Genomic DNA, 286,870 nt, shown 5'->3' on the forward strand with positions numbered 1-286,870 from the left:
AAATCTCTGGGTCATACCAAAAAAAAAAAAAGTCACATGAAGGATTGATTGTTGCTCTGGAAGAAGGGTGCTGGTGCCTCAGACTCAGAGTCTGCAGCAAGCCGAACAAGCACCTCTGGTGTGGGCAGAACACAATTTCCTTATAGAAGGCCAGAAACCTTCCTGCAAATTAAAGTTCTGGGAGCAAGTTTTGGTGCCAGAGTTTACAGGGATCCTGTTTTATTTGGGATCTGAGGAGGGTAGGCATGCTGGGGCCGGACTCTGGCAGTCTGCCATGAAGCTGGGAGCAAAGAAACCAAGAAGCTGGATGCGGGATTTGCCTCCTAACTCCCCAGCAGAGAGCCAAACTCAGGCTTTGGGGTTTGTGAGCACCCTGATGTAGAGCTGGGATTTGGATATGGGAAGGTCTGGGCACTGCTTGCTGGGGGTGGCTCTGGCACCGGCAGCCGTGATGGTGACAGGGACATCTGCTCCCAAGCAGCGTTGGGTGCTGCTTCAAGAAGATTCAGAAGGGTGGCTTTCTGAACAGCAGTTTTTCTGAAATTACAGTTCAGAGAATTGAGAAATGCTGAAAAGAGTCCGTTTGTCCAACTCAGGCTGAAACCGAGAAGCTGTTTATCTCCTGCAGACCGGAAATCCCGCTCTGTTATGGGTTATCTTTTTTTTTTTTCCTCCTGCCAACTTCACACCTGTAGCTGAGACCCCAGTGTAAACAAAGCCAAAGGAAACAACCAGCATGCCAATTCGAGCCTCAGCTTTAAACACTCTCTTCCTTTACCGAGCCTCGCATCTGGCAGGGGCGGTCACTGCTAGCACCGCTGCCCTGGGCCCAGCGCCCCGCTCGCAGGGGGGCTGCAGAGCTCGGGGTCGGCCCCGTACTTCTGGGGTACAATGGCATTTCCTTTGGTGAAACAAAGGAAGTTCTTCCCCCTTCGCGCTTGCGCTTCCCTTTTAATACAAAACATCCTCTGCATGCACACAGGCGCCTGAAAGGTTTTTACGTTCAGGTCTGTGGTTGCAGGCTTTGGCTGCAGGGCTTCGCCGCGGCTCCTCCCTGCGCGTGCAGGAGCAGCGCTGCGCGAGTCCATCGCGGTGACGTGTAACTGGGGTTTTGCCTTGCAACCGCTCTTTCTTCCCCTCTTGTTCCCTGATGTTGCTCCAATTTCTTTATTATTTTGTATTTGGATTGTTACCCTTGTATAGTGTCTCCCTGTCAGAGTGCCTTCACGTAGAGCTGTGCAATGGGGGTCTGAGGGGTGCTGTCAGCGGGGGCCTCGCACGGATCCCGTCCTAGCTGAGGGTTTCAGCAGGGTGGCCCTGAGCCGTGGGGCTGGGGAGCAAACAAGCCAGCAGTGGGCTTGCCCCAAAGGGCTGCGATACAAGAACACACGCTCCTGGCTGAGATTCTTGATTTTGAATGAAAAAAGGGTCGGTTGCAGGGCCGGGCTTCAGCAGCAGGAAAGCTGGTGTCCATGCAGTTTTAGTTTGACTGAGGGCAGGAGGACAAATCATCCCCTCGCCTTCCCTCTCACAAAGCAGCACCGCGTAGGGCAGCAGCGCCGAGCCCCCTCACGCGCAGCCCGCGGGTGGGCTTCGCCTGGGCGCCATCACCGCGCCGTGCCCGTGGGGTGCCCACGCGTGGCGGGGCCCCTCGGCCGCCCTGCTGGCCCCGTCCCGGCCCCGTCCCGTCCCGTCAGGGCGCGTCACTTCCTCGCCCGGCTCTCCTGAGGCGATGTCTCCGCTCAAGTTGCCCGCGGCCGCCCGGCCCGGGGGCTCCCTCCTCCGCCGCCGCGGCTGACTGGGGAGGGCTTTCCGGCGCGGCCGCCATGCCCGCCTCCCCGCCTCGCCGGGGCACGGCCGGGCCGCCGCGGGGCTCGGGGCTGAGGAGCACCGTTAGTTAGCTCGGTGCGAGCCTCGGGGACGGCCATGGCCCGGGACTGCGCCGCCCGCAGCCTGGACGGCACCGACCTGGCGGCGCTGAGGGTAAGGGGGCGGCCCCGGGGGGCAGCGGGGCGGCGGGGAAGGGGCGGCCGGCAGCGGGCGCCCCCCGTGCCTCAGAGGGGGCTCGGGGCAGGGGGAGCAAAAAGCTGAGGGGGGTCGGGGGAAAAAACGCCTGCACGGGGGCTGTTGGGCGCTGGGTGTGGGAGAGCTGAGGCAGCAGTCGCCCCCTTGGCGTTTTTATCGCTGTCCTGTGGTGTTTTCCCGTTCTTTTTAACGCTGTCCAAGTTAAAGCCGCCCCGCTGGAGTGTCACGCCGCGGGTGGCGCGGGACGCCCCTCAGCGCCGCTCCCTCGCTCAGCAGCCCTGTCCCACCGACGCTGTTTGGTTTATTTTTATTTATTTCTTTTTTTTCTGGGGCACTCTCTGCAGAATAAGAGGGAAGAGTTCAGCTGTGGTAAAACGCACTCAGCCCCAGACAGAGAAACCAAAGCAAGTTTCTTGCTAAAAATATCAGAAGAGGGCTGGGAAGAGCTTTTGCACAAAATTGCATGGCGAGGAGCGTGTTCCTGACCTGGCAGGGAGGAGAAAGGCGGCAGGGTCAGTAAAGTTGGTGAGGATGGCACCAGGCAGACAGGCATTTAACCTGGCTCTGGTCAGAGGAGCAAGACAAAATAATGGGAGTTTTCGCTTTGAGCTTAGCAGATAAACCTTCTAGCTTCAAATACATGAAGAGAAACAGGCGTAAGCTTGGAAAAGAGCAGTGGTTCAAGCCAGCGGGCAGGCTCCGTGGCAAAAGCAGCATGCAAAAAAAAAAAAAGGCAAAAAAGCACTGGGAGTCCTGGCCTTGGCAGGAGGAGGGATGGGGGCGTCCCTTTGGGTGCTCCCTTCAGGATTTGTGCTTAGCGGTGAGGGGACTTGGGCAAGGCTGGGCCCTGCAGGAGCTGAGCAACGACTGCCCCTGACCTTGTCTTTGGGGTTCCTGGGGCTGGTGTGAGCCACCAGGAGGTGTGGTGGGAGGGTTGCAGTGGCTGTGGTGGGTCGCTCTCCAGCTGTGCCCGCTGCCCTTGGCACTCCCGATGTGTGTTCACCTTCCCCTTTTCCTGGAGAGAGCTGCTTAGGGCCACGGTTTGCAGGTGTTGCTGCAGTGTCCCCTCACAGCTCTCCTTCCCTGGGCTGCCTGGGTGCTCAGGTGACAGAAGCAAGGGCAATCATGGGCTTTCATCCATGTTACATCCCAAAGTGTCTGGTAGAAGAACCCGGGCTTCAGGCACCTGCCTGTTGTTCAGCTGCAGAGGTTGTGAGCAGTGTTTCAGTCAGGCTCTGGCTGCACACGTGGCTCTGCATTGTGCGTGGAGGTGGACGTGGCCTGGGTGCCTCAGGGTCAGCAGTCTGGCTGTGCTCTGCCCGTGGCTTGCAGGAGAAAGCAGGTAGCCGGCCATATGGCACGGTGCCTTACAGTAATTAACCTTACAGTGATGGATGTTCGGGCTGGCGTTTTGGCATCTGTCAAAGTGAACCCAGCAATTTGGCAGGGGCCGGCTGGTGAAGGGTTGGGTGGACGGCGAGGCTAAAATGCTAGCTGGGCGGAAGCGTTACATCAACAGCGATGCCCAACTCCCAGATAATTAAGAAGTTGGCTGGTTGGGAAGACTCTGCCAGCGGAAGATGCAGTGCTGATAGCCAGGCAAACAAGGGCAGTCCAAGGACCAAAGTCGGAGCCCAGATTAATATCCTTTATGACTCTCAACAAGGCTCAGCTCTCTGCTGTGTCCTGATTAAAAGAGAGATGGCCAAGTGTTTTGGCTGCGCTTGGAGCTGTGGAGACTTGTGAGGTCAATGCTCAATTGGTTAGCAAGGAAAGGGGGGAGGATTTTAGCTATATTAAAGTTAAAGCTAACATTTATTTAGATAATTGTTTGGGTTTTGCTTTTTTTTCCCCCCCTGGAGCATCTGAGACCTTAGATAGAGCTATTAAGATGCTGAATCAGAAAGAAATTGATTGGAAGGAGAGAGAGAAACTGATTTTGAGGCACATGAAATGATTATATTTGCATAATAAGTAAGAGTAGAGGAAAAGCGGGAGGACAGAGTAGTCGCTTAAATGAGAGGGACAGGACAGTGGCATGCTCGGAGCTGAAAAACGCAATGTAGCTTCCTCTGGGCTTCATGCCCCATGCACGGCTGTTAGTTCAGCAGTGCTGCTTTCTGCAGGCGAGGTGTGGGAGCAGCACGACGCCCACACCTCCCGAGGAAGCAGCGTGGTGGTGTGCCCTGGGGAATTGCCCATGTCCGGGAGATGTCCCGGGAGCCGCTGTGTGTTTGGCTGCACTGCCCCGTGTACAGCGCAGCGGGCAGGTCAAAAGTGGTTTGGTCTCATTTATGCATTGCTAATTACGTTTAAAAAATAAAGAATTAGTTTTGTGAGGTTGACAGTCCAGGAAGCATAAGATTAAAACTCATTTAGCTTAAAGACCAAACCAGATGAACTCAGCAATTCCTTCAGTTGTGAGAGCTGTGGAAGGCTCTGTTGTGTTGCTCTGACAGCGAAAGCTATTGCCATTTATCATGACAGTCATGCCAGCAAAGGCAGAATCCACTCAGAAAAGCGTCTGTGTATTTCCAATGGGACTTTGCCTAAGTAAAAACTTCCAGATGAGATACGAAGAAGGCAGTATTTATATTAAGAGAATAATGTATAAGCGGAGTGGAGATGTAGCCTGGTACCATAAAATAAATAAATAAATAAATATAGTTCCCATCCAGGGTCATAGAAATTGGAGTTCTGAGATAAAGGCTGTTTTTCTGTATCGCATCCCTCAGCAGTACCAACAGGCATCAACTGACATGACAGATTGCTGAAACAGATGTGGTAAAACTGACACATGGAACTAATAATATTTCATATAAATCTCTCGATGATATCATCCCAAGAAATGAGCAGGACTGATAAATGGCTCAGCCAGAAACCAGGAAACTGGTCTCCTGAGTTCTTAATGTTTTTATATAAATCTCTCAAGTGAGTTTTAACCGGAGCTACAGATTTCTTAATGCGCTCACTCACGCAGGAGTGAACATTCCCTTGCCTGTGCCTTGCGACAGGATGTTCTCCTGAAATCTGAAGGGCTTTGAGACCTCATTGCTGGAGAAGGACACGTGCTGCGGTGGCTGATTTTAGGGTAACTGATGCTAACCCAGCAGGATGTACATTAGCTCACCTGGTACACTTGAGGACATCGGTCAAACTCACCGGGTTGTGTTTGCAGTACAGGCCAGTTGGCCATTCTCAGCCTGTGTTTGGTGTTAAGGTTGTTTGGGATGAGAGGCTTCCGTTTGCAAGGCAGCCAGGCACAGATGCTTTGTAGAGCATCTTCCAGTTCTGTTGTTGAGGTTCTCTTCCTTGTTACACTGCTAACGCCAAGTGTTTCATGGCAGAGGACGGCAGCTGAGCCTGCGGGCTGGCATGGTGCTCTAAAGCGTAGCAAGTGTGGGGTTTATTCCTTATTCTACTGCTAAACTGAAGCAATTGAATTACTTTATTCTTCACACATCTCCATGTATTTGTTCTACCTGCCATATTGCCATGCTGCAATCTTCTCTGAGTTATTTTGAGCAACTTGACAGGGAACTTTAATATAAATTTATTTCTTACACTGTTCTTTGGTTATTTCCCCTTTAGTGTGTAACAGAGGCCATTAGGAGACGTGGCACAGACTTCTTGATTGTGAACAGTTACGCTCCATTATGAAGTGTTTGCTCTGCTGGAAATGATGTTATTTTTTCTGCTTTTTGCAGGATCCTGCAGGAATATTTGAACTGGTGCAGGTTGTTGGAAACGGGACATATGGACAAGTCTACAAGGTTTGGACACCTCTTTATTTTACGATGCCATTGTTGATAAAGCTGTTTTTTCCTAAAGCCAAAATGAGCACCCATCAGAAACCGGACAGTTTTGTGCCAGTAATAGCCTGCTTTGTCTTGCTGTCTCTTCTGCGTGGTGCAAAATGGTGTCAGCTTTGAAACTGTGCCCCTTCCTCCTGACCCATTTTCATGTCTCTGCCACAGGGCAGATAACTGCCTTGGCTCTCGTACTGACTTCCCTCTGTCCTGCTTTTTCTGTCCTGTGCTTATTTTTCTCTTCTTCAAAATTATTTAATAGGCGGCTGGCACAAATTAACATCAGTCGTGGCTAAATTTGGCTTGGATTGTGTGGTGAGCCCAGCACAGGCTAAAAAAACACCAGAATTCTTCAAGACGCGCCTGAATTAACCCTGCTCTGTGAGCAGGCTACCAGGATTTTGGCTTCCATTATTACCTTTGTCACTGTGATACCAAAGCAGGCCTACCAGCAAATTCCAGCAATTAAACCTTGTCTGCCGTAATATGCTATGTGTGTTTTGACTGAGGTATAGGAATAAGGCTAGAAAAGTTTTCTTTGATTGTGAAGCCTTTCCTAAGAGTGATGTAAGAGGGGATAAAATAGGGAAATGAGCCTGCTTTGCTCCAATTTGGAGAAGTAAGAGTAAGGAAAAGGTCATGCTGCTGGACCGCTGGAGGTAGAAGGGAAGAGTGATGGCACTGGAGGAAGCTGTGTGGCATTGCTTCTCCCTCAAACCCCACTGCTGGCAAGCTCCTGCGTCACGAGGCTTTGCCTCGATGCCAGCCCTTCCTGCACTGGTTCCCTAACGTGCAGAAATGCAGGACTCTGTCTTTCTCTGACCGTAGTGCACTGAACACACCTTACACTTCAGAGTCCATCCTCTGGTGGCAGTTCTGCTGTGACTGCATTTTGAAACTGTAGGTGCTCTCTCAAAGATTCAGGAAAATCCTCTGCAGAAGCACTTTTGAGGAGTTTCTGCTTTCCCATATACATGTTTTTTTCATGTCAGAAGCAGAATCTTTCTCATGTAACTTTTTGTCTGTTGCTGTGATTAAGCCTGCGTTGTTTCTGACATTATCATTCACATACTGAGGTCAGTATTATTAAATTGAAGGTAGAGATTGAGGGGTTCATACAGGCAGCTCAGAAGCCAGGAAACATTTAGGGGTGCTGTAATTGGTGGAATCATAGACATTTATGCCTGTAAAAGATCCTAAAGTTCCCAAACAGCCTCTGTACAAGTTCCCTTTCTTTTCGTGCCTGAATTTATTTTATATTGGCAGTGTAAAAAAATCAATCTAGTAATGATTTAAAGGTGTTGAGAGTGAATCAGCTGCTTAATCATGGCAGCACCGGGAAGGAGCAGCAAAGCTTGCTTCTCTGCTGCAGAAGAAAATGCTCCAAGCAATCCCGTGGTTCACTTGAATGTCAGCTGCCAAAACGCGTAAGAAATATTGACAAAGAAAATTAAAAATTATACCCAAAGGCTACTCCCTGCTGAGCACACGAGACCAGGGTCTGGCAGCTCTGGGCAAGGAGCGCTGTGGATCTCGGAGCTGCTGCAACACCACTGCTGGGCGCGGGGAGCCAGCCGCTGGTGGGGCTGAGGGCAAGTGAGGGCACCACGGGGAAGCTCCGCTGCAGCGAAACAAGAACTTCTGAAGGGACCATAAAAAGTTAGGCACTGGTGCTTGCTTTGCTTTTTCACTGCTGTATAGTATGTCCTTTGATCTGTGCAATGGTAGGAGTGATGGAGTGTATTGGGAACACTGGAATCATTTTGTAGTTTGTCTAGGTCGAGTATAGGCTTGAGATTGTAAATATTGAAGTTATTCAGTATTCCCTGTTGTCCTCATATATAGTCAGGCCATTAGCACGTGTTTTTATTCTTCAGAGGCATCAGAATCTTCCATACATTCAGAAATAGATCCACAGAGTAGTGCACATAATCAAAGTAAAGCTTATTTCAGGCTAAATAAACAGTGTTCAGAATTACTAAATTGCTCGGTTGGCTCCAGCGATGACTCATAAGGCTATGTGTTTTAATGTATGCAGCTCCATAAAAATGAAAATAAAACTTGGAGATTCATCATTAGATTTAGAAAACAATGTTTAACGGATTTATAGAAGGAGGATATTGTTCCTAGTGAATCATTCTAGACTGGTTCCAGGTCACGTCCTTTCAAATGACACAGAAGGGGTATAAATTGTACCCTTCATAGTGCTCGAGCTGTCTAGAAACATCATAAAGTTGGGATTTGCATATAATAAGTGCTTGAAGGCTAGCAGATTTTTTGACAATTTACGAAGTAGCAGGATGTAAACATGCCAGTAGTGGCAACTTCAGCCTTTCGAAAAGTATGAATTAGATATTAAAAAGGGGAAGGAGGAGTTTGGGAGCATCCCGTCCCCTGCACCTCTTTTTGCTCGGGCCCCTCCGTCTGCCCCACGAGGCCCCACAGGGACTGCGGGGCAGGTGGTGGCTCTCTGAAGGCTGAAGGCCAGCATTTTTGGGGAGCTGCTCATCAGTGAGAACCTTTGGCCGGGTCAGCGCCGATTTGCATCGCCCAGCTGCCGTGTCGTCTGGGAGGAAGCGGGATTGCTGGAGGTGTCACCCACAAGCTCTTGGGTTTCGCTTCCCCACTGAGCTGCAGGCCCCTTGCCTTGCGTCTCCTGCCGCAGCAGCCTGGGGGAGCGCCGTCAGGTGTCCTCTGGGGGGGCAGTAAAATGGTAGAAGACCCCGTCGGTTTAGGAGCTGCCACCTCTTTGGTTTGCTGGTAGTCACCGTAGTATCGGTACGCTGTGGTGTGCTGCTAGAGGTTGTATTTTTACAAGCATCACAGAGTCAGTGGCTGCGGGATTGGTCTCAGGGGGTGTGAGGCTGCACCTTGCACAGAGACCTGACCGTGCTGTCAGCTGAATCGTTCTTTGCCTTCTCCCATGACCTCCAGAAGTTTAATTATAGGGATGCTTTGGTGTCCTCCTTCCACGACCGTACGCTATTGCTGTGAAGAGCTGCATAGCCATCGGGTGTCACCCCGATGGGGAGCAGCCGTGTTAATGTGCTTTCTGTCCTTTAATTTTCAGTACTCTGCTTTAATTGCAGGTGGCTAGGGAGAGAAGGGGCAACCTGATCTGGGTGCCACTGTTGAAGTGTGTGGGTCAGACCCCTGCTCTGGAGTGCATCGTCCTACTCTGGGAGAGACTTTAGGGCTCTTAGTTTATCAATTCCTTGTTTTTTCAGTTAACAAGATAAAGAGAATTGCTCCTCATCCTACAAGTTCAGCTGTGCTCTGACAGCCCTCAGCCTTCTAAGAACATTTTCATGGGCCAAATGAGGTCAGCAGCAGCCTCTGCACAGTGAGCTTGTGCTCTGATGTTCAGAGGCACCTGTTGAGGGCTTCTGACTTCCTCTGCCCTAACAGTGTGGATTATCCCTCTTGTGGGGCCAGCGTTTTTGGGTGGCCCAGCGAGTGAGAGGCCGGTGGCTTTGGCATGTTCCGGGGGATGACATTTTTTGGAGCATGATCTTGCAGGCTGACGATGAACCATGAAACATTTGCAGCTGTTTGGTGAGCGGAATGGTTGTACCTCTAAAGAGTCTGAGGGCACAGAGAGCTTGGGAGGAGTGCTCTGTTTTGGGACCGTGGGGTTTGAAAGGGAAGGTGTGGAGTCCCAGTAATGCAGCTGATGAAAACGAAGTGGTGCTGTTGCTGAGGCTCAGAGGAAAGTGGAAGCAATACAGCTCTCCATAGTCGCTGCACGGCCAATATCTTTATTTCTGTGTAGTCACCTAAGACCTCGGATACACGAAGGAAGCAGGTCTGAGCGAGGAGGTGCCTCGTCTGGTTTGTAATACAACTGCTCCTTGGCACCGAACCACGCTCTAGTTGTTGACATGAGTTATGAGTTACTCTGCTGTTGGTGTACAGTGGCAGGGTGGTAGTGAAGCACAAATGTGACTGTTCTGTTTATCTTAAACAATTTGGAAGTCCTCTGAGTCTTCTTCATAATTCGTTTCGTTGAGTCATTGGCTGAAGTAGTTGAGAGCAAGGGGAGGGCGAAAGCATTGTGGTGTTACCGAGGAAGGTTTTGGTGCTCCGTGCAGAGAATCACCAGACCGTGCTAACTTACCAAGGTTGAAAGTCTGTGGACTTGAAACCTTAATCGATGGCAGTGCTTCAGGCACTTAATGAAAAGCTGAATTTAAGAAACGTCTCCATTATGTCCAGTGTGATCCAGAAGGTCCTGAGTAAGCTGAAGACTTCAAAGTGTCTCTTCTGGGGGTGGTCAGAAGCGGCCACCTCCTGAGGAATGTTGCTCAGGGCTGAAACGCAATCTCAGAGTCTCCAGACTGCTGCAAACAGAGACATTAAAATGCCACATAGTCTTAGGGTGTTTTGTTACCGTTCGTGGTCAGTTATGGTTTTAAAGGCAATCATAGCCTTCAGGGCACTGAGGTTGTGGTAAATTGAGTGGGGAAACTACTTGTTCTTCACAGAAATGATAAATGCTGCTTTCTGTTCCACCAGCAGTTGGGACAAGTGCTTGGTTGTCTATTCATTTGCTTTGTTTGGTTTGTAATAGCATAGCTGATTAGCTTGTCCCCCTGAAAAGCTGGTTAATTGTAGGTAGGAGTGCATAAAAAAGTACTGCTGAGGCGTACTGGGGGGGTCATCCAGTCATTGTGTGCATCCTTCGTTCAGCAGTGTGAGCAACGAAGGGAGGTGAGCTGCTAATCCTGGCAACGGGGTTTCCTTCAGGAATAAGTCTGAGCTCGATATGTGCTCGTGCTGTTGTCCTGAGATCTGAAATGCTGTCGTGCTTATGAACGGGTTGCCCTGAAAGCCTAATATCTAATGGTTGTAATATCATCAAATACGCTAGGGAGGCATGGTTGGGTGTTCTGATATTTAACTCGTGCCTCTGATCTGTAATAACACCTGTGAAATACCTACTGGATGTGTTTGTCCCTCCTCTCCCAGCTGCCTGCAGCTCCTGAGTACCTTCACATAGCTGGCCACGTGCTTTACTCAGCCCTGGAATTTAAAACAGTGGATCATACATGTGAAATTAATTAGCAAGTCATAACGTCTTGGTTCTGGTTAGTGAATATTTTAGAGGAATTCAATTAAGATTCTTAAATGTAGGGCTAGTTTATCAAAAATAGAAGAGCAAGGATGTGAAAAACCCTCTGAGCTGTGAAGTGCTTCTAATACAATAAAGGCTCTTTGACTGAGCAGAGCAATGCACAATAATTAGATGTGCCATATCAGCCATTGGAGAATAGTAAACCCTTGCAAATAATTTGTAGTCAGGCCTGCTGCTCCCATCTCCTCCGTGTTTTTGACTTGAATGTCCGCCTGGGAGAGCGTAGTACATTTTTGTCATAATCTGCTGGCGTTTTGAGCTCAGATGCACTGGGGCATGGTATTTTGAAGGTAACAGCACATGATAAAATTGCACTGGTGACAACACAGGCACAGGAGGAAATGAAAAGCTCAGCCTCTTAATTTCCCCTCTTCAGCACATCGCTGGTGACTTTGGTTTCAATCCCTCCAACTGCTCGGCAGCTCCTGGATTAATGCCCACGTGAAGATATAGATCAGAGGGACCAGCACTTTGTGTGCTTGAGTTTTACCATGCCTCGCCTACCCTGAAACATTTATTGTCTGTGCTATCTCTTCCTTAGGAAGAATTAGCGGAATTGAGGGAAAACTTAGGAGAAATGGTCTTTGTGCAGCCCAAAAAACCTCTCTGGGCATGTAATGAGCTACTGGGGTGAATGAATGAGACCATGTTCCTTGGTTTTAAGAAGCAGAAAATCCAGTGTGCGGTTTCTAGGTGTTTGAATGCTGTTTCAGGCTAGCTTTAGTAACTTTCCTTATTTCTGAACGAGTCGCAGGCCTATGGAATTGATGTCAGTCTGAGCTGCAAAACACATGGGGTTCGTTCTGCCCCAGTGAAATGCTGAAATGCTGTCACAGCAGAGGTCAGCTTGCACTCACTCCCCCTGTGAGCCTCCATCCTCATGTAGAGCAGTCCTGAAATAACCCTGTAAGAAGCACCAGTGATGTCAGCTAGTACCTGTAGCTGTCAAGGTATAATTTTGCCCTTTGGCCACCCAGCAGCAATTAAAAGCACTTGGATGCCTGTGCCAGGAAGGTTTTGTATGTGGTCGGTTCTTGCACTCGGTGATGCTCGAGCACGCTGCCACCGATCCCTGCAGCTTCTCTGCCTCGCTCCCCAAATGCAGGGACACTGCTGGGGGCGTTTTGGGGTGCCACAGCTCTGGTGCCCTGCTGAACAGGGCACTGGGCACAGCCAGGGTCTTTCTGCAGGGCTCGGGGCCAAACAGGGCAGTGTCTGGCCGCAGCACAGCTATTGAGGCTGCAGCTGCCCGGACGGATGGACAGACAGCAGCAAACCCTGGTCGGGCAGTTGGTAATCCTGCCCTTCCGAGGCATTTGTGAGGAAACGGAGCTGAAAAGCCGGCTTTCATTGCGAGCTCGGGTCGGACAGCTTGCCCCGTCAGTAGGCACAGGCGCAGGTCGGCCCCTCGTCCTGTTGTGTTGCAGTTTCCAGTAAGTGGTTTCACATGGTCATGTCCCTAACCGTGGTCAAATCCTTCTCCTGTCTGGAGTTCAGCTGTTCTCAGGCTGCTGGCCAGTGCGAATTTTTCTGGCCTGTGCAGGGCTGTGAATATGGGTCTTGAGAATAAAGTTGAAGAAGAAACTACTTCTCAGCTGTTTGTAGGATGCTTTTTTTAAATTTTTAAAGCCTCCATGTGCTTTAAAGATTTGTTTTAGAAGCACCTTTTCAAAGGCCTGTCTCATCCCCTTCTTTTTCCCCTACAAAGCATGAAGCCTTAGAAACTTCTGAGTGTTTAAGGGAAAAACAAGCCAGAAGACATCCTCTGTAGCAAACTTTGTGGCCTTCTCAGCCCCTACACAAGCGATCATATGAGCCAAGATGTAAGGCCAGCACGTGATCTGTGCCTGTGCTGTTAGGTGCTCCCATCATATAAGAAGAATTTCTCATAAAGCCAAGAGAGGGGTTGACATGAGCAGCTGCAGTTCAGATCTAGCTTTTCTTCTTGCTCCAGGCTCTTGTTTTCTGCTACTTTGTCTGTATGGGCAGTATCTTTTGAGGAGCACTGCTGCCTTCTACCTCTGTGGAAGAGCCAGGCTTTGGAGGCAAAGAGTGCACAGAGCAATTCCTGCCGTGCTGTTTGTTATCCAGGCTTTAATAGGGTCAGCCGAGGCTCTGAGCTGCCTCGAAACTCTGCTTTCTCAAAAACACATGAATTCATAGAGTCATTAAGGTAGGAAGAGCCCTCCAAGACCATCTGGTCCAACCATCCCCCTACCACCAATGTCACCACTAAACCATGTCCCTAAGCACCAGGTCCAACCTCTCCGTGAACGCCCCCAGATGGTGTTAGTCCTTATTTTTGTGCAGTGTTTGTGGTTCTCTTTGAAAGGAATTAGTGTGCTTCTCCAGCTGACCGGGGAGAAGTGGCATCGTGCTGCTCCAAAACGGTTCCATCTGAACCAAAACCCATTCAGTTCAACAGAAACAGTGGCAAAATTTTATGAAATGGGTTGGCTTTCATTTGGAAACCTTGCTTCAGCAACGTCAAAACACGGCATTTTGTTTGCTTCGTTCTTCTGAGCACACACTTGAGTTTAGCTGGATATTTAATATTTCATGCGTTGTCTGTATTGCTGCACGTCCTAAAGGAAGACGCCGTCATACTGAAGTAATTTGGCATCGCTGGAATAAATATGTAAATATTAATGAACTCTTAGAGTTCTGAATTTCCATCTTGTAAGGAATGTTTACAACTGAAAGCGAGAGCAGTTGGCAAAATACAGGCATTTTGTGGAGTTTTACTGAATACTGGAATTGTCTAAATTCCATTTTGTGGCTTTACAGTTATTCACTTGCTGCATTTGTTCCCAGCAGTTTTGATGTCATTTTTTTTCTTGTATTTTTATGTAAATATTTTGAGGAAAAGGGCATAAAAGAGATGTGTGGTTGCCTTCTGAAAATATAAATATTACTGAACTTGAACTTTCTAGCTTTCTTGTTTATTATGCTAGATTTTGGCGTGGATTATTTTTCCTGGTGTTTAAAAATAATGGCAAAAGAATAACCAATTTACTCATTTTTTCTGCCATGGCAGATTTGTCCTCTCTTGTTTTATTCTTTCCTTTAAACCTGTGAACAATTATGCTAAAATATGCAACAAAAACAGTATAAAATAAATATGCCTATGGTTTAGATAATGGACTCTGTAATGTATTATTTAAACAGATTGTCCATGGTGTTGTCTTGCAACATGGAAAAAAAAGAGAAGAGCCGGGAGAAAATTTCTTTGCTTTAATATTTGCTTTTTGCAGCCTAAGATGAAATATTTATCGCGAGAGGCTTCTTTGCGCCCAGCAGCCAAGTACCATCAGCAGACACCTGGTTGTCCCTTTATTGGTATCGGGGGCAGAGCGAGGTGCTGAGGACCCTTGGTGCCTTTGCCGAGGTGCAGGATCCCCGCTGAGCACCACTTGCTGCCGGGGAGCTGAGCCCGGCCGTGCCGTTTGCCCTGCAGAAGAGGACGGGCAGCGCCGACGCGCGGCTCGGGTGCACCGCTCCCTTCCTCCTGCACGACTCCTTTTTGACGAAGGGTGAGTTGCTTCCAGAAGCCCAGGTTTTGTTGTCTGTCCCGGTGGAAGGCAGCCAGCCTGCTGTGGGGCAGCAGCCGTGCCAACACTTGCTGCCTGCGCTGTGCCTGGCGAGCCGGCAGCTGCCGAGCCCCAGGCTGCTCGGGCATCACGGGCGGTGCGTGCCAGGGACATAGCGTGTCCAGGAGACACTGGGCTTCTTGTGCACGTGCAGCTCAGACTAAAGAGGCCTGGCGTTTCCCAGACACGCTGAGCTCCTGCTCACGCTGTGGTGAGGGGGCTTGTATGTGCACAGGACACGGTGGATTTCTGGATGCCCAACCGGGACTGTTTCCTTGGCAGAAAAAGAGGTTGGACCTGGAGGAACTACACGTACTGTAGCCTACTCTCCCTGAGTATGGAGAGAGGATGAAGGAATAAAGAGATGCACCAACCTTCCTTTCTCTTAGACGCTTGAAAGGCTTTACTCAGAAATGTTTTGAATAAAGGAAGTTGCAAAACAAAGGCTGGAAACTCAGGTCTCTGATCCCATGGGCTGGCGAATAAAGGTTAGAGAGAGAGAGAGGATTTAGGATTCACCCTTTCCTATCTTATTGTCTTCCTTTCTTTGTAACGTGTTAGACTTTAGGTACCCACCTGGTAAAAGACCTTGCACAGCCTGTGTTCGTGCCTTGCGTGTTGAAATTGTTAGAGTACTTCCCTGTTGGCACAGGGATCTGCACCTGCAGATGTGTGCGATCAGGTGGGGGCTGAGCACTTTGTAGGTTTGCAGAGCCCCTAATAACGCATCCGTGAGGCTGGTCAGAATGGCAACAAATTCCTCGTGTGTTCGTGTGATGTTGTTTGACTTCTTCCAAGATCACAGATCTCTGGCCAAGAATGAAAGAAAACGTCCCATCAGCCCAGGGTGCATCTCGGTGCTGTGTGACACTTGTCCTGTCTGCCCTGCAGATGGGTTCTGAGTGTCAGAGCGAGGCAAGGCAGCTCGGCTTTCTGAGCCGTGGGAGCTGCAGCACCCTGCGCTGGGCACGGTACAGAGTGCTGGCCGGCCTCTCCCTTTCAATGTGATTGGTATTAAAGATAGCTTTTGTGTTGCAAAGCTGGGCTTCCAGGCTGACTCCGACAGGCTTGGCGAAGGCAGCGCTGAGCTCTCCCATGGGGCTGGGGCCGAATGGGGACTGTAGGCGCCAGTGGGGTTTGGGATGGGGACGGTGCAGTGATCATTAATGGGGAGCACGGCCGGCTGCGTCCTGCTGTGTGTAAACACTGCCTGAACTTCCAGAGGGGTGGTTCCTGCCCATTCCTGGTGTTTGTGTGCCAGCAGTGGGTTTTCCTTCCTTTCTGGCTTCCTTTACTGCCAAGCAAGCAATGTGAATGTCATTGTGCAGCGCCCTGTTACCTGCACTGTCTGCTTGCTGCAGTCATTGTGCAATGGGAGAAGTCCCCAGGATCTCACGGTGCGTGTTCACTCAGGGATCTCCTGCAAACCTGGGCAGGACCGGGAAGAGAAATGGGGAAGCTGCTGCTTCGGCATTTTTCACCCCCTGGGGCAGGCTGCTGCTGTCTGTGCTCTTCCCTAGGTGTTTGCAGAGGGTTGGGGCTGGCTCCTGGCCTGGCTGCCGAGGAAGATGATGAGGAGGAGGAGGAAGAGGACAATGTCTGTGTTTGTACATCAGCACCCGCTGAAGGAAGCCTTATGAGCAAGCAGGGTTTGAAAGCCATGAGATGACGGAGAGCTTTGCCTCTGGATTTCTTTTGTTTTCCCCATTATTCTCTCAACTTTATCTCTGTTTACCATCAGTGTAGCCATTCATTTCTGCAGATGGGCTTCTGAGGCTTGGTATTTCCAACCCGCTTGCTCGGGGCTGCTTTATGGGTGCTTTTACGTAACTGGGCGTGTGCGTGGAGCTGGTGATGAAGCACAACAACAGCACTCTTGAGGTTTGGCAGAAAATAGTTTCTTACGTTATTACTCTTGACTTTTTCTTCTTGGCAAAAACAAAAGGAAGCTTTAGCAGGTAGGAGGTTGCTGCCTTGCCACAGAAACATGTTCTCACGTACGGCTGCTGCAGGGGCAAAACCACCAGCTGGACCCAGCCCTAAGTGTGGCCAACGTTTGCTGTCCCAGTTAGCAACCAAAACCCTGCTCTCGTTGATCACGAGACATGAATATTATTAACCTTACACCACTCAGCCTTCTAATCAGTGCTGATTGCTGGCTTTCTTAAACCAATTTTTTAGGGGGGAAGGGAGGAGGGACAGAAAAAGCTGGTAACTGAACTAAAGGGGAATTTCCAAAGAACTCACCATTAGCCTCTCTCTTTATTTATTAAAGCCCCTGTGAAACTGCAGGGACAGGGTTATGTGAGAGATGGGCACCTTGGAAAATGATGTCCGATACGGCCAGATCAGTGAAAGGGAAGTGATGAGCAAAAGCCAAACAGGCCAGCGAGCGTGTCCACGCTTGACAAAGCTGGGCTGGAAATGCATTTCTAATTTAACTCAGGCAACCATGTGTGCCAACCAGGTCTTTAAAAATAATTATTTACTGTGGTTTTGTGTTTTTTTTTCCCCCCAGTCTTTTGCCCATGGTGTCATTTGTTATACCTCTTCAAAGTGGATGTGAAGTGCTAACAGCAACGTGATGGCGCTCACCTTGCGCTCGCTTGCTTGCAAAGTGGCAAAAACGAATCAGTGCTGGGGAGTCAGTCCCTAAAGGCAGCTCTCTGACTGGTTTCAAAACCCCTTCCCATTTGGTATTTGGGTTTCTGTAACCTTTCTATTATTGAATATCGTTATTTTCTTGTGCAAACTGATGTCAAAAATATGTATTTTCTGTAAGTTTCAGTGGTACAAACTAGAAAGCACTCCTGCAGTGCTAATGCTAAGACCAAAAGAAAGTAGCCTGCCGGCACTGATGGTAGCTGGGTTTTTACATTAAGGTGAGTTCTGAAGTCTTTTAAACCTCCTGGGTTTTGAGGAGAGACAACATTGTAAAACTAATGAAGTGGAGTTGCCTGGAAGTTTGTCCTTTCTTATCCCGTTCTTCACCTCTGTCCTCAGCTGTCCCAATTCCTTTGCCGTGTCCTTTAGGGTCTCTGCTAGCGTGTGTGCCCACGGCCACCACCGCTGCTGCTGCCATGCTGGGGCTGGCTGCAGGTGTCCGAGCCCTCTCTGCCACCCTCCTCTCCTGTGGGTGTCAGGTGTGCCCCCGGTTTTCAAAAGCACTTAGGATTTTAATCATCTCTGTGACTTCTGCCTGTCAGTTCTGGTTGACGTGGGCTGGCAGGAGAAAACATGGGTGGATGCAAGGGCAGCACAATTGTCTAAACCCAGCTTTCTCCAGAGAGTAGACTGAACTCTTTGATACCGGAGGAGAGCTTGCAGCTCTCTGTAATTTCATGTCCCTCCCTGCACCCGAAGGTTCAGAAACCAGAAGGCAGTACAAAACACGCAGGAGATGGGTTTGCCCAGCATTTGTGATATTTAAATATGTGCACTGGCAGTGCTGCAGGGTTTTAGCTGGCCCTGCAGATTTTTTCTCCTGTGCTTATTACCAGATTTCTCCTGAGGAGCAATGAGCTGTTGGTGGTGTATTTTGGCATCTGGATGTGGATGACAGAATATGCAAGGAAGCTGCAAAAGGAAGTTATTTTGAAACTGGTGGATGGTTAAACTTTCAGAGTCAGATTTAACACAACTAGAAGAAGATGTTAAGGCAGGGGTGCCGGTTTTTTAAGCTTGCATTATACACGTAAAGCAGGTTATAGATAGGCTATTCAACATTTCTCCAGCCAGCTTCCTGCATTAACTGGATGCTTCGTGGAAAGCTTAGGTTGTTTTGCTGTTCTGTTCTGTTTTTTTCTTTCTTGACAGCTGCTTCGTGATGGGCTGCAGCTGGCTGGACAGGCTATTGCAAGCGAGCAGATAGCATTCGGAGCTGGGAAAAGGAAAGTTGGGCTGGAGACTGAATCACAAGAAGGGTTCTGGTGCAGCTTCACTGACGCTTGTGGTTTCCTGGGCTGAGCCAGAGGATTTCGATCTTACAGTTTTGAAAATCTGTGTGTGCATGCACGCGTTTGGCCGTGCTGCCTTGGACCCCGTGGGGTTTGGTGGTGTACAGGTTTGCAGAGAAGCCATTCCTGCCTGGGGGAGTTCAATATGACATACATGAGTGAGAGGAAAAGGATCGAATGCATGTGCCAGTGGACGTGTGCATGTCTGTAGCCAGTGAGGACTGCAGGTGGTGTTCCCATCCTGCTGGCTTCAGTGAGGCAGGAGCACGCCCAAGAGCTCGAGGTGCTCAGCGGAGGGCTTCGAACTTCACCGAGCTGAGTAACCCGGGCGGGTTGACATGGGGCAAAGCAACGAGACCAGAGTTCAGAAATCTGGTAAAGCTCTACAGCGGTTAATACAGGAAACGCTCGGTCCCTTTGGTGACCGACTCTTCAAAGCTTCAAGCTGCTGCTTGTGTTCTGTGCACGCTGGCAGTTGCCCGTCTGCATTGCTTAAGGGTCTGCGGTTCTTCAGCTGTGATGTGTTCAGCTATTTTGGTGAAATTCTTCTGCAGGGGCGGTTTTGTGTTTGCTTATTTTTCCACTCAAGAGCTCGCCGTTCGTTTCTGCTGTGATTGACTTCGATCCCTGCAGAAGATTGGAAGGCAGGGCGTTGGAAGGGAACTGCTCAGAGCTGGTGAGGAGCTGCCTACGCATCTGACCCACGGTGTGCCTGAGCAGGGCCTCTGCTGCCCGCTTCCGCTGCCTGAGGCTGATCAGGTCAGCTCAGAAAAAGGAACACCAAAGCTCTTCTCAAAGTCGGATTTTTCTGTAGGAAAGTGGACTTGGAAGCTCTCCCGTTTCTTAATTACAGAAGCAAAGTTTATTTTGCTTTTAAGAATAATTAGGTAGTCAGGTTTCATTTTGGAGACCAACTTGACATGGAAAATCTTTCCAGACTTTTAATTCCTACTCCCTTGCGTGTTGTGGACCACCTGGCCAAAAGGATTTTAGGAGGAACAGGAAGATGCTTCCAAGATGAGTGCCGTGCACTTCATCTCTTGCATTCAGAAGTCTGGCAACTAATGTATTGTCTTACAGACTAATTGTGCCCACTAACTCCCTGTTTCTTTTTGGAGATGGTGCACTGGAACCAGATGAGAAGACACCAAGAGGAGATGCTCTTTTTTTTTTTTTTTCATTATGAAATGCTCTGGGAGAGCCTGTGTATGTGTTTAAAAATACACCCTAAAAATCAGACCTGCTGAACTCAACAGCGGTGCTTGGTGTATTTTGCCTTCAGGAGTCACCTCAAGTAAAGGGTAGGAAGTTATTTGTCAGAGTCCTGAAGGAAAGGCTCAGAGACCACAAGACAGAGCCAGGTAATGCCAACCAGGTTCTAGCATCAGGCTGACCCCATCCTGCACAGAGCCACATAAAGACACGTGTACCCATGCCTCTGCTGTCTGTGTAAAGAAGACACCAGCAGAAATGGAGCGAAAAAGTAAATCACCATTAAAATTGTTACAGCTCTCATCATTGAGGCTGGAGCTGTCTGAGCTGTGCTCCCTTACTGGCCTTTTAAACAAGAAAACAAACAAAAAAACCTAACAGCAGCACAGTTTTACCTTGTGCAGAACCTTATTCATGCTGTGCCTTACATGCAAGAGGAAATTCAACTCAATTACACTTATCATTCGTGAGAATGCTGAAGGATTTTTTTAAATCATACTTTTAAAAAATACAGTGATGTAATTGCTGAGAAGTTAATGTGCCTGCAAAATCATATTTATGTGGGGTAGAAGGCCAATAAAGCCTTGTTTATTGGCATGTGTTTGGGAAGGCTGCGTTACTTACAAGGTTAAAACACAAATCCGATCGCACGAGGTTTGTAATTGCTTTGTGCAGCTCAACCTTCAGAGCTTCGCAGTGGCGGCGAGCCAAAATTCCCTCTTTGGATGCCAAAAGCCCGGCCACCCATCAGCTGACCCCAAATCCGGCCCCGACTTCCTTGCAGCGGGCTGGGGCCGGTGAGGCGCATCCGACCGCTCGTGACTTCATCCAGCAGAGATGTGCTGCGTGTGGCTTTCCTCTAGTGCCCTGAATTTCTGTAAGCGGATGGTTGTGAGTCACTGGGGTGGAGGGATTTGTACCTCTCCCTACACTTAGCTTCTCAACAAGCCTTGGTCTACAAAATGAAACCTTTTTTTTTTTTTTTTTTTTTAAACTATTTGTTTTGCTGGATGTACTGATTTTTGGCACAGCTGCTCTTTGCTGTCTCAGATCCCGGCTGGGCACTGCAGGTGCTGCATGGGACAGGGCTTCGTGGCTGTGGGGCTGCAGTCATCCAGGCTGGGTGGCTGCTCAGGATGCTTGGCCAAGTGCCTGCTTCGCTTTGGGACTTTGGGAGGGTGGTGAATATCCACCAACATTTGGGGACCATAAAGTCAGCAGTGTTTGCTGCCCCGGGAAGGAGCGCTCCTGCTCCTCCTGCCTGCAGTTGTGGCAGTCGTGTCGGCGGGTCGCAGAGCTTTCAGAGCAGTGAAGGATCACCCCTGCCCCAGTTCTCTGTGCCTTTCATGTTGTTTGGATACTTTAGGTGGCAGTAGGATTTCTGCAGCATCATGCCTGCATTTTTAACTGAATAACAAACCCTGCGGCAGGCGAGGGTCCCTTCCAGATTCCTCTGCCTGGGATGAGGGAGCAGGAGACGACAGTGGATGTTCTGCTGCGCCCCAGTTTCAATAAGCCATGGACAAGACTCCTGTTGTTGTGGTTGAGTAGCATGGTATTTTCTGAAGTGATTAGTGTTTGGCTTGATCTTGCTAATCTCAACATGAATGACCTCTTTGAGGGCGGATTTCAAAATCCTGAGAGATCCATCTCTGGTACGATCTTACACAAGCACACAGTAGCCTTGAGTGGTTCATGTTTTGCATAAGGCCGGTAATCTGATGGAGTAACTGATACTGCAGGAGTGCAGACACTCAAATGCATGTTTGCGAAAGGGCTGCAATTCCCTCCTTTGTTTCACTTTGTTTTCCCACTGCTCTGCAGTCAGACACAGACAAACACCAGGGAAAGCAAACAATCTGCATTGCCACTTGTACAATGGGAGGAAACGGGAACTGCACAGGTTTTTTAAAAAAAAAAAAAGAAAAAAAAAAGGACAGAAAAACTGCTTCTGGTTGCTCTGGGTCGTAAAGGCTGGGGTACAGTCATTTGCATTAGGAGTAGAAAAATGTCCTTTTCCTCAAGGCTGTTGTCCCATTGAAACGACTCCTGTCCATCCCTCTCCTCTAGCCGGCGTGGCTTGGGCTGGATTTTAAGTGATTGATAAAAATCGTATGTTCTGATCTCTTCTCTGGCTAACAGGTTGCTATTTTAGTTTACGGGAAGTCCTGTACCACTGCCGGCTTAGTTGTCTTCTACAGTGAGCTCAGTTCCAGTGCTGTTGTTTTCTTGCTTGTTTCTTTAAGTGTGACATAAATAGGAGCACCAGGAGGAATTCCTGGGTTTTGTTGGGGTTTGTGTGTTTGTTTATTTATTTATTTATTTTAATCTTACCCCCGACACTTGTAAAACTGTAAAATATATATATATAAATTATCAAACTAGTATTTTTCAGTTTGGATGAGTGTGCAAAATGCTTACGTACTTCTGGGGAAGGAAGGAGGGAAGCAGTGGAAGGAGCAGAATGACCTGCACAGAAATAGGGCAGTGGCATTTGCTCGGAAAGGAACGTGCTTTTCCCTGAAAACTCAAGGAGCTTTTGCTATATACATTTGCTGACGTTTGCAGAAATACCCTTTTTAGTTTGGAATGCAGTGCTACATTTTCATTTTTTGGATGCTTTCATTTCTATGCACGTACCATATATCTAATATTTATTAATTTAACATGCTTTGCCTTAAAGTTCACTGAGTGTTAGTAACTGGTATTCTTTTTATATGCTTACAAACGTATTAGATTTTACTGATAATGGTTTACAACCTGAGTTGTGGGGCGTGCTGGACAGTGTCCAGCTCCATAGGATGTCCTGTACTGAAAGTATAAATCTTGCCTGGCTCCTTGGAACACGGTGACGCAGCAAGAGGAGTGGGAACTGGCTTATGGGGGGAGAGGAACCTTGCAGAGCACGTCTCGACTATTAACAGTATATTAATATTTATGTTGCTCTCCACTTCTCTCGTCTATGTCCCCAAAAGACGCCGGAGACCTTGCGATAGGAGTGCCCCCGCAGCTTTATGGTGTCGGTCAGGGTAGGCTTTGTGCAGCCTGGGCTGCACGATTTAAAGGATGAAGCAGGGATCAAAGCCATAGTCATGTTCCCAACTGGCTGCTGCCCTGGCTTCTTCCTGGAGGTTAACAAGAAGGCTTTCTGAAACTGGGAATTACCTGCCACGGACCACTGTGTGCTGTTTGTTTTTTAAACTCAGCTCTCAGAATTGCCGTGGGTTACGTGTTCGTGTTTAAAATGAAACGGAGCGTTTCTGGAAATCCAGCGTTCAGCACCCTGAGCTCTCCCTCAGACCGTTCACTAACAAACCCAGCCCCAGATACACAAACCTGCCTGCTTGTTCACACCAGCCAAGACCCCAGGACAGCAGGATGTCTGGTGTGAGCAGCCGTGTGCTGCCAGACAGCAGCTGTGCCTGGACAGGGCAGCGTACCTGCAGGTACCTTGTAGGGACCATGACTTCATTGGGGTCACCTGCGATAGGACACGGTGTTTCCTGGCTCCCCGTGCAGAGCGTTGTTTGCCATTTAGCCTCATGAAGGCTCTCCTTGCCCCACCAGGATGGAAGGGGTGGAGGGGAGAGGGGCAGAAGGGTGGGGACCTGTTCTCCGGGGTGCAAAAAGCCGAGCTGGCAGCCTCCCAGCAACCGCAGGGCCTCGCGCTGGTTGGCCCGAGATGGGCTCAGGTTTCAGAGTTCATTGAGTGGGTTTTCAACAGGAAACCTGCCTGCCAAAGTGTGCTTTCAGGAGTGTGCAGCTCAGCAGCTGAGCCTTCACCCTGCTCATCCAGAGCAGCTGGCTGCAGAGCTGATCCCGTAGTCAGCGCCTATGGGTGAGAAAGTCCTCCAGCCTCAAAGTCTTCCACATCAGCCAAGCAGCCTTGCTTTCAAGTACAAACCTGAAGGACACAGAGATGGCCCCAAGGGTTAAGTGTGTGCTGCCTGCTAGCTTGGTGTGTTGGTGGGCAGGCAGTGGGACTCCAGTGACCCTGGAGCCTCCTGCGGATGTTTTGACCAACAGTGTAAGTGATGCACACACACGTGTGATGGCAGAGGGCGTTTGATGTGATATTGCCCTCACCCTGCTCACAGGCGCCTCGTAACCAGCCACACAGCAAGGTAGGTCTGGGAGGGAAGCTCTCAAACCCAGCACTCTGGTGGCCTCAGGTCTGTGTCACTGAGAGCTGGGACCTCAGGGCTCTGGCTGGAATAATGGCCCAAGCCAGGGACTCACGATTTTTTTTTGTTTGGACCCAAGAGGAAAAGGTATTGTACATAACGAAATTTTATGTAAATACACTTAATTCAAGTAAAGCCCCCTTATCAGCTAATAGCTTGACTGCTAATGCTGATACTCTTGTTTGCTCCAACTTGCATAATGTTTGTCCTGACCCTCGGTAGAGGGCATAGATAAATGATGCCTTTATCTATCTAACTAAGAAGATAAATGCCCATTCACTCGGAATAACACCAAGCGATCCATCCCATTCTGCACAGATCTCCCTGCAGAGACAGCGTGCAGTTGGAGCTCATCAGAAACAGATCTTTGGCACAAGCATCTCCTGCAAATGTGGCTGTGATGACCAGCATGCAGATTCTGAAACGTGTCTGCTGGCCCCAGGTTTGCAGCACGTTACTGCAGCGACGAGCTGGCAATCGCAGCCGGCGTTATGTGGAAATATTTTCTGGGGGAGAAGAGGAATTCGGCTGGACTTGGAGCTAATGGGAGGATTCCTTCCAACTTGGCTACCTCACCGAAATGTAGGCAGCAACTTCAGCTTTAGAAAGTCACTGAACTTCTGAATCGTTCCAGTCGGAGCGTTGTGTGTGATGGATAGCATTTAACGCTGTGCGTTGGGTGGGAGCAGGGCTGACCTGCAGATGGCTGTGGGATGCTTTGGCTGCATTCTCACGAGTCAAAACATGCTCCCAAACTGAGCGTTTGGGTGAAAGATGAAAAAAGGATGCGCTTTTTTGTTCTTGTTCCTTGCAATCAAGTGCATCTGCACATCTCGTTCAGTTGGGCAGTTTAAACAGCCAGTTACTGCTGGGAGCCTTACAGAAAAAAAAAAAATCAGAGCACCACCTTTCTAAAAACAATTCAAACATGCTCAAACTTGTGGCTTGAGCAGAAGTACAAGTGTGTAAAAGTTCCCGTGAACTCTGCCTAACCTCTGAGATTTATTGATAATGAGAAAATGAGGGGCCAGGCCCTGAAACCTTTCCTTACGTAGCCACTAGCGTGTTAGCAAGAACCCCAGGGCTGGGCTCAGGATGTTTACTGCTTTTAGAAACGTTGAGGCAAATGAACTTGAAAGAGTTCGAGGAAGCAACATAAAGGACCTGAGATTTTCACTCTGACTGCCAGGATGGTCGTGGTCTCTGCCTTAAAGCAGCTCAACGTGCAGCCTGTTGCCCTGCTCACTCAGTGGCACAAGCGTTTAGTGGTTCTCCCCTGTGTGATCATACGCAGGTGTCCTCTTATTTGTGCTTGTTAGGGTGGTGTCAGAGGTAAGTGGAAACAATGGTGTGTGCTGGGTAGGTCTGACACGCTGTTTGGGGCATATGCTAGCAGGTTCGGAGACTTTGGAGAAGATCTGTTGCTCTACAGGAACACTGAATACTTTAGGAATATGCACAGCTGGAATCAACAATAAATCTGCCAAAATGGCAGTAAAAATATCTCATTATTAAAATGTAGACATATGACCTATAGATAAATATTTAGCTGCAGTCACCAAAAGTCTTTTTTTTTTTTTTTTTTTTTTCTTCCCCTGGTCTCAACACCCTTTAAAACTAATTGATCACTTTTAGATAATTTACATGAGGTTTAGATGACCTTTTCCTGAGGCTAACCCGCAGCCCTTGCCGTGACTCTGCACAAGCTTCTGGGGTGGAGAAGATGAGGTTGTCCAGCTTAATACAACCAAGAACCACGGAAAGCTCTTTTGAAAAGGTTTGATAGCAGCTGTTGAGAGTAAATTGTTGCCATTTGAGAATTGGAGCAAACCAATGAGTTTTTGCTGCCCCTTTACTTTCTGATCATTTTGTTTTGTCCTCTCAAAAAAGGTTTGGATCCTCTTGTGTATTGCCCCTCTCTCTGTTTTGTTCCAGGGTAATAAAGGGGTCTAGAAGAAGATAAGGGCGGGAATTGTGTGCAGTTAATGTGCTGTGAGGCCAGGTAAAGGCTGTGGCTGTTTATCTCAGGTGAACCCGTGCAGAGGGACAGCAGGATGTGGGCCCATGGGTTTTTCCTGGGGAAAGAAGGTTGGGTGCAAGGCAGATGTGTGCCTGAGACAAGGTGCAGGGCACGATCCTGCCCTCTGCACAGGCTGAGCTCCTCTCACCCAGCCCTCGGCAGGGATGCTGACCTTGGAGCTCCTGTAGGAGTGGGGGAGCAGGGTCGAGTGGTGCATCCCATGCAGAGGTGCCTCGTGACCCACAGAACAAAAGGGCATGCTGTTTTCTTTCCCATAAGTGCTGATTTTCCAAACCATTTTTTTTTCTGGGATTCAGCATTCTCATTTATAAAGGCAAAAGTGAGTGAGAACAGCAGGTTTGTGTGCAGCAGGAACAACTGAGGCTGCAAAACAACAGGGCTTTTGTGCAGAGGGACAATCTCACCAGGTCTCACACTGAAACCAAAACTGAACACCAAGCCTTTCCCATTTCCCTCCTCTGAATATTCAGTGCTGAGTGTGATGCTAGCCTGCTACTGATTTAATTTTTACTAAAGAAAAGAAACACATCCCATGCTTTGCTGTAATTAGGAAAATCAGAGTAAATCAATGACGTTGTCCTCTGCAGAACAGCTGAGGGCATCCCACCAGCTCGGTGGGTCGCTCCGCTGCTTCGTGCGGTGCGAGCTGGAGTTAAACCAGGGTGCCAGCCTGTCTGGCATCGCTGCGCCTCGTGGAAGGCCCTCTCTTGCTCTATTGCCAAGCCATTCAATGCCTGGAAGCTTTCACAAACAATGCCCTCCAGCAGCAGGGCTGTGGCTGCTCAGGGAAGCTGGCCAGCCGGGGAGAGGTGGATGCTGATGTCCCTGTCCTGCCGGAGCACAGCACTGTGGTGCTGCATGGTGCTTCATCTTCCTCCCACATCTGCGATCATACAGGAACCCGAGCGCTCTAGTTCATGAGAAAAAGCTTTGCGGTCCCAGGGGTGCTTCCAGGGAAGGAGGGCACTTATAAATACACAAAATCTCAGCAGGATTTAGTTTTCTGTAAAAGAAAACATGACTGTGACACATTGCCTGAGAACGAGGCATCGTTTTTCTTTGATGCGAAATTGCTTAGTTGTTGAAATAACGCTCGGCTGCAATTTCGTACGATAGGACCTGGGTTTTAAAATGACATCAACCTAGCTTTTAATTTTGCAGGTGTAAATTGCACCTGCAAATCATTTTGTCTGCAAACCACAGCATTTCAGGTTTGATTTCCCGATTTCCTATGGCGTTCTTAACTGATGTCAGTTAGTTATTTCAATATCCAGCTTCTCAGGCACTACTATTTCAGGAACAAAATTACAGTCTTAAAGCTTCAAACCCATTTCTGAGGCTTTGATGGAAGGGAAGAGTTAGGAAGTGCAGCCAACCCACAGTTCATACAAATCTTTTGATACAATCCTTGAGATTAGTGTTGGGTATTGTCAGAAAGCACAGTGCTTTGCATCTGTAGAGCAACTTGGTCTAACCGAGCCAAGAAGCTGTGCAATTTTCCAGCGAGATTCCTGGTTGCTTTTCTGAAACGCATTCTTCTGAACCATAGTTTGTCAGTTAGCATTGGGTTTGCTCTTTTAATAGCTTTATTCCCTGTTGCCTCCTTTTTCCTAACTTTGTCTTGAAAAACTAACCCATTAGTCTAAAATCACCAGTTATCTGTCACGTGGGCTATGCCTTTTCCATGGGAGATAGATGGAGACCCATGAGCTTGTTTCATGTTGTCCTCTGACAGATGAGTTAAATCCATAATTTTCTAGCATTTACATAGTTTGCATACATGTTTTACTGACACTGTTCTGTTTTCCTGACAGGGTCGCCATGTTAAGACTGGGCAGCTAGCAGCAATCAAAGTGATGAATGTCACTGAGGTGAGTAACCCAAAAATAATAAAAAGCTGTTATCAAAGTGTAAGGGAAAACAAAGAATCAGGTTGTGAGAATGTGGGTAGCTTATAAGATGATCCATAGGTGTAAATTATGGTAGCTGAGCAGTGGTTTATGTTTTTTAGAGTACTGAGAGGCCTTAATACAACCAGATTTTCAACAGTGCCTGTCCAGTGGCAACAAAGCAATAAGGGAATGCACATCTATATATTTTGATGCTCTGAAATAATGAAGAGAACTCTCTTCCTGCTTGTTTCACGTTGATTATCTGTTCGCAGAGATAGCAAGTAAAAGATTTCCTGTAGCTCTGTGCTGCCCCTTCTGTTTCAGCTCATCCTCTCCTTGCCAGCCATTCCTCAGCATATCTACCCTGACAGCTAGCAAGCCGGAACATGTTAAAAATGCAAATGTTGCACTTTTTTATTGCTATTTGACAGATGAGAGAAGGAGACCGGTTTAATTGGCACTGTCACTGCTCACATTTACGAGGTGGTATCGGTGCTGGAACAGGGTGTCAACAAAGTAGCTAAGCATTGATTTTTGTTTCGGAGAGCAGCCTGTAGCGAAGCAGCTTGCCTCCTTGATGCTGCATGAGCCTGAGCCCCAGAAGGGCTGGGATGTGCCTGTGTCCTCGAGTGTAAGGACAGCTCATGGTTTGGTCGGATGCGCCTGTTCTCACGGACAGCCAGCTCCTTGTCCTCTCGCTCTGGCAGCGTGGATGTGGTGCATAAAACACCAAGACAATGTTAGAGCCTTCTTGGGATGCTGTGAGTCATAGCCTAAAATAAGAAACAGGTCCTCTGGACCAAATCTGCCAGTGGTACGGCTACATGGAGCGTTTTGGACAAGCACAAGCAAGCTCTGGCTGCATTTTTGTGTCTTCTGCTCGTCTTGGAAGACAATGGAGCGAGTTAGCATCTGCGTGGGCACTGTCACGTAGAACGGGTCCAGGCCAGCTGTCTCTGCTGGTAGTGTAGGAATCCAGCCCTGAGCAGCGACTGCTCTGAATGGCACAGCCTGGTTTGGCTGTGGCTGCTACCTTGTAAAATAAGCACGTGCAGTTGAATTCCAAGTGTTGTTCTTGTCTATGTGTTGTTCTCGTCTATGGATAGAGGAGGGTAGGTTATTGAAGTCAGTGCTATGTTAAATTGATGGAATTTTAGCTTATAGCTCTGTAGTTACATCCGTCATCGTGTGCTTTGCCTCAGAGACATAGCAGTGACCAAACATGAGGCTGCTGGATTTTGAGAGTGAGAAGAAGTAAAGTTTGAGTCGTAGACAGATTCCTGGGGTCAGAGCACCTCTGTGCTCTTTTCTGAGAAAGGAATTTACAGGAAAGATCCTGTCTGGGACTCAGAAGTGATCCAAAGCTGCTCTACAGAATGTGTTCATGCTTTGCTGGGCCTGCCAGCAGTGCCTGAGGGCTGGCCAGAGATGTCACTTGTGGGCTGTCATGTTAACACAAGTGACAGTCCCTTCCTTGATGAAACAATTGAAGCAAAAACTGCAGGAAGGGAACCTTGGAAAGATTTCCTTCCCTTTTGCTATATATAACCCAGTCTCCTTTGTATGTAAGTAACAAAATGCAGCACCTAGTAATGTCTGCTTGCTTGGAAACAAAATTTAGATGTAAGACAGCCTTGTGCTTCAGCCTCGGGAATCCCCAGTGATGGACTTGCATGGTCCTGGGGACAAAGCACAGCTGCTCAGGTCTCATTTGCTGCTGCTTTGCAGGCTGGAGAGCCAGCACCATCCTGGGGAATCTGTCCCCTCGCTCGAGGGGCTGAGCAGCAACGATAACAGGTCGTGCTGTTTTCACATTGAGTCGCTTAACGCGAAAGCAGTCGTGATGGTTTCAGTCTAACAGTGAGCGTGCTGCTGCAGCCACCTGGGGGGTTTCCCTGGTGCTCTTCCCCAAGCTCTGAGTGAATCCATTGTAGCTGGACGTGAGCGTTCCTGCTCTCTGACCTCGGTGCAGGGTGAGCTTTCTGCTGTTACTTCCACTTCTGGAACATGGGCTGGCTGCGTTCCTGCTGCTGAGGCACAGGCTGGGAGACCAGATCCAGGCCTCTGCTTCATCTACACTGCTGCTGCTGCACGGGGTCGGAGCTGGGTAAGGCTGAGGCTGCTGCTGGATGTGCCCAGAGCATCTCTGAACCTCAGCCCTCCGCCTGTAAAATAGCAAAAACCTTCACAGCGTGTGGGTACTGAAGCCTCTCACAGCATTAGCCTTTCAATCTCCAGAAATTTAGTGTGATAAATTCAGCCTGCCAAGGATTCGGTACTTCTCCTGCGTTGTCAGTCTGCTCAAGCTTGTTATTTTCTGTTCCTTTGGGCTTGAAAAGCTGGCTTGAGGCATTAAATAAAGTCTTTAAAATATTGAAATCTCCGTCTTCAACGTCCTGCATATAAATTGCACCTGAGAGCAACATCTCACAGGGAGTTTGGCTTGTGAGAAATGGAAGCTGTCACAGCAAACCTGCTCAAGTGAGATGGGAGGCTCCCAGCCCCTGTGGTCATCTTCATCTTGGGGTGGTTATTGGATCTGATCAGTGCTGCACAGGGAGTGCTTTTCTTAGGGAGAGAAAACTTCATGTGGTAGAAAACAGGAAGGTGTTTTTAAAAGAGGAAAAAAAAAAAAAAAAGAAGAAGAAGAAGAAACCAGGGCAAATGCAGTCTTTTTTTCCTTCACCTGCATCCAAAAAAGTGGAGAAGAGCGGAATGCCTGGCACGGCCTCGTGATTTGGATGCCTGCTCAGAGGCTCTCCAGGAGAAATCTCACTCTGTGGCAGGGACCGAGTCTGACGGAGCCCCATGCCAGGGTGGGTCGGTGGTGGCTGGGTCACTAGCCCACAGTGCTGCTCAGCAATAAGGTCGGCGTTGTCTGACATGGGAGAGACGGGTTTGGACGAGGATACCTCATATATAGGGGTACTGAGCTACTTGCTCGCCTCTTGGACACTCTGCAGTGCGCTGCACGCCCCCAGCATCCTGTTTTCACTACGAAGTCCAACCTAAGAAGTCTTCCAGCTAACGCTTCATCCCAACTAATACATTTCTGCCAAAGGACTGTTTCACCAAATCTACGTTTTTTTTTTTCCAGCAAGAAATTGTTTCATCAGCAAGCTCCTGACCAGCTCCAGCTGTGATTGCTCAGCTCCGAGATCTGAGGCACACCAGGAGCTGAGCAAATCTGCCCTGCGCCGCTGCGAGCTGCAGCCCCGGGCTGCTTTCTGAAGAGCAGCAGCAGGATGCTGTGGTCACTGCGGGATCCTCTGGACATCTGTCAGGAAGTGCTGCAGTGTCACGTTAAGGGGGAGAGCGGGGGGAGCCCTTTGAAATTGTTGAAGTGGAGCTGATGGCAACGTGCGCTCACGGGGCCTCTCCGCACAGGCTATGCTTCCTGCGTGGCGGTGCCAAGCACACAAAAAGCTTGCAGAGAGGTCGGATCCTTGCTGCTCGCCTCTTCGGTGTCAGTGCAGGTGATCAGGGAGCTCTTCTGCAGCCGGCCGTTCCCTGTTTGTCGTTGCTTTTAGGCTTTTCAGGTAGCGAAAAAACACTGAAAGGAGAAATTCATCGTTGGTTATGCCTCAGTACTGAGGGCTCTTTAGGTGGAGCACTTATCAGCTGGTGATCTTGTTTCTGTTTGAGGTCAGAGGCGTGTGCTTTCTAGTTCTTTGCTTCCTAATGTCACTGGGGATAAGCCCACGTCTTCAAAAATAGCCTTTGATCATGAACCTGTCATCTTTGTGCATGCAGCCATCTGTACCCAGAACCGCACTGGTTTGTGAAAGCAAACAGCTTTTTGCACCTGCACATCTGTGAGCTTCCTTCTCCTGAGCAGCATGATTTGTGAGCAGCTTTCCAGGCCCCTGGGAGATGTGGCTGAAGGCAATGTTAACAGAGGGGTGGTGGAAAGTGGAAATCCTGAGCTCCTACGCCCACTGAAGAGTTGAGGGTGTCTCCAGGCTCCTTGCTCACAGGATGCGTGGAGCTGAGGCTTGGCAAGTGCAGGTTCAGTTTCCAGCTGAGCCTCAGGCATGGGCCGTGGGGCAGAACTGCTCGTGCTTCCTCTTCTGCTTTGGTTTCTCCATCTGAAACAGAGCAGTTCTTTCAAAGGTCACTCAAGATACAGGAGGACGGATGGAGTACTTTGTGCCTGTGAAATGCCCACCTGCTGGCACCTTACAGCCTGGTCTAGTTTGAAGTCTCATCTGCCTTTGGAGGACAAGAAAATTTAGCTCCAAGGGTTTGTGCTCAGCAGCAGCAGGGCTCCGTAGGGAAGCTCACCACGCTCATCCTGTACCCAAGCAGTGGTAGCTGCCTCTGGGGGCATGGGTGGGCAGGGGAAGAAGAGGGCAGTGCAGGGAGGTCCCAGCCCACGGGGTAAATAGGTGAGGACATGAGGTAAGGCAAGGATTGTCTTAATGGTGATGGGAAAGGAGCATTGCACACGTGTATGACTCTTTGCTCTTGCCAGCGAGTGTGGCAGGGCCTACGTGGTGTTCCAGCTGTGCTCACCAGCAGGCACACACACGCTTACTGTTGTTATTTTGAAAGCACCCGGGCAAGATCCTGGAGAAATACTCAGGCAAGAGCTGTGCCAGCATGGTTAATTAGGCGAAGGAGGAAGAGGCACGAGCTGTGAGGAAGCGGCTGAGGTCTGCCAGCTCCCCAGGAGGAACTCTGTGCAAGCAGGGAAGCCGTGCAGCCGGGCTCCGCCAGTGCAAAGTTCAGGCAGATGGACGGAGTTAAACCAGACAAACACAGCCAGGTCCAGGATGGCGACTCCAGCGTTGTTATTCCCTTCCTCACCTCCCTTCCTCTCACCTGCTCGTTCCCACCCTTTCACACGCACTGCCGGGAGTCCCAGAGGGAGCAGAGCCTCGTTTCCCCTCCAGAAGGCATCAGCATGAGCTCTCAGCTCCCTTTCATCTTGCCCTGGCCACGTGCAGAGAAGAATGCGACCTTGCTCCTGGAGGATTTCCTGCACGCTGTCTGGGACGCAGCTTCGATTTCTCTCAGACTCCAGATGCTACACGGGGCTCCTCCTTTCCCTCCCGAAGCCGTATGACATCCAGGGACCTGTCAAGCCAAGTTAAGGGTCCTCCTTTCCCCCTAATTGCAAACATAAGACAAATGAAATACCTGTAGTAGTGCATGCAGCTTGAGAGCCTGTGTTCAACAGAGGGGCTGTTCTGAAACCTGAAATAGCTGCTCTTGCTTCACGAGAAGTTATTTTACATTCCTTTTTCCTACAGCTTAAGACAAATAAGCTTTGGTCTGGCAGCACGTCTCCTGTGGATTGAAGTTACTGGGGAAGTTCTTGGCCACTTCTGTTGGTAACGCTTTTTTGGGGGTCGGATTTAATAAGGCATATCATATAAATGAGAGTTTGAGGGAATTTGGCTTCAGCCTGCCAGGGTTTCATGTTTTGGTACAGGTAGAAAGGACAGGGCAGCTGGTTTTGCAAGCAGTTTGCTGTGAAGGCTGAAGGAATGCTTCGATGGCAAAGCTACTGGAAAATAGTGAAAAAGGGCAGAAAAATGTCCTGTGGGTCTGAGCTATTCTTGCGTGCTTCCTTTTTTCCCCTTCAGCTACCGAGTGCTGACGGGGACGTTCTGCAGCGAGGTAAACTAATTTCCAGCGTTGTCTTTCCCCTTTTCACTGGTGCACGGCTACCTTGCAGCACTACGTGTCTCCTGTTAAAGCAAACAAGACAGCAAAACCTGCGGGCATTTCTCTGGGGGTGATGCACCGGTTCTCTTGGTGGCAAGAGAATAAACAGGCTAGGTCTGAAAAGACCTCTTCGGGTGGCAAATGGGCTGGGAGCACAGCTGGAAGATGAAAGATGGAGCTTCCCTGTCCCTGCTCGGGCTGTCGGCTCTGGTTTCCTCTCGGCAGGACTTCCACGGGACGGGGAAGCCGAATTGGCTGCGGTGTGCACGGTGCTGTCCCAAGTGTTTGAGTAATGGGGTGTTAGGAACGTTTTTATTTCATTTTAAATCCGGTTAATTGCTCCAGACTACATTACTGCCTGCAGAACCGCAAGCAGGGGAGCTGTTGGTCCTGCCTGAGCCCCATGAGGAGGTGATATGGGTTTGTTTTACCCACAGGGGGATGTTTTTGGATTCTTTAGCCCAAACCTTAGCATTTGGTTGTTTTAGGCCAAAGGATCAGGGCGATTCAGTCCTTGGTTTTAGAGCCTTAGATTGCACTCTCAGGCTCACAGAATGACGCAGGTTGGAGGGGGCCTCAGAAATTCTCTAAGCAGGGCCAGCCTTGGGATCCCACCAGGGTGCTCAGGGCCGTTTCCAGGTGGGTCTGGAAAGCCTCTGAGGATGGATCCAGGTTGCACACCTGCTGTGAGTACCCCAGAGCTCATCTCTGGTTTCCTAAAGAGCCTTCTGCTCTCTTCTGCTGCAGAATGAAGAAGAGGAAATCAAGCTGGAGATAAATATGCTAAAAAAATATTCCCATCATCGGAATATTGCGACGTATTATGGTGCATTTGTAAAGAAAAGCCCTGCGGGCCAAGATGATCAGCTCTGGGTAAGTGTTTAGTGTTCATTGTGTCCATCACACTCCCAGCTCCTTCCTTTAGAGCTCCAGGATACTTGGCCTGGACCCTGTCTTGGTGAAACTCTGAAGCTGTTGTCCGGAGAGGTAATTTACAAAAAAGGAACATCCCTCCTCCCTACACATCTTCCATCCTCCCCTCTGATTTCCTTTGAGGATGAGTGTAAAATTTGTTACGATAATTGTGTCTTGGGTTGTTGGTCTCGTTTGTTGTTAGAGCTTTTTTCCCCCAAATTAAATGTTTCTGTCTTTTTTAATAAGGGTGAAAGAGAGCTTGTACTCTCATTTCCCCTCCTTTTTCTTGTCACTTTCTACACATTTTACCAGTTGAAAAATAAAAAAGCAAAAAGTGGAATTGGCAATGAAGCAAAGAAAAATGAAGCCTCCACATTTATTTTTTTTTCTGCAAGATTTTTGGACATCTGCAGCAAAATGAGAAATTTTAAATTCTGAAAAAACTCCCACGTTTCTCAGTGCTCTTTTTATTCTTTGTTTCTGATTTATGTTTCTAGAATGAAAAGAATTCCCTGTAACCCATAATAAGAGAGGAGCACTCCTAAGTTATTTACTTTATATTCATTCATTCATTCAGTAATGTGCACTGTTAAGGAAATGAGATTCTGCATCATTTGGCACCCAGGAAGGTGGCATGTAATTCACTATACCTTGATGGTGGGGTCAGTGGGTGTCTTAATGGTACCTGTACTTGTGCCCTGCCAGTGCTGTGGTAAGGGTGCATTGCGTTTGTCTCTCTGCAGCTGGTGATGGAGTACTGTGGTGCTGGCTCTGTCACTGATCTGGTGAAGAAGACAAAAGGGAACTGCTTTAAGGAAGACTGGATAGCGTACATCTGCAGAGAGGTTCTCAGGGTGAGTTGTGCCACCAGAGCTTTGTTGGCCTTTCCCAGCCTTTGCTCACTCATGTAGGACAATAACGACCACTGCTATTTTAAGGTTCTGATCCGTGGGGCTTGTGGGCTGTGGTTCACAAGAGTCAAGATGTTCATCAGCCCACAGTACTCTCATCAATCCCATTTTCTGTACGAACACATGGGTCATGGTTTTCTGTGGCAAATAGCCATCTTCTTCCACATCTTGAGATCTTACTGCTCATTGCTTTGGCTGGTCATGCTGTGCAAAGTCTTTCTGCTCCTAAGTCCTTTACCTGCACACACTCAGGGGCCTTTTTTCCACACTATTAAAAGCAGTGTTGGCTAGATAGCATTCCAGAATCTTAAAGGTGGCCCTGCTGGGGCGGTACTCCCAGAGATAATTCTTGCAACTATATTTCATTCTGTGTCAGCTTAGGGCTATTTTTTGTTCCTGGAAAGCGTAGAGAATAAAACAGTTCCTAAATGTGATCTAATGAACTATCCTGGCAATAAATAAATAAATAAAATGTTGGAAGCTGTCAATCTAAATTCAAAACCCATTACAGAGCTACTGATCCATCTTCCTTGCGATGGAGTCTTACTTCTTCTCTAAATAACAGTACACTAGATGCAAATTCTGGGAGCCAAAATTCAAATAGCATGCCAAAGTAATGCTTGAACAGGGGTAAATCTTTGCTTCAGGAACAGCAGAATTGGGAAACATGCTCAGTGGAGAACATCAGCCATCTCACCTGGATTTGGCATTAGACTGTGTGTTGTAATAACTATAGCTGGAGGTTGTGGGGAGAGCTCTTCTGTGGGAAAAAATCCCAGTGGTCTGGTTATGTTGCTGTTGTTGTGTCTGGGTGGCTATAAAGCCTCTCCTAAAGCAGTTAGTGTTAAAACCTTTGGTTTACGCTCTTGCAGCTGAAAGCAATAGCAGCATGCTTGCATAAAACAAGCAATTGGATTGAACAATCTTCATTTGAAAACAGGGAATAACTTGTTGCATCTGGATTGAAAATGCTTCCTTCTGGAAACTTTAGGGGCTGGGAGGAAGCTCTGTTTGAAGTCGTGAATATTATATTGTAGAGGCTAAACATTTGGAGTGAAGTACCCCTTGGCTTACTACAACATATTATTTTGGTGTGTTCCATTCTGTCTGTGCTATCGTAATGTTACACGGACAGCTTGGGAAGGAAGGAGAAGCCAGAAAATTGCAAATACTAGCTGAATGAAAACAATGTGTGCCACATTCAAAAATGATCCGAGATGGTATTTTGAGCTGTATGTGGCCCATTTATTATTGAATACAGAGTTTTGCTGTTTTGCTGAATGCAGAGTAACCCACTGTGGCCAGCCAGCTGCTGTCTCTGTACATCACAGAGAGCATTCTGCACTGCTTCTCACCTCTTTTGTTTGCTTTTAATGAGTGATACAAAGAGACGTCCCTTGATTCTAAGATAGAAGTAGGAAAATGTTGGTACTTTTCCCTTCACACTTGACTTCAGAGAGGCTCCACTACTGTCAGGCCTTCTGCTGCTGTCTTCTCTCCTTGCCAGAACTGGGGTCTTCATGTTGCTAATCTCATGTAAAGGGCTTTGCCCATGAATGAATTCTGAGAAGATAATAGTAATAGTGTATAAAGGCAACAATGCCAAGCTCATGATGATGAGAATAAGGGAAGTCTCGCCTTTTTATTTTTAGGGCTTGGCACATCTTCATGCTCATCATGTCATCCATCGAGATATTAAAGGGCAGAATGTTCTTCTCACAGAAAATGCAGAAGTAAAACTGGGTAAGTTTCCTTAAAAGTTTCCTTAAATGAGTGCTAGAAACCTGTTTGTAAAAAATTTACAATTTCTATCTTGCCTTGGAAGACTTTAAAGGATATATTTAATGCTTGTGTATATAAGGTGCCTGTCGTATAGAAAGAGAGAAAAATGGGATGTATTCTGCAAGAATGTCACTCACAGCCTGTAGGAAAAATACAGCTACTTCTGGGCAGTCAACACAAAACCTGTGTAGTAAGTCACAGCACCACCAGGCCTTCACAGCAGATTCCTGGTGTACAAAACATTCCAAAAAAATAAAAATAAAAATTTGGAGACTACATTATGCTACTCTATTTATCTATGGGAAGTGATCTTAGAGATTTTCATATGTCTGATGATAGGTGAAATTACTCGTGTGAGGGCTGCTACTGAGGATTAGCTCTTACTAATTGTCATCTCCCAAGAACGTCTGAGAGTTTACTCATTTCCTTTTCTAGCTGTGACGTATCAATGCTGACAACTTCTAACTTCCTAAGACTAAATTCAACTACATTATCTTTCTGGAAGAGGGGATGTCTTTCACGTTTTTGGAAGGCATCAGAGAGGATGCATGGCATTAATTTAAAGGAGCAGGCTCAAGGAGGACACTTCTTTTTTTGGGGATGGTCCTTTATTCTCCATCTCGTTTCCTCATCTGAAAGAAATAACTGTAGAGTTGGAGAAGAAGAATATACATAGCCTATGGATATGGGGTAGGATGCTTGGCTGGAGCAAGTCAAAATAAGCATTAAAAACTAACTAACTAAATAAAAGTGTTTCCAGAGAGATTTAGCTCTTAAAGCAGAGAAGCTGGAAAACCAAGAGGTCCTCAGTCCCGTTTCATTCCACTTCAGCGTAAGCATTATTTGTAAAAATTCTGTTCTCATTTCCCATCAATTGCACAAAAGGCACGATGATCCCAAAAGTCAGGTCCAACTTCCTGTTGAAGATGGCTTGCTAAACAGGGATGTTAAGCAATAGTCGTATAAATGACCACGGTATGCAGATGGTCTGCAGTGAGGAAACATGGGTGAGAAAATCTGCTCCTTGTTGGTAACAGCAGGGCTGTTTCTTTCCAGTCCTTTCTTTTCCCTGTTTTCTTGTCTTCTCTGTGAATAACACTCAGGTGCTGTGCCTGGTGGTTCCAATTAGTGCATCTGAGCAGTTCATTTAATGAAAAATATGGTCACACAATTATTGGTTGTATAGGCCTTCATATCTGAGCCAAACCATTTTCCTATACATCCTCGATGAAAGTAACATCCTTTCAGCACAAAGAGCACCATGCAACTCTAGAGCTTTCCAATTATAATGAGGCTAAGATCAGAATAAACCCATATACTCTTCAGCCTGTTGTAAGCTGTTTTTGAATGCAGGGAAGGAGTTATTTAAAATGGTTCAATACAAAGTGATTATGATGGTGGATAGGTTATGATTTTATTATTTTTTATTATGATGTTATTATTTGGTGATTTTTTTTTTATTATGATTTCCAGCTTTCAGAAGTGGCCTTATTAGGCACATCCAAATTTTCCTTGTCCATAGGTACTATTTTTCTTTTTTAATACTAAAGATCTCAGGTTCTACTCAGTGTATCATATAAATTAAACATCAGTTATTCTGTACTGTCTTCATAGACCAGTCCATGTCTGTTGTAGCCTGCCTGCCAGATTTAGCATGCAGTTTATTGGATCATTCTTTCAAAAAGAGCAAGAGGCAGTTTAATTTCAATTATTGGACAAGATACACTGTGAAAACTCAGATTTGGTGCATACTGTAGCCCAAAGGTTTGGTATCTAAACAATATGGAAGCAATTAAGCAAAAACTCTGCCACATGGATGCAAACATTCATTAATTTCTTTACCCCACTTGGCTTTTTAGTGGATTTCGGTGTAAGCGCCCAACTGGATAGAACTATTGGGAGAAGAAACACGTTTATTGGAACACCGTATTGGATGGCGCCTGAGGTCATTGCTTGTGAGGAGAACCCAGACTCTACATATGATTACAGAGTAAGTGTTATAACTCTGCCTAAGGTAGCAAAACACTCAAGTTCTGCATATGAAAATTTCAAACATCCCTTCTTTTAAACCACAATAATATTAAAACTGTACAAGTAGAAGTATTTGCAGTATGTGGGTGGTAGCTAATTTTTTAAGAGTGGAATTTCACTATGAGTATTTTTTGTGAATGGTTCATATGAGAGATACACATTCATGAACTATTCTGTTCAGTGAAATACTGATATATGGAGGTTGCAGGTCAGGATGGGAAAGAAAGGAAGAGGTAAATTTGAAAGAAAGTCTTGAGAAACAGTGCGTTGGTTGTAATGGTAATATGGCAAGGTATTGCTCTTCTCTTTACCTTTCAGCCTGGAGCCTCCCAGCTCCAAGCCCTATAATCTCCATGGCCCACTGCTGCACTTACCCCACTGCACCTCATACTGGGGAGCGCAGACTTGGTCACAGCCCTCGAGATACAGCCTTGCCAGCACTGAGCAAGTGGGAATTGTCACCTCTCCTCACCCACTGGCAGCACTCATCCTAGCTGATTCTTCACAACCAATCTCAAGCAGAAAAGGCTGAATGAATACATGGGCCTTACCTGTTCTTGTTATGTGCACCGGTTTACCTGGTCCCTGCCATCATTTTTGCTCCTGTACGAGCACATACTGATATCTTCTTCATTGATGCCAAAGACACAAAAATTTGTTTTATTTTTTGAGATGAGCTGCATGCTGTGTGTTTTGGATACCAGCAACAGCTATCAAACACTTTTTCTGGTTCTCCTTCCAGCTATTATAATGTACCAATGCTGTTCTGAAGAGACTTACGAATCTTATCCTTTGTCCTCTGGCCTGTTTCCGGCAGTGTTGTTGTTTGCCTGTCTACACTTGCCCTGCACGATGTTTTCCAGGAAAGACTTTCTCAGCAACCCTTGCCTCTGGTCACTGTCTTGCTCCATCTGTTCTCCTGGTTGCCACTTTGCACCTCTCATTCTAACTGTGGCTTCAGAAATTCTATTAGAAGAGCCTGTTATTACCTCCATTTTCTTCTGATTCAGAGGCTATGATTCTTCCTTGTTGAGATCTTCTTCTGTGCTGCACTGGCAGTGTGAAATCGCATTGTGTGAGTGGCAGTCATGACCAAAGAATGTTCTTGGATTTTAGTTTTCATACCATGTGAATCTCATCGTGAAACCTCAATAAATGAATCTCTTGTCTTCGTTGATTTTGTTTTCAGAACATATAAGCGTTAGGAACACACACCCTACTTCTTGAGGTTCCCTTGCCTTCAATAACAAACAAGGTTCATCTGCTTGCCTTTGTGTCTATCTTGGAATAGTTTATGCAGATGGTTATTCAAAACTGGTCAGTGGAGGGGTTTGGAAGCACTGCACAGACAGTGCTATGACTCAGAAGGCAGCATAAGGCCGGTCTTTTCTACAGAGATTTGTGGCTGACCTGATGGGGAAAGTAAAAGGAACCCATTCTGTGGCGTCTGTAACTTCTTGCTGGTCCAGCTCTGTTGAAAATTTGACAGAAATGATAACAAATGAGTGAAAATATATATGCATAAATACATCTATAAACACACAGGCCTTTACAGACACTGGTATTTTCCCTTTCACCTGGCTGCTTCTGACACCTTGAAACACAAAACCAAATCTTTTTTTTTTAGCCTGGTCGTTTCTCCCATTCTCCCCAGAGCCTGCAATACTGCCTCTAGAAGATTTTTCTAATTTTCAGTCATTTATTTAATAACAAATCAGGGTCACACTGGTTTTGTTCTCAGAAGTATCTACAAATTATAACACAAACTGGTTTGCACAAAGCAGCTCAGAGCAGCTTGACTGAGAAGGCTCTGTTGGTAAAGGCAAATTTAATTAGGGTGCCAGGCTGGGTCTGAGCTGCTCTTCACATAACGGCATATTGCATCTGATCTTTGAAGGTTTGTCTTCTTTTCTCCCTGTTAAAAGATAATTTGAGAGATCCCTCTGCAAGTTTATTTCATCACATGCCTCTCATCTGACTACATTTAGACACACACACACAAAAAAAAAAGTAAAATAACGTATGTGATCAACCAGGTGGAAGCCTGAGAAGTTTTTAGAGGCTCTGGTTGTGTTCCCAGTTTACCTTCCATGCTCAAAACCTGGCCTTTAGCATCCAGATAAGCTGACAAAGAAAACTCCAGTCTAAGTTAACTGAGCTGAACATACACTACAGCATAAATCTGACTGTGACTAAACCTCCTTTTGTGTGCCCAAAAACATGTGACTGGAGACTTTGTAGACAGAAAAAGTCAGACCCCAGGGCCTGGCTATAATTTTTGTTCTATCAGTGTAGAAACTCAGCAATGACTATTGATACAAGCATTAAGACCAAGAATTTTTTGGCGCTGTTGCGTCTCACTGCCTCGTGACAACAGCTTAGAGACTTAAAATACATATCTAAATGGTGCCTGGTGTATTCTGGCTCTTTAGGTTAGTTTATTTTTTGAATGCAAAAGGTTTGCATTTTGGGGCTGGCTGCTTAAATGATGAATCAGCTACTCAGAGCTGCACGGGAAATAGGAAGCTTCTGGCTATTAGCACGTTTCCTAAAAGCTCAGGAGGGAGCGGGAGGGAGCAGAAGGTGTGTCACAGTTGCGTTAACGTGACCTGGTCTGAGAGAATTCTAGGGGAACTGTAAAAAACATAACAAAAGGAAAAAAAAAAAAAAAAGCTTCAAGTTGCAATGTGCAATGTGTGTTGTTTTTTTTCCTTGCAGAGTGACCTCTGGTCTCTGGGAATCACTGCAATTGAAATGGCTGAAGGAGCTCCTCGTAAGTGATTTGGTATGGGGAAAAGGGGCTCTGTGCTTTGTGAGTATGTTCTGTGTTAAGATAACTCATGGTTTTGGGTGGATTTTTACAAATAATCTGTGATTTTTTTCTCATTTGGCTTCCCTAAGTCCCTGGTTTCATTCCTTGCCTTCACATGCTAGGGAAACAACATTTTTCATGGAGCTTTTATTAGCATTACTTTGATCACTGCCTGTGGATACAGCTAAGCAGAAGCGATGGACATGTTAGCAGAAATATTTGATGAGTGGTTTTGGTTTTAGGTCACTATTGGAGAAAAAAAATGGCAGTGGATGAAGCTAGGCTTAAAGGTTTTTTACTCAGGGCCTGACCTGATTTCTCCCGGGTTTTGGGGTGAATACTGTATTAGCTCATACCGTGGCTTCAGTCCATGACCCCATGCATCAGGAGTGCGCAGGGAGACCCTCACTGACCCTGACTATCCCCCTCACTCCACTGGTCAGTGTCTCATAGCCATCAGGTAGGAAATGGCAGCTGCAGGGTGGACGCAAGGACCTCGTCCATCTTCGGTTTCCAGGGAGGACCCCTTGTTTCACCCCTGCACCCATGGAGCAGCTGTGATGTGAGGGTTTTTCTGGTGACTGCGGAGAGCACAGGAGATGAACTAGATTATACTCTGGCCTGAGCTTGAGAGCACGTAGGCTGTATTTTAAAAACACTCTTGGCTGTTTTCCTGTCAGACTTGGTTTTTAGCAGCACTCAGGAGCCAGCTGGAGCTCGGGAGCACTTTCAGGCACAGTGCTCCCGCCTAGCTAAAGCTTAGTCCCAAGACGTGAGTCCGCAGGGAGTCTCCTTGGAGAGAGTCTTTACAGCTTCACATGCTAATTCCTCATTCCGCTTGTATTTTATGTTTTCACTAGTTTTGGCAGGGCATTGTAATGGATTATATTCTGTTGCATTGTGCTCTTTTTTTTTTTTTTTTACTTGTGCTGCAACAGACTCTGGGACCCATAGCTAGAAACCAGACTTCTGCCTGCCATCCCCACTGTACCACAAGCTATTGAAAATACAAAGGAAAAAGACAAAAAGACAACCCAGATGTGAGAACCGATGGTGGGCAGCTACAGGCAAAGAAAGAAATAGAAGGCAGTAAAGGCTTCGCCAGACCACAGCCTTCTCACTTTTACTAGTTCTGTAATACTGTAAATCTATTCATTTTAAGAGAATCACTGCTGAACACCTGCATATCATGAGAAAGCAGCCTCCATATAGATCCTATCAGTAGTCATTGAGCAGCTCTGTTGTGTGAAGGAAAACCTCTGACCCTCGATATTTCTCCGTGATGGATGGGGGCATGTTCATAATTCCAGACAAAATGTCTGGGGTATAGGAGAGATGATGGTATTTACTTTTTTCCAAGTTCTTTGTAGTTTTAGCTTTCCACAACAGTAACACTAAACAGAAGTACATTGGGCTGGAGAGAAACCAGCATCTGAATGCATGGGGAGGATTTCTTACAGATTGTCTAATAACGGTGCTCATGCTCCCAAAACACAGAATAGATGAAGTATGTGCTCAGCCATCACTCTCTGCTCAAGTGACACAGTTTATGGGCTGTCTGGTTCGCATCAGGTTTTCTTCATCCTACTTTTTTGTCTTATGTCATGAGCGATGTATCTTAGCTTATCATTTATCTGAACCATAAAAAAAAAAAACACATTTAACTTCTGTTTATGCAAAAACACCCATTTGGTATATTAGAGATAGGAGGTTTTTTAATGTACTTCTGAAGCCTTATATATATATTTAAAAAAAAATAATGAAGAAGGCTGCAATCATTGTTGCCATTGTTGAGGTTTCTTTCAACTAAACCTCATTTAGCTGGCGATACCAATGTATTGTCGTGAAAGCTTTCTTTGTACTCTAAGACTTCATTTGTCTGTAGCCTGAATTTCACTGACTGATGGTAAGGTCCTGTGGTGGGTGCTGTGCTGGAAGAACTGGGAGAAGCAAGTGGGGGTCTGCCTGGGTGGTGGTGGTCAGCTGTGATTGGGATGTGGGGATGTGTGCCCTTAACTGTGTGATCTCCTTTGCAGCCCTGTGTGACATGCACCCCATGAGAGCGCTCTTCCTCATCCCCCGGAACCCGCCCCCAAAGCTGAAATCCAGAAAATGGTAAGGAGATACGTGCAAACTGTATTTTTGCAGCATTGGGCTTAGGAGGATTTTGAGCTCTCTTGTCCAGAGACTATGATCTTGTCAGATCCTGCAGTGATTTGTGAGGTCTTTCCTCCACATCTGTGGTCTTTCTTCCACTGTTTATAGTGCTGGGGAAAGCCACAGGTGCAGATATAGTTTACTTCTGGGAAGCAGCACCTTCCTTTTGAACTCTGGCTAAGCAGCAGCAGTCATCCCAGTCACTAAAGATTGGGGCATGGGTGGCTGCAATTTCAGTTTAGATAGGCTGTTTGGGTTGGTTTGTCAGAAGATTGCATGAACGTTGGGGCAGTCCTTGTGGCTTACAGAGGATTTGTCATATAAATGAAGTTTATAAAGAAAATCCTCTCCATACCAAAAGGATAAGTAATTTTTTTTTTAAGCTGTGTTGGCCAGATAGTGGTTTTGTTGATACTGATGTAAATTCAGTACTGAATTTAAAATTCAATACTGAAAAAGCTTATTATTTAACCCTGCTATTCTGTGTTTTTCAGGTCAAAAAAATTCCTTAACTTTGTTGAAAGCTGCCTTGTAAAAAATTATTTGCATCGTCCATCCACCGAAACCTTGCTTAAGCACTCCTTTATCCGAGACATGCAGAATGAACGGCAAGTGCGCATCATGCTGAAAGACCACCTGGATAGGACCAGGAAGAAAAAAGGAGAAAGAGGTAACATGGCAAAAAACAAAATAAAAGGAGTTGCAGCTAGTAAGGTCCTCTTCTGATTTTTGGCAGCAGAGTATGAGGCAGATCCACCTGAAGTACCAGTACCACAAAAGCTGTGAGAAAGCTTAGTTGGTGATAGCAGTTGGGCCATTTGGAAAATCTCTTTGCCAAAGCCCAGGTCCTTAATGGTGTTTAAGAGCTGAGGTCTTTGGATACTGACTGACACCGATTCACGGCACACAACCCAAATGCTGCTGTGACCAAGGAGTCCAAGAAACATCTAGGCCTCTGCTTTCTGGAGTATCTAATCCGTACGCCACGAGCCTTACCTAGTTTCTCAGTTCATCTGACGGTTCCTGGTCCATTTAATTTACTGGTTGTGTCTCCATATAATTATATCTCGTGACTACTTTGGGGTCAGTAGTGCTCTCTAAAGAGCATTTTGCACTGGAGTTCACAAGAGTCCTTGAGAAGGCCTCTAAGATCCAGTCACACATGGGTGTAATTGTCTACTGCACAGGATTCATGAAGAAAGAGAGAATCTGAGGTGGTTCCAAATGTTAGCCCTGTTATTCAGAGCAAAACCTGGAAATAGTGTTGAAGTGGCATGTTGACCTGCCATGTAGAGGGCTGTAGCCTGCCACCCCATGATTTTCCCTGTCCTCTCTCCCCTCCTTCTCTTGTATATTTTATAATGGCAGGGGTACTGTGAAGATCAGTGGCTATGAAGGCAAACTCAGAAAGCTCTGTTAAGTTGGAAAATGACTTGCCAAACTCTTAAGTATTGATTTGACAAGAATATTTGTGCCTAAAATGGAATTGCTGTTGCAGTGTAAATTTACTGACTCCAATAGTCGACATAAATTCTACCACCTCTTTCAGCTGTGGATCTCAAAGCCCAGTTGAATGGAAAGACAGACAGTTAAAGGTTTTCACAAAGAATGCACTTGAGGGGGTAAAGATATGGTGATAACAATCACATGTTGACAGATAGTTTTATTTAGACATGGAAGGTGCTTTTTTTTTTTTTTTTTTTTTTTTTTTTTTTATCAGAGCTCACCTGAAAAGGAGAACAGTGTGAAACTGCCTGACTATACACTTCAAGTTAGTGATGTCAAAAAAAGTTAGGTCCTCCTTTGGTCCTGCTCTGTATTGTTGGCTGTATGGCATGCTAATTTGAAACCCTCCCTTAAAAGCTGCCTCTCTGATATTCGTGAAGAGAACTTTAAAAATATGGGCCACCTTCTCCTGAATGGCTGTGTTAAAACCAGCATTGTGTGATTATCCCTGGTTCTTTAATTATTAATTTTAGCACAAAAGGAAACACAGATTTACTCTGAAGACCTCAATTTAGCCATGCAAAAAGCACACAGTAGCAGAGAAGGACTGTATAAGTCTTTTATGCCTTATCTGGATTTATTTCTGAAGTAACCCCACTGCTAATGTTATGGGGTTGGATATCTCTGTGGGCTTAGTGTAGCATTTTGCAGGTTGTGGAAACAGGTCAGTTTTGCAAAACCAGCGTAGCCCGTCAAGGGAAAAAGTAGAAGCGTGTAAAGGGGCTGCCCAGTGACCTGTGGTCTGAGCTAGGTTTTGAGAAATCCATACCTGGATTTCTTCTGCTGCGTCCCCTCAGCCTTCTAGAGCATGCAACCTGAGGCTTTTAAATTCCTGCTGAGCTGCATGTAGTTCAGATCGAGTGCTCAGAAGGAAAGTTTGAGATAACATCTTAAATAATGTCATCCTCCATTGGCATTTATTGTTCTCTCTCTTTTTTTTTTTTAATAGAAGAAACAGACTATGATTACAGTGGAAGTGAGGAGGAAGATGATGAGCTGAATGAAGATGAAGGAGAACCAAGGTTAATTTTATGGCATGAATATAAAATTTGATTGGCCGAGCTGTTCTTGTTGAAGACAGCTCTCCTCAGACAGATTGACTTTCTTAACTTCCTCTAAATCCCTTATCTCCTATATCCCCTCTGGTAGCTTTAACTGTTCTCTAGCTATTGAATACAAATTCTGAGTGTAAGGTGTCTGTAATAAGCTGCTGCTTTGTTCCCCAGCAATAGGGAGGAAAATCTCAAATGAAGCAGCCAATAATCAGCTTCAGGCTGCTTTGTAGCCCAGTAAATGCAGATGCGTAGCCAACATGGCAGAGATTTATTGAAACATTTTCATTTGCTAACACAGGACAACGAGCAATTCCCAGTGCACCTTGTATTCTCTCCACTTTAATGTTATGTTTAGTCATAGAGCAACTTGCCTTTTGTTTCAGCTCCATAGTTAATCTCCCAGGGGAGTCAACTCTCCGTCGTGAGTTTCTGAGGCTGCAACAGGAAAACAAAAACCGTTCTGACCCTCATCGCCAGCAGCAGCAGTTGAAGGACCAGGAGAAATACAAGAAGCAGCTGCTGACAGAGCGGCAGAAGCGCATTGAGCAGCAGAAAGAGCAGAGAAAGAGGCTGGAGGATGTAAGGCCTGGCTTGTATTGCTGTTCCACATCCCATCACAAATAAAAAACGTGCCTGTAGAGAATAGTCTTTGAAAGGCAAGAAGGCTGTGTTAAATTGTCAGCACAACCTGTCTTGTAGTCTTTAACCCTGGCGGAACTGTCACTTCTGAACACAATGATATTAAATGATTTTAAAAGGGCTCTGTCCTTTTCCTGCTAACAACCTGCCCTGAGCTTTGGGAGCAGCAGGCTCAGGGCGTTTGCTTGAGTTTGTTTGGTTGTGGAAGCCCAGGCAGATGGGCTGAGAGGTCCTGGTTTCTTTCTCGTGTGCATTGCCCAGTTCTGAGGCTGTCTTCCAGATCCAGGGTACTGGCCTTGCTTCTGTTTAAGATGTTACAAGGTAGCTGCCTTTTCAGCTGTCTGACGCACTGTGATGTTGCAGGATTGCTAAATCACCAACGTGTCTCTTCTCAGGAGCATCTGATGAGATTCAAGCATTGTGCAAACACTCCCAAACTGGCAAAGCAGTTCCAGCAAAACTGGGGGACTCTGGAAAAAACCTTTGCTTCTCAAAATGACAGGAAGACATTTGTCATTAGATTAGCTGCCAGCCACCACAGAGAGCTCACATGCCTGCTTTAAATGAGTGGCAAATCTGTCCTTGGCTGCCAAAAGGGCAAAGGTTTCACTTCAGATTTGATAGTCATTGCGGTGGCAATTTGTGGTTCTCTGCTCCTGCTGGGCTGTGTATCAGGTATCCCCTATTACTGAAAGTACACCAGGAAACAGGCGTTGTGATTAATGAATACTGGCATAAATAATTGGCAGGTACAAAAGGAAAACAAAATAACCAATGTTATTCTCTGGCTCTCTTTCAGCATCAGAGGCGAGAGCAAGAGCTCCGAAGGCAGCAGGAGTGTGAGCAGAGGTGGCCAGAGGCTAAGGATGTTCAGAGGAAAGAGGAGAGATGTAAAGAAGACAGAAGAGCTGTGGAAGATGATGAACGGTTCATAGCAGACGGGCAGAGGAAATCAGAAAAGAAGCAGGTATGAAAGGGGGGTTTACTGGCAGCAATTCCCAGCTCCCTGTTCCTGTAGCTGTTGTCTTTCTCAGTTCCCTTGAGGGTGTTGCCATCCTCGGAGTCACAGACCAGAGAGGGACTTTTTAAATGTATTTACTGCCTCTTGTTCTCACTTGCAACCTTCTTTGGAGTTAACTGGCATGTTACTGAGTCACCTTCCTTATCTACAGCAATGACACTTCCTCTCCCTTGAGCATGACACTTCTGTCCCTGCTGCTTCTCCTCGCTGAAGTTGTCTTCAGTCACTTTAATCTGATTTAAGATATCTTTACCCTGAAAGCTTGCAGCATGAGCTCAACTTAAGCTTAAATCTCTGGAGTCTCCAGTCTTTCTTCAGATTGTGCAAAGGACAATCTCTTTTTTACAAATAAAAATGAAGTGGAGGTTATTTTTAACACTGAAGTCACATTGTCGAGTCTGGTGCCTTGGCCACTATGTTTTCCTAATGTTGCAACTAGTGACCTGATTCATAATCAAGCATGGTGTGTTTGATCAAAGGCCTCTGTTTTTGGAAAAGTAAAAGGAAAAAAATGTGATTTTCTGTTGTGTTCTTCCAAAAGCTAAACATAGAGTGTTTGGGATCATTTTATGCTTTCTGTTCCTCAGGTTTGTGTCTCTGCTGTCAGCCCTGCAGCAATTGCACTCACTTGATTCTTTTTAAAAGCCACTATTTCCAGCAGTCAACTTGATTGTCCTCTAAGGCGTTGTTCTCTCTGAGGTTCACCACTCTTTGCTTTCAGAAAAAAGTAGAAGACGTGCAGCACAACAAGAGGGTGCATCGAACCTTGCCCAAAGATCAGACGCAGCTGTTGTCTCTCCAGCATGACCATAAGCAGAAAAAGAAGGAGCCTTCCAAGAGTTCAAATTCAGCAGCACATCCTCCACCAAGCAACGCAGGCAAAGAGGTACCAACTCAGCCAATGTAGCATTTTGGTGCAGTTGAAGTTTATGATGCTGTGGTGGTCCTGAAGTAGAGAACGGGATGATCTTTAAACCTAAATCGGCAGCTTGACCTGTATCTTTCTACACACTTTGCTATAAAGAAGCCTTTGATATCCATTAATGTAGAGGATAAGGAAAAGGAGGGGTTAGTCTCTGTCACTTGTAGTCAAGTTCAAAGAAAGGCGTGACTGTGGTGAACCGGGAATCATAATCCCTCTGGTCGACTAGCTGGCATTCCCTTGTCTCCCAAAGACAAATGAATTAAGGTAACATCATCTGAGGTTTTTACAGATGCCTTCACCTGATGTTAGGGTTCACAGAATTGACTCAGACACAGAACACTGTCATGCATTTCAAGCATGGGTCTCTGTGCCCCTGATGTCAGGTAGTGATGCCTTTTCTTGTTCTTTGTCTTCTGGGATTTCAGGTAGGTTGGATTTGATGGATAAGGGGTAGCCGTGTAAAGTCCTGGATTAGGAGTTTCACCCTTCACTCCATTTCACTCTTTTGTTAACTCTGGAATTATTTCTGCCATCCAACTCTTTCTGTTTACTGGTATCATAAGGATAAAAGCTACAAGTCCATTTTACCTATGTTATCTCGCTATTCCTACCATGCTCATTTTTCTTTTTGACATACCCCCAGTGTGTGAGCCCAGTTCTACAGCTGGTGCGATTGTCACGTTATTTGGCTGTGTTAGTGTCAGAAATCTCAGCAGTTTGCAGGTGCCTCCTCAGGGGCAGCTGTGTGCAAGTAGAATATTAGATGTGGTAGTTTGTGTATTCCTGACAAGGCAGGTTCCTCCCTAAATACCCAAACTAAGCACAAGGAGAGCTTGTGCATGCGTGTGTAGGAGGAATGCAGGGCACTGCTTAGTTACATGTTGCTGCAGTCTTTAAGTAAGTGTCCACTCTGATATCACCTCTATGTGCGTGCACGTGCTGCAGCTGGCTCCCTTAAGTGAAGTTTTCTATATTGATAAGCAGTTAAATGAAACTCTTCTGCTAGGATTGTTGAAATGGTGAATATCAATAACTGGACAGAGACTGCAAACAGCTAAGTGGCAATATGAAATCAAGAAAAGAACAGATACTAAGGCCCTTGTTAGAGCAGCAGTTTGCGAAAACAAGAGAATGTCTGATTGTGTTTGAAGTAAAACTTAACTGCCACAAAATGCCCTAGATCCAAAGGCTTTATTGCGTTGACTGGTTAAACAAAGCATTACTGAGATTTGAATGAACTCTTTTGGAAATCGGTATTTAGTTGGTGGCAGAGGGCTGGGTCTTATTCTGGCTGGGGAGTAAGTTGGGTGTGGACAGAGAAGTAAGCTGCTTTTGCTAAATACACATCACCAAAGTCATAGAAATGCTTTGCCTTTGCTAGGCTTTGGGTGGGTGGAGAGAATATGCAACTCTGTTTTATTACATTTAACTTTCTTTTCTACTTCACTGTAGCTAGAAGTGAAAAAAAAACCTGCAAAATATCAGCTCAAATACTATTTAGTTTGGGCACAAATTTTGTAGATGAACCCTTCGTAGCAGAATGAAAAATATTATGGAGTTCAGTGTAGGCAGTCACCATTAACTTTTAATTGAGTCGTGAAATAAAATGCTACTAGTTGCAGGTAAGTTAGGCACATGAAGAAGCAAACAGTGTGAAAACAAAAGGGAAATCATATCCACAGATTTGCCTGCCTTTTGGGTTCACAGCACGATGCTGTTGTTTGTCATCATGGCTGCTATAATGTAGTCTGGTTTTGAGGGCAAATTCTTTTACAATATCACTTACTTAATCTCAAAACTTCTTGGAAGACACTTTGCACTAGTTAGGATTTTAGTGGAACAGGATTGCATTTTTTTGGTTAGAATTTGAGACTTTATAATTATGTCAGCACTCATAACGGCTTGTGACAATTCAAAAATGCTTTAAAGTTTCGACTATTTTTAACAGAAATAATTCAATGAATTCCTTCTTGCTAATACTGATCTTCCCCAGTTCATTAGCTGAAAAGATGCCAGTTTCTGCACTGGGAGAGATCTGCACAGGAATAGATATAGCCTACTCTAGAGTAAGTTCTTTTTTTCCATAATTTGTAGGGTTCAGTGGCATTTGAAGGACAAGTTATTGATATAGGAAATCTCTTTGGAATTTTTGTTCAGTTGAGATACTTAAAACAATAAAAGTAATTAAAAAAAATACCCTATAGCCCTACAAAACCTCAAGTTTAATGTTTGGCACCACAAAGCCCTTTCTGGGGAATTCATCCTCTTTGTCTTTGAGCTCTTCCTATGGCAGGCAGGTCAGAGCAGGTTTTCCCCGATGGGTGCAGATGTGAGCTCACCCCTGTGCTGTGTCCGATCCCAGCAGCTGATGAGCTGTGAGGAAAGGACTCTGAGCTCGGGCTTGGTGCTGCACCAGTTCAGTGCCTGCACCAGGGCTGAAGTCAGTTCTGGGAGCCCAAAGTGTTGGCTGCTTAAGTTTGCATCTGTGTTGCAATGCATTGCATGCAAATGCTGTTTGAGAACAAAGGTAGTAGTTAAATTATTATCTCTAGCTTAGTGAAACCACTCTAATTTTTACATTTTCTTTCTTGCTCTAGGTAAAATTCACCTTTCATTCTTAGCAGTTGCAAGTAATGAAAATCTGGCCTCAAAAGCAGTGTTACAGTGGAGTTCACTGGGGCTAGAATTTCTTGGCATTGGCTGTTGCTGCTTCTTTTAATACCTTTTTTGCTTGCTTCCCCCCACGTCCCATCAAGATCCATGAGAATCATTTTCCATCTCCTCAGCAGGTTCCTAGGCTGTGTTCAGAGTACACTTAGCATCCTGACCTAGGCACAAGCATCCAGATAGGGTGAGGCCATTAGGAATGTGCGCCCAGAGGCAGCTGGGTGTGAGGTGGCGTTATTCTTGCTTGTGGTGTAGAACTGTTCCTAGGCTGCTAAATCAGAGGATACGATAAAGATTTAGAATTCAGAATGGAAATCAGTCACGTTGAATAAAAATGCAAAGAGCCACGGGGTCAAAACCATAAGACAGACATGTTATAATGAGCAGTGCCCTCAGGAAATAAAAGGACCTTTGTTCCTCCTAGATCGTGTTCCGCAGTCTTTTCCATAGGGCAGTTAAAATACCAAACAATAGAGCATTAAAAGTGTTTTAACATAGAGAGCCACTTGCAGGAATGTCAACGTTGTAAAAGGGGGTTATAAATGCACAACAAAACAGGTTGCGTGCTGTCAAAGGTAAGTAAATACAGAGAGATGATTCCTCCCCAGCTAAAATCCTAGCCTGTAGCAAACAGAATGGCCTAGAATAAAGCCGACTGCAGCTCTGGCGCGTCATGCCTTTTCTCTTCTCCTTTGCAGGCTGAGGACCGAAGAAAGAGAAGTGACAGCACCCAGCCCTCCCTCCAGTGGCCCGTGGTGCTGGGGCACGACATCGCGCCGCAGGCAAGGGTGGGCTCCGGCAGCAGCTCCAGCCCCTGCACCCCTGCCCTGCAGAGAGCTGTTGTAGTGCAGGTATGGTATTGCTGCCTAAACAGGGAGGAGAAAGCACAGGTAGTGCCTAAGCACATCGGAGACATGTTACCCTTTGCTCCTGGCATAAATGACTGAGGCCTGCAGCAATCTGCCTCAGATTTTTAGTGCCACTGTGTGCTGCTAAGTTACAAGTGGAATTAGACTTGGGCGATGCAGCTCAGGTTTAGATAACAGTTATTTTTATACACTTGATGTCTGACTGTGTTGATTCTATGATGTTACTGTTAGATGTTTCACAAAAAGCCTGAAAGGCTGTTCTGTTACAGTCCCTGGATGATGTATTATTTATATGGTGCCATAAATATATGTGGCACTTCACAAAACAAGTCTAAAGCCAAGATCTTTATCCCTGAAGACCATCTACATGAACAAGATTGTTAGGGATCTTATGAAATAATCTAAACATGTATATAGAGATGGAACGAGGACTAGTTGCCACTGCAGAGTCAGATTTTGCCTGCAGATAGAGCCTGGAAGGTTTGTGAATTCCCATTTCTAGTCTTCAGGTGCTGCATCAGAACTTACTGAAGAAGCTGTTGGTTTCAACTACAGATGTAAGATCCATGTATCTTAGGCAGTATACCAAAGTATGTACAGAATTCAGTGTTAGAGGTTAGAAGTCATACCTGAACAGGTCACTCTATGTATACAGTGAGAACACTGATAAAGTTCTGCATCAGAATCCTTTTCACAGTGTTTTAACTCCTGCTATTTCTACCAGCTCTGGGAGAGCTCTCACTGCTGCGTATGGCATCTGGTGGCCTCACTTCCCAGCAAGTTGGATCCCGGAGCCAAAGCAGGGAGATAAGACTGAGGAGAGGTGCCTGGGTTATTACTTTCAACTCAGCGGCTTTGGGAGCATCTCATGCTGCTTTGCTGCTGAGCCCTAACAGCAGGGCGGGCCCTCTGACTTCTCAGAGGCTACTTGCAATTGCAAGTCGTTACTATGAGGTGCTATCCCAAGCTTTTATGCTCATTGCTAGCCACTGAAATCTTGCTTGTCTTGAGCTTCTTGTGAATTTACGTCCTGCATGAAAGATACAGATGTGCCTGAAAAGTCATGCCCTTGTTAGCATCTCTGCATACTGATCGTGTTGAGCTCAGTGTGTCCCAACTCAGCCCTTCTTGCAGCACCATGGATGTTTTGCCTTCTCACACTGTATTTCTTGAAGTGTGAGGAAAAACTCTCATCCTTCCTCCTTCCCCAGAGCCTAGGTGCTCACAGGGCAGGCTGCATGGCCCAGTGCTGCCCTATCCTGCTTCCACGTACGCCTGAGAGTGAGTCTGTGCGAGGCAGGTAATAGCTGGCCGATAGCCTCTTTAAGCCCAAGCCTGCTGTGCTTTTCTTGTTCAGGTTGCTGCTGTCTGGTGGTGATGGAAAAATCAACACAGACATCTGCTGGGAAAAAAAGGCCCCGATAGCTTTTCCCTGGGAAAATATTGGTGTATCTTCTCACATCCTTTTTTTTCCACGGCCCATTTGTCATTTTAAGTCATGAGTTTTGTGACTGGGCTAAATTGATGGCTTGGCTTGTAGCATTGACTCACTGGAGAGCTGGTGCAGGGTCTGCAAGAAGGATGTTTGTATCTTAGCCTTGAGCAGTGGCTGGCAGCTTCCTTGAGCTGAATATTTTGGCCCTGTAGTAGGAGTGGGAAGGCCCATAGTGTATTGCAGGGCATCTGGGATTCTGCAGGAGCACAGTGGGTTTACCCAGGAGAGTCCTGCCATGCAGAAGTGCTGCTCCATGGATGAAAGGGGCTACATCCTTGCCTGGCTGTGATCCAGACCTAGGACAAGTCACTTCATCCTTTTGCACTTTGTTGGTGCTTCTCTGCTTGGTAGTGCTTCTCTACTGCTTTGGGGAGTGGCAAGGAATAAAGCAATATTATCACCCTCTTTCACATTCCTTCCTAGAAACTACTCTATAACATTTCAATGCTATGTAAAGGGATGGTGTTACTTAAGGCTAACAGCAGCACATGATATATAGTGGTTAGTGTGATTTCACTCCCTGCTGGCAGCTGCCCTGTTACCCCTGCACAAGTCAGTGCTCTGGCAGGTGGAGACCGTGTGGGCAGGGAGAAGTCGATCTGTGGTCTCCTCTGCTGTGTTAGCATGGAAACCCGATGATCTTCAAGGGGTAATTTATAAATCTTCTTAAGGGTTGTTTCCTTTTGCTCGTTGGTAGCAGCTGTTGATGCTAATAGCCGTGTGTTTGGCAGCGTTGCATATATTAACTTTATAAAGCGATAAGGCTATATGAGCGATGGGCCAGTTAGTCACCTGGAGACTAAAAGACTCACAGCAATGTACTCGGAGAGTTCAGTACGTCGGAGCCTTGTTGATTTAAAATAAAAGTGAATGGTGGAGTTAAAATGCAAGGTGAATCCATCACAGATGTCTGTGCTGAAGAACTTCCAGACAGCTTTGTCAGAGAGGGATCATCTGTCATCACTGCTCAGCTCAGACTAAAAAGACTTCTTATTTTAAATGATCCTATTCTGTGTGGCACCTCTTTATTGCCCGACTCTCTGTCAAAATGATTTCCCTGGAAATCTTAATGCAGCTCCCAACGTGCAGGGAGCAGGATTTCTCAGTGTCTTGTACCCTGTCTGTCTGGTGAGGGAAATGTGAGATATTCCCAGATCAGAGTGTGTCATTTCCACCTGCTTTGTACCTGCTTTGCCTTTGGTGAGCTGCAGCATGGCAGCAGGTCCGGCTCTCTGGCTGCAGTGTTGTGGGGTGAGCTGTTCTGGGCTACCTGCAGGATCCTTTTTTTTTTTTTTTTTTTTTTCTTTTAAATTGATTCTGTGGTTCTCCTGTAGGATTTGCTATCTAGATCTGCTCTTCTGTGTGGAGTAATGTGGCCAAACACTACGATTTGGGGGTTATCTGAAATGTTTTTGGTTTGCTGTAGAATCGCAAGGTTTTGTAGGTCCTGCAGAAATCATCCCAGAAACAGGCATCACTTCCTGGCTTTACAAGAAACCGGAGTACTGGTCTGTCCCTGCCCAAAGAATGTACGTGGGTACCATCTGCAGAGGGTGTGTGCGGAGCTGAGAGTTCCTCAGTCACATCATGATTCAGCAAAGCTCACCCCTGCTTTTAAGCACAAGTAGTTTTCTGGTACTCTGCAGGACTCAAAAGCTGAAATTTAGGAAGAAAGTTAAGTATCTTGTTGAAAAACTGGCAAGGACGAAAATCTTCCTATATTCTGATAATAATACACTTGCTGTAAAGCCTGTTCCTATCCCCCAGATGAGTCACTTCAGGGGAACACTTCGCTGTTAAAAATAATTCTGGTTAACTGAAAACTATTATTAGTGACAATCATGTTGGACAAAAAAAGTCATTTTGACAAAATGAAAGGACACGGATTAGGAGATGTTCTAACTGCTGATAAAGCTATTTTCTTTACAGAGAGCGAACACAACATGTTCTCCCCAAAAGGCAGGGAAAGCACCTGAATATTTAACCAGGTGAACTCTTCGAGACTGGTTTTCTGCAGCTGACTTCCCCTAGCTGGACTTGGAGGTGGTGGTGGGACAATTGAATGTGTGTTTTTCATCTTTAGATAGTTTTAGAATTACTACTTAGAGATATTTAAATGATCTTCAGAGCTATGGAGGTTCATATTTGTATTATGTTATTGAAAACCTGTGTGTAGTTCTGTTACCGTGTGTTACTTTTTAATATAGGTTACTTCACTTAAAAATGAATTACATAGTAGGTAAATAATACTGCTGTGCATTCATAATGTCTCTAGCTCAAGGGAACTGGTGAAAATTTTAATATGCTTAGCTGATAAATCAATAAAATATTTGTCTGAGTCATTCTGTGGGGAAACTGAACTGCAGCTGCCTCTGAGCTGAGCTGTAGTAATTTGATCGGGACACAAACATTAAAACTTTGACTCAGAGAAAAATTACCGGCCTCTTTCTTAGTACTGGAAGTGGTCGGGGTGCTGTTTTGCAGTCTGCTTGAGATAAGAGGTGCTTCCCACTGGTAATGTACAAAAGCTCAGTCCAGACTGGGGAAGGACAGCAGCTGGCAGGCATCTCGTAGTGTTCCTGCTGGCTGCCGGTGTCCCCGAGGAGCCCTGGTCTTGCTTTGCATGAGAAGAGAAAGCACAAAGTGATATAGCTTCAGGCACTTCTCTACTAGTTTTCTATTTCTGTAACATTAAATTGGTTCTGGCATAGGAATCCCTCAAGATGGGCCCGGCTCACACAGCATTTCCATGTATTCTGTCTCAATCTCGTGTCCAAGAGGATTTCTCATTTCAGGAAGGATCAGTACATTCGGTTGACATTTTTATCTCTGTTCCTCTCTTCCCCTTTGGAAGACTCAAGTGTGATAGATTATTAATGCACAGAATTTAAAGGACCTTTCCTTTTTATTTATTTTTTTAATACAGAGAGAATTAGAGGAACAAATCTAGAGTATTTTAGATTAAATTGTACACTGCTAACATGTTATTCCATTGGAATGAGCATTCTATTCCCCCTCTCCTCTCACCCCAATTAGGGCATTTGCTATCCTAATGCCCCAATGTGATGCCCTCAAAGATAGCTGATAGCTATCTAATGAGATTTGCACCGGCTCTCCAGTGAGTGTCAATGCTACACGCCAAGCTAGACACAGGTGATCTCAATGGGAGCACCTGGCTGTGACTGTGCATGAGCTATAGTGTGGGCATAGTTTCTAATTGCTTACAGCAGGTTCAAATTTTATTTTTTTTAAAGCACCTGTAAATTTCTATTGTAAAGGAGGTCCAGGGCAGTCTGTTGGAGAGTTAGCAGCATTTCCAGGTGGCAGTTTGTCTGCAGTGGCTGTAGGTTGATGGTGGGCTTGCAAAGACTAGCTTGGAAGGGAACGTCTTAGGTGGGGGAGTGGGATTCACCCATTTATTGTTCTTAGTTCTGAAATGGGTCATTGGTCAGGTTTGTATGAAATATATTTAGCAGTAATTTGTGTCACTCAATTCAGCAGTTCCCTGTGCATTGCCAGTGACCTACTAGCTTCTCCACAGGCATAAGGGTGGGAGACGTACGTATAGCATAGATGTTTTTACTATTTCTTTATATTGTGCGCTTCAGCTTGAAATATTTGTGCTTAAGATGGTGGAAATCAATAATTTCACAGTGAACAAGGTAAGTCTGTGTCGAAACACAATACTTGTTACACATTTGCTAAAAATTCGATCTCTCAAACAGAACAGTTGATATCTGTTGGCACTGGGACACGTTGTAGAGGCAGAGAAGTACAATTCACTCTGTATTTCATTTGTTTCAAGTGTGACAATTTCCGGGCAAGTAAAGATGCGTACCACAGCAGCTCGCTGTCAGATATGGTGACAATACCAGTCAGCCCTGGACAAGATGATGTGTTCTGGAGTGAGATTCAAAACGAAGAACAACCCCCAAAGGTATGTGAAATGCTGGGTGTTTGGCACTGTCTGAGCCCGGTTTCCTGCTCTGTGTAGCATCCACCCCCTTTGGCTTTATGAAGCTGAGTGAAAATACCATCAGTTACCCACTTACTAGGTTTCACTAATCTAGAAAGAAGACTACATGTATAAAGATACAATTCTGTACTGATTAAGCAGGTCAATGCTCTCAGTGTGTGCATATAGTATCTGTGGGGTCAATGAATGCAGATACACGTTTTTTGTTAGACCAAATATTTGTAGCTTCCCTTCCTGTGCACAATCTGGTTTGTTGCAGAAAAGCTCATTAGTTCATATAATTCAGGTGATGGTGTACCAATTTCTTTTTAACAGAACTCCTAAGAAAAAGGGCAGAACTCCTGTGTGGGGATGTGTGTATGTATGGGCATGCATGTGTGTGAATTCGTTTTATTACTTTGCCGGTGGGATGTGTGTGTCTGTCCTTTTTTTTTTTTTCTCCCCACCTTCCTCCCCTCCCCTTGTATATGCACACTTTGGTAGCAACATAAGGCAATCCACCACCTAGGTAAAGCTGCATTAATGACTGCAGACGTGTTTCTCTGTCTGCTTTAAATATTGACCAAGAATAATGCTGACTCCAGGGAAAGGTGCAAACCACTCACAGACTGCACCCTGATAGATTGCAGAGGCTCAGAGCAAAATGGAAGTACCTGCTGCTGACTCACAGCTTCCAGTGTTGATGTCATGAAAGACAGCTCCACAGGTCCCACTGAAGCATTGTTCTTTTATGTTGGTTAGTCTCCTTTCTGTATTGTTACAGGGCGAGCATTAGGTTTATTAACTGAGTCTATCAGTAGCAAATCAAAAATATTTGATTAAATCCTTAAGGTTCCAGAAAGGACAACCTCTAAATTTTACGGCAGGGATCAACCTGGCCATCAGAGATGCCATTCAAGGTAAGTTCCTAAGTGTTTTATGCTTATACTAATGCTGATTTATTGCCAATGGGAAAACTGAATCCAGTTTATTTAAAAACAAAGCCATAACCTCAGTAACACTAAAACTGTTTTAGTAATACTAAACCTGTTCATACCTCATTTAATGGCAGTTACAGTTATTTTGTGTTTTGTGTCAGCTCATCCAATAAATAACAAACCAAATCTCTTGATCTTAAACCTGAAGGAAGCATCTGAGCTAGCTTCCTTTTAATGACTAATGTACATGATTTAAATACGAACAAACCTATTGTAGATTGCTTACTTTTCATGCAAGGTAGTTCTGTGTTCTAATGGAAAGCAATATTTTTAATATATAAAGGCTGTTCCACCTGTAATAATTCCTGCAACGAGTTGTTTCATTTGTTTCAGTCTGCTTGGCTTGCCTGAGCAGTTCCCATGCAAGTTCTTCCTTGGTTTCCCAATTATGTAGTGCAGTAATTTAACAGCTGCTTGTGATTTAGTACTGTTTTACCATCTGTCCCTTCAGGTCAGAGCAAGTGACTGCTGAAGGTGCAGGTTGCTGGAGATCCCAGCCTGTTGACACCTGAGGATGGCAGGGGCAGGTGGTGCTAGTGGCTTGGTCAGGGTGCTCATGGAGATGCTTTGTTGTGGCACTTCAGGGCCTGCACCATTGTTTCAAAGAAGAATTCTTTGCGTGGATACTTCAGTGACTTTGGCCTTGGCCTCAACTCCCTGTCTAGGCACTTTAATTATAGTTTGTGAGTGAAGCTTGTGGCTGCAACTTTGTTCTGCCTGAAAGTAGCTTGAACAGACAAATGTGCTGTATTTGGCAGTATTCCAGCAGTCTGCCCTTAAGGTGAGTGTACTTGGCATCCCAGAAGAAAAGACCAAGGGTGCAGAGAGCTCAGTGGTGAAGGGTAGCCCCCACAGGACATCTCATCAAGGAATAACATAATGAAGGAACTGGGTTTGCAGAGATTTAAAAGGGAAGTAGTTTCAGCTGACCTAACAGAATAATGTGCAGCACTTTGGAACGGTTGCTTGTGTTATACCAAAGTCAGAAACATCACCTGAAACAACTTTCAAGTGAAGTCAAACCCTAACTGCTCTCTACATAAGAATTAAAGGAGGCAAACCAGAAAAGAAACATGAAGGCAAACCACAGTGTTAAAAGTTAGGGGCTTCTTAGCCTGGGATTACTGAGTGAGACTCAGTTTTACTTGGCAGCTTGTTTTACTGTCTTGTATGTTCCTTTCTCCACTGATAAGTGGGTGATGATGTATCTTGTAGGAGAGCAGGTTTCATTATTTGTAAAAGCCTTGAGATTTTGGAACCAGGAGTGACACTGGTCTGAAGAGGCCAAGGGAGAATTGAGTAGGGTATTTTGTGGTGACTTGGGACTCTGCATTGTCCTGGAATGAATTCCCAGAGGAAACTGTCCCCTCCCTTTTCTCTTGCCATTGGGTGGCCCTGCCTGGAACACCACAAAATGCAAAGTTTTTGCTTATTAAGAGTATTATATCATACGCTGACAGCAGGGAGCTTGGTTCAGTGGCCTAGGAGGTGGATTCCAGTCTGCGTTCCTAAACACAAATCGCCTGATGTGCTTTTTGTCTTTCTGTTTAGTAACAGTCATCAGTTGTCCCCCGGGGGCCATGCTCTGAAGCTAAACAGCAGCAGCACTCCTGGCAGCAAGCAATGGGAGATGGGATCTCATCAGAGCGGCCGACCAACCTCAGGTGATTCCCAAGTCAAGGATTCATCAGTCACAATGTGCAGAGTTCCTATCATGTGAAATGGATTTCTGTAGGGTGTCAAGTGTTGCATTGTAAATGTTTCTGTGTTTTGTTTTGTTTTGTTTTGTTTTTAATGTCTTCTGGTGATAGGCTTTTGACATCCTTCTTTGTTTTATGGTTCCATGTTCCTAAAATATAAATACTTCCCTTTTTGAGTCAAAAAAAAAAAAAAATGACTGTGAATGTACTTCCACACAGAAAATTTTAATTACGTCAATTAAGAAGTGAAAAAATCAGTTCTGTTGCACTTACTGACACCACTGAAACTCAGCAGAGCCAACATTACATACACAGATCTAGTTCAATGCTGATGTTCACCCATTGGCATTTTCTGCATAACCATATGCTGCTTTTTTGCATTGCCCACTAATAAGATGATACAGATGAGCAGCTGCTGTACATTAATATTTCTGCACTCTAATATTGTGCTGGCTGAAAGAAGCATAAGGAAGTACGTAAGATTCTCCATGCAGCAGCTTGTGAAACATTCTTCCTCTACTCCTACTTGCAGAAAGATAGTGGAACTGAGAAAAAGGGAAAGGAAGTTAAACGTGGAGATGGCCTCATCCAGTGAAAGCACAGTGCAAGTTTTAAGGGATCTTGATGTCTCTGGTAGCAATAGAAGAACACAGTGGGCTTGCTAATGGTTATGCAGATTTCTTTGCTCTACAAACTCTGTTTCCTGAGACATGAACTGAGACTCGGGCAGAAGGGGACACGGAGCAGAAGAGGAGGGGTTTGTTCCTGTATTTGCTGTTCCTTAGTGCCTTTCCTGTGGGTCAAATCTGGGGCAGTTTCTTGTATAGCTCTTTGCAAAGCACTTGTGTTTTACAGTGCTTTACATCCAGGTTGATGCAGATGGGTGACATGGGGAATCACGCCCAAGACAAGACAGGGTGGATGCTAAAAATGTTCGGAAACCACAGCAGCGAGCTGCTGAGGTCATTTATTTTTAAACTGAGGCTCGCATTGTTAATTTGAAAACCCTTGATAAATGAAGAACAAATTGCTTATTTATTACATTTACACAACCAAGCCAATTTTGCTTTCACTAACCATGCAAAGTAGGAAGCTTTACTTCAAGAGAAAACCAGAGCACAGTTTAAACTGCTTGGGGTCTGTTTCTTTTTGCTCTTATGTCATTTTATGTTTGAATAATAGCATAATGATGAGCAGCGTACAACAGCCCAGTTCAACTTTGCAATGTCTGCATGATGTGTAACTCCTGTGCTATTTTGGCATGGGGAAATGAAAACCTCACCAGCCATGGAAAGAATAGAAAACCTCCCTCGTGGTTTAAACTGTCTCCTTGCGTTCTTAAGTGTCATTAAATTACAGCTAGTTCTGGCATATGGTGTTCCAGAGTTTGTTGCTTTCCCAAACCCACAGGGATAGTGAATTGGGCAGGAAAGGGCTATAAATACTTTAAAACTAATACTGCTGCTGAGTTGCTTAGGTACTCATTGACCAATAAGGAATTTTGAGTTTTAAAAGCTTTGCAAAATGCATGAGTACCTGAAGCCATTGTGATAAAACTAGCTAAATTACCAAATACAAATTCTAATTTGTCTGAGCTTGAACTCTCCCCCTGTTATCTTACGAGGAGTCCTGTTGGTAGCAGTGGGACAGTCATGAAATAAACTGCTGAATGAGGTAGCTGTGTGCCCTGCTGGCAGGGTGGGGGCACGTCTGCCTTCCCTCCCTTCTCTTGTATCAGGAGTTGTGTGCAGAAGACAGCGTCTCTCCAGGGCTGCTTTGGTTCTTCCCAAGTAGCTTTATGGGGGTTAATGAAGAGGAAGGTTCACTTGATCTCTTGGAGGCTTCCCTCCTAACATGGCATCATCGCATCTGGGTGGCCTCAGTAGCCCTGCAGGTCCCCAGCCCTGCACCTGGGAGGGAAGCACAGGGCCACAGCTTCCCTGTCACCAGTGCCTGACCTCGGGCAGAACCCTGAGGAGCCCCGTGGGTGCTGGCCCTTGCTACCCACTTCCCTGCAGGGCAGAGTGGAAGTGGGAGCTGAGAAGTGGCTCAATGAAATTTTTTTTTACAGGGAACCCAGGAGCAGCCAAGGGAGAGAACGCTTTGGCCCAGAACCACCTGCAGCTGCACAAGAAACCTGAAAAAGTTTCTCATCCAGGCCAGGTTGAGGTAGGCTCTTCTATATCCACTGCTATTTCTGATTGATTCACGGTTTTCGCTGAGGGCACACCTGTGCAGACAGCTGCTCTGTTGGTGCTTGAGCTAGCTGGCTAAGTAGTTAAGTCCATCCAAGAGGCTGGGCTGGAGGTTTGAAGACGAGTCATGTGCAGGCTACTGCTAGTAACATGAGAGCACGTACCTGATCTCCTGTAGGACTGGGGTGTCTGGAGTTCCCGTACTGGGACAGTAAAATCTTGCCCATGGTATTTAACAATGGGTTCTTCCTTGAGGAAAAACTGAGTTTTCTCTGTTCAGAGCCCAGTCTCCTTTGCCAAGGGGAAGGACAGCACCGGTTCGTTCTGGAAAGCAGCAGACTACTCCTCGTCAAGTGACGAAGTCGGCAGCAGTGATGAAGATGACATGAACCACATGAGGTTGGCTTGATTAATTTTCTCTTTTTATTACACACTTATAAATTTCTGGAAAGAGTTGGCATGCATAAATGCGTCCCCTCTGAAGTTGCTATCAGTCATTTATGTCAGCTGTAATTAAGCAGTTTAATCTCACTATAATGAACTCCTGGGGGTAAATGTTTGCTCCATCAGATGTGTGCAATGTAATAAGCTTTGATGACCTGCTGCCTTGGGACAATGAGGAAATGTCTCGTTTTAACTGAACATCAATAGGTAGTGCTTCTTCAGAGATTACTTCACATTGATCTACGTTGAAATGGAATTTTTAAAAGAAAAAAGGAGAGCTGTATATCTTCATGTTAAATGCAGATCGGTGCAAAAAGCAAGGCAAACGTAGCACTTGTCTTCAGATGGTCTGTTCACTCTAGTGGAAATAATTACCACTGAAAAGCTGATTATTTCACCTGGGTTGTTTATAAAGGGGGGAGCTGTAAGCAGGATTCGGTTTTGTAGAATTTGCTGTGTTTTTAGTATTGTTATTTTGCACGATTGCTGCAGTTACGAGATTGCACATTGTAGTTTCTACCAAGCCGATCTGACATGAACCGCTTCTCTTTAGCTTTCCAGTTTCTCTTGGTGATTTTGTGACTGACATCTTGTGGTGTTTTACCTGTCATGCAGAATGTGTATTCTGCTGTGAAATAATGGAGCGTGAATCTCTTGCTTGTCCAAGTGAAAGAGGGGATCAGTCAGTCAGCCCTGCTGCTTGGAACAAGAAACACAATGGGTTTTCAGTATTGATGAACAAGACTTCTAATTTTCTTGCAAAGAGAACTTCACTTTATTTCAGTTCCAGTATTTACTTCGAAGTGCATCTCAGCAATACAGAGCTCTCTAGGATGAGGCTTTTGCTCTTCTGACATAATTGCACATGTGGTTTTGTCAGTCCTCAGATGGAGATGCACAGATTTGTAACGCTGTTGGCAAGCTCTGGCATTGGCCTGATACCAGTCCTTTCCACTGTGCTCCTCTGAATAAGGATTTTGTACCTGCACATGTTCCCGATTTGCATTTCTGAAGTTCATTTTCAAAGCTGAGGGATAAGGAGGGATAATATTAGAAAAAATACTGTCGTTTATTCACTTGAAAAAGCTGTCATTTTGCTGTAATGCCTTATTTTCTTGCTGTTCCCCTCCAAACCACATCTTTTTGCTCTGTAAAGTTTTATTTGTTCTAGGTCATAAAATTCATCCTAGACCTCAGAAAGACTCCACATAAAAATACGGATTTGCCCTGTAGCAATGACTGTGCTACATGAGTGTTAGGTTGTTACATCCCTGTACACTGTAATGATTTGGAGGTGTCCCACTGCCTTTGGAAATCTGCATGTGTTGTGTGCGTCTCCTGTGTGTGAGACCCACCGGTCCTTTGGAGAAATGGGGTCAGCGGGCTGAGCCCTGTTAGGTTGGCCTTCTGCACACACAGCCACTGCGAGAACCTCATGGAAACTGGCAGTGCAGTCTTAGGGAAGTCTCTTCACCTCAGCTGAGCATCATTTATATTGAAAGATAGATACTTGGGGAAATATATCCTTATTACTACCAAGTAAATAGCACACACCAGTGTTTTGTTTTAAGGAGGGATGTCAGTGAGCACAAGCCATCATCCTACCTGCTTGTGTAGCATATCTATTCTGTTCATGCTCATCTCTCCCACTCTACCAAGGCTGTTTCCTTCTTTGATACCTGCAGCATTCAAAATCCCCCTAACAAACAAACAAAAAAAACATGTTTCCTGTGGCTCGTTTTGTATAATTGAGTTTCTTCTCTCTGCTCTTTGCATGCTGTTCATTACCAAATTCAAATAATGGGGCTGCAGGTGTGTTCTTGACTGGTAAGTACTTACTCCCACCAGTAAATGGGAGGTTGCTGTCATTTAAGATCAGGACCTTGCATTCATCAGTGATCCTGCTCCATGTGTTGCCATTCCTCCCAAGTTCATCATGCAAATATTTATACCTCCCATAGGGGGAAAAAAAAAAATTTACTCGTTCACACTCTTTCATGTTGTTTTAAAACCCAGATACCACTCGACAGGGTGAGAGATGCTCACTTTGGTCTTACCCTGTCTATTAGGACCTGCTTTTGGTCACCATGGAAGACAGGATACTGGGCTCAGTGGGCTTGTGGCCTGACCCAGTCCTTCTGTCCCTGTGCTTCTGCTGCTTTAGGTGTGAAGTGAGCATGGTTGTGTTCTTGCACAGAATGAAGTTGCAATGCAGTCTGTCCCAGCGGGGGAGAGCAGCATACAGAGGAGCAGCAGCTCTCCCCAGGTGCAGCTGATGCTGGACTTTTGGGAGCAGGGTGGCCAATGTTTCACCCCTCAGGGTAGTGTACGAGGGGAGATGGGAGAAGTTTTGAAGTGGGCTGCTCGATGGACCTGCTGTCACTCACCTTGAGCACCTGTCAAAATGATGGGTGAAGGAAGGGAAGCCTCCAGTGAGCTGGGGAGAGTTTCCTACTGGGAGCAGTCCTCGTGCACCAGTCCATCCAGGCACATCCTAATCAACCAGCTTTTGTACCAGAACCCTGACGTGTAACTAGTGAATGTTAATTACGCTCAGTTGAACTCGTGTATATGGAGATCTTTTTTGTGGGTTTTGGTATAGGGTTTTGTATTTTTTGGGTTGTTGTTTTTCCCCCCCCCCCGAAGTAGTTCTGTTCATTAATTGGAGTTTGTTACCAGGCAACTGCTGAGCAGCAGAGTGGCAGATTTCTCAAGGACGAAAGTACCAGATGGGATTGAACTGAAACCCCAAAGCACCACTGCAGAACAGAAGGTAATTTGGCCATTTGTAAGGGCTTGGGTACAGTGTGGGGAGAGTCAAATTGTTAATGTACGTGATAAACTCTGTATGCACTCCTTCTCAGCAGCATTTTCACTCTGAAGTCCTGCTCTGTAATTTCAAATTACAGCTATAAGCTTTAAAAGAGTGCATACTGTTTCAGGTTTTGTGCTTCCTACAATCAGGCTTACGTCTAGGTTCAAAATTGCACCTCTTCATTTGTCCTTATTACTGACCCGGTAGTAGTGGCTGATGCCAGCTTACTCTGCATGAAGGCTCTAGGCAGGTTGCAAAAAGTGATCCTGTAGATTATAGTCAGCGGGCAAGGTTTCTATTTTTAAAAATGTTGACCTTCTTTATTCCAATGTAAAGAGAAGTATATTTTTTTAAAATATTACTGAAAGATGGGAAAAGTACTTCATCCCTCCCCACGGGCTTAGCAAAAACACACGTTCCCTTGTGTGTCATGTTGTGGTTCTTTCCTATCTATAGTTTGTAGCAGAGGCTTCAAGTTGTGTGGATTTTCCCCTGTGATAAATATTAGTGCAGAAAAGATGAAAACAGAGAAAGCAGAACAATGTTCTTTGTGGTTGAAAACAAAAAAATTACAGTAATAAGACTTGCTCTCAACCTCAGAGCATTTCTCACGTATTACTGAGTGTATTCTTGTTTCACAGATAGGGAAAAATAAATTGCCATGAAACTGGCATTTTCCCCTGAGCTTCTTGTGTAAGCTCTGACAGAGTTAGGAAGAAAAAGGAGTTTCCTTTGCCTCTGGTGGGTTTTGTAAGCTTCCGACCGGAGAGAAATCTATCCAGGCTGGCAAAGGAGTCCCACTTTGCCTGTCTCCCACCATTCTTAAGGAGAAAAGACCTTGCTTTGATGCATGGGGCACCAGACTGAGCCATGATCTCAGCAGCTCATGCTGTTCGTCTTCCTCGAACCTGCACTGAGTCCAATGCATTATTTTAAAGCTTACTGTTCTGTACCAGAAATGAAAGACTGGTTACCATTTCAGAGCAACAGCCTGACAGAAGAGGTTGTACTGCATTTAATAATTTTACTTTCAGATCCCCCCATCTCCACCTGCATAGAGGTGAAGGAAAAAACAATACCAGCTCCAGGCCCTTTCCATCTCCCTTGCCCAGTGCCAGAGCTCTTTCCTGGCACTCCAGCTTGAGCCTGCCCATTTCCTCCTCATGGCAGAAACAGCCCAGCACTTTCTCCTTCCCTTGATATCTGGGTGCTGGACATAGGCTGCTTGAGGGTAAGGAGAAGTGATGGGGTCTTTGAGACTCAGAATGAAGGTGGAAGAGGAAGGAGAAGAGTGGAGATCACGTTTTCAGTTGGGTTTAAGGAAAATGACCCAGGAAAGATGACAGATAGGTGATTCTCACCTCTTTTCACCAATCTCTCTGTCTTCCAGAGTTTTCCCTTCTCACAGAGAATCCAGTCCCATCCTCCCACCTCTGTGTCACCACCCACAGCTACCATAAGAATCCATGAATTCTTCCAACATCCCTTTCTTGTCCCATTTTGAAGTGGTTAGGGTGTACCAAGCTGCTCAAATGACTCAAATGGGAGTTTGGCTCAGTTCAGCTGAATCTAACTCTAAACACAAAAGAAAATTTTAAAATATCCGAATTAAAAACGTAAAATGCCTACAGCATCAATTTTATTCCTGGCTAATTACTTGGCTTTTAAAAGGCAAATGTCTTTCATTCAGAGTTATCCGCTATATTTTGGATATATTGACCAGCATTCAAAAAAAGCTGAGCTGATTTCAGTAGGTTGTTTATCAGTCAGTGCAGTGTATAGACGTGCCTTGAATTCAACCAGCCAGAAGCTGTTTGAGTTTGACGGTGCTTTTTGCTTTGGCATAATTCAGGAGGAATATTGTTGAGTAGCACTTGGCTCCTGTCGCTTTGTGTTCCCGTGCTGATGGTATTCGGGTAACCAGACCTTTCATGGCTGGGGTAGGTTCTTCTGCATTGCCCTGTCCATCTGGGACACTGCCTGCTTTACGAATCCCATCTTTCTTCCTCTCAAAGCTTCTAGCTGTGTTTTTCCAGAAACTTCCAGTGTCCCAGCGAGTCAGTATTTAAGGCTGTCAGGGGAGAGATCTTGTACGGTGCCTCACAGCTTGCACAGTATTGCTAGTAGGATCCTACAAGGAAGGCCACGGTACCAAACCTCATTGTACTGCAGGTGCTGACACTGGATCCTACTGAATGTGATCTCTCTAGAATAAGGTTTCCTAATTCAGTAAGTGGGAAGTAGAAATGAAATGAATGGTAAGGGGCTTTAAAATATATGCAGCTCCTGAGCTGAGAAGTACCTACTTCTGACCATGGGAGAGGTTAAATCTGTACTGTTAAGACAAGTCATTTGATTTTCTGTCAAGTGTCTCTGAGGATGAAGTTACTTCTTTAGCTATAGCTTGGAATATAGTAGATGAGCAGTGTTTCCGGAGCATTTTGGGGGTGGAAGCCAAGGTTGATATCTCAGATGTTTGCCATGTGCTTTTGTATTTTCCTATTTTTTAATCTTTCTGTAGTGTTTGTCCTTATCCAATACATCACATAGAGCACCCCTACTCATATCCTCATTATTTATTGTCCTAATTAACAGGGGATGCATAGGGCATTGGAAGTATATCAAATGTGGACTTTAACCATGTTTTCTCATGTGCAGGATCAGATTTTAGGGAAACAAATTTCTAGCGCTCAAGAAGGCCTCTGGAGCATAAACAACCAAAACTATCTCCTACCAGATCTTCTTCAGCAGAGCCAAATTTCAGATTCCTCTGTGAACACACCAAAAGTGCCACTGACTAGTCAGGAACCTCAGAACAAATCTGTGAATAAGGTATGAGATAAGTTTATAGACTGAATGAATTGTACCACCACTTCCCTCCAGCCCATGGAAGCCTGAGTTTGAGTGTCATTTGAATTTATCTATCCTGTTTCTTAAAAAGGAAAGATTTTTCACCACATCCCTTCTTTTATCTAGAAGATGTATTTTGAAGGACTAATAAGAAAGCTCAAGCTCCCTACCCATCGCTGTTCCACGTTTTTGTCCTTCTCTCTCCACTTCACACAAGCTAGAAGGGCTTGTACCCTCTGCTCCTTTTCCTGTAACATCAGCAACACAGCATGCTCATCTGCCTTTAATGATCGTCTTTGGATTGCTTTCCATCCCAGCATCAGGTGACAGTGCACAAGGCATGGACCTGTTGCAGATGAAACAGCAGGGAGTGAGAAACATATAAGGAGATTCTTCCGGGGATCAGTTACTTCATTGCAGTGCAGTGCCTGGTCAAGAATCCTGACACAACTCCCAGCTCAGGCTTCCTCTTGTCACTCAATTTGTACCATCTATCTACTGCTCTAAGCATGTTCATTACACCTAATTATGCAACATGCTGTTTCACCTGAACCTCAGAGACACCCACGTTGCTCTGTGCTGTCTACTCCCTAGTGTCATCATCCTGAAACAGCTCTTGTGTTTCATTGTAGACCCCGTCCACTGAAAGTACACCTTCAAAGAGCAGTACGTCATCTACAACATCGTTTACTTCATTCATAGATCCCAGACTTCTGCCAATCACCCCTCCCACCAGTCCAGTTGGACCTCCCTGTAGTTCTTGTGAGTATGCTTTACCCCTCATAAAATCTCATTCCTGTTTGTTTTTTTTTTTTGTTGTTGTTGTTGCTCTGGGCAGGGATGGAGGGAAGGGAGAAGCTTCTCACTTGGCAGTTGAAACTCTGGAGGTGTTACTGACAAACTTAAACTCTACATTGCTGTGAATTTCATTGCATGGCCTCTGTGGTTCCTCCAGATGTGACTAGCTCTGCTGCTGTGTCACCACAGTGCTTGCTCAGGAATGTGTGAGGAGTTCTCCAGATGTGTGGTTTTCTCTGGCTATGTAATGCTCTCAAAGTCTCACCTCTCTTCATTTTTTTTCATTCTGCCGCAAACAGGTCAAATGTGAGATGTAGCCAAACACTTGAATTTTTATTTATTTTTTATTCCGTGTATCTTTTTCAGCATCTAGTGCAAAACCTGAGCCTGTCAGGAGAGAAAATGCAAGGAAAGGCTCTGTTGTCAACGTTAACCCAACGAATATCCGCCCACAGAGCGACAGTCCAGAAATTCGTAAATACAAGAAGAAATTCAACTCGGAGGTCCTTTGTGCTGCTTTGTGGGGTAAGCTCAGAAGTGCTTGGGCGTGTGTGTAGAGGGAAGGCAGCAGCAGGAGAGGTTGGCGGTATATGGCAGTTAGATTTCGCAGTTGTATCACACCTCTCCTGTCAGAAAATCCTGAGAACATACCTACGTGTACTCGCATGGTATTGCCTTCCTGACGGAAGATGGCAAACAGATGAGTTACAGTTGCAAGGGATTTTGTGCATCAGAATGAGAAAACATTTTGATCGAGCACCAAATTGAAACTGCGCTTGCCGTAAGAGCCAGAAGTTGCAAATGTTTTGGTAATGAGAAGCAAAAAAGGTTCATGATACTCAGTCTGTCTTAGCTGCATATCAGTATAGCTAATCATGCATAACCCTGACCAATGGAAATTATCCAAACTGGAGGTTCCAAGAACCTTCCTCTCAGAATTTTAGCCGCCACAGACTGAAGCAGGTCAGGCATCAATCTGTCCAAGAGCCTGACTTCCATAATTTCCGGTGCCAGGACTTAGAACCTTGCTGGATCACCATTTTTGTAGGGTCAGCTTCAAATGGCATTAGAAAAAAAACACACAAGATCAGTGTAGTCAGACCAGTTTTCAACCACTGTTGACGTAGTCCCAGTCTCGCTGTAGCTAAGCTCTTGAGTTCTTCTAACCATCTGTCTACCTGTGAAGAACAGTTGCATTCTGTGGGACTCACCCAGCCATTTACTTGTCGTCACTTTCTGAGTCTGGAATGGAAAATGAATGAAGTAGGTGAAACATTATCCGACGGAAATGTAGATTTCTAGTTTTTATAGTTTTGTGGATTTTGTGTAATGTATGTTTGCAGGAGTCCAAGATTTTAAATTAGGAACAGAGCTATGGAGCAAAGTCTGTAAATTAACTTTGCATTGAGGTTGAAGAGCACCAGGTACTCATCAGAGCATAGCCAGTAGAGAAGCTTGCTCGTTACGGCAGGAAATTTTATGTCATTTCTTTAGAACCTGCTGATTAGGAAATGTAGCCATCATGCCAGCCAAACACTATTTTTGTACAGGGTGCATCCTCTGGTGTCAGCAACTCATTGAAGCTTTCACTTCCTGGGGAACAATTGGATTTCAGATGGACTCATTCCTTTAATTCAGCATTTGAAAGCACTCTTCCAAAAACCAGTTTTCAAACAAATATTCTGCTTCCTTATATCAGTAGCTTTTCTTCCAATGACTTTGGTCTTCCTCCTGCATTTTGAGCGTTGCATGTGGGGGAAAGAGGAATTATATTTTTAAAAAATTGAAAGAGATCCTTATATCCTTTAGTTGGATCTCCTGTGTTGGCAGAGGAGTGGTGCTAAACTGAGGCTTTCACAGCGCTTACAAGCACACAAGTCACCTGAGAAGTTCAAGTTTGCAGAGTATTCTTTTAATTTTCATTTTTTAGATCAATATTGACTTCAGTAGAACTACTCATGCTTCAGGTTACATGGGCATACAAGTGTTCTGCTGGGTAAAAATTGTAATGTTGGGGTTGTTTTTTTCCTTCCATTTTTCTGGGAGGTCATCCACAGAGCAACAGAGAAATTATCAGGTACCATTAAGAGGAGTAAATAAAAATTGATTCTAAAAAACAATTAACACTTGGCTTCTGAATCATTGGGTGATGTATGCAGTTTGTTTTTTTCTCTGTATCAACAGGAGTAAATTTACTGGTGGGAACGGAGAATGGATTGTGGCTACTGGACAGAAGTGGGCAGGGAAGAGTTTATTCACTGATTACAAGGAGACGATTCCAGCAAATGGATGTTCTGGAAGGACTCAATGTGCTAATTACTATATCAGGTTAGTTCAGTGTCTAAAAGTATCTGACCTGCATTGGGGTTGGAAGCAATTAGAGAAGAACTAGGTTATAAACTAGGTTGAGAAATTTCCTCTTACAGAAAATCACAGGATAGTTATTCTTGTTAATAGGAAAACTCTCTTGAATTTTTAACACTTAGATTCTCATTTCAGATTCAGATGGGGCTCTGGGATATTTTTCATTACCTGTTTAATACATAAAATGGTTTGTGAGAGGTTATGAAGTGTTTCATATTCTTAAAATGGACTGTTTCCCAGCAAGTTACAGTTTGTCAGTCTGTTTACATGTTTCTGCAATGGGTGAGCATCTATCTAAGTGCAATTCTGTTCGAGTATCATTAAATAACCTCATTCTGTGGTCAATGAGATGTATGAACAGTTACGTAAGAGTGATACATAATGTGAAAGCATTGGTAATGCTAAATGGAGTAGCACCTTCAACCTCTTCTGACAAAGAACTTGGACTCTGCCCTTCAAGGTCCTGAGGTCCTTATTATCCACAGATGAGAGTGGCCTCAAGGTAGTACATAAGAAATAGAGGTCCATCAAGGAATGGCTGCCACTTTTCTACACTCCAGACATACTGTAGTAGGTGATGCTGAGAGCTGTTTGTCCCACATTGCCAGTTTCAGCTGGTTTTGACATGGTCCTCCTTAGACTGACCTGCAGTTGATCTTTCTTATTTACAAACCAAAGCAACAGAAAGACTGACTGAGTTAAAAGATGATAAAGTAATTCTCACCCTGAAAGACATCCAAAAGAAAATGGTTACCTGTAATGAAGATTGTCAGTTAACCAGAACTAAAAAAGTCACTTACTCAAAATACCCAGGGTAGGTTATGTCTGTATTCCTTCCTTCACATCAGAGAGCAAATACTAGGCAATGTGATTATCTCTGATGATACATGCATCTATAGAGACCTCTTCTTTGACATGAGGAACGAATTGTAGTCAGATATTAAAATCTGACATGAAGCTTAAGTCACAAGAGCACATGTGCCAAATGTCATAGGGTTATTCGTACTCCAGTTCCCCCCTGTGAGTCGTAATCACCCTAGGCTTTTCTTTTTTGCTGATGGATTCTTCTGTCACCTTGACAAGCACAAAGATCTGCTGTACTCAAGGTCACAGAACTCCAGCTTTTTTTACATGGGGGAGATTTTGTACTGCAGTAAGTTAGAGTTATGTCTTTTTTTTTTTTTTCTTCCCCTTTGCAAATCCCAGGGAAAAAGAATAAGTTGAGGGTCTACTACTTATCGTGGCTGAGAAATAAGATTTTGCGCAATGATCCAGAGGTGGAGAAGAGGCAAGGCTGGGTGTCTGTGGGTGACCTGGAAGGCTGCGTACACTACAAAGTTGGTAAGGTCTTTTTTTTTTCTTTTTTTCTTTTTTTTTTTTTTTCCCCCCCTTAGAGAGCTGCTTAATCGTACTTTTGCATCTTGTGACACCAGCATTTTTCTTCAGCTGTATCTCAAAATTGTATCGGGCATAATACTCTGACTGCTTTGAAACCTGCTTGCTTAACATGATGGATGCTTTGGCCCTTGTCATTCCAGATTGCACATGATGTTATGGCTGTGTCCTGTGAAGGCTGGAAGAAGGGAGTGCCAGCCCTGCTCCGTTGCTCAGTCAGGGGTTTAGAAATTCTGTAGTTACTTAAGACTTCAATTAGAGTGATGTTTTCTACCCCCAGGCTACCAGCTTCCCTCCTGGTCCTGAGTAGCTACTGCTAAACTGGACTGGTACAGTGCTAGGAAATCATGTTTGTAGGATGTTTGTAGGCAGATGAGATTGGATGTCCTAGAGCTCATTGCTGTGACTTGATCATAAAAGACCTAAATATACCTTTATTTAAATTTACACACTGGCAGCGTTATCTACCAAAGCAGTTAAAATTCCATCTTGCATTTTTTTGGCTTTCAGGTATTTCGTTTGTGAAGGTGAACATCAGTATTGTGATAGCTTCTGTCAGTTAACTGTCTGAGGGGGTGTAATGTATAGCATAAGTTTTGCTTTATTGAAAGATGGTATATGAAAGTGGCGGTGTTGTTTTTTTTTCCTAAGTCAAATAGAGAAATGATACAGACAAGTGCAGGAGACGATGAGGTGGCTGGCGCTCATAAACGCTTTGCTTGACATTTCTTTGCATTTAGATCTCATTGCTTTAAATGTTACGGGTTAAATCCAAGAAGAAATGTGCAACAGATGTGTGTCATTTTCTTTGTGATTATAGCTAAGCACCACATATTCCACTTCAGTTGCTCATTTTTGGTTTTGGTATGTCTTTTTTTTTAATTATTTTTTAAAAAAAGTTACTCTAAAATTAGGCAAACATTTGGTGCTCTTCTGTGTTCACATATGACAAATCAAGCTTATTTCTTTGACAAAGCAGCTGCTGTTGTTTACCTGTTGGTGAATCTTCTTGTATCTTGACCCATGTTCTTACAGTCATTTTTCCAGCTAGCAAAAGGATGTGTTATTTTGTGTTTTGGTAGGTTTTATTTGTTTTTGTCTTTCCGTTTCTCAGCCTTTGTAACATTTCCCTGATCAGTATCCGCCCTTATCTACCCTTAATGCTTCTGCTCTATGTTTGGGTCAGTGTGAACTGCTCCTCTTGCAAGCAGCAACAAACCTTAGCTCAGTTAGCACAGTACCTGCATTTTCTAAAAATCCCTTCCAAGCAGACACTGAATATAAAATGAAGGGAGAACGCACTGAGATGTGATGCCCTAGTGTTCTGTTTCCAAACCAAATGCTTGCCTCTGGCAGAGTGAAAGAAGCCTCAATTTTCAATGCATGTTTCTTTGTTTATTCTCAATGGGCCCAACATGAGCTTAATCAACTTGGAGAAATGGCTCATCTCTCCTAAATGCTTACTCATCTCGGAAACATGGGAGTCCTTCGCCCACACTAGCACATGGAGATTTAACCCCACATGTGAATGGTGAAATGAAAATTCAGCACGCGGAGTGTAACAGAATCCTACAGCCAACAGCCACCGTTCCTCCAAAAGCAGCTTAGTCGCACCCAGCAACATCGGTGTGGGCTCATACTTGAAAAACAAAATAGACTGAGTTAGCTGTAGGGTCAAGACCTTTTTTTCTGACAGTAAGAGAAATAGATTTATGAGAATCAATATATAAATGTTGCTATCTGAGAATAAAGGGCCTACATGTTTGCAGTCAGGGTTTTGACAGTGGTGATGGTAAACACTGATGTCCAGAATGCATTAGTCTCCTTGGTGGATAGCGTCTTCCTCTACAAATAATCCATTGAAATTATTTCATGTAATGAGACGTTCTTTGATTTAAGCGTCTGTCTGATACCTAAGGAATTGTTCTTCTTGTATTACAGTAAAATATGAGAGAATCAAATTCCTTGTAATTGCTTTGAAAAACTCAGTGGAGGTTTATGCTTGGGCTCCGAAGCCTTACCACAAATTCATGGCTTTTAAGGTAAGTGAAAATTCACTTTGCTTCAGACACACCACTGTCTCTCATCTACTCCTTGCTTTTGCTTTTTGTTGTTTTTTATAACATTTATTTCTAGTTAAAGATAAAATGAATATTCCTTTAAAGAAAATGTAGCTCATTTGACATACATTGGAGGTGGCAGGCATGAAACTGTCACTGTCATGATTCTGTTAGATGTGAACAACTTGTTTCAGTGCAGTGCCAAGATGTACATTTAAATTCACGAAGCTGATGCTGATTTCTCTCAGAGGAAGAGGAAATTTAACATGAATGGTACTTAGCCTAATTTTTGCCTAGTCCATTTCTAGATGGATTTTTTCAAAACACAAGTGAACTATCCAACTCTCTTTGTGGCCCAAAGGTTGGTGGATACTTAGCTCCTTAAATGTAACATGCTGGTAGAGCAAAAACAGGTAACTTTCCAGTTCTGAAAATTATTAAGGAAAATTGTGTATGTTGGTCTGTAAACCAAGAGCATTATTGTGTTCTATAGTGTATTTTTCTTTTTGCAGTCCTTTACCTCACTTCATCACAAACCGCTGTCAGTTGACCTGACTGTTGAAAATGGACAAAGATTAAAAGTGATCTATGGCTCTCTAGTTGGCTTTCACGCTATTGATGTGGACTCTGGATCTGTGTATGACCTCTACCTTCCAACACATGTAAGACACTCCAAAAAGTTCCATAACCACCTTTGTTATTTGGGCTGTATATTGGTGATAATCAGGTTAAGTGGTGTGCTGTATCTCAAAACAGGGGGTAAGAGAATAATTACAGTATACCAGCTAGTAGAAAATGACTTTTTGCATGCTTTTGTAATAACGAAGTTCTGTTAAAAGGCTTTTTTTTTTTTTCCCTCCAGATTTAGAGTATCAGTTTTAGCAGTTTAATGTCAGAAAGCCTATTGTATGGACAGTAGTATTTTTAATTGGTTTATCCTGGAAATTTAAGACTTTTTTAAGGCATACAAAAACACAACATTGAATTAGGTGACTTTCACAGTCAGCCAATGTGTTTTTCCGTCTTGATCACTGAATTGAGCTGAAATTTGGCCTGGTTTAAAATGATGTGCAGCATATGTTTAAATCTTGATTGGCTTTGAGGCATGTTATCTTTGCATCAAAGAGTACCTGTAGCTAGAGGAGCCACGTATAAACTGAGTCCAAATATGCATTCACCTGGGTATACAGGTGAACCCATGAATAATCCTCATTTCTTTATTGTGGAGCAAACTTGCATTCATTTTACATGATTTACATGGACTCAGTGTGTAAAATGTGATTTGCCTTTTAGTCATGACTCTGCAGAAACCCAGCTTCCAGGCTAAATAAATTTGCTGATTTTCTTACTGCTCAGTTGCCCGTGAAATCAGTCCTTGCATTCAAAAGAATTTGGGATGTTCTCTTTAGGTTTTCAAGCAGAAGTTGTCATGAAGATGTTGATTTCAGGTTGATGTGTACATGTTGCATGGTGTACCTGTTCACTGAGATGATGTTGACTGCTAAAAACTGCTTAAGTGGAGTTAAAAGCAAAGTAATTACTCTGCAAAAGTAAAAGACTGCTATGGGGCTGTCCAGTATGAAGGCTGTGCTCTTTTTCTTTCCTTTTTTTTTTCTGTTGTTATTTCTTAGCTGTTCTAGATGGTTCATTTCAAAGTTGTGGTTCCAAAAGCCACAGAAATTTAGGGGATTAAGTGCAAAAAGCTAGTGGATTCCCATGGCTCCGGCCTGATGGGGGGCTCCAAGCAGGGAAACTTCTGTGCTCACTTGGAAAAACCTTCCCTGAAGTCAGCAGAGCTCCACACAGGCAGAGCGTTAGCTGATGGGTGCCACTACTTCCATGTATCCCAAGGCATTGTGACTTCAGGAACACTCGAGGGTTGGAGGGATCTCATCCCACATCTGCATGTTGCAGCCTGGTCCAAGACCCTTCAATTTATTTATTTATTTTTTCCTCCCTCTCTCAGCCCAGTTTTCAAACCCATGCCCTGTGGCCTGCTACCCTGACAGGTGACAGCCTTCAACTTCTGTCACAGCTGTGTTTTCTGATGGCCACAGTGTTTAAGGATGATGGTTTATAAACTTCTCTTAATTGCAAACTCAGTGCTCTAGGTCTTCAGAACAGGCTGCCAAATCACCTGCTACAAACCTGAGCTGGATTTTTGTTTGTTTGTTTAAGGGCCTTAGTATTTGTGTGATGGTTTATTTAATCCAGCAATTAGTAGGTTTGTTAACTACGCAGCTATGGAAAATTCACATCAGTTGATAAATGTAAGCGTGATGCCTGCGTGCCATCCCTGGAAGTTGGTTGCTAAGCGAGGTGAATAATGATTTGTCACAAAGATCATCAGCATAATTGCCCGAGATGGGGAAGGCAGAGGAAAAGGGGAGCATTCTGAGCAGCAGTTCTCCAACAGGCTGCAGATATAATTATGCACATGATGAGAGAAATTTCCCAGGTGATTGTCCTGAAGATGTGGGGCACCTTTAAGACTGGCTCCATTTGGGTGTGCTCTCCAACCAAAAGTTAGCGTGTACTAAAAATATATTTTCCCTTTAGAGTTTTAGACCTGAAATAAATCTGCTGCTGCGGAAGCTCTGTCTTTTTCGGTATTTTATTATTTCAAAGAGCATCTGATAGACTGGATGATTTTCTCAAGGAGCTTTGTAGTGACAACAGAGCAGACTTCAACAGGCTGACTTTAGATACTCTTGCTTTCTGGTAGCCTCTTTTCCTGGTTCCCCACCTCTTTCTCCATCTCTTACCTGCTTCGATCGCTCATGCGAGTACCAAGGCAACGCATTAAAATTGCTCTGCGGCTCTGGATACCCGTTCTAGTGTTACGGATAGTTGTTGCGGAGGCACGGAGTCAAGTGGTTGGCCTGGGTGTATTCAGTTGGGCAAGTACAGCTTCGGTGCTTCTTTACTGTTCTTTCTGCCCTTCCGGCATGTGTAATGTGTGTGCTTGAAGAAAAGAGGTCTGTGTGGTGCTGGCTTGTGAAAATGATGCAGAAACTCCAGTCATGTGCTTCCTAGAAAGATTTGTTGTAGTGGTTTAATTGACTGTTTAATTAACCTGTTTTGAGTAGTGCTTTTTTAAAACAAAACAAAAAATGCTTTCTTAATGATTTTAAGGTTTTCCTTGTTTTTGTTCAAAAGTGCTTTCATAAAACCCCACCTCCATAGTTGTATACTTCGACTTTTTTTTTTCACTTGGGACATGTGTTGGCTTCTGGGAGAGATTCTCATGCATCGAGCAGCTGTTAAAATAATGTGTGTGAGAGAAATGCACTGTTCCTTGTGGCATGCAGAAAACATATGCTGAGCAGCACTGAAAAGGGGAACTATTTGTAGGGAAGAATGTGGGAAGGGAAGGACATAGAGTGGCTTGTGTTTGAAAGGTCCAGGTACAATGTTCCGCTTGCTGTAAATACTGATAAATTTACATTTTTGGGGGGTTTGAAAAGAGATAGGGAAATATCATGGAAAGTGAGAGCACTGGTTTCTTGGAACGTGGAAGCTTTTGTTCTTCCTCCATCTTCTGAAATAACTGAATTCAAATTTTTCACCTGTCTTCTATTTATATAATGCAGGTGTTTCATAAATAAGTGTCTCAGTGGCTCCATGGCTTCTTGAAAGCCGTTAATACTAGTAAATATAAAGTGAAATACTGAACATTGCCTTGTTTGCAAACCTACTGTAATATCTAAAGGGGGGAGGAGAGGAGAAAACCCATTTCAGGGACTAGCTTGCAAACTGTACAGCTTTTCTCAAAACAGGCATTTCTTTCACTTTCCATGAGCTAGTTCTTTTTATTGCTCTGTCAAGCTAGTTAGATTGATGTAGTCACTAAAACTGCAGTCCATTTTCTGATATAAATCTTAGCAAAATATGATTCTAGATCCAAGGAACTATTCGCCCACATGCCATTATCATCCTCCCAAACACCAGCGGAATGGAACTGTTACTCGCCTACGAAGATGAAGGCATCTACATTGATATATACGGGCATTTCACAAAGGAAACTGTTTTACAGTGGGGAGAAATGCCAGCATCTGTAGGTATGTATGAAAAACTGCATTTTATTAAATGTAAGGTTCTGCTGCATGAAACCTGACTTCTTTATGAGGTTTGTATCTATGCGAAAGCGGTTGTATGGCACGTAAAGCAACTTCTGAGCAAAACAGATATCTGGAGAGTAAAGAGGTTTATGTATGTTTATGTTAAAACAGCCAACGATTGCAACAGGGTCTTCAAGTTTGGATCACGGGGTTTGTATTCTTGTCGTACCGTTTACTGCATCATACCCTTACTCTACAGCCAAGCTTCCCTGGGGGTGTAGCTTCCAGAGAGTTTTCACAGAGAGAATTACGTGAATTAGAGACACAAAGGTGCTTGTTTTCTGCTTTGTTCATAGCCCATAGCATTTTTATGTAAAAATCCACAACTATAGCAAGGTGGGTTTTTGAAAAGGTCTGTAACTGCTGTCAATTGGCCCCTTAATTTTATCACTTCAGATTCACAGTACAGGGTATTTCCAACAGATTCTCACTCTCTCCATGTTTGCAGTGGTTTTGTAGGAGGAGATTCTCATTGTATTGCACAGGACAGCTGTTTGTTTCACATTCCCCAGAGGGCTTCATGTTAAGTGTGGGGAAAACCAAGAACATAACACAGGCAGATTTTTGTTTTTATTATTAGTTGCTTTTATTTTTTTTTTTGTCACACTCCTGTTCTTCCAGATCTTAAAACATACAAACAAACAGCAAAAGCCCAAGACATTTAGATTGTGCAAAAGCAAATTATTAGCTTGGCAGAAACTGGATGCCACAGTGAAAAATGAAGAATGTTCACCTTTTTCCTTGCACTTCTAGTTGGGTAGCTTTAGGAAAAGTCCATTAAAATCAGTAGAGTAACACCCTTGAGGAAATACCAAGTCTATCATTTGTAGAGGGTTTAAACAGTACTGAGAGCAAGAAACCCACCTCTGGAACATACATTGCTATAAGGGAACTTGCATTTTTTGCACTGTTGCTATAAAATTCAGCAACAGAAGTACTTCAGTTCCAAGAATCAGGTGTGAGGTTATAACCTGACTGTGTAGTATTTCCTTCCCTCCACTAAATACACCTATCTCTGCTTTTCAGCCCCTACTCAGAGCTGCAGGGCACAATTAAAATCTATCAAGTCAATTCTCCATTTTTCATATGAAAATCTAATAATCCTTGATATATTGAAATTTTATATCCCCTCAGAATTAATGTTAGAAACACTCTAAGAAATAATCAATAATCAAAGAGCAATAACCAAGGCAGGGTAGGAAGAGTTCTAACAAGAAGTACTGAATGTAATTGGAAGCTGCACTGAAGAATGTTATCTCAAGGAGACAGCTTTCAAGACCCATTTCATTATGGGAAGTACTTCCTTAGGCCTTAAAAAACGCAGCAAGTTTATTTAACATGAACCATTTTTTAAAAAAACTGTCATGTCTTATACACCTTGTGGTGTGCATATATGATATCGGATTTTCATAAATATTTAAACTCTCTTTTTGTTTTTTCACTTGTACCTTGTGGGTTAGAACTCCTTTTTCCTGCCTCGGGAAGAGACAGAATTTTAAAAATGAGCTGCATTTATATAACTGTCCTGCTTGAGATTAACCCTAATCTCATGTTTAATACTTGCTAAAGCATAGATGTTATTTGTAGCTATTACAGGCTTTTCTAGTTGTACTGCTTTTACTGTATGCTATGGCCTAAAGATTCACTGATATTAGATAATTAGACAGTGTGTTTCAAATGTCGATACATAAGGAACAAAAGGCTTCATTACATCTCACTTTAGAAAGGGAGATATTGCAAGAATGATTGCATATATTTATGACTGCTGCTTGGAAATCTGCAGTTTGTGACACTGGGTCCTGATTGCCCTCAAAGCTTTTTTTCACTTCATCTGGACAGATTTTGCAGGAATGCCTCAGAAGTGTACCAGAGGGAGCTTAAGTCCTTTTTCTTAACCTTGCTGAAAGTACTGAATCATCAAACCTACAGAAACGTGAGATAGGTTTGTAAAGTATTCTTGTACCTGGGAATCATAATTCCTTGACTTCAGTAAAAATTTTCTTGCATGTACCCTGCTGGCACTGAAGTGAATAAAGCTTCACCACTTTGTGCCAGCTGAGTATATGATCCTCTGTGCCAGCTAATTACTCTCATTTAAAACCTCTTTCTGCCTGCATCTGGTTAGGTATGATATTCTCAATTTCTCAAGGTTGATTACATCTTAATAGAAAGAATGTCATTTGGACATTCTCCTTTCCACATGCTCATGTAACCATTCCTCTTGTTCTTCAGTATGCAACTGTGCTATGATTTGCATGGAAAAGCCATCAGTACAAAATGACCTAGGCATTTTTGTTACAGTATTTTAGGGCAGTTAAATAGGAAGTAGTCAGACACACCTCTGAGGGTGGTATCCTGTCTAAAGAATTTTACTGTACGGCAGTCTTGTCCATGTGAATTGTTGGATTTTCTCTGTGGTCCGTCTAGAGAGATGGGCACCACCAGATGGGAAGGCATCCCATTTGGGGACAGGTAGCTAAGGCAGGTCCAGTGAAGCATCCTAGTGAGGTAGCAGAGAGTGAGGGAGATGAAATTTTTACAATGGTAAGGTTAAGAGGGCTGAGGAAAGAGAGAGGTCTTTGCGAAGCTTCCCCCAAGTGCTCAAAGTGTAAGACTGTAGGTTTTCTCTGGAAGGAAAGGTGTCACTCTGTCACTCTTTCATTGTTTATAATTCTGCAGTTTCCACAGCTGAAGGGAGGCAGTCTTCAAACACCCCCTCTCAGTTGTCATTTGAAAATTTTCCAGTATGTTAACTGGAGAACTCTTGCATTATTGCTGCTGCCACAGCACTGAGGTCTCAGAGCTGGATTTCTTTGAAACAGAAATTTTTAATCGTTGTGATGTGCAAGATCAATTTGATATTCACATTACAGCTAAAAACAATTTAATCCAACCTATTACTCAACACAAAACTCAAATTTTAAACAGCTCTGTTAACTATTATTTTAATTGTTTCCAACCAGCTCCTATTCATCTTCTTGTTCCTCTGAAATTCTAGTTTCCAGACAGAAACATGAGCTCTTATGAGAGAAGTCTGATGGTGTTATTTACATGGCCAAATGTAGGGAGAACTTGCAAGTTTCACAAGAGATCCTATTTTAGAATTTCCAGGCTTCACAAGGTCTGACAGCAGTCTGCATGAGCTTATCTCAAAAGTTTTCTCTCTGTGCTTCAGACAGGAGGGTCTTGTGTTAACCTCAGGGTGCTCTCTAGCCACCTTTTGCCCCGTTCTTAGTTTCTTTAAATAATTATTTTGAAAGAAAACTTCTGTAGTTGGTAAGAGTTTCTTGACTACAAAAAAAAAAAAAAAAGTGCATTATAATTGATAGATTTAGGGCAGGGAAACTAAATATAGCTTACTCTCCCAGTCTTTAAATTGGAACCTCTGTGACCTATCTGTTAATAAGAAATTGGAGAGAGGAAACTCAAATCCAATGGGAAATTAAAATTGTAGAAGTACTCTATCCATGTTTAATCTGAAAGATATTTCATATATGTAAGGCTAAATATAAATAGAGCTGTTATGTTTTCTTTCTATAAAACAAGATTTAAAAAGGGTTTAAGAAACATCAAGTTAATACAATTTGAGAGCACTTTTGCCCTTCTGTGTGAGTAATGAATTATTTACAGTACATCTGCGTGGTGGGTTGGCACAAAACCAGATATTCCCGAAGAGTAGAGAACCAATAAAAGTCCTGATTTCCTTTGCTGTATATGTATTAAAATCAAAATGATGTTATGTGGAAAAACAGATAGGGTTACCAAAAGCTGTTTGTATTACTGCAGTAGTGCTCTTTCAACGTACTTACCAGTTCTTGAAATCCTAGCTGGCCAACTCGTGTACAGGAAACTCCTGCTCATATCTGAATGATTCGTGTTGGTCAGATCTCCTGTGCAGTGTTTTTCCCAGCAAACAAACAAGCCACCTCTCACCCTAAACATGTTTCTCACTTAGGTTGTTAGTTACACTGGAATAGTAATTGCAGAAGTGACCAAGCAACAACTGAGAACAGGCGTGCTTTGGAACAAAGGTGCACATAAACATGTATTTAGTAAACAATAAGATTCCTAGTCAAAAATTTATTTAGTCATAGCTCTTCTTTGGGTGGGTAGGGAACTGTATGTGTTAGGTCTTTGTCCAGGGGGAAATAAAAAACAAACAGGAAAACCCCTTAGATTCAAGTAACGTAAGTAATAGCAGTAAAACTATTTAATGGAATTGCACAAGAGAAATTTCTGTCTCCTTCCCCTATCTTCCTCCCCTAAATTGCTTAACCTCTGGGCAGTGACTTCTGAAGCATGGGCAGCAGACATAAGTACAAGCAAGTAGCTAATCAGCCCCTAATCAGTGGTCAGCAGCATCACAGGAGAGCTTGAGGCTGGGTTTGGGCTTTGCGACATCACAGAATGCTGTTGGTATCTCTGTGGGTTATCTTCATTCAAGCCCTCAACACACACATCTCCCTTTCATTTGCCTAAAACAAACCAAAATTGTTATCTCGCTATATAAAAAATTAAAAAAAAAAAAAAAAAAAAAAAGCTTTTCCCAAAGAGGGCAGAAATCAATATAAGTCATGATTTCATAGAGCACCTGGGCTGGATTGAAGGGCCAAAGAAGGGTTCAGTAGAAGTGCAGTCAGTTTTAAGATCTGTATGGTCTCTAATAGTTGCTGTCTCTTACTGTCAGCAAAGTCACTGGCTATTCTTTTAAAGTTCGTGCCCAGCTGCATACTGGCCTGAGGCAGTTTTCTCAAACGTGTCCAGAAAAGCAAAATTCAGTACTTATTTTTGTGTTGAATTTCACCCTCTCCTAAAAGGAACTGGGTGAAGCAGTGTACGCTCCCTTGTACCTCATAAAACAGAGTCTGGTATCATGACTCATGCATGCAAAAGTGGGTCAGAATCTTTTAATTCATGTTTGGTTTGTTCATTTCAACCTCCTGGTTTGTATGGAATGAGTTGCCTGGGGAATTTCTGGAGTCTCTATGGCTAGAGGCCTTTAAGGTCAGATTAGACGAACTGTCAGAAGTGATACTGGTGTGGCACAGAGATACGGATGGAGGAGAAGGTGCATTAAGGTCCTGTCCTGCCCTATTTCTGTAACACTAATCAGAAAAGCCTGATTTTATGTTATTTTGCTAAAAGCTGATCTGATTCTGCTTTCATGTAGAGATAAGTTGGGAATAACTGCTTAGGGCAGTGAGCCAAATTCAGCACATGAGATCAGAAAAGGCATTTTTGAAGAGAAAGAATTTAAAGACAAAAAGAAAACTGAAGAAGGGAAGTGAGATTGTAGTACCTGGGCTCTATGACACCAAGTGCACTTCTCTCAGGCTGAGTATGCTACTGATGTGAGACTAAGAGATCATTAGCTCATGTCAGTGGCACTTCATAGAAAGCTAATGGTTTCAGTATGGCTCAGTAATTTCTTTCACCTTTTATGCCTCTCAACCATTTCCCCTTGAAGCAGTCACTTCCGTGATTGGGGGCTCTCCTCAACCCGATGCTAATACACACTGTGAACAGGAAACACCAAGTAGGTGGTCTCGACCCAATTTTAGAGCATTCCTAATGCTTTCATGATGTTAAGAGGCTGATTTTGATCCCACTTCCCTCTACGGAGTTTATGGTATGTATTCTGTGATCTCCAGGGCATACAGCTGGTATAATTGGTGTACCAAGAACCACAGCTCGTGCATAACTGTACATCTTCTAAATACATGGTAGTCTGGGTGAGGCAGAGGAGACTCAGGTAATTCTGAATGATTTTGCTCCAGAACTTTAAGCAATTCTGGCATGTCAGTCTGAACCGATATATGCTTTTTTTTTTTTTTTTTTTGCTGAGCTACTGTCCAAAGGACAAGAGCAGCTATCTCTCTGTGTCTAGGATTGCTAGAAACCAGTATAATCTTGCATCATAATATAAACATACTTAAATGTTGCCAGCTGGAAGCATGAAATATTTTTATCTAAAGCTTTATGAAGTGAAAAGTGGGCTCGAACTATTCCTAACTTGCACATAGCGTAGGAGCTTTTGTTCCAGAGAAAGTAGACTTTATTCTGAGTATCTAATCCACTTGCAGTTCATTGTACATGGCACGTTTGTATTCTAGAGTAAGAGTTCTCATGGGAAGGTTATCAAGACTCCATACTGAACTTTGAATTCACAGCCTGCTACCCTACAAATTAATTTCAATGTATTAATTTTTATAAGTGGATAACCCCACAAATGGTATAATGGGGTCTTTCTGTTAGCATATACGTCTTCAGATGCAATTTGAGAAAAAAAAACTTCCTGATTCTGCTACAGGAATGAGTTTTGTGCTAGTTGTACTTTGACATTTGCCATTGTCAGTTGACAAGTTCTCAGTATATTGGCCAGCCAGGAGAACATCAGTGGCTGAAGTTGGAATATCTGTTTTATTATGTTCCTGTTGTAATACTGCTTGGGGGATCAGTTCTCATCTGAACATAGCAGCAGTAGCTCAGTCATCCAGGGCTTGCAAGGATGCAAGGATGCTATCAAATTGAAATCTGCCAAAGACATGGATACAGATGATACAGACCCAGAGTATTGACAACTTGAGTGCAGATTTCACAAAGCGGAAAAGATAAGGAGAATTTGAGTGGATTAGGTCTTTGATGGTGAACCTACATGCCCTATACTGTAGCCACAGAATGTCATCGTTCTATCGTTTTATTTATGTACACACACCTGCCTTGCTGTCCCACCCCCCGGAATCATAGCCTACCTGTGTGTCTGATGTGTTTGCAAATGTTTATGTGGTGTCAGCAGTTGCCAAAAATAGCAGATATCCGAGTATTGTATCTTTAGCTTCTTTACTTTGTGTGGTCTAGGCCTGCTTTATTAGGTGACTGCATGTTGGATGGGTGCTGCCCTGATGCTCATCATGCAGCAAGCCAGAAACAGTAATGAGTCTTCCTTGCTGCCTACAGCACCCTGTCATATAGGCTAGGAAATTAAGCATAAAGAAAAGAATAAGAATAAAAAGGTATTGATTTTCAGGTGTTTGATTTCAAAAAATATCCCTCCCCTCCACCCTGTTCTCTCACTTATCCTCAGCTCCTCACTGCTGTTTTGCTCTTCGTAGAGTGGTTTATTCCTCTTTCCATACGGCTGGGATACTGGGAAGTGATTTTCTTGCTTTCAGCTCTAGTGGCAGGGAAGCCTTCAGTGTGTAAAGAACAACTGAAAGAGAAGTCTACTTAAGCAGGTTTGGGGAAAATTAATAGACTTGGGGGGAACTAAAATGTCAATGCCGTAGCCAAAACAGACATGTTTCCAAGGAGGTATAGTTTTCACACATCTGAACAAGGATTATAAAACAAGGATTCCAAGTTAATATTAAATTAACAACTGCTACAAGAAGAATATGTATTTCCTTTATTTTCTCCTGTCCTTGTAAAGCAGGATCACAGGCTTTTGCTTTGTGTTATCAGTGTGTATTGAAAGTTTAGTTTCTAGACAAAATCTAAATCAACAAGGAAGGTTTTAAGGAACAGATGTTGTTTGTGTTAAAAAAGCAGGACAGGCAGGCACTGTCCTCTGAAGCTAAAAACCAGTCAAATGCACACGTTCCCTCTAGAATATTTCAGAGCAACACAGTTCTCAGACTAATGAAAAAAATACTCATAGTTGAGCAAGAACAATAATTTCTGAGCATTGGCTATCTAGAGCATAAATAACGCGTTTTTTACCTTGGAAGCCAATACATACAGTAATCAGAGGATTTTCATTGAAACTGTGCCTAATTTGAAGTCAGTGGCGTTAACTCCTTCATCACTATCCTGACTTCTCATCCAGTTGCCATATTTGAAGGGAATAACACAGTAAGCTTCCACAGTGCTGGAGTATCTTAGAATCATCCAGGTTGGAAAGGACCCGTCTTTGCTTATATCCAAAAACAAATTATGGGAAGACAGTAGCTAAGAACAGCAAATGAATCAGGTCCTAGTCACAGATTCCAAAGCATTTAGGCTTCAGACTAACTCAAACTTAGCAGCAAATACATACCTAACTTCCTGGCTATGAAGAAGACAGTCAAGATTTTTCTTGGACATGCAGAGTGAACGAAGGATGAGACACCAAATGGGCACAAGGTGCACATTTGGTAGTGTACTTAAGGTAAGCATAGAGTCCAAAATGAGTGAGAAACTGAAATTCAGCTACTGTTCCCAAGACTTCTTGTGTAAACTTGAGTCATTCAGAATATGTTGTTATCAAACAGAAATGCTTCCGATCTGTGTTGACATAAGACAAGAATCAATCTTTTAGCTGTTAAATAGCAGCAGCCCACACAGCTGATTCTCACAGCCTATATCCATAGTACAACAAAAAAAATAACTATTATAGGAAAAAACAAAGAAAGAAAGGTTCCAGGCTCTTGAGTGAAATAAAGAAGAGGTGAATGAATCTTGTTTGGTTACTCTCATTCTTCTATAGAAGAGTTAAAACAAAGGGCAATAGTGCAACTAGAACGGAGTCATTAAAAATAGTAAGAAATAGAATTAAAGAAAAATAGGAAAAAATGCTTAGAAACATAAAGCAGAAAAGAGAGTGTTGAGAGTGTTCTAAAATCATCTCTACATAGTCTCTTTTTTCAAGCTCTGCATCAGAAGCTAAGACTTAGCCTTTAAAAATGTATCAGCAAAGGTTTTGTGTGTGAATCCCTTTTTTTGAAACTAGCACAGATGTATTCCATCTATACGTTGGACTCCCACAAATGACTGGCTGTATCTGCATTTGGGGCTCAGTTCTGTAAAACGTTGTTGCATGAGATTAATTACTTGTGTACAAATAGTAACAGGCAAGTGTACTGGTGGCATTTCTAACTTAAAAATAAATCTTTTTTTTTTTTTTCTTTTATAGCTTACCTTCAATCTAATCAGGTCATGGGCTGGGGAGAGAAGGCAATTGAATTGCGCTCTGTGGAAACAGGAAATCTGGAAGGAGTATTTATGCACAAGAAAGCGCAGAAGCTAAAATTTCTATGTGAAAGAAATGACAAGGTACGGAGATGAGTACAGTGTGTTGATGGAGCAAAACCAAGTAATTTTCATCTACAAAACTAAGACCATGTAATTTCTGTAACTATGTATTTACAGTTTTTTTTCTTATCTTAGTATAATTTTCCCAACCAAAGCAAATGTTGTCAGTGAACCCACAAAGCAGTGGATATTGAACACCTTGACACAGCCCTACTTTACCCAGTAACATTACAAGTCCTATTCCACCTAGCGTTAACTGATTTCAGAAGTGCTAACAAATACAGACATTGATGACTGGGCAGACTCCAGCACAGCACGTGCAGTGGGGAGGACTGGTGAGCCAGCTCTGATAATGCCTAAATACGGGACTGCCTCTCCTGGGCTGCCAAAATTAAAAATTACATGCAATTCAGAGCAGCCATCAAGGTCAAAACAAACAAGGAAAAAAAAAAAAAAAAGAAAATAGCACAAAGATTTCACATATTGAAGGCACCTGGAGAATGGATAATCAAGTATGATTTCTTGCATATGGCACAGCAGTGCTGGATAAATGTTTTCTGAAACCTGTTTAGTCCCACTGATTTATTTAGAAAACTGGGTCCCCTAAACTGTTTAGATTATTTTAAAGTGTGTTCTTGTGACTTTCCAGATAGGAAAAATATATATATATATATATACACATATATATAGCAAAAAATATACCCCAGTTGTAGTACAAGCACTGTTTCCCTTTAAAAACTTTCTTTGTCAAAATTGAGGTGTGATTTATATATCCGGGTACTTCGGACTGTGATGTTCTCTCATATTTTACATATAGATAAAAATATTTTCATAAATGTACACTGACAGTAATTTATGTTGTTTTTTTTCCCTTTTTTTCTTTCTCCCCCTTTCTAGGTGTTCTTTGCATCCGTACAGTCAGGAGGCAGCAGTCAAATTTACTTTATGACTCTTGGTCAAAATGTACTATTTAACTGGTAAATCACATCAAAATGAAGGATGCTTTGAAATTCCCTGTAGCTAGCAGTGTAAAATGCTTGAAGGTAATATATGCAAATTTGCACTTTTTACCTACAAAAATATTGTCATATAGAATTTGTATTCTTTCAGTTTGGAAAGAATTCCATTTTCCTGTCAAATTATTGCAAACATGTTTCGTTTGTCTTCTCAAACATGCTGCAAACCAAGACTGTATTCACAGTGTTAGAGCAACTTTAATGAAGAATGTAAAGTCCCCGTACTCAGAAGAGTTTACAATTTCCTTTTTTACAGATAATGTAATATTATCACCTTGAACTGAAGTCTTTCTTTTTTGGACAGCAACAGGTAGATACAAAAACAAACAACTTGGATGGCAAATTGGAATCTATTTTGAATTGGTTTTTGGTTGGTTTTTATTTTGAGCAAGTTTTACTGTTGCACCAAGACTCACTTGTGTGAGTCTTACGATCAGTGGAAGAGTGACTTTTAACAAAGGGGCCTACCTCAGGCGCAGACGCTGAGGGATCGTGTCCTGCAGTAGGGAGAACGCGTGCATTTCACTGCAGAGCTGTAAAAGCACCTACTTCGGGACGTGCCCCACATGGCAGATTTTATAAAATGCAGGGGACAGACTCCGTGTTTCTCTCAGGGCTGGATGCCTGAGCCCACAGACACAGTTACTGTAGAATGTATTTGTAAAAACAGTTTAAATAGTTTGTCAAAATCATGTATGCATAAAGCGTTAGGGACCTGAACCTGTAATTTTTACTCAAACAAGGGACCCATACTCATGTGAGTTGATTTAATGGCACTACCCCTGTATATAAGGGCACAGGATCAGGCACCTTCTTTTCTTTCCTTCTTGCTCTTTCAGCAACAAGTCTTCATGTATTTGTGTGTAAATACAATCTTTCCAAAATGGGTATTAACAAATGTATTCTTAATATAGTTATGAAAATATCCAGAGTTACTCTATTATAAATAAGAAAATATAAATAATTTCAGGTGCTTTCTATGCTAACTGCATCTAAATAAAGCTGCATCCACTAGTGTTATTGGTGCCAGTGTTTCTGCATAAACTCTGTTCTCAGGGGCATGTAACTTGGCCATAAAACTAAACAGACATTCTGTGATTAAATTGTAGGGTTTAATGCAGTCAGCATTTAGCTGATATTTGGATGTGCTTTGAAAATGTAAAACATCAAGTGTAACACAAAAGAGCTTATTCCAGACATGATATAGTATGGATGACACTGTAGGCAAAAGTGAAATTGATAGCTACAGTGTTTGAAAATAGTTTGGTTTTGTTTTTACTTGAAATATGTGATATTGGAAGGTGCAGGGAAAGTGTATTGGAATATCTGGTTGTCTACCTCAAGGATGATGATACAAAATTTGCTAAGAAGGGGAGAAATAAAAGCTGTTCAAACTGGTATCTGTTTTGTACAGCGTGTCAAATTAAGGTAGTGTTAGCCATCATTTTGTGGCCGATGGGTGCTCTGCCTGCAACCATCAGCTCCAGAATTGGCATCTTCCCATATAATATCAGCAGAGAATCAAACTTGGGGCTAATCGCCTCTTCCCCATGGTGGCACCTCAACTGCTGCAGGAAGATAGAGATGCCAACACTGCTTCTCTCTTTGTTCTTTGGCTATGTGGAGGACTGCACTTTCCGAAGTTATTAACCTAGCACTTTTCATGAGCACTAGCTTATCTCAAAATGTATAGTGTTTTTTTAATGAAGTATTTTCCTCTTAAATGGTTAAAATTACAGAAAAAAAATAGGCCTAAGCCATACTAAAAAAGATATGCAGTTATATACTCAAAGTAAATTTAAATGTATGCAAGTGATCAGCTTGTGTGTAAAATTTTAGAATCTGAGTGGTATGCACTGCCTGGGCAAAGCTGTGTGAAATCAGGTCTCTGGCTATTTGTAGTAATATTCCTACCTGTTGTCCATGCTAGGGCTGGGACAAATGAGCAAAAGCTCTGGGCTTATTTTGGTCAATTGTTATCAAAAACAAACACCACCAAAAAAAAAAAAAAAAAAAAGATGAAAGTTACAAATACAGGCAAAAGAAATTACAATCAGAAATACAATTTACTTGCTTTTACTTCAAATAAAAAGTCTAAGAGGCTGTGAAGAAAGAACACCTTTCATTTTGTACCCAGTAGGTGTGCAAAACTTGCTTGCAAAACTGCTCTTGCTATAAGCAATCAGTGACCCAGGCTGCTCTACAATATTTCTAAAGTGTGCTTATCACAGCAGCCTCTGCATAACATGGACGGCAGGTGAAATTTTCCCCTTCTCCCATTTTGGTGACAACAGGTAGGAGGCAGGTTTTCCCTGATGCTAGACATTAGTTTGAATGGATTTAACAGAGTACCGTGGGAATTCAGATCAGCTCGTGCCAAGAGCTTAAAGAAGCAAAATGTCATCAAACTTTTTTAATATTACTGCAACAGAGAAGTTTGACAGTAAGTTGACGCTCTGTGAAGATGTTTAGCTCTCTACCAAGAAAAACAAAGTGCATTTGAGAGAGGGGATGTGTTCTACTGCATTAAGGTGTTAAACTCTCATTCTGCTTCCTTTTGTTAGTTCTCTTTTCTTTTGAGCTATGATTCAAATCAGTGGTTGGATTTCCACCTGTCACTTTGCATGTAAAACCATTGGAATTATTGGGATTAACATCCATGTGTAAATATGGAAAGAATCAGGACCTTGGAGGTGAATGCTTTTAAAGGGTTTAGAAGTGGTAATCCAAATCGTAAGGCAATGAGGTGTAACGAGGAGACGAATGTGTCATTTTCTCTCCATCAAGAGAAAATCAGAAGGGGTGAAGATGAGAAGGCTCAGAGATGTTGAGAAGAGTAACTGAAGAGAGTAGAAGTAACTGAAGAGGAGGAGAAAGCTGAAGAAAATAAACTAGAGTAGCCAAAGGGAGACAGTGGATGTCTGGAACGGGTGTATTGCTGTAGGAAGAATAATAAAAAATAAAAGTTAAGAAACGTTAAGGAAAGTAACCAAAGAAATGGAAAGGTATCTGGAGTGACTGGGTGGTCTGAACGCTGACTGAGGGTGTTGTGAATAGTTAATAAAGCAAAAGCTCAAAGGCTGGAAGGAAAAAACAAAAACAAAAACAAAAACAAAAACAAGAGACTCAAGGTTTTCCTGACATAAGTTTAACTATGCAAAATGTGTATCAGCCCTGTGGTTTCTCTGGCTGTACGTACCCTCTCTCTAACTCTTAGGACCACAGGGTGAACTGCCCAACAGTTTGGTTTTCCTCTCATTTCACTTTGATGCGAACAAACGTGATTGGGGCAGCAGGGCAGAACATCACGGTTCCACACCAGTGTTTCTCTGGTACATGCAGTTGCCTAACGGCAGGTGGTGCTCCTCACATTGCATTTGTCTGACCGAGTGTGCACTAACACTGCAGCGAGAGCGTTTTCTACATGCCTGTTTTCATTTAAGAAGGGGTGAACTCCATTCTGCAGCCTGACCCGTGACGCGTGACTCCACAACCTGGGAACAATGCAAGCTGTGTACTGTACATCATGTATGTTTTTTTTTTTATCGTTCCCTGATGTTCAACTTGTACAACTGAAACTAATAAAAAAAACTCTGAAAATCAGAACTAATACTGTCCTTGTAAAATTTTGTTATCTTGGCATAAACTATTGTAAAAGTCATATATTGTTTGTTTTCGAAATCCAGTCAGCACACCTACAGAAATGCCCGGCTCTTTCTGCCTGCAGAGATGAAATAACGTATTTCCCTGCAGTGGATAAAGATGTTGAGTTGACAATGAGAGTTCAGGCTCCACAGAATGCACATAATGGTGACAGCCAGCGCTGTGCTGCTAACGAGCTTTACAAGCAACTTTCCTTGCTTCTGCCTTTTCCTCGCACACACCCCCAGTGGGCCCAGAGAGAAACAACAGCTTGCAGGCACTGACACGGCAAGAACTGCTTTTATGACTGTTTATCAGCCTGAATGCCAGTGTAGCCCATTTGCTTCTTCTCAGGTATGCTCACGTCGCCTTTGTTGCCACATATAAAATTTCCCTAACGCAAGAAGTGATGGTGCATTGTAGCTGTAGCATTTGAGAGTGAGAATTAGGAAATTTGCCACTTATGCCAGTGCTGGAGTTGGAAAGGATAAGGGTTGTTTTTTTTTTATATATATATATATAATTTTAATTAAAAATATATATATCTTGAAATAAAGAGTAATTTTTTCTAGAACCGGCATGAAAAATCTTGTACCCAGCTCCAGATATGTGTCAAGACTTGCAGGTGAGGACCCCAGGGTTTACTTTTTTGAGGTGATCCTTTGATTTCTGCCTGTAGGTAAGTGTTACCTTGGCAAAGGTTAGTAACACGCACTGAGAAGTGCCAATCTTCTTATGCCCTGTTTTTCTACTTGCTTTTAATAATGTCATATTTTTCAGAGGTGTGGCTATGGGTTCCATTTTCCCTGTCAATTACTACACTTTTTTTTTTCCTTTTTTACCCCCCTTAACTAAGATAGTTCTGCTGTTGCCAGGAAAAAATCTAAGGCCAATATTTGTTTGTTTTTACAAAAAGATGCAAATTTCTCCCTTCATTTAAAAAAAAAAAAAAAAAAAAAAAAAAAAAAAAACTGGCAGGCTTTTTTCTACAGAAGTTTCAGGAAGCAGAACTTCGAAAGTAGCCAGAACCGGCCTTTGTACCTTTTACAAAAGGCTTATACCTGTGAAAAATAGAAGCCCATTTGCTATTCCCAGAAACACTTCTCCATTTTTGGTCAAGTTACAGATGGAAAAATAACTGTTCACGTGTGCTCAGTATAATCTCTTGCAAAAGCCTATCATCTCCCAAAGTCCTAGCAAGTGTTTTGTTCCAGCCTGAATAAGAAGGAAACTTAATATGAAGGAAAGCTTATAAAAAAAGAGAGCAACTTTTTGCTCAGGGAGACAAAGGGGAATGGTTTTAAACTAAAAAAGGGGAGATTGAGTGAAGAATTTCCTCCTAACATCTCATCTAAGAGGGTGGTGAGACACAAAACAGGCTGCCCAGAGAAAACTGTGGATGCCCCAACCCTGGAAGTGTTCAAGGCCAGGCTGGATGGGGCTTTGGGCAAGCTGGGGTGGTGGGTGGCATCCCTGCCCATGGCAGGGGGTGGAACTGGGTGGGCTTTGAGGTCCCTTCCAACCCGAGCTGCTCTGTGATTCCGTGGTCTCATCCTACCCTTAATTGTAGTAAGATGATGTGGCAAATAATGACAAAACAAAAAGCGATCTGGCCCAACTAAGGCACTTGTTTGTGTGACTGGTAAGTAAAATTCAACTGTCTAGCAACAAAAAATTAGTCTTTCTCTGCTCATCCTCGTGCATGATCCTCTCCTGCTCCCATCCTGGGTTGTTCAACTGAAATGCTATTATGAAAACAGAAAGTTGCAAATTGTTAGAAACTGAATGCACTTGGACATGCCGGAGCAAGTCCCAGACTCCATCTATATGCTGTAGCACTGGTTCGTGTGCTATAGCGTCTGGCATAAATCATGGAGGAGGTGCACGCTGGACTCCGGGACAGCTTTCTGCCATCAACAAGTAAGACCAGGCCTCTCCATGACCTTCTTAAGGCAGCAGCCATAATCACTCCAATATGTGACTTGCTTAGTCCTCCTCCTCCACACACACTTCATTCTAGCTTTACACACTTGCATCTTTTTTTTTTGCTTTATGTTCTGTAACATGCTGCACAAAAGAAGCACATCAGTGCCACAAAGCAACAGTGAGATGGCTGTTAGATTCTGCACAACATAATTAAGCAACTGTTTATTTAGAACCTATAGGGCTGCTAAAAATAGCCAGGAAGGGAAGGCATTAGCAGGCACTAATAAAAGACATAAAAATTCCTCTCTCCCTGGAAAAAAACACCCTACCTTAAGAGCCCTTCAAACCTACCACATGTGACTCATTAGAACTGCCCTGATCCAAGCTGCATCCATGCTGCACCTAATGGCATAAACAAAAATTTCTATTGTCTCTATGCAAAAATACACTTCTGCAAAGAAAGCAATGCAAGTCTGCGGTTTTGGGGTTATCTCCCATCATATCTGGAACTAAAATATGTTCATACACTTTGTAATTTGCCAAATATTTGCTTTAAAAAAAAAAAAAAAAAGCCAGGTATTACAAATAATTTAATTTGTAAAAGAGTACATGTAGGTGGCAAGATACAACTGTGCACATGCACACAATGCAAGCTACAGAGTATATCAGACAAACTGTAAGTACTTTTGTATTACCTATTGCTGCTGGACCTCAAAGAAATAGCATTTTAATTTTATATTTGTTTTATATTAAAAAGTGGTTTGTTCTATGGTATGGAATTGCTCCGGAATTAAATTGGTTCTCCAGAGACCATCATAAAAGCTATCTTACAACTTCAGCGCCCTGTTTAGACAGCTGTATTTAAATTAAATGTAACAAAAGCAAATTGCAATCTATATTAAAGGTTTTCTCTTAGACTCTAAGATCTATCTGTGCAACGAATCAAGGTTCCACGTAACAAAAGTGTAAGAGATCCTCCTGCTGATAGCCCATTGCTTTCTTAAACTGTTCTTCAAAATGCACAGAGCTGATTAAAGGGCAAGAGCATGTCATCTTGGCAGGCATGTTATTTTAGTATTATTTAATCACATCCTGTTGTTTTCAAGGTTGAGTTAACAAAAGCACCTAAAAGATGAGGATGAAAGGTATTGAGAGGGCTATTTTATGTTTTGTCCTCAAAACACCTCGTGGTGAACAACTGCTTTACAGTAAGCTTTATGATCTTCTGCGGTAACTCATTTCTTTTTAAATCCACAGCATCACATTGCATACTTTTATGCTCTTCATTTTGCTAATGTATTAAACTTAGTATTTTACAGAATGTAGTAAGTTTCTCCTATTCAGCGTAGCCTGCTCCTCACTGCTATAGAGGCTGACTGCTGTTTTTCTGAAGGTGTGTTGTACATAAGAACTGAGATCCTCGGCTCTTAACTTTTTAAATTCTGATGCAGCCATTTGATGGCTTGTCACCATTCCTTACTGATTCTCCAAGTCTTTCTGAACTTTTCTAATACCATCTCAGACTCCATCCATCCCATCCCACTGGTCAGGTATGGCAGGGTGACATCTAGAGGAGCTAAAGATGTAACTGGCCATTGAAGCAAGCTGTTGACTGCAGTCAGAGAGATTTACCCTGCTTCAGTTTTTAAATTGGTATGTTAGCTAGACACCTGCTGGTGAGAAAGAAGGCAGCTGGAGTAAGTCTAGGAAAGGAACTATCTTGTATCTGAAACTGCAATGCATTCAAATTTATCCAAAATTTATATAGTATTAACTCTACTATCCGTCCATATTAGTCCATTATCACTCCATAAAAGCTACAGCTTCATCATTTTCCTGAGTCAAAGCCCAGTGGCTTACAATAATAAAAAATCCTGAAGACGGTGTGGTACATGTACCAATTAGTACAGCTCTAAATAAAATACCTTTCTTCTGCAAATCACATCACAAGCACGATGCAGAGCAACTGGGAACAGTCCCCAGGTTTCCCTCATAATGCCTAGTGACACACATAAACATCGAAAGAATTCTACATCATGGCTCCCTAGGGACGGTTTGCATGTGATGTGAAATCATATCCGGTGTGATCTCACTAAAAAGGTGTTTGGGTTATGTTCACTTCTTAAATTACAAATGCCACTTTATCAGTCCACACAAAGAATATGTGTTTACAGGGAAAAATGAAACAAAAAAAAACAACTGTTAAAGTTTTACTCAATACTCTGGCTTCAACATAGATAGCAAGAATGACTAGTATCAATTTTCCTCAATAAGGAGTGCACTATTACATAAAATCCATAAATTCATCCAATGACTAGGGTAGTAAAAAGGCCAGTAAAGATTTGTTTTTATACCCCAATGTCTGAATTTTTTGGTCTGTTTTAAATGATTTTAAACAGCTTTTCCAGTTTCCCTATGGCAAAAGCTCCAGCTGCAGAGGCAGCAGCCTGGGAACACGGTCCTTCACTGAGAACTGCTTTTGGCCTTACATTTGAAGCAGCACGGCCTAGGCTGTAGCCCCACTTTGGTCTTCTGGATTTCTAAAAGTTACCTAGACTGGTGCCACGGTAAGTACTGGGCATGGCTTCTCTTTTAGTGGGTGACATTGGTAGTGGGGGGACAGTTGGACCAGATGGTCTTCGAGGTCTTTTTCAACCTTAATGATTTTGTGATTCACTTCTGGCCCTTTTATCCTTCCTTACCTCGGCTTCCTGCTCTGTTCTACTGAGCAGGGGAGCTTGGCTTTATGTAGACTTGACAGCCTGGTAGGTTCTAATATAATAGGTTCAAGGGCTAATATATATATATTGCTGTAGATATTTATGTATTAGTAAGTGCTAATATATAAAATAATATAATAATAGTAATTTAATAAAGTGTTAAATGTGAAGTCCTTGATGTCCAGAACTTACTCTTGGAAGTGATCACGGGATCATGAAGGGAACAGAATGTCCTCGATGGTGATGGAGGGATGTGCGTCAGTAATAAAGAAGCGAGGCTGCACGTTTGGGGACCAGGAGGAGCAGCTCCTCCAGCTGTCTGTTAACTCATCCACCGCTGCTGGGAACAGCAGAGGAGGCAGATAAGGCAGATGTGAGCTGTTTAAAGCATCGGGGGCTACGAGTGCCGACACGCCACCAGAACAAACACCGCCTCAGGCATTATCGCCCTGAGGGCGCAGGGGCACCGTTAGGCGCGCGGTCAAACCCTCCAAGAAACCGGGGCGGGGGAGCAGGTGCCTCACGGAGCCCCCTCAGCGCGCCGGGGCCGAGCAGCACCCGCCCCGTTTGGCACCGGGGGAGCTGCAGGAGCCGGCGGGGACAGCCCCGGAGCCCCGTTGGGGTCCGTTCCGGCCGCCTTTCCGTCACCGTCCCCCCCCCACACACCCCACCCCGTCCTCCCGCCCATGATAGCGGCCGTTGGGCGCTGACTGGAACGCGCGCGCGCGCGCGCAGCCCCGCCCCAGGCCGCTCCACGGCCTCAGCCTCTGAAAGTAGCGGCAGGAGGAGGCCGCCCGCCGCCGCCGCCGTCCTTCACCGCCGCCTTCCGCCGGGGAGAGCGGCGGGGGGAGCCGCGAGGCAGCTGTCATGCAGGAACCCGGCCCGGATCCGCCCGACGACCCTCACGACGGCAGCACCCCCGCCTCCCCCAGCGGCGGCGGTGGCGGCGGGGGGGAGGCTTCGTGGCTGCTCAGGGTGCTGGAGGCGGCGCGCGGCGCCTCCCTCCTCAGCGCCTCGCCCGCCGAGATGCCGCCGCTGACGGTGGTGGCGGTGGAGCGGTACCTGGCCGAGGCTCCGCCGTGCCCCCCGGCGCCTCCGTGCTCCGCCGCCGTGACCCCGCAGTACTGGTACGACGTGACCCTGGCGGACGGCTCCCGGCAGGAGCGCTGCCACCTGGCGCCCAGCCTCAACGGCCTGGTGCAGCGCGGCCACCTGCGGGCCGGCGCCCGCCTGCGCCTCACGCGCTGCTCCTACCTCTACGACGAGCGGCGCCTCCGCTACGGCTTCCCCTGCCTGGAGGGCGTCGAGCGGGTGGCCGGGGAGCCGCCCGCCCGCCCCGCGCCCATCGCCTCAGCGCCGCGCCCGCCGCCCCTGCGCGGCGAGAGGAAGCACTACCTGCCCCTCTGGAACAACGAGGATCCCTACGGGGACACCTGGGAGGCCGAGAAGCCGCCGGAGAAGGTGGACGTTGATGGTAAATGGGCGCCTAGGGGGACGGGGTGGTGGGTGCGGTGCTCCTCTGGGGGGGATTTGAGGGGTTTGTCCCTCAGGGGGTGTCCCTCGAGCGCCAGCTGCTCTGGAGGTGGGTGTGCTGCTGATGGACAGCGCTCTGTGTCCTCCTGCACGCGTCCCTCTCCTTACAGTCCGTGTAAACATCAATAGCGCATCACACACAGGTGTAACTGTTTTGTGGCGTTACCAAATAAGCCTCTTGGAACATGTGAACTCTTGCTCTGTGCGCTTTACAACTGAAAACCCTTGAAATGCCCAGTCGTGAACACTCTTCCCTTCTTCCCTCTTTAATGTCAGTCTCTAAGCTGACTTCTCTTGGTCATCTGGAAATGACGTGGAGAAGCAGAGTTCACTTCCATCCGCTGCTGGTCAGAGTGCTGCACAAGTCTAGGCTAAGGTACTACGGGAAGCCAGAGAAAAAAATGGATGTGCCATATCAGGTAAGGAGGCATTAGGGTATACATTCGTGCTCTTGAACAAATGTTATAGGATATTTGGAAGGTACTGTTTCCATGTTGTAAACACATAACATTAACACTCATGTTGTAGATAACTTTGCTTCATAAAAACGCTAGGCCCTTCCAGGTATGGAAATAGTAGAGTTGCTGGTAGTATGCACAATCTTTAGTAGACGTGTTTCAGTTACTATAGTCCAGTTGAGATTTCTCTGTGAAAAGACAGAATATTTGCTTAAAAGACTGTTTTCTGGTCTATATGCTTTGGAAGCTGGAGTTAGTTTGTCTTGTACCCCAAAAAATAATATTAAAAACTTTTTGTCCCTTAATTCTTGTACCAGGTGACTTCCAGATAAATTGTTTTTTTTTGTAAAACTTTCTGGTCTTCCTAATATGTTGAGCTTTTTGTGATATTTTATGTAGTACTTCTTGGAAATGGAACTGCAGGTGTGCTCGATTACCCACAGCTGCACTCATCAGCTGCTCACTTATTTCTCCTGTCCTTAGAAGGGTGTTGGGGAGAAAATTGGAAGAGCAAAAGCAAGGAAAAACTCGTGTGTTGAAATAAAAATAGTTTAATTAAAAAGTGAAGGGAAGAAGGGGGGGAAACCAAAAGAGTGATGCGAAGGCAAACTGGTGCCTGTGCAGTCTCAGAGCAACAGGTACTTGGGAAAGACTGTCCCCCAGTTTCATTGCTGAGCACGACGTTATGTGGCATGGAACATCCTGTAGGTCAGACCAGGTCAGCTGTCTCAGCGGTACCACCTGCCGGCCTTGTGGCCACTCCTTGCTTACTTGCTGCGTGGGCAGAGGGAGAAACAGAAAGGCCAGCAGTAGCTGAAACAGTGGTGTGTTATCAGCGCTGTTATAGTCACAGACATAAAACACAGCACCATGCAGGCTGCTCTGAAGAAAATTAACTCCATCCCAGTCAGACTGCTTCCTAGAGAGCAACACTTCACAAACAGGTCCGATAACTCCTATTTTTTTCGTGGGGACAGAGAGGTATTGAACTTGTTAATGAAAGGCCATGTTCACCTCTTGTTCCACGTTTCCATTCCCTTTCACACAAAGATGAATCTGGGTCTTTTGCTGGAGATGATTCTTAGTTTGTTTTGGTGGGTTTCTACCTTGTAAGACCGTTCACTGTAAGACTGTTTTAAAGAAAAAAAAAAAAAAAGTATTACTGCTCAGTGATATGCTCAGTTATGGATTCAAAGCTTTCCCATTTAAGAAAAGTAGGTAGAAGTCTTTGTCATAAGCACAATTTCAATGAAAAGATGGTGGTTTGCAATGCAGATCTTCTGAGTATTTTTTCAGCTTGAAAATAGTCTTGTATCATGTTTTTGTCAAGAATGTTTACCCAATGATACTGCAGCTTCTCAACTTTCAAAACATGTTTTCTTATCCATGGAGGCATTTTGAAGTGTTATTCTAAATACTGCATTCTATCTGATAAGGAGGAATTGTTTTTCTATTGATTTCTTGTGCACAGTATTTCCCAAACCTCCTCCAAAAAAGCATAGGGTGAAACAGGCATCACCTACTGTTACTGAGTACTAGAAAGATAAGAGTTTGGGCTGTCATAGTTGTGGATGAATTTTTCTTTGGAAACTGGGGATTTCTTCAACGCCAGTATTCAGTGCAGGTTTTGGAACATACTCTGGATCCATTTGTAATAAGTGAAGCCATTCATGAGTCAAGTAGCTGATGCATTATTTAAAAAAAAAAAAAAAAAAAGATGATGCTAAAAGGTGTTTTCTTGTCCCTTTTTCTTTAGGCTTACTTTGAAGTTGCTGATAGCTCAGGCATGATATCGATGGTTTTGTGGAATTCATTATGTCCTGAATGGTATAACAGTATGAAGGTTGGCACGGTACTCCTCCTTGAACAGTATGCTATCAAAAACAGCTATCCATTTAAAACACAGCCAACCCCGGGAGATTCACAGATGAAGAGATTTGCTACAATTGGTTAAGTATTGCAGAAATCTGTTTTGATTCTGTGAAATATAGCTGTAAAAAGGGGAAATAGAAAGTAAAACAGCAAGTGATCCATTGCCAAGACTGATTGATGTGATATATATGTGTAATAACTTATTCATCCCTGTTTAAATTTGAATCACATTTATGAAGTTTTTTGCCACAATTAGATAAAAACCTTTAAAAAAAATAAAGATAAAAGAATAAAGATAAAAATCCCTGATTTCAAGTATTGAGTTCATAATGCTGGGCCTCTGGTACTGAATTTTAGTCTGATTCTGCTTCTTCCTGATAAGTAAAACAGATAATTTTTTGTGCACTGTTTGCACATACTGCCAGGTCATTGAAGCGCATAGTCACCTGCTCTGACTGTAGGCTTTAGTGTGGTCAGGCCCTGGTGTATCTGCAAAACTCCACTGAGTAAAAACTGGTGTTGATGACTGCTGTCTGTACTGAAACAGCAGCACCATGGGAGTTCATATTTGAAGAATATTCCTTGACTGTGAGAAAGCGTTTTCTTACGTGCTGTTGTTTGACAGATATTCAAGAGCCGTGCCACAGAAATACAAGTGGTGGAATATAACAGTAATAGCCTTTCCACACTACATTTGGTCTACAGTTGTTTTATTTTCTCTTCCACTTCACTGAACCTGAGCTTTTTTTCCCCTTACATGCTTATACTCAGAACAAAACAACAACCAACATTCAGAAAATATAAACAGCTGCCTCGAAACAAGCAAATATGTGTTTTTGATGGATGATGTATGTATAGCTTATTAACAATGACAGTTTCTTAATGCAGTTGCTACAGTGCATGAAAATAAACAATATTTTCACTGCTAGAAGCAGTGTATTCTCTGTCTAATGTATCTTCACCTTAAAATCAGATCTTAATGTGCAGTGTTTGTGATGAGTTGACAGGAGAGAGAGATGTTTAGCTGGGAAGGGAATTTTGGGAGGGGAGCTGATGATATTTATAAACCTTCCCTCAAGCAATCATAATTGCTGCAAAACCTTTCTGTGGGAAGAGAACAGAGTAAGATATGCCCTGAGGTGACTTTTGAGGCCAACGACTTCAATCCTAATGGCTTCGTTCACACTACACTACTGATTTCCACAAGCATTAGTGTTGATGGAGAGATCAAAATAGCAAATGAGACCAATGGGCCATAAATGATAGTATCTAATGGGAAACTTAAAACAATCAGTCTCTAGTGAAGTGCCACAGAGTACTTTCAGGCCACAGATAAATCTTTGGTTCATAGCAGCATGTACATGCAGTATCTTATTTCTTAGCTCAAAGCTCAGAATTTTGTCTCACTATGAACTTACAAAGCATGTTGGGCCATGTGGTGGTAGATCTTGAGTCCATATATCCTACATATATCCTACAAGAGGAGAGTCTGAAAAGAATAACATCTAGAAAATTTCCTAGAGCAGCTACAGTTGATTTTATGCAGCTCTTGGAGCATGATCAGGTGATACATTTCACCTTTGTTAACAAAGGTGAAATGTAATGCCTCAGTAACTACTCAACATAAAACTCTCTATTTCAATTTTTAAAGCATGTGCAGGGGGTGTTCCAAAAATTCTTCAGATAGCTAGGTAAAGAAATCAATTACACTGGGTTGCTCAAGTCAACAATTACTTTGTTTTCATAATCAGTTCCAATTTGTAATTTGATCACATACCACCTTTCTAGTGTTCCGTATGACTATTCACCTGTAAATGTTTTAAAATGTATCTGTAGGGTTAACAAAGCTAGAATTCGTTAGTCTACAAGGGAAGGGGCTTTGAAAACTAAGAGTTCTACAAGATGGCATGCTTCTGGCATATGCCTGGTTTTCTGTGAAGCGAGTTCTGTGTCGCCCACTTGTTTCATTTGCAGAGTTGTATGACATGCTAAGAGGTGCTGTTCTATAACCTAAAACTTCTAAAGCTTAATTACTTAGTACCCTCATCTTGAATTCCACCTCTGGGCAATGTGTACGTCTCACACATCACTGAATTTATGTGGTACCGATGAAAACAGCTGTTTCAAATAGCCTGGACTGACTTTCAGTTCTGAGTAATCCCAGTATATAATCTTTGGCTGAGTATATGGCTTTCATCTAATCTCAAAACGACCAAAATTTTTTAAAATTTGATGAATAGTTTCGATGGATAGAGAGGAGTGGTTTGTTTTCAGAAATTTTCTCACAAATACTGCCTGAAAACACCACGTGCAAAACCACATTAGTCCTCCAAATACATATCTAACAAGTGGCAGCCTGAAGAAAATTCTTAATCAGGTCTTTTTTTACATATAATGCCTTCCTGGTGTCATACCACGAGGGGGAAGGGCCTGATAAGGAAACAGCTGTATAGGTTATTTATTCTTAGCAATTACTTTTCTGTGTGCATTATTCAAATAATCCCTTATCTGAGCCCAAGTATCTTGTAGAAACGGGATCAGAACAGTCTTTTTCATAACAGCAAGTTTTGTCTCATGAGAGAGACAGTAGAGTACCACTTAGAGCATTCTATATGCTGAAGCCATTCCTTCTCTATTCTTAGCTGGTTGCCATCCCCTGCCCCCCAATGTTCTACCATGTTTGTTACTTAGCATCTAAACACTTTGCTTAATAAAATAAAATTTTCAGGGGTTATGATATAGAAATGCAAAGACCTTCTGTCTTCTTGCATGCCCACGTCATCGTTTCTATCTTACTTATAACTGCCTGAACTGGTGTCATACACGGAAGTTCTCATGTGCTGGTTCTGTCTTCTGTCTTTCTTCGTTGTCTGCAAAATAATTTTAGATTGTAGTGACACTTGAGAACAAAAATAAATATTTCATAGCTAAGCAGTATTGTATTAATTTATTTTGCTGTTGTTTAAAATACCTATCTGGAACAAACTAATTGGCTCATGTTCCAATTTTTCATTGGAAAATTTAGCATTGCTCAGATTCAAAAGTTGCATTGTGGAATGCTGTACCCGCATTTCTTTATCTCAATAGAAATACGAAGTTAGAGGACTTCGTGGGTGATTTCACAAGCAGTGAGACATGGTTGAAATACATCTTTTATGAAACTTTACCTAGTTTTGTTTCAGGTTTTGTTTTTATTTAAAACGAAAAGTGTTTTCTTCAGTTTGTATTCATGTTTTACATGCTCAGGTCTTTTTTTTCTGTTTGTCAGAAATCAGCCTTAATGTACGTGACCCACCTACCAAAATAAGTATCATTCCAGAAGAAATGGTTAAGCCAGAGTGGGGATTACCTGAAGTTAAATACCGCTTTATCACAAGGTAAAATGGAAATTAGTTGTTTGTCAAGCTGGAATTTAAATTTCATTAAATTACACTGAGTGTTAATTGGAAATGTGATTTAAGAAATCTCTTAAGAAAGCTTTATGTTTTGTCGTTCATTCATTAATACCAACATTTTTGTTCTGTTCTGTTTTTAGGTCAGAGCTGGATAACTTACCAAACAATCATTCTTGTGATGTTATTGGTCTTGTGACATTTGTAGGAAGGATTGAACGAGCAAGAAAGAGAGGTTTTTCTATAAATAAAACTTTAAGAATTTATCAAACCTTTTTTAACTTTCCGAAGAAACACTTACATGTTTTTCTTAATATTTGTTTATATAGAACGCAGTGAAGACTTCTGGCTCTATCGTTGGGCACATGCCATTGATGGGACCTCAGAGCAACCATTTATACTGGAAATATTTGCAACTTCTCAGCCAGATGTGTTTGAGCATATTCATCCAAGTATTTATCTCTTTACAGTACTTATTAATAACTGTTCATAATGTTTTTTCTAGTTGGTCACTAATTTCAAATTCTGAATATAATTGCCATTGATTTTTTGTTTAAGTGCCTTGCTTTATCTCCTCAAACAGAAAATAGCTGATCAGGAATTACAAACTAAAAAAAAAATAATAAAATAATAGTAATAATAATAAGATAAAGTACTTGAAATTCTTGTCATACTGCAACCTACCAGTTAATCTAGACAGATAGAGGCAGCACAACCTGGGGTTCATCTGATGTGGTTAATTTCAAACAGAAAATTTAGTGAAGCACTCAGGGCAACACTTCTTTCATCAGAAACAACTAAAGAAAGAAGGCAGCTCTTTAAATCTCTTACTCTCTTTCTCCATAAATAAATATTTTTTTTATAGACAGGAATAATGTAAGATGATTGGATGAAGGGAGAGGTGAATGTGGAAAAGCTTTGTTTCTTTGAAAAAAATATTTTTGGCAATACAGAAATCATTTGTGAGCTGTGTTAGTTATTTTCTGTGATTTTGTAATGTTACATTTCAAACTGGGGAATCCTTATGGATTTTTTAAAAGGCTTTAAATATTTCTCCTTGCCTTCTCTCTGTTTTCCTCCAAGCTACTCACCCTTCTTTTAACACTGTTACGTATTTCATTGACATCCTACCAGATAAAGTGTCATGTTTCAGTGCTAATATGTATGCTGAAATTTTCTTGCACATTTCTGAATTTGAAAATCTAATGCCATCTCTATGTTCTAATTTATAGCAAAGGCTAAATACATGCTGAAGGTCAAGAATTAAAATAACATGTTTAGACCACTTAATTAAAATTAATCCAGTATGAGTCAGTCTTGAAATTCTAAAACCAATTAAATACCGAGGAAAAAAGGTTTTTTGTTTGTTTGTTTTTCTAGTGACGTACTTGGTGTGTACACAGATGAGAGTGGTACGGGACCTCAGTGACAACCCTTCCAGCACAATTTACCTTACGACTTCGAACGAAAGTCAGATATTCATTACAGGTAACTTAAAGTAGTTTTAGCTCTATGTGGTTCTAATTGTAATTGCTTGGACTATTACAAAAAAAAGGCGGCATATTACATTCAGGTGAGGCACTAATTGATGTATCTTATGAAAAGTACAACTATTAGGTTAAGCCATATGTTTACTAAATCTTTTGGATTGTTTTAATCATTAGATAGTGTTGCAGTGAATGTTGCCAATATCTTAAAAAATTAAATATTACTTGCAGCTTTTCTGGGTTACAAATTTCCTTGTTACAATTTAAAAAATCAGTATGTTAAATTTATTTTAGTTTATATTTTCACAAATACTTGAGAGCTGTTATGTTTCATCTTTCCCAATGCAGAGGCCCTTGTACAGAACATGTGGCCTGGAAAGGGTTGTCGTACTGGGCTTTGCTGAAGGAGCATTCCTTCTAGAAAGTCTTATTTGAAAACTCATATCTGCAGTACAATACTCGTTATGGCCCTGCAATACTACACACTAGATAGCATCAGTCAGCATTTCACATCCAGAATCAGGCATAGCTCGTTGTAGTACTTGGGCTTTTTGATCAGGAGGCAGATGTAGCACAGCGTTGTAGGTGAGTGGTGTAATGGCCTAATTGCAACGGAGTATGAAATAAAGTAGATGCCTCTTTCCTGTGTTTATCTGCCTGTCTCGTTTCTTCAGATTTCCTATTACATTACTCATCCAGCCTGAATCTTGCTGCTGACAAGGAGGAATAGGGAGTAATATGTGCTAAAAAATTATCTGAACATAGTCGTTTATACACACATGGTCTCTTCTAACAAGCTGGATAGGGTGTTTTGTGCTTAATTGGACTAACAAAACAAGCTAGTCTTTTTCCTAACAGGTGATACATATTATACCTAAATGAAAGGTTTGTGAGTCTTTTTTACTTGTTTTCCTTCAGTATATTTTGTGCTTAGTTAGTTTTCTAATTATTTCTATTTTGAGCTTTTCCTCAGCCTAGCTTAACTTCATTTTATGTCTCTTTGCATCCTAAATGAGAACTACAGCTGGAGATGACAAACCATTGGATGAGATCTATTTCAATTCATAGCTTAGAAGTAGACTTGCTTATTTGAAATAGACAATTTATTTGATATAACTGGAATTTAGTCAGTATGTTGGTTTTAAACCAGACATCAACGAATACATGCCTTACCAGTTACCTGTCCGGATATTTGCTGAACCCTGTGAAGAGGATCTACCCGTTCTTTCCTGCTGAGGTTATAGAAGAATGAAGAATGTGTAGGTCTTTAGCAAAGGCAAAGTAACAAAATGATTTCTGATCATTTTACTGTTGCATATACTCATGTGAAAAAAATGTTCTAGTAGTATTGCCAATTGTTTTATTATTTAACATTTGGCTAACTTTCAGTATCAGATGCAAGTGTTAGCTGAGGAATTCAAGATGCTCATTTGAGAATAAATACTCGTGACTATAACCTACTTTATTTTTGATATCTGATTATTTTTGTTTTAAAAGGGTGTCACAAGGGCCAGCCATACACCAGAGATACCAAAGTGAAAAACTTCATTCACTGGACTAAAACACAGAGTGAAGCTGATCAAATGAAGAAAACTGTCATTGGTGGCTATTATCCTCTTCCACGACCTCCAAATAGCTTTCTGAAGTATTGTAAAAGTAATAAAGGTATGGTATTGTCAAGTATCTTTAAGATCTGTAGCCTTTTTCAGTTCAGTCTTACTCCAAGCATTTGAAACATCAGTTAAAAAGTAATACAGTTATTATTAGTGATTACACAGATGTGTAATGTCTTCTAAGAAAGAATCCCTTTCGTGACTCATAATGTATCACAGGCCAAATCCTCATCTTACAGAAAGTCAGATTTTGCACTTTGTGTACATAGTTGCAGGAGAACCGTAACAACTTACATGAGCTTCAAGTCTTCCCAGAAGTTTTACTCTGACTGCTCTGCTAAAACAGCATTAAAGACAGTTATTTGGAAGAACATAATTAATTTCACCTGGAAACACAAATTTTGATATCTGTTAATGCATATGAGGGGGAAAAGGGCATATTAATTTTTTTCATGTGATGTAAACAAGAGGATTTAAAATCCTTCAAAAACTTACTTTAAAATCAATTTAATACTTAGTAATTTTTTTTTTTTCATTTTCTTTGAACCTTTCATTCAGACTTTTTGATAGTGCATTTCTTTAAAACTTGTTTATGGGAATTACTCTTTTGCAGTTGAATCAGTTTTGAAAGCCATAGGTGAAATGGGGAAAGAAATTGAAGATTTGCACTACAGGGAACACAAGCGCATTGCTATTCAAGGAATAATTAGCGCCATAAGATACATCAACTGTAGCAATGTAGCTGAAGATGCCTCAGGAGTAGAACCTGTTCAGGTACAGAGCTTGAAAATTAATGCTATAGCACTTAAGCAGCTATGATCATAATTAGAATTGAGAATATCGCATTTGAATCCAGAACTTGGCTACATTGTCTCTTGATTAGCTGTATGTGCTATTTTGAGAATGACATAGTTTTGCAAGTAATAGTTTAAAATTTTAAAAAGCAGTGATTCAGTGTTTCTCTGAGTTCATTGTAGCAGTCCTCTGTAAAACTGCATAGCTGTTTAGAAGCTAGCAATTTAACTGGCTAGATGATTTAATTAATGTAAATTAGAATGTGGGAGAGTGGATTACTGCAATTTGCGCATTGTCACTTTCTAGACAGAATTTATCTTACTCACTTGCTCTAAGACATACTTTAACACTTCCAGGGTTTTGAGTTGGAAGAAATAGCTCTGGGTGCTTTGAAACTCTTAATTAATTGTTATTGCAGAAAGATACTTCTCAGACTCTTGAAAGTTCTACCGTGTCCAAAGAAGATGGTGTTCAGAAGGAAAACCTTCAAACTAAAGAGTTTACGTCTTTTCTGGGGCCACAGTATGCTCCTGGGGAACAACAATGGCATCAAACTCCACAATCAAAAAAGAGCACAGTCAAGAGAAAGACAGAAGCAGAAGAGTAAGCTCTTTTCATAAATATGTAGTGTATCTTCTCAGAAACGATCATGTAAATTAATTCAAAACCTAGGTCATAGAAAAGCACATAAGAAGGCTTTAAAAGGATATGTAGTTTAATCTTTAAAAGTAGTTCTGTGCTTTTCCTAGCATCAGGTGATGACGGTTACGCCATTCAGGCTAATGGAGGATTGATTACAACAGAGGCATCTGATTGATAATGCTCTCTTTTTTTTAAAATTCATTGCTACTTTGTAATTCTCAGGGATTTTCAATAAAGGTAATTAACACTTCAACAATCTATAGGTTAGTGACCCATCTGTGAAACAAGTAATAGTTACAATGGTTTCTTCACTGGAAATGCAGAACTGGGAGGAATAATGTTTTAGTATAGTTATTCCTTAAATCCAAACATAAAAAAATATTATTTTTTTTTTTTAACTTTTTTTCCCCTTTCTGGTTAAGGGAAGGTATTACACATAGCTGTAATTTGCTGTTAGAAAGGAAAGGAGACGATGGTTATACGGTAACCTGAAGGCTTGAAATATCTCACAGCACTATGGCTCTGCTTGTGATGTAATTCTGTGAAATTTTATTGCACCTAGTTAGACACAGACAAAGGATATCAGTCCAGTATAAGAAAATGGGATAAGAAAAAAACTGGTGCAACGTTTTTAGTTTCAAGAGTAAAATATTTGCTTGTATAAATGTATCCTTTATTGCAATGTTTGTGCAAGTTCTGGTGGAATTGTACCAAGTCTTAAAAGCCTCGTTTATATACTGAAAGATTTAATGTTGCAAAAATCTAACAAGTCACGTTTTTTGTTTTAGTTGATTTCACATGCTATAAAAGCTATTTTTTTTTCTTGACTTTTCACATTCTAAAGTCATAATAGTTGGAAGAGAGCAGGCATTTCAAATATTTTGCAGGCAAAATGTAATTAGTATTGAACAAAAGCTTACAATGAAAAATGGGGAATAGAAATTCTGTCTTGGTACTGTCATCGCAAGCATGTTAGTGGATTTCCATTCCATAAGAAAAATGCCAACATTAGAATATTTTAGGTTCTGCCTGGGGAAGAAAAAAAAAAAAAAAAAAGGCAAGCATGTTCTTTGCTCTGTGTATTTCCATTTAATAGAATTCTGTAAAATAATGGTGAATTTCCTATCTTAAGGGGAAGTACATCTATTATTCCTGTACCATCTTACAACTATTTCACAAGGTCTGCAAGAAAGAAATTTGGGTAAGTCATGTGAAGTTAATTATGTTAAATATTTGCAATGATGAAGCAAAGACACTTGAAATTAAATTCTTATAGGTTTGAAATGAAACTCTTATAGGTCAGGAATCTGTATGGAAGTGAAAGAACACAACAGAGTGGAATTTAATATTTTCTATTAATTTCCTCCACATTGATTCTAGGTCAAATATATTGGATTATTTTATTCTGAAACAAAATCTTGACTGTTATTAAACAAATTTTTAGGGAGCTACCCGTGCTACTTAAGGAATACCTAGTAACAGGGGTCCATCATGATAAATAGAGCAATATATGTAGTCTTTGTTTCAGAGAGATTATAGTTTAAATAGGAGAGTCAAAGGTAGGAGCGAGGAATGCATAATTAGCAAGCAAAGTTAACAGTGTGATTGCATTAATGGATTTGCTAGTGGTAATTAAGCTATAAATCATCACTGGTGCTACAGAGGTGTAAGCTCACAGAGGTGTAGTTGTCTCTGAGAAGTTGCTTGACTCCTTCCACTGCCCAACACTCAATCTTTATCGAACTTGCTTTGGATCCAGAAAATGATTAAAAAAAAAAAATCCAGGTAGGAGTTTCAGATCCATAGCCCTGACAAAACTGGAACCTAAAGAGATGACTACATGTGGGAAATTATTAAGAAAGCAGAATGAATGTTATTTGCTAGTCTGGGGTAGAAAACTTCCTTCCTTCATGCAATTTTGTTTAAGGGTTGTAAATTCTTGTCATTTGTCTCAAACAAAGCTTGAGTAACCTGAATTTATGAACTCTGTGATGACAGTAATTTCAAATATCTGGTGTTTTGGTGGTGGCAACTGGGGTTTGTATCATGAGTACGTGATACATGTGTGCAGTGGGATCCGTTAAGACGAAGGGACTGAAGCAACTAACATATGAGTAAAGACTGAGAGAATTGGGACTGTTCAGTCTAGAGAAGAAAAGGCTCAGGGGTTAGTACATTTGCTAAGTTTAAAGGTTGATATAAATGTATCAACATATATAAATAGCTGAAGGGAGGGTGCAAAGAGAATGGTACCAGGCTCTTTTCGTTGATGCCTAGTGATGGGACAAGAGGGAGTGAGCACAAACTTAAACACAGGAGGTTCTGTCTGAACATCAGGAAGCACTGTTTGTATTGTCAGGGTGACTGATCACTGGCACAGGTTTCCCAGAGAAGCTGTGGAGTCTCCCTCCTTGGAGATGTTCAAAGGGTGTCTCAACCTGGTCCTGGGCAGCCAGCTCTGGATATCCCTGCTTAAGCAGGGGGTTAGACCAGATGGCCTCCAGAGGTCCCTGCCAACCTCCATCATTCCGTGATTCTCTGTGCCCTTCACCTGCCTTCTTAGTTCACTTTCAGCACCTCTTCACTCCTCACTAAAGAGAATTTTTGGTGCTAGGGATGTAGTGACAATCACAGTGATGGAGGTTATGTAAGTTACTGACCATTCTTCCATGAAGATCCTTTTGGTAGACACTGCGTTTTCTAGGGGAAATGGTTGTCTGACTCTGCAACTCACTCATTTAGCATAACACCTGACTTTAATATCATGCACCTGCCAAACAGCAAGTTACATAGCCCTGGGGGAAACCTGGGCAGACCTCAGCTGCTAGGGTTTCCGTTTAACAGCAACCAACTTAGCTGGGGAGTCAGCACAGACACATCTTTCAGCTGGACTTGACACTTGCTGTCTTCAGGGACAAGAGGCTGTATAGCCGCCAGGTGTAAGGATGGGTTTCAGGGTATTGTGGTGCAGGAGTTTGCAGGAACATGTGCCACAAATCCATTAGAAAATCAGGATGGTTTTCTGAATGGGAGGAATCACTTTTTTTCTTTTGCTTGCTGAGAAATACTTAGTTTCTTCAGGGGGGAGGGGAGGATGGGAAAGAATGTATTCTCCCCATTTCTTAAAAGTGGAGAAAAAGTTAAGGCATGTTTTCTTTGTTCTCTGCTTTTCTCAATCTACTACTGTCCTCGCTACCTGTGTGTCCTGCACTCTATGCCATTAGTAAAGGAGGAGAAAGTCTGTGTTGGATTATGGGAAGCTGTTTCACTCTATATAATTAAAAGGTAACTGGTGTATTTCTGTAATTACCTATGTGGTTGTTCTGAGTTCTCCAAATTACAGGAGAAAAACAGAAGGCTAGCCTGAAGTACTTCAAGCTTGCATTGTTTTCTGTTCTGTTGCTTCAAAGTAGCAGAATGCCAGCTCTCACTGGAATATTCTAATATGTTTATGAAATAACAGTAAATATTTCTTAGTATGCATTATAGCTTAGATTACTTTGTGTCGAGTATTTTGTGCAGTATTTCAGAATGTGGTTGCATTGTTGAAGGCTTCATGTTTTTAGATAGTAATAGCTTATTTTAAGGTTCTTTATTTGACCGCCTCAATACCTACATTTCTGAGGTAACTCATGTATAGGATGCCATCTAGTATTATCAGAATGCTTGTGAAATGGTCTGATTATTAAGGGTTTCAGAAAGAACGAGGTAAGAGGAAACTGATTAATTTAACACTACCATTAATATTTACATCCTTGCTAGTGGAGACACTTAAGAGAAATGTACTTTATTTTTTACTAGCTTTTAATGTAAGGTAGTTCAATTGATTTTTTTTTTATGAAGGGGGAAAAATCAGAAATTTTAGACAGGCTTATTTTTTTCACGGAAATGGGGAAAAAAAAAAAACACAATGGCTTTCTTAACTTTTTAATCTTTAGAAGCTTAGCACTGCAGGTACCACAGAGTTGCTGGTGTATTACATGTTCACATGCCAGACTGCTTAAAAGTGCCTTGCTTGTATACTTCTGTCCTTGCAGTTTCACTTCGAAATGTTTAGTGTAATTTATCCCTTTTCTCATTTTCTCCATTTCCTATCCCTTCCAATGAGAACTAATGGACAGGAGAGTCTGCAGATTGCAGGCTGGGAATAGCAAATTTGTCGTGGCACAGGTTTTCATAAAGCTGGCACGGGCAAATTAGGAACATGGATGTTTTGGTTTACAACAGCCTCAGCACACAACACTATATGGAAGGATTTGGGTTATTTCAGAAACATGTAAGCTGTTGTGTATTCACACGTAAGTTTGCCTTGTTTACGAACCTAGCCCAGGTTGCACTGTGGACCCATCCACCACAAAGCAGTCCTGTAGCAGTAACGTCTTGGGCAGGCAGGTGAAAACCTTCCAGCCACAGGTTGTGTAAGAAGCTTGGGAAGAAGTGTGATAAGTTAGTTTCAAAATTTTTAAGAGGCAAAACTAGCTAAGTCAGAGCCTTCTCACCTTGGAAAACAGTTTGAAAAGAAAAACAAGCCAGTTTCATAATATCAACTTGTCAGCAGTATGAGTTGGTGTACTCCCATGCTTTAACGAAGAGGGAAGTTAGTTGTCTTGTGCCTTACTCAAAGTGTTGATTTCTGAGCAAGCCTTTCATAACACTACTAGATTTTCATGTCTTTTGTTGAGAAAGTCTTGAAAGTAAGAATTAAGTTTTGTGGGCATTTGTTTTTAATTAGACAACTTCTGTTAATAGCTTTTGATAATGTCTTTAATGGCTTGAAAATCTATTAATATAGCTGATATGTAAATAGTTTATTACTGTGCATACACAGTAATTACTTTCTAGGTTAGTTAAGGTAAAAGGAATTAATTCTTCATAAAATGAAGCATTGTTTGATCTCAAAATAATACCATAGGAGTCATGATGTAATTACTGAATTATTTTTAGAAAGATAAAAATTTTCCAGCTACATTGCATCAGAAGATACAAAAATACCGTTGCATGAAATTAGATACAACCTATTGAATTTATCTTTCTGAGGTTGCACTGGACCTCAAAATTTGAAAAACGTCTTGAACCCTACAATGGCATTGAAGCTCATACAACTTTCTGTTTACTGATACGTTTAGCACAGCTCTCCTCTGTAGCCTGGTTGGGTTTTGGGGAGCAAATGCGGTCATGCTTCTCTATGGCAGCTTTTTGTTTCAAAATTCAGTAGCTGAAACCTTATTTGTATAGTTTGTGCTGTTTGAATGAGGATTCTTTTGTGCCTAGAGGTAGAGATCACAAGATAGTCACTCCAGTACTTAGGTCACACAACGATAATAGTGCATTTCGTAGAATGTACTTTCATACTCAAAAAAACCACAGTGTATTTCCTTTTATCTTTTCATAGCATCACTTCATCTTAGATATGTTCCATTTGTTATGAAACACAGAATTTTCAGTATTTATCCATAATATGAAATAGGGAAAATTTGGAAAGAAAACAATAATAATTACAACTGAAATACAAAATAGCCCACCAAACAGCATGCACTGCTTCAGGCCCTTTTTCACTGTCTGTGTATTGTTTCTGTGTATTTGCAGTTATAATACCTTATTGGTAATTACGTTGGTAGACTAGAATTTCAGTGGTACCTGAACCAAGTCTTGCCTATATCTCAGTAGTTTGTGATGCAAAATAGTCTTTTTCTTGAGTTTGTTCATACATCTTGTTGAGTTTATTATAAGAGGAGTGTAACAAAGAAGAAAGGAATAAATGAGCTTAAGAGCATATCTTTCTATGTTGTGGCTGTAGAGTATTTATGTTTTTCTCCAACATTTCTCCAAGATAATTGATTAGAGATTGTAGAGTATAGTTGCTAACCATTAGTTAAAAACTTCATGGTTAAAAATGAAAGTATAACTTCCTAAATTTATTTATTTTATAAGCTCTTTTATTTTAGTATTTTAAATTTTAAATATTTTTATTTTAAATAAAATTATTTTTAAAATTAAAAATTCTGGTTTGCTTGATTTACCTCTTTATTATGACAGGGTAGCATGTGCAAAAGAAAATATTTGGAATTTATCATTTGGATTCTGGAGTGAAGAGTCATCTGTATTCTTGCTTTGTGTTTGACTGCTGAAGTGTGCTGATTTGAAATCACAGCAGAATGCTGTGTAGTATTTTCTTTAGAATTAAGTCATAAACCTGCTGATAGTCTGAGATACTCAGCTTTTAGTGGCACGCATGCTATTTCTAGTAGGTGCTCAGTAGAGGGCAACAAATGCTGGCTTTTGAGTATAAAATACTTCCCTATCTACTCCATAAAGCAATGAAATAAAGCAGTTCTTATCTTGAGCTCTTGAAAATTGATTTACAGAGCATAGTAGGTCTCATTATGTCAAGCTGCTATATTACAGGTCCTGTGATGTGAAACCAGCTACCAATGCTCAGTCGTTCAGGCTTGATTCATTTATCACTAGAAATCTGTCAAGAACTGAACTTTTGCTGCATAGTGTTTGAGATTAAATAGACTTTAATGTATAAATATATATATACACACACTCTAACTTTCCTTTTATAGCTTGGACAAAGTTCAGCGTGAAGATTTCGTTCAAGACAAAAATGAACAGCCTGTATCAGACAGTTCACAGTACTACCCAGGTATGTCTCAAGCGGTTTTAACGTTACGTTTAAACCTGCTTCTACCCTTTAGGTCCAACACAAGCAACAAAGATATCCTTACAACCATTGTTTGTCAAGACAGTTTTTCTATGCATCTGGCTGTATTCGCCTCTAGGGAGCCACTGTATGAACTTGTTAAAGTCAATGTGCTCCATCATGTCCCTGATGTATTATAAAGGATGGCTGAAAGGACACTGTTAGGCTGTTTCCCTGTATGAGAAAAAAATTCTCAGTGTTTATACAAACTGCAGGTCAGTTTTGTACCTCAGAAGTATTGTGCAGTGGGCTTAGTAGCACAAGCCTTTGCATCTTTTTTTGATGGTTTTCTAACTATAGTGATCTGCATGTAATAAAATTGTCCATCTCCAGGAAGGTAGCTCCACAGCTACATTAGAATCTAATTAAAAGACAAATACAAGATGTGGGAGGAAATGAATGCAACATACAAGCCAGTAATGAGAGTGATGGTTGCGTTTTGGATTTTTTTATCAGTTAATATTATTAAATATTTCTTTCTTCCTTTGCAATTGAAATATAAACTCATATTTTAAGTAGTTACTTTCTTGATATCTATTTTTGAATGAAGGAAGAAGTTAATTTATCAATTATCGTTTTGTGTAGCTTAGTCTGGTTTTTATTTCATGCAAATATTCTGTCATGTTTTCCTCTTTTCAAAGCTGTCTAGATTTACTCTGAGTCATGTAATTTGATCTGAAAGTTTGTCTACTGCTTGCATCTGTCTCGACATCAACATTTGTCAATTTACTTCCACCTATAGCTGTAGTATGGATACTGTTGTCCATCCTTTTATTTAGGAATGCCACAGCACATCTTAATGTAATAATGATGGTTTGCTTCTAGTCTACTGATGATTATCTACTTCGTTGTGTTTATTTAAAACAATAGAATTTACAGTGAACTTTCCCAAATGATTAATATATTGTAGATTGAAATTTTGAGGAAAGTTTCAAATTGGAGTAAAATTTATACAGTAACTGTTTAAAGTGATTTTTTTTTTTCAAGTGAAAGAACAGCATTAGGTATTACGTAGAGATCTGTTCTTCAGAATTAAGAAAACATATCCATAAGTAAGTTTGATAATTAATGGGTTAATTGGTTCTTAGTCTTCAGTGAAATTTCTCATGACTTTTAAAAAATGAGGAATCAGATTGGGTGTTCTCTCCTGAAATTATTTTTTACAGGAATTCCTGGTAGCTGTAGTGTTTATTGTGCTGTGCTCTTACTGTCTCTGGAATTGCTGGGATATTGTGTAGATACCTTAAAATGAATGTGTGTGGTTTCAATTAGGATGGTTTAAAAATAAAAAATAAATAAATAAGTAAATAAAATCCCTTGTACATATTTTAAACTTGCTTTCATGTTTTCTGGATGTTCATTGAGCAAATTATGTCCTCTCCAAATACAAGCCATAATGTTCAACATAGTGTTTTGAAATAAGAGGTATAACTACAAGTCTAGCCTCTAAGGTTAGTCATATACTCCTGTTCCAGCTCTAGTTTCTTTCTTTTGAATATTCTGCTGTCTTCTTAACTGCGATGTTCTAGTGAATATACTTCTCTTCTACCAAAGAAGTGACAGGATTCTGTAAGTACATAAGCAACTAACTATTTGCTATGTTTATACTAGACCAAGAAGGACTAAGTGCTATACCTGAAACTGAAGAGACCAGAGGAACTTGTGATTCATGGCAGAGTGACCTGTGGGCACAAGTAAAAGACAAACTGCTGAAATATTTGCATCACAGCACAGTTTTTCCAGAAAGCATCCCACGTAAATTTGATTATGCGCACAAAGACTTACTTATGCAACAGTACAACCTTCATGCAGCTGTGTACCAGCCAAAAGAAATGAGAACAGATAAAAATATCAATGAGTTTAAAAGTGCTAGTGGCCTTGGGTATTATGAAGTGACAGTTCTGGGTAAGTATTTGGTAGCCTGGCTGTTTGCTATGCTTGGAATGACTTAAGGTTAGCCAGAAACTGAATAGATTTCTTCGGCTTAGTCATTCAAATTTGGGTGTTTAAGGTTTTTTTTGGTTTTTTTTGTTTTTTTTTTAAAAAAAAAGATGTTTTTAAAGACATTTCAGTTCTCTGTTAAAAAAAGGAATTAGAATATTATTTCACCAGAAAGCAGTAATGCTTGTTAAAATTACCATCGTGTCATTAATTGAGATAATTGAATATCTTATTTCTATTGCCACTTGCCATATAATTGCAATTTTGTGTATAGGCATGTGTGGATTATTTGAAGGTTGTGTATAGTCCTTAAGCTGTTCATTATTACGATTAGAGAGAGAGGTTCAGTTCAGTAAGTGAACTAGTCTGACATAATTAGGTAAATTATTCAATTGCACTTTATTGTCAGCTGATCTTTCTGTTGGAGCAGTACCCATCAGGAGCAAGGTAGTGTTCTTAAGGGAAAAGGACACTTTGAAATGCTTCTTTTGAGCTCATATCCTCACTGAGTTGTTTTTGCATTTATTTCTTAATTATCTTTTTTAAGTGCCTTTTTAAAAGTGCATTTCTTCCATACTAGAAAATGAAGAGCTTGTATTTTAGCCATACTCATCAACCACTCTCTGCTGCTTCTGGTTACCACAAAACATCAATTGATTTACCTTTATTTGTTAAAATATAAATATGCAAGGTGATGACAAATATGCAACAAGATCTGTTTGTTAGCATTACTTCAGGATATTAATGTTTGGTTTATTTTGCCATTAAAAGGAGAAGGAAATTGACTAGATTAATAGTGCTCATGTTAAGTTCGGGTAATTTTAAAGTTTCCATTATTTGCTAAGGGAGATTTTCAGAGAAGGTATTTAAACATTTACAGTCATTAGAATCCTGGAACATGGAATAAAATATTCAAGATGAAGGTAGCACAAGTACTGTACCACATGCTGCGTAGATACAATGAATGTAAAATGATTTTTTTGTCCTCATAGCAGAGATGAAGCTAAAAAGAAGTATGAAATGGCTTCCAATATTGATTTAATATTTCCTGAGCTAATAGCATTGATGACCTTAAATCATAATAATGTTGTAACTATCAATTTCAATGTGTATGTATACTTACATAGGTTTCTATTGAAATGTAGTTTTAGTCATCAGTTATTAATTAATGAACAAAGAGCAAGTGTGTAAACATTTTCTGATGATATATATCAGTGTTCAGCCTGCAATAGTCTGATTTTTCTTAATGAAGAAATGCAATGTGAAGTTGTAAATGGGCTGGAGATGAAGATTTCTGCTAATAAATATTTTTTTCAACAGGTATAAACCACGATGTAGCAGTAGATGTCGCATTTCTCCCACTCTTCTATCCTGAAAACCCACACTTACTTCAAATGGAGGACATTGAAAATGACACATTACTGTCTTGCATGAGTTGCATCTCTGCTTATCAGCAGAAGACCACCAGCTATGGAACACTTTGTGACACCTTTCCACTTTCAAGTGAGACTGACTTTCACTGGCATTACTCGTTTATCTTTTCTTATTCTGTATCCCAGCACAAGAGATAATCCTCTGTAGAAATTAATGTTGTAGATCAGGCATTGCTCACTTCCGTGACACATACGTGAATTTTGTTTGGCTACCTTTAAATAGATATAATACTGAATTTTCAAGGCAGTTTTTATTGGAGCTGTTTTGTACTCTGAATATAGTATTTTAATATCCAAATCACTAACTCCTAAGTGACCTAGATAGTATTTGCAGTTATTTGCCATATTCTACTGACATAGGAGTCAGTACTTGTGCCTGAGCATGTGGATATTTGCCTTGATTTGCTTGAAATAGAGTGGAATAAGTCAACTCATTTCGCTGATATCACATGGAACAGCGGCTTTAATGCAACCTACACTGCCTATAAACTGAATTATTTGCCTATTATGCTTCTAGTTACTAGCACCTTACAGCACTTGTGCTGAGTGCTATTCACGCATGACATGCTGCAAAATGCTATGTAGGCCTAGTGTTTTCCTGCATGTTAATACAGACAGATCTGATTTTATTCAAATACGTTTACTTTTCCTTGATTGATTCTATGGAATCTGAGAATTACTAATGTTTAAGTAGTGCATATTTCAGTATTTCTGTTTCTGATGCTATCATTTCTGGTGGATGAATTTAGTAATGAGATTCTACACCCCCTCCCCTCACCTCCACCCTCCAAAAATAATAATTCATAGTAGACCAGCACATAATAGTTCAAGTGTGGTTTTTCAATGAAAGAAACTTGAACATACACACATAACTTTGTGGAAAACAGCATCAATTCACTTTGCTTTTTTATTGTATGTATATTAAAACTACTTTTCTTAATTTCTAGATGAAATTGTAAAAGCAGCGATGGATCTAGACGGCAAGCATGTTGTCTGTATCTTGGACATCTGTCACTTGGGTGATGATAAGGTGGAAGTCTTTCTGAGCAAAATCTACAAGACGGTGGAACCGGATGTGCTGGACCTAGTGTAATTTAATAACTTATTTTTGAAACTTAAATAGTGTTGAAAAGGAGGGAAATAAATTTGCTGTAATTTGAATACACCCTCTACACACTGCACTTTTCTAGAACTAGTAGAAAAAGATCATGATTCTTAGAGCAATTGTTATTCACATAAATGTGAAGGACAGTTGTTACCTTTATTTTTGGCAACCTGCGAACAGTTTTTTACATGATGTCTTGGTCACTTATGTTCAAGAAAGGTGAACAGGCAATGCAGTGAGCTAATCCTTTGATAGGAAACCAAGGAGTACAGCTGTGATCTCTCTATCTCTCCCCATGTGCATACAGAGCAAAAGTATGCATCAGGGTGAGAACTGAGAAGAGAGGCAGGCTTTTCCAATATTAAAGGCAATGTTTGCCTAAGAATTAACTGCAAAGAATTTAGGCTGAAAATTAAAATCATTTTGAGGATGTGAACGATTATGTCCCGAAGTGGTCTTTCAGTGGGAGGTACTAGAGACAGCCTCTTTAGGCTTGAACCTTACTGTGTTTGTGAAAGGGATTACATATTGTGGTGCCTTAGTACTGGGGGCTGGACTCAATGGTCCAAGAAGTCACTTTCAGTTCTTTTTACCTGACCAAGGTCAATTGCTATGTTTTAATATGTCTGCTTTTGTATATATAGTGTTGGATAATGAGTATAGCACCTAAGATTTATAACATATTTTATTTATTAATTTAGAAAATGAAACATTAAAAAAAATTTTTTTCTAGCTTTGCAAGAGAAAAAAATATTTTTAAGTAATATTTAGCATGGCTGGATATAGTTCATTCCACCATTACTTTTTCTTTCCTGTTGGTCACCACTAGCGCTATCTTTTTTCTTTTTGGTGATAGCTGTAATCAGAATGCATGAAGGAACTCAGCAGCTCCAAGAAGCTGCTGCTTCCAGGAGGGCAAAAGACTCAAGAATACTGTCAATATGTTGAGCCTATACAAGCTAGCAGCTGCTGACTCCTGCTGAGTTCTGAACCAAGTCTTGCTTTTTCCTCCCTTTCGTCACTTATGCAACCGGATCTTTGGGAAATGATTCTCAAGCAGGATCCTAAAACACATTGCTGCTTGACAACTTGTCCATGTGCAATGCTGGTCTCAGTTCAGTTGTTTGAGAAGAAATGATTATATTGTGGAAGCTTGCCACTTAAATTGTACCATTGTTGAGTAATACTTTCCAGGTATGTTTTAACTGCCTGTTGGTTAATAGGGAGCATCTTTTTGAAGTACTGGCTCACTTCTTTGCTCTGGGGACAGTGGACTTTGTCTTCAGGTCCTTCAACTCTCTACTCTAACTTCAGTTAACGGTAATTGAAGGAGAAAGTTAACTGTCTTTATTATAGTAGAGTTTCAACGCAACTTCGTATAAAAAAAAATGTCCTAATGTTTAGGGAAAAAAAAAAAAGTTAAAATTATTCTGAATTTCTACCATGGTTTACAATTTAAAAATGTGTTAATGAGAAAAGTTTAACTTATATTGCACAAACTAAAAGTGAATTAAATGTGACTTTGTATTGTTTATATTTTATATGGTTTGTAATAGTGTTAACTCTAGAGCAGTGTTTGTCAACCCATGGCACTGAAGGCAAAATGAACACAGGACAACCCCAGAAGAGCAGGGTGTTGCTTGCAATTACTTGTGTAATTTTGTTGCTCATGGGTATATGAAGATAAGAAGCCATTGCTCTAGAGTGAGGAAATTAGCACCAGCACTTCATGTACCAAACTGAGCCATGCTGACTGTGTCAGCATTTTTTTAATTTAGATATACTTCAGGTCGAAGTCTAATTTTAATAAAACCAGTATTTCTAGAAGCAATTTTAAAAAATAGTTATCTTTGTATGAAAGGACTGATGTGGCAAACAGTGTCACAGTCACTGTATTCAATTGTTCTAGACACTCAATTCATCTCCTTCAATAAAAATCCAGCAAAGATCGTTTGCTGCATTGCACTGCTTACTATACTTTAAATGTGTAGCATTAATCACTTGATTCTCCATATTAGGAGGTTTCCTAACTACAAAATGTATCACAATGATGTAGATTACGTGTAATGTGCACTTGAGACTTTTTAAGTGCATAACTTTATTTTACAGAAATAGTGGTTGAAATTTTTCATGGCAAAACCAGAGGAGGAGACACATTCACTCCTGTAGAATGAAGTGCCAACGTTAGAAGCATATGCTGTCTTTGGATAAGTAGACAATATTCAATGCCTAGAGAAGACTTGGAATTTATAAGACTTGAATACTCAGGGCAATTCTTAGGAGGAACCTACCCTGTCCTCGTACATTGAACTTATTATGCCAACTTCAGGTTTTGAAGTGTTTTTTTTTTTGTATTGTTACATGATTCTACCAGTCTGTCTGTGTTTCAAAAGAGCACTGTATAGCTGGGGAGAGGGTCCAGTCTGAAAAAACCTACTGGCTATTTTATTTGGGGTTTATCAACACAACTATAAACCAAAGTATTTTTGTTCCTGAGTCTGTCAAAATTTGTTAATTTTGCCATGTGAAACTAACATAGCGTCTTTACTCCTACAAATTATGTCACAGAAATCATCTTTCTTGCTGCTGCGTATTGTCATTGCTGAGGGCAACATTCAGTACTGAACTGTAAAATTCATATTCACCCAAAGAACTGTATCCTGAAATCTGCATTTCCATGTTTCATATGTTTCCAGCATTAATATCAAAGTAAAACATAAGAAAATAAACTGAGTGTGGAATTAATGGTACTTTTGTATGCATAAAACTCTGTAAGTTATAGATCTTAGAGGTAAGATCAGTTTCAACGTAATGTGATGTAGAAATAGTGTAACACTGTAAACAGGAGAATATAAATAAATAAGTTAATATCTGTAAGTGTCTTGGATTCTTTCCTTCAATTTTGTAATGTTCCTTCTGAAAGCTGTTCCAGTATTTCAAGAATCTCCTCCAGAGTCTTGTTGACTCTTTCAAAGAATCTTTACAAGAGAACTAGGTCAAGCTTCCGTCAAAATACATGCAACCTATTGTAGCTGCTCATGGCTTTCAACACTGCTCAGCATGACTTGCAGAGAAGCTGGAAAAAGGCCTTGAGTTTTTGATTTGTCTTTTATTTGCATTATGATCTACAGAATTATGGCACTGCAATAGAAAAAAATGAAAACCTAACATGTAGGAAGATAGGAGTCAGTACTACTGATTGCTACGGAATACAGCTCTGAAATTAGGGCAAGTATCTATAGAGTGTATATCCAAAATGGAGTGTGAGAATCGTTCAGACATCTCAGCAAGAATTGTGAAAGTGAGCTAAGGTAGGAAAACAGGGCTGAAAAAGGTTTCTTTGATCAGTTTATGTCATTCTACATCTCTTGCATTGGTATGAATCAATGTTAAAATTGGTTACTTATAAACACCAGAACAAGCTGGACCTGATAGAGTAGGTGACTGAAACAATCAGGAAGAAGAGGAGGAAAAACGACTTGGTTATTTTAGTGTGTAAGCTGAGGTTGGTTGTTTTGTTTGTTTTTAATAATATTTCCCTGCACTTTTGACCTTTTTAACGAGGTCATTTGCATCCCAGATCATATTGTGAAGCAAGAGCTTGCATCACTGAATGAAAGATGATCTGGTCCTTCAGGAGTGACATTCAGGTTGAAACTGGAGACTTCCTGGAGCAGGGGGCTTAGGAAACAGCATCAGGGCCGGAATTTGGCCAGAAATGGTGGGGGGAGCTAGGGAGGGGATGGCATGTGGTGACAGAGGAGCAGAAAGTTAGAGCCAGAAGTTACTTAGAGGTTCCTTTATTCTGCACGTCTGCCTAACAATACACAGGTGTGTCGCTTGGGTTCTCTCCCAGCCCCCACTCCAGATAAGCACGCTGACGCATTGAGGATTTATGTAGGTGGTGTCAGGTTCCTGGTGGAACTGAAATTTCAAACTGGTCGGCAGGCTGAGGGCTGACAGTGGCCACCGCTAGCTGAAAATATCTGTAGGCATCTAAATTTTGCGCTTATATGAATAAGCAATGAGGCAGGAGAATAAGTTCAGTTCTTTCTGCCTCCTGGTGATTATTAGTATTTTATTCAAGCCTACAGAGACGGTTCCTGTGAACGCCTTTGTAAGTTTGTTCTATTTCAACAGCACCAGTAACAGGTCTGTGTCTGAGCAGTGTGAATGTGGCCTGTACGGGTTAAGCTCCCCCCTGCTCAGCGCTCAGGGCTCGGTGGCCATTCCTAGAGCTGCTAACCTTCAAGCCTGTGACTCAAACACTCAGTTCACCGTCACGGAACCGCCGTGGATAGCACTGATTGAAAGAGGCAATTGCACTTTTGCTGAAAAAATTAAGGTGGCAGCCAGAAGGGGTGCAACAGCAGCTGTGATCTACAATGCACCGGACAAAAGCAGTTACCCCATTCCCATGTCGCATATCGGTGAGTACCGCTGCGTAAAGCACCAGGACATGATCATTTCTCTCGGGTTTGGTCCAGGACAGCACAATGGGACTGTAAGGAAGCGTTGGTGTTTGTGGGTGATCCTTGCTTTAATCGAGATACTCAATGGGAAAAAAAAAAAAAAAGCATTATGAAATAAATCTGAGACTTGACTTGTTGATATATACTCTGCTGTTTATGTTGTGAGCTTGGTAAGGTGTAGCCCAACCGTGATTCTGGAGTTATTATGTATTTATATATTATATGACTATATACCCATTTTATACTTTTACAGCACATAAATTGTTCTGGACAGTAATGTAAAGAAGCATGTAGTGTCTGCTGTGAAGGCAATAGTTTACATTTCAGGGCTGGAGGACACAAACAAACTAGCCTCCAAGTATCTGAAGCACAGGCACATGCTTTGCAAAGCTTGTCCTTTTTTTTTTTTTTCCTCTAATCTTTTTTAAAATCCTTTCTGAATAGTAGCTGATCCCAGCCTCTTCTGAGATTCCTTAACCAAAGGTTAGACAAAATTATTCTAATCACACCTTCTGGCCCTAATAGCTATGAATCTATCACAAAGGAAAAGAAGCCAACTGTGACACTGTATTGCTTGGCTTTTATTTCTGTGCTTCTCTAGGTCAAGCTGCATAATAAAAATTTTAGTAAAAAGCAATATATACATAGCTACTTCCCTGAAATACACTTTGGTAGCACTGCACTAGGAATTCTTTGGCTTAAGTCAAAGTTTGCCTGGTTTTGTGAGCAAACTGAGAAGCTTTCCATGCAGAGTTGGGCCAGCATTTTACTTATCACCTCCCTGGTACTGTTTTGGGTTGCTACGTGAGGAGGTTTCTGGGTATGACACCCACAGCCATGCAGTTTGCAGGAGTCAGCCAGCACAGCCCTCGAGCAGGCTGGTTCAGAGTCTCAGTGAGCACCTCCCATGCTGTAGCAGCAGTGCAGGTGCTTTACCTAACCGTCATGTGAGGTGCAGGAGTCCAGCTCCAGCAAAATGCATCCTAAGGGATTGCACAACGCACGCGCTGTATGGCACTGAAAGTGCCGTGCCTTGTAATGCCCAATCAACTGGCTGATATCTGATACCAGACAGCACGATAGAGCTGAGCTAGTGTTTGCGAATGGAGCTTAAATGTGTCATGGCCAATAAACCAAATATTTTCTTCTAACTGGAGAAAGCAATTTAGATTTTAGTGGCCAGCACAGAAAGATTTGAATTACCTTGATTTTTTGGGGTTGTTTGTGGAGCTTGTCAGCTCACACTGCTGCTGTACAAACAAAAAAGGAATGTGCTGGCTTCCCAGAGCTGAACAACGGGTACCTGCCAGGCTTGGGGACTGGAGCTGGCCTGGAGCAGGGTGGCTCCGCACCATCCCGTGCCTTGCACAAGGGTCTCTGTAAGGTGCCATGCAGGGAGCGGGTGGGAGCCTTGCCTGGACACTGAGGTTCCCTCGGGTGTAACAACCGGGGCGGTTAGACTAGGTTCCAGCAACAAGGTGCTTGTTTAGGATGGGCTCTAAAAGCAGATCCTAATATTGCTGATGTGTTTTTCTCTAAAAAAAAAAATAAATATTGAAAGCAACAGAAGTATCACATACCCAAGAATGTATTTCATGAGACTTGTAATACCTTAATATTAATTAACTGCACATTCTAATATGTTAAGTCCCTAAATTAACTTAGTCTTCTCAAAGACTAGTGATTTTTATAGGGTTTTTATGGTATGATATATCCCCTTCCTTTAAAATCTAGTAATTAGGCTCTATTTCATGTCAAATAAAGTTAATAAACCTGTGCAGGACTCACACATGTTAAATACAGCGAGGGTAAATTACTTCAGTGAGATGAGTTCTTGACTTCATCTAATCAATAGAGGTGCATCTTCCCCCTGTGTTTGTTTCCCTGCCTGCAAAGTGTGGCGCTGTACTTTTGGGGTCAAACAGAAAATGCCTGTGAGGGGAGTGGTCGTTGCTGCGCAGTGCTTGGAACAAGAGCGTGCTTAGAAATGATTTAGCTTTCTGTAGTAGACTTGTTCACAGAGCTGGGGAAGGAAACGTAGCATATGGATGGAATCTGCCAATGATGGCATCATACAGAGAGGTTTGTGGGGCTCGGTGATGAGTGCTCTCCCTTGATTGGGTTGGAGCCTTTAGAGGTAAAATGCCCTGTTGGCAGGGCACTGAGAGAAAATCTACCCTGCTGCTGCCCGTGATCTGAGCTCCTGATTAAAAAAGGAACAGCAGCCCCGGTATCATTGCTCGGCTCTCACTCGGGTCAGCCCTGACGTTGGCAACCACACATCTATACAGGAATATAGTAGCAGATAAATAAGTCTATCGGAATTCTGTCACCCGGGTTACTTATTAGGACTTTGGGCCTTGGTCACAGTTTCTCCTTCGCTTTTCCTTCCTCCTTCCTTCTGACTAACATGAAATTAATAGATTTCTAACCAGCCTTGTTCTCCATTACAGCAGTGCAATATTAGGTATGTGTTTCACATCAAAAAGCACCTGTTTAATTTTACAGCAATCAGCTAGTTAGTTCTGGGCAAAGTTTGGGTGTCCAGGAAATGTTAGTAATTTCAAGTTGCTGGGAAGGGACAAAGAGAAAAAAAAAAAGTCTATTCTTGGTGACTCCTTCCTCATTGTCTCTGGCAGCTCTTTCTGCCTGCTGTCAGTTTGACATGATTGTGGGTATTGGTTTATCATTATACATGCAGCCATAAGATAAAACTGATACAGTATTAGCTTTTACTAACAGAAAAGTTCAGAGGTCAAGCTGTTGGCAACATCTTTCCTGTTCCCTCTCTGATTACACAAATCATTGATGGGAAAATGCTCTCGTTTAATCTGGAAGATTTTTCTGTAGGTGGTTATGTCTTATTTGCATAAAGTTAGGTTGATTCAATGATACAGAGACTAAGCTCTTGCTAGGAAAACAAACAAACAATTAAAATATCTCTTTTTAGTACATACAAGTTCCAGCACTTGTATGATTTTCTCTGGAAAGGCAATGGAATATGAATCTGGAACAGCATTTTTCCAGTGCAGTGCCTCAACATTTATATGAAAATTAAGGGAATTATCAAGTTTTTTTGAGCCACGTTCAAATATAAACAAAATATTTTGGAGCTTCTTTTTATAAGAAGTATCAGACCATGGATGGTAGCAGAATAGCTGTGCTCTGCAAAGACACTGAACAGCTGGGTTTGGTCCCTGCTTTTAAGCAGTACTGGCATGGGTCGGTAGAGGGCTGTATGGTCTTATATTTTTTTCCTGTTCATTTACAAGAGAAGACAGGAGAGGAGGCAGGATAGAGGAGTACAGAATATATGTATATATATCATTACTGCTGACATTTGGATGCTATGCCCATGTAGCAACTAAGCTACAATGTCAACTGAGTTCTGATGTGTTTTCTCCATGGGCTTTGATAAGACTCGGTGAAAGGGAAATCTGCTGGTTAAAGCCTCATGAAGATCATTAACCTGGCAGAACCATTGTATAACAGGACAAAGTAGATACATCAGCTTATTCATACACCAGACGTAATTGGCAATTCTGAATAATACACTAACTGAAAAGAGTTTTTGTGGATCTGTACTTCCTTCCAACTTGTTTCCAGGATATTCTATAGCCTCCGGGTATTACTTTTCTTATCTCAGAAGTACTTTGAGATAGGATCTTGCTAGCTACTGATGCAATAGCTATCAAAAACTTGTGGGATAAATGCCTGAAAATGGAATTTGGTTTTAGCTTTTGTTTTGAAAACTGGTATAAAATCCTGCTCAGATTCCGCATCTTAACTCTCTAAAATATCATTGCTCATTTGAACTTTAGAGTAATCTCTGTTTTACAACACATTTTCGGTGATCCTCTCTGTTTGGTATAGAAAAAGCCAGGTACTCTGTCCAAGCTCGGAGCAGCCTGTGGGACCTGTAGGTGAAAACAAATGAACTGCCACAGAGCAGATGCCATGTACTTCCCTTTTTGTTAAGTCCTTCTGAAGTAAATGGCTCTGCTAACAGCAGCCCAAGTGCCTCCATGAAGTCAGTGTACTCTTTGTGTGGACTAAATTCCTCCATCTGTTATTGCCAGGGAAAATTGTCTCAGTAACTCCATGCTTCTCTGCACTGAGTGCAGTGGCTGGGAAGTGGAAGCACCCAGGCCTTCACCAGCTGGACCAGTCAATACAAGGAGAGGCTGAGAGCCCCAGGGCAGGTCAGTGTGGAAAAAAAGAAGGCTCAGGGAGACTTTATCCATGTGAACAAATTCCTGATGGGGCAAGGAATGACAGAGACAGACTCTTCTCAGTGATTCCCAGTGAAAGAACAAGAGGCAACAGGCAGAAACTGCCATACAAGAAAAACGCTTTTTCACTGTGAGGGTGGCTGACCACAGGGAGACTGTGGAGTCTCCATCCTTGGAGATACTCAAAACCCGATGGGACAGAGCCCTGGGCATGTCTCTAGCTGCACTTGATCAGAGGAGGGTTGGACTGTCCGATTTCCAGAGCAGCCAGCCTTTTCCTTCCACATGGGCTCCCTACTTCTCCCCAGGCAACCAGGAAAATCCCTGCAGGCTGTGCCCACCTCCACAGAGCACACGCTGCCAGCAAGCTGCATTCAGGTCTGGATTTTCCAGGTCTCCCATGACTTGTAGCCAACAAAGCCCAGTCCCTCACCTCATTGGTATTTATTGCTGTTCCTTTAGCTTCCAAGATAATCAATGTGATGAGCACTGGGTTTATTTCAGGTGACGACATACTGTGATCTACTTGTTTGTCCATATACCTGATGGTAAATGTATACAGGGAGCCCAAATTCTGCTTCTTAGAAAAACAGTGGAAGGTTTGTACTGGTACCATAGTGTGGCTCTCTAGTGGGCTTCCTCTGTTGTCAAAGCTCAGGAAAAGCTTTGAAAAACCTTAACTGCCAGAACCACCAAGAGAAACCGACCTCCTGGCTGTTTCCCCTAAAAAACGAAAGTTGTCATCCTCTGTTTAATGATGCACAATAACCTGATGGAAACACCAAAAGATGTATTTGCATCTAATCAAGTCAATCAGTCTGGCGTCTAATTGCAAGCATTTAGTTTGCTATAGAACATACGCAGCTCTCATTAGTCACTTATCAGTGTAACCTCTTATCAGTTGTGCCATTGCGGTTGAAGTTGGGTGAGTTGTTACAGCTCCAAAAAAACATAATGATGCAAACCTGGTAGTCACCATCTCTTAGGGACATTGCCAGGTTAGAGTTGAATTGTCTCAGCTAATAAAAGAAACCAAGCCCAACTCTTCGGTAGTGTGAGTCAGTACACCAGTGAGAGTCAGCTCCTGGTACCTCTTCTCCAGAGTGGAACTGCAGTGGAAACACCTTAGAAGGATCAATAAAAGGCATTGAGGCTGTGAACTGCCTGAGTGTAACTGCCTGAGCAAGGAGCTAGGCATCACTAGCTAAGAAGAAACTTAACAAGGCAGATTTAGTTTAAATTTTGACCTCCTCTTAAGGATCCTGTGGTTTGGGGGCCTTGCCCAGGCTGACTCAGAGCCTGGATACCAGCTGGATTTAAGAATTTCATACATTTTCTCTCAATATGTCATGGGACGATCCCTCCTGGTGAAGCACAGAGTGATTGAGACCTTTTTCTCCAGGTGCTCAGTGCACTGACACACTACAGAGGAGCTGGGCTTGGTTCCTTTTATCAGCTGAGACGATTCAAATCTATTCTCCTGCTTCTTTGAAAACCCCCATGCTCCAAACTGTGCTGGTGTGCAATGCTCCTCTGGTGTTTGTGGTACTGCAGGAAAGCAGTCAGTGGCATCCATCTGGGTAGGGGCAAGCACATCTAGAAGCAGGACAGTGGGAGCTTGAAGCAAATAAATTACGATGTGAGTAACACAACTAACAAAGTGTGGTTTTGTCCTAACAACCATCCCCTGTGTCCCTGTACCCCTTCTGAATCCACACGGGTAAATCTTTCTGCTTTTCCCCTTTCCCAGCCTTATGACTTCACTTCTGTTCCCAGCACCAGTTGAGGAGTCCTTTTTGCTTCCTTGTTCCTTGAAACAATAAAACTAACTTTCTCACAAGTGGACCTCTCACTGGGCAGAGGCAGCAAGGAGCTGGCTGTCCAAAGGCTACATGTGGTAGCTAAACCTGGGTTTTCAGTCTCTCCCTGTGGGAGCCAGCTAGGCATTCTGTTTTCTCACCAGCTGCTGAGGTAAAAAACCTTGTGGGAAACTTCTTGAATTTGCCAAGCTTTTAGCTCAATTTTTCTGAAATTGGTTGTCAGTGTAGACAAGTAGGAAAGTTGTCTGAGGGGAAGAGGGATAAGCACAGAAAGGAAAACTATACAATTGACAAGCAGGACTCCTTTGAAAAACAAAACCAAAAATGAATCACCAGCAGATTTTGGAGCTGATCTAAGCAGCAGCTGATCAGGGGCTTTTAGAACACATTTTGGGCCCAAATTTCACTAAATCTCTTTTGGGACCAGCCTCCTTTCTTTTAAAATTCCTGTTGAAATTTACTGCCCTGTCTGCTTATATCCTAACCCATCTGACTTTCTAACTAAGGATTTATACAGGGTATTTACAGAGGAAAAAGAATCTTATGCCTTACAAAACTGGTAGAAGTATTTCCATTGATTTTGGTGGACTGTAGACTATACCATTTGCACATGGAAACTCTGGGTCAGCAAAGGTGTGATAAGGTGCACCATGTTTTTTGTAGATGTTTTTGTTACTACCTCATTTTAAAATTAAGCCTAAATATTGTCAGGTGTTCTCAGGCTACATGGCCCCGTAATTTGTTTGTAGCAACCACTGTTTTCAGTGAAAATCTGCTGCTGTTTTCAGTGAGGCTCTCCAGCTACGTTGACAGAGCCATAAAAGTTCACCTAGGTGAAAGTGTAGCACCACATGCATTCCACAAAGAGTGAGAAAAACATGAAATACAAACCTTATTTGTACATAATTATGACATATATATACAACTGAAATACAATTTTTGGTACCTTTATAGATATGCTGTGTTCACACTCGGCCTTCACCCTGTAGTGTTCTCTCAAGCTGCAGCTGGGCTGGTTCAACTCAGAACTTGCCTAAACAAAGGTGCAAAAAGGCACAGACGAAAAAAATACCTGTGGCTTACAGTTTCTTCCATCTAAAGGAGGAGATGTTGAAAGAAGCACACACTGGGAGGCATCATTGAGCCTAAACCCAGGGGTGAGGCCTTCTCTCTCTCAGGCTGAAAGGAGCACTGCCTCTAGCGCCAGACCTTGCAGTTCAGGCCTGTCATGCTTTGAAGTCACATGCCAGAATAAACCTCAGAACAAAAAAAAATAAAAATACAGGGACAAATCATTTAGTGTGGAGCCAGTCTTTGGTTTAGACAACGCCACAGCCTTCTCAGAGAAGGCCCGAAGCCCTGAGCTGCAGCCAGCTCAAAGCACTGGCAGCCAGAATCTCATGCACCCTGTCAGGGATGGTTTTCCCATTCCTGACATTTATTTATTTATTTATTTCCATTTTAATGCTGTTTTCTCTTCCCAGGTCCCTCTCTGGGGGTAGTTTCTGGTGGGTGGTGTGCACCCTGGCATCTTGTCAGCAACTTTGGGGGTAGATGGAAGGTATGTGTGAGCCTGGCACATCCCCAGCCTGTTGAGGCTGTTGGCAAAGTCCCCACTGACATTGCTGTGGTCACTGAAGTGTGTCACAACTTCTGTTCTAATTATGCTGACAGCTGAGCTTCTGCAGTTGTGTGATCTTAAAAGCTCCCATTCAGAGCTTTCCTGTGTTTGGCTCTGTCCTGTAAACAAGGATTCAGGACCAGCTGGAGTCACTGCTAACCTTTCCCTGTAGGACTTTGTGAAGGCTTTTCACAGAGGTCTGTGGAGGTTTGATGGAGGTGAAGTCAGAACTGAAGACAGCCACAGGTTGGCCTTGGATGCCAAAGCTCCTCAGGGATGTGCCACTGATTCCTGCAAGTAGCTGCAACGTGTGGCCTAACAGTCTGTGCGTCAGCACAAACCAACTCAGGAAGGGCAAATATTTTAAATTGTACTGTACTCTTCCTCAGAGGGCTGAGTGTCAACGTGTTCTGCTCTTGTGGATGTGTTCAGCCTTCCAGACATCTGATTTGATCATTTGATCAACTGCATTATGTGCATGGTATGGAAAATATTGGTCCCCAGGCTGGATGGAGGTTGCCCAATGTGCCTCAGGGAAGGGAACCACTGATTCAGCCCCCTGCTTGGAAACTCCACCATTGCTGAATAAAGACCACCACTGAATCAACAGGCCTGAGTAACGTCATGCTTAGCTCCATCTGAAACTGAAACAGATTGAAATCATGTTGTCTTGTGAGTTCTGCCTTTCTTGAAAATTTGTTTGTTTGTTTGTTTGTTTTAATTTGTCAGAGGATATGGTTTAGTGGAGGGCTGTTAGCGTTAGGTTGGAGGTTGGACTCGATGACCTTGAGGTCTCTTCCAACCTAGGAAATTCTGTAATTCTGTGATTCTGTAATTCTAGATGCTTTGCTTGCTCAAGGCTCTTTGTAGTCACCTCTGGGGAATGTCTTTATCTTCGGTTTAATTTTCTGGCATTTCCCAGGTATTGCTTATTTCTATTTATCAAACAACCTCTGTTGAAATGATAGATGGAAAAAGTAATTTCATGAAGTCATGAGTTTATTTGATGGTAGAAAGAACACATGTGAGCTTTGGTCACTGTGTGAGACTCTGTCTTGCACATCTTCTGCCTCTGCGAACAATGTTTTACCCGTTTTCCCTGGGGTAGTGGAGGGCACATGTAGCACTGTCACAACAGTTGCTCCCACTCTGCAAGAACTACTGAAAAAGAGTATTTGCTTCTCTGGCACAGGAGACTTTTGTGCACATCTCATGAGCCAAGTGGATTACTTCAGTTCCAGCAAACAGGGCAATCTGATTAACATTTTTTTTCCCCACTTCCAGTGAATGGAGAGGTGTATACTGGAGTTTCCAAGCTGTGTTAGAGCCAAACAAGCTCCTAGATTCATAGTGAAACTTAGCTGGAGCTGGCAAGCTGTGTCTTCCATAGCCAATTAGAAGAATCACCACAGATCCTTCTGAAATCCCCTGCAACCCACAGGTAGGAAGTGGAGAGGTTTCCAGCCTCTACACCTCCTCCAGCCCAAACCTGCCCTCTTTGTAAAGGGACAAAGGACCACAAGCTCCATTGCTACACCTTGTTTTTTTCAGTTGGATTAAAAACTTCAGTTGCTTTACCCACACAGTTGCCTACTCTGGAGCAAGTCACCTACCCAAGTCCCTTCCATTGCTGGCTGTGGCCATGAGCTGGTTTGGGGTAAGGAAATGCAGCATCTCTTGTCTTTAACTTGTGATTCAGGGTAACATTTGTTCATGATTTTTTGTCCCAGGTCATTGAGTCCTTGTTTTCATTTTAGGGTGTTTTTTTCTTTTTTTTTTTTTTTTTTCTTTTCTTTTTCCACTTTTGCAAATGCTTCTCCTTTCCACTGGGTTATTTAGTGGAGAAAGCTCAGAGATGCTTTCAGTTCCATATACAGGGCCTGGAGTGTTTGGTGCCAACTGCTGTAACACTTAGCCTCAGAAGAGATTTCTTGTGTCCTTGTGAGCTCTCCTCCAAAGACATGTTGTTGGGTATTTGAATGAGAAACAAATGTAGTTTTGAAGGTCATGACCATACAGGTCTTTCATCAGCAATATGACCCGAATGATCTGGCTTGACGTTAAAAAGCAATATTTAGCATACTCTTTTTTTTTTTTTAACCTCCGGGAAAAAAAAAAAAAAGATGCTTAAATATTTATTCAAGTAAGATAAAGCTGCAGGTGATGATAGGGTCCATACCTGTAGAAGTCAAGGAAAGCATTCTCAAGATTTCACTGTATCTGAAAGTGCTGCCCTATTTTTTGAACTTCTCAGAGACTCCCCTAGTAGCCATGGGAAAAATATATATATTTATAAGCAAAATTAGGCAGCGGCCTAGGTTTTTAAACAATAAAATCTTCTAAGGTTAAACAAAATCAGATCTGTGCCAGAAATGCCTTCGTGCAGAACCCACCTTAGATGTAATTCTGCTTCTAATTTTGTGGGAGCTCTTTAGTGTTTCTTATCCTGTCATTTTGGGCTAGGTCATCATGGGCTACGGTGCTTTTATTTTCAGAAACTTTTAGAAAGCTCTTGCAAATAAGTGCAGCAGAGATATGTTGTACAACTTGTAAATATGTTGTATGACTTGTCACAGCCGCTGCAAAGTCTGGCCTCTTTTCTCCAGCACAAAATGTGTTTTCTCCAAAATCTATAAAATCTCAGATTTTTATGTCAAGGAAAAAAATCAGGGGCAAAACAAACACAAAAATCTATCAGGGCTCCTCTTGCTTGATCCCACCAGGATTTCTAGTGGTAGTTATTGTTTTTGCATGCTACTCCAGATGCTCCTTTTCTCTTGGGAATTATGAGCAACTGAACTGAACGCCTTCAGACAAACTATATTTTTTGAACATGAGTAAAGGATACACTTCAGTGAGTCTGCAGACCTGTTTATTAATTACCATTCTGGAAGAAGATTTAATTAACAATGAGAGCCCGGCAAGTTGGTAGTGTTAGACACGTAGCTTAAAACGCATATAATTTGCATGCTGTTTTTAAAACATTCTCACTTCAGTTTGCTGCCAGTATGTCCCTGTGTGCTCTGACACCATACCAGTGCTGTCACCCAGCTCTTCTCAGCTGTGTGGGCACGGAGCAGACACTAATTATGCTCGAGGGCCGCTGACCAGCTGCAGGTGGTCTCTGCCCAGTGAAGTAGGCCTGAGCTACCAGTGTTTACTCTGAAGGACTGAACATAATCAACACAAGCATCTACTTCTTTTCCCAGCACAAACATTTGACTTCCTTTGCTTTTCTAACTTGAGAAATTCCCCAAACACAGTGAACAACCTTGGTGTTTGTGCCAGCTGTTTACTCACTTGGTTATTTTCAAGCAAGTGGAAGCATTGCCTGAACAAGTAGTCAGAAACTTGGTAGTGAAATAATGCCATGGCAGCATCTGCTATCACATCTAGAGGGATTGTTGCTTGTTATTACACTGCATGGTAAGAAGTTCAAGTTTAGTCTCTGTGTTCGTTTTGGTGGGATTAACCAAGTATGTTGTGGACATTTTGCCACCAGACACTGTCCTGGATAGCGTGCATGTTGCACAACAGCTGCCAAAGAGTGGGGAAGTTATTTATTACCAGATGAAGCCTGAAGTGGACAAGAAGCTGTCCCTCAGCATAGCACCGCTACGATGCCCCACGGGGCTGCTCCCCGCATTCTTCCCACTGCAAAAAAACGTTTCCACACATGAAGCTGCAGCCCTAACATCTGCCATGTTGTCGCTTTATTTTAATCCTGCTACAAACTGTATGGAGAAGCAAAACACTGCTGCTGAGCCAAAGCCTCACACTTAAAAGCCCCAGGGCTGTAGGAAGCTTTGTATCCTCAAGAGTTTTTGTCTTTGGTCCAATTTTGTCTTGGTGAAAATGCCAGAGCTAAACATCCCTAAAGCTCCAAAGGTATTTGAAGCTGAGTGGTTTGGGTCCTCTCCATCCTATAAAGCTTGGCTATGTTTTCAGGGTGTCGTTAAGTTGTTCCCTGTGCCTATATGGAGCAGATTTCAAAACAAAAACATGTATTTGATTTCTTAAAGATATATTCCTTATCATAGCAAGAGATGCTGTTGCAATAAGTTGTCTGCTTACATGTGGAATGAGAAAATGAGAGGCTTGTTTAGGCTTGGACAGAGCTCAGTGAGCTCTGTGTATTTAGCAATATTGATCTTTAGCAAATTGCTTCACCTACTCGTGCTGTGCTTCTATTTCAGCAGCAAAACCAAACTTTGATCTCCCTGTGCTCCTGAGCTACAGAAGCCTCGCCAGGTGCTGTGCTGGCAAGCGGCATACTCAGCAGGGTGGTCACTGGTGTGGGGACTGGATTTGAGTCCCTTGCCCCCCAGTTGTTATTCACACCTGGCCCAACTCCAGTGGTGTCCCCAGGGCTGGGTTTGGTTGCCCAACGCCGGTTGTCCTGCACTCAGCACATGTGTATGTGAAAGAAAATGGGTGCTGTAGGTCTGCGCTGAGGTACCGGTTATCAGCCGTGTGGATTTGGGACCAGCCAGAAGGCCGTGTGTGAAAAAACAAGCGGTGCCAGCTTGTACCACAAAGGGTTTGACTCTGTGCTTAGAGTTTGGGACTGGATCATCTTTCAAGGTCCCTTCTAATCCCTAACACTCTGTGAATTTTGGTCATGGCTACAGAGGCAGTAGCAGATCCGTCACTACACAAGAAATAACCCTTTCTAAACAATAGGCTCCACCAAGAGGGCCACCCTGTGTGTAGTGACACGAGGCCAATCTGGAGAGCCGCTCCTGCTTGTGGGGGCAACCACCATCAGGGCAGCCCCTAGGAGCGGAGCCTCCCAACCTCACAAACGCCTCCGAGGAGCAGGCGGACTCCAACCTCCCCTCAGCGCCCGGCCGCCCGGGGACCCCTCAGCGGGGGCGGCCCCGCTCCTCCCCCGTGGGCGGAGGCGGCGGCGGGGCCGCGCCGATTTAGGCGGCGGGGCCGGGCCGGGCCGAGCCGTGCGGGGCCGTGCCGGGAGATGGCGGCGGGGGCCGCGCTGCTGGCGCTGGGCGCGCTGCTGGGCGCCGCGCCGGGGAGCTGGGCGGCAGCGGCGGTGTGGACGGCGTGGCTCAACGTGTCGTGGGAGGACGGCTCGGCCGGCAACCGGAGCGGCTGGGAGGCGGGCGAGGGCGGCCTGTACGGGCAGGACTCGCCGCTGCAGGCGGCCGCCGGGCTGCTGGTGCTGCCCGACGGCCACGACGGCTTCAACGCTTGCAGCTCCCTCACCAACTTCAGCGGGGCCCCCCCGGCCGGCGGCTCCGGCCCCGGCTGGCTCGCCCTGATCCAGCGAGGGGGCGGCTGCAGCTTCGCCGATAAGATCCGCGTGGCCGCGCAGCGCGGCGCCGCCGCCGCTGTCATCTACAACTACCGAGGCACCGGCAACGACGTGCTGCCCATGTCCCACGTCGGTGAGAGGCGGCCGGGGGCGGGTGGGGGCCAGGGCTTTCGGATTTGGGCTCTTTCCCCGGTTTTCAGCCCATAGGCTGCGTGCTGACCGGCTCTGAAGCCGGCAAGCCTGATGTGGGGCTGATTTTCCGTTTTTCGCCAGCAAAACGCGGTGAGGGTAAAGCCCTGTGAAAGGTCGTTTCCATTTCGCAGGGGCTGATGGCAGAGCCGCTCTCCTGCCTGCAGAGAGCCTCCCGCTTGCCAGCAGCGTGTTCCCTCCCCGGGCTGCCCATCTTTCAAATGAAGAATGAGTTTTGGCTCTATTTCAAGCTGCTGTTTGCTGAGACACAGCCCTGGGCTGTCTGGCTTCTGGCAGCAGCGAGAACAGGTGCCCTGTCCGCAAGGGCCAGGGGTGAGCTTTCTCTGCTTGCTGTACCCCAAGCTTTCGGATCCACGTACGATGTCTCGCCGCTGTGCTTGTCCTCTGCCAGGTGGCAGCGCTTTGGGCGGCCCCATCTTGAGAGAAACACAGCAGTGGAAATGAATAGTGAGTCTTAAAGCTTGGGCTCGCTTGGAAAACAATTGTGTACTTGCAGCTGCACCTCTCACAAGGGCTGGGGAGGGTTTCTGTCAGTTAGCAGTGGAGGTGAGCGATGAGACAAGGAATTGGCGGCTGCCTCTGGAGGCTCATTGTGTGTTATCTTAATGAGATGTGTGACTCTGTGCTCCACTTTAAGAATTTAAAACCCAGAATGTGGATGAGTTCTGGCCTCTGAGGCAGAGCTTTCTGGTGTAATGAAATCATCCACTGACAAATGCTGTCGGGATCTGGCTACTGCTGGGTGAGTTTCTCCTACTGACCTGACAGCAGCATCCCTGCCCTGAGCTCTGCTTGCTGCATGCTTGTGTAACCCCGCAGCTCTGAGGAGCTCCTTTTACACTGCTGGAGCTGTTCTTGAAGGGAAAGCCCCTGTGCCCCTGTCCTTTTCACCACCCTGGCTGCTGGGAGTCTTACAGCATCTTAATCCTGTTGGCAGCTGCCTCCTGAAACGAGCCATCTGCTCCAAGAGGAGCTCCCTCCTTTCCGTGCTGCCCTCAGCTTTCTGCCGAGGGATTTATATTGGAGTGGCTCTCGCTGTCCTGATTATCCTACGTGGCAGGTTACAGGCCCCAGGGCATGTTGAAACTTCCCAGCCAAACTGTTGACAACCAGGACGGTGACATTCTGGAGAAGACAGCTTTTGTTAAGCTGCTTGTTGCAGCTGCGTGACTCCTGGACATGTTCTAGCACAACTACAGGGCTGAGCTTGTTGCTGCTGTTGCCTTTCCTCCTTGTCCTTTGTTTTAGCCCATTACTTTCTCTCCTGTTACACCCATTTTCTCTTTGCACTTGAGATCTTTGTCTATTGTCTCAGTTGGCGGCTAGCCCCTGCTCTCATTCCTCTCCCCGTGGGGCTTTGGCCCCTGCCTGGGGCACAGGGCATCAGCAGCCCCACACTCACCTGACCAGCATCGCAGGCTCTTGGCGTGGCATGGCCCAGAGGGAGCGACCTGCCAGTAGATGGCTTTGGTGGTGTTGTGAAGTACTGGGTGTTCCTTGTCTTGTTCTGACCGGTGCCACAGTGTGGGCTCAAACACAGGAGATGAGCTGGTCGCATTGCCCTTTGAACCCCATTTTGGGCTGGGTTTCCTTCTGGCCTCCTGTGGTGGCTCTGTACGATCGTCTGGAAATAGAGGTGATGGTAGCCTGCTAGTTAAGGAACAGTTTTTGCGCAACTGCGACTCCTGCCATTTCTGTAACGGCTGTAGCTGTGCTAACAGTGAATTCACAGTCTGGGTTTCCTAATTGCCTTCATTTCTGCTTTTGCTGTCATCATATGCTATCCAGTGAAACCAAACGAGGGCAAGAGCTTCTTCCAGGCCGAGGCAGTGGGAAGTAGCTCTGGGCCTGGCCACAGGGCTTGCCTGGGGTGTCATCTCCTCCTGCCCGTGCTGCAGTGAGTTGTTGGGGCCCTCCTCTTCCTCACCAGAAGGGAATTGCCCCGTGGGTGTGTTTTGAACTGTGTGGCACAAATTCTCTTTCAGGGTTTCTGCAGCAGCAGAGCACCAATTTGTTAGCAAAGCTTACCAAAAACTAGGGTGCTGCTTTCTCTGACTGACAAACTGGGCTTCAGCAGCAACTTTCCTTTTCAGAGATTTCATTGTGCTTGTACTTGACTGCAGTGACCTTATCATCCTGCTCTGGGAGACTTCTTTTCTTATAACCAACATGTTTAGGCTGAGGAATTCTTTATTGCTTATATCAGTGCTCTGTGTGGAAACTTGCTGGTATGCCAACTTAGTTCAAAAACAAAACAAAACCGCCAATAAAAACAGCAGAACACAATAAATAGCCAGATCAGATATGATCAAATCCCGCTTAATACTCCCCAACACGTAGAATGCTAAGGATTTAACGGAGTCCAAAGTAATATTTACTTTGCACTTTTATAAGCACAGAACCTTATCAATTAGCAAACTTGAGTTTTAATTGTGCTCATTTTAAGAAGATGGTACCTCTCAGTGGCAGGCTGAGCAGGGTTTCAAAGTACAGTTCTGTGTGCTTATAATTGCACCTCTCTGTAATCTATATTGACCTTCTGGAAAAAACATTTGATTGGAGGAAAAAACCCAGCATGTGAGGGGGGGAAAGAAGTGCACGGTAAGAGTTGGTTTGTTTTAAAGGTGGACCTTGACTTAAGATAGAAGCGGGCTGGAGGTGGTTTTGGGTATCAGGGTATGTTAGGAAGGACGAAAGTGTTTTTGGGTCCCTGTGCTTGGTGAAGAAATCTCTGCTGGTCAGAAAGCTAATGGGATAACTTTATTTGGTTTCTGTTGTGTAGCTCTAGCCTTGAGGAGCACATCACCTGATCTGCAGAGGGCTTATTCAGGGAGAAAACAGCTAAGTAATTCTGGCTAAAGCAGTAACAGCGTGCTGCAGGCTGATGAGATCTGGTTCAAGTCTAAACTTGCATTCATGGGTGAAAGGGGAAGGGAAGGTCACATTCATAGCACGGCCACTTGACTTGCTCTGCAGGAATTCAGCAAAGATTAAGGCTATCAACCATATGTTTAGAGGAAATAGCATACAGCAAAAAGGAGGAATTGTGCTGTGATGGAACTCTGTATGAAGCATGATCTTTTGAAAGAGACTAAAACTATGCCACAATATTGAAAGGCTGATGCGACCTGTAAAACTGGTCCTGCTAAAGCAAAGGGTTGAGGCAGAATGGTAATCCCAAGGCAGGCTGTGCTGAGGCTCTGTAAATGTTGTCTAGACAAATAGTTCAGCTCTCCTTTGCAGGGAGTGGGGGCATGCACTGAGCACATCCAAGGTGGTGTTTGCAGACTGCAGTGCCTGGAGTTCACAGCTCTGAATCTAAGAACAGCTGTTCAATGTGTATGTGCTGCAATTTTGTCTTTACAGGCTCACTTTAGTTCTGGCTACCGGGTTCAGAGTAAATCAGTGTTGCGGCTATAGGGGCATTCAGATAGCTGAACGTGGCTTGCTGGGTTGGGCTGGTGGGCCTAATCTCACATCTGCAGGGTATGTGGGGTGCGATAGTTGGGGTTTCCCCTGGGACAGAGGTCTGTGAGCAGCTGGGAGAGGATCTGAGGAGGAGAGCAGGTTGGTTGCTGCTGCTGACAGCTCACCCTGACCTTGCACTTTCTCATCCGACTTAGGTACCTTTGTACCATGGAAAAATGTACAAGGTAGGCACCAATCCCTTGAACAGCCCAGAACAGGTCTGTTAAGTACCCTTGCTCTTTGGGTTTCCTGGGCTGCTGAAATGTAGAAGGATGAATTAAAATCCAAAGTGACAGCTGTGGCAGCAGAGGCTTCATTGTGTGGGGCACGCGGCCCTAAAACAATGACGCCGCTTGTTTGCCTCCAGCCCTGAATATGCCGCTGAGCAAACAGCGGTCGGGCTCAGTGCTTTTCCCGACTGTATCAAATGTGCCCTGTCTTTCTGCGGACAGATGCCTTCTGGCTTACATTGTGCTGACTTCTGTTATCATCAGCTGCCTCAAACTCGCTGATTTCCAGTGGTACTTACCTGCTACGAGTATGATAAAGCGCAGAAGTTAGCAGCAGACTGAGGAGGGACTCTTATCAGGGGGTGTAGTGAAGAGGACAAGGAGTAATGGGTAGGTTTAGATTAGATAGAAGGAAGAAATTCTTTACTCAGAGTGGTGAGGCACTGAATGGGCTGCCCAGAGAAGCTGCAGATGCCCCATCCCTGGAGGTGTTCAAGGCCAGGCTGGGTTGGGCTTTGGGCAACCTGGTCTGGTGTGAGGTGTCCCTGCCCATGGCATGGGGTTGGAACCAGGTAGACTTTAAAGTCCCTTCCAACCCAAACCATTCTGTGATTCACTTGAAGAGGGTGAGCAATGTATTTACTAAATCAAAACTGCTGAGCATTGCTGAATATAGTTACTGAAGAATTCTCACTAAGGAGTGTTGATTGCTGTTTCTCCAGAGGGCTTTAAATGCTGTTTGTGGGATTGAGAGGTGATATTTCGATCTTGCCAGTGCCACAGACCAAAAGGCATGAATGAGATCTGCACGACAGCTCTCTTCACATCGCGGTGCCCTTAACAAGTATACTGTCTTGGCTGCTGCTGTAAAGGATGATTTCATGTTCTAAGATTTAGGGCCTGGCAGCATTTGTGCAAGTCTTAAAGGCTCAGAAGGGGTGGCGGGAAGGATGACGATCAGATTCACTTGGCAAGTCATCACTTCTAATGCTATTTAAACCAAACAGGATGCGTGTTGGTTTCCAGCTCCAGTACCCATTGGGAGGCTCTGCAGACTCACGTTATTTAAAACTGTTTGGTCTGTGCGTGTTCCTTTTAGACAACTCAGCCTGTTCGGTAAAAGGTTTCCATGTTAGTGTGGAAATCTTCCTTATCTGCAGTAATGGTTGCGTGTCTGGTCTGGAGGCCAACCTCACCGAACAGCCTCCCAGGGCAAACGTGGATGGCTCTTCCCGAGCAGCATGGTCCCACGAGTAAATGTAGCATCTGGGAGGACGATGCACTGCTCAGGCCAAAGGAGACTTGTGTTTCCAGGCCAAGCCTGTGCTGTGGGCAAAACCGCTAGTTAGCAGGGGTTTCTCTTCTCCACATTTTTGTCCTCATCATGCTCAGGATCTTCTAAGGTTCTCCCTCAGCTTTAAATTTCTGTGTTGCTCCTGCTCCTTAACTTACTCTTCTTTTTGAACCTCTGGCTGTTGCTGCCTACTCCTGTTGATTTTTTTTTTCAACTTTTTTCGAGTGTCTTGCTGTTTTGGATTTACCTGTGTAGTTTGAAAGACTTTGAGAAAGAGATCAGGAGTGGTGCCAGCTGCCAAGTAAAGCAAGCTGCAAGTGGGTTTCATTAAGCTTATGTGAGTGTGAGCAAGAACCCAGTCAAAAAACTGGGGTCATAAGGGGCTGTTGCTTTAAATTACTGAGAAGTAGCCTGGAAGTGAGTGATTCTTTTATCTTGGACCAGGTAATGTTTGGGGTGGAGAGAGCAAAGGAGGAGTGGAAGGGGAGGGACAGGACTACGTATGTGTCAGCTTATCCAGGTTTAAATTGCTCCTGGAAGGAGTTCAATCACCCTTCCCTCCTGCAAAGGGGAGAGCTTATCGCATTGCAATAAAGCTGTGAAGATGAAATTTCCTCTAAGAGCATCTACAAATGAAGATAAGTGCTGGGACAGGTGATGTTTGGTCAGATCGGCATTCCCGATAAAGACTTGGCCTTGTGCATGTGGTTGAAAGCAATATTATTTTTTGTAAACCTTGTACCTTTTATTAGTGAAGAGCTAGGATGCGGGCTTCATGCCTTCACAGTGCTTGTCTGGGGCCAGGTGTGAAGCTCATGCTCATAGCATGATATGATGCTGGGCACAATAGGCTTTGTGTGCAGTGCTGATCCTACACCCAAGGGGAATTACATCACGTCCAGAATATGGGCTCGGTGTGCATACACTGTTAATGTTCCCTATGTACTATAACATAATGGTAGACTTGTACCAGCTTGTTTGACAACTGCCAGAAATTCCCTGTTTTGTACTATTTCAATACAGTGAGGTAAGCACTATGCAAAATGTTACACTTTTAAAACCTGAAAGGCAGAGTAATAAACGCTGTTCTCACCTGCCTGAACAGGCAGGTGTGCTGAGGTGGTAGGAAACTGCTTTGAGAGTCAACTGACTGCCTTTCATGTTACAGTGCAGGAGATGGCTTCATTGCCTAATGCCTTTTTGATCATGTTGTGGGTGGGAGGGATGTCTGGGTAGCTAAAGAAAGCTTGGGGAGTGCTAGCTCCTCTGAGGTTGAAGGCACAGTCAGTTCTGATCTTGTGTGTTTCAGATACCGTATCACATTGATAAAAGCGAGGATTTAGCCACCACCTTACCAGAACCAGGATTTGTATTTCATCTCCTTAGTCTCCAGAAAGCGATTCTGCTTTGGGGAAGAAGAGCTTTTCCTTTCCTTGAGAAATTAAACTCAGAAGTCTGCTTTTTTACTGCTTTTTTTTTTTTTTTTTTGGTATGTGAAGCAACTGAAATGAAAAGTAAATTTCTTCCATTCTGCTTTTTCTGAGCATGTGGCTTACGTGGTATTCAGCTGGGGTTTTCATAGCGCTGGGGAAGGGGGTGATGGGTTATTGCCATGGTGCTTCGAACAGTTCTTGTGTGACTGCGTTCTCTGAAGACTTCTCTGCAAGATCATGCACGCTCTTTAAAAATGAAATCTTTCATCCTCGAGGAGTTCTCTGGCAGAACTTACTCAGCTGTAGCAGAATGCCTACAGCCTTTAATCCGTTAATAATTGCATCTTCATTTCTCAGTCCTCCTAACGCACTGAGAGAAAACAGTTCATTGCTATACTGAATTGCTGCTTAATTTCTTTGTTAGACAAAACGTGATACTCCATTTTTTATTATTTTTTTAAATTCTTGGTTCATTTCGACTCACTCTGCCATTGCAATATTAAACAACTTGCAGTTAGCTTGTCAGAAAGCTTTTTACACAGGGGGAGGATAATGTTTAACTTTCAGATAGCTGCACTGCTTGCTTTCCTCCTCCTTCAGTCACTTCCATGAAATGGTTTCCCTTGAATATTAAAGAAGTCAAATCTTAAAGAAAATATAGCATTGGTTGGATCCTGGGTTAAATATTGTTGACATCACCCAGACCACAAGCGCAGGCTGGCGTGGGGCTGCTTCTGGGGTGAGGAAGCTGAAGCGGTGCTGCGGGGGTTTGTTGGTTGCACAAGGCGCTCTCTGGACAGAGTGAAGTAATGCTGTTGAAAGCATTGACATTTAATTTCACTGCCCTCAAACATGATGCAAAACTTCAGACATTTGTCAAGGGGTGGGAAATGGGACTGAATCTGAAATTTCGTAGCTTATGCGTGTGATATCCTAGCTTTTTTCCCCTTTTTTCTGAGGTAACTTTTCTGAAGTAACTTTTCTAATTATATTTCTTCAGAATGGCTACAAAACTATTGCCTTCTTCAAATGCTTTTGCCAATGATGTAGCAGCTAGGTTTGCCCCCAGATGGGAAGGGTCCCTTCAGGCTGTCTTGCGGCCTGTTTGTAGTGAGTGCCACCGGAGGCATGACAGGGGTTAGGCCTTTGCTGCACTTAAAGACCTATTAAATTTACCCCAGGTTATTAATATGCTTTCAAACTCAACTGAAAGGGGCTTTCATAAGTTGACCTGAACTGAATTTAGAGCAAGTTTAAACAATGCAGACCAGTTCCAATGCCTAGTTTTAACTGAACAAGTTGAAGAAACAATTTTAAGTGAGACTAGAAGAACTAGGGCAGTCGGAGTTCCTGAGTTAGCTCTGATATGCAAACCTGTCATAAACTGGAAGCTAATTATTCACTTCAAAAAGCTCTGTCAGGGTCTCATAAAAGTCTGCATTTATCAATGTTACACTGAAGCATTGTGCAGCGAAAACATTAGACTGAATTGTGTTCTTGGTGGCATTAGATACTAGAGAGTAACAGCACTGGTGTGTTTAAGTCAGCTGTGGAGTAGATGTGTAATGATGGCAACTTTAATAACTGAAGCTCTTATCGAAGATGCAGAGCCGTGTGATGTCTTGTTCGTGACTGGCATGCTAGATGTTAAAGCGTGCCATACCCAAAAGGAGTGTACGGTCATAAAGCAGGTGTCGCCAGTTCTGTTTTCTTGGTTATGGAATTCAGGTGGTGAATGAGAAAATGTGGGAATGAAACAAAGATTCCTTGATGTCCAGTGCTTGAAAAGTTTTCTTTAAAAGTGAATTTGTTTTCCAGCAGTTAATTAGCTGGGGAGCTTAAATATGGCCTTAATTAGAAGGGTCCTGGTAACACAGCAAAGATTTTAAATTACCAGAGGCTGTCCTCCCTTCCCATGTTGTGCTTCGCTTTTATTAACTGCACAATGCAAAAGCTAGATTGAGTAACATAGGACAGCAAAGTTCTCTTTTCTTCCCCTGTGATGTGGAAGAAAAAGCAACGATCTGAAAGTGCAACAGCAGAGTTTAACTTCAACTTTGCTGTGGCTCTGCGAGGAGGAAAGGCATGCACAAAAGGCATTTCCTCCTCTTCGGCTGCTGTGTGTGGAGTGGTTTAAACTTGTAGGAGCCTGTACAGGAGCGTCCAGGAGGCAGGGTTTTACCCTGGAGAACACATCGCTGTAACAACATCCCCTTCTCCTAAGGGGAAGGTTTGCTTACCAAAGCTGGCTTGGAAGGGATGATTGTTGTGACAGCAGCAACGGGACAAGTTTTGGTGAAACCCAAAGTTTTGGTGCTTGGTCAGATGCTCTCATGCAGTGAGTGCCAGCGGCTGCTCACTGGAAACGTAGGGCTAAATTTTAATTATTATTGAGATAGCGTTACGCTTTCATCCCAGGTAAGGAAATCTTCCTGTTGTGTTTACACACACACCTAGCAGCTGTGCTCTTGGAGGGCTGTTGTATTCATTCTACCTGGAGTGCCGGTAGGGCTCCTTTCTAGTGTTTTATTTTGTTTCGGTGTAATAAAAATGCTGTAATAGTAGTGAGCTTGGTGGGCTGGACAGAAAGCTTTCAGTCATGGAGCCTGTAATTACTGGAAAACCTGGTGCATTCCTTATGAAATTCCTTTAAATCCCTGTCTCACTCTGTGAATTCCCCAGACCCACTGGAGGCTGCAGTAAGTGCCTGAAGGGAAGAACAGTAATGGGTCCCAGCAGGGAAGTGAGAGAGGCATACTCAATACTGTCTATAAATGATCAATAGCTGTGAAAAGCAGTTTCATTTTCAGTTAAAGGAGAAAGAAAAGGGAAAAAAAAAATCACTAACATCCAGGTAAACCTGGTTAAGGTGTTTCCAAAGGTTGCAGCTGTACTCACATGTGCCTGAGAAGGAGGTAGTTCCTCCAAGCTGCTAGAGCTTCTCATTCATTCACTTGCATGGGTGTGGAAGGAAAGCAGTGTTAGAAGCCTGAAAATCATCTCTCTGGGAATCAGCTTGTAGTTTTGCCCCCAAGCGTGTTGTGACAGCTCCTTGGAGCTGCTTCTGTGAGGTGAGAGTTGATGGTAGCTGTGTGCCCAGCATGGATCTGCTGTGGAGTCCCCCCACACAGGGCAGTGGTTCAGAACTGGTTTATCTGTAGCGCACGCAGGAGTAGCACCAGGCGACAGTAATCCCCTTGTTGTGGAAAAAGCAGGTGTTTGCTGTGCAGAAGTCAATAGTGCCAGTTATAAGCACGTCTTGCATGCTGCATTTCTCCTCTGAATTGCCAGACCTGTAACTTCGTGCTTACAGGGTAGCAGAAGTGTAATGGCAGAACAAGGAGGGCCTTTGCAGGGCAGGGTTTAATATAGGTATTTATATTGGTATAAATAGATGAAACTCCACTCCGCATCTAAGTAAACCTGATACAGGAAGAGTAAAACTTTGATCTGTAGTCATGTACTCTTCCTGTGTGCCAAATGTGCTCGTTCCAGCTCTTCTCCTTCCACTCCAACAAACCGTTTTAGTTCTTGTGCCAACCAATGTCTGCAGAATGGCATCTTTCAGATTTTGACCTGTGGGCTGCCATCATTTGGGGGGAAGCTTTTGCAAAAGTCCAGACCTACAGAGGCAGATTGCATTTGTCTGAAGACTTGAGTAACTTTTCCACTTCAATTTCATAGGAGACAGGAAAGGAGAGAGCTGGGAAATGTTTAACTCAACAGATTTTGCTTCTGTTTAGCAATGTGACCCTATTATTAACTAAACAGGCAGCAGCTTAATCATACTTTCTAACTTCCCTTAAACTCCCACAGGAAGCCTTGCTTGAATCACAAAAACTGACTTCTGGTTTAGGGCTTGGGGTTTCTTTGAGGTTTCTGTCATGCACAGGTGGTTGACTTTCCTCTTCCTTTGCTGGAGTCTAGAGAGAAGCTGACAGTTCAGGGCAGCAGCTGGTTGAGACACCTCTTCAGGTGTCCCCTCAAATAGCTCACTCCTTGTGAGATGCCCAAGCATGGTCAGAAGCCTCTGTCCAGTTGGTGGCTTCCTGGCCACAGGCATGTTTAAGTACGTGCCATGATGGGATCCTTCCAGCAGCTCAGGAAGCACTGAGTGGGGGTTGTGCTAGCTGTTTTTATTCTCGCAGCACAGCAGTGTGCCTAATCACAGCTCCTGGGCTTCTAGCTTAGCTTCAGGCCAACACGGTGTCATATAAGACCTCCGCTTGCCAAAAGGAACTTCAGATGCTCTTGACAGGCCCTCTGTATCGGTGCCAGAGCCTTATTTTGTCCAAAAGGAGCTTCTAAAGTGACCAAATGCCTGTGCTACTAGTGGCCCAGATCAACCATCCCCTGAAATATGGGAAAGGAATCCAGGAACAGCACTGACTGCTGGCACAAGGTGTTGGGTTAACTGTGTGCTGTCAGGTTAGCTCACTGGTAAGTGCCTTTAGAAATGAATTGTTGGTCCTAAAAGCTTGTAAGTGCAGTACAGAATGTTGAAGATGGATGCTGGTGTGTGTCAGCAGGGTTTTGTTCTAAGGGGCAGCAGTGCAGATGCTGATGGACATTACCATCCTCTACGTTCTGCCTTAGTTCCTGCAGTGTCAAAGCTTTTAAAAGCTGTGCTTTCTTCATTGTTGGTAAAAATAAATCAATAAATAAATCTAATTGTTGCCACAACTGGCCATGCCTAAAACCTGACCCCAATACATCACCAGTCTGCTCCTTCATGAAACAATGTCTTCCCTCCTCCACCCCCCATGGGTGTGAGTATGCATTAAGGGTTGCAGTGACAGGAGGAAAAGAGGCCAGCAGCTTGTGGCTCGCAGTGAGGGTGCTTGAATGAATGAGGCAGAGCAGAAAACACCCACCTAAACTTCCTTTCTTCAATAGCTGCAGTCAATGATTCGAACTAGACCAGATGAGCACACACATTTTGATCCAAAGCAGCTGAAATTGTGAGAAGTCTCTGGGGTGTGTGTGAAAGGTACCAGGACAGAACTTAATGTTGTCTTCTAATAACATGCTGGTGAACTGATTAGCCTGAAACTTCAATAGAATTAAGATTTTTTTTAAGGGTGTAAAACTTCATCACAACTGCTGACTTGGTAGTTGAAATGGCTTTGCAGGTTGGTGGTGACATTTCATTAACACAAATCCCTGTACTGTGTGTTGCATCACAAGCTATATTTGACTGGTGAGGCATGTAAAAGTGGAGGGGAATAAGGCAGAACAAGCCTTTTGGCAAGCTTTTTATTTTCTTGTTGTGTCAACCTCTTCTCCCACGCTTTTCCTCTACGCTTACGAAAGTAATAAGTCTCAGTTCCTGACCTGACCCATGCTTAATTCTTTTCTTGTTCCTACCACCTCCTTCCAGCTCACTTTATAACTGGCTTATAAATCCCAGCTCATCATAAAGGATGGTAGGTGCAGTCTGACTTATTTCCCTCCCCCCACCTCACTGTGAGATGCCCTTCTCATTACAGGGAGCTTTCTGAATAAAAGATGAGTTCTCACTGGGGAGAATTGCTAGACATCATGCTTAGACATCTCGGATCAAAGGCATTACATGAGCAAGCTGGAAAATTAATAAGTGCTTTTTAAAATGAGAGCCTTTGTGGTTTAACACCAATTCTAGTTTTGATAGCTGAAAATTGGATGAGGTTTCTCTTAATGGAGGGGAAAAAAAATTGGTCTCACCAATAAAACTGGTTTGGCTGGGAGGTTAGCTAAAAATAGCACTTCTGTAACAGCCTTTATTCCTTCGCCATGTAATATATTATGAATGTTGTGCAGCTGATGATTTAATTCACTGGGACTCCTTACCGGCTAGTCTTCGAATCTATTTGGTTTAGAGAGACCAGGGACTGCTTACACATCTTCTTTTCTCCTTTTTTCCCCTAAGAACTTCTTTGCTGTATTGAGATTGCCTCAAGTTCCTACAAATAGTATGAAAGGTCCTCAGCATTTGCCACTTGAAATGAAAACAGCCTTATTCAAATCAATATTTGTGACCAGCGTTGCTTGAAGTTTCTTCCAGCTGTAAAACTCTTACTTCCTCTGACGTTTTGCCATGATGTATGATCAAGGAACGAACCCTGATGTTAAAATCTGGATGGGGCTTAGTCTGCCACTCACAGTTTAAAAGCCAAGCACACCTCAGTATTGGCATCCCTCTGAACTTGCCTTAGAAACCTGCAGCATATATATTCACCACTAAATTTCACTCAAATGTTCTTCAGTTGCTTCTGAAAATGCAGGAGCAAAGGCTGATCTCTTTGATCGTTTGGTGTCTGAATAAGTACTCAACAGCGCTGTTAAATTTAGTTAAGAACTAGCAGCAGAGCAGGGAAGGAGGCAGATACATTACAGGAAGCATCCCTAAGCCACCAGCTCTGTGCCTGGCATCTGGGCGCTATCTCCAGGAGCTCAATCCCTAGTGACCTTGCTGTGTCTGTAGGATTTCTTCTTAATTTCGTTCAGCTCGAAGGCATGTTAAAATATAAATTGCCAAAGTGTTGTCTAAAATAATGATGACGAGTGTCCCATATGGGAGTGAGGAGCTTTATGGAGAGGAATGAATTCTAAATATGGCTTGCTATACTGTTGAGCTGAACAAGTGTGAGGAGATGATGCTTATTCCCCCAGTCGTATTAAATCTGTTGATGCTGGTTAGAAACTCTCCAATGTGTTCTTTGGCACTTGAACCAGAGCCTCTAAGTTGATGACTGTAATGCAGCACCTGGGAACTGAGCATGGATTCCCCTTCTCTTTTGCAGGTGCAGGAAGCATTGTTGCAATTATGATCAGCAACATGAAAGGCATGGAGATCTTGCGCCGGATCGAGAGTGGCATGAAAGTGACAATGGTTATTGAAGTGGGGAAAAAGCACGGTGCTTTGATGAATCACTACTCCATCTTCTTTGTCTCGGTGTCATTTTTCATTGTCACAGCAGCAACCGTGGGTTACTTTATTTTTTATTCTGCTCGGAGATTCAGGATCACGAGGGCCCAGTCCAGGAAACAGGTGAGTGTTGTCTCTGTGTGTGCCATCACTTAATATCCCCCTGAGCCACTATGCTGTGGATCTTAAGGCTGAAATAGTGCTTGAGTACTAAAATCACTGAATTCCTTCCTTCCACAGGAAGGAGAGTGTGTAATCTTTAAACTGCTAAGGGAGATATGTTTAAACAGCTAAAATCTTCCTTCTCAAAGAAATAGCAGAATGTTACCTATCTAATTGTATCTAGAGAGTGCAGCTGATGATGCTTTCCTAACTTCTTTCCTACAATTTTACTCCCTGAATTGCAGTGCAGCAGTAATGCTGATGTACTGGAGGAGGTGAGAGAGCTAACCTGCTTTTAGCTGACCCTCACACTTCCCACGTGGCGCTGCCTATGTGCTAGCTGCAATGTGAGACACGACTACAAATGCGTCTGCAAAATGGTGCATGACTCCTGTCGTGTTTTGTAGACCACAAGTTAGGAAACTGCCTCTTGTTGAAAGCTTCTTTCTAACTGAAAGCTTTCTCAGAGCTGTAGTGACAGCCTCAATTAGGAGGTGAAAAAAGGCACTGTTGTGTTCTCTTTAACCCCCAGGCAGGCAATTGTTAATGAGTTAAGTTTCCAAGTAACTCTCCTCTGTGCAATTATCTGATCAGCTGATACAACTAATGCACACAGCTTTGTCTTCAGTCTGATCAGACCCACCTTACACCTGCTACTTCAGGGCTTAAGCAAAAGCCTTAAAGGTGAGAATTAAGTACTAGCATGATGTTTGTCAGAGGTGATGGGCAACACGAGGAACAGGATCTGAGTGGTTCAGATACAAAAACTTCCCTTGCAGCTGTGTTGCAAAGGAGACTATGGGTATTTGTAGTGCATCTTTGCAAGTTTCTTGCGGGAGGTACCTGAACTCTGAAAGAAATGTCCCTAGAGTCCTCTCCTACAGGTAGTAGTAGCATAAGCATCTTACTCTAGCTTGGTTTGTGAATTACGTCAGGATTGGATTAGATACTTAGAGACGTTCTGCCTTTAAGGAACATGTGCCCTGATGAGTTTCTGTGCTGTTGTGGAGATTGCAGGCCCCTTGAGCGAGATCCTTCTGAATGAATCTGAAGCTAGAATTTGGACACAGGTGTTGAAATTTAGGCCACTTGTGGACATTGGTAACACTTTGGGACCGACTGAAATGCTAACATGCAGAACCAGTGTTCTTGGCAGGGAGAGACTGGGGTGAATGGCAGCAGTGTTCACAGAGAACTTGGCCAGAGTTGAATGCTGGGTTCTTGGTTATAACAACTGCTCCTAACTCAGTTGAGTTGATGTTCTGGAATCCTGCTGTTTAAGTGTGATCTTGTCAATGAGGACAATCAGCTGGCAATATGCTTTCAGACTAGACATCTAATAGTGGGCTGAAACCTCTATTTGTGCCTCGTCTAAGCTGTCTGCCTTATCTTGTGGTCTAGGCTTCCTGTAAGTGACATGAGAATACAATAAGGGAATAGCTGGAAGAGCAGTATTGAAGTCCTCATCTGATGGTGAGATGTAGCATTGCCCCTCCTGGAAGTTGTGCTGAGTTGTCTCTGTAGTAGTACCTATCGTGAGGGATGGCATGGAGCCCTTTATCTTGATGTCCACTTACTAATGGCTGTGGTCAGGGAAGCATACTGTCTCCTGCTGCTCAGTTTCCTCTTTCGTTCTGTCTGAACTACCCTGTAGTGAGAACTCCATTCCAGCACTAAACAGGCTTGGGTGCCCTAGAAGCTGACCTGCAGAAGATGCTTGTAATCAAATACAAAATCAAATACAAAAATCTTTCCTCCTGCAAAGGTATTTAACAGAGTAGTTGCAGAAGTTCTGCTCTGTTCTGATCTTTCAGGCTTTCAAAGAGCTGCAGCTGTTATTAATGCCTCTGGTGGATGGTACTGGGAAAATCCAGTTGGCTTGGCTTGCAACTTGACAAGCTGTTTCTATCTTGGGCTCCGTGTGCACAAAGAGTTTACTTTAGATTGAAAAATAACATTGACAAATGACATGCCAGTTCCACATGATTTCAGCTAAACTGAAATTAAGGAGCCTTAAAGTGCTTTTTACAGTATAAGAATCAAAGAAAGCTTCTCTGTCATACTAAAAATAAATAAATAAATAAAAAATGTACTACTCTGTGGAAGTGAAACCCAGGACAATCCAGAATTGCTTTTTCAATTGTTTTTTTTTTTCGTACCAAGGCATCTAAAAATTGACCTCACAGGGATAAGATAAGCAAAGAATAACAAAAAAGTTCTTGTTAGTGAAGGTGAACTAGTAAAAAGGTGGCTCCACAGTGTTCTGTTCGCTAGCTGACTGGATTTTCAGCGTATTTCTGAAGTCTCAAAACAGACTTTGAAACACTGAATATTAGTCAATCAGCTTATCAGTGTGCATGCTACATGTGGAACTTGCCTGTCATCATTCAGCCCTTGAGAGACTGTCTGGACTTTAGTCTGTTATTTGGTGGAGTATTTTCTCCTCCATCACACAGTTGTCTAAGGGTTATGCATTATTCTGGGAAGTATCTTGAAGAAACAGTTGTGTTTTCATAGTAATTAATACAATATTTCAAGTATCTGAATGTATCCCTTTACCAGTGTTATATTTTTTTTGTAGCATCTGTGCACTTTGTGACCTTCCCTGTGGTATTATATTGCTATTCTATGAAGTCTGATAGTACAACCAAGCATTAGTCTTTTTAAAAAAAGTCTGTATATTGCTTGAACCAAAAGAAACACTTCCTGATTGCTTTACAGAATGCTGTGATAAGCTTATTATGATAAACGATGGTAATGCTCTGTGGTCTGTTTCTAGTATCTTTGGGTTCTTGAATCCCAATTGCTTGCTAGGGGTCAGAGCAGAAACAGGGGTAACCCCTGTTTGAACTGGATGGTCTGAAGATGTTTACCATATTAGCAGTATGCTTTTTCATTTTCTTTGACTTGGGAAAAGTCTCCAGACTCCAGTGCTTTCAGAAGTCAGAAGCGATCTCTTGTTTTATATATAGTCAGGCTGTTGAGTACATTTAATCTTCACCATTTACCAGCAGAGCTTCTGTACTTCTTGATGTGACTATGTGCATTTTCTGGTGAAGGAGCTCTTTTCTCCTTGGTTTGATCACATATAACCCACATAAGGTCTGAATGCATTCTTTGCAGAATTTTCTTGGAGGCAGCAGCTCTCTCAGCTCAAGCAGGAATTGTATACAAGTCAGGAATGTGAAACTGCAAACCTTACTTAATACCAAGTGACTATTGAGGAGAGCCAGTCATGTTATCTTGAAGTCCAAGTGAAAGCATGAGTTTAATAACACATCTATCATAATTGTGAATTGAAGTGGAGTTGTATTTTCCTCATCATGAACCAACTAGTTAAGCTGTTTACAACCAGCTATTTATTTGAATGAGTATTTTCTTCTGGGCTTGAAAATGAAGTGCCCACCTCTGCAGTCTGTTAGGGAGGTCTGTGGGTGAAAAGAAAAAATGAGAAGGGAAGTACGAGAGGTGGCTTGCTACCTTTCTAGCCAGTGAAATGAGAAATGCAGTTCTTCAGTGTATGAGCCTTTTTTAATGCAGAATGGCAGATATTAATCTGTGGCCTGGTTTCAGATTTGTGCTCAAGTCTTCACTTCCAGTGATTTCATAAGAATTAGGTGTTGCAGCTGAGCACTGACCTAATTAATGGCTTTGAAGGAGAGTTGCTCATGTTGCTGCAATTCACAGATATTTCTGTGGCAGGAGTTCCCCACCTCCTTAGAGCTTGCTGGTCTGCATTGCTGTGACTGTACTTGCAGGGGGCCCAGAAAGCACCCTTGTGCAGGATGGTTTGGAGACTAAATTGGCAATGAGGGACTAGGTAAGACTAGGGACAGCAAACCCACCCTTCACATTTAGGGGCCTATCTACTTCAACATGCTGCAACCCAGATAGCAGCCAGGATCTGACCTGCCTTGTAATATCTTAATTCTTTTTTTTTTTTTCTTGCCTCAGCCTAGTCAGCTTCTTGTTCTTCCAGAGCTGCTGGGTTGAGGCTTTTAAAGTCATTAACACTGAATGTTTGCTCCAAAAACCTGGCTTCACAAAATGATTTGACATTCCAGGCTTGAGTATCCTGGATCTCTTGGTAGGCTGCTCAATAAAAGCTTCCTCTTGCAGCTTTTTGCCATCCCCCTGGAAGTGTGTTCTGCTGTACTTACCAAAATCAATGTTAAAGGTGACTTTGCCATCGGTGCATTTCAAGAACAGCAATTAAACTTGTGCCCAGGCAAAACCTAAAATATCGTTTTGGTAAATTATTAATCATACAGCCATTTGAGTACACTTAAACTTTGCTGTTTGCCAACAGAGTTTCTGCAGCCAGTTGGGTCATGTCAATATGTTTGGCCTGACATTAGATGCGTAGATTAGGTACTGTAGGAGGGAGTACGCTCCTAGATAGTTTAGTTCTTGATTTATAACAAGTAGCTGTGACACAGGTACTAATATTGCTGCATTCCTAGTCTGTTGATGAAGCTATGTTTGCTACTGAAACGTTTAGGGGCTGCAAGGTTTTCTGAGACAAGTATGTAGCTATTTCCCTGTGGCTTGTGTCTGAAACATTGACAAGGGGAACGCAATTCTAAAGTAGCATACAGAAACTTACACTAGTGTCGTCAACAGAAGCCCTTTACAAGCTCCGAAGAAAATTTGACCAGTTTTTGTTCTGAATAGGTAAAATACACATGAAAACCTGCTTGCATCCTTTACTTTAGGATCATGCGCATATCTTTCTTGATAATTGTTATAGCTATTAACTGTGAAGCTTCTGAAAGGATGCATATTGATGCCATATGTTAGAAGCCCAAAACAACATGGTATATCACTAAGTTTAGCTTCACCAAGGCTATGTAATAGGATTGCAGCAGACCATATAAATTAACTTGTTTGCTGTTAACTGCTTCAGCACAGGAACCTTTATGCAGTCTTGAATTACCAAAATTTGCTGAGTTTGTTAGGTGTCATCAGTAGCTCATCACCAGTTTGTTCCCCCTCTGCTTCTGCCACAAGCCCTGCACCTTCATCCCAAAAAAAGCTTCTTGTAGATGAAGTAAAATTCATTAGGGGGAATAATGCTGGAAAGGTAACAGCACAGTGTTACTGTTTGGAGCAGCTGAATCTGGAAGAGTTTTGGGGCAGCAGTGCCAGAGCTGCCTGATACACCTCCGTGTCCTGAGGCAATAAGAGCACTGGGAGGGAGAGGACAGTCAATTCTTGATGGTGGTGGAACAGCACCAACCTGTGACCTTTAAACAGAGATGTTGGCTCCTGTGCTAATTAAATGCTTTGCAGTGACAGCTGGACAGCAACAGTTGCCAGGCAAACTGGGCTTCTGCTCCTGCTCGTCTCTGCTCGGCTGTCCTGACAGCACCAAGCAAATGGTGTGGAGGGGAATGCAGTTCAGCTTCCTCCTCTGCTTTCATTAAAGCTGCCTCGTAAACCACCTGGGGCTAGTCGTTTGATTTATTTCACAAGGTGGTGGAACTAGGGGAAAAATAGCTGAGGGTTTCTTTTTTTTTTTTTTTTTTCTCCCCTCGTGGTCCATGTTACTTTGAACCAAAACTGAGATAAAACTGCATTCTTCCACCTGACAGGTGTGGTCGGTGCTAGGAGGCTGCTGGCTCCTGAGCAGTTTGTGCTCTGTGAAACAGTCGTGGCAGAGGAGTAGTTCAGGGTATGCTGGTAGTAACTGAGCTGATGGGCAAAGAGCCTCGCCTTTCATCGTGGTGTGAGTCTCTGCCAGGATGTCATAAAATAAGTAGTTAAAATTATTGATTGTTGGACTTGGTGTTCAGTCTTCTGTTCCAAGTTAATTTGAAGGTTTCTATTTATTTTGGCTAGGTCTAATCTGATCAAGGTATTATCTTACATCTTCTAAAAGAAGAAACCTTTGAAATTCCTGTGCTTTACGAGAAGGTTAGGTCAAAACAAAGCATATGCAAATGCTTTGGTGTGTCATCCAGAGTCAATAACCATATGAGTATGTCCTGAAGCTTGTTTCATGTTTTGTCTAAATAGCATGTTCATGCTTACTTAGCTTGTTTCGATAACATCTAGGTTATAAAACCAAGGTGTCTAATGCAAGCAAACACCAGTAAGTATTAGTAACCATCACTTATGAGGGGGAAAAAAAAAGTGTTTAATGAGGACTGCTTTTTGTTACAGCGACAACTGAAGGCCGAAGCTAAGAAGGCCATTGGACAGTTACAGCTGCGCACCCTGAAGCAAGGAGACAAGGTATAACTCGTCTGCCATCTCCTGAGCCGTCTGGCACATGCTTTGCACAGAATGTAATGCTTGGTCCTTCACACTGTAAAAGGTTGCAGAAGCCTCATGGAAACCTGTAACTGTGTTGTGGAGGTGGTTCCTCTTTCAGACCAAGTCCTTTTCAGGGGTGCAAGACTTCCAAATCTGTACTTTCTTATAAATTGTTTTTAGCTGCTTACTTGTATTGTTGAGTTGAGAGTTCTGAATTTTGTGGCATGGATGCTTAAAGCTAAACTAGTACTCCTCCCCAGCTTCACGGGCTGTTCTTCTTGTGGTTAAAATTGGTGGTAGTGTTTTCCGAACCTCTGCAGTAGTGCCTGAAATAACCCAGTGATGGTTTGCAGCTGTATTTCTAAACCATGGGATTAAACTTTGAATGCTTCTGTTCAAACAACAGCTTTACTATGAGTAATCCATTAAAATGTGTTTATATAAGATTATATATGGAGGCTATTTTAGATTACTTTAGCTAGACCCCTCTGTCCTCAGTAAATCTGACTAGTTCAGAAGAAGCTTTCACAGTTGATTAATTCTGTAAATTCATTTTGCCGCTTTAGGAAACTGGTCCTGATGGAGATAGCTGTGCTGTGTGCATCGAGCCGTACAAGCCAAATGAAGTAGTGCGTATCCTGACTTGCAAGTAAGTTGTCTTCCAAACTGACCCTTAATCCAAAATAATGAAACGTGCCTCTACTGGTTGTTCCTTCTGCTGTGTTAACAAAGCTGATCAAGCTTCAATCAAGCTGTTGCAGGGCATGAATTCTTGAAGCTGTCAAAGTTTTTCAAATGACAGGGACTATGTAAATGCCCACTTGTATGAACACAGGTTGTAGGGGCACTTTCCATTGTACAGCTTGGCTGAACACATTACTTCTCCAGAAGATTCTAGGGCTTTTTAAAGATTTCTTCCTCTGCTGATTGTATTGGGTTTATATGGCAAGGTTTTGGTAGTGGGGGCTGCAGTGGTTGCCTCTGTGAGAAGATTCCAGAAATTGCTGTTAGATAATGGCCACTTTTAGCTGGCTCCAAAGGGACCTACTGTTGCCCAGAGCCAAGCCAATAAATGATATTGTTTCTGCTCTGTGAGAGCAGATTTAAAACAGGGGAAAGAAAAACTACTGCATAACAGCAGCTGGGAGAGCACAGGTTGAGAACCAGCCCTGCAGAGACAAAGGTCGGCACAGAAGGATGGCAGGAGGTGCTCCAGGCACAGAGCAGCAGTTTCACTGCGGCCTGTGGAGAGGCCCCTGGTGGAGCAGGCTGTCCCCCTGCAGCCCATGGGTCCCACATGGAGCAGATCTCCATGCTGCAGCCCGTGGAGGAGCCCCCAGTGGGGCAGGTGGAGGTGGCCTGGAGGAGGCTGCAGCCCATGGAGAGCCCCCGGGCCAGAGCTGCAGCCCGTGGAGAGGAGCCCACACGGAGCAGGGGGGCTGGGGGGAGCTACCGCCCATGGGGGACTCGTGCTGGAGCAGTTTGCTCCTGACAGATGGACACCGTGGTATAGAGCCATGTGGGAGCAGTTCTTGAAGAGCTGCTGCCTGTGGGCAGCCCCTGCAGGATCAGTTTGGGAAGGACAGCATCCCGTGGGAGGGACCCCATGGGGAGCAGGGGCAGGGAGTGACTGAGAGTGGCAGAGATGCTGTGACATTGACTGACCACAGCCTCCATTCCCCTGCACTGCTCAGGAGGAGGACTATGTAGAAAGGGTGGATTGAGGGGTGGGTGTTCTTAGTTTGTGTTGTGTCTCACTGCTCTAGCTTGTTAGTAATAAGTAATAAATTTTATTAATCTTCCTACTCTGAGTCTGTTTTGTCCATGACAATAACTGTTGAATGATCTCCCTGTCCTTATTTCAACCCTTGAGCCCTTTTCATCATATTTTCTCCCCCTTTCCCTTAGATGAAAGGGAGTGAGTGGTTATGGTGAAATGCAGGTGGGCAGCTGAGTGAACCACCACATGGGTGTATGAAAATGATAACTCTAAATTGCAGATAACTGGTGAAACTGCACATTTCTTGTCACTCAATTTCCTGTTTACTGAGAGGGTCATGTATATCAGTCTGGTAACCTAAACTTGTTAAACCATGCTAACTTCTATAGTTTAGAAGAAAACACTTGATTCTTGCATGCCTCTTCTGAAATAAAGGCCAAAATAGAGCTATAGCGGTTTATTCTTCTAGAGTTTTCTATTATTGTGTCTCATTGTGCTCCTTTGAAAGCCTGGTATACTACTGTTTTATTTTAATAATTCCTAAGATAAGTAATGAAGCCTTTTCAAGGTTTAAGGAAGTTTGTTCTGTGTGAGTTCTGTGTGCCTGCTGAATGGGACTGCTGCGTCAAAGCTAAAATCAGAGCTAAAGTACTCAGGTGAAATACTGTGTGAACTGCACAAATTTGATATGGGAAGAATGTGCTTTTACATGGGGAGGGTTATGGAAAAGCACTTAAAGTTCTGATATAGAAAATATCCAGTTCTGAAGAATGGAAAAATCAGCTCAGATTTAACAGTGACAGATAACACTGCTTAGAACATACAACAGCTGCAGGAGATATTACAGTTTTGTCAAAGCTCTTTGTTTACAAGTAGTAGGACTTCTCAGCTGGTTTGATATCGAGGGGTTGGGCTGGTAAGGTGTTATCAACAAACTTCCTGGATGTAATGCATAGTATTTAGAATAAAACAAAACTGAGTAAGCTTTCAGGAATGTCTTAATGGTTATTAGGTTGTCTTGTCATGTTTGTGCTAGTGGGTAGTTCTGTATAGTAATGAGTTAAGTGCCATAAGTATAGAGGCATTTAGAGAAGTCAGTTCTAAGTATCTAAAGCCTGTCGTGTTAGCTCCCTATAAAGCCTCCTGATCTTGATATGAATTTGTAAAAACAAAGCATGATTTACTGGCTTAAGAGGAGAGTGACTTCTTTCGAATCTATTGTTTATAGATGAATGTTATACTGTGTTTTGCTCTGAGGCTGCTTTTAAATATATTAAAATGTATTTGTTTAAATGTATTTGTCTCATTCCTCTTTGGCCCAAGTATCTCTCTAAATGAGACTAGCTTAAGATGACCATGTTTGCTTGATGATCTCTGCCAATATCAACCATATTAAACTCTCTATAAACTGATATTTACTGCAAGAATGTACTTGATGTTGGTGGTCAGCCACAGTGATGAGACCCTCCTTGTTAAGAGCATTTAACTATCTATAAATGAAACAAGGAAAACAAGCAGTTGAATGCTCCTGTGAGTCACATCAGTGGTATCCGAGTATTTGGGGCGTATATGTTTGTATGTGTTTGCAGAAGGCATTCTTGTCCAGATAGTCAAACTAGGTATTTATAGCAGGAGAGGTATACCAGACCTAAGCACAAGTTCTTAAAATTGTCAGTCATCAAGGAAGTTTTAGGCTGTAGTACACACGTTTCATTGGTACAGGTGGAAGGAAGTGACATTTATGTAAGCTGAATTGGAGAATTTTCTATCACGCTTAGGTGTAGGACACTGAACGCCAAATGTGGTGAACTCGTCACTTGTTTCATAATAGAGACCTGATTAACATTGAACAGTGCCTGTCTGCCTTGCTGTTTCTATTCAGGCAGAAGGAACGGGCAAATTACAGGATTTCAAGTAGTCTGTCTGAATCTGTGTCCTAATTCAGACCCATTGTGGAACTGAGTATCTTCATAGAAGCAAACATTTGCATCTGTAGTGGCTGAACTATATTTAATTTATTGTGTATGCGGCCTGCCAAATATCCACTTGGAATACACAATGACTGTATAGGCAAAGTAAATGTGTGGGAGTGTAGTTTATGTTGAGGATGTAACCTGGTGAGTTTTTTTTTCTATGTAGTTTTAACGGAAGTGCTATTTAGTCATGTATCTGCATGACAAAAGTTGACCTTGAAGTTAATGTTGGTGTCAATATTTGCATTATTTAAAGTATCAGCTGGGAATCCATTGTACAGTGATTAAAAAAAAAAAAAAGCTTAAGACTGATGTAGCAGAGATAATACTGAATTTTAGCAAGCTGGGTAGAGAAACCAATTACCATAAAACAGCTACAGGTTGAGACACCAACCAGCTAGCTGTAACTTTCAACTGTAAATTCTGGCAAAATAAGGCAATTCATTCTAGAATGAATGAACTTTCAGTGTTTGTAAATAAGTCTAGTTGCTGCTACATAAATATCTTTACTGATGTGAAACATAACTTGGTGGTTATCTTCTTCCACCAGCCATCTCTTCCACAAGAACTGTATTGACCCCTGGCTTCTGGAGCACAGGACCTGCCCAATGTGCAAGTGTGACATACTCAAAGTTCTGGGTGTTGAGGTAAGTCAGTCTTTCCTGGTGGTGGATGCCACTACCAATATTACGCTATGATAAATAAAGAATTGCTCGTGTGTTCTGCCTCTGATCTGGGCAAATGCCAGAGGAAGATGCCATTGCCAGTGCCTGATTCTGCCTGGAGCAGCTAAAATGTACGTCAGAGTTTGTCAGGGGATGGACACCTGCACTGAGTGGAAAAAGAACCTATTTTCCTATTGCTGGCCAATAAAAGGGAAGAGTTAGTTGAGGAATGTGGAAACTGCATCTGAACTTCTCATTCTAAATACGCAGTAGCTGGTTTTCACTTATGATGCTGAAGGTTAACCACAGAGCTTTTTATTTATTTGAAATCTTTGAGTAAAAGTCCACAAGACTTCATTCCCTGAAGACATTCTTTTTCTGGAAAGATGTATACTCCTTCAAAGCTGTAACTTAAGCATTTTCTCTTTTTTGTAAAGGTGGATGTAGAAGATGGGACAGAGTCTGTGCAAGCTACAGTATCCAGTAGGACATCAAATGTCACTTCAATTAATGAAGAGGATAGTCGTAGTGAAACTGCGTCATCTGGATATGCTTCTGTACAAGGAGCAGATGAATCTGTTCTGGAGGAACACGCGCCATCAGAAAGTAAGCATATTGCTTCATCTGTTTTGCTGGATTGCATTGCCCTTCTATTGATTGTGCTATGAATTAGGGTGTTTTTTGCCTTTATAATAGAGCAGTGCTTTAAGAGTTGTCTGCAAAACAAGGTGTTCATCTTTCCTGTGTTTTAGCACTTGGCTCTGACACTTTTTTTCAAATGAGCTACAATCTAAACTTGAATTAAAGGTAGAAGCTTAGGAAAAGAATAGTTGAAAATCACAGGCTTAATACTTGCAGGCCAAAGGGAATTTATGAAAATGTTCCTTCTCTTGTCTTTTTGGAGATTACATTTTGGATGAGTGAGTGTTGCTTTGCCACCACATCTGTCTACTTCAAGTGATTAAATACTCAGAAAATCTTTAGGAAGTCTGTCCAGCTTTAGCATAAATGATGCAAAACCAGAAATGACACGCTTCCTGTTCAAGTCCAGATTTTGCCAAGGCTGAGTCATCCTTGAACACCCTTCAGAGTGTTTTAATTGCAAAAGACGATTAGCATTTCCATATGCTAATATTTTAGCATCTTTTGTTATCTTTTTGAACAAGAGCATATGTATCGAAAATGCCTTCTAATACTCAACTCTGCCAACACTCTCAGTGCTTCTGGTTTCTTGTTTTTAATTGAAAGAGATTCCAGTTATACAAATTAGTGTAATTATCTTGGATTGTAGAGTTCCTCTTTCCAAGGCAATAAGCATGGAGGCTTTCAGAGGTGAAAGGGATGTTGTGGCTGTGTAGCTCTCCTGTTGGATGCCTAGCTGATATAATAAAGTGTGGGATTTGCTGCCACCTGTAGGACATGATGCCTCAGCAAGTGAAGTGTGTATGGAAGAGCCCTGTTAAGGCACCCCAGCTGAACAAAGGGCACTTTTCATAAGCTAAACATCAGCAGCTGAAATTGCATGCTTATAAGTAAATGAAGTGGTGCTGGGCTTGCTAGATGGCTCAGGCCCTCGTGTATTCTCGAGTGGCAAGGACAAATACTAATGTCAGCCTAACAAAAATACTGTTTAGGGAGAAGGCCATCTTCTCTGAATTGCCATGTCTTCCACTGTTTATCCTGAGCCAAGTATCTTGGAGTCACTCCTCCTGATGCCTGTCTTCAGTAGCCCTAAAGTCACCTGAGAATTGTCTCCTCATTTGTTTTTTTGGTGCTTCGCGCTGCCTTCTGGCACTTGCACACACAACCTATGCTTGCTCAACACTAATGAGATCTAACTCCAAAGCCTAGAAAAGACAACTACAGTAAGCTTGTGGAAATAAAGCAAGCGTATTTTGCTTTAAGGTAGTAGAACTTGCCAGTAATGCTTTTTAACTTGTCTGTTCTTGTTTTTGTTCTGGATAGATGATAACACACATCTTGTAAATAATGAATCCCAACCTTCAGCTGTGAATGTTCCACCCCTTGACAACCCAACTTTTGAGGCAGATGAAACGCAAGTTCATGAAGTCAAGTCCTAAGAACATGCCCAGCAACATGGTGTAAGCCTTCTGCAAGGAGCTGCCTACTGCCATCACGTATATACCAAACATTGTAAGAATCCAGTGGATGACTGTAGCAGCAATGTTGCCTTGGAAATGCTGAGATCAAATAGATTTAAATCATGATTATATGGTTTGCAATTCTTAAAACTGCATCTCCCATGTGGAATTTAGTTTTAGCACTCTTCAGATAAAGCTGTCTTAAATATAAAGAAAACATCAGATTATAACACTAAAACAAAAGTTCCATCTTCAGCAAAGCTTCTCTTCAGCATTTGAGTTCCTTTTATAAGGAGAAGATTCTTTATGTAGTAGCTGTCTCTACTGGTAATTGTTTTGACGTTTTTTGTTGTTTATTGTTTTTAATTCAAGTGGATTCTCATTGTAAACAAATAGATTTTGATCTGGTCTAATTCTTATTTACCAGACACAGTTTTTCAGTTTAAAGTTAACTGTATTTAATATTTCAGTGCACTAATTTGGTAGGAGAAAGTACAAAGTAATGTCTGTCAAACCGGATTTTTCCCACAGTGTCTTTGGTTATCTGGTGAAGAGATTGAATCTTGTCCTCTCCACTCCAATCTAACTACCACACAATTCCTAAAGGGAAAAAGAGGGCTTCAGGCTGACAGGCCAAATCTGACTTGCACAATACTGTAAAGGGAACAAATGCAGGAACTTTTCAAACCTGTTGATACTAGTCTGAAAGATCCTATATGATTTTTGGAGTTCTAACCATCTCTAGCAGCAGCAATATGCAAGAGTCTTGGCTTTGTGGAAGTCTGGGATGACTTCTGGAAGACTTGAACTGAAGATGAAAAGGTAGATCCTTCTGAAAGGATCTGCTGTGTCTTGTTCAGGCGACACCTAGGAAAGAACCCAGTCTCTGAAAAATGGTGGACTGTTGCTGTGCTGTCTTGCATGTGTGCTGAAGCTGATGTCCTGTAAATGTAATGTGATTGGAAAAGTTTTCTGCTATCTGTGGGGAGTTGGATGGGGGCCGGGGAGGAACACTGGATACTTCAATACTAAGTTTAGGGCCTTGCCCATCAAAGGTAACTGAGGACATCTTACAGATGCACTTTATTTTTTTATCTCTGTAACTATGGTTTGTTTCTAATGTTAGCAGAGCTTTGTCTTAAAGCCCGCAATAAGGTACTATTAACTCTGCAGGGGAAAAGCAATGCCTTTTCTTATCTATAGTATAATTAAGAATGTTGTAAATATTTAATGATTTGTATTGAATTTGAATATGAAAATGTAAATAAAACTATATTCTGATGACCTGTTTGTCTGACACTAAATCCTGAAACTGATTTGCTGTTGCGAGGCCAAAAAGCACCAGTGCTTGTTCAAACTATTTGGAATAAGGAGTGCTAATTATGTGTAGGATGCTTCCATTACATGGATTAAAATTTTGCTGAGGGGCTTTTAGCCCAGTACTCAATATACAAGAACAACAAGCACGTTAGGACAGGCCCTCGAAGTTAAATAGCCAAGAGGTGGGTGTGCTGGCAGGGTGGGGGTAACACAAAGGGCATGTTGTCTTGAATTCTATCCTCTTCTTGTGTTTGAGACTCCCTATGCCTGTCACAGCTTTGTTTGCTGAGCTGCTTGATGTAGTTCTGAACTACTTGTTTGTGCATGGATCAGCACAAGGCAGTCTTACTCAAATTCTTCAGATTGTTTGCATCTCGCTTTCCTGTCTGGTTGATCAGCATTCCCACCCTTACTTAAGTTATTGCTCTTTGTCTTACAAAGCATTTTAAAAATAATTGAGTGCCTTTTGACAGATATTTACTACATTTGGCTTCCTAGTACAGAACAATTTCCATGTCTAGTTTAGTTGTAGGTACAGCATAGTACTTCTCAGTTCAGGGTTAAGGTAATGGTGTGACTACACAGAAGTACAGAAATGCTGCCCATCCAAATTGACCACTGCTCTGTTTTGCAAACTTCCACATCAAATGGAAGCATTGACTGGTTATGGACTCAGTCAGTAAACCTAAGTATAATCTGACTTCCTGCTGAAACTATATCTTGCTGATGGCTGTGACCATCTTCCTATTCTACCTCTGAAATGTAGGACAGAGAAGGGAGCTGGCAAGCTGTGAATACACCTCCTGAATGCTTAATTTCATTTTAATTTCAAAAAGCTTTTATAAATGTATGGTGTGTAAGCTATAATAGTCTCATGATGATATTATGTTATGAAATCATCTGCCAGTCTTGGGTTTAATTGGAAAAAAAGATTCAACCTTTAAACAAACCATCATTAGCAAAAAGATGGGAAGGGAATTCAGACCAACTCAATGTATTGAGAGGTGCTCTGGCATTTTTTTTTGTTCTGATCCTATTGATCTGATGCATCTGAGTTGCTTTGCTGGTAGAATTCCAGCTTTTCTACTTACTGTCTCTTCAGCAATAAACCTGCATTTCTTCTAGTCCTGGTGTTTCTAAGGGTAAATCCAAGGGTAAGGTGGATCCACTGCATTTTCTCAAGGAGTGTGGAGTATGGAGGGATGCAGCAGCAGAACACCAGTGAACTCAACTCATGCTAAGATAGGATCAGATGCTGTAGACACATCTGTAAAGATGTGAATTTACTCAGAGCTCAAGGTACCTACACTACTATTTAGAAAAATTTCAAAGATTCTTGGATCAAATGTGAAGTACTATCAAGGGAGTAAGAGCAGCGTTTGTATCTGGACAGTATTTGAGCTGCTAGGCCAAAGAATTAAATGCTTTTCTGGTTTTGCATATTAACCTGAGAGCCTGCCACATGTGGATTCTGTTTGTAAATATTTGCCACAGAGGAGTTTGTTTTAAAATGAGAGTGTGCAAATTTCACACACTATTACAGTGAGCTCAGGTCTGTTGCTATCTCATTTTGAAAAAACTTTCTTATTCACTAAATTCTGAAGAGGTTTTCCCCTGGAGAACGTTACTACAGTTATTGCTGCTTTAAAGAAATTCTGAAGTTGCACTTCATTTTCAAGTTTCTGTGGATAGGATCTGTCTTTGGCTGGCTTTGCTTAGAGCACTGTGCAACACATTTTTTTAATTTTTTTTGTGATGCTATGGGCTTGGTTGGTTCTGTGTACATATACATATATATGTGTGTTGTGACATAATAGACTCCTTTAAGCAAGATGCAAAGAGGAGTGTGCCTGAGGATAGGGTTGTTCCTGAAAAACAATGCAAGTTTGTTGTTATTTTGCAGTAGTTTTGATGTTTTGCTACATGTACTAACGTTTGCATGTAAGATGCTAAAAATGATGTGCCCACAAGGGGTAACAGTTGTTAAAAATGAATGCCTCTTTTGACTCTGTTTCCATTGAGTCACAGACATCTCAATTGTTCTGTCCCTAAAGAGAAAGCAGAACAGGTTCAAACGTCATCTAGCATGTTTACTCACTGCTGTCACTTATCTTTCTCCCCCAGGAAAGCTCTGATCTAGACACATAAATGCCTCAGGTTCTTAAAGTGAGATGGGGCAATATTTTTTATCCCTTTAGGAGGGAAAGTCTTGTTGCCAGATGCTGTATTACCATGCTTTCTTGTAAAACAGACTTCAAAACAGTGGGATTTTATTGTAAATGCAAAATTCTAAAGATTTTTCTCATATCAAGGAAAAAAATCAGATGTCGCTATAGAAATGTAGTCATAACTGAGTTTTTGCTTAAGGGAAAAGGCGGCCTTGTGGATTGAGGGACTACAGGTATATGAATTGAGTGTGAGTCAAGAGAGCAGTTGGATTTCCCGTAAAATGGAGAGATTTAGTCCATCTCACTCTATAGTTGGAAAGATCTGTGCTTGTCAAGTGACCTAACAGTTGGACAGAAAAATTACATGCATCTACCTTGTCTGTTTGATTTAATGAAATTTTATTCAGTGTTTAATGTATACCAGGTCAGAAGCTAGCCCTGCCTTTTCACCCAGGTTTAGATCAATGTCTTTCCTGCATAGATCTGAATAGCGTTGAACTCCCTCAGAGTTGTAATGGTCGGCATTTTGGAGTAGATGAAAGGAAATTTTTTGGTTTTGGCAATTTCATTTTGGCTCTAAGGGAAACTTGAAACCAAACCGTGAAGTTCACCCACAGTGAATTAACAGCTATGTAGTTCTCTACATTGTTTGTTAAACTGGTGGTTATAAAGTGAAGCCAAAATCTATTTATGTAGCTATTTATCTATTTATATACTCCTGGCTGCAGTTACTGAAGGGAAATCATTTGCCATTTTCAGGAGGTCTTTAATGCAGTGAAAGAAAAAATCCGCAGCACTAAATGGATCTCTCTTGCTGTGGAATGCATTGATTAGACTGTAGGATGATTGTGCTGTGATTAAGACAGAATTTAAGTGTCTATAAATAAATTCATCTCTCTTTGCATCTTAATTGTATTTGGTTAAGAATCCAGTGCCTGAGGGAATTGGAAAAAAGGAAGACATTCAAGACCTTGAACCAATGGAGAGGAAAACAAAGCATTTTCCAAGCAGCAGCTTTATTGTTAAATTTTTAATCTGAATAAAAAGTTTGAATTTTACATAAGAAAGCAGCATATGTCCTAACACGTCTAGCATGTGCAAGATGCCAACAGCCAAGTTCTAGGTAGGAAATGCCAAGGGCTTCTCTCTTTAAAATTAGCATCAGCATTAGAAGACCTGTGTCAGATCCTAAATAAGTATTTCCTATCCAAGGGCTTGGCTAATTGGGGAAAATTAAATGGTAAATACTCCCTCAGGGAATACTCTTAGAAAAGCAGCATCTGTGTAGGAATCGCTGTCAGTTTTGGTATATCTCCGGGAGCTGCCACAGCAACAGCTCACCCACAGGAACCCACTCATGTCTGTTACTTCAGATGGGGGGATTTAGGAGACTGCCTCATGGAGAACAGTATGCTGGTATATCTTAATTGTTTGCCCTGTTTCATTAATGTTTTATCTACATCAGTTACCACATGTTGGCTGATGACTTTTAATTCATTTTTCCAGTGTAGTAAATGTAGAGCAGCAGAAATTTGTTGTTTCTTACTCTATTATAAAAACAGGTAAAATAATATAGTAGTATTAATTCAATCTATATTCAGTCCCAAAGGTAAATCTGCTTAATACTGGAGTTGGCTTGCAATGGTGTAATGAGTGACTGGAAGAAAAAATGTCTTATAGCAGTGCAGTTCATCCAGTTTTGAAACTTCTAGTGAAGTAAATGTGACTGCATGCTTGGTGCTGCTTCCACCCTGGTGCTGCTGGATCAGTAGTTCCTTATGCGTTTGGAAGTGGCCAGGCATTGCCAAACATCTTTCTGTGAGTGCTTGGCAAAATCTCACTGTGCCTGTGCTCACAGAGAGACCGGTGGCTAGCAGAAGCTCTATACGACACGGAGTACATTTGGGACTGCTGAAGAGGCTGAAGGAAACAAAGGATAAAGCAAAGAAGTGCCAAGTCTGAAATCTGTTGTTAGTGCACGATGTGCATAATTCTTTTTTTAGAAGAGTTCAAAGTGGAGGCTGAGTTTAAACAAATGCATACTGGATGTTTCATATGATACACAATCAATAAAGCACTACTCTTGGAAAATCATAGGAAGGTCAATAATGCTAGAAAGAGCACTAAAGGAAGGATCTGACAGGGCAGCAAACTGCAGAGAAGTTTCTGGGAAATGGGAATGACCTACTTTGTACCGAGTGATAGAATCTGTCAGGAATAAAGAGCAGGAGTGAATCTTTCACACTTTGAGATATCTTTAGCAGAAGCCTCCGAAAATTCCTCAGCATCAGCAATCTGGAAGAGAGACAACAGCCTTCTACTCCCCTAAACTTTGTTTGTTTATGGCCAGCACCAGAAGATACCATTTAGGAAGCAGTGTTATCACGTGTAATGCCACAGGGAGAGAGCTATGGTTCTTCTGACAAGGTCGTGAAGAGACTGGTGAAGAAACACCAGAAGAGAGAGCTAACTAATGAGAGGACTTGGTAGCTGTGGTTGGGGCTTCCTGGGGAGGTGTTTCGCTCGCTACCAGGCTAGATTGATTTATTCTTTCTCAGAACAATGGGTAAAGTCAGTGTGTAGATGATCTGAAGAACTACTCCATGAGAATGAATGATAAAGTTGTTTCAGACAAATCACAAAAATACAAAGCCCCCGAGTCAAACTGTTGTTAAGGCAACCAAAATGTCAACACCACAATAGCTCTTAATCTTGTTGGGTGATAGAAGTGAGGAGGCAGGCTGTCTTGTTTTATAATGTGGTGTGTAAATAGGCAGCATTGGCCATATGTCTACTGCTGGTGTGACACGGCAGCTGGGAGGTGACACCCGTGGGTGGTGTGACAGGGCGTGTGGAGGGCAGCGGTCAGGGCTGCATGGCAGGCTGGCAGTGCGTGTCTTGTGGTGGAAGGCTCGGTGCTGACTGGAAAACAAGCACAAGTGCTAAAAATAAATAGATTATAAGCCATGTTCTTTGGCGATGAGTGTTTGGCCAATATTTCTAATGGACTTCTTTGGGTGGTGTGAGGGAAATAAAAAGAAAAATCCCTTCGTGAAGACCGCAGGGGGACGAGCTCCTGCCCCGTGAGGCGAGTCGCCGCCGCCCTCCCGCCAACCTCCCTAACGGCCCGTCAGGCTGCCGCCACAGCAGCCGAGGAGGCGGGCAGCCACGCACTGCCCGACGGGAGTTGTAGTCCCTCAGTCGCTGGCGCCGGGCGGCGGGGCTGCCGCGAGGACTACAACTCCCAGCGTGCCTCGGGGGGCGGCGGCGGCGCTTGGCAGCCGGGCTGTGGACGTGGGAGCGGGAGGCCGGGAAGGCGGCGGGCATGGGCGGCGGCGGCGGCGGGGGGGTGCAGTGAGGGGCCGCCGAGATGTGGCTGAAGCCCGAGGAGGTGCTGCTGAAAAACGCCCTCAAGCTGTGGGTGCTGGAGCGCTCCAACCAGTACTTCGTGCTGCAGAGGCGGCGGGGCTACGGCGAGGAGGGCGGCGGCGGGCTGGCAGGTACTGCCCTGCAACGGGGGGGGTGAGGGGAGAGTCCTGTGGGGAGGGGAAAAAAGGGGAAAAAAAGGGGGAGGGAAGGGTGGGCGAAATGCCTGGGGCTCGGTGCGGGGCCTGCTGGGTGCCCCCCGTGCTGGCAGCGCTGTGAGGGGCCGGCAGATCCGCCTCGGAGGCGAGCTGCTTGGGTGCTTCTGAGCTCGCATTTAAAATGTAAAAAAAAAAATAAAAAATAAGCGTGCGATGTGGTAGAGTGTCTCAGGGGCAGCTGACCAGAAGCTGACAGGGCGCTGACCCCAGTATAATAAACTTTGTTTCATGAGAACTGGAGGTATGGACCAGAGTTTGTGTTTTTAATTATCGGCTGTGTGGCTCCTAACGTGCTGCAGGGACCCCCCGCTGCCACTGAGCCCCCTGTGGTGGGGGAGCTGCTCAGGCTACAGCTGGCTCCTGCCTGGTCTGGTGGCATTGGTCATCGCCCCTTCAAGGAGAAATGCCCCAGGGTATAGCCAGGGTATGGTTCTTGAATGTTTTGCATGAGTCTGGGTTTTCTAGGCTCTCTCTAACTGTGTCATCATAGTGTAAGGTGTTTTAAACATAAGGCGTAGTTGTCTTGTTGAAACATTGGTTTATTCTGCCCAACAGAAAAAAAAAAAAAAAAAAAACAACATCAGTTTGGCTGATGTAATTTCCTATGTAGAAGGAGCCCTCCTGGCTGGAGGAAGGGCATTCCTCGTTGGCATCTGAACCACTTGCAGGGAACAGGGAAAACATAAAAAGAAATCACTGCAAAATCACAGGTTCCCTTTTAGGGGTATCATGATATTCTAGGTAACATCAGGCTTCAACTTAGAATCAAGGGTCATATTTTTCAGCCTTGGAAGACTTGTGGTCGTCAGGCTAGATTGGCCATTCCTGTCCTGGTGTCTTTGGAAAACAAAGCTAGCTGAGTCAGTACAAAGGTTGTCTGGCTGTGTGATAAAATTCACGTAAGAACAGTGATGAAAACGAAACGAGACCTGGAATCAGGTGTTCATTTAAAAGCATCCTTGTAGACTTGCAGCTGGCAAGCAGCTGGGGCCTCCTATTGCCCTTCTGCTGTTGTTGAAGGTGAGATTTCTATTGCTTATCTTCTGTCCTTGATGGCATTTGACAGCATGGAAAAACACTTGAATGAGAGTTCTAGTAGGGTGCCTTCTTGTATGGTGTTGCCCATTGTATTTCTATAACTTCTCTCATTATTTGAGGTTCATTCAGATTTCATCTGTATGTGTTTTTTCAGAGGACAAAATCAAAAATGTTATTGAATTAAAATTGGAAATAAGAAAGATAAGAGAAGTGGAAAATAATATAGCTAGATTTGTGTTTGCAGGTATAAAAATATTCAAGCCTCCTAGGTATAAACTAGCACAACTTGCTATGTCAGGTTTTAATTTTGTATTGCTGTATGTTACTCAAGAAAATTAGCACTTGCTTTAGCAGGAAAACACCAATGAACAGCTATTATCTCATGAGATCATCGCGGATGTGCCAAGTGAAGCCTTTTTCTGGCTTTCCAGAGCAGCGTTTTCCAGCTGGTGTGATGGAAGAGTGGAGGTGCCCAGCAGCCGGAGGGGCAGGGGGTTCCCGGTGAAGGAGGCAGCAGCAGCGCAGGGTGAGGTCTCGCAGAAGAAGGAGCGAGTATTGAGGAAGCAACCAAAAGCAGGTGCGGACCAAGCAGAGAAAAAAGACAGCAGCAGAGACACCTGAAGGAAGGCTGGAATTTGCTGTGCTGGCCTAGGTTTATAAAGGAAACCACGCGTGGATGTGTTTGTATGACCCTTCTGCACTGACACAGCAGGGCCAATTGGTAATCCCTCGGTGACAGAGTTAGCTCTGAGGCTTGTCTCTACTACACACAACGTAGTTGCTAGTTGGCTAGCATGGGTAGAAATGGATGGAAGTGCTTTGTGCTGGTTTTTGCTTAGCCTCGTCTCTCTCTGCTGTTACGCCCCTGCCTGGTTTTCCATTTCATTCTCTTTTCTTTCATAGACCTCACCTAAGGATACAGATACTGTAACCTGTTGGGCTGGTTCTATTTCCTGATAGCTCAGCCCGCAGACTGTCACAAAATGTGTTGTTGTATGTCTGGCAGCGCAGCCGTGTGGCTGTGTCCTCTGCTCCTTCTTTTTTCTGCAGAGCCACCATGGGAGATTTGCTCAGGTTTGCTGGACTGCGTTGGAAATGTCAGAAAACAAATTATTTGTTTTCTGCTTCCATTGCTTTAACTTCTTTTTCTGCTTCAGAGTAGAACACAGCTGTGAGAGGGAAGACACCTGTCAATAAAGTACACAGCTGGAACTGATCTTCCCTGCTTGCTGTTTGTGCTGTGCTTGAAGAAAGGGGGATCCCAAATGCAGGAAAAAGTCCTGACTCTTTGAGTCCTAGTTTTCCTGGAACAATTATTGCCGTCTTGAATCTGTAGAATTCCCCTGCTGATATTCTTGCTTTTTAAAGGATGTAGCTTGTTGTCTGCATCATTGCTAGCTAATTTGCAGGTGTAGGAGTTTGGAGGAAGGGGAGACAGAGCTAGACTTATGTATGTATTCTGGGGAAATTATCTGGTATCTGGCAAAAGGAGCTATGTGAAAGTGTTACGAGTAGTAGGTATCAGTGGCAAGGACCTCATCTCCAGCAGAATTTCCTCTTGAACCAATTAAAAAAAGTACCTGGTAATCTCACAGAAATTCATTTTTGTAGGAACAGCAGGACGGGAGAGGAAACTTTTACTGTTGGCAGGCTTGATATGTAGTAAAGGTGTTTGCATTTCAGAACTTAAAGCTCTGTGCTGTAGAATCACTAAGTATACAGTAATAGAATAAATGGTAGAAATCATTTATACCTGCTAGTGTTTAAGCGGACTGGAGCTTTTGGTTTGGCTTGCTTGCTGCAGGTTTTCCACTGTGATAGGAATTGAGAGGAAAACTTGCTAGATGAATAAAGATCTGGAATGATCTATGCTGCGTTTTTCATTTCAGCAGCTGCAGCAAAGATTATTTTTCAGTGTGTATATTTTGCAAGACAAATAATACTGCTCTGTCACGGAGCGTTTTTACATCTGGGGATGGCAGGTGGCAAAATGATCAGCGTGTACTCTGGTCACTTCCCAAATACTTTCACTTTCCAAATTAGAGGAGCAAGTGCACCCTGGGGCCACAGGAGTAAGCACCCTTGGAAGCATCAAGTCAGACTGCCAGCAGTTACGGAGGCGCTGTGACTTGCTGCAGAATGGAGGGGTTGGTTCTGAGCCTGGAGAGGCAAAACTTGTGCTCCCCACTGGGCATGGGAGCAAAGGGCTGTTGCTAAAGTTCATTTCCTCTGCTTGGCCCCTGCAGAAGGTGCTGTGCTGTTTCAATATTGCAGGAGATTTTGCTCAGCTCCGTATTTAGCTCTGATTGTGTATTGACTTCATATCCATGTTGTACAGCTTTTTAACTGTACAGAAGCAAAGACAAGGAGCTGTGGTATCTGCCAGGCTTTTCTGTGTACCCCCCAAGGAGACCGATGCTTACTTTTCTCAGAGTTGTGCTTCTAATTTCCCTGCTCTCAGGGATATCCGTTGCCACAAGTACTTTTACGTGTGATCTTGAATACACACCTTAGTTTAATGAGTTACCATTGTCTTACCTGAGCCATCTGCTGACCATGATGGACATGAGTTATTGTAAACAGAGATGAAATCTTTTTCACTGCAGGCTTAAACTAACCTGTTTGACATCTCGGTTACCTAAGAACATTTGCATCACAGCCCAGGCTCAGCATTGCGTTAAGCTGAGGTTTCTTGGTCATGAGACCAAGTTCCTTTAGGGAATTAAATAATAATAATAAAAAAAGAGAATTCTGTGCTTAATTTAAAGAAATGGGAAAGAGGGCCTTACTATCAAGTTGGCATTCATGTGTTTTAAATCAAATATATCAAGCCAACGGCTTTTCATGGCTTATATTTGTGTCTTAGTTTGTTTAGCGAAAGCTGGGCCTTTACTTTTTTATTTCCTGAGCCAGAGTGCTCTGTTTGCCACCCTGGAATGAAGCTTTATCCTTCTTTTGTAAGCAAGTATTTCTAGTAGTAGGACTTTGCAGTTTGGGTCTCCTGTGTTGTAATTTGGCAACAGCTCACTCCTGGTGTATGTTTTTCCCCGATACTCCCCCTGGGGACCTTGCAGAAGGTGTGCTGTGCTGCTCTGAAAGCTTTGCTTTCTACAGATCTGCACCTTCTGGTTTTTAAGAGGGATTTCTCAAAGAATGTAGTCCGCTTAAATTTTAGTTGGCATAGTTGAATTCGTCTTCGTGTATCTGGGCAGTGGGTATCAGTTTTGTAGTAAATCTGTGTATTTCACATACTTCGTATATTTCCTGTTGATGTTACTCCTTGCAGCTGTGTCTAGGTATTGCATTGCCTTCAAGTTTTATTTTCCTTTTTAATTTGCAAGTTACTAACAGGTTGACTTTGTGATACAAAAATAACATAAAAAAATCCTGTAAAGTTCATTGATTTTTATTTGTGTTTGTATTTCTTCTAAATGTACAGACTTTAGTTTTCAGGAGGTGGCTGTTTAAAACCCTTTTAAGGTTGCTCCAGGCTTCCTTGCTGTGAGGTGCCCTTGCAGGGAGGGATCCACTGAGTCTGTTCGGGTAGCTCAGGATCATACAGACATCCTGCTCAACTTCTAGCATTTCTCCTTGTTATGTCAATGTAAATAAACGAAGAGTGAGTACTTGGCAGTACGTGGAAGTGTCTGCTGTTCAAAGTCCTTAGGGATATGGGGCTGGCCAGTGTTGTGCTAACAGAGTATCTCTGTTTGTAAGGAGCTCCTACTCATAAATATTTTATGTTCAGTAACACTAGTAATGTAGTAAATCAGGAGACGGGCTGATCCACTTCTAATATCATTAATTATTGACCTCAGAGGTGCTGTTAGGCGGCAGAGGAGAAAACAGGCTTGTGCTAACTTCGCTTCAGAACAATAACACTCTTTTTAGGAAAAGCAAACAGTAGTACTCTCTTGATGTACTTGGTGAAATAAATACCGAAGAACAAGGTAGTGTTGCTCCCAAACTGCAAAATGCCAGCCAGTTATTTTCATGTATATCGGCTTTATTGCCATAAATTGGTACAACTGAGAGCAGAATTCATTGCTAATATGCTTTGGTACATGTCACTGCAGGAAACAGGCCGCGTGAGCTGCTGCTCTGGTACGTTGCTTCATTGTACCACTGAACCATCTGCACTCATCTCTGAAGGTTTGCTTTGGACTACTGAGACTCTTTCTATTTGCTGATATTCTGTTAGCTAATGTTCATATGCTGTCAACTGAGTATTGTAGAAACTTTTGAAAGTAATGCTTCCGTATTTCAAAGCTATTCTATTTTCCTTGCCCTTTTTTATTATTTTGTAGGGTGTTTTACCCCATTTATTTAAGTATCCAGGTTATTTTGTAGTGGTTTGACACAAGTAACTCTGAAATCAAAAATGTTTTCCAAAAGCAGAACCTTTTCTCCTTGTGAATGTGCATCACCTTCCATATCTAGAGCTGAAGTTCTTCCCTGCGTGAGGCTAGAGGATGATGTGGGTGAAATCACCACTGGACACTGCAAGTCTAGCTTAGAGCAGAGGTGGGAGTGTAGATGACCTTCTGAAGGTTTTTGTTAGAGAATGATGTATGCTGGATTTCATTAGCAAGGAATTGGCAAATAGGGCCTGATTTTTCCCCTTGCATCCCTCATGGAGATAATGCTAGTATCTGGGCTGAGCAGTTGCTGATTCTCTTGTTCTCTGTTCCTCTATGTTACAATTAATATCCTTGTCATTGTACAGGTGACTTCTAAATCTTTTCTTGTCTGCAACCCTGGAAATGAATCATTCTTCAGCAAGCTGGTGAGAATGGGGTCAGCAGAGTGCCAGCAAACCGCTCAGCATTGGTCATGCTTGCCTGCGTGGACATGGTTCTTGATTTCCCACGGGAAATAGCAAATAAAGAGAGTGCTTCCTCTGGTGCTTACTGCCCAACAACTTGCAGTTACGGAAACCCTGACTGACAGTACAGTATTCAGAAAAGTTCACAGCTTGTACTTAGAGCACATTCAGGGCTAGGGCAAGAAGAAGGAACTGCCAGTTCCTTGCAATTATGCCGGTGCCCATAGCTGTGAAATTAGCTCATAATGTACCGAGTAGTTATCAGCTGAAGCACAAACCTGTGGTCTGTATCGTGGACGAAGCAGCATTGACTAGCGTACCTGCTGAAATGACCAGTCCCAGCCTGGTGCAGCGTTTTGTGTCCAAATCTGACGACCTTCCTTCCCACAGACGGGAACTTAGGGCGCAGTGAGGAGTGCTGCTCTCTGGTGCGCTGTCGTGAGCATTCGCTCAAGCTCAGCACTTGCATCGACCTCATAAATGGTGACTAATGTCCTGGAACAAAAATTAAATCAGGAAAATTGTAAAAGATGATAAAGTAGCTGCTAAAGCACAGCCATCTTTGAGATGAGCTCAGTGTTCTGACTCATTCAGAAAGGCAAAGGTCTTTGTACAGATCTGAATGTTATCTAGTCAATGTCTGACTTCGGTTAGAAACTACAATAAATGCTACTTACTGTAGTAAGTTACAGGCTATGAACTGCAGACACTACAAGGTGGTATTTTTGATCAAATTTACTGGCCTGTGGGTTTTCTGTGCTTTTTTTTTTATTATTATTCATTCACTTTTTTTTTTTTTTTTTTTTAAGTGAAGGAATGTTGAGGGATTTCTTGAAACAGCAAAAATCCCATGGCTTGCTGTAGCTGAGCAAACCAAGCTACCAGGGCAACTATGAGAAGTTCCCATGACAGTGTTCCCACATCGCCCAATTGAGGAATTCAGGAAAATATTGTTACCAGTAGCTGGCCTCAAGGACAAGGTCTATGTGACTGCTAATCACAAGGGGGTTGTTTTCTTGCAGGTGGGGTTGTTTTCTTGTAGCTGTTTGTCTGAGTGCTTTTGACCAATAATCTTGTGTGAAACACTGTCCACCCCTGTTAAGTTCTCTATAAAAGTTAGGCTATTCGGGCAATAAAATGGAGCATGATCTGACTCTACTGGTGTCTGTCGTGCTTTCGGCCGTGCTTCCTGCAACAAAGGAAAATCATTCTGCAACTTGAATAGCCACAGGGAGATAGGTCACACAGGCTCTGTGCTGAAAATGAATCCTTAGGAAACATGTTCTGAGGACGACTGCCTCAATTTCTCAATTTTGCCTTACTTTGCTTCCTTGTATTCCCACAGTTAATACCGTATATATCCTCCCTCCCTTATATACCTTAATACCCTCCCCATCACTTGAGATGGGATTAATGGCAGGAAAGTGGAATGAAAGGTACCAGAAGCCAGCCTAAAAATTCTGAAATCACTTTTGAGAGACGCAGTTGTAGTAATCTAAATCTAATGCTTCCATAGCATATTAAAGCCTGAATCAGAAGATAACTTTCAGTTTCCATGGAAGGATACCTAGAGGAGCTATAAAGGGATGTACTAACTTTGCAAACAAGCTCTCTACCCTAATAGCAACTCTCAATGAAAAGTTCTGCATCTATGATCCACTTTACAGCATCTCTTTGGGTAGCTGCCTCACTTGCAGGCCTTACTTTTCACTTCTTCTGTAGGAGATTAAAGGGTGTGTGTGATTTCTTTGGCAGCATTGCTTTATTTGAACCTTCCATTTAGGCGGCGATGCTAGAAGGATGCCAAGCATAGGAAATACAGGAAGGAAACATAAGATTAGGTTGCCCGTGTTTTTGTCACTTGTAAAACTTCTTTTTATGAAAATACTTGAGCATCAGGATCCAAAAGCTTATATTTTTTTCTGTATGGATTTTTCTTCTCCTTTTGGAATTCTCCGATCCTTAGATTTAAAATCAACTGTTAAGGTCTCTGAGCTGTCTAACACTTTTATTACTGAGCAGAAAGAATGATTTTGGCTGCCAAGCTAAAATGCATACTCATTTTCTCAGGAAATTTTTTTGAAAGAGAGTATCTCATTTGTCGTGAGAGTTGAAGTGTGTCTCATTAATGGAATTACTATATTTTGATCTGAGCTGGGCTTAATAGGAGCTAATTCAATCTCTAGTGGAAAGGAGGTGACATGGCCATTATATCTGACATTATAATGTATAATGGAATAATGTGCCTTATGAAATATACTGATGCATGGGATGGTAGGATGAAATCTTAGTGTTCCCTACTGAATGTAGGAGTCCTCTGATAGAGCGTTGATAAAGAATGGCAGGCATTTTGTAGGGCAGTACTTAGAGTATGGAATGAGCAGCAGAAGTTCTGTAGGTACAGAACGTATGATACATTTTTCTCGTGTAAAAACAATGGGTGGGATTTGTATAAATCAGACAAAATGGAATTGCGGTTTTCTGAGAACTGTTTCCTTTCTCCGTAAAACAGAACAACAGTAAATGACTAATTACAAGGTAGTTCAATTACTGCTTGTTCTTATTAAAGGCTGGGAACTACCGCGTTCCTTTTCAGGTTACTCTCTGGTTTGCCATGCTGCATGGCTATTACTTCCATACTTCCATGGGTGTCATCTCCAGACCTTCTTCATCCTCAGGTTGTGTTTATAATGGCTTTTGCTGGATGAATGTATCACCACCTCGCAACAAGGTTCCTCTAGGAGCACTTTGGCTTTACTCATTTGTGTTTCTTAATTTCTCAGTGTTTGTTAGAGAATACCTTGTCACTGGGGTAGCGCTCCTGTTCACTAAGAAAGGAGACAGAAGGTGAGTGCATTTCAAGACCTTAGTTTCACCAGGCTGTGTATGTTTTGTTAAATGTTACAGGTCTTCTTGTGGGAACGCTAGATGCAGTGCTGGATTCGACATCCAAAGTGGCTCCTTTTCGCATCCTGCATCAGACACCAGACTCACAAGTCTACTGGTCCATCGCATGTGGTATGTATTATTAGTTAGAAGTGAGTTTGTAAAGTGCAAAATCATGGTACAAAGAATGGTCTCGATTTTTGTGTTGGGTTAATTCTCTCACATCATTATTCATTCCAATGGCATCTAAATGGTTTAAAAATATTTGGTAATGATAGAGTGTTTCTCAGGAGATTGGAAATGAGATTGGCAGTAGTTTATGGTTCCAGTTTTTCAGAATATATCTTCGTATTATAATGTCAGATTGCCTTTTCTGCAGCAGTCTGTGAAGTACCGAGAAACCACTTTGGTGCTTTCTTAGAATAACAGAGGCACAATCTTTTAGTTTGTAAGCTGCGATGGAGCTCTGTAACTTGGCACAGTTCAGGATGACATGGATAAGTTGACACTTCGGAGTACTAAGTGTGCTGTAGGTATGAATAACAGGAATAACAGGAATAGCTTATCTGGATTTTTTTCTACTTTATCTTTGTTTGTAAAAATGAGCTGGGTTCCCAGTCATGGTAGCAGCTGAATTCTTCCTCATATCTGCTGCTCTCAGTGCAAGAAGTTCTTTCTCTTTATGCTATGTTATTAAGCAGTAAGAAATGGAAAAGAAAATTGACCTTGAGTGCAGAGTATGTGATTTTTCATAAAGCATCCTTATTGCTAGTGTGTGTATTTTTTATTTTAATATTGCAGCTTCCCTTGAGAATGAAGTCTTTATACAGGCTGCTTAAATAGTAAGTCTCCAGACAGACTTTCATTCCACAAGCTGAGCGGATGCTTAATTCTTTGCATGCATCGTTTTTTCTTCCTTAGCATGGTCTTGTTTTTACATTGAAAGTAAAATAGTCATATGATCTGATGGTAAATGTCACAATTGATCTATTTCCTAGGCTTATTGAAAATTCTGAAAATACATAGAATTGGAGTTTATATATATATATATATATATATATATATATATATTCATTTTTTTGTAGCTTTCATTTTTTTAAAAATTATTTGTGTTCTTTAAAAAAACAAAAACAAAACCACGCCAGTTAGATTTCAGTGGTCTCCAGGCCTTCTTTTTAGTTGCCTGTGATGAAAGATGAACTTTGTAGGAAAATTTGGAGGTGCTGTTCTGCAAACATGTACGTACTTATATAATTCTACTAGTAAGTGCAATGCTATTGTCACATTGGATTTTGCTGCTATCCTTTTATTATAAATCTTTGTTTCTTCAACTTAAATGAGAAAATGTGCCTTTTCCTATCTTTTTTAATAAAGTTAGCTACTTTCAAAATACAGATTTCTCCTTTTAGATGTGTAGTTCAGTAGTTAACGCATTTCATGCTGTAATGCGAATCTGTTCTTGTTCTGCAAGGACTTATCTTAAGGGCAGTAGTTGGTGAAAGACCTGCTTAATAACAATTTAGTAGAACTCAGTACATGTCACTTAAAAGGGGCAGCATATTAAAGTTGATAGAATTTGAACAGTTTGTGAATTGGCAGTAAATAAAAATTTCTGACTTCTTCTGAAGTCAGAACTAATGGTGACAGGCTATTAAAAAAAATACTTTGATAAGTACATTGGAAATACACTGTAGGGAATTCTAAAAGCATCATGTAAGACCCCTGGGAAAATATTAAGTGTAGTCTTCACTTTAGGACTGGATTTATATAAATTCTATTCTACGTAAGTATACTTTAGAACAAAAGGCTACATAATGTAATTGTACTTGGTGTTAGAAAGCAGGTTATTCCTTCTGTGAAGTGAATAAATTGAAGAGATTAAGAGATTACATTTCTTTCCTGCTTTTACATGTTAAGCGTCTGAAATGGTGCTCCTAAAGCATTTAAATGTTTATTAAAAATTTCATCTTTATTGTGTCACATCTGTTCCTCTGATTCTTGTTCTGACTCAAATAATTGCTCCACATGTGTAGTCTGAGAAAAAGAATTAGCTTTTGAATTCATTGCTGTGTTAATTACTCTTTATATCATTTCTTTGTGATTGCAAATCCAGCATATGTAGCACAGTCTATTTACCTGTATTTAGAACAATTTCTGTTCATTCCCATAGCAGCCTTAATTCTGTGGAGTCCACTGAAAATTGTTCAATTATTCTTTACAAAGTAAATTGAGAAAATAGAAATAGTTAATTCTGCCTTCTTACTTAGGGGTATTGATAGTAAGCAATTGTACTGGCTTTATTTGTGAGCATTCCTTTGAAGGATAAAATAACCAACTTACTTATATTCTAGAATCCCTTTCTTCAATCCTATATAAATTCTTCCCATCCGTTTTCTTCTTCCTGTTTCCCACCATCTGATGGGATGGAAACAACCTCCTGTTTCTAAGGAATTGCCACTGTTGAATTTGCAGGACCACAAAGGTTGTTTCATTAGCACAAGCTCTGCTTTACTGCCTGTTACCACTTCCATAACTTGTATATGAGTTAGTGAAGAGAGTAAGATGAATTATCATAAATATTTCACAGATCGTACAAGTATCTAGTAGGTAAGAGTTTCCCTTTGTATTTGAAACAAACCACGAATCTACTTTTGGGAAGTTCGGGTGAGATAGGTTTTCTTTGCTATGAAATTGCAGTGACATATGGTAAGCGATTGCTATCTGAAACCTAGATTAAAAGCACTATAAAGTGAATAAAGTAACGTAATAAAGTCGGCTTCTCTCTAAGATGTTTGATAACGCAGTATTTATTTTCTTGGAACATTGAATTTTATCTTGGCTATGGTTTGTACATTCCTTATGGTTAGTGATGACAGATTTTTTATGATACTGCTCCCCTTGCATGTGTGTAATGACAGGGAAGAAAACATTCCTTATTCCTGTGTGTTGGAGTCCCAGAGGGTTCAGAAGAGAAACACTGCTAATTTTGGAGGTGCAAAAAAACATTTCAAGGATTATTCATCTTGTATGAATAGATAAGGTTTTTTTTTTTTTTTTTTTTTCCTGGTTCCTGATACCAGATCTTCCATCTGGGATGTAGCTGTGCTTCTGTCCTCTTGCAGAACCCTTTAATTGCATGAAAACATCAAGTTATTTGGAATTACAACACAAGTAGAACTTTGCTGTAGATAGAATGACAAGTGTTTCCTGAATGATGGTTGCTTATATTTTAGTGTGATAGAAATATAATTAAAATATGACTTGATAGAAAATGAGATAAAACCATTACTTACATTGAGCACAACTAACCAGTAATTGTGGTAGGCAGCGTAAATGGTTGTTTCATGTATCCAAAGAGAATTCTCTGCTACCGTCCTGGTCACAGTGATACAGACTTTACATCCTTACACTTCTCAGAAGGGTTTTTGCACCACAGCAAGACCAAGTCTTGAAGTTCTCATGAATTTGGTCTCATGTTTCCCACCTTCTAGGGGAGTGTCCTAGTTACTGAACTGGGAGCGTGCTAAAGATGCTCTGAGGGACTGCTGAGCTAAGGAACTCTCAGTCCAAGTCAGGCTTCAGCACTGAGCCACAAAATGTTGACAAAGCTGAGATGCCTCTGGATGTCAAGGCTAGAAATATAGCTGTATAAAGAGCATGAAAAATAAAAACATGACCGTGCTTCTTTAACGTATACCATATACATTTTTGCTGCACAAAAGAGTTCAGTGGTAGGTTTGTGACTTAGGATTTGAACTCATCTATCTACATTACTCTGTGAACCTGGAATACACTGAGTATTCTGTTGTTTATTATTGTGAATAAACTTATTGAAGTCTTTTCTAATTTTTGTTAATACTAATTTTCTCTTTCAGGAGCCAGCAGAGAAGAGATAACAGAACACTGGGACTGGTTAGAAAACAATGTTATGAACACTTTATCAGTATTTGATTCAAATGAAGATATTACGAGCTTTGTCCAGGGAAAGATAAGAGTAAGTAACAGGCATGCACCACAGTTAGGAAAGGCTAAGTATTTTTTCCCTCTAAATGTTCACAAATAGTATGTTTGCTATAGAATGTCAAAGGACAGCACCATAACGTTGTATACTTCTGAGTGGGAAGTATGTGGCTGTTAACTTCAAGGTGCTCTGTTGTTACTGTTTATCTGCTGGACATAGATTATTTCTTTTTGGTAAATGATACAGCAGATGCCTTTAGATAGTGGTCTGAAACTGATGATACATTACAATAATTTTCATAATGCCTAGGAAGCATATGGGAGGGGTTTTTTTTTGTTTTTTTTTTTTTGAGGTACAATGCTTCACTTTGCATATACTAAATGCTTAGTTTAGGAATTCTTGTGATTAAGTAAAGAAAATACATTATTTTCAGATTGTGTATTTTGTACCTAAGTTGTGTGGGGAAACTCATTGTATATGTCTGAAATAGCACATTTGATTTATAACATGTGTTCTGATTCTCAGACTATTTTTGCAGTTCTTAAATTTGCTATGAGAATGCTCCATTGTATGTATGCAGGTGCATATATGACACTAACCCATGTGGAACCCATGTGGTTCTTTTGTTTTAGGGTTTGATTGCTGAAGAGGGAAAAGGTTCTTTTGTAAAAGAAGAAGATCCTGAGAAGTTTCGTGAGGGTCTTATGAAGTTTGAAAGGTGTTTTGGATTACCAGAGCAGGAGAAGTTGGTTACCTATTACTCATGCAGCTACTGGAAGGGCAGAGTGCCTTGTCAAGGATGGCTGTATCTCAGTACCAACTTCCTTAGCTTTTACTCATTTTTGCTGGGAGCAGAAAGTAAGTAAGCCTGGATGCTAAGCTTAGTCCCTTTATGTTTTGCTATGTATCTTTCAAATTTAGAGTAATCTTATATTCTGAGTAAACTATTTTGCCATGTGAGTAGATGTTATCACAGAATAGAAAAAAACACAAACAAATAATGTAGGGAAATAAATACATTTATGAAACATACTTCAAAATGCCTGTTTTTCTCCCCTCTGTTAGATTCACAAATAAGGCACCAAAGAATGATTCACACCAAAGAGTGGTGTGTCTTTAGTGTTTTTATTTCTACGAGAGTCTTTCTAATTGTATTGCTTTATAGCAACTGTGAGGGGAATCTTTTTTTTTGGCCTTGTGAATTTGTAGCCCTTTCCAAATGGGTTATGATTTAACTGTGTTGCTTAATTGTACTTTATTAGTGCTGTTGACTACCACTGTTCTTTGTTTAGTAGATAGGAGCTAAAGAGAAGTTACTCAAATCTGCCTATATTTGTATTTTCAGTAAAACTTATTATCTCCTGGGATGAAATATCAAAGCTTGAGAAGACTTCCAATGTTATCCTGACAGAGAGCATTCATGTCTGCTCCCGTGGGGAAGATCACTATTTTTCCATGTTTTTGCACATTAATGAAACATTCCTTCTCATGGAGCAGCTGGCGAACTATGCTGTTAGGAGGCTTTTTGACAAAGAGACATTTGAAAATGACCTAGTCCTTCATGACCCCCTGCAGATCACCAAGAGGTAACGTAATTGCTTGTAGCCTGTCTGCTCTGGGCCCAGTGCTTTTTCAAGACAAGCGGGAGGAGAATCCTTGCCTCGGGGAGATAAATAAATGTTGGCAAAGCTCTTAAACAAGTATCTTGTTAAAAACTGGGATCAAAGTAACGTGAGGCATTGTAACTTGTTACTTTGCAGTAGCAGGAACTGATTAAACCTTCAGAACTGGGCTCCTTCTATGCAGTTTACAGTAGTTGAAGTTTTTAAAAGGCATTTTAGAAGCATCTAGAAATAGACACTGCAGTTCCATTCTTGATTTTCTAGCTAGTATCCTGATGAGGAAGGAGAAGGTGGAGAATAAATGATTAAATACACATATGTAGGTAATAACTGCATGGCCTTTCTGCTACAGGATATAGGTGATAAAATTGGTGAGTTATAGGTGGGTGCGTGGCTTTCCTTGTTTATGGCAGTGTTCTAGGCAATGGAGAAGATGTGTATGTCAATAACTGGATGGTTAGAGTCCTTCCTTCTCAAGCAAGATGTGTGGTTATTTCATGTTGTACAATTTGAGGTCTAGTTTCTGTAGAAGTAAATGTTGTCTACTCAAGGAATTATTCAAATTCTCACTCAGATGTTGAAGTGATGATCTGCTAGTTACTGTGAAAAGCAGCCAGGAAAAGCAAGTCTATTGTTATGTAATTTAAATTCACATGAGGGGACTTTGTTGAAAATGTTATCTATACAAATAGAAAATATGATAAAGCATTTTTCTAATAAATTTCAGTCATAACCTGATTTCCAGTAACTCCATTTTACTTGTTCCTAGTTAAAGCCCCTCGCAACTGCAATGTAAAAGGGAAAGGAGGGAAAAAAGCCAAGTCTTTAATTGTATAGTAAATAAAACCTGTTCTAGGTGGTATTTCCTGGGTAATTAATACCTCAATTTGGTAGCAATGCTGGAGAGAGATGGTGCTCTGTGACCAAAATGTTGATTGTGGTTGCTGTTATCTGTGAAGAATTTTTCCATGGCAGATGTCTACAACATGTGCTACATTTCTAGCTAATTGGCCCTCTGTCAAGCAAAAACTTGTTTTAGGTTTAAATGGATTATTTTGATGGGTTGGGAAACAGAGCAGGATTAAGCTAATAATATGTTGTTGGTTTTTTTGTTGTTGTTGTTTGTTTTCTCCATCATGTTTAGGTCCCGATTCAGCAAAGTGCTTCACTGTGTAAGAGCATGCTTGAATCTATTCCTATTTAGTGAAGCATTTAAGTATTTTGTTAAGTGCGTGTATACAGGTTTGGTCCTACATTTTGTTGCCTCTTCAGGCAAAATGCTGAGCCCTCCAGATGGACACCACAGATTATGGGAGAGCATGATGCTTACATAGCCTTTTCCCAAGGTATTTTAACTTTCTTATTTATAAGGTCGTTTAAATATATTTCTTTTTTTTTCTCTCTATTTTCCTCTTTGTTTTTTTATTTTCTCTTTAATCTAGAGGCCTAGAGAGCCGAGCCCACAGTGAGCAGTTCAGTGCATTCTTCAGGCTACCCAAAGAAGAAACTTTGAAGGAAGTTCATGAGTGCTTCTTATGGGTTCCTTTCACTCATTACAACACCCACGGGAAAATGTGCATTTCAGAAAACTACATCTGCTTTGCTAGCCAGGATGGCAGCCTGTGCAGTGTAATCATTCCATTAAGAGAGGTAATGGAAACTACAGTCAGAGCCTGCTTTACCAGACGATTTGCATTTGCGTAGTTTAATGCCAATTTACCAGATTTTTGTTACAATCTGTTTAGTTTATATGATGTCATAATTTCTCCTTACCTTGGATAGTGCATATAGCAATACTGGTTATAGAACTGCTTTCATGTTCCAGCATTGTCCCCTGTGTCTTTTTTGCCTTTTCCATAATTACTCTGATTTCTGTAGAAGAATACAGAATCCAATTTTTTAAATACTTTTTTTGTAAAATAAAAGCCCATGCTAAATTCTTGAGGCTGAGTTAAGGGGAGATTCTCAAGATAGAAAGTAAAGGATTTAAGAGGGTAGATCTTGAAGATGATTGTTCTGCCATGTTATTTTCTTGCCTCTGTGGTGCCGTTCACCTCTTTGCAGTAGTACAGCAGTGCCATCTATTCAAACGTCTAGGAATATCCATTGACAGTCTTCAGTGAGCAAATACCACCACTGTTACAGCTGGTAGTCTCAACAGACTGAATAAGGACCGTATTGTCAAGGGCACAGCGTTCAGAGTATTCTGTAGAGTACTGTAGCTAGCCCGTGGAATAAAGTCTAGGGGAAAAACCCTTCATCCCTGTGCTAACTTCATGTGATCCAGAACATCTCATGTGATTGCCACATTTCAGTCTTTTGGTGTTGGAAGCCTTTCAGCAGCACCTGGACTTGTAATACAATAGCTTAAAAATTAACCAGGCTCTGTAATTGCTCTGTATGCTCTGTGTACACACTGCCAATGTGAGACACCCGACAGTGCAGTGAACAGAGCTGATTTCAGCAATGCATTTGGTGTTCTCCACCCAGACAAGGGACTTTATTTGATCTTCTGTAAATAGTCTTGCAAACAATAGTGACTTCTGTAAGCTGTAAAAAAAAAAAAAAAAAAAAAAAAAAACAACAAAAAAACACAGAAGAGACTGTGTTAAAGGATCTGACTCTAAATGCTCTCATGCAGATTGTCAGGTACTGCAGAGTTGTTTTGTTTCAGCAGTCTTTCATTCTTTGCTTTCAACAATGTAAAAGCATCAGCAATGACAGCCACTCCAGCTATTCACTGTTGTCTTGTAAGAACGTGCATTATTAAAGTGTATTAACTGCTCTAATCTGTAACTGTTCCATTGTGGCAATTAAAAGCAGCTCCAACTGTCATGTTACGACAGCTGTCATTGAAAGGGTATTCTCAGTGGAAATTCCTTCTTGTGAAACTTGATTTGTTTGATTACTTGCAAGAGCCAGGTTTTGTCTGTTTTTGGATGGTAAGAAAAAAACATAACAGCTCCAGCAGATAGAAGGAGGGAAGATACTCAGATACATACCGTACTTACAGCTGAGAGAACCCTTTCAAAGATTTTTTTTTTTTGGTACTCTGTAGAAAAACTATCACAGATCCTATTGTCTTGCCTTGTATTAAAATAGCTCTAAACCACTGAGCTGTAAAGTAGTAAGTTACTTGCATGACTAATTCTATTTGTGCGGTGCTACTGTTGTCATACTACTGTTTCATGTATGTCTATGTTTTTAAGTTTTTTCTTTTAGAAGCAATTTGTTGAGATGAGTTGCATAATTAATATATCCTTGCCTCCGTAGGTCATAGGGGTGGATAAGGCTGATCCAGCCAACAGAGGAGTCAGCATTAGTACCAAAGGAAAAAGAGCTTTTCGTTTCACTGAGGTTAAAGATTTCGAACAGCTTGTCACAAAGCTCCAAATCAAATGCAATGCAACTTCAAATCCACAGCATATCATAAGTACAGAGGTAACTGTTCAGTGAATTCTAATTTCTTACTACCTATTCCTAGGAATTAGGTTTTCTAGTCTTACAATGTCTGCTTCACCTCTAGATTACAGGTTGTCTTTTTCTATTTTTTTTTAAATCACGTTCCCATTTCTTGCTTTCAGACCCTTCACATTAAAGTCTGATATAAAGAGTGATATAAAAATATGTTTTGCTGTGTTTTTGTCAGCTGACTCTTTGAGTCAGAAAGATGATGGAATAATTGTAAGTCTGCTTCTGGATGTGAGGAAAGCTGTGTGTAGTTTCATGCATAAGAAATAAGAAAACAATGACAAAACAGCCCAAGCAAGCATTACTCATTACAGTTTCTGTATCTCTTCCATGAAGGTTTTCTCTTGAGAAAAATGTAATTAGCTGGAGTAGTGTCTAAAATGACGGCTGTAAGAAAATGATCAGTGTCTCAGCAAAGTCTCTACTTCAATTTTTTGCTTCTTATGAGTTAGTAGATGCAAGTGGAGTAATAAAAGCAAAATAGTTTGATACCAGCAGAAATGTTCAGCTAGCAAGGGTACATGTAGCACAACCCTGAGAGACCTGAGTGGTAAGGTCTGCTTCTCAAGGGCATTCCCGTTCAGACCACCTTCTTTTGGGTAATATTTGCATTGTTTTGGCATAGTGTAATGAGTTGTGTAGCTTTGGTTTTAAGGTGAGGAAAAACAAATAACTCAGACAGTGCCCATGTGAACGAGAATGTGTTGAACAATAATGTTGAATGCATTATGTTTTGGTTTCTTTGGCTTTATTTTCTATCAGGTTTTGAAAAGCAATCCAGGTTCTAATGCCGTTTTTGAAATGCTCTTAGCATTTCTGTATAGTTCTATATGGCTCCACTTAAATTAATGTGTTTTTTTTTAACTTGATGGTCCGGCCTCCCTGTCTATTATAATTTTCATAATGAGTTTTTGTCCTTTATAATTAAGTTCTTGGCTGTAGAGATGGATTTTTCAAGTGGAGCCTCCTGATAGCCTGGCTGTGCAGAACAGGGACTGCTGGTTTTCATTTATTTTGGAAGTTTGTTCACGCATATATGAATCGTATGCAAGTCTAAATTTTAAAACTGTGCCTGGTACTGGTAAATTAATACCATAAACAAGGGTAGTCTAGAAACAAAAACAGTTTCTGCTATCAGTACTGCTTCTTGAAGGATTGTTTGGCATTTATAACTACCATTTGTTAATTTTTGTTTATTTATTTATGAAGGTTGCAACTAGTTCTGCCTCTGATAGTCCAAAGGATTTTGATGAGTTACCAGCAAAGACGGGTCAGAGAGATACCAGCAAAACCGTCAGCACAGAAGCCCTAATGACTGTCTACCATCCTCAGGATGCCGAGAATCTAGACTCTAAAATGGTAAGGGATAAAAATGGCCAACAGGCTTTGGAACCTAATTGGAAAGGAGTTAAGTATATTCCAAATGTACTCCAGCAAGGCTTCTGATTTCCTCTGAGGCTTTGCCAATCTTCTTTCATCTGCATGTTCTGTATTTTGAGTCCACAGGGTGCTTCTTCATGGCTCCATTCAATTTTCTGCTCATCTTGTTTAATAATGATATGCCTTATCTTCATGGAACTAATTCCTCTTGCTCTTCCAGCCCCTCAGGGAAGAGTTGGCTGTTTGTTTTGTGATAGCTAACATATTTCATATCTTTCTGAATTGTCAAGGTAGAAAGTCACTACAAATGCTTTGGGAACAAGGAGAATGTTATCAGGAAATTGACTTCATTTCTTCATTGCTTCATTCTGTTTGTACTTCTTTGTAACAAAGTTATGCTCTGGAGATGTTTTTTTTAATTATTATTTTTTCAGTAAGATGTACTCATATTGATTCTCCAAAATGTGTGCAATAAGACACAATATTTATTTTAAAATTAGTCTTTCAGCAAAATAGGGTAAATTCAGATATGGAATTTATGATACCAGAAAATAAACACCCCTTTGGCAGGAATGAAAGCAATACAGGTTTTTAAGTTCTGCTTTTTATAGCACATTGAACAAAAGTGGGCAAAATCTACTTTTCCTTTCTGCAGATCACCTTGAAATGCTTTAGCAATATTAAATCTTACAGCTCCATGTGTAGAAAACGTAGTGGCAGTGTTCACCCTGTCTTAGCACTGAAGCCTCTCATGGGATGTAACACCCGATTGTCAGTTGGCTTTGCTTCAGAGAAATTGAATTGCTTTTTTAGGTGCATAATCAATAGTTTATTAGAAGCCTTATACCTCACAAAGGACCTGTTTCACTGCTGCCAGTGAAACTTTCTACCTCCCTCTATTCTGCAGGTAAATGCCTCTTACTTCAGTTATGTTTGAGTAGGGAATTTTTGCTAGTTTTCCCTCTGAAGCAGGTTTTATGTACATGGCTGGTCCTACTGAAGTTCAGATGCATACACAGTTGTTTTGTATTTTGACAGTAATTGCTATTTTGTAAAATGTTCTCTCTAGTCGATAAATATCTGATTAAATGTTAAACTGATAGGGGCTTAACTGTTTTCAGCTATTAGTTCCCCTCCTTAATCCAAATAGACTTCATTCTCCTGCAGTTTTCCCTGATTATTGATTCTCTCCCGTTGCTATGTGGAGTTCATGCAGATAAACTGAGGAGAGATTTAGAAACTGTGGCAAAACAATGACACTGATGTCATGTCATCCCTCTCTGCTTTCCACCATTTGTACGCACTCCGTTCCAAATCTGTTAACTGGTGTAATGCAACAAAGCGTGATGAATCAGACAAAAGGAGAGTAGCCTGTTTTGCCTGTTGAGCTTCCATGGGATATTATCTCATCTGTGTCAGTGTTACTACATTTTTATTGCTGTTAGCAAGAACAATTCATAAACACATTGAAGTCACGGTATGTTACTTCATCTGAATAACTAAGCAGGTATCTGTGACAGTATGATTTCATCTTGCAAATAATCATATGCTTAACTACCTTGTGCCGTCATGGCCAAATGCTTTTCTCATAGCTTGTTTGTTAGAGCTCTCAAATTAGCACAGAGAAAACTGGAACTACACAAATGATCTGAACCTTCTCCCTATTTTTCTTGGTTGTCTTTTCTACTGCTTTCTCTCAGTTCTGTCTTTTTTTCCTTATTCTATCAACTTGCTCTTTACCAAGAAAATTTTATGCTATTTATGACAAAGCAGGAATAAAAAATGGAGTATAAGGGTACTTTAAAATTGGCCCAAGTTATAATCAGATTTGTGTGTGTGTTTGTATATCATATAAACATATGTATATTTACATGGAAAGAGCTGACAAAGAATCTTAGAAGTACCTCTGTTTTTTTGCCAAAAGAATCATTAAATGTGAATTTGCTTATTTGTTTAAAAATCCAGTTTACTTACATTTATTACCCTTTATTTATTGGATACATTCTCAAGTGGGAAGTAAAGAAAAAGTCTAACTTTCAAGTGACCTGAAGGTGAAGGGGGTTGATTGCTTGGTATCCTAATACATCAGCTAGGAGTCCTCAAGTGAAGTTAAAGAACGAAGATTTATCCGAGTTCAGAAAGCAGTTTGCAGGGATAAAACCTGCTGTGGGTTTTTGTGTTGTTAATTTCAGAGGGATTGCCTCTGTTGAGGTCGTGCCTGCACCTCAATTTGTTGCAGAATGGAGGAGGAATTTGTGGATATTTTGATTGACTTTGCTGTCCTTTGGCACTTACTGTTGGTTCTTGTCAGATGGAATACTGGATTAGGTTTACCTTTTGTCTGGTCTGGTATAGAAATTCTTGTAAGAATTAAGAATGTAAAATATTCTTGTAAGAATATTTTAAAGAATGGTTATGTAGGAGATTCAATTGTATCCCAGACTTAAACTATGCATGGATTACATTTTTGCTCTGATCAGCATCAGCATTCATTTCAGATATCAAACATTAGAGAATCTTCCGGTTTACTTAGTAGTCTTTTTTTTTTTCTTTCTTTTTTTTTTTCTTTTTGTAGTTGAAAGAAAAAATGAAAGAACAGTCCTGGAACATCCTCTTTGTTGAGCGGGGACACGGTGTCAGTATGTTTCGAACAAAGAAGACTCGAGACTTGGTGGTAAGAGGGATCCCGGAGGCCTTACGAGGAGAGCTCTGGCTGCTGTTCTCAGGTATTACCTAGCAAGTATAATTGATTCATTTTGTAGACTCTGCTGTATGAATGTTCTAGTTACTTACTGACAGTAGTATGCCCAAACAAACAAACAAAAAAAACAACTTATTTCCTCTGGCAACTTATCTAGATCTTTCTGAAGAAAGATTTCAAAAGATTTCAAAAGAATAGACAAATTTATTCTGTTCTGCATTGATTCAAACAAAACCTGTTATCTTCTACAACAAACTAAACTAAAAATAGTAAGACTATGAGTTGAAGGGGACAATCAGTTTCAGCAGCGTCTCTGTACTTGCTAAAAAGAAAAGCAAGTTTGCAGGACCATTTTTCAATTGTTTTGGTTTAATCTTTCTGAGATGATAGTGTTCCTAGGCAAAAAAAAAAGTTTTCTATTTGTCTATAGTATCGGTAGCTCTTTGTTATACACTGTTGCTTGGTTGAGAGTGAGAAGTGTACAGGAATTGTGGACTTTGACACACATAAGGGATCTCTTGCCAAAACTCTGAGTATACTTTTGTGGCTTTCTGCTGTAGAACACACCTGTGTCAGAGCACTTAATGTGAGGCAGTGGAGGCCTGGGGAATTAAGGCATTGCTTTAAAAGGTGCTTAAAAGGCACTTCTGTGCACTTGTTATTCCCGTTCACTTAAACACTTACAAAGGTGGTAGCCACTGACAGGTAAGCTGAGTTGATTCAGAAAATGAGCTGCAGATTCTCAGGAGACCTTACCCACTACCTGTACTCATGGTGTTCCCCTGGGCAAAGCATTCCGCTGTTCTAAAGGGTCTGTTTATCGTAACAAATATGTTTTAACCTACTCATTCAGCATACTGCTGTATGGTAGTTCTTTTTGAGGGCGATTGAATGTGGATTTCTTTGCTAGTGTTCTTTGAGTGTTTATGTAGACATGCATGCTTCTGTTACCAGATATCTCTATCTCGGATTGTGTTGACATAAAAGTTATGGAATGAATTAGGTAAATATCAATCCGTTGCCGAGTTTTTTCTAATCTGTCACCAGTTCTACAAAAGGAAAAGTATTTGCCTAAAAACTTAAGCAAAATTGTAGGTGAAAGGAAGCTGCTTTTTCCCTGCAATGAAACAGGAAAAAAAAAAATAAGTCAGTCAACTGTATAATGGATAGTGTCTGGAATATGGAAATAAATTTACTCCAGGCCTTATTTTAGTTTGCTTTTCTATTTTTATTTCATACTGATTGTGTTAATGACAGTAGAATTACTCTGTTACATTACTGCAATAGCAGCTGGAGATATCTTACTAAACACCAGAAATGTTTGTACAAATTGCAGAGAATTATGTACATACTTTATTGTTGCCCTCTAATGCTGTGCAATAACATTTATTGGCAGGTGCTGTAAATGATATGGCATCCAACCCTGGTTATTACACTGAGTTGGTGGAAAAATCCTTAGGAACATGCACGTTAGCTACTGATGAAATCGAACGAGATTTACGTCGTTCCTTGCCTGAGCATCCCGCTTTTCAAAGTGACACAGGAATTTCTGCACTCAGGAGAGTTCTGACAGCTTATGCCTACAGGAATCCCCAAATTGGATATTGTCAGGTACAGCAGTTTTGAGAATCTTAATATTGGTTGTCTGAACATTAGTTTACCATATCGGTATTGTGGCACCTCATAAAAATCAGTCAGAAATACGTAAAAGTTTCCTTCTCAGTGGTTCACCTGCATTGCTTATTTCATCCCACTGCGTGACATGAGCTATTTTTATGTAGTTTAAATGCTATGCTCTGTATTGAAAATGTAGAGGTACAAATACTACACTGGATAAGGCTGTAAGTTATCCCAACGCCCCTGAACACATGCTGTGAAATGTCATGAGAAGTATAAACTTTAACAAATGACAGAACAGTTGTCTTTTCACTGTCTTCTCATGTGAATGTTTCCTTCCCTGTTAAAACATTGCAGGCAATGAACATTTTGACATCAGTACTTCTGCTGTATGCTAAAGAGGAAGAAGCATTCTGGCTGTTGGTTGCTGTGTGTGAAAGGATGCTACCCGATTATTTCAATCGTCGAATCATTGGTAACATCAGTCTATCTTTTGGTCTGTCTAGAACTGAATATAAGCAATCATTCTGTGAGAACAAGTGTAAGGAATGAGCTGAAGCCTGAACAGTGCAGAGAAACTGTGGTGTTTGGTTCAGTATTTTAAAGTAGAAAATAGAAGTAACAGAACATCCCAAGATCCTCCATAAGAGAGTGTGGATGTGACTTTCAAATATTGTCGTTATTCTAGGGAAGTAGTGAAGTAGTCACTTAGACTATTACACAGTTCTTTCAGAATTGTAACTGCAGTTCATACTATTTATTGTAATTTACCCAGCTTAAATAAAAAGAAACAGAGTTACTCCAGGAGCAGACTTAGTCTTTGATCTGGTACTCAATGCTTGCAGCTTTAAATGCTAGAAGAAAATTGCATGTGAAGTTTCTGTCATTGCAGAGAGGGTATATCGACTGACAGGAGAATCATTAGCAGTAACCATGCACCCACAAGGGTGCTAATATACTTTGCAACGTGCAAGCCTCTGGACCCAGGTATAGAGTGCATAGCTTCCAGCACAGCGAACGGAGCCAGTGGTGCCATGCAGCTAGGTCTCTGCTTGTTTTTACATCAAAGTCGCACTAGGATAGGGGCTAGGTTTCTGGCCAGTGCTCTGAGAAAACTGTGCTTCTGTGTATTAAGATTTGGGTGGTGGTTTTGTTATCCTCTCCCTGCAGGTGCCTTGGTAGATCAGGCAGTGTTTGAGGAGCTCATCAGGGTTCATCTGCCTCAGTTGACAGACCACATGACGGACATGACTTTTTTCTCCTCGGTCTCTCTCTCCTGGTTCCTTACCCTTTTTATCAGTGTGCTGCCTATTGAAAGTGCAGTCAATGTGGTGGACTGTTTCTTCTATGATGGAATAAAGGCAATCTTGCAGCTGGGTCTCGCAGTGCTGGAATACAACATGGAGAAGTTGCTGACTTGTAAGGATGATGCAGAAGCTGTGACTGTGCTCAACAGGTATCAGTGCAACTGCTGTTCTTACAGGCAGTGTAGCAGCTGCTGTAATTTCAAACAGATATGTCATTTCCTCTGAAAATCCCATCTTCTCTTTATGTTTGTCATATGTTGCATGTTTGAGTGGGGTAGGAACTAATGAGAAAAACGAGGAATTAATGGGAATTAATGAGGAAAATGTAATTTTTACTTTATGATGCCATGCAGCCTGATATTTATTGTGAAACCTAACTGTGCTCATTAAAATTTTTAGCACTTAATAGCAATAAGAGCACGTTCAGCCAGTTTCTAATTTATTAAAATTTAAAATAGGAGTAAAATTTTAATTTTCACTTGAACCAAACAAGCTGCTGCTTCCACTTGACACTCAAGCTTTTGATGATTATTGTGAACTCTTTGTGAACTCTGACTTTCAACACTTTATCCGGCTGCAACATTTCCATTGCACGGTAAATCCAGCCTGCAGCATTCTGATGGTTGTAAAAAATAATGACGGTAGTTTGCCTCGCCTCAAGAAAAAGGAAGCTATTACTCCATAGATGTTTTTCTCTGCTTTCTCAGTGTTGGCAAAGGAACTGGCTAACCTCTGTAATGGAACTGTTTAGTCTGGTTTTGTAGGTGCAATGAAGAGTGCAGATCAGGCACGTCCTGGTTTGTGCATCTGAGGGAATTAAAATTGCCTCAGTTGCAGTTCAGCCTAAGCATCCATTCCTCTCTCCCAGTTACGTGGTACATTGCTGCTAGGTGGATTAGAGAACCGGGAGAAAGCCAAGTGAAAGGGAGCTCGAGGGGTCTCTAATTTAACTTCCCACTCCAGAAAAGACTACTGCTAGGTCACGTCAGCCATGTTACTGCCTAGCTGGGTCTTAAAAGCTTCAAGGCTAGAGGCTCTGCAACCTTCTTTGGGTAGCCAGTTCCCTTGTTTGTGTGTCTGTGCTATTGTTACAGCATATTGGTGCTATTCATGGTGATATTCTTTCATTTTTTCCATTCTTTGCTTACTTTTTTCTTCAGTAGATGCTGATGTTATCCTTGTGTTGTGATAATCTGCTTCCTGCTGATATCTTGTGTGTTTCCTTCACGCAGGTTTTTTGACAGCGTCACCAACAAAGACAGTCCTTTGCCTCCAGCTGTGCAGCAGGGCGCCAACCTCAGCGATACGAAGAGTGACCACCCAAAAGTGGACATTACTGATTTGATCCGAGAGTCAAACGAAGTATGTGTTCTTGTGGGTAAGGTTTTGCATCCCTTGCAGTGTTTACATTATTGCGTGGGCTGGCTACATACCAAATAGAAAACCTCTCTAGATTGGTAGGAATTAGGCTCTGCGTTTTCCTAAGTCTTGCTGAAAACCTTGTAGGTTATGGGATAGGTTTGTTTTGTTTTGTATTTGTTTATTCTTTTAACTGCCTGGAATGTGTTTGCTAGGCTGTCCTGAGTGCAGTTCCCTGGTTTCATCACAGGTCACGTATTGCTGTCCACTCTGTCGGCTAAACGACAAAGAGTGCATGGGAGAAGCAGCCCTTGCATTTACTGATTTGAGACTGATTACTTTACATTGCAGATGGTGGTAACATTTGGCATACTGGGCAGTGCAGGAAACTGTGTGCTTGTGTAGTTTATTGCACTGATGAAACGGATGTTTTGAGGTGTGTTGGGTGAGGAAGACAAATTATGGTATTTTAACACTTCCTTTGAGTTTGCTACTTTTGATTTCTGCAACGTTCTAGCTTCTTAGGTCTATAACGGGGAGGAAGTGGCTTCTCATTCTTATTTTGTCCTCAGATTTTCATCAGGCAGTTCCTTCCTTGGCATGATTTAGATCAGGGCATTAATCCATTGTAGATAGGTTTCTCTTTAGCCAATGCAAAATGAAAAGTAAGCTGATAGAAAAGATAGGTTAGTGGTTTGATTTTTATTTTTTTTTCTATTAGCTGGCTTCTTTTATCTGTATGATGCTTTTCTGACTCTCATTCATATGTTTCCAGTGAAAGAGCCACAGTGCATCTCTTTAGGAAAAATGTTGCACCATTCACTCAAAAAAGATTAGCTAGCTATTATTTCTATAATTAAAGAATGGTGTCTCTCTTTTATTTTTATTTTTATTTTTATTTTTATTTTTATTTTTATTTTTATTTTTATTTTTATTTTTATTTTTATTTTTATTTTTATTTTTATTTTTATTTTTATTTTTATTTTTTACCTGAGAAGAGGGCTTTGCTTTTAGTGGAGTGAACAAAGCCAAGAAACAGAAATTCAAGATCTCTTGGAGTGTCTTTATAGTATTAGGTTAATTATACAAAATGTCACTATTTCTGCTGTCACTGTTGTTTCACAAGAATGTTATACCGAAGAATCACTTTAAGACTCTTATAAGAAGTAGTGCAAACTATTACAGGTCTTTCTTGCCATGGTGAGGTCTCAAAGTATGAGCATGAATACTTACGGAATGAAGAATAGATGTGGTAAATAACGAAGTGCTGGATGTTACGTTCTGAAGTGTAAGCTGAAGTTTTCACGGAGAGAGAATAATTACTGACAGACAGAGAAAGCAAAAGGAACTCGCTTTCTTTTTCTCCTGTTGTTTTAGTCAGGTGACTGGACCAAAATGGTAATAGTGTCTTGATTAGGTATGGCTTCTGAAAATTGATTTGGGCAGATCTTTGAATGTGAATCTTCCACTTTGAAGCTGACAGTCCTGCTCCCAGGCCTTTATCCCTATTTTTATCTCATGGCCCCTTTTTGGCTGTAACCTTGGATCTTCAGATGAAACTGAATTTTGTCAGTGCTGGTAAGTGTTGCAACCCTTTGTTTGAGAATTGCTGATACAAAGTGAGAGTCAATTTCTCACTTCCCTTTTAGACCAGACAGTTCATTTCAACACAGTTCAGTTCTGGTATAGGGTTTTATTTTCATATGACTGTTGAATTCACATTGAACAAATTTTGAAATGGGAAGATTGCTGCAATGGAGAGTTGTCCCTCTGCAGACAGGTCTAGTTACTAATCATGAATAAGTGACCAGAGATGTTCTTTGTGGTACTGTTGCTTCATGTAGGTATTCAGAAACAGATGAGACTAAATGAAAAAATATGGAGTCAAAGCTTAAAATTACGTTCAGCTTTATGTCGTTAGGACTCAGGTACAAACACAAGCTTTATTCTTTTCTAGTCTAATCAGGTATGAAGAAGTCATGCTTAACTGGTGAATGGAAATATGAATTTATCACACTTACCCAGAGTTAGTTTATACATCTTGTTTATATTCTTAGTGAGGTCGTTGCACAATGCCAGTGTCTGGATGTCAGATTAGTGAATGCATTGTGACTCAAAGATGCAATTCCTCTGTTTCCCTTTTGTTTCATGACAGAAATATGCTGCTAGGGGTCTTCACACACAGAACTACAGTTCTGGAAAAGAACTGCAGAGTTCATCCAGTTCAGCTTCCTCTCCAGGGTACACCCCGATCATCCTTTAAAAATGTCTAATATGAAAACGTTGGCAAAGAGAACCTGCAACAACTTTAGCCCATTGTAGTTTTTATGTACCTTTAACTGCAAAATATCCTAATATCCAGTATAACTCATCTTAGGTGCTCATAAAGAGCTGTTGAGGAAAATCAATTGCATCTTTCTCTGCAAATCCTTGTTGCTATTAAATTGTTATTCATCTCTTACCAATTCAGCTCTGGTTTCTTCTTTTTCTAGATTCAGTATGAACAGTTCCTTCAACCTTTCTTCAAAATGCATATGTTCAGATTCTTTTTATGACTGTTGAAGTCTTTCATACCTTATTTAAAGTGCACTGTAAAAAATGGGAGTAAAACACTGTTAAAACTTCTGAAAGTCCTGCCTAGTTTGGTAGTTTATCACCAATTTGCTCTCCAAGTCTGGTCTTAGAACCAGTTGTGCACATGGTTCCTGGTGACGGTGGTTACACTGTCTTCCTAGCTCCATGCATTGCTGAAGAGTGTCAAAAACCGTATAGAAGTAAAGATGTATCATACCCACTGTTTCAGTTCTATATATTAGGCTGAATTTTTCTCACAGGAGAAAATAAAATTGATTTGACATGATTTTGGTTAAGAGTATTGGCCAATATTGATTATTTTACCTGTTTCTATTTAGATTTTAATTGTTTGATAATTTATTCTAGGATTTCTCTGGGAATTTTCTTCTAGTTTTTGCTTACTTTCCTACCCTTTTTAAAGGTAAATGTATTTATTCTACTCAAATCCTTAGACACCTTCCCTGTCCTTTAGACATCGAAGAGTTAGCTAGGGATGGTTCAGAAATTAACTTCACTCTAGTGAACTTCAAGCCTGACAATGTGTACATATTTTTCTTTTATACCCTGCAGTGCTAGTCACCACGTGATAGCAAAGTTGTATATAGAGCCAACACACAGTAAAATCCTTTCCTTCGCCTTCCCTTACAGTGAACTAATCCATAGTTTCTTCTTTCCTTGTCACGCTTTTAAACACCCACCCTTTCGAAAGTTACACTGTTCAGGGTGAATCATGGTGTGATAATAAATGATTCTTTGCTCAGAGCTCCTGCTGTCGTCTTTGTGTCCCTACCTGTATTGTATTTAGATGCAGAAAAGACATAAATATCTGCTTAGATTTATCTAGCAACGGTTGATTTCATAGAACTATGCTTTTCTTCATAGAGATATGGTGATATTCGATATGAGGACGTTGAGAGTATGCGCTGCAGAAACAGGCTTTATGTGATCCAGACATTAGAAGCTACAACTAAGCAGAATGTGGTGAGTGACTTAAAGAACTAAACCCTTCCCTCTGCTAAAATTCCTTCTCTCTTGGAAAATTTTGAAAAAAAGCTACACTTTTAAGGCCAAATAAATCATTGTTTAGGGTGAAATCCCTCTCGTCTGCAGGGTATCTGTGAAGTGAGGTTTGGGTTGTGATGTTTTCAGTCTGTCAGTCACAGCATGACCTTCTGCTCTCATTACAAGTACTGTCATCACAGATAGTTTCTAAAGGCTGCCATCTCTCTGACACTTGCATTGATTGGAGCAGGCTGACCTATATTTCTTTCTGCTGTTCTTGAATTGTTAATGCATTTTTCTGTGAGACCTAATGCTGTAGTAAAACAATCAATCACTTGCATTTTTGCTCTCCAAAGCAATCCCAAATGTCACTGAATGCACTGCCTTCAATAAGGGTTGCTTCTTGTGTCTGTGGTGTGTGTGGAGGTGTGGTAATGAGTGTGTGGTGCGGCAGCTCTTCAGCTACTAACACCATCCTTTCAGCTCAGACCCCTGAATGAAGGTAGAGGTTACAGGGTGCTTCCTTTGTTTGCCTGTTTTTTGTTTTCTTCAGTGGCGTATTTGCAATAACTGGTGATAAGACTAGACTACTTAAACAAGCAGTGCTTTTTTTCTCTAGTAGAGGTGGCTTGCACCAACTGATACTAAATGCTGTTTGTTGAGCTAAGATGATAGCTGTTGTATTTCATTTTACAAAACGTACATCTTGTGAAGATGGATATAGATCTTGTTTGAAAATGTTGTTGTTGTTGTTTTTTTTCCTTTAAAAAAATGGGGATTCAGCTTCACTGGTAAGGGCTGAATGTCCATTGTAACAGAAGGTAAATGTTACTTCATTATAAATGATCTGGCATTCAAGTTTTATCTCATGAGTTTCATAGTGTAGGCTCAATATATGCAAATGATATGAGTAGCTTCAAGGTCTCTTTTCAGAGAGAAATTGTTTTTTCCGGTCATGTCCTTCCAATCATCTTCTGATTGTTTTTAAGAAATAACCCTATTCTTACTCCTAATTGGTTACATGCCAAAACCTGGAATATTCAAACTGTATTTTTTAAATGTAAGGTTAAATCTTGTGGATATTTTATGGGCTTATTCCAAAAAGAAAAGACTCATTAACTATTTTTCTTTATTTTGTTTCAGCTACGTGTTGTGTCCCAGGATGTAAAATTCAGTCCTAGTGATCTTGACGAGCTTTACGACTTATTCAAGGTAGTGTGCCGCCTTCCTCGCTTCGCAAACATGTATGTTAATGGTGAGCTGTATGATGGCTGTGAAACAGTTTTAACAAATTGAGGAGAAAGCTAGATTCAGTGTATTTTTTTACACGTACACAAATTAAATAGCTAACTCCCCACATCTTTTACCCAGATAAATAGTTGTTCCATCCAGTTAAATGATTTTACCTTTTCTTTGCAGAAGGAGCACTTTCTTTCCTGTTACTGGAATGTGAATAGTCCTGTTTTGCAACACCACGATGCCAGCCTACCTTATCTTGAGCAGTATCGAATTGATTGCCAGCAGTTCAGGGTTCTCTGTCATCTCTTAAGTCCCTGGTCACACTGTGCAAACAGAGACTCGCTTGCATTGTGGACGTTCAGACTGATGGATGAGAGCTCTGATGGCCTTATAAACTTCAAGCAATTTGCCTGTGTTCTTGGTAAGAGAACAGTACATATGTAGCACGTTCACAAGGGAACTCCATCTTGGAAATAGTCCTCGGTGTTATCACCTTCCATACACGAGATAAGGAGCCTAAGGAGGCTATCCTCTTAATGTAGGGTCAAATTGTCTTGCCTTTATCTTGGGGCATTAAATGCAAAGATGTGAAATGGCAAGTCAGATGCTCAAAGTATATTTATAAACTTCAGAGTGGGAGCTGTGTTCTTTAGGTGAATGAAAAAGGCTTTAAATTGCAGAACTGTGCGCTCATTTTCTTATCTGTATTTCACTGTGAAATAGTTGACACAAAGCTTTATAAATTAGGAACTTCTCTGAAATGTTAATCCCATGGAGAGCAATCTCCTGTTTGAGATGAAATTTAAATATAGCTTTGCCATCAAAATACCAGAAAATTAGGAAAGGGCACGACCTCATTGCACAACCTGTTTGGTTGATGATAAATGCTTCCTCGCACTGAAAGCCTACTCATATCAGATCATGTAAGATAAACAGTGCTTTATATCCCTGGGCAACTGAAAGTTTTCTGGAGTTAGTGCTCTATTCTTTTCATCTAGTTTTCAAAGTGCTATTGTTTACATGGTGGTTTTACCCTGCTGGGCAGTTAAAGTCTGCCACAACAGCTCTCTCACTCCCTCTCCTCAAAAGAGAAGAAAATATGATGGAAAGAAAAAGGCTCAAAGGTTGAGGTGAGGATAATTTAAGGGGGAAAGAAAGAAGGGAAAAACAAGCAAAAGCTGTGAGTTAGCAAAGAGGGGAAAAATACAGTTATTCTTCACTTCATATCACTTCATATCAATGAGCCATGCTCAGATGTGTCCTGGGAAGCAGGGCCTCAATATGTGGGATGGTGTGCTAAAATATTTTGGTGTTCTTGCCTCAGTGTAGGCAAACCTCAGGCTTAGCTGCAGCTCATACTTCCTTAAGCATCATCTCTAATCATACTCCACGGAAGACAGAATACGTGTCCCGTTCTGACATCCTTGGGTTGTATTTGTTTAGGTTAAGAGGGTATTTTAAAGCTGGGTCCAGTTGAATAACCTTGGTTGCCTCTTTCCTCCAATAGATACCATGTACAACGGAAGTTTCACAGACAAACTCAAGTTTCTTTTTAAGTTGCACATTCCTCCAGGTGAGTGAGAGATGGTAGCATTTGGGAAGGGCTGTTCCTGGCTTTTATCATCTTTGCATGATTTTAATTTAAGCTTCGCTTTCCTTCCTGTTCTCACTAGCCCTGGTTACAGTACAGTCCATAGCTGTAATACAGATGTGTATTTTTTCCAGAGTGATACATTCTTTGGGGAGGACTTAATCTACTCAAACACACTTTCTGTTTTGTTCATAGGAACAATATGTACAAAGCTTTTGCTTTTTCCTCCCTGCTTTGTTAATGCTTGGGAACCCTAAAAACACTTCATTCACTTATTTATTTCAGCTTTTACTGAAGTAGAATCTATAAGCCCTTCCAAAGGTGGTGATCTTTCAAAAGAAGAACTGATCCACTTCAGTCAACTCAGTGGTAAGTGTCGGAGTGTGTGACTTTGCCTGCAGAATTTGGGAAGGACTTCATTAATTTTCCTGTAGTGCATAATGGAGATCTTTCTTCTGAAAGCCTCCAAAAGCTGTTTTGAATTCTAGCAAATCGCGTCCTTGTTAACAAGAATCCTCTTTGAAGATCTTCTGGAGACAGTTACGTTGCCATATGAAGCAGTGCAGAATTTGAGGATAGCCATCTTTCTTCACAGCAGTTTTTTCTGTAGCAGCACATGGGTTAATTATCATAACCAGCTGTGTGGGGTGGTGCATCCAGGCATCAGTAACAGGCCATTTCATTGGCAGCCATATAAAGAACAGAGATGTTCCCTGCCCTGAATTGGTTATGTCTGATGATTGAACTCAAAGGCCCCAAATGTTTACGTGGAAATAGAGGAGTATATTTGGTCAGCATTTCTCAGCATAGGAGGCAGCCTTTCTGTTGCAATAGTCATTAAAATGATGACCATTGCAGTTTTGTATTCAAGGCATAAAGGCATATTTCCTGCCTCAAGAAATTTATTAATGTAATATCCATGTCCTCCATTATTTTGAGGTACTTAAGGGTTTCATAATCTTTTGCTGTCATTTTAAATCCACTAAGGTGTGTATGTGTGTGTGTATTTTTTAAATGTGGGGTTTAAACTTATGGAGTTAACAAAATACTACATTTGGAAAGCTGTTTGTTTTTACATCTTTGGAGGAGATATCCTTTCTGGTTTTTAGAAACTATCTAAAAGTACTTTATCTGTAGTATGGTGGCACTGTCCTCACTGTTGTTCAAGACATGGAGCACAAAATATTATCCACTTGATACAGCTGGTTTTAGCTTTTTCATGATCTCCAATCTCATGGTGCCTTTTATTTTTTTTTTTTTATTTTTATTTTTTAGAAATATGTGTATATCTTACCGTGTGCTTTTTTGGCCTAATCTGTGTTGAAAACATGGGGGTCTTGCTCCTTAAGGAAAGATTTTTTGATAAAGGAAGTGAAGCACTGGTCCTCCTTTCTTGAAGTAGTAACTTTTCTTTTCTTCTCTGAAACTCTAGTTTCATCTACTGGGGATAATCTTGAAAGTAATGCTTTGAAGAGCAGCCCGGAAAAAGGTAGAGAATCCTGGAAACGCTTGGTAGTAACTTGATAAAGTGGGAGTATAGCTGGGAAAGTGTGTGCTGAAAAAGTACGCTGATCTTAGCATAATGCTAATGTTATATACACTTTTATAAGTGTATTCCTCGGGGAGGAGGGGCATGTAATGTAAATCCTGATCCTGTATAGTTTTTGGTCCTACTACTCTGTTGAGAAAGAATGACATGGAGGATACAATTGTTTTGCTCTTCATCCCCCATGTAAACTCTTAGTTCTTGTTTGCTCACTCTTTTTTTCTTTTTGTCAAATAGGGAAGGGGAAAGTTGATATTCAGGCATATCTGAAGCAATGGCAAGATGAACTTCTTAAAAAAGAAGAAAACATCAAGGATCTGCCAAGAATGAATCAGGTAAAACAGTCTGTGTCAGAGAATTACAGAAGTCTGGTTTTGATTGCTGTATCTCTTTTTAAGTTCTGTTAGTATTTTTCTAAAGGATTCCTAGGATCCCTTAAATTTCAGGCTTTCACATTAACCATAGACTGTGTTTTTCTAAATTCCTGTAACATAAGCTTACTGTAAACTGCAAGAGAGGGGCTTCCAGACGCACAGTTTTATCAGGGCTGGTCCAGGCCCGTACTGTTAGTAGAGCAGTTGTTATCAGGTGCCTAGCAGAAGCAAGTGCTGGATTGAGATCATGGTGTGGAGTGAGAAATGAGAGTTGTGTGCTGTTCTCTAAATAGTCTCCTCTGTTACCTGTGTAGTCTCAGTTCATCCAGTTCTCAAAAACCCTTTACAATCTATTCCACGGGGATCCTGAGGAGGAGCTGTTGTACCGGGCTATAGCAGTGGTTACCAGCCTCCTGCTGAAAATGGAAGAAGTTGGGAGAAGACTGCAAGGTCCCATGTCACCAGTCAAAAGTGCGGCTGCTGTTACAGAGGTTTCTGCTGAAAGCCTCCAAAAAGGGCCGGAGGAAGGCAGCTCTGAGCAGACTGAAGGCGGTAGGGCACAGAGTTTGAAAGGGAACCATGAATGGTCCTTTGCCTTTGAACAGATCCTGGCATCCTTATTAAATGAGCCAGCCTTTGTGAGATTTTTTGAGAAACCTCACGAGATAAAAGCTAAAATAGAGAGTGCTAAAAATTTGCAACTTAAAGCAAGAACCAGAGTGTAATTTGCTTTATCTTTGACTCTGAGCTAACCACATAAAGCACTTGCAAATGAAGGTTGTTTCTATGGAAATTGAGTACGATGTTTACATAGGGAACGGGGTTTGAAGATTGAGCTTTAAATATCAGATTACTGGTATTCTTTGATGTAAATAAAAATAGTTTGAAGCACAATCACTTTCTTGCATTGTTCATAAGTTTCAGCCCAAGCAGGGGCTGAAGGATAAACTGTCTTTACCATGTTATTAAAATATGCAACATTGCTAGAAAACACTAGGCGTGACCTATGACAAACCTTTCTGAATGACAGCTGTTACAGTGCGTGCTCTGCAGGTTCATTTCTATTACTGGGATAAATGTAATGACTTCCAGACATTTTCCACTTAAAATGAGTTATCAACAGCTAAGAGGTTGACTTCCAGGTTAGTTGCGTAATTTCCAAGTCTGCATGTGGACTGGGATCAAAAGCAGGGTGAAGACTGAGAACACAGGTTTGAACTGGTAGCTGTGGTGGGCACAAGAGCCTGAGGTTAGGAAATAAAAGTTGTCCTGCTTACTATTCCCCTGCTTTGGTGTCACCGATGGTCATGGCTATTGCAGATTCCAGTCCCTCATTGCCAGTTTTCACACAGCATTCTTGCAGCCCACGTATCAGCTTTTGCAGTGTGGCCTGTAAAACTAATTTCCTATTTTTCTAGCTCAGCCTGTATTTGTGATTTCTTTCCCATTCTCATATCAATCCTCCTTCAGGACAGATGAAAGGACATAAGGTGCTTGGTCATCCAGGATGCACACAGATGCAGAGGCTAGTAGTATAGGTTGTTGAAATCAAGGGAGAACAGTGGCTAAATCTGTCTGACCACATGGTGGTTGTCATTTATCTTCCAAGAGGAGCCATTGTTGACATCTTAGGAGCATGTTGATGAAACGTATAGTTTTCTTTGTGTTTGGAGTGCCCAAGGACAGACCATCCTTAGCTGCTTCTTAGTTAGCTGAATGTGACCATGGAACTGCTACAGACAGATTGCAGTTGCTCCTTTTTCTACCCTGAGTCCACACCTCAAACTAGTGATTATTATTTCATTTTTATAGCTCTTTGGATTGTTGCTGTTGTAATTTTCTATCTGCCAGGACTAATGGCAACAGCAAACCCTCTAGAATCCAAATTGGAATTCTTAATAAATAAATAAAGATAGAGTAAACATCCTGGGCAGGTAAGCCCTGCCAGTGTTCATGCTTATGGGTGTTGACCTTGAACCTTAGGTAGCTTGTGCTAGAATGGGTTTAGAGAAGGAGGGGAAGAGCTTGTATTTTAACAACAACAAAGTAAGTTGGGAATCTGTTAAACTGGTTAAAAATGACTGCTTTTAAAGCTGTATGACAAACATTTTCTTCAGGGCAGCATTATTTTATATTGTGTGTATTTTTTTGCAAAGAAGCAGAACAGGGATGAAAACATTCACTGTTGGTTGTTTTTCTTGCAATACTAAAATGAATGAGGAATAACATGAAATTCTGACTTGTGTTACAAGCATTTGCTGAAATGCCATAATTGCAATCGGGTTTAATGTTTCCATGCTGCTTTTAAAGAATACAGTCTTGATCAGGAGCAATGAATGTATATTATTTCCTCTCTTCTCTGCACTCTCAGGTATTAATATAAAGATTTACTGAATGAACAGTAACTCCAAAAAACATAAGATATTTGCGAAAAACGAGGAAGCTTGTTTTAGAAGCCTTCATAAAGTAGTCACAGGTGATACAATATAAATCTGATTTGTATATTTATGCATAAAACATACAAACTAATTTATTCATATGCATGTTTCTGAGGCAAAGTAGGGCAACACTGTGTTTGTAAATGTGTTTGCTCACTGTTTTCCTAATGTTGTTTTAGAAATATAAGCAGATGATACTGATGTTCTAGTCCAGGACGTACTCAGATAAGCTTTGCTCTGTGAGTAATTCTTATGCAAGCAGCTGTGCTGAAGTTAACATAGCCCCATGAAAAGAGAGACAGCTACCCAGACAAAAAGCTTTTGTAGGTCCGTGATGGATATTGCTAATTTCAAGAGGTAGTCAAAGCTATAGTTTGCTAAGCAACATAGCATAGTGACATTAAATTCTTAAAACTCAAAGACATTTTCAGTTGGAGAGCCAATTTATTTGTTAAAAAAGAAAAAAGGAAAAAAAAGAAAAACATGCAAGTTAAAATCAAAGTACAAAATACTGTACTGAAGAAACCTGCAAAATAAGAATGGCCTCGTGTTATTACACGGTTTGGTTATGCAAAACTGAGCACCCTTTTGAAATACCAGTTTCTATTGGTGTCAGTCCAAGAAACCATAGAGCCATTAGCAGTGATGTAGTAATCCTCATCAGCTATATCATATCTATGTATAAAGAGAGATTAATTACCAGCATACAATTTTTTAAAAATATATTTAAAATATATTTGGTGTTGCAAAGATAAATGCTGTTTCACGTTGTATTGCATTAGGACTCAGTGGGTGAGCACATTTCTGTTGCAAGAGGTCAGCTGCGGCACGTAGCTGGGAGTTAAGCAGAAGCGCTAGCAGGGAGCCTGCTGGTTGCAGGGTGGCTGGCCCAGCACTACTCAGCTACTTCCCAGTGGGGGGACTTTCCATTCAAATTGCAACTTGGAAGTTTTTAGAAGTGTTTTTAAGCAGCTTACTCATCAATAGGAAGCAGTGTGGTTAAATGAGTACAGATACATCACTTCACGTCTCAGTTTTATTTTTTTTTCCTGTAACAGTTTTCATTAAGTGATTTTTTTTTTTTTTTCGGTTCTGTCATAGGAAATAAATGAATGTACAACATTCAGTACAAAGTAGATGATTGTAGCTCGGATATAGATTGCTAACACTAGTGATGCTGTTTATACAGTTCTTAAATTGCACTACCTTCTGCAGTGTCACCAGCGGGACCTGGCAGCTCTGCCATGGTTACTTGTCCTGAAACATTCTCAGTGGCTGTTGGCGTGCACTGCACAGCCCTTTCTTGTGGCTGGGCCATTATTATTGTTGATAATGCACATAAAATGCCTTTTGTCAGACGCAATCACCTGCCCATGGGGATGGCCAGCAGAGCTGTAGCATTCCCTCAGCCTTTCAATGCGGCGCGTGCTGCTCCGTGACTGCTCAACCCCTTTGTGTATAACAGGTGTGGCGCTGTCTCTGCACCGCCACCCCAAAGGGCTTGAACACACGAGGTGAGGGAACAGCTCCACTGATGGTAATAAAAATGCAAGCCCTTTCCACCATGAAAGGGGAGAGCCCTTTATAACTAAAACAGGGGCATTTCATGGGACTTGGTCACTGCTATGTGATTCAGAATGAGCACTCTCTGTTTCAATCCATTCCTAAGACAAGCCACTTGTTCCTCACTCTAATGGCTATATAGTAATATATTTTTTAGAAGAGTTTGCTAATATAACAACTAAGAAATAGCTGTGTGTTGATTCTATTAGATATTTCTCATCCAGTTGTACTATACAGGGTTCTTGATTGTGATTGCAGTTATTACCTGAACTAAAAAATGAAATACTCTAATTTGTCTCTGGAAACATAGGCTATTTTGTCTTTTTGCTATAGCTTTGTCACTTTACCAAGAAGGCAACACGTTGGTGTTGGCAGGTTGGCTTTTTATACAATGTATTGTATGCAGAATACTGTAAGACAAATGGGGTGTTAAATAAAAAATGTTTCACTTAAGAACAAAAAACTTTGAGGCACTATTCTTTCTCACGATGGACTGCGTCAGAATTTTGTTCAAAAACATCAGTCACGTTGAAAACATTTTTAGCCAGTCCTTTCTGAAGCAAGGATTGAGCCACACAAGGACCACACTAGGACTCCAACCCCTTCAAAAATGAATAAAAGAGGAGATCCAGGTTTTGAAGGCAGTTTTGAAGGGTGGGTCTAGTTTAGCAGCGCATGAAACCTGTCCTTTTTCAGTGCTGAGATGGCTGGTGAGTAAAGCCAGGAAGAGCAGCATTACTTCTGCATCCCCATTAAAACATTTATTGTGTGCAGATATATGACACTGATACCTTGTTCTTTCAAATTAATGCATTGCCCTTATTGTTTCTGGCACTGGTCATGAAAATGGCAGTCTCTTGAGCCCCCTCTGTTCAGCTGTTTCTACATATGTATGTGTGTGCCATGGCTGCAGCTCTTGCACCTCCTAGAGAGCAAGGAGCAATCTGATCATCTGCCTGACCCACACCACTCAAGGAATAACAGCACAAGTTGTGTAAGAGGTCTTGCAAGTATGTTTTTATTTCTTCTTTTTCTTTTTTTTTGAAAATACTATGTACAATCTCTTTAAAGCTTGTCAAAATGCACAGACTGCCATCCAATGGAGCTGTGCAGGGACATAGATTCAAGACGAGAATAAAATCTTTACTGTTCATCTTCATAAGACACTTCCTTTTTCCCATTACAAAATACTTTTAAGAATAGTAACATTTATAAATGTATCTATATTTGACATCATATAAAATAAACCAAGATTTATAGTCAGTTCTAAGATTTTTCATATTTTTTCTTCCTCTTTTTTTTTTTTTTTTACATGGACTATGTTACACTATGTACAGTAACTTCTCACTGTGTTTGTCAAACCAGCCTGATGGTACCCACCAGGCTTTAGCTTATATGTACAAATATGCTAAAAGTGCAAGACTTTATTAATTAAAGCTGCCTGTGTTTTCAGAGGTCTGGAATTGTGTGGCCTATATATATAGATATACACGTATATGCACATTAAAAACATATCTGTGTATCTGTGTATGTGGAGAGAGATACTATAGAGGTGCTTGTGTGCTAGAAAGCCTCAGGACGCTAGTGAGCACTGAACCTAGAGCCCAGCCCCTGGCACAGGCAGCACTGGTCATGTTCCCACCCACCGGTGTGACCACCTCACGCCTGGCGTCTCTTGTAAGTACCTGGGGGTGAACCAAACCCACCAGCACCCCTCCATTCCAAACAGGTCCCAAAAACACAGCTTGTAGCTAACACCGAGGTAAACGAATACAACTCAACCTGAATAAAGAGATGTATTTAGTCATTTATCTTCTGAGCGTGAGTGGTGATACAAGGCAAAAAGCCCCGGGCCCTGAACCAGCCTTGCCCCTGCCTGGAGGCAGCCTGAGCGGGGACAGAGCAAGCCCCACCTCGAGGCTGGGGGACATTCCCCTCAGGAGCCCAGTTCTGCCCAGTTCGCCTGTGCTGTGCTGGGTGCCTGCACCTGGTACCATGAGCAGCTGCGCTAGCGGCTGTGTGGGCACTGGACCTAAAGCACGTGCAGAGGAGAGGTTCTGATAAAGTGCGTATTTTACATCTCTTGTTCTTAGCAAGGCCAATTGAACATGTAAACATCCTTGCAAATCCACCCTCCCTGCCCGGAGGCTGCCATCAGAAGGGCTGTGTGGGGGCACAGCCCCGTCCGGCACACCCGCTGCCCTGCAACCCCCTCCAACCACTCCTGGGACTTGCTTTGAAAGCCAGCAAACTCCTGCCTCCTCCCTAGCAAGCCCTGCCAACCACCCCCTGTCCCTCCCAGACCCCAACCCTGACCCCAGGCACCACCACCACCAAGAAGGGTTCACTGCCACACGCCTGGGCTGATGTGCGGGGCTGGCACGCTGCAGCCCAGCTGCCGTGTTGCAGGTTTAGGGGGCACGGCAGGAACTGCACGGCCTCTGCCTCCCAGCAGTGGCACTGGGCCATCAGAGGTGTCCAGCAGCGTGTCCTTAGCACACGTGCCAGCCTCTGTGCGTGTGTGTTCATCCTCATGCTGCTGGAGGCCGTGGCTGCGCCTCCCCTCCGCCTGCTCTGTGACACCCAATTCTTCACTGCCGGCATCCCCGGGGTGCACAACCACATCCCCCAGCACCAAGCAACCAAGGCCCCATGGCAGGCCGGGCTCTCCCAGCTTTTGGTCGCATGTGAGCTGTAGCTGCAGGTGTTCCTGCACCGCCCGATGTCTCCAGCTACAGCTGTACCCCACCTGTACGCCACCATGCCCGCTCCCCCGTTTCCTGAAGCCAGGGCTGCTTGTGCCAGAGGCTGTGGGGTCAGCAGTGCTGTGCAGCTGCTGGGGTGGTGCAGAGAGCCAGGGAAACAACAAATACAAATACAAAATAATAATAAAAAGCCCAACCAACTCCCCCCTCCTCAGAGCATTGATTGGAGGTGACAGCGGTCCCCAAACAGTGCTCTGGCTGCAAGCCAGTGCATCCCTGCTGGCTGACCCTGCTCCTAGCTACCCACCGTCCTGCACAGCTTAAATAATGGCCTAAACCATCTCCTGCTCTGGGCTGGAACAGCGCCCACGGTTAGTACTCAGCTACTAATGCCTCAAAAAAAATGTACATTTTCATTTTTCCTTTGGAAAGACACAAACAGTAGGGACACTTAACTATACACCCACTGAGGAATAAACTGGTTTTCAATTCATAAATATAAACATATAGTTAAAAAGTGACAATTTACAAAAATACAATTTATTGCTGACCCGACAGGCTTGTAACAGTGCCTGTGTCATTGTGAGTACACGTTTCAGGGTTGTCAAATTGAAATATGACCTAGCAAAACCACAAAGTTTGCTGTCACATGATGGTCTATGTGTTGTTTGCTTGTTTTCATGTAAAGAAACATACACAACAACACCCACTTGGAACAAAACAAAAAGACAGAAAAGAAAGAGTAAGGAGTCTTTGTCCGTAACCTGAAAAATATTTGGCTACAGGGAGTAAAAACCATATAAATTTATCTGCACTTGTTAACCAAAGTAAAACATGACGAATATCTTACTAGTTGTGATGTGAGCTGGTATAACAACAGTAAGAAATTCAGGCAAAAGTGGTGTTATGTAAATTAGCAGCATTATCCAATCTCCTGGAAAACAAAAACGGCAGGGTTGAGGTATAGAAAAAAGGAAAAAACTCCACGACGGACCTACTAGAGTGCGACGAGAGCTATGTACACGGCAATCCCTCCTGTGACTGCTGCGGCCTGCGTGTGCTGCGTGTGCTGGGCTCGCCCTCACAGTGCCTTCCAGCACCAAAGCCCTGAAGGGACAAGGCTTTGCTGGGTGACCTGCAGCAGCACCCTGCCACCTGCCCGTGGCTCCCAAACGAAGCCCATCCTGCTCACCGACAAGTTTACAGCTGCTTTTGGAGCCAAGCTCCAGTGGGCAGGAGCCCCACTGTGTGTATTCTCCTGCTCCTTGCTCTTGAAGGTGCCCTCCTTCCAGGACACTTGTGGCCTCTCACAGCCCCAAGGCTCTCTTCGGTGGTGGTTGTATCACCAGGAGATCCCCCCCATGGATACCCCAATCCACGAGGTGTCCTCCAGAGCCATCCGCCCCTGGTGGGGCCATCCCGGCCCCCGTGGGGCCCCGACCTCACCCGTCTGTGCTCCGACGGCTCCGTCCCCGCTCCGCCTGCACTCGGGTTGCCGAGCTAAGGTTGTCCCTGCCTCTGGGAGCCTGCGGTCAGGGCAGCTGCATTTCGGGCAGGTCCTGCAGGTTGCAGGCCTGGCCCTGTGCGTGGCGGCTCTGCGGCTGCGGGTGCAGGAAGTAGCTCAGGGGGTTCTGCTGTGTGACGTGGGCCGGATGGAAAACACGCGGGCTCGGGCCACCCGGCACTGCCTCAGGACTTTGCATCTGTGGGGAGACACGAAGGCAAATCAGCCCTGCTCCGTGCCCGGCCACGCCGTGCCTTGCTGCTGAGCCTCCTGGACAGAAGTACCAGAAGCTGACCCAAAATGCAGCCCTGCAGCACGACTTCCAGCTCTATTTCTTCCTCCTGCTCTGTGTGCTATCGCCTTTGCCAGGAGGACTGTGGCTTACCTCTGCCAACCCAGCAAGCCTCGGAGAGTGTATTGCTCATTAATAATTAGTTTCAACAGCCCCTCTCCTTGGCAACATCATTAACTTGGCATGCACTGATGGAAAACATGCATTGAAAAACCCAAATCACCTTCTACAGAGATTTGTGTTGGGAAACAAAACACAACTGCAGGAATTGACTGCATCTGATTAAGAAAAAACAAACTTGCTATGCTGAGACATAACAGCAGGAGGCACATTGCCATGCCAGGCCAGGCCTGATTAGTCTTAAGCCCTATTTCTTCTAAAAAAAAAGCCCTCAGCCCCCAACCCTAGCCCTGTGTACACCTACAAAGCTGCTCCAGCTCCCTCACCTGAAGGTAGAGCCGGTGCTGCTGAACCTGCTGCTGCGGCCACTGGTGGAGGTGAACTGGGGCACTGGTCTGGTGGGAGGTGAAGCTGGCGTGGGGGATCACCATGGACGGGGAGAAGACGGGCGAGGGGGCGGGGGGCCGGACCGTGCTGCAGGTGATGGGCTGCATCTGCACGGCGGGAGGCAAGGTCTGCTGCTCCGCCACGAATCTGCCATGAGGAGGAAAACACTGCATGAGACGCCAACCCCAGAGCCACCACCCTGGGCAGCCCGGGTGCTGCAGGAATCAGGGCCTCTCACACCGTGCAAAACCTGCCACGAGCATCTCCCTCCCTACCAAGCATGGGTTGTGTCTGCGTGACCTTACGCAAGCGCCCTGCTACAACACTAAGCAAGGACTCACTTTCCCTGCTGCCTGCTGGTGCCGCTCAGCGTGGCCTGAGTGCTGCCGTTGGCGGCGGGCATCATGGCTTGGATGGACTGGTCCAGCAGCATTCTGCGGTGGAGGAAAAGAGAGGATGGTCAGGGCAGGGACGGACCAAACTGCTGACTGCCAGGCTCTAAAAACAAGCCCCTTAAGACCTCCCCAAAAGCATGCAAAGCACCGATCCTCCCTGAAAAAAGCCAATGAAATAGGATGCTTATCATTGCTTTGTGACCCACGGAGGTGAGCTAAAACCTGCCAAATTACGTGAGAAATACATTTTCACATGAGAAATACGTGCAAATGTATTATAGATGTTTATAGATGGTGAGACTTCTAGGCAGCCTGGTTTCTCTTGTTCCTTTACACAGTGTTTTGCAGTGGCTGGATCCCCTAGACAATGTCTGCAGATACCTCCCTGAAAGGCGGTCGTATAGTCTGGGGCAGTTTCCAGCTTTGTATACAGGAGTAATGTTTTTGCCACGACACATCTTGGCTGGAAAAGAGACCCTGGAGCTTTGGAGCGAGCAAGACACAGGTCTGTGAGGACAGGGCCAGCTCGTACCTGAGGCTCCTGTCCTGGCTGTAGTTGGACTGCGGCTGCCTTTCGCTCAGGTCGGTCGGCATCTGTGCAGCCACTGTAATGGGATGTGCTTGCGAAAACACCATGGGGTTGTTGTAGAGGGGCATTGAAATGCTCGTCTGCCCTGGCAGACACGTTTGCTGGGCTTGGTTTCCTCTCATGAGGTGCTGCTGCTGCTGCGGTACCTGAAATGCAGACGCAAACACACAGGTAAGATTTTAAAGCTCCCTGTTAGACAGCTAAAGCTACCGCTTCAAGGGTGCAGTTGGGAAAAAGACGATGAATTGTGGATGTTCTCCCTGAACAGAGCGATAGGCACTGTATGTCTGTGAGGACAAACACCCTGTGTGCATTTATTGCGGTGGCAGAGCAGGCGCTGGCAGGCTTTCCTGCTGCATCAGAGCACGTGGGCACAGCTCGAGGGAGAACAGAGCAGCTTACAAAGGGAGGGGGAGTGCAAAGCCCCTCAGGAATGCTTCTCCTGCTTCCTCCATACCTGCATGAGTATTTTTTGGGGCACTTCAAGTCTTTCCCAAGAAGATGGGGGCCTACAGGAAAGCTGGGGAGGGATCCTTTATCAGGGATTGTAATGACAGCACAACAAGGTCCCTTCTGACTCAAACCATTCTATAATTCTGATCTATGCAGTGAATTTAGGTCTAATGATGCCAAACTTGTTTTTCAAAGCTGCCTTCCAAGAAATCTGGGCCAGAAAAAAAGGCAACAAACCCTCTTTTGCAATTATGCCTGGCTCCCTGAACTATGAAGTCACAACTCTTGCTGACTGCAGAGGAGCACTGGGTGGTGATTGCAAGCACCATGAATCAGAAGCCAGACTTCCCACTTGGTTCTGGGATGGCTCCAGCACTCCCTGGGCTCTGACATTTTTAGGCTACTGAGCTTTGATTTTTACAGCTGAACGGCACAATTTGCAATGATCTTGACACAGATTTCATAGTACAGGCTATGGAGTAAAACAAGCGCGGTGGAGATGAGCAGGACAGCGGCACGTAACGCTTAGAGCCAGCAGGCACGTGTATAAAAAGCCAGGCAGGGGTCAGGGAGGGCAGCCAGCCACCTGTGAGGATGTGCCACAGGGCTCCCTGAGGAACTGGCGCGGTGAGGACACGTGGGGGCCCCCGTAGTGCTTGGTCCCCATCGGGCCTGGCTGCGGGGACTTCTTGGCGCTGGGCTGCCGGGGCGTCCCGGGTGGCGGCGGGGGTCTCCTGGGGCTCTGGTGCTGCACGTTGTTGAAGACCAAGGGAATAGGTTGCTGCATCAGCATCTTTAAGAAGAAGAGGTGCATGGGTTGTCATGGGAAGAATGGTGAGACAGCTCTTATATGTCTATTGCCACTAGATGGTGCTTCAGTTTTGCTACTAAAATTGAGGTTTCACAGCACTGTGGCAGCTGGGTGTACAACACCACAGCTCTAAATTCAGTGGCAAAGTGAACCATGGATAACAGAGTCATGTTAGCTTGTGCACAAATATTCAGAGCCACGAGTGCTCTGGTCTCATTACGCCTGTTACATGCCACAAGGGTGGCACCTGGGGACACAGAAGCATTAACCAGCCACTGAACCACCAAGCTCACCATGAAGAGGGGCCGTCTGAACAGCCTGACCACTTCCTTGTGATTGTTTTTCTAAACCATGCAAATACTTAAACAGACAGTGATGCCAGCTACCTCTCAGGAGACACCTCTCCAGCCCTCTGAGGCTACACTACCAATTTATCCAGAGCTCATTTCTAAGTGCTTTTGCCATAGCCAACATTGTCACTGATCTGCACAGCACAGCACCCTGTTCGTGAGCTGGGAACGGCGCGGGCAGCAGCAGCAGGTACCTGCAGGTTGGAGTCCTGCACCAGCTGGAGCTGCTCCTTGATGACGTGGAGCTCCTCTTGCTGTGTCTTGATGTCTGCCTGCAGTATGCGAGTCCTCTCCTCCAGCTGCTCTTTCAGCTGGTGCATCATCCCCAGCTGGGCCGGGAAGTGGTACACTGGCTGTGGGGAGTGGAGAACAAGTCACAAGTAGGACCAGTCCCGCTATGAACACTCATAATGACACTGGTTCCAGAAAAGCAAATTTCTTGGTACAAGGTGGGCAGATTACTGAAATAACTGACTAATGGTGTCCTAGCTTGTGCTGGGAGCAGGGACCCAGCCTGACAAGCCCCAGCACAAACCCTTTGCCCCCCACCCAGCACAGGGGCAGGACACCAGAGCATATCCAGCAGAAGCAAACACGTACCATCACGGCGTGCTGAGAGGGGACTGCCGGCTGAGCCACGGGATGCTGAGGGAGGTGTTCGCCAGGGGCTGGAGGAGTTACTATGGCCTAGAAATGAAAACTCAGCTTTATTGCAGGCCCACAGCACCTCTAGTGCAGAGCTGGCGTGGCAGCGCCTCATGCTGGCCACCCAACTCTGGTGAGGAACAAGTGCAAGAAGTTTGAAAGCCAGGAAGCTTCACGTGGATGGCTGAGAATGTGAGGATGTGAGCTCCTGCATGCCCCCTGCAAAGTGCAAACCCTCAGTGTTTGGACAAAAGCCATTTCACATGTACAAACCCCAAGAGAAGTGGGTTTGTGCAGGGAGGTGTTTGGCACTGAGGAGCAATGAACCCCGAGACAGGAGGCGGCCGTGTTGCCTCCAGCAGCTTGCTGGGCCCCAGGACACCCCAGCCCTGGCCCCACACGTTCAGAGGTGGCGATCAGACCCCTCTGAGGGCGAGACCAAGGTCTGCCAGCTCTTTTCTTTAGCAGCACCGACCTGGGCGCCTCCAGCCAATGCCAGCCGCAGGGCTGCCTTCTCTGGCACCGCCGTCCGGGTGGGAGTGCTGGTGTCGGTGTGCCGCATGGATGAGGTGGCTGGAAAAGAGACATTTTGTTGTGATACGGCGGCAGGGTGGCGGACACGGGCTGCCCCTGCTGAGCCTGAGCTCCCTGTATGGACCAGCAGCCACCCGAGTGCTGTGGGGCTGCGTCCCCAAGCCGCCCACCCCTGGTCTCACGTGGGTGACAGAGGACACGGCGTATGGCACCGCAACGCCTCAGTCCCTGATGCTGAGCACCCCCCGAACCAACTCAGTCCCTGCTAGTGGATGTTTCCCACCCGACCCACAGATTTTGGGGGCTGCTCTGCCCCTCGCCCCCCCATATCGTGCCAGGCACCTACAGGCGGAGTCGGAGAGCGCGGTGTGCGAGGAGCGGCGGGAGCTGTGGGACGACAGCGACACTCCTTCCCGGCTGGCCTCCTGGCTGCTGCTGCACTGCCCCACGTCCAGGTAGCTGCTGTGGCTCTGTGGGGAGCCGAGCACAGGTTGTCAGAGGGAAAATAACGGGGCTGGTGCTGGAGGGCCAGCAGGGCCGCACGCCTCCACCACTGGAGGTGGCCAGGCTGCCCCCAGGCCTTCACCCTCCCTGCCCAGAGGGAAACAGCCTAACCCAGTGAATACGAGCAGCATTGGAGGCATCACACCACAAGGACAGATACCGCTTGGCAGATGGTTTATATAATGGGGCTGTTTCATCTGCAGGCTGTGGGAGACCGTGTCACCTCCCCACGCCTCCCTGGGAGCTCCCCTCCAGAAGAGCAAGGAATGGGAGCAGTCGCTCTGCCTCCCCTCCTGCTGCCTCGCACCAACAGACGAAGCTTAACGTTTGCAGAAAAACATCTCGGCCATTGTGTGAAGGAGACGGACACACAAACATGCTGTGGTGAGAGAGCAGTTGCGGGCAAGGCGGCCCTTGCTCCAGTGCAAAAGGTCCTGGGACAGCTTCCGCTATGCATCCCATAAATAATTTCTATGAAATAATGGCATGATTAGAAAATCAAATAATAAAATAATGGAATGATAATTCCACTTGGAGCTGCTTTGATTATTGGTCTTTTAAACTATTGAGAGGAAGAACTTAAAAATGAATTGAAATGACCTTGTTAATTGGCCAGGCGTGTTGGGATGCCAGGCTGAATCAAGCCATGGAAATTACAGCTCTGGTCAAAATCCTGCCCTTGATGCCACCCTGCCCAACGGTGCAAACAGAGCAGAAATCTGGAATAAGAACCAGTTGTGTTGTTTTCCCTTCATTCCAATCTTTGTCTGAGTATTAATGACAAGCTGGCATTAACAAAAGAGGTGCACGCAAGGCAACTGCTGAATTTGCCATTTTACGCCTGCACCAAGACGGGACAGCTCAGAGCCACATAGTGTAGAACTTCGGTGTATCTGCTCGAGCCATAACCCAGCTGAAGGCTTGGAAGGAGAGGGGAGGAAAGGAAAAGGAAGAAGAAGTATTTTCCTGAGATCAGGAAGTGACAACTGTATGGTTTAAAAGCCTGTTCATTCAAACGTGAAGAGACATGGTACCTTTATAGAAGAGGATGCCAGTTCAATTGATGACTCTTCAAGGCCAAGATCTCGTCTCCTTTCAGCTCGAACTTCCGCATAACTAACAAAAACAATGAAAAATTCAAAGTTTTTCAGTGTCAGGCCTCAGCTGTCCATGAAAACAGACGCACTGGGTGTTATGTACTGCAGTGTACCTGCCACACGGGTCACAATAGCGCTTTCCCATAGAGTCAGAAGCTGTGCACAGCTCACACTCATATACTCATCAGGGTAAAGCCTTGCAATCTATGAATAACCATGTGCACTGAAGGTCCAGAGCTCAGAAACAACAGGGCAGTGTCACGTCCCACTCCACCCAAGCAGGACTGCGGGATTAACTGATCTCATCCTTCCAAGCACAGATGTAGACTCCCCTTTGAAAATTTTGGCCCTGGATGCCTTCAGGCAACATTCGTCTAAAAGCGAAGCTCTGGGGGTGTACAAAGCACCACGCCTGCCACATCAGGGTTAAAATCACCCTGATGGGAGCTGTGCATACAAGATGCCGGCTGCCCAGCTGCAATGCGAGGTGGATGCCAGAATCCCCATGAATGTGCCTCTAGAAGTCTGTATTTGCTTCCCTTACTATTTTTTTCTCTTAACTAATAAAATATTTACAGTAAACAATGCCACATGATTCACCACTGGGATAAATTGCAGAGGATGTTCTAAAGACTCTGAGCGGCTGTGTGCTGTGGGCGCTGAAAGGTGTCAGAACTAAGGCTGCTGAAATACAAACAGATACAACCTTTGTGGGGGCAAGAGAAGATGCTGAGAAGAACTTAATTACACCAGTGTAAGCACTAAATTTTCCTGAAATCATGCTTTAAACCTAAAGTTCATTTAACGTGTGTGTTTCAGTGATACATTCTAAGCCTTAACTGTACAAGACAGAACTGTATTTCAAAATCTATTTGGGATTATCACTAGGCTTAAGAGGCACTGAGAGCAGAAGAAGAAACAAGTCCACGCTCAATAAATTCAGAGATTGAAGTGCAGCCCAATTGCCTGAAGGATGGCAGAAGCAAGACAACTCAGAAGCAATCTCTCCATCTAACATTTGCTTAAAATAGCTCTTGACACGTAGTTTGTATCAGCACTCTAACCACTGACACCTGTTTATTGAGGTGTACTCAGTCTGTTTCTGAACACATGAAAGATTCCCAGTTTACTTCTGCTTTTTCTTTGAGATGTTTGACAGGAGCACAAAAAAAATTGCAAATTGATTCCTGGAAGTAAAGAAAGATGTGTGGAGCCGTATGTTTAACCATGTTAATAGATCAAACCAGCATGTCGCTATTTTTTTCAAGCCCTCCACTAGATATATCCCCATACGATGACTGTTTTTGCAGTGGTGGTAACACAGCAGCTCCAGTGCTTCCACTGGGGCTGGCTCCACCCTAGTTTCACAGCCGAGCCCAGAACAGCATCCCACTGGAGGGCATCCTGGGCCATGCTGCAGTCAAGGAACACGGCCAACAGGACAGCAGCTACCGTGGTAGGTCATAGCTAGGTCATTAATATTTAAAACTCTGAGCAAAGGGTTTTGTAGCCCATAAAGCTGTCTGATTCCTTGTGATGCCATGTCATTGCTGGGGACAGAAGAGGAACACAACACTGACAGATGTGGCCAGTGGTGGCTTCCAGACCAGCTGCCAAAGAGTGGTGAGAACACATTATGCTTTTCCCCATATTTCCTGTCGTACTGTGTACAATTGCATACCATCTTAGTGTGTTAAGGCGCACAGCAAATATTTGGCTAACACAAAACAGGGCCAGGAAACACGATGGATGTGTACACGGGACAGGTAGTGTGAAGTGCTTGGTGCTTGCTCCTACCTAACTACCAGGTGAGTGCAAACGATGAACTCGGGCTTGGAATTCCACTGGTGGTAGGTGATGTAGTAGTGTGTCTGCAGCCAGATCCACTGCTGGCCTTTGGTCAGGAACCTGTAGTAACACGACTTGCCTTTTCCAAACTGCATCACTGGTAAACAAAAAGAAAGCACTTTATGGCAAACAAACTACAGAAAGTTCATGGTATAAAGGAGATTAGAAAAAAAACCACTTGGTCCCATTCTCCCTTGCAGTTTGCTACCCCACTAAGAAGGCTCTTGTGGCTTTACAAGCATGATGGGCAAAAAACCTTGTGCTGAACTTTCATTTGGGTTCTTTCCTGCTACTTATTTTCACAAGAGTGCACTTTACTATTCTAAGATTGTTCTTATAACTAGTAATTGGCATAACTATCTAACTGGTTTTATTCCTAGAACTAATTAGTGGGCTTCTCTGAAAGTAATAAGCACAGATAACATCATGTAAGCAAGGCACTGGCCTTTCAGAAGCACATGAAAATGCATTTCAGAGACAGTGGGCCTGAAGTCAGGATCCTAATAATGGCACAAAACAGTAAGATAGTGGAGTTTAGCAGTTAAACTGAGAGTTTGCTTCTAAAGAGCTGGCCTAAATACAATAGACCTAGTACACATCATCAGGTTATGTTCAGAAAAATCACAGATGCTGTAATAAAACGGGAACATAATGAGGGGAACTACATTAAATAACCGCATTAATTGCTCCCAGACTGCTGTCAGTACAAAATGAAACATGCTCATTTAAACTACCCGTAATTAGTGCAAAGTGAAATACAAGCGTGCTTTAAGCAAACCCATTTCACTTCAGAGCGGGCAGGATGCCTGCCCACAGAGGCCAACCTGATGGGAGCTCGTCCAGCCACAGGAACCCAGGCACTTCTACAAACCTGCACATCTCTACTTTTTTAACTGTTAGGGCTGCTTTCTTTAGTGACCCCATTAGCAGGGATGGGCTTCAGAAGAAGCACTTGGAGGTCTTCTGGCTAGCAGGCTGTGCTGGGGATTGTTCAGCGCCTGGTCCTGTCACAAATGTCCTGATGCAACTTCTGGAAGTCATTTCACCAGCACCTTACCTTGCCTATCTGCACAGAAAGATGAAAAGATCCTTGCCTGTGGGTGTGCTAGGCAGCTATGCTTTTATAATGTAAGAGGTATCAGTGGTGAGAGATGTAAGCCACTAAATAGATTCAATATAGTTAGCATCTATGTCAAACTGCAAGCGTGTATTACCAAAAGACATCAGCTGGTTAAGTAGCTCATTTCTGTCTGAATGGCCCTTTAAACACACTAAAAAGTGCCATTGTTATAAGCAAATAAAGTATTTATTTAGTATTCCCATCTGTGCGTTTGCTGCACCTGACCCAAGCCGTGCCAGCCAGGCAGCCTGTGTCCCTGCTGCCCGCTGGGTCACCGCGCTTCACCTCGACCGTGCCTGGAAGCCAGCAGGAGGCAGAGTGGGGAAATTTGATATTTGGAGAAAGACTCATTTTCTCAGTTCTCTTTTAGCATCTCACATGGGTGTACAGTAGAGGGGCAGTGGTAGAAGGGCAGTGATGAGGGTTTACAACTCAGTGTTGAAGCAGTGCTGGCGGTCACGGAGCTCCTTTGTGTCCCAGCATCATGCTGCCAGCACTGCAGAGCAGTTTTCAGCACTTTCCCTTCCCCACTTTCTCAGGCAGATTCATTTCTTTGAATCTGGCAAAACACTCTCCTTCCAGAGATGGCAGACTGACAAACAGAGCACCTTTGCCCAACAGAAAATCTCTAAGTGGTATTTTCTGGAAAAATATCTGATAACCAACATGCATTTTACAGAGTGTGTAGTTAGATTTTATTTCTGGGCATTGCAAACCAGCTAGGGGACAGACTTTATTCCGGTTCAGTATCTTAGCCTGAAGTGCATGTAACAAAATGGAAAAAATAGTCTTTGGGAAAAAGCAACTCCACAGGACCTGGCTCCTCGTGGGCTCCCGCAGGTCACTTCTCTGTGTTCACACAGCAGCCAGAGCTGGACAAATCTTCAAAACGATGAAACGCTGAGAAAAATCTGGGCTGGAAGCCCTCAGACTGTGCCAGGAGATGTTCTGGTGCAAGGACAAGGCTCCTTGCCCTGCTACCAACCCAGTGTGGCCCTGCAGCCACAGAGGGGCAGCGAGGCTCTGCGGCCCTGGGCAGTTACATGCTCAGGTCCTGTTGGCCTACAGAAAGTCCCCAGGAATGGTGACAATCAGCAACATCCCAGGGGTTAGGGCTGCCCTTATAAATGGGGAACAGAGGGTAGGAAGATCTGGATTCCCATCTATCAATCTAATTTCACTCACACAACATGAGCTCAATCCGTGTATCTGCAGTTTGGGAAAGCTGCAGAAATAGTTGCTGATGTGACTGAATTCTGCAGGGACAGAGCCTCTCAGATGTCTAAGGCTGTCTTTATTTCATGAGAAGAGGGCATCCCCTCCCTCTCAGACAGAGATGCCTGTTGCAATACCAGTGGCAGGCTGCATGGGTGACACAAGAGATCACAGACAGGCACACGGCGGAGGGAGAGGAACTTACAGTGTTCATGGCACCTAGCGAGAAGCTCCAGGTCATCTGCGTGGTAGTAGTCGTACCCTGATGTTCCCAGAACCTCAAAGGGTAAGTATCCTATGATGGGTGGAGCCCTAGGAGGGAAGCAGAGGGCAGGAGGTAAGCACACCTGACACCGTGACACCACGGCCAACATGCTGTGATGGATGCCAGCAAGCAAAACCACCTCATACATCCTTTCGGGAGTGTCCATCCTTTCACTGTGATGCATTGCCAGATACAAGAGAAAAAAAAAAAAAAAGAAAAAGAGAGAGAGGGAGAGGCAAAAACTGAGAAAATGAAAAGGTGTGTGTTTACTGGTTCACAGCCTATTCATTATGTGGGTGTAGAGAAGGCATGTGCGTACGCAAGTGACTCAATTCATTAAGCACGCCTGTGAGACATGGCTTGAGATACACTACGGGTGTTCATGTGCATAATAACTCGGAGCTTGAGTAAAATTACCCAGTAGGTTGGCTATGTCATCTAGGTAGTGAACGTAGAGGGAAAAGTAAGTGGGAAGCTACAATGTGTGTCAGGGCCAGCTTGAGGAAAAGAGAAAGTAATTGTTCTACTGGAAAAGCTTGGGGAATTGCAACCTGCAAAAAAAAATGCTTCGATGTGGGCAGTAACAAGAGTAAGTATGGGGCTGATCCTGAGGACTGTTATTTCAATGGCAGGTAGAGCAGAAATCGAATAAGTATTTAGACTGGCACACTGAATAGACACCAGACTATTCTGCTGTCAATTCTAGATGTTTCATTTTCTAGGCAAAACCTGGTATTTTTTATTTTATTTTTTTTTAAGCAGGTGTCCTAACAAGTCTGAGCTTGTACACAGCCTCCACTGGAACCTGCTAGCTTATGAGTATGGAACAGCACTAAACTGTGAGGTGAAAAACACTGTTTTTACCTCTCGTCCCTATAGCAGCATTCTGAGGCACAGGTACACTCCCCCTTGCACAGCCTCAAGCACAACAGGTACTTGGCGAGGCAGGATGTGACCACGCTGAGCTCATTTGGCTTTTTGCTCCACCTGTTTTGGCTGCTGGATGTGCTGACAGCAGGAGGCTCGCCTGGCAAGTTCAGCACTTCCTCGGGAAATGTCAGCAGGGCAGGGAATGCTTCAGGCCTGGGGCGGTCAGAGGTGGCACTGCCCGCTGAGCAAGTGACCCTCTGCAGGAAGGTGAATGCCACAAAGTGGCCAAGAAGGTGAGCAAAAATGTATTTAAGTGTAAGTACATTTTGGTTTGGACAGGGACCTTCAGTCTTCTGGATATTAACATGGGAAGGTCTCCTGTTTTGGCTGAATGACCCAGTTCCACCTTCGTACCCTGGAGAGATGCTGTGGGCACAGATCATTCAACTATGTGGGGGCCAAAAGAGGTCTGTAACCTCTCCTTTATCAGCTTTGTTCTTTTCTCACTGTGCATGGAGGCTGTAAGTCCTGCCTGTGCCCCCCGAGGGCTCAGCAGGAGCTTCTGAATCTGAGCAATCTGCTAGACCTTGCCCAGCACAAGGGAGGAACCAGGCCTCCACTCTCTGAGGGCAAATCTCTGGAAACAGAGCCCACTTAGCACACTGTGGTCTCTGCCACAATGCAGCCCTATTTATCCAAATGACTCCTCAGAGAGCACTGTGTTCCCTTTCCCCATGTGACACAGATTTCTGTTAATGATGATAATACGTGTATTTATTAAAGTGTCCTTCCTTGCCATCTCTTTGGCAGCTTGGCCAGTGCCTCTTGGCTCTTTAATGACATGCTTATCTTCAAGACAATGATGTCTTTCAGATGCACATCAGATAAACTTTTAAGCTGATCAGGAAAGTATTATGCTTCCATGACTTTCGCCAGATTTCCTTAAATAAGAAAGTAACAACAAAATGCTCCTAATCTGTCATTTGACAAGGAGCTGGCTTGCTTGTGGCGCAATTTAGAAGTGTTTTGTTAGCTTAACTTCCAGCCTTGAGGCCTGCAGCTGGCTCTTCAAATGGAAATGCAACATCTTCAGAGAGCCTTTGAGTACAGGATTGGTAAGTGGGCAAAAAGCCTGACAGGTGGTGGGCTTTCAGCTATAACACAAGTTGGACTAGACCCTCCAGTCTTTTAATAAAAGAAGGGAAAATAAGGAGAATGCAGAACAGACATGGATTGTTATCAAAGTTCACAGGATTTCTTCCTCTACACACATGTATATGTAGACCAAGAATACAGATTTTCTTTATTTTTTTAAGGTTTATCCAGGTCTGTGGAGTGTTTGTTGTACTATTTATCACAACTCCATACATACCATTGCTATGATATGAAAGGTTCCGAGCCATGGTGGGTATCTGCTGCCCCCACTGATGGCACAGCTCTCAGCATCAAGCTGTGCGAGCTGAAGTAACCAAGCAAGAAACAACAAAATATCCCAAAACATTTCACAGTGTCCTGGAGATCCTGGGGAATGCACTGGAGATAGGTTTGAACCAGTGATTAGATGAGACAACCCACACGATTCCCCTCTGGCTGTTGGGTCTGTGCTCACTGCTTAGAGCTGGTGCTGCCACGAACTGTCTCAGCATCTGCATTAGCTTAATCCACTCCCGGTAACAATGGCTTCCTCGCTGGGGATATCAGTGGGACTGGAGTGGCTGCAAGCGCCCGGCACAGAGCTTCCTCTCTGAGTCATAACCCAGATTCATCAAAAGACTCTTTGATTTGCTTTAAAGGAGCTCCTGCGTGCCTTATTCGCAGCAGCTGCTGGGACGCAGCCCTTTGGAAAGCCAGCTCACTGCTGCAGACGGTGACATAAGGGGCCTAGGGCTCTTTTAGGAATCCTCGTTAAATCACCTGATTCTGAAGACGTGCCTCATTGGGCAGGCCAATTAAAGTCTAACGAAGTCACTGCAGCAAGATCTCAACGATAGGAATAATAACAAGCCCACCATCCCAAACCACACAGCCTTTTAACCATAGGGCTGCTGCGTGGCCAGTTCCCCTGTGCTTCAAGGTATGACGCACAGAGCATCTTCCTTACTACAGAAAGGCAAATTATTCAGCGGTTACATTCTCTCTCTCCCCTCCTTGACTTAAATGTGCAGAAGATGTTTAGCCCCCCTGCAAAAAGAAAAAACTTATTTCCTACAACCTTTCTCACTAGCGGTGTATTTCTGCCTTTGCAGAACTTGGAAGGGATAATGGGAAGAGCTGGATTTCACAACGTGTTTACGTATACATGCAGAGAAGCAAAAGAGAGAACAAAACCCTCCAGCTTCTTCTGAAGAAAATGAATCCTCTGTTAATCAGCTTAATAAAGTGATTCCTTTTTCATTCCCCGAGCTCTCCATGCTGCACTCAGTCAAAAACAAATCTGCAATTAAACCATCCAATACATTGCGTTTTCTTTTAGTTTTATAAATTCCTTCATTTATCAAGGTGAAAATCAAAATTTGATCAATACAGCAAAATATTTTTGGGTTCCTGGAAGCTGTAGATGGTGAACAGAGAAGCTAAATCAATACAGGTAACACAACCCACAGTGCTCAGCTTCAATGACTTGAATGACTTCAATGTCTTGGTGAAATTCAACATCTTTCTAGACATTTAACCTTCACTTTATATGGCTTCTTACCTGCCTTAAGTAAGAAAGAGGGCAAAGCTTTTAAAGAGGCCTGATAAATAAGTTCAGAATATTATTATTGGTGTAGTTTAACTTAATTAGAGCTATTTTGCTTGGGATGTCAGGCAATAGCAACATAAACATTTCTATTTTTAAACTACAAATTGTTTATACTTCAGTGACCGAATCTCTTACCTGTGGTCCAAGAACAAAAACTTCCATTCCAAGCTATGCCTTGATGTAAATTCTTCACATGGCTCTTCAACATTGCAAAGCTCCTGCAAAACAGTTGGCACATTCAGACATCTAATTCTGCGAAATAACAAAAGGAGTTCTCCCTCAAGACCAAGAATGCATCATCTTGGTATAATAAACCCTAGCAAAACACAGGGCTTTTAAAGCACTCGACTTTTTTTTTTTTTCCTCTAAGGAATGCATAAACCTTGTTTTATAGATGCATAAACTGATGAAAAGTGGCTGAATAATTTACCCTGGGCTGAGTTTCAGAGCTAGGATAAATAGTCCAAGGGCCTCATCTTGCAGTCTGCAGGCAACATTCCCCAACTTTCTGTAAATACTGCTAACCGAAGATGGATGACAGAGCAGGTTCCAGCCTCGAGCTGGGCTGGCTGCTGCTCTCCAGCAAGAACCACCCGCTGCCCTTATCCCTGCCATCGCGGCACCGTGCCACACTTAAAGACTGGGAGAAAGAGTCCATGAACTGCAGTGCTCAGGGTCTCCAAGTGTGGCTGGCCTTCCTACACCAAGGAGCAGTGGGGTGTAGCTCTTCAGTGCCTCTAACTTTCCAAGCAGTTAGCTGGGCACCTTTTATTGGCACCCCCTGAGCTTGCTGCTCTGAAACGTCCCATCACACAACCCCCTCTTCTCAAGCACAACTCCCATTTTTCATTTTCTCCTTCCAAAATAAACGTCATCTCCCCCTCCCAAGCACAGCAGTGCCCTCCCTCACTTACAAGCCCTCAGCACAAGGCAGTTTGCACTGCTGCATGTACTGTGAGAGGCTGCTGCAGCATGGCTGCTCGTGCAAGGGCACCAAACACAGCTCGTGGTACAGCAGCAGCTCCAGCTGAGCATGGGCTGGCTCTGGTACAAAAGGGAAAAGGCAGTGGGAGAGCTCTCACCTTTAAGAACTGCGGTGTGACGAGACGAACAGTCGCTACGAGGCAAATCTGCTCCTCTGTGGCTGACCTGAAAGCTCGTGCAATAGCTGACTCAAAGCCATTACAGGAGGGTGTAGGCACTAGACACAACCAGACAATTTATTTAAGACGAAGAGGAAGGAGACCTTTCTTTTCATGTTAGGACAGGCAGGACGACTGATGAAACCCCAGCAACAAATTCCTCCGACCCACACCGTGATGCCACACTGATAGACACTGACGTTATTTAAAGCACAATCCTTTAGGCTCCGAGTTACAGAGCTGCAGCCACCCACCCCTGGCTTGCAGGGAAGCCTCATAAGACAGCTCTGATCGCTCCCAGCACGCAGCTACAGCCTCCTTGCTAGCATGTCCTTAGGGAGGATGGAAAACTGATGCAAAGTCACTGAACTTCAGCTGACTTTGAGAGGTAGAGGGATTTGCACTATTTTTTTTTCCAAATGTATGTTTTACAAGCGTCCCTTTAAAATCACAAATCAAAGATCAAGAGGATTACAGAAAGAACTCTTGGTACCATTATTCTGCCCTGAATTTTTTTTCTCAACACAAAGGAAGTCACAACTGGATGTCAGAAGATGTGGTGAACAAAAGGCTGGAGTATTTTCCCAAGGAAATTGTTCACATCAAATCCAGAAGTTTCTCCCTTTTTATGTTATTTCCAGGAAACAGCACCTTTCTGCAGCCCAACACTTGCAAGATCCAGGATTTTACAAGTTTCTCAAATCATTTCATCTTTAAAAAGTGTCACTCAATTGCCACAAGTGAAACAGAATAGCAGATTTTGTTGGTTAATTGAGTATGTAGGCTTCACAATCGAGTCATGGAGGCAGTCAAATGGAGGGACGATCAGTCTGGTGTCACTCCTCTGACCAACAGACTCCCCAAAGCTTTTATGTGAAAAAAAATCTTGCTAACATATCCGCAGCACACTCCACCCCTGCTGATTACAGCATTTTCAGCTGAAACAAGGCTACAGAAAAACAGACACTTTAAAGGAGAGAGGCTGAGAGGTAACGGCAGGCTGTAGAGGTAACTCACCATGAGTAAAATATTTAAAATCCACTACAAATTTCACATATTCATACGTCAGGGGTTCATTTGGATCTAAGCTGCCTCTTGCTAAATGGCAGCAAAACTCTATTTGCTTTTCCACTGAAAAGAGAGAAAAGAGAGGGAAACACACACGTTATTGGCAGCCTGCATGGTAGCACATAGATTCAATATATTCAATCTGTCCAGGTTTTCTACCCACCCTGCCGCTGTGGCATCTCAGCACCCTCTGCTGAGATTCTCCCGATCCCCATAAATAAACCTATAACTAGCAGGAGCAATGATCAGCTGGTTCTGCTTCAGGATGTCTGTGATCACCCCTTCTCCCACAGCTTTATAGTTGCCCTGTTACACTGGGGCTGAGGCCCTGGCGAGCTCAAAGTCGGTGGTGTTTGCCCCTTCATCGCGTGCAGGATTTCACGTGAAACACGCTGCCCTGGCACCGCTCTGCAGGACGCAGAGCAAAGGGCGCTGGAGCCACCCTAAGTCTTCCTGCTAGCTGTGGAAGGCACCATGCCAAGCTCTTGCTCGGTTTTCTGCCCCAAGGTCTGAACTCCATGGGTCAGACCACGGGCTCTTCAGCTGCAGGGAAACCAGCACAAGGGGTGCTCAGCTCCTGCACACGCTTATGGGGCCACAGGGAGGGAGATGAGCTCTGGTGGCCATGGTGAACCCACCAAGAAACGGGGGGGCTGCTAGGAGAAGGGGGTCCCAGCACATGGATGTAAGGAAGACACGACCACCAGTTCTGGTGTGGGCACACAGTCTGGGGAGAACAGCAGAGGAAGGAACATTTTGGGATTTCCCAAAGCCCTTTGGGATTTCTCCTACCCAAGCTCATCCCCCAAGCCCCTCACGCCTTTCACAGGCTCAGTCCCACCCTGAGAAAAGTATCTAAGGAGGGTGACTCCACCCTGTCCTGTGACCCAAAGCAAACAGTAAAATACAGACTGTCCAAATCAAGTACTGGGAGCAAGTAGGAACATTGGATGGGCTGCTTCCAAACCCAGAAATATGAACAGAGGCCAAAAGCAGCAGCAGGCAGAAGAATTAAATAGCTGGAGGGCCCAGTGCAGGCCGCCCCTGGGAGCTGCTTGCCTTTGGCAAATTTCCTTGATCAACAGACAAGCAAAGAGCTTACCATTGAGAAAATCAGCTGCAACAGGATCTGTCATGAGCACGTGTGGAGAAAGGAGCTTGTACACCTCGCTCTGTTCCCGCTCAGGCAGAAAGTTTAATATATTTTGGTCCACCAAATCTGACTGATGCAAAAGAATGCTTTGTCATGTTCCACAGCACAGCCTGACACAACCACACGCGTTTTCATCCTACAGTGGAGCACAGATGCTGCCAGGCTAGCACAGACACTTAACACAAGGAAGCTGAGTTGATCTGCAGGTGGAGCTTTGTTTCTTTGCACACTGGGCCATTCAGCCAGGTTAGGACATTCAGGATCCAATTTGCCATCACATAGCATGGCTCTCACTTTGCACCAGATAAAAACAAAAGTTGGTTTTGAGGGGCCAGCAGAAGCTTTTGTACTAAAAATTAACTGATGTCTGTAAATTCTCATGAAAAACTAACATCTTTGCTACTAAAGACCATGGGCTCAAAGTAGAAAAGCCCGATGTCATTAGAAGAGCATACATTTAGTCCTGAAATCACCTTTAAATCTTCTGGGAAGAGCTTCCACATATACAGGTTTCATAAACATTTGGCTGGACAAACCCAAGCCCTGTCTCTGCAGTGATGGGGCTGTGCTAAGGCAGGGGAGCGATTCTGCAAGGCATTGTGGTGTCAGAACTTACCGGTAAGTGTCCGAGCAGAGAGGAGACGCTGTCGGATACATAAATAATAATCCCATCAGTGGTAAGAGCGATGAGAAAGCCATCTAATGCCTAGTGACAAAAGGCAGACGGAAGGAAAAAGAAAAGAATTATGCATGGGAACAACTTAAACTACAACACAATAGGCTAGTTTACTCAGTGGTGATGACTGTAACAGTCTAAAACCAACATGAATCAATTATGGCAATGACGGTTCAATGTAGAAAAATAAAAAATGACACATGGTGTCTAATTCAGCATTCTTCTTACACTTATTTGCTCATTAATATTAAATTGACTTGTATTTTGCACCCAGTGAGTACTTATTTAATGTGAAGCAAGACGGTGGTGGTTAAGTTTTCTACACCCACACAATCCTAGTGACTTCAGTCACTTCATTATGTGTTCTGAATTGCACAATAGTTAACCAGTTCAGTGTGTAAGGAAATATTAGATATCATCATGGCAAACCCAGCACTATGGATGAATGGATGAATGGATGGATGGATGGATAAACAGAGACAGATGAAAAAAATAATACCTTTTAAAAAAAAAAATTATGGCTCCTAAGGACAAGATCTAAAGCCTTATTTATCTTGCTTAAAGCACTCATTTGCTAGGCAACTGACACAACAATTTGAAAGTTTGTTTTCCCTTTTTTTTCAAAGTTTGTTTTCCCTTTCCTTTTCACAATGGTTCCTGGCCCGGAGTCTATGTTCTCAGTGCCTTCTAAATCACTGCATGTGCTTTCTTCTTTGAGAGCTCTCTCCCTGTTCTTCACAACATCTTCTTGTACCATTGATCCAGTCTCTGTTCCTATTCTTCCGTAACACTTGGAAGGTCCAGGATGTCTGATGCCTGGCCAGCACCGTGTACAAAGCCAGTTCTTCTAATGACATCATTAGGCTGCTCTGCAGCTCAGCTTGCAGGAAGCCAAAGATGCTGCACAGAGGGAGCATCCAGCATCCTTCCCCGCAGCCAGCTACTCCCTGTCTCATTGTCTGAGTTCCTGCCTTTGCTAAAAATAAGCACTCTCTGGGTAAAAACACTGATTTTAAGTAAACTGCTCAATGGTCAAACATAGTCCAGCAAATGAACAGTTATTGAAGGGCTCCCCCCGGCCACTTGTAAGGGAGAAATTTGTTTTGATTCAGCTGGAACAAACTAGCTTGTTTGGTAAGAAAAATTCCCAGAAAGAATGAACAGACTTTTCCAGGGAGGTGAGTCATGACATCCTGATGAAAAGGAGTAACTAAGACACTGCAGCACCTCCCAGCTCAGCCCGGCATACACCCTAGTTTTGGTGGGGCAAAGAGCAGCAGCTGCCTACGCAGGGTAGATGTCCTCGCTGGAGGAGCAGGCAGTACAGAACCCAAGCAGCATCTTTAAGAAAGGAAAAATGTAGGCTCGTGGGGTGTTTCTACATCAGCTCATCATTTTATAGGTGACACGATCAGGGCTCATCTGAGCACACGTAAAAGCAACCGAAGTAAAAGACGTGGCAGTTGCAGCACAGGTACAGCCCTGCGCAGCTAGTGGCAGCAATGCAAAGGCTGCCTTGCTAATGGGATGTGGGAGGATGGGAGCTGCTCTGCTTTGCTCAGATTCTTTCCAGTTTTTGCTCCTGTAGCTGGTCTGAGAAGGGCAGTTCTGTTTCTCCTCTCTCACCTGGACAAAGCTGGGCCAAATCGGGCTTCATGCCTAAATGAAAAGCTGTTTACCTTTAAGGGGAAGCAGTCATATTCCTAATTCTGTGTCTGCAAAGCATTTAGCACAACACTGGTCTCTGTCAGGTTTGGATTATAAGTGCCAGCAAAGCAGAAATCATTAACACTGGGACCCACAGGTGAAAGGAACTGTATGTCTGAACTACTCCACTGAACCGATTACTTTTCACTAATCTATGCAGCTTTAATTTCTTCTTACCTCTAACATCAACTGGGTGAACTCCTCGTTGCTAAGAAATGAAGGCTTCCAGTCTTGTCTAATCTCACAGGCTTCTGTCTGTGCTGTGATTTCTTACAGAGAAAACATCAAAAAAGCAACATGACTCACATTCATTGGGACTTTTTTTTCATTTTCAAGTAACACGATTTCTTTTAAGAAGCTTTCAGAGGAATCATCCTCAGATCATTCTCCATACAAAGCCTTATTATATGCAACACTCAATTTCCACGCCATCACGATAGAAATGCATTAGAAATCAGGAGAGGAAAAAAAAAAAAAAAAAAAAAAAAAAATAAGAGGAGACATTTTGGGCAGTTTGAAGGGAACCTTCAAAACTGAAGAAAACAATTTCTTCAAAAATGTTCTTTCCAGTGCTCTGGGCTAGCCTCAGAGCATCACTGACAGCAGACTGGGGCTGGCTCTGCAGCCACTGCAGGATGGCAGGAGCCCAAAGGCAGCAGGAGGGGTGCACCCATCCAGACCTGGGAAGAGGGGCAGAAATCCTCTTTTGTGGTGTGTGCTGTTCCTCAGCTCCTCCTTCCTGCTCTGCTTGAGAGCACATAAAGCATGCCAGGGGATGGGGAGGTCAGTGAGGGAAATGCAGCAATGTCACTGCATTCAAGCCTAGCCCCATCTGTTGACGCCAACTGCTGTGCCTTAATCTGACCCTCACTTAAATTCATATCCTATATGGGAATATAGGATAGCTTGGGAAAAATAGTTTTCATCTTCTGAGCAGCAACTGGCTGCTGGTCAGCTGCAGAGCCAGTGCCTTCAAGGGGAAAGGGCCCAAGAGGTAGGGGGCAGCGCCCTCAGTACCTTTCTGTTTCTGTAAGAAGTCGATGGTCCTCTGCAGTATGGTGGACTTGTCCATCTTGAGAGGGTGGCCGTGGCCCTGCAGCATTGTGCAAAGCTCTTTAATGAGGACATTGAACTGGTCTCTCCTCTTCTTTTCAGATTTGTTGCGTGATGCCCTGGATGACAGAAACATGAATGGCACTAAGTAAAATGAAGGGTCTGCAGCTCGACCCAAGGAGGATCAAGTAGCCCTGTCCCAGCAAAACACTAAGTACATGAATCTGAACCCTGCTGGGACTGCTCATTTCTTTAAAATTAGGCTCGGGAGTAAGTGTTGGTGCTTTGAGCCTTGCAGTAGGACTGAACTCACTGTCAGAAAGGAATGCTTGCAGGTAATAAATAGGATTTATATGCATTTGAGCAAGACTGCATCCTTATGCACATTTCAGCAGCAGTTCTCATTGTTTCAAAACCAGTGATGGCTTCACAAAGGTGCTATAGGTGAAATTTCTCCAGTACAATAGTCCTGGCACCACTCACTGACTTTTTGCCCACTTCTGTTTTGCAGCTACTATGCACGCATGTAGAGGTCAAAATGAGAGGGATGCCTCATTCTTGGATTTGTACCTGCAGAAGTAGCTCATTCCCAGAGAACATTGTGCAGAGATAATTTGATTGCAGAACAAAGTCAAGCACACACTCTCACATCTGGGTTTGGAAATCTGGAGTGGCAGCAGTGTGATATATGAAACTGGGCACGTTAAAAGTCTGGCTGCGGAAACCACAGACTCGTTTCCAGCTTGCATTAATACAATTAAAGAATGTTTTATTAGGGTTTTCCCCTCCATTAAAAACAATAAAGGAGAAAGCAAATCCATTCAATTTCTTCCAAAATGTTCTTTCCAATGCTCCTATCTGAGATAACCCTATTTTCATACAATCTCTTCCAGTAGTAATTATTTTTCTTTACAAGTGCATTCATGATGATACATTGGCCCTGCGATCCAGCCCGAGTGTGCTATGCAGGAAGCATTTCCATTCACTTTCAGGTTGGCATTTGGAAGTTCTCACACGCAGCATTTGCTTTCCCAGCCCTCTCTGTTTTGGCACTAATGTACGATGAGTAATTACAGCTGAACCAAGCTCCTCTGAAGGAAGACCAGCTCCTTCCTACCTGTGCTAAGGCAGGACTGCCCTCTAAGTCTCATGGGGAACCCAGGTGGGCAGCACTGCATGAGGTCAATAAAATCACAGATTGGGGTACTGCATCAGCATGGTAAATAGCCATGGGATAACAAGAGGGTAAAGGAATGTAATCTAAGGAGCACCGAGCTGATTAACCCATCGTAGGGGTGGTCAAATACACCGTGAGAAGCTTGAAAATGGTGACAAAATTACATTTTATGTGGTCTGCTATCCACAGCCTGAAAACTGCAGGATTTTGCCTCTGACATCAGTGCCCTGACTACTTTTACAAGCATCAGACAACGCAGCCAGCATTTGCAGTTCTTCCCTGGAAGAGCTTGCAAGCTCAGCGCTCCGTGCATCCCTTCATACCTCTTTGCCCTGTCCTTCTCATCTTCATCCATCAGTTCGTTTACACGACACAGGGCTCTGGAAGGAAAGGACAGAAGTACTTACTGAGTCACATTGCCTGATCTTGTTGAGGCTGTCAGAACATGGAGCTTACTGGTTTGTACGTTATGACCTCCTGGATGTTTCTATCACCCCCTCCCCAGCCTCCGCTCGATTACATAGTTTCTTGCCTGTTCTGTCACCTACTGAGGCTTGAGAGCTGAAACCTTTGCCATATGCCCATGGCATATTGTATTCATCTACAATAACTGTAACTGTACTGGGAAAGAGCCAGCAGCCCCCAGCCTGCCTCTGCAGTCCCCTCTGTGAAAACAGCCCCAGCCACAATCAAGCGCAGCCAGCACCTGATGCAGCCAGGGGAACACCAGGGATGGGGAACCCTACCAAAGCACTGATTTCTGTACAGGAACCAGCATCTCCCCTGCAAACGTGAGAGCTGATCTCAGTTCAATGTCTGTGCCAGGTAGCACAGTGCCTGGTCCTGCTAGGCTGCTGGAATCCGTTGCAATGCTTAAAGAGCAACTGAGATTTCTGTCCCAGCGCAAGGGCACAGGAGGAAGGTATGCTGATCCCCCAGAGGATTAGTATTAGGCAACAGCAGGGTACGGTCAGGAGATTCGAGGGATGATATGAGACAGGCTCACCTGAAATGCCCTGTGGCCAACGACCGATGCTTGCACCGGTGGACTCCCACCACATCATCCCAGCTGCGTCCCACCACAGGGATTCATCCCTAAGGCTGCAAGTCAAAACTGTTCCTCTGCTGGCATTAACCAGGGAAAGGAAGGGAAGGTGACCTGGCTTCCCTGGGGTCTGTCAGCAGTCACTGTGGGCTGCTGTCTTTATCGTACACTAACTGCTCCTGCAGCACAGGTGAGGAGAACAGTTGGCTGCAATTCCCAGTAAGGACACGGTACTCTCAAGCCCCGTGCAATGATATAAAATCCATCATGATCAGGGTGACCTCTTCACTGGTGCTTTGCTCTCAGGTCAGTAACTCCAAATGAAATAAAACCACCCACAACCGAGAGGATGTCAAAGATGCTGCTCACAGAAAAAGCAACAAAAATTCCCCCTCCCTCCCCTGCTCTGGAGCAAGGATTCCCCTCCCTGCAGGGGACTTGGGCAGAGTATGATTTGTATGATTTCTGTCTGGTTTCTCCAGCCCCAAAATGTGGATGTACGCCATGGGGAGTACATGGAGAGTGGTTCTCCCTGCCTGAGTCCCTGGAAGCCCAGTGAGCCATTACCTGTTCTATTGCTCAGATTCATCAGTCCAGACTGACGGAGTGGGATCAGCACTTCTTATCACCATGTAAATAGAGACGGAGAAAAATTAATCCTGGAAGGAAAAGCAAAACACAATTAAAACACAGTTGCAAACAAGACTTAGCCTCAAGAGCAGCAATCGCTTCAAGCTGAAGAGGTCTGCGGCCACCAGTTAGAAAGGTGGTCGGTGTAACTGGGGAGCACCCAGGGACACTGGGACATGTCTGGGACTCCTGGTTCTGTGTGCACCACCTGCTGCCACAAAGGCAGGCCCAACTGACCTCTCATGGCCAAAAAAACACAAGGCCCGGTAGTGTGGAAGAATGGCCCGACTAGTGTGGGGCCGCTGAGGATCGATAGGAGTCTTTCCAACACCTGATGGTACAGCTGGCATGTGTGCAATGAGAACCTGTGAGTTCATCTGCCATTCACCAACGCTGATCTGTCTGGTGTTTGCGGCCAACACAGAGCCCCTCCTGTGGTACAGGGAGAGTGCTCTGTAGGGGAGGCAAAATGGGACAACAGGCCGAATGCTTGCTCACTGCACCCACATGAGATTATGTCAGTCCGCCTGCTTGAAACACTTGGGTCAGATAAAATGCAATGCCCTGGTAATAAACTGCAACACCGCAGTTACCTGGAAGAGGACTGAAGCTCCTGGCACAATGGAAGTATCAGAGTAACACACAAACATGCAGCTATATAATATGCTTCATGTGTTTCAGCCCTAAGCACTTCAGTAAAAAGCGCGGCTGGGATTAAGTTGGCAATTTCATCTCAGAACACAAACTTCCAGGGAAAACCTTACGCAAGGACTGGTGTCCCCGCTGCAAACACCACCTACGTGCCAGGTTTAGGTACAGGGGACCTGCTAGGCTGCTGCTCTCACAGCAGTTGTACGCTGGTCAAATTACAAGCTTTTATCCGAGTTCAAAAGGAGCGTGTGATCTTGTTTGTTATCCTAGTGACCTACATTGGAACTGAAATTCTTATCTTAGTCACTGCTTCTCACCGTCAGCGCTGCTTTTTTCAGAATTACATCGTCGTTGCTCCTCCAGAAGGATGGCCCACACTCAAGTTTTGCTAACCCTTAACGATTTCTGAGATACAGAGATATCGAGAATATTCTTTTTAAAGCAGTGGGTTAGATTAAAAAAAAAAATAAAAAAAGCAGTACTTGGAACCACACAAACAAATCTATTAAAACTTTTCAGAAAGCATTTTTCACATACAGGCCGAAGTACGCAAAAATTCAGCCAAACTAAAGGAGTCTTCCTGAGTTTTGAGTGCAAAGCTTTGCACAGAAACCTTCCCATTGCCTGTCTAACCACCGCAGGCTTTTTACTGGACATTAACAACGTCCAGTCAATGCTCACCAAGCCTGAATTAGGAAAGGCAGTCCCAATTCCCCCATCTCCAGCAGTAGCCGTGGCATCCTTCCATGGCACGGCTGATGTGAGCTGCTGGGGTGACGAGGCTTCCCGGGCCTGTCCTGGGGACACCCCGGTGAACGCGAGCGATGCCCGCGGTCAGCACCAGACTTGGAGGCTCAGACAGAATAAAAGGCCATAAAAGAAGTCACAGGCCCGATCCCACGGAGAAGCTTTTTGCATGATGCAGCAGGATGGTGAGCTATAAAAAGTCTTAGCAGAAGACACCTAAGGACAGAATATTCTTAACCGGATTAAGCACTTCAGGACTACATTTAGCTAAGTGCTTTTTGTCTTGTTATGAGCCAGGGCTAAATATAGTAAGCAGAATACTTAAGAATAGTTTCATAAGGGTTGTATACACTCCTCGGCAAGATAAGGCACTTAGCACTATTGACAGAAGTATGTCTGCATGTTAAGAGTATTTTAAACAGCTCCAGATAGAATCTCTTTGACCTTAACTGTATTAACCAGAGGGATCAAAATTTATTTATTGCCTCCTGAAAATCCTCTCCTGCAACACACGGAGAGAACTCCTGAACTCTGCGGGCAGGTGAGGAGAGAGGACACCTGTGGATGCTGCCAGCACCTTCTTCCACCCCACCTCCAACCGGTGATGGTCAGTGTTCCCACCAAGAAATGCACATCCATCATTGCTTAATGCCCTCTATATCGAGAAAAGATTTGTTCTTCCCTTGCACGAAGCGTCTCAAACAACGCTAAAAGCACTTTAAAGGCAAGTTACATTTTAGACTTTTCAAACATCACTGTATTAAAGTTGTTTCTAGGGTTACAGAAAGGGCAATGGAGTCTGACAGCCTTAACAAGACAATGGACTTCTCAGATACACATCTAAAAGTTAAAGTGCTGTTTCATCCTTTCTGCAATATTCTGGCACAATTTTTACTGAAGAGGGAAGGGGAGAAGGAATTTTTTTATTAACTCTTTGTTTTGCCGAACTGTTTGACTTCAGGAGCTATCTAAAACTGCAATATTTTGACTAAAGATAATGTTTATTGGATTGCTGTAAAAACATCAAAACATTTGAGGGTAACTCTTAATGGCGTAACATATTAGAAAGAGTTATCCCCTGAAACCAACAGTTGAATGCTTCAATATAGTGTTAATTTTAATTATTTGGCTATATCACTGACGACAAGGTAAAGCTCACTCTGTGAGTCTTAGTGCTCTGATTTCTTTGTGATCAGCAGCAAATAAAGTTTCACCACTCACCTAAAAACAGCCCTGACAACAGCTAATTTGATGGCTTTCTCCAACTATTTCAAGTCATCTGATTAAAAATATTCTCTATGCACAAAAACTTTGTATTTATATTTTTGTAGCATTTTGCACTTGTGTAATGCATGGCAGTTCGGGAGTCTTCAAATCTATACTGTAGGAAATATTTTAATTACAGAAATGTGCCATGCTAATAATTTCCATGGATTTTACATGCAAGGAATTCTGCAGAGAGCCCTCAATTACAAGATGCAGCACAACACAGCCGTAAATAAGAGAGTTAATGCATTCTCCAGCAGTACGATTTATATGTCAATACGGCGATGTTTCATTCTTCCAGAGGCAACAGGAGGGCATGACTATGCTTGACAGCTAAACAGCAGATTTAATTTTTAAAAGGCAGAATTTAACCTTTTCAGTGAAGTGCTACTGATTCAATTATAAGATGCTAATGTAAATGACATTTGGAAAAACCAAACAGTGCCTCTGAACCTTTCCGGCTGTTTTACACACGGCGAGGATCCTCCCCATCCCTGGATCTCTACCACTTACTTCTGTTTCCCACCCCTGCCTGTATTTTCGTGCAGCATCTCTGCAGCAGCTGGAACAGGGTAATAATGGTGGTGAATTGATGAGAGAACCCAAAAATCTGTGTCCTCCTCTTGTTCATCTGTCAGAAGTGGACCTTTTCTGCCACTGCTGTAAGAGGAGCATCTCAATGCGCTCGCTTAGCTGCAGCATCCCCCTCCTGGTTTATTGAGCTCTAAATTTAGCTTGTTACCTGTGACAGATTTATGACTACATTCATTACAGCAGTAACAGCTTCAGAGAGAAGCTAAGAGGTGCCCAAAGAAAATGGATTATACAAAACAATTACGCCATAAAAGAGGCTGTATCAGAACACTGTGATTCAGCACCAAAATGAAATGAAAGATAAAGGCAGGAACAATGCTGCTGTGGGTTTTCTTTTTTTTTTTGCTTGTGTGTCTTTATTTATTTATTTTTTTTAACTAGGGTATGCTGTTTTCTGACAAAAGGAAAGGGGAGAAAGATTAAAAAACACTAACAGACACTTGAAAAGAAAAGATGATTACTGGAACATTTTGTTCTCTAGGATTTTTGTCAGATCCTGAAGAAAATAGCTGGCCAACTTTGTTCTGTTCCAGCAATTTACTAAGCTTTGCAGGCTAAAGATGCAATGTTGGAGGAGATTATTTAAAATGTCTCCAGGGCTTCTGTAACAAGAAGGGCATGTATTTAATTAACTCTATCAATTTGTCTAATAGCCTCTTAAAATCCTCAAAAGATGGCAAAAGGCAGGACTGCTGATTCACAACCCTACCAGTACAAGAACACAACTCCACTGGCACACGCAGGGGAGGAGAAAAATGAGCATGCAAATAATACTCCTGCTGTCTTGGACAAATACCTGTGTTTATTTGTAGCCAGTTACTACAGGAACTACCTTTCCAGTAAACGTGTGTTGTACTATGAAATGATGAAAATGTATCTAGCCTATAAATACATTTTTAACACACCTGGCTCATTCAGACACGGTATTTCTGGACCTGGATGCTCAGACTAATATTTAGAGCCAAATAATCCCGAAACAATAACATACAATTTTCTTTCCCTTGCGTGGCATAGCAGCAAAGGCAGTTGTTCACAAAAAATCCTTCAGCAGAAATTGAGATGTGTGTTCGCATGTGACTATTTCCAGGAAAGGCACATAGAGACAAAGAGAAGGCAGCAATATTGAAATCTCACAACCAGAAGCCTTTTGAACAGAATTTTCTCCAACATTTCCAGAAAATAGGAATTTTCTTAAAGCTCTGGTTCTGCTTATGGCTGATCCCAACAGGGCAATGCATGGGGTGCACAGACATACACATATGAACACGCATTTTAGTTCAGAATGATTTACAAAAAAAACCTGAAAGCAATCTCTACCAAGGAAAGGTGACGTTCAGGATGACTGCAGCACTGCTCGTCTCCTGAGGTTTAAAGTTAAGCAACCATTCCTGCTGGTGAATGTGGAAAGAAGGCAAGCAGGGCTCCCTGTCTCGTGCCTCAGGGCACTTTCTATCATATCCACTTCTCTGGCAAATCACAAAAGATGGCGTTTGTGTGTGTGGGAAGTTAACCCAACAAATTTCAGCAATGAAATAAGCAATAAAAAACAAGCAAGCCAACAAAACAAATAATTTGATTCTGCAGCTTAAACAAGATGGACAACGAGTTTTGGTTGTGCTACCCTGAAATCCTGCTTACATTTCCTTTTTTGTTCTATTTACTATAGGTGAAACTCATCCCAAACTAAGTCTATGTGCCATTGAACTACCTACTTTTAGGCCCTGTGTGCAGAATAAATGCAATTACTACCCAATAAAGAAAATCAGCCACCTAGTCAAGCTAAACCCAGTTTGTTCAAGGAGGCAGTAATAGCACCCATGTCCTTAGCTGTTCTCCTTTTCTGCTCAAACAATATATATAATTTTTTTTTGTTTTCAGTTTCTTCTTTCTATGGCTTGTATATAAAATGCATTTCAGATTCTGGAGGGTGGTACAGATGAGGAGATTTGTGCTTTGTGTTTGCTTGTGCTGCAGGTGGAACTCATAATGCAAAACTAAAAGTGAGGCCCGAGGGCTGTTTGCCTTGCACAGGGAAAGGAGGAGCCTTCAAATGCATCAGCAGTGGGTCATTGGGGCTTCCAGGGCCCCACTTCCCAGCTGCTCTGCTCTGGTGAGGAGATAAGTGGGTTGCATGACTTGGCTAAAGGTCCTTCTTCTCACAGGCTGCAGGATGAGAAGTGATGAAAGCAAGAACTGATTGCCATCTCCCTGATGAGCACATCCCAGGGTCCCAAGGTACCTGTCTGAAGAACAAGAAAGGCGGTGCCAGACTTCTCTATTTGGACTTCATTTAATGAAAGAGGCCCAATACTATCAGTGCTCCTCCACTACATGACCAGGTGTTTAGTACAGCCCATTCCTTTCTGGCATGCACAGACTGACTGTATGACACAAACTGGAGTATCCTGAAGGCACAAGGCATGCTACTCCTGCACTGCCCTGTCCTTGCACTACGCTACATGCCCTACAAGAGAGGGAAACTCAGCCAGGGCCTTGCTGCTGCTGGGCAATGCACCACGAAGCAGCTGGATGAGGTACAGACACCCTGCAGGTAGCCAGCTATCCCTGCCTCTGTCATTCCTCTGCTTCCTTACATCTGCAGGGTCCTCTGTACCAGGGAGCCCTTTGGCTGCTGTGCTGGGAGGTCTTGGGAATCTGGTTCTTGTTCACTTTCCTTTGCTTTCTATGAACAATGTTGACTTCTCCGATGCTCTGCAAGCATCTTGCTGCTTTCTCCTCCACTGCTTCTACGTCAGGAAGTCCTGGCATGCTCTATAAACATGCTTATCCCTGTTGTACAAGTGAGGAAACAGGGGCACACATTTCACTTCTGTCTTTTTATGAGTGTCCCAGTTTTGGGAAGCTGGATTTGAAATAGTAAATGCAGCTACAGCCTAATTTTAAGTAATGCCAAAACCCAGCACAAGCACCTACAAACAATGCACATTTTGGAAAAGTTTGACCTAAATCATTGGCCCAAGGTCAGCCAGCAGAGTTAAGAAGTGAATCCAGATGTCCCGACGATTAGCCCTGTCTACTGGCATCCAGTCAAGTCTTCCCTCCTAAAATAAGCTTCCTGAAGCATCAGACTAAAGTCTTAGAACTCACTTTAATATGTAGCACTGATAAGAACTGATTTCCAAGCGAAGAAGTGAGAAAAAAACAACAGTTCATTATTTTTTCCTCAAGTGACCACTGAGTGACCAGTCGAAGGACAGCTCAGGGTTCATTTGATCCCAAATTTCTACTGATACATCAAAAAAAGGAAGATTCTTCTCCCTTTCTAAAACAACTTGAAGAAAAAGCGTTTTGCCTCCGTAATCCTAGACCTGAGTAATATAATCTGCTCTCTGTTGCAATCTGTTTCTCATGTGTATCACCAGCCTGGAATTTCTGGAACTCAATACATAAGGAAGCTATTCAAAAAAAAGGAAATATTATGACAAAAGGATTAGAGATAGGTCTAAACCAGATTGAAAGCCTCCCCATAGCAGAGGAGAATTCAGCTGCTGATCCAGAGTTAAAACTCTCAACTTCAGCCCAAATCTCAAACCTGAACACTGCCAAAATGATGGCATTTCCCAGCACCAGCCCACCTCTCAGCTCTGGTTCAGAGACAGAAAAGAAAGGAGAGAACGGGCCCCGGGGCCATGCAGTGAAGCATTTATTCTCCTGCAGCAGAAGTGGAGCAGCACTAGCTGTCTGAACAGTTCAACTGCCCCACGTGAAAGACCTGTGAGAAAATTATAAAGAGCTCTAGTAGTTAAAATTCAAAGTCTTACATGCAGGCTTACTTAGAGTTTTATCTACTTACCCATTAAATGAATATCAAAGGATTCACTGCAGCTGAGCTAACTGACCTCATTTTATATCTCTGGCTTCACGCGTCCAAGTTCAAGCTAAGAAAAACTTTACCCTCTCGGTGTGTTTAATTCGGGAGCGTTCCAGGTATAACGTGCATGTAAGTCAAAAGGAATTTAAACAAAGCGCTTACATTTCAAAATTTGTCTTATCCTCATTTGGCTCCGGGAATTTCAGCTGCTTTCCTTAAATGATCTCCTCGCATCTGCTCTCCAGCTGAGCCGTGTCCGTGCCCCACTGACCTTACTGCTGCCATCTCTGTAATCTTGCAGCTGAGAATAACCAGCCACGCACCCCGGCCCTGCAAACGTCCAGAGCCTTTCGAGAAAGAGGAGGTAGAAAAGAACCAGCTTTTATGTAAGAGGGAAAAGAAGGATTTAAGAGAAAAAAAAATGCTGTGTGACTCAGGTGAGCGATGGGAACCGCATGCCCGAGGAACCCTGCCCTGGCTTCCTCGGGCAATGGGAACCGGAGGCGTCAGCATCTTGCAGGATTATGCTCTGCAACGGCAGCTGGCAGATATTTTCCTAATGCAGAGCACAGCAGCATCGTTCACACTCGTTTGATTCTATTTGCTGCTGTTCCTATTCAACCCCGACTAATCCGATCAAGTTATTTCTTGGCCTGTGCCTTAAAGCCGAACAAGTAAACACTTTTCATAAGGTCTGAGCCCACTTGTTTCAAGTGTATGATTAAGCACTGGATGTGAGCATTATTGTGAGAAAATTCACCTAATTGCTCAGAATTTCCAAAATAACCCACACTTGTCTTGAAGTGGTAATTTTCTATCCAGTGTTTTATTTCCTGCATTACAAATACATAATATGGCTGCAAAGGGGTCCCAAAGACCAAGCATGTTTGTGCTTCAGCTACCCTAAAGAACGGCTCTTTTGAGCAGAGAACAGCTAATAATGGCCCTAGTTAGACAGCACGATGCAAAATATTTTCTGTGGCTACGAGACCTTCTCCTTCTTGTTTACTATGAAGAAGACAGACAGACGATAAATACAGTCATTAAATGCATTTTGGACAAAGTCACGCTCATTTACAGTATTTGCATGCAGTAACCCCATAAGACTTATGAACCAGCAAAGCTGTTGATCCAAGTCTAATTCTATTGCAGTTACACCAAGGATGGATTTGAACCATTGAAGCTCACACTTTTTTTTTTTTTTTCCAAGAAGAATTGCTGCCACTTATGTTACTGGAAGTGTTAATAATATAGCTGGTTTTCCTTCCTTCTTTAGAACAACCTCCGCACCTTCTCTTTCTCTTCTCTGAGACACTTTTAACTTCACATCCAATATTCCCTTTTGCAATATCTTGCCCGTATCGCTTCTCAACTACCTCCTCAAAAGATGTTATTTGTTCTGAAAGCTTCAGGAATAAAAGAATATTTAAACAATTAACTGCAATCAGATTCATCATTCTGCACAGTACTGCAAATCTGCACTGGAAATGTAATGAGAAAGCAAAACTTTTGCTCCGAAAGAGGAAAAGAGGAGATAAACATCAACATGTCTTTCTCTCTTATTACTTCGTTATCATTTTTAGACTACAAATATGACAGCCACTGGAGCAGTTTAATACTGGGTCATTGTTGTTACACATATTATGCACAAAGACCCGAGTCCTCATTCTGTCATAGATAAGACATTCACACACTTTTTTTTTTTTTTTTCCCCTTGCAGTTTATTTGCATGGCTGGCTGGATAATCAACCAAAATAACAAAATATGACTCAGCACGACTGAATGTCCCCTTTGCTTTGGGGATTCTCTCGCAAGTTTATTTTTTTTTTTTTAACTCTAAAACTGGAAAAGATCTGTCCCTCAACAACTGTGTGAGCATACAGAACATTTTAAAATGAGTTTTATTTCTTATCCGCAATGTTCTTACACTAAGAATCCTCCTCCTGTGAGTCACAACCAGGACTCCAACACAACCAGTAAGTTAAAAGCATGGGCCCATCTGTCTCGAAGGGTAACTCTCAGGTAAGAGACCTGGCCAGCAGAAAAGGCTGCAGCATGAGACAGCATCTCCCCTGAGACACAGTGCAAAGAGCTCTGGAGAACGAAGATCTGCTGGCACGTGCCTCTTGTGTTAACCACCTGTGTAATTCCTGGGTGCAGGCAGTGGGATTTGTTTGTGCTTTCCAGAAGTAGGACAGACACAAATCTGTTACTCTGGGCTTTTGCGACCAAAGCACCTTAAACCATATATCCACATACCAGCAGCATCCATACTATATTTAACACCATAAAAGTAGGCTGGCTCAGAAGATAAACATTAAAACCAGCTGATGAAAGATATGCGATGTACGTGCCCACAAAACAGACGGGTTGAAAGGGAGCTTGTTCCTGTGATAATCTGACTACGTAACACCACCAAGGCCAGCACAACCCCTGACGAACATTTACGCAGTAGCATGAAGCCAGCAGCAGAAGTTAAAAATGTCCGTGACCTTTAGCTAGCAGTCCCAGTTTCCTCGGGATTTCACACCGTGTTGGAGAGGCAAACATCATCTGTACTCGCAGCCTCTTTCTTTCCTGCACTGCTTTCGTGTACGTCTTCTATAAATCACAAGCAAACTTCACAGTGGTTTAGCCAAAACTCAAGCAGGGAAAACATTCAATTAGGCAGAGAGAAAAACCACCTTCCTCCTTCCTTCTCCTCCTACCACCAGGCCAGCTGCGAAAGGTCAGTAGTAAAATTCCTTCTGAGAGCACAGAAATTAGTGTTACATCCTTCCTAACACGAACATCTCTTCTAGTTTTGTGTTCTGTGTGGGCAAATTCTGCATGCTGTAAGCCAACCAGGCTGAAGCTGGTGTGGTTTTTAGGGCTAAGCATGCCCGTCTCTCTTCAAGCAAGCCCCTGGTTGCCAGCCGTGCTGTCACAAAAAGTAATCCAAAGTACCTAAGCTGCTTTCTTCTACGCTGAAGTGTAGATGAATAAGAAATCAAGTGCAGTACCACAAAATGCCTCTCCGAAGCTTGTTTACCATTGCCGTAGTAGCTGAGTCGCTGAATGAAATATTTACAACTATTCATGCAATCAAACTCATTTTCCTAAGGAAATAACTGATTAGGTATCTCACATCTGTTCCTGACAATGATTTAAGCCTGTGCTGATCCATATCTAGTCCTGACATGAATGCTAATGCTTCGGAAGCAGTCATCCTTAATGGGAGGGTGACGACAGGCGATCCAGCTCTGGTGGCGATGGGCTGCTGTAGGGAAGGTCCTCATCCACAGGTGAGGGATGACACAAGCAGTCCACAGCTCCCTCTAACCTTATGACCTAGGGCTTAGGAAGCCTGGCAGGAGATAGAAGCCAGAGTGATGCTTGATGTGGAATTATCTTGGGAATTATCTTCCCATCCCTGTCAAAAGTTTTTAATATCTCACAGATGCTTGCTTCCTCTATGCAGAAGAGCAATCCTGCTCTGCCAGACTCCGGCGTTGCACGTCCTCCTTCCAAAAACATTTCCCCATCAGGGCTCTTCTCTGATTGAAGATATTGCAAGTGTTGCAAGGCTGGGAGGAAAATCAGCTGCTAGTAAAGCTGATTGAGATGATTCCCTAATAAAACATGACATTCATGTCAGGAAAGACAAAAGTAAATGCCACGCTTTTGCTCAGAAAAATAGCTGTTCTGTGGGCAAACTCTCAAAGCCAAGACACTGATAGAAATACAGGGAGAAAAACAGTGCTTAGTTAATCTAATTTAATTCATCCAGCAATCCTCTTTTCCACAGTAAATTTATCTCAAGAACTTACAAAGGAGGAAAAAGATGCGTTTAGTGCAGTGGCTCCAAACTCCACACACTTCGTTACTGCAGAGACCCTCTCAAGTCAACTGCAGAGCTCCTCAGCGCTGAGCCAAAGATGCCAAAGACAAACCCCACAATTTGTGTGACTGTTCCTGCTGGTACTGTCTCTCCCTTGTGCTAACAGCCAGGTCTGGCAACAGCAACCAGGTCAGAAGAAAATGTTTGACAACACCTACATCACAAAAAAAATTTACTTTGAGGTCAAGGAACCAAATAAATACAACTGAAGAAAATTTGCCAGCGTTTGCCTGCAAAGGACCCTGCAGAGCTGTAAGTCAAACAGAAACGAAGTCCATGAAAGTGTCTGAGCAGTAAGTTCTGGAACAGTCAGGAATGCCTCATAAAAAGTACATTTCAAACACAGTCCAAAGAAGATTAAACTGTCTATTTAACTCTCTTAGGACTTCTATACATCATAAATAGACACTATGCCTTTTACGTAAAGCAGCTCATTATCTGACTTGTTCACTGATACCTCCTTTTACTCAAACAACTCAAACTGGACTATACTAGAAAATCCCAGTATAGTTTCCAAGATGTGACAGTTTTTGGAATAAGATAATGACTTATATATATAAAATTTTACTTACCGTGCAGTCAAATTCACATTAATATAATACATCATCTCTAAGGACAACTCTTAAGAAAGATGCTATTCCAGCTTGTTAATATTCATATGCTTTCCTTTTAAAAGAAATCAAAACACAGAAGTTGTCGTCCTCTTTTGATTTAGTCTTTATCCATCCCTTGAGTGAAAGAAGAGGTTCTGCTCTAGCCACAACAGCCTATTTCCAACCATCAAATCAATCCAACACTCCAAATCTCGGTTGCTCTACTAGTTGCATTTATGAATACACCTATGATAGGGAATTCAGCTCCAGATTCAAAACATGTGCTCTGGATGGAGTTCTGATCCAGCCTCATTTCTTGTTTCCAAATGGTTTAGTGACAATTTTAGAGAATTGCACTTATTTTTCTCCCATTTTAGATAAAGAATCTTTCCCCCTTATGGACAGTATTGCAGAATCACACACACTCTCTTACTCTAAAAATTCTTCTGGGGCATTCTCCTTCCAAACCAAAGAATCTCCAGAAAGTAGCAATACAGAATTGCATGCAATCTCCCCACGTAACACAATTTTCAGCAAAAGAACTGTGTACCAGGAGACATGAAGATGCCCCAGGTAAGGAAGGCACTGGGATCCATGGAGGCCCCAGCTCCAGCAAAATGAGCAAGGAGAATCCCAAGACTGGCTCTCAAGGGCCGACGTGCACTCCCTCTGCAATAGCACATCTCCAAATCACTGCTGCCATCCAGGAGGCCAACCCCAGAGCTTCAGATGCAGAGAAAATGAAGGAACTCGCTTTTTCTACATTGACTCATTGTCTCCGCTAATGACAAGGCTCAGCCCGCCGCAATAAGCAAGATTAAACAGAAGATGTAGGTGTTAAGATTAGCACACAGAGTTTGTTTTGTTAACACTTCCTACCATGCCCCTTCCGTTAAAAGCCTGCTCCAAAACAAAGCCTTTCCAAGTATTCTGTTTGAGTGAAAAGCAAACTGTTGATACTCCTTAACATGGCCAGCAGTAGCGGAGCCAACCAAAGTCCCACCTTTTCGCCACACATGACTCACTTAATGCACACACTTAATAAAACATGATTAGAAACACTTTGATCAGCACGAATATTTCTAATTTACTGTAAATCGTGGCTGCGTACGCTGTGCTCAGCGACGGGACGAACAGGTTTGCAGCCCAACTTCCTCGGTGCGGGTGTAACCTCCCCAGCTCTTACAGCCTCACTAATTGCTGGGTTTGCTGTAACCGGACCAAACGCACAGCATCCTCCTCAAGACGTGAAGACATACTTGCAGTTCGGGCAGTAGAGCCTTCGGTGGCCCAGACCCCAAGGCTGATATCCCCAGGATATCTATTTTCCTTCTGCTGATGCTCTGGGAGAGGTTCTTCAGCAGGGCCAGGGGTTTGGCTTATCCCTTTCAGAAAAATCCTCTGAATTACTTAGAAGTCTTCTTATAATGCTGCCGTGTCTATACGAAATAATTAACAGCAACGGGAGCTGTTATCAGCTCATCTTTTGTTTATTTATTTCTCCAAAAAATGGTTTACTTATTATGCTGCTGACGGTCAAAACTTTATTGTCCTGAAGCAATGCGCCGCGCTGCGCTGCGAGTTAAAATAAGATTAAAGTAGGCTGAGCCCAGAAGAGAACAAACAAACCTTATTAATTTCTTTTACGCATATGTGTATGCGTGTGTTTGTGGGCTGAACGGATGAAGCAAGAGAGGAGATTAGCATTTTTATGGATATGATTCCTGCCGTTGCTACATACTTGAAAATCTTGCTTGAGCTCGGGCAGTTTGTAAACAAGAATAAACACACCTGCAAATATCTTGGCATTCAGCTATTAGTCAATCAATTAACCCATCTGCCTACACCTGCCACCCAGCAAAACGGCTGACATTGACTTGCACGTCGCTTATCTGGGAGAGGGAACACAAATTGTGGGGAAACAGAGGTGTAGAAGTGCCTGTTGAGGTGTTATACTGCCATGGGCACCAGAGGGGCTTGCCTAAATCCCTGCCTGGAGACGGGATGAGCACAGCACGGAGGGTAACCTCTGGTGCAAATACTGCAAGCCAACTCCAAGACACCTCTGTGGTGCCCCAGAAGCGTCCCACAAGTGCCCGTCACCATCTGACACCCCAAGTTCACCTTCCTGCCCTGGCCAGGGGCTGCTTCCAACCATGGGTGTGTGCCCAGGTGCACTCGTGTGTGTGCATCCGTCCTCCCCAGCCAGACCTCCAAGGTGCTGCCCTGCCTCCCTGCCGCCCTCCCAAGGAAAGATGCATTTTTCAGTGCTCCCTGGGAAAATGGTGAGCGAGCCTCTTAGTTACCATAGTGCTGTGCTCTACAGAGATGTTGACAAATTAATCAATTATACAACTGTGTTTGCTGAGAATACAAGTCACAGTCAGATGATCCGATGCGTTTCAGCAGCTCCGCGGAGTTTGGTTAGCGCACTTCCTTGTCTACAACCTCAGTATTATCCTCGTCTACACTGTCATTTTTCCATATTTCAATTTCTCTTAAGAGGCAGTTTATCGGGTATGTGATCTCTGCTTCAGGCTAAGTCAAGCTGTTTTCCTTCTTGCTTCCCTGCTTGCTTTCTGTCTTTTTTCCCCCCTTTCCCCCCTCTCTTTCCTGTAATAAGAAAAAGGAATAGGATGCACATTATGCATCAACTTTCTTATAACAAAACTGTCTTGCTAAAATTACCAACTCATCACTAAAGGCCAGCAATCTCGTATCTATTCTAGAGGTTTTTCTGCACAAATTACAGAATTTTTCTCTGATCAGTACCAGAGCAGGGCTGATTTTAAGTCCAGCTTTGCAACATATTTTAGGAATATCAGGTAGAAAGAGAACAGTGGGGACAGGAACACCAGCTCTCCAACCTCAGGAAATAACGCTTCTAGTGCTGACTTCATGTCTCTTCAACCATCAGGAGCCCCAGAACACGTCCTCACATCCTTCATCAAACTTACAGTTCGCATTGTTCGCACACATGATGAAACGGCACCATGACACGGAAAAGCAAGGTGGGTGAAAATCACTGCCCAGACCACACATCCTTGCAACCACACAAAGTTCATTAAACAACATTAGCAACCGATCCCTGAAAATATATCACGAAGGACACTGTGGATACTCACAGCGCGACCTGAAGGAAAAACTCCTCTCTGCCCCAAAATCTGATGAACAGGTTAAGCCAGGAAGCACGCCAGGAAGCACCGCAGGCAGCCGTGCCAGCCTAACACCACAAGGAGCCTCCGCACCGCAGGATTTCCTTACACCTTGACCTGCGGCCAACATCTACTGCTTGGGAGGAAGGTGAACATGGGGAAAAAAAAAAGGCTGATTCTGCAGCAATGGGGACAACTCTCTCTTGCCATGGCTCCCAGAAAAACAGCAGAAGCCTTGATGCATGGGGTTAATGTAACAGTGCAAACAAAACCCGGTCCAATCTCCTTTCAACCTCGCATTAAAAATACAGATATACTGGAGTCCAAAGGACTAATTCTGCAAACTTAATTTCCTATCTCCAGGAACTCTCTAATTTAACTGTATAATCTCTTTCATAAGATTATCAAGATCTATCTCAAAACTACCCTAATTGAAAGACTATTACACAACCTCAATCCTTAGGTAGTTGGAAGCTTTCTTCTAATTTCCCATTCAAATTTATTCATGACCAACTTACACAATTTAATCTCGTGTGGATGCTATCTTTTGACTTACACAGTTTTTCCTCCTTCTTGCCATTTAGTCCCAGCTGTGCGTAAAAAGACCTATTGTAACCTGTGCCTTCATTTGTTCAATTGGCCGGAGCTAAACAAATTAAGGTGTTTAATCACACGTCATTCCATAGAGAGTCCATTTGTGTGATCATATCTCTCACCCTCCTGCCATTCTAATCTAACATTTTCTTGATGGGGGTGTCCAGAGCCGTGCGGTATCCCAACAGACTACACCACAAGCAACAGAAAGCTCTTGTACAATGATAAAACCAACGATAAAATCCCACCACTTGCCCACAGGTACCCGGGGCCACCCAGTGCCTCCACATCTCTGCCCTCTGTCCCCGCCAGCGACAAGCCCATTTCACACTCGAAATTCTTGTTGTTGGTCTCAACGCACAAAACTCTGCATGACTTTGCACCCAGCACTATTAAATGTCATTTTATTTCTATCACTCCAATCAACAAAGTCATCTAAATTCCTTTCATATGATAATCCAGTCCTCCTCCCTCCAAGGCCACCTCCCAGCCCCGTGTCCCGCCGGGCACACACCCAGCACTCCCCCAGCTCACTGTGGCCCCATCCTGATGGTCCTTGGGAGCAGCAGATCCGTTCGCTTCCATCTCAAAGGCCCTCTTTGAACACCAGTCTCCCATCAGACAACTTTATTTGGATGCAACTCTTGTACCTTTTGCTTAGCCAGCTCCTTCTCCACCTCTCAGCTCTCGTATTGAACCACCATCTTCCTTTTAAGCAACACTGTCCTGTGGGGCATGGTATCAAATGCTTGGCTTCACATAAATCACATTCCTGCACTACCCCACCTAAGAAATCTGTTATATAAAAAAGATGTTAGATTAGTCTAGCACAATCCATTTTTTTGATAAAATCTTGTTGCAATTTATCCTTCTTCCTCATTATTTCCATGTCTAATTATTCTTTCCTACAAAATACGTCATGAGACACCGTGTACTATTGCATTCAAACCAGCACGCCTATAGTTCCCTGCATCACGTTTTTTGTTTTTTGACTACGTAGGGACTCCGTGTACAGGATACAAACACTTCCCCTCCTCTGCAGCTGATGAGCCACGGGAGAGCCTTGCTGCAAGCCTTGCCATGCAAGCCTGGCGTATGGTTGCAGCAGCCTGGTGCCACTGCTTTTGGCATCCCACAGCCAGGATCACTGGGACTCCTTCTTTTGTCTTGGTAAGATAGTTAGGTTTTGCTCTTTTTTATTTATTTTTAATAACTTTGCTATGAATAGCTTCCAGTCTCCTACAGATTTGTTGGCAATTTTTTGGTGCTTAGGGTCATAGGTTATTGGGTGATGTCGGTGGTAGGGGGATGGTTGGACCAGATGATCTCTGAGGGCACTTTTCCTACCTTAACGATTCTATGGTTCTATGAATTTCACTCTGTGCCAGGTTCTATAGAAGGTCCTCCTTTCATGCAAAAGTTGTCATAACACAGAGATGCAAGTTCTCCTTTCAGTTTAGGCACAGCTAATTTCAGTTCTGTGTAAACTGACTCAGGGCAGGTTCAACCAAAATAAGTCCACATGAACCCAAATAAGAATGTCTGTGCGCGAGGTCACACCAGGTTAATCAAATCACTTTAAAAATGGACTTAAACTAAACTGGTGTAATCTCTCTGTGTAGACAAGGCCAAAGCCAATAATGGAAAATCAAGTAGGTCAACTTCTCTCATTAATTGCATGCACCCCATGTGCATTGACCGAATCTGGTGGGTCTATGGCGAGCGGAAGCATGGCCGGCAGGCCCAGTGGGGCACGGGGCGCTTGGCAGGGCTTCGCCACCGTCTTGAGCTTGCCTACAACCCAGGCTTGGGTGGGACATGAGTGACAAACTGGGCCCCAAAGGGTGCTGCAGGCACGCCACCACGGGGCAGGAGGGCTCGGTGCCAGAGTCCTTGCACACAACCACAAGTAGCAGAGAAACGAGGGAAAAGGAGGTGTGTATGGGACACCCAAACACAGCATTTTAATAACACCAACCCAGACTGGTCCACACTATTTAGATTTTCAGATGCTTTACCACTTTGGTTAAAGACATACTATTCCATCAGAATCCCTCACTATCCCGGTACGAGCCCGGATCAGGTGTCCTGGTACAGGCACACAGCTTGCTCCCCCAGTCTCAAAGGAATGAGCCATGTTGGCATTAAAACCTTTGTATCACCACACGTGAATCTTGGGTAGTTGCGTAATTTAGGACAAAACAATGCCACTTCTGTGTATAGACAAGCCCCAGGTCCAAACTGTAAAGACATTGTACCAATTTTCTGATACTACTAATGAGCAGAAGTCGCGTTTGACATCAGCATCTCTGAAATCCAGTGTCGCTTCCAACGCCATGAGACTTTAATTATGAACTGCTCACTCGCTAATTTTAATTTTGAACCCTGAGCTATTTTTGAGTACTTGATGTGTGCCTTAAACCAGCGAAATAATTCAATACAGACATAAACTGAGTGGCTAAAAAACAGGAACCATCGCAGGTCTTACTGCCAAATTTCACTGAAGTTTGCAGTTTATAAAAAAAAAAAAAAAAAATCAAACCAATTTTACTTTTTCTTCTAGATCAACTAATTTCTCTAATTGAACAGAATAAACGAGCAGCGAGTAACCACTCCTATGGCAATTTACATTTTTCCTCTTACATCGTCCAGAAAAATTGTGAGGGCTCAGCAGCGAACGCGGGTAGCCCCACAGACGCCAATGCCTCCCGTCCACACCAGCTCCCATTTCTGGCCTCACCACCGCCCCTGCTCTCCTCGCGTGTGTCAGAAGTTGGGCAGCCATGGAGCCCCGAGCACTGCCACTACGGCTGTCAGTGCACGGGGTGCCCTGCTCCTCTGCTGATTTGCCATCACCAGCGCGCTGATTTGCTCTGATTTAGCATGTTACAGGAAAAGTCTCTCTCTCTTCTTCTTTTTTTTTTTTTTTTTGAATACATTTTCTAGCAAATCAAAAACCTAAATGCATTTTTTTCTTTTTCACTGGCTAATTACAGCAAGGCAGCGCAGCCTAGGAAGTTTACAGAAATTAAACAAATTCCCAGACCAAGCAGTACACGCCGTGGTGCTACGTTCAGAACGAGGGGGGGTCACACCGCATCCTCCCGAAGCCACCCGCTGCTCCCACCGGCACTCGCAGGAGCGCCGAAGACCACCCGCACCACGCAGAGCCGCCGCTCCCAGTTCCCAGTCCCACTGGTGGGGACTGGGGAGCAGCAAGCCAGCAGAGCAAGGACAGGGACGAGCCGTCCTTCTGCCCCCAAAACGAGGCGACTCCAGCCACACGTCCCCATCTCCGTCGGTCGGGCAGCACTGGCGGTGCACAGCAGCACAACCTGGGGCTCGGGAGCCGGGAACCACCGGGCTCGGCTTCGAGGCGTGCTCAGCTTTCGGAGAGGGGCTTTGGGATCCCCCCAATTCCCCGCTCGCCATGCAACCGGTCCCTAAAGCCGCCCGCCGCCCCAGCCCCGGGGGGAGGGCTAACTTCGCACCCTGCCTTTTCCATCCTGCGCTCGGGCGCAAGGCTTCGGAGCTTTTTCCTCCGCCGTATTTTCAGAAAGCAGCCCCCTGCCCAAACACCTTCCCGGCCGGCAGCCCCCCTGGCGACCCTCCCGTCCCCAAAACTTCACCGGGACCTCCCGGGCTGTGTCAGGCGGCGGGTCCCCCACCCCACCGAGGGCACGACCCCCCTTCCCTTCCCCCCGGCGCCCCGCACGTACCGTCTGGCAGGATGCGCGTCCCGGAGCCGCTCTCAGTGCCATGCCCGACCTCTGCGCGCTGCCCCCCCGGCACCGGGGGTCTCCTCCAGCCCCGGGCTGCCTCTTCCCACGGGGGACATGGCCCGGGGAAGGTGGGACACGAGTGGGGCAGGGGCAGGGGCAGGGGCAGGGCGGGCGGAGCGGGGCGCAAAAGCGGCTGCGGGAGGGCTGCCGGCGCTGCGCGGCGGGACTTGTGAAAGTGCCCGGTGGCGGCGGGCGGTTGTGTAACGCGGCGCAGGCTGGGCCCGTCCTCCCGGCGCTGCACAGGCGCGCTCCTCCTCCCGCCGCGGTGCCACCGGCGGCCACGGGCAGCCGCCACCCGCGGGGGGAACCGGGGGAGGCGGCGGCGGGGGGCGCGCAGGAGGCGCGCAAGCGGTCCCCGGGGGTTTCGGGGGGCTCCGGGGGGCTCCGGACCGGCCCTGGCCGCGCGCAGAGGGTGCGGGGGGCGCGCACCCGGAGCAGGGGGTGCCGCCGCCCCCCGAGTCCCCTTGGGCTCCCCGACCCCCTCGGCGATGCGCAGCGGGCTCTCCGCCCCGCTCCCGTGCCCGAAACGCGCTGTTCCCTGCCGGCATTAGTCATTCCGCACCGTGAGTCACGGGCTCAGCATTTGCTGCTTCCTTCCTCGCCCGGCTCCTTCCCTGCGCCCCCCGCCCCGCTCCCGCAGCGCCCCGAGCCCGCAGCCCGCCGAGGGGGAGCGGAGCCGTTTCTGTTTCTCTTATTTCTGCAAGCACCGGACACCAAAGGCTCTTGGCATCAAGGCTGGGGGCACTGCCGGGACCCCTGACCGAAGTCCGAGCACGCACCCGTACGGTGCAAGCCCCCTTTCAAAGCAGCACACCCTCTTACCAACAGGTTAGGGGCTGTTCCAGCCCCTTTAGCCCCTCTCAAATGCCCCCTGTCCAGCCTATGCAGCACCCACAGACCCTAATATCTTTACCCGTGGCCCTCTCCCAGCTTTCTTTGCTCAGCCAGGATTCCCATTCCTCACCTGCTTGCATGGCCCCGCACCAGACCCCAGGGGACAGAAGCAGAACCCAAAGGGGACACTAGACCAAAGGCTTTGCCACAGGGCAAAGAATAAACCCGGTGCCACCGAGGAAAGAGAAGTGACATCATTACAGCAATACCCCTGAGGAGCATCAGCTGCTATTGATGAGGACAAGACAGCGGGCGCCTTGGCACCCAGGTAATATTTCTGCCCTCCTACTGGAGCCGAGGCAGTGTGGCTGTGCCTCAAGTGGCAAATCTCATTTTCCCCCTAAGAGTGGGTTTTTGAGGCACACACCCTGGTCACACAGAACGGGGCAGCACTTCCCTGGTCCATTTAGGAAAAATCCTTCCTGCCCTCTTCCAGGCAAGGCACAAGTAGCTGGCAAACGTGGAGTTTCTCTCCTTTTCACTTGAGTTAGGATATGTCTCTGCAGGGCAGCCTGCTGATCTGGGTGACAGCTGCTTGGAGGACGCCACTGCCTGCATGTGGGGCGTTTGGGGATCTCACTCTGCACTCCTAAAGCTGAGCACCCACAGAGGGGCCGGGCTCACCCGATGCTCGTGCTGCTGTCACCTCTGTGCCTGGGACACTTCAGGGACACCATCCCTGCAGCCCAGAGTCACAGCCTGGCCACCCCCGTCCTGTGAGCGTGGCAGGTGCAGCAAACAGCATCAACACTCGTATGATGCAGCGAAACCCTCTGGAATATCCCGGCACGCATTAATCAGAGTAACAGGACTGTCTGACCAGAACTCATGTTCTACTCCAAGTGTTTCAACCAACTCTCCTGGCAGGTAGAGGTGCAGCTGGCAGCAGGCTGGGCAAATGCAGGGACTGCTCTTCCTGTAGCAATGCTGAATGAGTTTTCATGTGGATGACTTTAATTATCTCTTTTAGATGAAAACCACACCAAGATCCTTCCAAAAGTTAAGCAAGAAGGGCAAAGCAGCCCTTTGGACAAGACAAAACCCCTGCATTGCTCAGCAAGCTGCGGCATTGGGCAGCGTTAGCTGTTCTCTGTGATAGCTGCCATATCCTCAGAGTTGTTTACGTTATTTTTTAACAATGCTGTGTTGCAAAGCCATGTCAGCAGCTATAAAACAAAAAGAAGTCTGGTTTTGGCCAGAAAACAAAACCAGCAAAGAATACGTGTATTTATATCTATATATTTACAGGCTGTCCCAGCACACTGGAGAACCCTACAGTCCAGCAGGGAACATGAAGGAGGAGCACAATTAAATCCCATAGGATAAATCATAGAAATAGAGGGCTAGCTTGGGCTGCAGTGTGCAAGCTCCTACTCCCATGCCTGGCCTTTCATCTGGAGCAAAGGGTTGTCCAAATTAGCCTTTGAATTACACACCATAGCCAGGAAACATTTGCGTTACACAGTGCCAAGTGCAGAACCAGCACCCAAGCCCCATCTCTCTCTGGAGCGTGCCTGGAAATTCAACACGATGCTCTCCTGCACCATCAGTAAGTGTGAGGCTTGGGATAACCCAAACTGAAAGGAAAGAGAGGGATGTAGACAATAAAGTGGAACAAACACCCTTGCCTTGATCCGCAGGGGCTGGTGCCGTGCAGCTTTCCCCGGGACGTGGTTCAGGCGTCCAAGGCGAGGCCAGCAGGACGGGGAGTGAATTGTGCTGGCATTATTGCGCAATGCTGTTACCTTGATACCACGTCGTATAAAAATTTTAAACTGCCTCTTTATTAGTCATCCTCTATTAATTTTAATTGTGCCTGATAAACAGGGCTATTTCACCTTTGCATTCTATTGTACGCACTTATCTTCCACATTTATATCGCCAAGGAGACTTTCAATCTTTTATTATGGCAAAGGTAGGCGTAGAGGAATGAGCAGGCACTTCCCTTGCAGCCTGGCGGCGTTTTGGTGTCTTTGCATGTTACATTTTCAGATCTCTGCTTTCCAAGCATGGCGATTTCTGTGGGTCCTTGATCCCAGTGCTGAAAATGTTTAGGCAGAGGCTTAGGTTAATGCACAGAACCAGTGAGAAGGGACAGGCTGATTTAAACACGCACTTAATTTTTCTCAGGATCAAGTGCTGTAGGTGTGTGCTTAACACCACTGAAGTTACTTTGATCTTCTCTGAAGACAGAATTTCCTGCAGATTAAGTTCTTGGCTCTGAACGATGGCATTGGTTATTTAACGAAATCAAAGTTGGGAGATGAATAATTATTGAAATTAAAGAATTTAGCTGAAGTTTCTCGAATGTTTTAGTCGCATTTCCTTCTAGCATGAAAAATATTCTGCCCAAGGGTTTGTCAATGTGAAATTTTGTCCCCATAGTTCCTTATCTAACAGCCTGAGCATGTTTGTGAAATCTGAAGTTTCACTAAAAGCTCCTGGAAACCACTGTGCACGTTCCCTTCGGTGGCATTACAACCTTCCCTGTGTCCAAAGACTGCCCTGTGCAGCGGGGAGCAGCGGTGCCACCTGTACGACAACCAGGGTCAGGCTTTGGGGTGATTTCTGCCGTGCCCCGTAGAAGTCATGGATGTTGCTGCTGCTCTTTGGGGTCTGTTTGCTCAGAGCTCACCTCGCTGCTTCAGGCAACACCCTGCAGCTGTGGGACTGCTCCTCCCGCTGGAGACGCATCTGTTCTCCAGGCTTATATAGTTTTGCCTTCATCTTTTCACCCTTAAAAAGACTTAAAAATAAAGCTCAGGTTTGCACCACAATCACGTGAGAAGAGGGGTAAAATCCCATTCTCATTTAGGTTCAGAAAAGGGAACGGAAACTCCATTGAAGGCAGAGACAAAACCACATTTACTCCAGTGTGAACAGGATTTCCCCCTTTGGTGTGAAACCCTGCATCCCTGTGAGCTGGAAGGAAGGAGCTCCTTGCTGTGCCACAGAGCATCCTTGAGTGCCGCTTCGAATCTTTATGCAACTGCTTAAAAGGATTAGGGATACAAATGAGTTAATCACCATTTAGGTACAGAATTCCAACAAAGCTTTTCAGGACCAACCGTTTTAATTTCCATCATCCAGCTCCTTATTTTGTAGAAAATAATTGCAGATGGTTCTGGTAAAGGCAAGAGAGAGACCTGGTTTGGGGTGTATTTTCTTGTGCTAGAATAGCAGCATGGCCAGAAAGCGATCAGTGGGCCCACCTGCAGGCACGTGGAACACGTTCGTATTTATTTGGAAAGCTGAGAGGTGCCGAAGGCAGAGATCTGGCCAGGAAAAAGAATACTTTTAATGTGTCTGATCGTACTTCAAGCAAAGAATACTGTTTTTATAAAGGAAAAAATTGTTCTTTCTTAACTGGAGTAAAATATGCTCTGATAAGAATTCCTGTGGCTTGTTATTCTGCTTAACTCAGAAAAGTGTGGGGGGGAAAAACCCTTGCAAAAGCATGAAGGGCTACCTCCTTCTCCCCTTATCCTCCTGTGAGCATCCACTGACTCTAAAGCTCTTTCAGCCGCATTTTAGCTTGATCCCATAGGATAATGTACCTGTGCATTCATTTGCTTTGATCCTGGGTTTGTATCTTCTGGAGGCTGAGCTGACGACAAATTCAGGCTGCTGTATTTAAATACGGGTTAAGTGGGCATGGGGAATAATCACCTCTGATTAGTATAATTAGCCACGGAGGGGCCTCATGAGCAGAGAGGCAGAATAAAAACTCAATAATAGTTTTGCTAAAGGGCCAAATCCCCCTGGATTCAGCAGCCGTGGATATTTCCTATCATACTTCTGCTGATGCTTTGTTCATACAAGTGTGCTCGGACGGGGACAGCGGCAGCTGCCTCCATCCCTGCCTTCTGTCTGACTGCCAGCTCGTGACATCCACCTCCTCTGCTCTGCCCAGGCTGGTCTGCAGCCAGAGGGCTCCCAACTACGTCCTAATCTCCTCCAGCAGCTGGGTAACTGGGAAAGAAAGTGGCATTGGGATGGCTGGCACCTGCGGGCACACAGCATCCTGCTAGTGGGGTGCTCCCCCTGCAACGCCACATGCGATGGGAAAAGGAATTGCCTGATTTCACCTGGTAAGGAAGGCAAAGTTTACTTCTCCAAGGCAAGGTGCCCAGTGCAGTCCTTCCCCAGTGCTGCAACCAGTACAAGAAGTTAAATCAGGACTTCTGAAGGCAGCGGAAAGACCCAGCAGAGAGCAGGCCAAGCGCACGGGTTTAACCCACCGCTGGATGATCGTGGGGCTGACAGTCCTTCTACCACACCCTCTGGCAAACACTGACGAAGTGATGTGTAGGTACATATCTGTGCATGCATCTGGTACCACGCAGACTCGCTCACCACAAACAGTTGCATGAACTTACCTACCAAGGGAAGCTCCGGCGCAGCCCGACAGCCAGGCAGCGTATGTGTGTCGGGCAGTGGCTGCTCAGGCACAAGCTGTGCCAGCGGGTCTGTAACAGAACCTGGGTGTCCCAAGGGACCCCTGACACCAAAGCCCACCGGCTAGAAGGGATACCAGCTCGGAGCACAGCTCTCCAGATGCCTCCCATAATGGTTTTTTAGGATACACACAAGAAAATTGTATGTCCTTGATCCCAAAGTGCACTGAAGTAAACCCACTTTTGGGGTACATTCCACTGTTTTCCTTCTGCTTTTCTTTTCTTTTCTTTTTTTTTTTAAAAACACAGACGTGTTTAAATCAATCTCTAGATGCATAAACCGAATGACCCGACTTCAGCAGAGATCTTACCCTGGGAGCAAGGCAGACTGAAAGTGTCAGGCATTGCCGGTGCTGTGCTGCTGAGCTCATACCTAAACAAAAGCAAGTTAAAATGCAAGTCTGCGAGTCTTTACCACTGTGTTTCACCGCTAAACGATACTGAAATGTGTCAATAATTATACAGAACTGCGTGGGATGTTACTGTGCTCTCTACTCACAGAAATGTGCACAGCTTTTCTGGGCGCAGAGGAGGTGCTGAACATCATCAATGAACTGACTACGATGCTAGAAACTAGCACTGTGACAGATTTCATCCGCCAGCCATGCTGCAAAAAGCCAGTTGAATTAAGTGGCAACAACCCATCTTCCAACCTGGTGAAATCAGTTTATGCTGTGTAGCTGTAAGCAGTCTTATTTTTGTGTTTCTACAGAAAGTGAGTGTGCAAGACAGCCCGAATTTCCTCCTCTAGAGAGGAATATCAAGGTCAGGGCTTTTGAATGCAGGGTTGGGACTGGAGAGAGAGCAGTCTAACGCGCACACTGCAATGAAACTCGTGTCGTTTTGCAGAAGCAAGACCTGTGAGAAATAAGATTGGATTTTTTTTTTTCTTTTCCTTTTGGCAGCTCGTCTCTCTTCTTGGCCCCACGGTGGTGCCCAAGTGGACAGGTAGGTGCTGCCACGCTGCTCACCCAGACCCGAAGACCTTCCACTGTGTCCCTGCCTGGCTTACAAACAGGTCCTGCTGGCCACCTCCATACCAAGTCCTGTCTGCCTCCGGGGGCAGGTTCCCAAAAAATGCTTCCTAGTTGTTCTGCATTAACCATCGGACATCAAGGCTTAGTGTTCCACCCAGCCTTGTCCGCAATTTGGCACTCAGCACAGTACACGAACAACTTGGTTTTGCAGACCAAACCAGGGCTTCTCCAAACATCGCAAACCATTCTTAGGGAAAAGGTGGTTTACAACAAATGTCTTTTGATTAAAGCAAAAAACCCTCTTGCTTTGGAGCATATTTATCAAGAAATAAAGAGTAGTTGCTGTGTTAGAGAGGCATCTTTTAGTTCTCCACAGCTTTCATCCACCCCCTGCCCATTTAATACGTCTGCCTGCCTTTAACACTGACAGTTTTGCAGAACAGCAGCCATTTCAACTGGGGAAAAACAAGAGAGAGACTCTGAAAATAATTATAAAAAAAAAAAAAAAAAAAAGTGCATTGTTTCCTGTAGAGCTTCAGTCCTTTCACTTGCAGAACTTGGGCTGACCTGCATTAGACAGCACTCACACAAAGTGCGACGAAAACAGCCCTCCCTGCGGGTTTGCTGCCCCGTCATCATCTCCTCCCGTTAATTCAGGCACCACGCAGCAGTACGGCCGCGGCACAGATCGTGTCACTGGCGCAGCGACCGGCAGATGAATCATAATGAAACCACCAAGAGGAAACGTGTCGCAAACAGAAGGGAAGGCTTGCTTTTCGGTGGAGTGCCTCGTCTACACAAGGGTGCTCGAGTTAAGGATGCTGATGAGAGAATTAACTTGTGCCCTGGTCACTTAATGCAGCTTTTTATGCAGTCCTTTACCGCTCCTGTTGCTATGGGGAACGTGAATACTCGCCATGACAACTGCAGCACGCAACCTCCTTCACACGCAGCATCTTCGGGAGGGAACGCTCCCATTCATGCGTCCTGCAAAATTCGGTGTCCTTGACAGCAATCCAGTGGGGGTTTTAGGCACAGGGACTATTCTTCTGTGTTTTACAGTGCGACGTTGCCTGGCGTCTAATACTATTTATTACTGCTTTCTTGCATAGCGCTTCAATATCAAAGCACTTTGCAAAGGTAATCTTTCCAAAAAAAAACATTCTGCTTCATTTAGAGATGAGAAAATTGAGCAGGAAGCTTACAGGAGGCCCCACAGCACAGCAGTATCCAGGCTGGCATTTGTACCCATGCCACTTGGGCCAACATCTAGGGAGAACATCTTACTTTTATTTATCAAATATGAGTTCTATGTGTCTGAAAACACAGTACAGGAGCTTGAGTATAAAAGTAGGAGCAGTGCTGGCTGGCCTAGCACAACTTTTTCATTGCAAGAGGATGGGATGGCCCTATGGACTCTGCACTGCCAGGGTGGAGCAGCTGCAGGGATTTCAGCACTCCGAGAGCATCCGTGCCTCTGACCACAGCGTGCGAGGCACCACAGGCTGTGGGCTCTGCTGGAGGCTGTGAGCAGCCCCGGGGACAGCCAGCACGCCCCCTGATTGAAACGATTTCTGGAGGGGAAAAAAAAGCCCCACCAAGTTGTCATCAAGAGTTACAAGTGCCTCAGAACACAAAGAATGTGCTCAGATGAAATATATGGCTGAGAAAACCATTACCGACCCAGACTGTAATCGTTCTGGCTATTTACCTCTTAACCTTTCCAAACATGTTCAAAAGTGCATAATAAGTGACATCTCTTCTTCATCACAAGGTTTAGCCCGTGGGGAAACTCTCTCTTTTAGTTACCGACGTTAACCATGTTGCTCTTGGCATCAGATCCATTTCCCTGCTTTAAAAAACAGCATTGACAACTTTTTTCCACTGTTTAATTTGTGCAGTCACAGTAATTAAATATGAATCTTCAAATATTGCTTGACATATTGCAGATTTATCATCAGTGAAACACTCTTCTGCACATTTCCATAATTGCTGCTGTTCAGAACAAAATGGTTATGCACTGAAAGACTGACAATTTTCTCCTTTTGGTGAAGTTCTCATTTGTTTGCCCTCTTGGCAGTGCTCTATAGCAGCTTCATTTCATAATTAAATTATTTTCCACTCACATATGGAGGCAATAGTTTACTTTCCAATTTTTTTTCCCCCCTCGTTTTACATTGTTTCTAAAGATGTGCAATCCAATACATACTGGAAGGAGCCAACATATCCCTTAACAGCATCTTACGAAACGCTATTCATGTGCTGCCCCAGCTGAGTAACAGACAGATATAAATCACACTGAGATTTCATCTGAATAAGCGGCCTTGATGGCCAAGAAGGTTGTGCCTGACTGGTGGCTTTAACCCCTGGTGATTCCAGGCGTGGTAAATTCTGCAAAGAACTAGCTTCAGGACTTGGTTCAAATTGTTTTTTTTTCCCTCCCTCTCCACACTGCTCTTTTCCATGCTGACCACCCACCATCTCTGCGTGGTTTCTTAGTCAGAAAGGACAAATATTCCTCGGGCAGACCAGTTTTGGGGTGAAGATGGAAGAAGCCATCCTGAAGCCTCCAAACACCACTGGCAGAGCCTGCTTGTGCCATTTCCTGTCCCAGGGAGCCCAGCCACCCACACTGGGGTCCCCAGCCCAGCTCCTCAACCAGGGCCACGTGCCTTATGGGCTGTTCCTAATAGACTGTCCTAATGAACTGTCCTAATAGACACTGTTTGCACATTTGTATCAGCTCAGAAACCATACTAGCTGTCTTCCCTTCGGTAAATAAATATCTAATTTCTTGCAAGCAAGGTCTTATCAGATGGAACAAGCCTCCTGGGAAGGTTTGAGGTATGAGAACCAGTGTCAAAAACTGCAGACGGGGTCAAATACACAGGGCGATAAGGAGCCCCAGTGCGCTTCTTCACTGCCTATCAGCATTTTATTCTAGGGGCCAGGTTAGCCCCCTCCTGATTAAAGATGAGAAAGGAACGGGCCGTTGCCTCACTCCTGCCTGTCCCATCACACACCTCAGGGTCTCACAACACATCCCAGGGTCTCCTTGCTACAGCCCCTAAGAGCAGGGAGAGCATCTCATTACAGAGCTCACATGAGTCCTAAGGCTTTTTTTTAATCTTTAAACTTCAGTACACAAGTTTGGAGTCATGGCCTGTGGTGGGGTTGGGGAAGCCTCAACTTTTGAAGACATTTCCTCTTATAATAAAGACCTACAGTGCGAGGGGCTGAACTTTGTAATTTCCTGCTCGCCCTGGGCAAAAACCTGTTATCCATGCAGACATCAGTCGCCTTTGCTAGCAGTAACCAACGCATATCGAGGGCAGAGAGCAACGAGTTGATCTCAGAGCAAGGTGTCCTCCTCCTCCCCCAGAGGACACCCCTGCTCCCAGTGTGAGGCCGGCCCTCAGCCGTACATTTCTATTTCAGGTCTCGGCTGCTGGAGCTGGCTGGAAGGGTTGAGCAGCTTACCTACTGTCTTGCCAGGATCAGGGCTTGAACCAGGGCAAGCTGGCTGTGACCCAGCCCCGACAGGTCTAAGGTTGTGCTGACATGCTGGGGAAGAGAAGGAGCTGTGAGAACTACTGTTATCCACAAGGAAAGTTTGCTTTTTATTCAGATTTTCAGACCCAGGGACATCAGTGAGTTGGCTTCTGCCCCATTGATTGTAAGAAGAAGCAAGAATGGGCTCTTGTTTTTGTTTTGTTTTGGGTTCCTTTTTGGGATCAGCAGGTGAAACCTATTCTTCTGAACGTCGTTCCTTCTTATACAGAGTCATTTTGAGTTGACTTCAAGTGTCAAGGCCACCCTCATCACCATGTCTGCACCAAGGCCGACGCAAGCTTCCTTCGAGCAGACTGAAGGAGCGGTCAGTGTGCTCAGCTTCCCCAGCACATGAAGGCTACAGAATTGAAAGAGTGCAGAAGAAACTAACAAGAAGAGGCAAATACATTCACATTCTGGGTGCTGGAAACTTGGATATCCACAGAACAGACTCCTCCCGAGGATGACAGGGAGAGCTGAGGCAGCTGAGATAGGGCTCTTCTGTCAACCTTGAAAGAATAGTTTTCCTCTTTGGGTAGGCTTTCGACGGCTCACAACTACAATGGGACTTAATGGCTCAGCATCAGGACGCTTTCTCTTTTGGAAGAATATAAACAAATTTAAATTGTGGTGAATCTGCCAGACAAGAACCCAGACTCCGTGCTAGAAACAAGCACTGAATGTGCTTTTTGAAAGACCAAAAGTGATTGTCTGGGGCTCGATGCCTACTCTTGGTGGTCAGTTTGAGCACAACCTCTAAGACTGAAAAAAGTTGCCTTGGAGAGCTCTGTGGGATCATATGTGCTGCTGACCTGCAGGGGAGACACGTTAATCTTTGCATAAGGCTGACGCTTGGAAAAAGAAAGATGAACAAACAGCTGGTAGTTTTTCCATTGTAAAGCTGGCATTGCTTGCACTTCCCAAAAAGAGCAGAGAGGTGTCCCTTCGAGAACTTTGGGAAGGAGAGAACTTGGGTTTCCTAAAAATCCTCCAAAGGACCTTTGTTCCTTCGACCTCATGAAATACAGACTGGGCAAAAATGTAATGAGAATTAAGCCTTGGTGAGTATCAGCTCCTCCAGGGAGCGCAGGGTGATAGCTGTGCGCAATGAGGAGTGCACCCTATTTTAGGCTACCCTGCATCTTAGAGCACTGGATTCAAACTCTGTGGGCTGTAGGGCCTGAGCACTATTTTTAGAATACCTTGAAAGGTAAAAACTGAGATTTCCAGCCAAGCATACGACTACATTTTGTGTGCAGTTTACAAATGGGAGAAATTAGAGTCATATCCTTTGATTGAACAAAAAGACAACAGAAATCTTCAGGCAGAATTCTCCTCTCATATCTACCCACGCTGCATACATTGATGTCAAAGAAAGGCATCTTCTGTGCAGCTTGTAGAGAGAACACAGCATGAAAACAGATGCCCAGAGCATGTATCTTAGAAGAATATATTTAGCCTCTCAGTATTTTACACTGAGAAGTGATCATGCAAAATACAGCCAGCATTTTCTTGCCAGTATTATTTTAGTAAATAATAAGGAAAATCTCATCCTACTCACTATTATAGATAATCTGGTTAAAGTGGGGAGGAAGGAGTAGCTTTGGGTATACATTAGGAAGAAGCAGTACCATGACATGTACTAACCTCAGAGTCTTAGACCTTTGTTTTGGAGTGTACGGCAGGTACATGGAGCAGCTGGCAGAGTCCAGGCTGCTTTGGGGACAGGGACAGGCCGAGCCGACAGGTTTGAAACTCGCTCAGTCAGTTTATCAGGGGGAAATCTGCCAATTTACAGTGAAAGGTGATAGGTACAACTCACGGGGCTGATTGGGTTCCCTGATGGAACTACACGAGTGTGTGAAACACTGAACACAATAGAGAGTCCTGGTGACTTGAAGGAGAAAGGGCAGAGAGCTGAGCCTCATGCCACTGTATTTTGGGCTGGTGGGATGTTGGTCTGTACCCATCAGCACCTTACAGAGCATCCCATGCACCATGCTGCTCTTACCTGCTGTTAGCACCAGGCCAAACAGAGCGTTGGTCTCACTCTTTACCCTTACAGAATGGAATTCATGATTTATTTTTTTTTACAGCTCCGCAAGTTTGAACTTGGTGCAACTTACCAGGTTGGTGCTAATGAAAGAACGTATTTCAGACCCTGCCAAAATTAATTGATATCCTTCAATTTGGGGCACAATCAGCCTAGACACAGCAGTCTAACGTAGGCAGCCTTGAGCAGTCTGTCATTATCCTCTAAAAGGATGAGCTGAGACCTAAATGCACCAGTTGAACAGGCATGAAGTAGAGAGGATACTAGAGAAGAGTAAATATCATATACAACAAGAAGATCCATGCATTCTCCAGTTAATTAAGCCATTCAATTCCAGAATAAAACTAATAAACCTAATCCTGAAACTGGTATCTAGGAAGTGCCTCCGCAGTGCAACACTGAACACAACACTTCCATCTGTAAAAGCATTCGGAATTCAACCTGTCATTAAAATTGCCATTATAATAACTACTGAGCTATTCTTGTACGGGGAAGTACTCATTAACACCGATAAAGCATCGTGAAGGTGGGAGTTACTATTTCTAAGAGTTATCGTTGGCCTCAGTCAAACTATTTTGGAGTTCACTGGAAATGAGAACTTCTGCCTCCAGTCCAGAATTACTAGAAATTACACGGTCTCTTCTCCCAGAGATGCAGGGCGGAAAAAAGGTTTTTAGGGTGAATTGTGGCAAAATCTAATAGGCGATTTCCTACGATATTTTACAAGGATATTATTATTAATAATATTATTGTTAATAATAACAATCAATTATTGTTAATAATTATTGCTATAATATGCTAGTTGCAGACTAATTCAAAACCGGGTAAGTTCTGTTAAAAAGAAAAAAAAAATCACTACATTTAGGCTTTCATTATTAATGCAATTACCAAATTGAGCTAAATGACTGCTTTTTGTTCAAACAGACCAGACTTTACAGTTAATACATAGCTATGTTCATTTATTTCATAGTTGCTTTTAAGGTAGAAATTTAGTAACTTAAACGTTCTTCATTTTGAAGTTCAACCCAGTATCCTCAATTCATGCCTGCAGCCCTTTTATGTAAGTGCAATTTTAAATCTCTCCTTCATACAAGCGTAAAGCTAAAAAGATAATGGTAGTGCTATTGCCCTATGTCTTTCAAGCTCTTTCCATTTCATATAACCTAGCAGCACAAGTGGGCTTTTCTTCTACAGATAATAACTCCAGATGTGGCACGGCCATACCTATGACTAACACACTCAACAAAAACATTCACAAAATGTATCGGTCAGGAGGGCAATCAAGCACAGCACTAACCTACATCACCTCTGGATTGCAGCACCTGCGGAACAGAGTCATCCGCTTGCAATAAAGGCACGAAAATAGAGGAAGATGCAGTCTCCACTAGCACAGCTATCACAGCCAACAAGAGGAAGCTACTTTGGTGCTCCAGCCTTGGAAGTAGTGCCTGAACAGGAAAAGCTGGGCTGCTGGAATAGATCAGCCTCACAGCAATGTGTGTGCCGCTGTTCTTCACCTCGGTCCCATGCTTGGCTACATTCCACTTTTCATCATCAGTAAAGTGCAGTTTTACATAAAGGCACAGGAAGAAAAGTGATACTGGTTCCCCATGGCAATGACTTGTGTGTGCTTCCCTGCACAGGGTGTTGGCTCCCCTCCTTGTGCCATAACAGCCCAAATACACTGCTGAGGTAGAATCACTCTGGCAAAGCCAAATTGTAGGTACTGGCACAGAAGGAGCATCCCTGGACATTTAGCAACTCAGGCAGACCAGGGGAACATCCTTTCCTCTGGTAACAGGAACGGAGTGAGGTTTGGCCTGCTGAAATGGGCTGGATTGATGTGGCTGGCTGTTTCTATAAATACACCACTGTGCCCAAAGGAGCTGACAATTATCTTTTCATCACTCGTTACACACATTGCTCAAGAGCTGATCACTTCAGTCACTGGGCACTGTCTCAGGGGATGCTCTCTCAGCCTACTCAGGAACTTGTGCCACTCAGCATCTCTGCTTCAAAACCAGGAGCCCACCTCCACCACAGACCTCACAAAACCAGATCACTTCCACACCGAGGGGACTGGAGCCACGTTTTCTTTCCCTTTGCCATGTCTCTGGGGATTTCCATCTCCACACGTGGCTGTGGGGAAGCCTCCAGTTTGCCTCATGTCAGAAACCCACCTGTTTTTCAGGCACTGTGCATAGTGCTCTGCAGAGCCTCTGCTCTCTTGCCCGCCTGCTACTCAGGGCTGCAGCCAGGGGAGATTTTCCATTTGGGGGCTGGGTGGGGGCATAGTGGGATTCACAGCATTTCCTTACCTGTACCCAAAGGCAGCCAAAGAATCTGTGTTTGGACAGATCCATATCTGGACCAAAACATCCCAGTGAAGCATCAGGGTGGGGGGACTCTGGACAAATCATCACATGAGCCATGAGACATCAGCAAGTGGCTGCCAGCTTCACACACTGCAGCATGTAACTTGCTGACAGGCAGAGCTTCCCTTCCAGCACCAATTTGTCTCCCGGACAAACTCCTCCTCCGTGAGGATCCTGCAAACACTTACTTCCCTCACTGGGAAAGAGACAGAAAGCACGCGTCAGGAAGGCAGCGCTGATGCACATGGTTAAGGCAAGCTGTGGATTGCTTCCCATACAGTGAAGGATGTGAGTTCCCACAGCAAGCTCACAAAACACCTCTGTAACAGTGAAGAACAAAAATCAGGCATGTTTTTTTCCTTGCAATACCACTGCAAAGAGCCTCCTGTCTATCAGATGGCTCTGCTGAAGTCAGTTTTGCATTGGATACAGCCGCTGGCAGGATGACAGCCTACACTCCTCTCCTTAATCTTCTTGGCACACTTAGTTGGCCAGAGTTTAAATAAAATAAATACTAGATTGATTCATGCCTGCAATCATGAAGGATGAGAAACTCGTAAGAGGAATATGCTAAATAAGTACAGCGAGATCCATGAGATTTCCTCTCATTTCTGCTGTCCAAATTGTCTTTTGAAGCTCCCAAACATCTCTGACTTACCCAGATTGGAATTTGGAGGTAGGATGGCTTCATAAACGCCTTGGGAAATAATACTTAGTAATGGACAAACCTGAATCAATGATCCTCCCAGCTCCTCTGAGATGTGGGTTAGCAAGAAGAGCCGGGCCTTGTGCAACGTCCTGGCAGAGCAGAGGAACATGCCCCACCGCAACGCCTCCCAAGCACGGCGTCAAGGGAGGTGGCCATTTCTGCCTCGGCAAGGCGGAGAAGTGTCCATTCCCAACCAAATTAAAAAGCTCCCTCTCAGCACCGGGCAATGACTGTGCGCGATGGCTTCTGCACAGCTCAGAGAATATCGTGGGGTGGGGACAGGACAGGCCTGGGAACCACGCTGCGAGTGGCCTTGCACCACAGGTGGTGCCAGTCAAACCCAAGTGACAACATCAGCCCTCTCTTCACACGATAACACAAACGGACGGCCCAGCCCTAAAACATTACTGCTCCCTTCCCACCCTTTCCTCTAACCGTGCAGCTTGGCGTCCTATAGCTGGTGGTTATTCGTATTAAAGCACAAACCACCCCCCGCTCAAGGAGGACAAGGCCGATGAGGGCCCACTTACACTACGGACACAGAACCTGTGATGTAGATTTCAAGCCAAAATTGAGCAATGTTTTGAATTTTTAGTAAGGTGGGAACCCAAGTTCCTCTCACTTTCCATAAACCACAAGGGGTTGCATTCATCAGGGGCAGGAACCTTCAAATTTCTGAGGAAAAAACAAGGCATTTTTGGAAATGTCACACGTTGATCTTGCTCTTCCAAGCACGCTGAGATACAGCCAGAGAAATACGATGTGGAAAATTATGGCTGTGTTGAATAACTGTCCAGCCAATAGCATCTCCATAAACAGTTATTCAGACGTGCCCTGCTCACACCTATCAGCAGCTAATTGCAACATGACCATAAGATCACCAGGACCATATTGACACATAAGGAAGTGATTAGGAACACAGAGCTTCCGAAGAAGCAAGGGCTGTCCCACTTTTCACAATGATGTTGAAGAACAGACATCTCTGTGGAGCTCTAATGGGCTACAGGGGTGAGCTAACAATAAGCACTCTTTAATTAAGCTCTTTGAGGAAGCCAGGCTCCCACTGGGCTTGTTGTGAGAGCAGCAAAGCTCTTGATTTATAGCAATTCAATGCCCAAGCTTCCTAATACTGATGTAGGACACCAAATCACCAAGACCTCTCCGGTGTAATTAAAGGCAGGATGTGCTCGTGGCTGGCTTAGCACAGCTCTGGATGGGAATGGAGGTGGGTGTATTCTAGGGGGTTGTTCCTGGAATCTATGTGGCCCGTGCTATATAGCAGACTGCACTGGTGATGTAAAAGCAGAGTTAATTAGAGAGGGTGAAGGAGTAGCGATGGGAAGATCATTTGGGGTCTTCAGAGTTCAGATCATGCCACAAAGTTGCTGCAAAGTTTTGAGAAGCCTGAAACTTCTCTTTTCCTCTATTAGATTAAGTGTGGAAAATAACTAAGCAGATAGGGATATAGGGGTTTAATTAGTTTATGGTTTAACTTTTAGAAATGATAGCCAAATTTCACCTCATCACTGGTGCTCTGCATCTTTGAAAATCAGGTCACATAGTGTTATATTTCTTTGCAGCATTTATAGAAGCTAATACTATTCCTGTGGTCACCTCACCTGGGCTCTGGGCCTTAAAGTAGCACACGCGATGCCGCCTGGGCTCAAGGACAGTGTTAGTGATACACACAGTGATACACAACCAACTTAGCATGGCACATAAACACTGGCCACTATATGTTGCTTGCACAAAGAGGTGCACAAGACATGTCCCAATTCTCGATGAACCACAATGATCTGTGCAAATTGAACTGACCTGGGAAATACTGGCCAACTGATCTTGGGAATATTGGCCCTTCCAGGCTGCAGGCAAGTCACCCCTAACAGGCAGAAGTCCTCAAGTCCTTCACCAGTGTACACATTTTCCACTCCTTCAGTCTCTCTAAGTCCTCTGCAGCATTTCATCATCCTTCTTGAATTAAAGGAAGGCTTGCACCAGCACTGCAATGAGTGCCAAATAACAAAAAGCAATACAGCTTAATATCCCTGATTGTACTCCTTCTAACTACAGCATTGTGGCTATTTAACCGTGACTCTTAAAGTCTTGTTCAGAGTCACTGCTTTCAGTCCTGCGAGCGTCTTTCCAGCTTTGTCCTTTGAAGCATGACTCTATTAGTCCATACAGAAACAAGAGCAATGCACTTGCCAGGGGTAGCCATTCCCTTTATACTACTTTACAAGACTAAATAGAAACGGAAAGAAAATAAGTGAAAAATTGGAATCACCACCATTCTTACTTTTTCACCAGAAAAGCCATGTCAATATTTGGAAAGAAAAAAAAAAAAAGAAAAAAAAAAAAAAAGAAAAAAAAAAAAAAAGAAGACCCTAAAGAATTACAGTTTTCTGGTTTGGTACAAAAATACCATAGGAAAGAAAACACCAACAACAAAAATGTCTAGACACAGTTACAACCCTAGAGGTCAAAACTGGCACTGTGGCCAGTAGGATTTTCTGTGGGTGAAGTTAATTCCTCTGTGGAGGCCAATGTGAGGCCTTTGTCCCATTCAAACCTGCAAAATAGTTTCCCCACAGCAGGTGGGCCGTTCTCTTACTCAGGATTGAATTTCAGTCTGTGTGCATATCAGATGAACAGGATTTGGTTCAAGAAAAGAGTCTGAAGGGAAATTTTTTCAAGCTTTGTGATGTGCAAAAACACCCAGCCCATCAAGAAGAAAGGCATGAAAAACACAATAGAGAAACCAAAAGTATAAAGGAGGAATAAAGATATCCTTGGGGATAAGGCAATGGAACATGTGTGGGTGGAAAAGCACACGGGAGAGATATGGAAAGTATTCAAAGAGAAATTACTGTATGCCCAATGGTTATGTGTGCCATTGAGCTATAAATACTTCAGAACCGGAGACAAGGGTAAAATTTATACAAGGAAGTGGAAAAAGTCATCTGGTGTAAGGAAAAGCTCTCTGAAAGCAAAAGGAGGTTGAAAAAATTGAGGTGAAGAATGGAAAAAAGGCCATTTAATGACGTGAAAAGAGCATGTCCAAAGACATGCTCCCTTCTTCCACATATTGTTCTCTAAGCGTACGTGTTTACTAAGACCTTACTGTTGGCAATCCTGACGTTGGTTATGAAGGAGCATATTTCAGGACAGGCCCGACTTGACTAGGCACAGTGGCTTGGTGTGGCCCCTTGGAGCCACCCTCTGCAAAACTCTTGTGTATTTTGCACTTCTCCCATCACTCATGGATTTGCCTCTCACGTTGTCCTACACTTGAAACTCCTCCGAGCTCTGACTGCTTTTCCATTTTGTGTTTGTTCAGCACCAAAAGAGCCCAGTTCCTAAACGTGCTCTGAGCCCAAGCAAAGCTGCAATTACACCACAAGAGCCAAGACTGCCTCTTTGTCTTTCTGTTGCTGATGTATGTTCATTTCTGTTGGCCCAGAAGCATACCTGTCTACTGACACTTATAAGCAGGAATTTCACATCCCCAGGTGATGGATGTGGTATACAAATAAAACGTTGCAAATCCCGTAAGTACCACAACACATTTGAGAACCACCTACGAGACCTATGCCCACAGGTGTGAACTGCTTCCAGCAAGGGCAATTACCTATGCATTACCCTGAGGAATGTAGCTTCCCCAGGGCAGGATTCATCTCACCTGACTACTTAAAAATCTCACTGCTTATTCCATGCTAAACATCTAGGGTCATTCCTAGAAACAGCGGAGGGAGAGCAGCTCCGTCAGACTCCAGTTCCAGTACTCAGATGAGGATTGCATGGACTGAAGTGCTCAAAGCTGGGTTGGACGGGGCTTTGAGCAACCTGACCTGGTGAAAGATATGCCTATGGCAGTGGGGTTGGACTAGATGACCTTTAAGGATCCCTTCCAGGCCAAACCGTGGTGGCATTCTGTGATCTCTCACTGTTACCTGTGTCCAAGCAGCTTGTCGGGTAAGGCACGGGTGGCTGCTGGTAACTTCAATCTCACGGCAGGCAATTCTGTTTTCCAGAACAGAAGTATTCATGCTGTTACAAAATTTGGGGTGTGGGGGTGGTGAGAGCTGAGAAGGAATAATTTAAACGGGATGAAGTGCATCTCTAACATCCCCTTTGATCTGCCACAAGAGCTGTACGCTGAAGCCCTGTGAAAGCTCATCCTGAAGGGCAATGCTTCCACCACCACCATCATTTCACGATGGGCAAGTGTGTCGGTCTCTCTTTAACCATAAAGCCTCTGCTGAGTGAAAGCAGCCCCCGGACAGGAATCACAAGTGCAATTGTACTTTCCCTGAGCCTGGCTGCCCGGGTCTCTCCCCTGTCCTACTTGTTTTGCCGTAATTACATAAGCTGCATTCGCCTGACTCCTACTTTCTCATTTCCTTCGCTTGTTTTCGGATTTTTAGGACACTCTTTTACTCAAGTTACACTGACCTCTTTTGAGAGAAAAGGTAACATTTTTTTCTGACTAAAGCTTCTTATCAGTGATAACCCGGCACATTTACTGCCCAAGTCAATAGTTAGACTTGGGAATTCTTTTAATTAGAAAAGCGACTGCTCTAATCGATAGCGAAACCTGAAAGCCCCATGTACCAGAGAAGCAGCTATGCAGAAATCTAGACCATCTGCAACAAGCAGACTGATTTTTTCGGTTCCATTCAGCAGTGGAAAATATGTGAATGTATCACAGGGCATCCAAACCACCCTAAACACAGTCACCTGCGAGAAGTTCTGCTTTAGTTATAGTGGAATACAAAGAACATGGTGGCACGACTGATGTTGAAGCATGCTAAGCATCACCGTCTCCATCACACAATGTGGGTACCCGTTGGATATTCCACAGTGTTCCCTTCACTCCTGCCACCGTGGCTTAACCACACAGCTGCACGAGAGCGTCAGCGGCACCGTGGCTTATCTGCCCTCATTAGGAGCTTGCCAAACATGAGCTGAGGGTTTCCTTCTGAGGTCTGCGGATTCATCACGTGTGGCAGCTCCCAAAGTGGCACAGATAGCCAACCTTCCCCCAGGCCAGCTGGCACAGCGATGGATTTTCTTCAACCCGTGACAGAGCCTATTGTATCCAGGATAGGGGAAAACTTGTCATGTGGAGGGCAGGGGAGAACAAGGGGGTAGAATACACATGGGGGGAAGGAGAGGAGAGGAATGGGCTAACCCAGCAGGTCACAAAGTCCAGGAGTCCCAGCCAGGTCCAGCATTCCCATCCATACCCTGCTGTGATGGCCAGCGTGGAGGCACAGCGTGGGCCAGGCACACAGGTCACGCTCTGTGCACATCTTAGCTGTGCATTAGGATGCCAAAGGGCTGCTTTAAAATCTACTTGCCGTGGGCTCCTACAGAAATCTGGTCCTCCAACTCTGAGCCAAGCAAGGCTGAAAACCAACCCAGGGGATTGTGCCCGGCAGCTCTCGCACAGGGGGCTGTGGGCACCGAGCCTTTTATACGCGGCCCAGCATGGGGGCTTCTCGAGTCAAACTGAACAGAAGAGTAATCAGATGTTAAAAATTACTATTCAAAATATATTCTGGGTCATAAATATCCAGCTTCTCAGCAGCGCATTCAGCAGCACGTCCAAAACCCCTTCCCCTTTGTGAGAGGAACAGAAACTGCTTCTCAAACAAATGAGAACATGACTTTTGTTTTGTTTTGGTACAAAGAGAAATCAACTGATGATAGCAAACATTAAAAAAAAAAATCAACAAACTTGCTTAATTATAATCTTTCTGGAGCAACCAGGATGGCTTCAGATTATTTTACATAACTGTGTTAAATCCTCCCGAGAATTATTTGCCTCCTACACTCCGGGGTGCCTGAGCTTAAAAGATGGCCAGTTATTTAACAGGCTTGCAAGTGGCTTAAAAATGTACCAGCACTTGCTGCAAAAGAGCAATTGCTGGCAGGTTTACTTTGTTATCTTCACAACCCCTGCATGATGGACAGGAGATTGTGCTTTGATGGTACATTTTATTCTGAAGTGTGTGTTGAATCCGTCCTGCTGTGTATTCAAATAGTAATGAACTTTAAATATATATCTATATGGCCAAGGCTTGAAGTCTCATTTCAAGCAGTATTCACAGTAGTAACCTCACGGAACTTTAGTAGTCAGCTTGCACAAAGATAGCATTTTTTTGCTTCTGTAATTTGGAAAAGGAAGGAACATCTTATTCTCCTGCATTGCTTTCCTAGAAAAGGAGAAGCAATCTGCCTAATGAAAAGACCAATGTTGTTGCAATGCATCCAAATACATTAGAAATCTATGATTCTGTGATTCTATGAAATGGAAAGGAAAGATGGCATGATCTGGCCCCAGTTTTGCTTGGGTTGCAATTATTTCTTTTGGATTTTGATGTTTCAGGTATGCTTCTAATAACAATTCTCTATGATTACCTAACATAGCATGGCCCAGATATTATTTTCACTGCCATGGAGACAACAAACAAGAATGCTGGTAATACCTTCATTTTCCTTTCCTTCTGATGGTCTGGCAGCAAAATACATCACATTAACCAAATTCTCAGTGAGATGCACGGGGACAGGAGCTGCTGCCATGAAGATGTACCATGAAGAAGTACAGAGCCAGAAGCAGCAGCTCGTCCTCACAGCTCCAAATATTGCACAGAGGGATAAGAGGGAGCTGAAGTCATTCCTGAGCATCACTGGCCACCACCAGCACCCTTGGGACTGCACCTAATGATGCTGCAGAAACCTTTTCTACCATTATTATAACCACATTAACCCAGCTGAGGGCTGGATAAGCGGCGGATGAGCACAAGGACGTTGTACCTTAATGCAAACCCAGCTGCCCGGGAAGCTGCAGGGTCAGCCTGCTGCGGGGAATCCCTCGGCACTGCAGCACGGCTCCGTGCCTCCCTTCACACTTGGTTGGAGCTGTTCAAGGGGATGTGCCAAAACACGAATCTCCGAGCTCAGAAGGGAACGGGTACAAGCGGAGTTCAAGCCAACGGAGATCGTGCCACAGCAGCCAAGACTTTACTGAAAGTATTTTGTAGATGTACGGATTTGAGAGTGGGTCAGTCAGGCCCATCACCTCCACGCAATCCGGTGGTGGTGGTTGAAACCCAAATGTGCCCAGAGCATCTCATCTTCCTCTGTCCCAGAGCCACCAGGATGAGGGCCAGGCACCCTACACCACCGGCCACATCCAGCTCCACACCGCCTCCGGGAGCTGGGGGAAGGAAAGAGGAACTCTCATCCCCCCTCTCTTTCTCTGCGTATGTAAATATTTTCCTCTGAAATAACATAAGCAAACTCATCTAGAAACGAGAAATTCTAGTCAGTTTTCCGAGAACACTTTGGAGAGACATTGATTTCATCAAATGTTGAGGGTGTAAATTTAGGCTCTGTGACTTCAGAGGAACTATTTAGAATTTGCCCCGTGAAATGAGGCTGGCCATTTTTGAATATAAATAGAAAACGCAATGATCTACATTAAATTCTTGCCATCCCACTTGAGTGGGCTCTGTATCGCAGAGCTGGGATAAATGCCTTCAGCATCCTCTGTTAGCACAAGAGCTGCACGACTACCTGGTATTATTGTACGGCAGAGCTGACAGGGAGGTATGAACCTTATCTTAATTGCTGGAAAGAAAGTTAAGAGTATCTGGTTGACAAGCTTATCTTATTCACCTTCTGGGTTTGCCACTTATTCAGTTCAGGGGAATAAACATACATCATTTACACTTGTAAGTACATTATGTCCTTTCTTCCCCTTAAATAAGCCCCAGCAGTGTGCACTACAATTGAACTGCCAAAAAGCAAACCTTGAAAAAAGTCAAAACACGAGATTTTAAAGGCTGAGCACATTAAAAATCTACATTGTCTGTATGACAGATCTGTATTTTATAGATCAGGCCTCTACCCAGCTTTTTAAAACATAATGGATCAGTTCCAATTACTACGTGCAGCGCGGGGAGTGGGGGCAGAAGCATGTACTTAAAGAAGAGCAATGCACAGAGTGGTCCTGAGCACCAGCCCTGCTTCCCCACGCAGGAAAATGTCACTGCCAATGTGCCCGATGCCACCAGGCTCAGGAAAAAATGAGTGGCCAGAAAGAAACAAGCACGGGGACACCTCTACGGTATGCCGTGAAGAGGTGAAACTCTGGATCCACAGCATGGTGCTGCCAGGGCATTCCAAGCCTGGGAGCATCATTGTGACCCAGGACTGCATCCTCTCCATCAAGTTGTTTCAACAAGTGCCAAGGAAAAAAGACTTCCTAAATACATCCTAAAATAATCCCCCAGGGAACCAAATAATCTTCCCTTTCCTAACCAGCCTGGGATTATTTCCGTAGTGGAAGTGGAAATGCCGTCCCTTCCACAGCGCAACCCAATGCCGAACTGGAAAATAAAGTTGAAATGTTCTTGAGCACAAGGCGATTAGTGGAGGGTTAGGCTAAGCAAGAGCAATTTTCATTGAAAATAAAAGATATGCGAGGTTTATGTAACTTAAACATTGCTGCTGTTCAATGAACTGTAGAAATCAAGAGTAGAAAAAAAAGAAAGTAAAAAAAGCCGCACTAAGCCATCTGTGCCTCCTGTCTGTTCAGCGTGGGGTAGAGCCTTAACAAAGACAGATTAATGCGTGGAAATGGAAAGAACCGTGTACAGAAAAATGCAAATAAGCAACAGGGCTGCAGAGCCAGAGCAGGGGCTGAATCGTAATGCTGAGACCAAAAATAGGGCGGCTTCTCCACAGCTTGCCAGGAATCAGCCCGAACCCTCTCACCCACAAGGTTGCAGAAGGGGAGAGCAGGACCCTGCACAGATGCAGAAGAGACTGGCAAGGAAGCAATGGGCAGGAAAAAGCTGGGGGCCCGAGCCTCACGGAGAGGTAAAAGGGGAAAGCTGACCCCCAGGATGAGTGTGCAGAGGTGGGGCAGGGATGCTGAGGCTGATGGGTCTGGGCGAGCCGCACCTGCTGCGGATCTGCTCCTTTCTCCATCATCTGCACATTGTTATTTGTACTGACCACACAGGACTACCCTCCTTATCTAGCCTCCAACCACCCATCTTCAGCTTTTTTTTTTTTTTTTGAATGAGACGTGTGTAGGAATAACAAGAGAACATTTTTACTGGAAACCAGAAACAAAACTCCACGAATTCTTCTGCCCCCCTTTCTCACCGGGAGGTAATGAAATGATTTGCACATGGCCCCGCTGCTCCGTCTCGCTTTCCCCTCTCCCATGGGGGCTCTGACCTCAAAAATCCCTGAGGGTTTCATAATCGATCAGGACCTGCATTTTCCAGGAGAATGCCTTATTTAAAAAGTATCTGAAAGCTGACTCCAGCTAATCCCTGTACAACAAAAGGACACCTTCTTTCCCCGCTCTATCCTCCCTGCTATTTCTTCCCTCTCCCTGCTGTTTCCTACCCTTTAACATACGTCCAAATTTTCTGATTTTGTGCTCCTTGGGGAAGAGCAGGAGAAAGGGGGACACATGCAAAGTGCCACCCCCGCCATTTAACAACGAGTTCATGAGCAGGATCGCAGCTCTGATCTCAGAGCACAGAAACGCCAAGAGCCCCTGTGTGGAAAAAGTGAATTTTCCTAAACATTTAGGCAAACCAAAGGCTTCGGAACTGTTATTAATAGGCTGGGATAGCTGGGAGAAAGCTCATAGCATGCGCTAATGAAAATGTGCCTAAGTACTTTGGAGCCACCAGCTCCTATTTTTAGCAGGACGTGGGCAGTTCAGTAACCTCTGGCTGTGGCGGAGGAGCAGCAGCAAGTGTCCTGCTTGTGGAAAACCCCAAGCCACAAAGGACAGAGGAATGAAATCATTTCCTACGAGACCAAAGCAGAGGCTTTCAGCTGCGGGGGATCCAGAGCTCAAAGAAAACTCCTGATGGACAGAGGGCCAAGTAGGGATGGCTTCATTGCCACACAGAGCCCAGCCCTCGAAGCAAGCCCTGTTTCGAGCAGGAGGCTGGGTCCCTCCGCAGCACCAGAAGCTTTCCTGCGACCCCCAGCAGCAGCTCCCACAGGCACACGTGCTGGCAGGAGCCCCAGACACATTCAAATGTTCCCTCACAAAGGCTGATTTGCCCAATTCCCAGCTAATTTCCTTAACTCAGTGCTTCATGGGGAAAAATTAAACAGTCAAAAGCTACAGAGATGGGGATAGCCTGCTGCAGACTCCCAAAACTTCACTACCAGCCTGGTGTTTAAAAGGTTAATCATTCCCTGGGGGTGCCAAAAAGGTCTACTCTGGAATTCATTTGCCTTTATTGCTTACTGTTTGTAAGAATAATTTAGGATTAATACACACACACACAAGAGAATGAGGTTAATGCTAAAACTCATCTCTGTCAACCTAGCTCAGCCCAAGAGCTGGCGTGAATGTGATATGATGTCTCATAGCCCTCTTCTATTTAAAAATAAATAAATAAAAAAGCTGAGCTTTCAGTAATTGTATCCAAGTGGATGCTTCTGGCCTTCTGCATACAGTACAGGTGCTTGTCCCAGCAGCACCTCTGCCTGTCATCAGCTCAGACTATAAAACACAAAAATGGAAAACATAAGTGCAGCATTATGACAAGTGTCTACATGGATAGTGGGATGGAGAACCCAGGAAGAAAGGAGATTCAATTCTCCAGTTCACTCATGGTGGAGATTCTCACTCTCTTCTTCTTTGGCGCTTTCCAAAATTCAAAATACAAACACGCAGCAAAGATTTCATCCTGCAGGTATACTCATGATATTCTATTGTAAGCTCTGCAGATCACCTTCCAGCCCTTAGTTCCCTTTCACTTCAAGCACCAGAGAAGAAATGGACAGAGTGGGACCACCGACTCCTCTCGGCTCTGAGCAATGAGGACTGCCAGCACCGTGCCACCTCCGGCAGCATCACCTCAGGTGCCTGCAGGCAGCTGGCCTGGCTTTGGGGTTAGCAAACGGAACAGCAGCAGCATGGATTTGGCAGGGCCATCAACAGCCTACAGCCTTCCCATGTTATCACAGGGTCCTCCTTACAAATAAAAGAGGAAAACGCTTGCCAGCTCTTGGAACACCAAGAGTATTACACATGCCTGGGGAAGGGAGAAATCCCCAGCTCACATCCTGTCTGGCTCTCATGAAGTCCAAACTTATGGACCAAAATTTTTAGACTGAGATGGCCAAAAGGTAACGTGAAGTAGTTGTGGAGCTCCCTGGAGCTCTGCGGGCAGGAAGGGCTGTGCCATGCCTTCAGCTGGAGTGAAGCCCCGCGAGCAGACCCGCAGCGATACGCATCAGCCAGCGAGTGGTCTGGCTCGCCGATTCTGCCCTGCAGTTCCTTCTCACCAGATAAAGGCTGCATGCACGGGTGGATACGCTGTTATCTGCCTGACAGGCGATGTAAACTCTGATGAATGAACTCAGATCTCCCAAAAACATTGAGAAAAAGGAATCAGGGGATGCCCAGCCCTGCTGCTCAAGTGTGCTGTTTGGAAAATCACCCACAGGAACCACAGCTGGGAAGTTGCATCTTTCAAAGCAGAGCAAAGAGAAGCAGTGCGCCTCTGCCACAGCACGTCCACCTGGAGGGAATCTCCTGGGACCAAGCACTCCTCCAAGGCAGCGGCTGCTCAAGAGCTGCAGCAAGTTTTGCTAACATATTCCAGGCAACCAGGGATCAACATCACCAGTGCCAGCTAGGGGCACATGGTGGCACTTGTTGAAAACGATGGAGTTCCTCAGCCTCTGAGCGGAGTCAGTCCCCCTCCTTGCAGAGAGGGATCACAAAAACCACTGCTAAAAGTCCAAGTTTAGCTCTCAGGGAATTTGAATTCTGCGCTTGACCAGCCACTGATGAAAATGGCCCTCGCTGCTCTAAACTCCTCTCAAGCACAAACATCTGTGTGCAGACCTTGTCTCAACCGTGGCCTTGTTTTAAGGACAGGAAAAGAAATACCTCCTTTCACACAGCCCCTGCTGGGTTAGATGGCAATGGTGGAGCCTTCCACATTCATAGACTGCTTTCAGACAGAAAAAAATAAACCTTACCAGGTATAAATGAATGGGAAAGATATATGGAATATAAAGCCTTAACATAATTAATACAGACTTGCCTGTCTGAATGGCAGCAGTAAGTAAAGGTTTTCCCATTTTTCAAATAATTCTGGAAAATAAGTATTTTGGATATTTCACGTGTGCAAAAGAAACAGAGGAAACACATGTTTCATTCTTTACAAGCTATTATTTTTATATCCCTAAATAGCTGCTGCATTGAGAAGCCAAGAGAGCACAACTGTGTACTTAGTCCCAAAACAAATTTGGCGTGAGCGGAGCCAGCGCTGGCTGCTCTCCCGAGGGCCTTGCTCTGACGTACTTCAGCTTTCATTTCTGAAACCATCTTTAGGGAAAGAAAACGCCACGGCCTCACGTCTGGCTGGCTGCGTGCCTGGCTGCCGACGGCTGACCGTGGTGCTAATGAAGGCACAAGGTGGGGATGGGATTTCAAGAGACACTGCCCCCCTCAAAAAAAAAAAAAAAAAAAAAAGAGAAAGAAAAAAAAGGAGAATAATAAAAAAGAAAAAATATAAAAAAATAAAAATAATAAAAAAAAACAAATCTGAACTCCCAAAAGTTTAAGCACTGGCTGCTGCACTGAGACTCATTCTGCACTTACTGTCATTTTGGACAGACATCAGATGTAAGATGTTTTAATTGCCAATGGCCTGGTCTGGATTTCAGCGCGTGACACAGAGATAAAGGCCTCTACATCCTATTATCAGTCCCCTGAGCAACTGGTACATCTTGTTAAGTGTAACTAGATTCATAGGTCAGAATCCCAAACGCGGAAAGCACACGCATTTGACTGGAAACAGCATTACTAAGGGCATTCCTTTGCCATAATAACGGCTTGCCAGTTCCTCAGCAGAACCTTTAGATCATGCTTTGATATTTTTACTTCCAGGCCACAGCTGTTGGAGTGCCGGTGCCAGGCTGGAGAGCTACCTGTGCTGCAGGGATGCGGAACAGAGACAACTCCTGCTCTTTTCTGTCACTTTCTGCCCAGAAAAAGTCCAGGTGAAAGCACTTGGTGCTGTCGTCACTGCCTTGCAGACAGAGAAACCAAGGCTGAGCGCAGCCGTGGGTTTTGCCCAAGCTCACAGGAGAAAGCTCTGTGATTTAAGAAAACGAGATCTTGTGAGGTGCAATCTTTCCTCAAATCCTGCCTTTTTTTTTTTTTTTTTTTTTTTTAAATCTCTTTAGTTTCTTTCAGATGAGTTTTCAGCAGCACCCAAAACTCGATGAATCAGTTGGCTGAATGGCCCACATAGTTTCCTCTTCAGTCAGCTCTGGCAGCGAGCCATGGCACATATTCGGAGGCTTTGCTTCAAGTAACAGTTTTACTGCTGAGATTATTCCAGTGTCTGAAGCTGGACTGTCCATCCCTTGCGCACCCCTCTCCTAGCACTTAGCAAGGGGGAGCAGGGCTGGGGGGTCAACTAGAAACACTGCTGGAGAGCAAAGCTCGCCCCCCAGGCTGAAGGAATCTCCCTTGGATGTCGCATCACGTGCCCACATCATCCCACTGCTGAATTTGGACTGACCCCACACCTCTGCACTCTGAGAAGCTTAGAAAGTTTTTTATTGACTTCAAGCTAACAGTTAAATAGAACTTTTTTTTTTTTTTGCACAGTAACTGGACCCTGGTTAGCTTTACTTTTCATTCCCCAAAAGGATGGCACCGTAAAGCATGCGTGCCGCAAACTGATGATCTGATGGAAGTAGAGGAGGACAAGTTCAATCCAACATCTTGCTGTTTGAAAGCACTGCCTGCATTCATTTTAGTCTCATTTTAGCATGGCAGGTCACAGCAGTATAAACATTGTGGGGGAAAAAAAAAAAAGGCCGAGCTGGCAAACAGTCAGAACTTGCTGTTCCTGACCCAGTAACCTACTTTTTGAGCACCACGTAACACGAAA

The 286,870-nt window shown here is 43.5% G+C and overlaps 5 protein-coding genes across 7 annotated transcripts; 4 read left to right on the top strand and 1 right to left on the bottom strand.

The window, feature by feature from the left end:
- The first annotated feature begins 1,743 nt into the window (after positions 1–1,743).
- On the top strand, positions 1,744–93,115 carry NRK (Nik related kinase). 3 transcript variants are annotated; one of them, XM_032196045.1, is made up of 32 exons: positions 1,744–1,983; positions 5,733–5,798; positions 27,766–27,822; positions 34,264–34,389; positions 35,175–35,285; positions 36,995–37,085; positions 38,984–39,114; positions 41,874–41,928; positions 44,004–44,082; positions 44,619–44,794; positions 46,580–46,652; positions 47,069–47,264; positions 48,124–48,291; positions 49,067–49,231; positions 52,636–52,788; positions 58,107–58,238; positions 59,109–59,176; positions 60,806–60,918; positions 63,026–63,123; positions 63,430–63,548; positions 65,406–65,420; positions 66,273–66,366; positions 69,067–69,240; positions 69,891–70,020; positions 70,423–70,581; positions 72,241–72,384; positions 73,627–73,761; positions 75,757–75,857; positions 76,388–76,537; positions 79,777–79,936; positions 88,887–89,026; positions 89,903–93,115. In XM_032196045.1, exons 1-32 carry the CDS (start codon positions 1,927–1,929, stop codon positions 89,984–89,986), a joined length of 3,720 nt encoding a protein of 1,239 aa, XP_032051936.1. In that variant the 5' UTR covers positions 1,744–1,926; the 3' UTR covers positions 89,987–93,115. The 3 variants fall into 3 exon arrangements, with proteins under 3 accessions (XP_032051936.1, XP_032051937.1, XP_032051938.1); XM_032196047.1 differs by lacking the exons at positions 1,744–1,983; positions 5,733–5,798 and adding exons at positions 16,155–16,159; positions 26,028–26,032; XM_032196046.1 differs by lacking the exon at positions 65,406–65,420.
- Positions 93,116–99,176: 6,061 nt separating this feature from the next.
- Positions 99,177–122,007, top strand: RADX (RPA1 related single stranded DNA binding protein, X-linked). Its single transcript, XM_032196416.1, has 15 exons — positions 99,177–99,783; positions 100,119–100,261; positions 102,057–102,249; positions 105,441–105,549; positions 105,708–105,799; positions 105,894–106,016; positions 106,945–107,052; positions 108,549–108,716; positions 109,278–109,438; positions 109,878–110,062; positions 111,234–111,302; positions 116,671–116,750; positions 118,419–118,712; positions 120,069–120,251; positions 121,129–122,007. The coding sequence occupies exons 1-15, from the start codon at positions 99,177–99,179 to the stop codon at positions 121,272–121,274; spliced, it is 2,661 nt and encodes an 886-aa protein (XP_032052307.1). The 3' UTR covers positions 121,275–122,007.
- A 3,303-nt stretch (positions 122,008–125,310) lies between these two features.
- Positions 125,311–166,370, top strand: RNF128 (ring finger protein 128). The gene is made up of 7 exons (XM_032196224.1): positions 125,311–125,716; positions 152,121–152,368; positions 158,573–158,644; positions 159,232–159,314; positions 162,909–163,005; positions 163,461–163,629; positions 164,989–166,370. Exons 1-7 carry the CDS (start codon positions 125,311–125,313, stop codon positions 165,102–165,104), a joined length of 1,191 nt encoding a protein of 396 aa, XP_032052115.1. The 3' UTR covers positions 165,105–166,370.
- A 5,606-nt stretch (positions 166,371–171,976) lies between these two features.
- TBC1D8B (TBC1 domain family member 8B) lies at positions 171,977–208,731 on the top strand. Its single transcript, XM_032196175.1, has 21 exons — positions 171,977–172,113; positions 180,968–181,078; positions 184,822–184,940; positions 185,540–185,765; positions 186,253–186,493; positions 187,972–188,179; positions 189,803–189,970; positions 191,210–191,359; positions 193,956–194,106; positions 195,478–195,692; positions 196,056–196,173; positions 196,869–197,154; positions 198,238–198,367; positions 201,821–201,919; positions 203,084–203,152; positions 203,360–203,600; positions 204,687–204,752; positions 205,056–205,139; positions 206,203–206,259; positions 206,554–206,651; positions 207,005–208,731. Exons 1-21 carry the CDS (start codon positions 171,984–171,986, stop codon positions 207,413–207,415), a joined length of 3,378 nt encoding a protein of 1,125 aa, XP_032052066.1. The 5' UTR covers positions 171,977–171,983; the 3' UTR covers positions 207,416–208,731.
- A 6,197-nt stretch (positions 208,732–214,928) lies between these two features.
- On the bottom strand, positions 214,929–238,796 carry PASD1 (PAS domain containing repressor 1). The gene is given in 21 exon segments (XM_032196340.1): positions 214,929–215,099; positions 215,639–215,846; positions 216,041–216,133; positions 216,627–216,829; positions 217,723–217,929; positions 218,492–218,650; positions 218,898–218,984; positions 219,325–219,515; positions 219,823–219,946; positions 221,015–221,096; positions 222,875–223,022; positions 225,466–225,572; positions 229,274–229,356; positions 230,221–230,339; positions 231,298–231,411; positions 232,451–232,571; positions 233,118–233,207; positions 235,062–235,153; positions 235,902–236,056; positions 237,438–237,494; positions 238,727–238,796. Coding segments are annotated over 20 exon segments (2,586 nt in total). The 5' UTR covers positions 237,470–237,494; positions 238,727–238,796.
- Between the last annotated feature and the right edge of the window lie 48,074 nt (positions 238,797–286,870).

The sequence above is a fragment of the Aythya fuligula genome, chromosome 13, assembly GCF_009819795.1.
Source record: "Aythya fuligula isolate bAytFul2 chromosome 13, bAytFul2.pri, whole genome shotgun sequence".
NCBI classification, from domain to species: domain Eukaryota; kingdom Metazoa; phylum Chordata; class Aves; order Anseriformes; family Anatidae; genus Aythya; species Aythya fuligula.

What these genes read in the sequence shown, in the direction of transcription:
- TBC1D8B (XM_032196175.1), top strand. Translation starts at nt 171,984, where the DNA reads ATGTGGCTGAAGCCCGAGGAGGTGCTGCTGAAAAACGCCCTCAAGCTG. An exon ending in CCCAAATTGGATATTGTCAG is followed by an intron (nt 195,693 to 196,055) that starts GTACAGCAGTTT and finishes AAAACATTGCAG; the next exon opens with GCAATGAACATTTTGACATC. An exon ending in CTACAACTAAGCAGAATGTG is followed by an intron (nt 201,920 to 203,083) that starts GTGAGTGACTTA and finishes ATTTTGTTTCAG; the next exon opens with CTACGTGTTGTGTCCCAGGA.
- RNF128 (XM_032196224.1), top strand. Translation starts at nt 125,311, where the DNA reads ATGAGGCAGGAGAATAAGTTCAGTTCTTTCTGCCTCCTGGTGATTATT. An exon ending in GGGCCCAGTCCAGGAAACAG is followed by an intron (nt 152,369 to 158,572) that starts GTGAGTGTTGTC and finishes TTTTTGTTACAG; the next exon opens with CGACAACTGAAGGCCGAAGC. An exon ending in TCAAAGTTCTGGGTGTTGAG is followed by an intron (nt 163,006 to 163,460) that starts GTAAGTCAGTCT and finishes TTTTTTGTAAAG; the next exon opens with GTGGATGTAGAAGATGGGAC.
- RADX (XM_032196416.1), top strand. Translation starts at nt 99,177, where the DNA reads ATGCAGGAACCCGGCCCGGATCCGCCCGACGACCCTCACGACGGCAGC. An exon ending in AAATGGATGTGCCATATCAG is followed by an intron (nt 100,262 to 102,056) that starts GTAAGGAGGCAT and finishes CTTTTTCTTTAG; the next exon opens with GCTTACTTTGAAGTTGCTGA. An exon ending in CAGTTCACAGTACTACCCAG is followed by an intron (nt 116,751 to 118,418) that starts GTATGTCTCAAG and finishes TGTTTATACTAG; the next exon opens with ACCAAGAAGGACTAAGTGCT.
- NRK (XM_032196045.1), top strand. Translation starts at nt 1,927, where the DNA reads ATGGCCCGGGACTGCGCCGCCCGCAGCCTGGACGGCACCGACCTGGCG. An exon ending in ACGAAGAACAACCCCCAAAG is followed by an intron (nt 58,239 to 59,108) that starts GTATGTGAAATG and finishes TAAATCCTTAAG; the next exon opens with GTTCCAGAAAGGACAACCTC. An exon ending in AGAAATGCCAGCATCTGTAG is followed by an intron (nt 79,937 to 88,886) that starts GTATGTATGAAA and finishes TTTCTTTTATAG; the next exon opens with CTTACCTTCAATCTAATCAG.